This window comes from Trichoplusia ni, chromosome 2, assembly GCF_003590095.1.
Source record: "Trichoplusia ni isolate ovarian cell line Hi5 chromosome 2, tn1, whole genome shotgun sequence".
Taxonomy (NCBI): Eukaryota; Metazoa; Arthropoda; class Insecta; order Lepidoptera; family Noctuidae; genus Trichoplusia; species Trichoplusia ni.
The window spans coordinates 6,888,205-7,176,562 of NC_039479.1; the positions used below are offsets into that span (position 1 = coordinate 6,888,205).

General features: G+C 35.3%; 17 protein-coding genes and 3 non-coding genes across 28 annotated transcripts; 7 read left to right on the forward strand and 13 right to left on the reverse strand.

Annotated features, from left to right (window-relative positions):
• Positions 1–3,758: 3,758 nt before the first annotated feature.
• Positions 3,759–7,529, reverse strand: LOC113505514 (NADH dehydrogenase [ubiquinone] iron-sulfur protein 5-like). Its single transcript, XM_026888264.1, has 2 exons — positions 7,064–7,529; positions 3,759–6,598 (listed from the first exon to the last, which is right to left on the reverse strand). The coding sequence occupies exons 1-2, from the start codon at positions 7,277–7,279 to the stop codon at positions 6,509–6,511; spliced, it is 306 nt and encodes a 101-aa protein (XP_026744065.1). The 5' UTR covers positions 7,280–7,529; the 3' UTR covers positions 3,759–6,508.
• Positions 7,530–8,022: 493 nt separating this feature from the next.
• On the reverse strand, positions 8,023–8,976 carry LOC113505559 (NADH dehydrogenase [ubiquinone] iron-sulfur protein 5). Of its 2 annotated transcripts, none has more exons than XM_026888340.1 (3): positions 8,880–8,976; positions 8,485–8,702; positions 8,023–8,202 (listed from the first exon to the last, which is right to left on the reverse strand). In XM_026888340.1, exons 2-3 carry the CDS (start codon positions 8,695–8,697, stop codon positions 8,113–8,115), a joined length of 303 nt encoding a protein of 100 aa, XP_026744141.1. In that variant the 5' UTR covers positions 8,698–8,702; positions 8,880–8,976; the 3' UTR covers positions 8,023–8,112. The 2 variants fall into 2 exon arrangements, with proteins under 2 accessions (XP_026744141.1, XP_026744149.1); XM_026888348.1 differs by having other exon boundaries at positions 8,485–8,705; positions 8,880–8,964.
• Positions 8,977–9,233: 257 nt separating this feature from the next.
• Positions 9,234–16,151, forward strand: LOC113505533 (activating signal cointegrator 1-like). Its single transcript, XM_026888303.1, has 12 exons — positions 9,234–9,395; positions 9,520–9,644; positions 10,023–10,208; positions 10,561–10,679; positions 11,048–11,196; positions 11,555–11,718; positions 12,167–12,333; positions 12,789–12,955; positions 13,974–14,095; positions 14,350–14,446; positions 15,410–15,507; positions 15,990–16,151. The coding sequence occupies exons 1-12, from the start codon at positions 9,328–9,330 to the stop codon at positions 16,076–16,078; spliced, it is 1,551 nt and encodes a 516-aa protein (XP_026744104.1). The 5' UTR covers positions 9,234–9,327; the 3' UTR covers positions 16,079–16,151.
• LOC113508606 lies at positions 13,455–13,655 on the forward strand. Its single transcript, XR_003402041.1, has one exon. It is a non-coding gene; the product is annotated as a small nucleolar RNA U3 (small nucleolar RNA).
• A 513-nt stretch (positions 16,152–16,664) lies between the features above and the next one.
• Positions 16,665–36,645, reverse strand: LOC113505523 (ras guanine nucleotide exchange factor R-like). Its single transcript, XM_026888276.1, is given in 5 exon segments — positions 16,665–16,927; positions 16,930–19,485; positions 19,570–20,404; positions 20,488–20,576; positions 36,513–36,645. Coding segments are annotated over 5 exon segments (3,546 nt in total). The 5' UTR covers positions 36,553–36,645; the 3' UTR covers positions 16,665–16,901.
• Positions 36,646–40,961: 4,316 nt separating this feature from the next.
• LOC113505529 lies at positions 40,962–49,067 on the reverse strand. The gene is made up of 14 exons (XM_026888291.1): positions 48,772–49,067; positions 48,288–48,458; positions 47,589–47,918; positions 46,667–46,817; positions 45,661–45,821; positions 45,221–45,341; positions 44,769–44,890; positions 44,333–44,447; positions 43,809–43,991; positions 43,181–43,430; positions 42,691–42,909; positions 42,209–42,348; positions 41,687–41,917; positions 40,962–41,362 (listed from the first exon to the last, which is right to left on the reverse strand). The coding sequence occupies exons 1-14, from the start codon at positions 49,029–49,031 to the stop codon at positions 40,979–40,981; spliced, it is 2,838 nt and encodes a 945-aa protein (XP_026744092.1). The 5' UTR covers positions 49,032–49,067; the 3' UTR covers positions 40,962–40,978.
• Positions 49,068–49,403: 336 nt separating this feature from the next.
• LOC113505550 (DET1- and DDB1-associated protein 1) lies at positions 49,404–51,976 on the forward strand. The gene is made up of 4 exons (XM_026888328.1): positions 49,404–49,549; positions 49,665–49,803; positions 49,994–50,055; positions 50,824–51,976. The coding sequence occupies exons 1-4, from the start codon at positions 49,547–49,549 to the stop codon at positions 50,923–50,925; spliced, it is 306 nt and encodes a 101-aa protein (XP_026744129.1). The 5' UTR covers positions 49,404–49,546; the 3' UTR covers positions 50,926–51,976.
• A 447-nt stretch (positions 51,977–52,423) lies between these two features.
• Positions 52,424–54,124, reverse strand: LOC113505542 (selenide, water dikinase). The gene has a single exon (XM_026888316.1). It carries the CDS (start codon positions 54,014–54,016, stop codon positions 52,808–52,810), a length of 1,209 nt encoding a protein of 402 aa, XP_026744117.1. The 5' UTR covers positions 54,017–54,124; the 3' UTR covers positions 52,424–52,807.
• A 463-nt stretch (positions 54,125–54,587) lies between these two features.
• LOC113505618 (dystrotelin-like) lies at positions 54,588–61,658 on the forward strand. Its single transcript, XM_026888412.1, has 11 exons — positions 54,588–54,807; positions 54,880–55,016; positions 55,283–55,484; positions 55,766–55,997; positions 56,301–56,462; positions 57,729–57,860; positions 58,177–58,430; positions 58,680–58,809; positions 59,076–59,391; positions 59,741–59,950; positions 60,288–61,658. The coding sequence occupies exons 1-11, from the start codon at positions 54,749–54,751 to the stop codon at positions 60,407–60,409; spliced, it is 1,956 nt and encodes a 651-aa protein (XP_026744213.1). The 5' UTR covers positions 54,588–54,748; the 3' UTR covers positions 60,410–61,658.
• Positions 61,659–61,736: 78 nt separating this feature from the next.
• LOC113505572 (hillarin) lies at positions 61,737–121,582 on the reverse strand. Of its 4 annotated transcripts, none has more exons than XM_026888361.1 (15): positions 121,296–121,582; positions 111,429–111,673; positions 106,250–106,439; positions 96,499–96,698; positions 68,915–69,031; positions 68,520–68,719; positions 67,892–68,114; positions 67,340–67,566; positions 66,864–67,082; positions 66,262–66,470; positions 65,756–65,886; positions 65,111–65,254; positions 64,645–64,758; positions 63,865–64,042; positions 61,737–63,502 (listed from the first exon to the last, which is right to left on the reverse strand). In XM_026888361.1, exons 2-15 carry the CDS (start codon positions 111,576–111,578, stop codon positions 63,366–63,368), a joined length of 2,439 nt encoding a protein of 812 aa, XP_026744162.1. In that variant the 5' UTR covers positions 111,579–111,673; positions 121,296–121,582; the 3' UTR covers positions 61,737–63,365. The 4 variants fall into 4 exon arrangements, with proteins under 4 accessions (XP_026744162.1, XP_026744177.1, XP_026744169.1 ...); XM_026888376.1 differs by having other exon boundaries at positions 121,099–121,582; XM_026888368.1 differs by having other exon boundaries at positions 121,061–121,582.
• On the forward strand, positions 72,357–74,935 carry LOC113505602 (probable methylcrotonoyl-CoA carboxylase beta chain, mitochondrial). The gene has a single exon (XM_026888391.1). The coding sequence runs from the start codon at positions 72,431–72,433 to the stop codon at positions 74,096–74,098; it is 1,668 nt and encodes a 555-aa protein (XP_026744192.1). The 5' UTR covers positions 72,357–72,430; the 3' UTR covers positions 74,099–74,935.
• A 2,457-nt stretch (positions 121,583–124,039) lies between the features above and the next one.
• LOC113505609 (putative phosphatidate phosphatase) lies at positions 124,040–126,236 on the reverse strand. The gene is made up of 3 exons (XM_026888400.1): positions 126,181–126,236; positions 124,870–125,046; positions 124,040–124,564 (listed from the first exon to the last, which is right to left on the reverse strand). Exons 1-3 carry the CDS (start codon positions 126,193–126,195, stop codon positions 124,463–124,465), a joined length of 294 nt encoding a protein of 97 aa, XP_026744201.1. The 5' UTR covers positions 126,196–126,236; the 3' UTR covers positions 124,040–124,462.
• Positions 126,237–127,893: 1,657 nt separating this feature from the next.
• On the reverse strand, positions 127,894–133,900 carry LOC113505659 (multiple inositol polyphosphate phosphatase 1-like). The gene is made up of 9 exons (XM_026888465.1): positions 133,567–133,900; positions 133,341–133,472; positions 132,899–133,074; positions 132,413–132,538; positions 131,843–131,993; positions 130,740–130,840; positions 130,395–130,504; positions 129,851–130,036; positions 127,894–128,930 (listed from the first exon to the last, which is right to left on the reverse strand). Exons 1-9 carry the CDS (start codon positions 133,724–133,726, stop codon positions 128,741–128,743), a joined length of 1,332 nt encoding a protein of 443 aa, XP_026744266.1. The 5' UTR covers positions 133,727–133,900; the 3' UTR covers positions 127,894–128,740.
• A 318-nt stretch (positions 133,901–134,218) lies between these two features.
• LOC113505648 (heat shock 70 kDa protein 14) lies at positions 134,219–135,815 on the reverse strand. Its single transcript, XM_026888455.1, has one exon. It carries the CDS (start codon positions 135,674–135,676, stop codon positions 134,258–134,260), a length of 1,419 nt encoding a protein of 472 aa, XP_026744256.1. The 5' UTR covers positions 135,677–135,815; the 3' UTR covers positions 134,219–134,257.
• A 233-nt stretch (positions 135,816–136,048) lies between these two features.
• Positions 136,049–140,178, forward strand: LOC113505670 (uncharacterized protein PFB0765w-like). Its single transcript, XM_026888475.1, has 6 exons — positions 136,049–136,242; positions 136,345–136,584; positions 136,877–136,979; positions 137,861–137,967; positions 138,340–138,465; positions 138,924–140,178. Exons 1-6 carry the CDS (start codon positions 136,159–136,161, stop codon positions 139,251–139,253), a joined length of 990 nt encoding a protein of 329 aa, XP_026744276.1. The 5' UTR covers positions 136,049–136,158; the 3' UTR covers positions 139,254–140,178.
• A 190-nt stretch (positions 140,179–140,368) lies between these two features.
• On the reverse strand, positions 140,369–148,641 carry LOC113505680. Of its 4 annotated transcripts, none has more exons than XM_026888496.1 (4): positions 148,291–148,641; positions 147,490–148,200; positions 145,261–145,453; positions 140,369–141,363 (listed from the first exon to the last, which is right to left on the reverse strand). In XM_026888496.1, the coding sequence occupies exons 2-4, from the start codon at positions 147,875–147,877 to the stop codon at positions 141,177–141,179; spliced, it is 768 nt and encodes a 255-aa protein (XP_026744297.1). In that variant the 5' UTR covers positions 147,878–148,200; positions 148,291–148,641; the 3' UTR covers positions 140,369–141,176. The 4 variants fall into 4 exon arrangements, with proteins under 4 accessions (XP_026744297.1, XP_026744288.1, XP_026744304.1 ...); XM_026888487.1 differs by having other exon boundaries at positions 148,282–148,641; XM_026888503.1 differs by having other exon boundaries at positions 140,369–141,020; positions 141,129–141,363; positions 147,490–148,641.
• Positions 148,642–149,545: 904 nt separating this feature from the next.
• On the forward strand, positions 149,546–161,210 carry LOC113505627 (telomere-associated protein RIF1). Of its 2 annotated transcripts, none has more exons than XM_026888424.1 (12): positions 149,546–149,706; positions 149,992–150,226; positions 150,303–150,536; positions 150,767–151,011; positions 151,879–152,662; positions 152,909–153,084; positions 153,493–153,748; positions 154,072–154,264; positions 154,789–155,015; positions 155,311–158,610; positions 158,698–159,498; positions 159,922–161,210. In XM_026888424.1, the coding sequence occupies exons 2-12, from the start codon at positions 149,993–149,995 to the stop codon at positions 160,216–160,218; spliced, it is 6,747 nt and encodes a 2,248-aa protein (XP_026744225.1). In that variant the 5' UTR covers positions 149,546–149,706; position 149,992; the 3' UTR covers positions 160,219–161,210. The 2 variants fall into 2 exon arrangements, with proteins under 2 accessions (XP_026744225.1, XP_026744234.1); XM_026888433.1 differs by lacking the exon at positions 149,546–149,706 and adding an exon at positions 149,738–149,830.
• On the reverse strand, positions 160,754–209,819 carry LOC113505637 (patched domain-containing protein 3). Its single transcript, XM_026888444.1, has 11 exons — positions 208,973–209,819; positions 170,227–170,503; positions 169,184–169,401; positions 166,469–166,650; positions 164,998–165,341; positions 164,631–164,831; positions 164,229–164,366; positions 163,819–164,132; positions 163,526–163,738; positions 163,231–163,440; positions 160,754–163,154 (listed from the first exon to the last, which is right to left on the reverse strand). The coding sequence occupies exons 2-11, from the start codon at positions 170,501–170,503 to the stop codon at positions 162,051–162,053; spliced, it is 3,201 nt and encodes a 1,066-aa protein (XP_026744245.1). The 5' UTR covers positions 208,973–209,819; the 3' UTR covers positions 160,754–162,050.
• A 37,962-nt stretch (positions 209,820–247,781) lies between these two features.
• Trnar-ccu lies at positions 247,782–247,854 on the reverse strand. Its single transcript has one exon. It is a non-coding gene; the product is annotated as a tRNA-Arg (tRNA).
• Positions 247,855–252,200: 4,346 nt separating this feature from the next.
• Trnar-ccu lies at positions 252,201–252,273 on the reverse strand. Its single transcript has one exon. It is a non-coding gene; the product is annotated as a tRNA-Arg (tRNA).
• Between the last annotated feature and the right edge of the window lie 36,085 nt (positions 252,274–288,358).

The following is a 288,358-nucleotide window of genomic DNA, read 5'->3' on the forward strand; positions in this document are numbered from 1 at the left end:
ACCTAGGCCAGAAAACGGTCTTCCATCCTTTCTAAAGGACATATCGATAAATATACCTGGGAAAATGTATTTTTATGAATGATTAACATTAACAATCGCAGATCAAGAACCGAAGCAACATTTAGAAAGATACGATGAGGCGTGGAGGTCATGTCCTCCTACGAAAACAAAAAAATCTGATAAATATTGATACGTTAGTCCGCTCCATTTGAAGCGTGTAATATGTGTATAAGGTCGCTGCACATATTATAATGAAGCTGGGCCCCTTCACACCTGGGCCCCAATTCTGCCATTTACAATGGCCGATGAATTAATTGAAATTTTAGTGGATTAAATTGGAAATATTCGTATTATTCTAAGAATTTTTACAACATAATATTAAGAAATTCAGTACAGGGCGAAATACTCACGGTCAATACGTAATTAGCAATTATCGTTTTGGCAAAATGCTTAAGAGAGTAGTTTTAAATTTAGTCCAATCGTTTGTCATTCATCGGCAATTGTAAATAGCAGAATCGGGGCCCTGGTCAGCTAGGATGGAGGCAGATAAAGCGGTCACCTTCGAGTCGCATTCCATCTGCCACTATTAAATATTAATATAATGTCAATAAATCTTATTGACATTTAGACTTTTTTATATGTTTAAGTATCATTGTATAATAAAGTTAATTTTTTTAGCTAAGGTTATCACGAGTTCGGCAATGCAAAAAAAGAAAACTGGTCCTCAGAGACGTATGTGCCCTGGTATAAACTATGCAGGTCGTCGGAATGCAAAAAAGTCATTTAAAAACATTTTTAAATTGTATAGCAAGTAACACCTGAGCAAAAACTGGCCAAGCGCGAGTCGAACTCGGACAATATGGTCACCCATCAAGTTTATGACCGTGCCTTTAACGCATGACCACAATGTGTATTTTCAGTATTTTTGTTGATATACAAGAGAAAAACATAACATTGTTACCATTAATTTGTTATTTCAATTTTCAACTATGTAACATGCAACTAGGTAGACTCCATCTCATGAAGTGCATGACCTACTAAGCGTATCTTCATGAGATGGAGTCTTGTGACTGATCGACGGACAGACAGCGGAGCCGAGCTCTCTTTCTTATATTTGAATTGGCAGGACGTAGTCGCAGTTACAGCTAGTTGACAATAAATAGCAAAAATACTTCCAAATGATCAAGTAATATTTACTTAGTTGTCAAGGATCACAGAAACAGACTCTATCAACTCCCCTCGAAAACAAACGTAAATGCAGAGTAGGTAAAAAAATATAAGTTATTACGAAAAAAGTCGTTATGACGTGATATCTACTTACGTCAAAACAATTAAATAAATTCTTCTCATTTCAGTGAACTTGTAGTTTTAATACTTTGATTGAATGTTATTTATGACGACAATATTATTAAATCAATATTAAATACCTACAAAGTTAGTAACTTTATAATTAACAAGCTTTTGCTCGCAGCTTCACCCGCGTGAATGTCAATGCACGGTAGGTACCTATATCTACAAAAAAAAACTTAAGTCTTATATTAATCCAAATCCATCTCCTATCATTATGTACCAACGCACAAACAACAATTCACCTTTAAGAAACCGAATTTTATCAAAATCAGTTTAGTCGTTTATTCGTGAAGTAGTAAACATTGACTTACTTCTAGACTTTCTTCTTTATAATATTACTGTGACATAAGTACTGGGCCCCCGATTCTGCTATTTACAATGGCCGCTGAATGAATGGCAAATGCATTTAATTTGAAACTATTCCTATTCTCTTAAACATTTTAAACACAAAATAATTGGGAATTCATTGTTTTGAGCGTGGGTGCCGCCCTGTACTGAATTTCCAATAAATAATTGTGTTATAAAAATGCTTAGAATAATACGAAAAGTGAAAATATAACCAAATTTCCATTCATTCATCGGCCATTGTAAATAGGAGAACTGGGGCTCTGCTTTGCTTAAAACTTCTCGAGCTTAAAGATTAAAAGCGTTATATCTGTAAATGTTTCATAAGATCTATGAGTGCTTAGTACTTAAGTACATTCGCAAACAAAAGCTCGACTTGATGTTTACGTGGTTCGAGTAAACACTAAATATTACCTTAGATGACCTCGTTTGACCGGCGTCCGCAAAGTTCACTGCCAGCCCTACGGTCACCATGAGAATATCTGAATGAATTGCCTTCATTATCGAACGCAAATGAATGTATCCATGACGCAATTTTCTGGGAAAAATACGAGTCGTGTGTAACTTTGCTAGTATACAACAAAAAAAAACGCTAGACACGCCAAAATTTATGATCGAACCAAAACGTAACGACTTAATGACTTTGGATCGAAATATACGTAACACAGTGACCTCTAACGGACAATTACTAGACTATATTAAAAGAACTAGATTCTAGACGTGAATGTTGTATTTCGTTATGTGTTACTTGTGAATATTCGATCGTCGCCTGGCCCCACAAAAACACTAGATTTTGAAATTATAATCTACACACACCTCGGTGCCGAGAATGAAATATTTGACTTTGGTATAGGTCGACGACTTATCTCCCGTCACTTCTGATTTAAATTATTGACTCTTTTTTTTAGCAATATTTTTAATTGGCGAAAAAGTAAAGTTGCTTAAATGTCTTGTAAGCAAGAGTGTTTATAGCGATCTTACATGTGAAGCCAAGTGGTACAGCAGTAAATACTTACATCTGAAAAGTTTAAGTAATTAAAAACAACCATGTCAAGAGATTCACCCAGGAAGTGCACGTTGTGCGGCAACACTTATCCCTGTCCAAGGTAAAAGCCAGCCCTTGGCTCACGCGATGTGTCACCAAAACGTTTGGCCAGACTTTTTAACACATAATAATTTTCATTCTCTATTTTCAGATATAATTGAAGACATAACAATAGGTTCGAGGGTGCTAGTGCTACAAGTTTGATTCTCGAAAATTACTAAAATTTGTGTCGTCCCCAAAATGTTGTTTTAAGTGTGATGCTTATCCTACTAACATTATAAACTCTAAAATTTGTAATTATGGGTGCTTGTCACAAATTTGGACGAAATTTGGTTCACAGATAGTTTATAAACAATCACGTATAAAACCACAGGTCTAAATATAGTTTGATAAAACATGTAAAATCTTTAAAAATAATATACGTCTTACGAGTGCCTAAAACAATGAAGCCATGTTATAGTGTTACAAATCAGTGTCGATCGTCGCATGCATAATATATCTGTGTTTGTCCGTGATAAGGTGAAAAAATACTGAAACATGGATTCATCGGGCTATACTTATGAATTTGAATGCTAGTGACCCTGTTGCTAAGAACTGCGTGAAATATTTCCACGTATGTATTTTGTTTTGAAACTGTTCGCTTAGATTATAATGTTGAGATTTCAGACCGTAAATGTTTGGAATGGATTAAATTATAGCTGTTTTATATCGTTTAATGAATGGAATTGGAAGGAATTCATTGATCTTGAACAGTCGCGCTCAAACGCGTTATGACTTGATGTTGTAAGAGTTCTTTTGTATGAGTTTCGAGGGGTCTATTTATTTTAACATAAAACAATTTTAATCTGATATACCTGAAAGCCCTTTGTAGATTTAATATTGAAGATCGAAAAAATCAGGCTCGCTTTTATTTCTGACTGTACTTACAAAACTAAAACTATGGAAATAATTGTGATAGGTAGGTACTATGCGTTGGTGCTTTTTAACTGTAAATAAAATATTTTGATGAATATACTTATTTCCTTAAGGGCCGATTTTTCAATCGCCAGATAACTTTTGTCTGACAAAAATTATATCAGTTATATATATAGGGACCAAGAAACAAGTTCGCTTTTATCATAGATTATTATTGTCACAAAATGATCACTTAACAATGTTATGATATTGCATCAGATGAGCAGGCAATATGATCATGATTATATGCACAGTACCGGATTAAGCAAACGCGGGGCCTGTAGCTCATTCGACTATCGCGCATCGGGGCCCTGTTTTGCATTAGGTTCTCATATTCTCCTGATAGTTTGGCTGTGCTACCCTACCAACTTGTGTGTTGTGTAGGTAGTGTTCGTTGCAGCAATAACTTGAGCAGAATGCAGACAGCGCTCAATTTCAAAAATATGGCACTACTTTTTAATACTGTCAGACACACGTTGGAGTGGGGGCCTCCTATTCGCGGGGCTCTTTAGCATTTGCTACTCTTGCTGCGTGGTTAAATCCGGCACTGCATGTGCACCTATACTAGTTTCATATTCCAACTATATTCGTATATTGTTTGCCGAAGCTCTTTTTTCTTAACCTAGGTAAGTAGGTAGATATAGTAGTAAATAAGTGTGCAGGTAGTTTAGTTTGGGTCTATGCATATGGCATTTCGCACTTAGAGCATTTAGCGTTTTTGTAGTTTTTGACGCACCTTCGGAGCGCGACGGTATATTCAGCTTAGTAGATTTATGTCAAACAAAACAAAATAGATTTAAAAACTTTTGGTATGAAATGTATGACAAATCGTGACCTCTTTAAGCGCGAACAATTTCAGCTTATAAAACATCTTTAAATTCTCTTTGCTAAATATCGCGCTGTGTGCGCCTGCCCTTAGAACCACAGTAGATTAAACACACCCTTTTTCAAGACCAAGTCATAAATGCAAGAGCAGGTATATCTTCGGCGCATGAAAACTCTCTAGGTCTTCGATAGGCGAATGTAGGCAGGTATCAGTAAAACACTGTCTACACTTATGTCTGTGAATGTTCCACACTAAGGAGTGCTCTACCTTAGTAAGGATAAGCTTGAATCGAAAAAGTACTCGTATAAAGTTCTATTACCACAGCCCGTGGCTCTGAAGTACCTTCACGGTGATTAAATAGGTACCACGCTAAAAGTTAATGACATGCCCTTATCCACATCGGCTACTTACATACCTATGCAAAGTAATCGTAATCATAAATCTTATAAGTAGGTACCTACACAAAAGGTACAGCCAATTAAGCCGTCAGTAGTAAAATATGTTCGAAACACGCTTCCTCCAATCCCATTTTGTTAATAGGTGCTTTAAAAATAAAACTGATACCTTAAATACCTTATATTTCTCACAAATCCGTTCTGTAGAGTTCGAGGACCACTGAGCCTCGAGGCAGGGGTTGTTGGCCGGCTGCCGACCACCGGGACTACCTACAGACTCACCTACCCCGTGCAAAAAGAACACATAAAATGGCAATTGGTTCAAAAATCTAAACGAGGTCGTGGACCTTTGATAATCAGTTCCGCAAGACAAAAAAAAAATATTTTTTTAATAAAGGATTCCGATGGTGTTGCCTTGGCGTGATCTGATACAACCTTCAAATATATTTCGTCACTAAAATAGACGGTCGTTGAACTTCATTGACTAAGATAATGACGCCAATTGTTTTGCCACTAATAACTCACATTAACATTTTAAGAACAAACGCAGAGTTGATCAATTATTCTTGAATGCGACTCGTTTTTTTTTTTGTCTATTGGTATTTCATTTAATATGAAATGTTTTAACTTATTTTAATTGGATTTAATTTACATATTGTGATTGATGTGGTCCTGGGTGGGTAGATACCTGAGTAGACCGACTCACGTGATTGAGACTACCTAACATTTTACCTATTTTAAGTAGATACTTATTTCTAGAATTTCATTCCATTACATTGGTTTTTTTTTATATAATGAACGTTACTACCTAATAATAAGTGTTCTTTCAATTTTAGCAAATAATTAAATCTTAAATCTAGGTTTGTACTCCACGCAAAAGATGACGCCTATTACCAATATCCGTTGTGTATCTTACCTAAATAAAATTCGGCATTTCAATACAATGAAATGTCTAAATCTAAACATTTCCGTGCTATTTTTCACCTATTCAGGCCCCTCATAAATAAATACAAAATTCAAGAATATGTAATAAACAACGCAGCGCAACGTCTCAAAAAACAAGTCACGCCATAGCTATGTATGTAGAACACATCTGCGTAGAGGAACTACTACCGAAATATAATTTAATTCTCTATCAATCTACTTACGTATGTATGCATGATTAATTTACTTATAGTTTGGCGCCAAAATTCCACACAAAAACGTGCTCGACCGACCGTGACTCCTCGGAGCAAAAAATTCGGAGGTATTAGTATCGAACTTGTCGATATAGGTACCTCAACGTGGATCTACAAAGATTTAACTAGAAATAATAATAAGCAATATATTCGATCGTCGGATAAATAAATTGATCTCCTTGCCTTTCAGTAAAGGTCGGACAAACTTGGCAAGGTCTTGCGAGAAAAAATCATTTTACATCGACGTAGGTACGTATTTGACTACTAAATATTCGGGAGTTGTAAGGACACTTGCAATGCAATTACTTTGTGATGACGAGTGATTTTCTTTTTGCTTCTACCCAATTAAGAAAAATACTTTTTTATAATATTTTTTGTATTAGGTACGTAAAATATTTGTTTTATTACGTAGGGTTTAAAAGCTGTCAATTTTGGGGTTGCAGTAGATCTTCTTGCCGGTCAGTTTCTTCTCTGCGATTTGGCGGTCGCGTTCCCTACGGATCTCCTGAAACAATAATAAATATTATCACTACTTATGCAGCAAAATAATAATTGAACACTTACAAATATATGGTTTGCCGCACTATTGTTTGCGTGTTCGATTCCTGCGTGGAACAGATGGGACAAATTCATCTTAAAGTATACCAAAAGATTATTGTTACGAGTCTTAGAGATAAGTTCCTGTATTAGTTTTACAATCAGAACAACAATGCAGAATAAGTATTTAAATATAGTGCTCTATTAATGTAAGATGCTGCAATAATCGATTATAATACCTTCTTTTAAACTATGTACTTCTTGTGTCAAGATATTTAACACCTGATATAAAGTCACATTGTTAAAATAGAAAGTTTGCTATTCTTTTCTGTAAGGCGCTACACAAACGCAGTTCCATGGACATCCTCAATCAGTCGTTTACTGTCTTAAGCAAAGAATAAGAGATGGAACCAAATTCATGTATTCTACTTACATAGAATCTCCTGAACTGCTTCAGTTTTGTGTGGCACTCGCGGTAGTCTTCAACTAGTTTTTTACATTTCTTCAGGCCGCGGTCCAGGCCATATGCTTCCATGCAGTCCATTAATTCCATCTCCTGCTTTGCACATTGACCCAATAACTGGTAGGAAATTATCCCTCCCGTTATATCCGTCATTGGAGATCGCAAGAAAGGTGATATATTATGCATTTTTATTTTATTTTTCAATTACACTGCTGGAATCGTCAGCTCGTCAAGTATATTTACAGTACGCAATTTTTTTTCAAATTTCAGAATAACTGTACTCAGTGACAGTTAGTGTTTACTTCTCTATTTAATGGATCTAAAATTATGTAGCCTTTTTCGTACAAAAGAGTTTGGAAAACCATTTGGTACTAAGGCTGCTGTCACACTAACAGATTGAGTTAGCAAGTATTAAAAAAAAAAATCAAACCAAGAGCCTCGACCAACATCTTCGGAGGCTCTCGTTGGGTGTCTGGGTCAAGGGTTTGATTCAGAGAGCGGTACTTCTAGACACGGCGCGCATCGTGAGGAGGTTCCTCTCTCTGGAGCCCTGACCACCGGCAGCTTGGGCCCTGTTCCCGTTGCCAGTTGGACACTATTTTTTATATTTTTAAATATATGTTGTTTTTTTATATATATTTAAAAATGTAATTTTAATGAATTTTAATTGAATAAAGAAATCAATTACATTCTTAATTTTTAATTATTGTAATGTAGACTGAAGTTCTATTATTATATCTTCTACTAAACAAAGTCTTTGCGGAAATAATGTCCTGAATTCATTGCCGAAATTTAGCAAAAACGAAAAATGGCTAATAATATAAATTGTATAATAAAAATATATTTAAGTCAAGGTTTATAATCTGCATTTTCCACAGATTATAAAGCTGATACTGGTTCAGATATTTCAGACTAATTAAATTCACACATTTTGTTGATTAAATTATTTTATTTACATCAGTAAGACACACATACACTGTGGTTTGGATGAGACTATTGGATCCATTGCACTACATAACTTAGTAACTGTCAACTTTTGGTGATTCATATTTGGCGTCTCCCTTCAACTTGCCTTCAGATATTTGTCTGTCACGTTCATAGCGCATAGCCTGAAATATAATTAAAATTTATAACATGCGTACAGATATTACGATAAAATGATTAGAATAGTTTAAAAAATAGTCTATCCATGTTTCATGAATTAAGAATTGGCTGCAGGTTTGCATAATTGAGCAATTTATCTCTAATACATAAGAAATGCTCTAGATCATCATAAACCTTAAATAATCGGTCTCTCTTTGTTTATGGCATTTTATGTTTTACAAAGTGGTAAACAATTTTTAAACTCAGTTTTCAGACCATAAAATTAAGTTCCGAGATTGAATTCTTACCATGAATCGTTTGAACTGTTTCGTGGATGTTTGACATTCATGGAAGTCTTCAAATAGTGAGGCGCACTTGACCTTTCCGCGGTCTAAGCCGTAGGCCTCCAGGCAGTCCATAAAGCGGCCTTCTTGCTTCTGGCACCGCCCCAGCATTTGCTGTGACACCAAGCCACCAGTGACATCGGTGAATGGGGACCGCAAGAACGGGGAGATCGACATGGTTTCTACTGAAAATAACAACAGTTTAAGCTTCACTTTGAAGGCATTTAGGTTACAAAATTACGTAAACAAATGACATCTGGATTCAGCAGATTTTCCTAGGATAAATGAAACACTGAAGTCTTAATTTAATAATAACAAAAGACGATCTTGAAAATGTTAATCCATTACAAATGACGTACCTTTTTAATATTTAAAAACCGAATGTTCTGAGAGAAAATCAACAACAAAATTTTGACAGATATTGGGTGAGACAGATGTATTAAGTGTTATGATATAAAAAAAAATGTATTAAGACTTGATGAAATAATAATATTCTCAAGTACGTGGAAGTGATAAACCTATTAAAATTAAAATATAATCCATACGTGTACGTGGAATTTCGAAATGTATATTTTTTCATTTCTTGAACCTATGTTAAACTCTTTTAATCATGTAAACAGTCCTTATGTCAAGTCAACGAAAAGAAGAATTCTCAAACGACAAATAGGTTGTCAAAAATGTCAAAAAGTCAAAATCAGCTGCTGTCTAGTGTCAAACTGTAGGCTTATTGGATCTTTTAGTTTAAGATCCACGTATTTATTGAAAAATTAATTATTTTGAATAAAGTTCAAGAGTTCAATATTTACCATGGATCAGTGGCTGAAAGAAGGACTATCTAAAATTTTAGATTTCGAGATACCAGACGATTTAATACAGTAAGTCTTATACAAAATAGAACATTTGTTTACAATTTGTTATACGTGATCAGCCGCATTTAAATAATATTAATATGTTTAGTATTGAAATCTCTTTTTGATTGATTGTTGATATTTATTGCAGGTACGTGTTATCTATAGAGAGTGAGAATGATTTGAATGAGTATATGAAAACTCTTCTGGACTTTGATAACTCACAACATAAAGGTTTCTTCTTAGAACTGTGCAAGAGGAAGTTTCCCGGCAGAGGTAAATTAAATTCATTTTTCACTTATTATAAAAGTAGGAAAGAAAAAAATAACAATTATTCAATACTTATTATTATTGTTTATTGCACAATATTAAGTCAATATAGTTAAATCTGTTCTGTAGTTGATGTGAAGAAATAAAACTACTTGTGTCTTATTAGAAAAAAATATACTAGATTCAAATTAGTGTAAAACTATACTTTTAGGTATCTTTATCAAATATGCCTAAATCCTTTTTAAAGCTTACTACTTTATTAATGTTCAAAAGGTAATCATATTTGAAAATCCTCTCGAGGCCTGTTGTTATTAAATACCAACTTATCAACCTCTTGAGTACATTTCAATATTTCAAGGGTCAAAATCAAATAATACATTCCAGGCAATGCCCAAACAAAGCAACAAAAGAAGAAGATATCTAAGAACAAACAGCAGACTGACTTCACCAGTACAGAGATACCGATGCAGGTGCAGCTGCCTGCTGAAGACAGCAAGTCCAAGAAGAAGACCAAGTTTGTGAACCTGTACTCACAGGAGGGGAAGAATGCACAGGTTGTGCTTATTAAAGGTAGGTATTTTATTTAGGATGGTTTTTTTTATTGTTCTTGTTTGCTTTTCCTGTATTTATGTATGTATTGTTTTATCGGTGATTAATGTGCAAACCTCTCATATAAGAGGAGTCACTGGTGTCTGTTTTAGGTACAGTCTCTGTTACCATGTTTCATTTTCGGACTTTAGTTTTTTTTTTTTATAAAAGAGGAAGTAGCTAGGGCTTTACTAAACGAAATATTTGTTTGGATAATATCTTTACACTATATCTCTACTCAGCAGGAACCTTCGCTTCAAAAAGATTTTACCCCCAAATATTTTTAATTATAAAACAACATCATTCAAAAGAACCAAGTAACATTACGTTTTAGGACGCCACCACTGCGAATGCCAGGCGTCAAAACACGAGCTGATCAATAACTGCATACAATGCGGCCGCGTCGTCTGCAAGCAGGAGGGATCCGGCCCATGTCTGTTTTGTGGGAATCTGGTAACAATATAACTTAAGCTTGAAACACTGATAAAATTCATTAAGTTTTGGTTGAATTTATGAAAAAGAAAAACTCGAATACTTTTATAGGTAGATAAACTATCCATGTATCAAATTGTGTACAAAACCATTTAATGGTTTTTGCGCTTAAAAAGATACAAACACCATCTATCTATACTTTCAAACTTTTGCATTTATAATATTAGTAGAATTTTGAAGTCTTTAAGAAATTCGATTTTAAACATAATATAACTGAACTGTACTATAAAGTCAAACATTCACAAGAAAATTGATAAAATTAAATTAATATTTATATTTAATGTTACCTTAGCTAAGTAATCCAATAATTGCACAACACAATGTTTCAGGTGTGCACCCCTGAAGAACAGAAAGAGATAAACACCAAGACGAAGGGCGGCGCGAAGCTGATGGAGTCGCTGATGGAGCGCAGCCGGCCCAAGGGCTGGGAGGCCGCCGTGTCGCACAGGAACAGGCTGCTGGAGTACGACCGTACTAGGTATGCTATACAACCTTTTTTGTCTATGCTTTACAGTAAAATGTATTTTTTTTGTCAGCCAGTGTGGAGAGCACTGCTAGTAGGTTCTTTATTTAAATTTAGGTTTCCCATTGTTCTCAGTAGTAAAATGTATGTACTTGTAGTTGGGCCCGATTGGCATTCCATTTAAAAAGTTTACCCTTGCTTGCAATGTCATCTAGTAAAGTAGTCAAAGCTTGTAAAATGCTAACCATACATTTCTTTTAAAAGAAATTGACAACTTCAATAATCAATTCAATTTGTTTCCTACTTTTTCGGCAATTTCTTTTTACCAGTTTTATGAACTGAATCATAATTAATTTCACTTATGTTTACGTAGTGAGCGTCGCACGCGCGTCACGGACGACGACAGTGACTACTTCAGCGCGAACAGCGTGTGGCTGAACGCGTCCGAGCGGGAGAAGCTGGACAAGTACCAGCAGAGCATACAGGAGAAGAAGCACGGCTCCCGGCTTAACAAGAAGATGACCTTCGACTTCGCTGGTGAGAACTTTTATAGCTGGTCGGCTTATTAAATTATGAATAATGACGAGTTTGATATAATATCATCATCCCTAATCGTCAACTGCTGGACATAGGCCTCTCAAATTGCACGCCATCGAAATCGATCATCTAACATCATGTGTAATTTAAATACGTACATGAAATGTATGAGATTTTGACCCAGTACCTTGTAGAACCATATTTTCTGACTAGTGATAATATGCAATTTTGGCCTTGCTAATTCGCCGGATGCGATCAGTGGAAGATAGATTTCGATGGCGAGCAATAAGGGAGGCCTATATCCAGCAATGGACGAATATGGGCTGATAATGATAATTAATTCACCTGTTACTCTACCCGTCCAAATATCTTGCCATTTATACGAACACGTGTACGAACTTACTCTCTGGCAATTTTAGTTATCTAATCTCTATTTACTATTGACCAGGCCGCCAGATAGTGGAGGACACGTCGGTGGACAACGAGCCCGATGAGGAGTTGATCTCTGAGATGACCCGCTCTGTGAGCGCGGCCCGCGCGCCGCAACACGACCTGCTCATCGGAGTCTCTGACGACAGGGACGTCGCGCCCGGGGTCAATGCTCCGCTACTACAGGTTATATTACCTATTTGGTTTTAACGAAAGCGTAGGGAACGCTAGGGTTTAGTTCTTTACAAATATTAAAGTCACATATAAAAAGAACACCTAGGTTACAGGTATAAGGATTTGTGGTCACACAAATACAGGTATCAAATCTAAAAACTACAGTTGTCGGTGGTACATATCATTGAATTGAAAGTTGAGTTATTGAAAGCTTCTCGTCACCATAATAACTAAAAAGTAGTTAATATTCACTCGCATATTAAAAAAATGTAAGACAAAAAAGTGATCAAGATATAACCTACTGGGTCCGTTGAGGCTCCTGAACAAAGATAAGGAAATATTTCGTCTTCTATTTACTCAAAATGATAAGGAACATAAGCAGGACACATTGAGTATTATTTTAGTTTCCTACAAACTGCTAATAAAAAACAAAAGAAAATAACAAGAAATCTCACCATCTGTGGCAGTTCCATCCTGCCGTGGAGAGCCAGGGCTACGCGGCCGTGGCGCGGCGTGCCCCCGGGCAGCACTCGCCGCGCGTGCAGGACGCCGAGCTGCAGGAGATGAGCGACGCCGGCCGCTGTCTGTCCATGCACCAGCCCTGGGCGTCGCTGCTCATCGAGGGGATTAAACTGTAAGTAGCAGAAGAAGGATAAACTTTTTTTTCAACCTTGGTTAGAAAGCTAGCACTTGATTAAAATTACTCATGACAATTTTATTGGTAAATCGGAAATGGTAATATTGCAATGCTTGTTCATAATGAACTTGACGTTTGCGTGCTATTTGCTATGATATTTTTTGTAGGCGCATTTGGACATCGTCCTATAAATCCCACAATTTATTGTATTTACAAGATGGTTGAGTTGTTATATCAAAAGAAGTAAAATTACATGTGTAGAATGTTTATATATAATAAGTAAACAAGTTTATAAATAATAGGAATATTTCGAGGTTATTCGGTAAATTCATAAACAAAAACATAACCTCAAAACGTCATTCGGTACTAATGTCGCATTTTTTAAGTAGAACGTTTTGTCACTAGATGTCGCTATGCTTGTGACGTCATCTTTCTGAATGGCGGTGTTAAGATTTTCCACGTCTGAATGACTTCGGGCGCGTGTCGTTGATATGTTAAGACCTTACTTCATAGGATCATTTCTATAGTAAGCTCTTCTCGAGACTTTCACACCATGTGAGTCCTCACTAGTCACGTTGATGAGATGTGGCGCGGTGCCCTGAGCGTGAGGCGGGCGGTGGTAGTTCTACCATCAGCTCTCGATGATCGTTCGCTCCCCTTCATGGGGAGAGTGGGGTACCGTCGCTATCTGAGTGGCTATTTTAAAACCTTATAAATGCTTTTGAAGAAGGGTCCATTCTGTCCGTATATAAATCGGACAACTTAGTGAATTTAGGAACATTTTTATGAATATAGACTGGTTTCTCTCGGTGGGTGTTCGCTACGGATATTCGATCCGATCCGGTACTTGTGTGCATCGATACAAAGCAACACGATCCACCCGATTTTAGTATCGATACTTACAAAGGCTTTCGATCCGTTACTGGATCGATACGAAAAGATGATAATAGGATCTGATCGCATTGTCAACAAATCTGTCGTCTTTGCGAAATAAGTTCATACATTTAATTTTCAGACACGAAGGTCGCACGTGGTACACCAGCCATCGCGGGCGGCTGTGGATCGCGTCCACCGTGAAGCCCCCCGACCAGGACCTGGTTAGGGCCATGGAGACACACTACAGGGTGCTATATCCAGGTCAGAATTTATACAGGGTTCAAATTGATAGTTGCATAGTTGTGAATTTGATGAAGAAAACTGTATGATTTATGTGTTTATAGGGAATTTGATTACATAAAATGATTAATTAATGTCTGGTATTGGTTTATTAACAGTTTTTTGGTGTAAGAATTTTTGAAAAAGTATTGGAAAGTTTAAAATATTTAATGTTATAATGTAATTTTAATTAAAATTAGGTACTTATACACTTGTATTTGGATTTTAATTTTCAGATTTCGAGATAAAGTTTCCATCGTTCTACCCCACCGGCTGTCTGCTCGGCTGCGTCAATGTTGTTGACTGCTTAACACAAGAGGAGTATCAGAAAAAGTGAGTGATTTTCGTTTTAGTGCGCGAGTAGAACCGAGAGCTGCTTTTTTTGAAAAGACTCCCGCGGTATGGAATTGTTTTTTTAAGATGCGGGCCTTTCAATGCACATGCACAAGACACCCAGCCTCAGAACAAGCGTTCGTGGTTCACACAAATGCTTGTACTACGCGGGGATCGATCCCACGACACTTCACGAACAGAGGGCTTGGTGCGATGAGATATTCCACTTGGCTATCCATGCAGTGCAGCAATGGCGTGACTTGCGCTTAAACTTTGTATCTAATCAATCTTTGTATCTTTTTTCTTTCATTTATCTTTACAAGCTCCCATTGCCAGTAAATACATTCCATTCGTTTGCGAAATTAATTGACAGGACTAAAAAAAACTGCAAGTCCATAGAGTTTGTTTCGACTTTTCTTCACAGAGTATTTATTCATTTAGGAAATGTCTTTATAAATAGACATTGCATAATTCTATTTTGCATATTAAATCATTTCATTTCATGCCATTGTTTGCTTTTTTTTCGGCTGCCGAAAGGGTGCTGTAAGTATTGTTATCAAATCCATGTTTTTTTAACTTACACAAACACCACACGACACGCACCTGCATAGCTGCTACATTGCCTTGCACATATTATAGCATGAAAGGTTTTCTGACACTATTATATAATATGTTTGTTGTAAGAGAGATCGCAGAACTTTTCATTACTTTTCATTTTGATATTTTCTCTTTATAGCGGCAACAGAAATGCATCATGATCAATGAACATGTAAGCTGTCTATCACAGATTATGAGATAAAGCCTAGTTACGGAGGCACAGACAGGAGATGTTTTTATACTCTTTGATTACTCCCGCATTCAAAGATCGGATCTCCTAAAGATTTAATATAGAATAGTGCACATCACAGACTTAAGGGTTAGAACAAAACAGACGGACATATTGTACTAATGTGTGTTGTGCAGATATCCTGACGGCGACTGCGACAGTCCATACGTGTTCATCTGTTCAAACCCGATCAGTCTGAGGCTTCGCTTCCCGATCAAAGGACAACACAAGATTTGTAAGTATCATAATTGAAACACATCAAACACAAATATGGTAGGGTCGCCTTGCGCTCTAACCGAATGTATCTAAGTACTCGTGTTTTACAAGGAGCGACTGTCTATTCTAACTCCTCAACCCATTTTCACAAGCAACACGATACCCCTTAGTTAGACCGGTTGTCAGACTTTCTTGCTTCTATCTACCCCTATAGAACAGCCAGAACCCGAATTTAACGAACCTTCGAAAACACGGAGGTACTAGTTATGACATAAATGGTTACTCAGTCATGGCCTATCCATGGGTGATCGAACTTGTCTTACTACGTGGTCCAAAGTCGTCCCAAACGGATGACTTTGATTAAATTACCCTTGGTATAAAATTTGCACGAAAATAAATGTTGCTTTGTTTAAATATACCACAACATCGCCATATATTTTCCCCTATCATATTGAAGGCTTATAAAAAGTTTATAATACCTTACCTGTTTGTGATTGACAGATGCCCTTGAGAAGACTATCCACCAGGCCGCCGTGAAGTGTATTCAGAAAATGTCCAAAATGCAAGCTACGGAGGCCAACGCAGCTTAATAACATACCAGTATAGTTTTACATATTTATACGCATGTAGCATTTAATAATACACGGAATATCTTCAGAAAAATCTTTTATTTACACAATTCATCACTAAGAGTATAAATATTATTTAACTTTTAATAATTTCAAACATACTTCACTCGGTCACACAGACTCTACTTTCATATTCAAATATATAAATATCCTTAATTTTAATCAATATTGAAACATTATTTCTTGGACATTTGAATACAAATGTAAAATACAAACGCACAGTTACACAACAATATATAGTTATGTTATGTAACAAACACTCATAACTCGTTACCATAACGCTTAAATAAATGAGCACCGATAGAGAATAGACAGTAGTTCCAAATTTAACTCATTAATTTATAAATAAACTTATCTAGCGGTTCTTGCTAATTATGAAAAAATATAATATGGAGACCAAAAATATACCCATTTCTTGTAAAAATTGGATATATTACTGCAGATTTACACACACATTCACATCATGTCAATTACACGTATAGCACACATGCAAGTATATACTGGAACTTAAATGCCTTAAAACGGACCTTAATGATAAAGAAAAAAATGACAGCAGTCTTGATTTATCGCCTTAAATACAGCATGTCTGTCAAGTTGAAGTAACACCTGCAGAAATACTTGAAGAATCCCGATAGAGATGGGAGACAAATATAAAACTTATCATCTATATTGCATGAACCAAGTTTTGTATGAAGTGAACCTTCTGATCTTTACGTGTATTAGAGAGACCTATAGAGAAGCTTTGGCAGTGAAGAGGATTTGGTTTGCATACTTGCTAGGAACGTTACGATTCCTTCTTTTGGTTTAGCTGGGGAAAAACGCCTCTATCGGCAGGATGGGGTCATCAGTCGCTATAGTGAAGTAGTTCGGTATTCGTCTGCTGTTCGACGCCACCGTCTTAAACATACCCGGCTTGTTGTAGTCTTTACTTGCTGCCAAAGTCAAGTCTGATACCCTTTTTGAGTGCTCGAAGAGGTGTTCTAAGTGGTCTTGGTGCTTTTTGTCCGCGATCTTCATGATTGCGCTCTCAGATCTCGTTCTTTCTGATGTGATTTCGTTTCTGTCGTACACTGTAGTGTCTGTTACTGAGACGTCTTGTACGGATTCGCCGATGTCGGAGTCCTTGATCTTCTTCCTTAATGGTCGCTTGCTGTGCACTGTGGTCGGGCTGGTGGTCTCGACGGGCTCCTCCGTGGGTCTCGGCCGGCGCTGTCCGTTCCGGATGCGCGCGGACACTCTGATGGTAGTTGCCTCAACGTTCTCCGTCGTCTGTCTCTGCCTGTGCGGCCTCGTGGTGTGTTCCCTCTCTGTTGGTTCGTTATTCTCGTTGTTTGGTTTTAGCCTAGGTTCTTTAGGTGTGAAGCGCTTGCGTTCAGTAGCGTTATCATTTTCATTGTTAACGTTCTCGTTGTAGGGCACCCTTCTCTGCGGGAATCGTACTTTGGGCGTGTTTTCAATCGTTTTCTCTGTCGTGCTTGTGGTGGAACTCAACCTGTTTCTGTAATCTTTAACATTGAATCGTGTTCTATTGTATTTGTTCCGGATTCTAGGCCTTTGAGATCGTCCTGTGGTCGTGACGTCTGCGCGAGGTGTGGTGGTGTAATCATTTGCATCTTCTTTGTAATATTCTGTTGTGGTTTCCCATGATTTCACCGGCTCCAATTTAGCTTCTATGGGCTTAACGTCTTTGTGGAAGGAAAAATCTTGTTCATTTTCTGCAGCAGCTTTCAATGTATCTGATAAGCTTACGGCAACGTCGCTGGTAGGTGTATCCTTCTCGTCTTGTTTGTGGCTAAAGTCATTTTTGAAATCAAAATTTAACTTGGGATAGTTTGGTCGATTCGCAATTTTCATGATCTGGGAGTCCTTGCTGACGTCATCTCGTGTGCTGGCCGTAGTAGTTGTTTCAGGTTTGTCTGCGGGCGTGGTGACCGGCCGGCGGTGAGCGAGCTTCTTCTTTATGATGGTGGGTAAAGTAGGTGTGACCGTCGGTAAGGCGCTGGTGGTCAGGTCCGTGGTTACCGTGGGTGTGGTGAGGTTAGGTTGGGACTTAGTTGGTCGTACTCGGGGTTTGATGGTGTGTGCTTCTTCTGCGTCGGTGGTTGGTGTGGGCTCGGTTGAGGAGCTGTATGTGGAAGACCGGGTGCTTGACGTGCTGGTTGTCTCCTCTTTGTTACGGTTAATGTTAGCTAGAGGAGGACGACGCCTCCTTATCTTGTTGCGCTTGCGTTCGGGTGTGTTCGGACGTTTAAAGTGCTTGTTGGGAGGCAGCGTGGGAAGAGCTTCGACTTGTATGTCCCCCTTCTGATCCTTGTTATTGTTAAATGCTGTGGTAGTTTCTTGTGTCGCAGTGTATTTCGCCGACTCAGTCGGCTTTTTCGTTCGTCTTGACGTGCTGTAGTCATCGTATGCAGGAGTTGATACCTTGTAGTAGTAGTCTTTGAGCTTGTGCTTGCCGATAGGTTCGAAATCGTCACCAACAGGCCGCCTACTTTGAGATTCGACTTTGTTGTCGTAGCTCAAAGAGTTTTCATGGCCCTTGTCAGCCTCGGTTACGATGGAGTATTCTTCAGGGAGGTCAGATACGGCGGTGGGTCCCGGTCTGCTCAGAGAATCTGAGTAGTCTTGTAGCTTCACGGATTCTTCGGTGGTCTTTTGGTTGTCGTAGTCGTACGATTGCGATGTCAACAACCACGGGCTAGCGGACGACTGAGAGTTGGAGTCCCCATCATTAGCTTCAGTCACTTCATATGTGGATTGGTAAGGAGAGTTATGAGCGTTATCTAAATCGGATTTCACAGGAGCATTGATATATTGTTGGGAGGATTGTTGGTTACCGCCCGCTGCTACATTGTCGTGAATCCTATGCTTCTTTTTGTCATAATTGAAATTTTGAGGCTCATGACTTATTTGACCTTGTTGATTTTGGTGCGCCGGGAAATTGTAATCGTAGAAATTGTTGGATAACGTAGTCGTTTGTGTGACTGGGTTGTATGTTGTTACTGATATTTTGTTGTAGTCATTTGGATGGTTCTTTATAAAAGGATCTTGTGGACTTGGTTTGAAATTGTCTTTGGCGCCTGCATTGGGATCTATTTTTGGGGGAACATATACTTTGGTTTGTGGTGTTGGTGTGATCTTAAAGTCACTATACGTGGTAGCATAGTGAATTTGATTTTGCGTCGTTGGCAATCTGGGTGTGGTTGAATCAAATATTGTTGGGGTGGTCTTATAATTTGGCGTATAACTGAACGAGTTAAAAATGGTCTGTTTCGTCGGTTGGGGAGGTAAGTATGTGGTCTTGGTGGCTGGTAATTGGTACACGGGATTTCCTTTCACTGGTTGTACTCCGAATGATCCAAACGAACCTGGAAAAAATATAACATATGTTAATTTAGAACAATGTAATTGTTTAAAAACATTTTACAAATCTAATTTTTAATCGAACTTACCTAATATACTCGGTGGGAAAACAGCATCCTGGAATGAATACTGTGAATAAGGATTGACTACGTTGGGTAAGCCGACCAAGCCCTGCTGCTGCGCTGTCTTCACTTGCTGCTGGCTGACGGATTGCGGCGCGGCGGCGCTGTCTGGCAGCTTGTACACCTCGGGCTTGAAGATCTCCGTACCACTCGCAGACTGCTGCTGCTGATGTTGATGCTGTTGTTGCTGCTTCTGCTGCTGTTGCTGCTGGTGTTGCAGTTGCTGCTGGTGTTGCTGTTGCTGCTGCTTCTTAGTTTCCGTAGGCCTTGCATAGCTATCAATTGGTTTGCCATACAAGTCCAATGGTTTCCCCGTCTGATATTGACCAAACTGTATAGGTTGGATGTTGGTCAGCTGATGCATCATGGCGTTCTGGAACTGGTTGTTCTGCTTCAACTTAGTGGGGAACTTGGTATATACGGGGCGGGCTCCGAAAGGATTGTGTGGGTTTCGAACAAGAACGCTGTCTACAGGAAAGTTTTGGACGAACTTGTAGTTTGAGAATCCGTTGTTTTGGAAGGCAAAGGGGTTGTGGTAAGTATTGATGGGCTGGTTGATAGCGGGGCCAGCTGACGCAACCTGGACCGTCCTGAGGGTGGTGGGTCGGTACGACTGCGCTATGGAAGTCAGTTTGTTGACATCCTTTGTGGCAATCGGACGCGAAGATGATTGGTATTGGTACTGGTCGAGTACAGGAACAGGTATTTTGTAATGTTGTGTGTGTAATGGAGCTGTTCCGAACTGTCCGTACATCAGCCCTCCGGAACCTACGACTGGTCTCCAACCTCCTTTCGAGACTCCCTGAAAGAAGAAAAGATAGTTTTAATATTTCATCAGTATCATGGAAATCATGATAGTTCGAAGGTAGCGCCATATTATCTTACCCCCTGGGAGGCCACAGACCGCCGGTTTCCACAGCTTGCAGACAACAAGAGAGTCTGCAGTGTGACTGCAAACACCCAAAACCGCAAATCTGAAATAATGACATTGTCGTACAAATTATTTATTTTTTGTTAATTTGCGTCTTAGGACTGAATGATAACATTCTTCCTCTACATAAGTAACGTAAGGATAGAGTTGTGGTTAAGTTCTAATCAGTTTGCTTCCCATTGGGGTCACGCACTTACATGTTTGCTTAAATTAACAGAATTTACGTTATGAGAGAGAGAGAAAAATTAAATGATAGATTTTACAGATGAGTAGCTAGCTGGCTTTAAAAATAAGATAAGAAATATAAATTTATACAAGATACCCCAAAAGTGAAAGCCATTGTAAAGGAAGTGCAATTGCCTATCTGTAGCCATTACGCTACTCTTCTTCAATTATCTTTGCTTGTGGTCTTGACCTCTAACGCCGAGCCTGTCAATTTCGAGTCTTAAACGAACTTTATGACCGCAAGTCATGCTCTATTCATTACATTGTATTGAATCAAAGGTCATGGTTCACCATTCGAAAATGGCAAACTTTAAAGTTTTGTACTTTATACCTGCTTCATGTGTTATTGGTACCGTAAGCGAATTTATATATCCGTTACTATATCTTGTATTTCTGAGAACTTTGTATACATTCTTTTAATTTATAGATTCCATACCCGATTTTTATTTTATTTTAGAAATAAAAGTTCTTTGAGAGACCTCCCGTAGTCGGAAACAAAACAAAATGTATTTTATTTATTCGAAACAACGTAACAATAGACCAATATAGTAAAAAAAACTATGTACAGTATCACTATCTACAAAAAAATACATCTACTTAATAATACGTATTATACACATTACGATAGTACTTTCTATCAATTCCATACATTACACTTCGGGCCGCAAAAAGTTGTCGTATCATTTGACACACTATTGTCAAATATTCTCCTATTATTGCGAGCTGTGGGAAAGTTTACCTTATTTAATGGCAACACGAGAACTATGAGCTATGATACTTGTCATTTATTAGTTTTTGTTGCGACAAAATTACTCGCCATGTGAAAATTTCGGGTCAATAAAAGCAGTAATCACAATTATTTATTTAATTCACTAAATTAGGCATGTTGCGAAAGTAGGTAATTTTTTTTACTGAGCCTTGAATCTCTTTTACGTTTTTTTAACGAAAAATGTATGGCATAAAAAAGCCTTAGTGGGTACGTGCCTCTAATATAAACAGTTGAAATGAAAAGTTTCAAAAGATCTTTGCCAGAACAGACTTCTCTTCTTTCACTAAACTATTTAATGAGATTTTAGGCTAGAGCGTATATAGAATCAAAGAATAGATAAATGTAATTTTGATCTGAAAAGTTGCAACGTCCAGAAAACTATTTCCGTTGAATCATAATACAACAAAAGCTAGATAAAAGTCTGTCATAGGCAAATTCATCAAGCTTTTGATTCAAAATTATCTGATGTTCAAACAGCTGTGTAACACGTAAACAATCGTAGTATTAATGAATGTACTGCACCGTCATTTTCAGATCATAATCACAAAGTCCCATACAAAATGATGCGCATTAGGAACACCGGTTCTCACACAGATTGAGCAGTTCCTTCTTGTGCTGGACAATGTGGACATCCATAATACAACCTGACATTAATATTTCAATAGCCGCTTGGAAAACTAGTAGAAAGGCCACAAGTAATTGTATACTGTATCACTTTCCATTGCTTGCGTGTACGTGATTTTCATTCAGCGGTAAGAAGCAGGTACGGTCGGCGACAAAAGTTGCTGGACACAATGTGATTTACAAAGTGCTTTCTTGCAAAGTGTTTTTTCAGTGATGATGTTAAGTGGTTTTTACCACATAAGGTGGAAAACTTGTTTCCTGTCAGTGTAGCTTAAAGCAAGCGCAAGTCATCCTTTGGTGGCTTAGGTAGTAGTGAGGGCTGGCGGTGTTTTTAGTTGGTTGTTTTTAAGACGACATATCCTCAAGCTGCTCGACGTGTATTGATAAAAAAAATGTCAAACCTAGTTTGTTGTTTAAAAGTACAACAGCAACTCATAACATTTTTTATGCACAGTTGTTTTGAGAATCTGGGAACGAACTCTTCTTTACGCCGAAGAATGAATGAAAATTGGATTTTTGACACTATTCTTATTCCTCTAATCATTTTGTCAACAAATAATAGAAAATTCACATTATTTCCAGTGAGTGTTCCCGCAAAGTGCTTAGAAGTATACGAAAAGTGACAATTTAATTTAATTTCCATTCGCTCAATTGATTCGGTTGCTGACTGTACCAACAGTTTTCTATCATATTCGGTGTGATGGTCAGTCCGCAATGGAACTAGTGTGGTGTAATGTTATGGTGTGAACGTGTTGCTAATGTGGACGTGTATGGTAAACATCAGGTAGTTATGCGATTCGGACACCGTGTTTATTTGACTACGATACTTGTTATGCATGTCTAATTTCAGGTTCAATTTCTTCAACAATTTTGTAGGACAGAATTAGCTTTTTTTTTCGGTTAGCCGGAGCAATCTTCAAACCATCCAAATCCATCTTATCATTGGAAGCAGGTAGTATTCATCGACACCGAACCGCGGATGACTTGCCTCTTATTCCAAAGAGGGCTGCGTGCATGGGGACTCCACCCACAAAAAAATAGTGTCAGAGATATTTTAATTAGGTCTAGCTCTCTCGAATGGCTAAAAACCTAGAGTGAAAAACTTTGTACGCACTCGAAGACAATATGTATTCTTTCAAGATTTTGTTAGACGTACGCGTAAGATATGACTTTATTACATTTCTTAAGTGCATCGACAAAGTGGCCTCATTATAACACCGTACCCTTCTAACACTATTATGTCACAGTAATAACATAAAGACATATAAGGATGTGTAACACTTTATACCAACACTTACTCCATTAACGGAAAACTTGATATTAAATGAGTAATATTTATTACACATTTAATGTGCGCGTTTATGGGGATAGCTAGTGAAAGTGTGTGCAAATGTCGCTAGGCTATATTATTGTACCTTATGTAATAGACATTCATCAGTTTTTTATTACGTGTTTATGACTTGTAGACAGTTTATTTTAAAGGTTATTGCTATTCTTCCTAAAACGGTTGGGAGTTTTGCTTCATTTCATAATGCTTGCAGCCTTTACGACGGAAAATTGCAAAATGAACTATAACGTAGATAGCATTTATGTTTTTTTTAATAAGCCCACAGTTGTCCTCTTCTGAGCAAAGGCCAGGCTTATATGAGTACACATTTTTATTAAGTAGCTAACTGTTACCAGCCCAAGACGTTGATCGGTACTTTTCAGGTTGAAATTATATAGACTACTAGCTGACCCAGCAAACGTTGTTTTGCCGAATTTTTTTTTTCTAGTTGTATGTTCATTATAAAAATATGTATACATACACAAATTTCATAAAAATCGCTCGAACCGTTTCGGAGGAGTACGGTAACTAACATCGGGACACGGGAATTGTATAAATTAGATAGATGACACTTAAATAATTTTGTTTTTGAGAGTATACCTTATTGTAGCAAAAAATTTACCTCTCATGGAATTAGTCGGTATAGATAGGAAAGGTCTAGGAAAGCGATGTCTGCGATGCTACGAAATTTCTCCAAAAAAATTAAGGGACAAAATGATTCATTCAATGATTGGATAAGTAAATCATTTTAAGGTATTATCCAAATAGCTTCTAGCGTTCAATTCTTTAAGTCTGGTCATCCATACAAAAACAACCATTCTAACACACCATATAGTACAATTAGAAGCACAATACCGTACAATGGAGATAGCACAGTCTAGTATTAAGACAAGTCTGTGTTATGTCAGTGATGGCAGTTCTGAAGTCTTCCGCGTGTATCATGCGCCTGAAGTCTGAACAATGGTTGCAACGTAACGAGCGTTATGCATGGAGCTTCCGTTTGCGGTAAAGACTTACTGTTGTGTAAGCGAGACAACGAAATTAAGTGTAGAGCGACCTCTCTTTCGTACAGGCGTAATTTTAAGATAGTGGTCTATATCTGATTGATATGATGATGATATTCTTTTAACCTATCCATCTAGAACACTAGAATGTTGTGAAATAGGATACGAGGGAAAAATATGTTGCAGGTTAGTGGTAGATATATCTATGGGTGGTCAAGTTTATAACAAATAATATTTTTCTTTGTTTTGTCCAGTGATTTTATGGAAGCTACAGAAAAAAAGTTCGTAAAAATTACTAAGCATGTTAAGTACGACACCTGTGATGACTGTGAAGACTAAGACCGGTTATAAAGTGGTATAAAACCAATTATTACAGACTTCACAGATTAAAGTAATTATAACCATAGTATTAGTTATCTAATAAATATAAGGTGCCATTAAAAACCGAAAGCTTGACTAATTTCGTGAAAAAAGTTCCGCAAAACGTGAAATCATTTATCATGATTGACGCCCAGTTAATTGTGGGATTTATGTTTTTACTGATTCGTGTTGTATGACTATTGTAACTAGGTTTCTTGGGACTTGAGGATTATTTAATTCTTAGGTAACCTGTAAATGGATCTAATTACATTCTATCAGATATTGTAGGTACATGGTAGAGTCTCGCAAACATAATGGGGATTTTCCTACTGATTATAGTCAGTCGACACCTATTGCCTGATATGTTGTCTGGATAGGGAAGATACGCGTAACTAACCTATGATGATTCACCGATAATAAAGAGTCTTGTGCGCCTGTGCGGTTGATCCGTGGATGAGCGACTATCTATTAAAATACCACACGCCGACTTGTAAATCTACCCGGTTTTCAACTAAGAGCATTATATTGGAACGCTCCTTTTCCCAGTGACTTAATAATTTATGTGTCATGTTTCATGCAAGTCGTCATAATTTATGTTAGGACTTCGAGATAAAAGAATACTGTCAGTTTTTTCTGGATAGGGATCTATTAAATTACTTCTACCGTTTTGAGTGACAGACTTTTAGCGTTTAAAACGCGAACATTTTCCTAATTTTGCCCTTTGGTTAGCCGCAATCCCGCTAGCCGGGACGCATCGACCCTTGAATTCTTAAGGTATTCGTCTTTGGTTTTTCACCTAATCTGTATTTATTTTACTCTTAATATTCTGTTAAATTGGCGACAACGAGATATCTCATCTACGAAAACGAGAAAGCTAATTTCAGTATTGAATAAGTCAGGTGTATTGGTGTCAAATTAAATTACCCAAAAATTAATAAACATGATGTGTTTCTTAAAAGCTATTACATAAACTAGAGGCTTATTAGATCCTTTAGATAACAGAATTGGAAGAATTATTTAATATTAATTAAAGTTATATCCAACCAGATATTCAGCAGATGCAAATATTAGACTTAGATAAATGAAAACTGGTTTGCTTTATGGTAATAAGGGGAGCGTGATAATTTGCAAGAGCGATTGACTTATTCGTGTGTCCAATTATGCAATAAACGTTGTTTCGCCTCCAATCCAGTTGTCATAACTTAAGAGGATTGCGTGAAGCGAGTTTTTCACTCGGGACCGAGTGTTGGGCCGCGATAGTCCCACGTGATCGTTCGTGCCTGCTCCGCGGACCGTGGCCCGTTTCACTACAGCTATTCGACTCGAGAAAACACTACCAACCACATTTTTATGCTTTTATCTCGCTCGAGAGAGCAGACCGCATATTCAACCACCATCTCCACAAACACAAATAAAAATGTACTTTACTAATGAGAAAATAAAAGTGGTTTTAGTTTAATTCCTAGGGTTGTTGCACTTCATTTATGCGTCACGTATCGTTTTGTGTTCATGAAATCTATATGTAAATATGTTTAATGATGTTAGATGCCGTTGTTTCGGTGGAAGAGTATTGCCCTCATGAAATTACCTGTCCAGCGAATGTTTGCTCGCGTGCCGGACCGCGAATGCATTTCTAATCGACTTTAATGTAATATGTTTAAAATGGTAAAGCATGTTTTAACATGAATTTATTGAGACTTAGATAAACGTTTGTTTGATGATAGTTATTTTGATCGTAATTTTCAATTAACTGTATGCTTTTACAAACGTCATTTTTTTAAACAGGTTATTCAGGCATGGAGACTTGTGATATCATTATTTTTACTAGACTTAGTGATTACTCTATTTAGATACTAAGTCGATGATACTCATATTTCCTTGCAGTCTCATAAAAATATTAAGATTGTGTAAATTTGCATTTAGCAGGCACGGTTTTTTATAATCATTTAGACTATAAGAACTCATCATTATCTTCTCAGGTAGAATATTTTTTTCTTTAAATTTGAATTGAGTTTCTTAGCTTCTGTCAGGCGGCATTTTATCCGATGCTGATTGTACTGAGTTCGCCTGTTCGCACTACCATAAAGTTTCAACAAACACATTTATTGAAGCATAGAGAAACGTCACAGCTACCACAAACAAGTCTATGAGTAGCGATCACAATGTTTACCGCCAATTATTTCCGGCAGTGAGATCCACTTTGGCACGACTTTTTATTCTTAAACCAGTAGGTAGTGCGTTAAATTGCCTTATTTAGTTAGCCGTGTTGTTATTTACACTTTTTCTACAGATTGACAGTTTTTGACGTTTTGCTGTTAGAAAATTTCGTTTACTGTCGTTTTGGGATCTTTTTTGATGGAAAACGCGCACAAAGGTGGCGCGCATTTTGTCAATACATACAATTAGATTGTAGACGACTAATATCTTTTACGGCAAGCAAATCACACTTTTTAAACATTACGTACGCTACTTTTGAAATCGTTCTTAGAGGAGCAAGGCAAAATTTTTTCGGTTAATTTAAAACAGGTGTCTTGCTCTACAAAACGTTTGCTAAAATTTTGCCAAGTTAATACATAAGACTTAGAGGGTATTAATGATGTTATTTTATGCGAATCAACATTGAACTTGCCTGCGTTTAGAGAGCTGCACGCCCTACTTATTGTAACACAGATTTATTCCTACATTTCACAGTAACCGCCTTAGTACGCATTCGGATCAAGACAAGCGTAAGAGAAATGTATTCAAATATAGTGTGAGGTGTTTTGTTTTCTCTTTCAATGTTTGTAATTAAGTCTTGTTTGTTAAGAACGTCATGTGAAGGTGGAGATCAATTAATGGCGGATATGTTAATCATTATGGTGCCTGCTATTGGAGTTGTAACTCTTAACTTACTGCTTCTAATTACTACATATTGTCATATAGTCTATACAGGGAGATTGTTCGGATCGCGGCGTTAATCTCCTCATCGCTTTTTGATACGCGTTCAATATCTTTGGTGCTGAATGACTACGTCTCTCAAATAAGGTAGTTCGTTTCCGACGCCCATCATATCTTCAACCTTTTCTACTTAATCCACGAGTAGGTAAATGACTGCCTAAAATAGTCTGCTCTAAGTGATAAAGTCTGGATTTCTGTTACCTTATTGTTTGTTGTTTATACTTAAATAACGACAAACATATACAAATAGTATCTTATATTTGGTATCGCGTATTATATTCAATAAAATTAACAATAAAAATTCAAGCTTAAGTAATAATAAAACAAAAATATTGAAAAATATGAAATAAAAATTGCTACTATAAATATAAATTTCTAAATTGGACAAATACACAACACGTATTTATGCAATTTTACGGTAGGTACCTAATGGCACTTTATCATGTCATGGCAATAAAATTGTAAGTTTTATGTAAAGTTATTGTTTTAAACTGTTTATTAACACCATAACAAAGTCAGTTGCTTGACATAGAAAAAAATGAAAACATTTGCAACACCAAAAGTTGAGGCTTACCAAATAACATGGTCTAACTAGGTAGGTCATACGAGTATGTCGGTCAAAATATGGAAATACACATTTATTTTCGAATTTTCGTTTTAGATATTTATTTGGTTCACCTTAGACCCATATTAAAAAAAAACGGAGAAACGTAATTTCGCCTATTTGGGCCATTCGCTGGTTTATCCGTCATTTGCTGGTGAGATGACGAGATTTCAACTTACTGTAGCAAATACATTCGGTTACGCGTTTAAAAAAAAATGGTATTCGATATTTTCTTTAAATTTATCTGACGGATAAATCAGATTTTTACCGTCAAATACCCAATTACAGGACAAACAAGTAAAAAAATAAATGTGATTAGCTCGTAAGACAGAGCAATGACCAACAAATTGTTGTATAATGTGTATTTTCACACGAGAACAATGATTCTCTTCACATTATGACAATGATTGCTTGATTAGTTATAAAAATCACTCACTTTCATTGCCCTGTAAAAAGTCCTACCTACATAGCAGCCGAGCTCTTGAGTCCGTGGAAACCAAGCATTGTTATAAAAGAAAAATAATGCAGCATTGTGTAATGGACTAAAATACGTTTCCAGTTTTTCTCTGATTGTTAACTAGTAAGCAGTTTGTCTTCTTAATTAGGACTAATTTCTTTGAGGAAGTGGTTTCTTTTACTTAAGAGCTTTGTAGTTTACGTAAAATAATACCAGCCTATAATCATCCCACAGCTGGGCTGGGGCCGTTTCAGGTATAGGGAATTATATGAGTATTGATCACTACGCTAGCTCACTGCGGGATGGTAATTTCAAATACCAATATTGAGAATCCAGGTTTCATCACGATGTTTTCCTTCCCCGTTAGTCAGTGGTGTCTTAGAATTAAGAAAGTACATTGTTTGTTTGCCTACGTTGGGATCGAACCTGCAAATCCATGCAAATGACAGCAAGGCCATGCATATGAAATAGCTTACTTCTTCTGCCCTAAGTGCCATTCGGGAGATTTTTAAACATCCAAATCACATGCGTTACGTACACCCAGACATAAATCAAAAACGCGAGGATCGAAATTGCAGCAAGTCAGGCAGAGTGAACCTGTGAGTGTAAAGTTACCTGCAATTTGTCTCGGCCATCTTCGCTCAATTTATATCAGTACCTCATGTCATTACCATTCACCGACCGTGACCTTCGCTGGGGTCCAGCTGTCAATGTGATGACGTCACCACTTTCCTTGGCGACGCGCACAGAATAAGCGTCCAGTACGGATGTACTATGGGTACACTTTCTTTTGTTTTTATTACTAAGGACCTGCGTTTCGTAATACGCACGCGTTTTATGGGGAAAGAAAAAGTGAAATGTAATTGTCATGGGTTGTTTATTGAATTCATTTGTGTTGTTATTTTGATTGTAAAAATATTTGTGACGTTTGTCTTAGTTGCTTAAATCTTTTTTGATGTATTATTGAAAGTAGCTTTTAATTATTCAAATGTGCTGCCGGTAACTGTGTGCCACGTTTTGGAACCCGACCGATCCAAAGAGAAAAAGAAACTTTCAGTGTAACCAGTTTCAGGTAAGCACTATATTTGGATTGTGTTTAGGCACTTCTTTGCTAAAATAAGTTGCAAGAACATCACATTTCTATAATTTGGAGCACAAAGCTACTTGTATTACAACGTTCTCGCGTGCTAACATATACTTAAATCCTAATAACTTCAAGCTTGAAATTGATATTACATTCGTGTTAACGCCACTTATGCAAGGGCTTCATTATTTAAAGCTTATACACACGGCATTAACATTTTTCAAAGCTATTATTCTTAATCAAACATGCCGATTTAATACTTTACTAGAAAATAATTATTTATTAAGTTAAGACACGCAAAAGTTGCATAAATGGTGGTTACATTATCTAACTCTCGTTTAGCTCAAGGAAAGTTGCAATTCATACTTGGAGAAAATTAAAATATACTATGTGATACTTTGACAAGTTGTAACAGAAGTTATGAGATTTAAGCATGCTGTCATGCGACGTCAAGTGAAATTAAAAGTTTATGTTATAAAGAATGCACGGATAGCCGAGTGGTATAGGTCAGTGAGATCACGACGAGCGCAGTGCGCAAAGGGTTCGATCCCCGCCTAGACCAAGCATTTGTGTATTCTCGTTCTGAAGATCTAGTATATGGGACTTGAATGTTTGTGGAATTCGTAATTAATTACGTGTGGGACTTGTTTTCTTTTACAACAAAATAGCTAGGTAATTTTTTGCTACGGATTGCCTCAGAGCAAATAAATAAACAAAAAAGATTAACGCATAAACACGTGTTTAACAAACAATCACTCCGGAAATAAGTGTTCCGTACATTTTCTAACACTAACGATGGCTTTAAGTATATTTATATTTATAATGTATATAATGATGATTAACCTAGGAAATAATATATCTTTACTTAGATTTTATTTTCGTGTTTATTGAGTGCTAATGTGTGAAATACATGCGATATAAGAAAAGCTAATATCTATACTTATTGAGCAACTAAACCCTCCACTTTACCTTGTCCTGCGAAAATTTCAAATTTAACCTGGGATTCTACCTGATACACTAAAGATTCAAACAGAAATCCGCAACAAAACACCACGAAAATTGTGATGTGCCAAATATTATTCAAATACTAACTTCAGCCTGCTAAAACTGGTTTTTTTTTTATGGTTATGTACCCAAACTGTCTCCAAAAAACAAGTTTAAGCCACTAAGTGATAAAAAATTGCAATTAGAAGAAACTCATATAATAAACAACTACATATACAGATAGAGCCTCAACAGCTGCTCCATATAGTAACTATTATATCACCTGTTACATAACAATAGATATCAGTAGTAATGAGTACCACGTATCGGTAACAGCCGTTACAGCGCAATAATTATCACCATATTGAACAATACCAATTTCAGCCCTACGCTTCGAGGAGTGAAAGTTAATTATCGATATCGCTCACATAAGGCATGTTACGAATTTACGATTAACATCTCATGTTCAGCATACCACAACATTTAAAATGAGACTTGTAGTTTTAGTAAAGAGATGCTGGTCGCGTTGTACCCAGCCCAGGGTCTGGGGCGGGATTGTCCGAAGGCTACCGTGGCCCTGGTACATGAAGAGCAAAAAGAAGCTACATGGGTGGGTTTTGCTTAGTAAAAGTCTAATCACCATCCATACCAGAAGAAGTTATTTCATGATTTCATGACACTAACATGGTATGTCTTTGTCTAAAAAGTCCGTTTAAAAATAAAACGAAACCAAACAGATGTACAACAACAATAAAGGTTAAAAAAATAAATATTTCACTGAAATATATCATTTATCTATTTTAGTTAATTAATTATATGTAATGTGATAAAAAGACACACCAAATCTCTCAATTACCTTTTTTTAAGTATGCACTTCAACAAGCTAGATTTAATTTTTACTTTCGCTTGTCTCTATTTTTAACTAATGAAAATAACACTGACCCTAATACAGTGCGTAATATTACTCGTGATCTAGTTTTAATAACAGGTTATTTTATAATACTTATGATATTATTTATTGATTACATCACATTATTTACATATTATACCGGAAGCTATAACGAATCATCTTTAATTATTACATCACAGAATATGTAGGCATATTTTATCAAAACATCCTCCAAAAATTGAGGACTCATGAATATACTGTACCTACCTCAATTCACATATGCCTAAAAAATCACTTTAAGTTATTATTTTGGTGTGTCCCAGGGAAACGAGTAACTGTCTTTGTCCTAATTAAATTAACTTCGCTTACGGGCTGTAAGCGAAGTTAATTTAATCTTGGTAGTAATATACAAATTATGAATAAAAGAAAAATAAAACCAATGTTATTATTGTAGAATTCCCTCGATGTTGCCGCGAACTCATCATCAGGATCCTAAACATCAGGTCAGATAACGTAATACCAAGCCAGCAGCCCATGGGACCACCAGCGAAGTTTAAACTTCTAAAAAAAAAACAATTCGGTCCAGGCAATATCTTCAAGTAATCAATTTAAAGACTCCAAAATATATTCAGTGTTAATCAAGCGAACAAAGAATGCACTTTCGACTATGTATTTATCACTCCATTAGCTGCAATAATTTTACGGTAAGATTCGTTGATCGTCGTTTAAAACGTATCATTAACCTACATATTGGACACGCTTCGGATCTTAATTTCAATTGTGTCTTGGCATTGCTGGGGTCTAACCCTACCTTTCTAAGACTGTCTGGCTTCCACAAGAGATTAGCAGACAAGTGGCATTTTGAAAATCAATTATGCTCGAATGCACGCAGATGACATTTCAAAGTTACGTCACTAATAATAAACTAACGTAAAAATGTGTGGAAATGCCACTTAGTTTGGTGGTAGGCCCCCAGCTTTCCATACCCAAACTTCCTTCTAAACAAAATTGATAACAATTTAGTTATGCAAATGTGTTTGTCGTTTAAATTATAGGCTATGTATAGGAAAGTAAATAAGACCCTTGGCAGTGCGTGCAAAAGCTGCACCGCGGAAACATTTCCTTCGCCTATATAATTAGAAAGCATACGTGGACTTGTCTATGGACGGAAGCAACAAAAAGGATTTTATACATCATATAAGCGTTTATGGTTAATGTATGATGTTATGTTGTATTTATTTTGTAAAATTACCGGTACATTATGAAAGGTGTATTGCAGAAAAAATATTAATGAACTTTTTTGGCTGAATTTATAAATGGAATGGCTATCACTTTACGCAACTTGCCTTCTTCATATAATAGGCCAAGCTTGTTTAAATTAAGACGTTCTGATTTTGTTTTATTGTTCATATAGACATCGAATTGGCACTGGTCATCAGGTAATTTGGAGCACATCGACATGCACTCGTAAGTCGTATTTGTTTAACCGTAGTTATTAACACCTCTAAAGTGCCGGCGCTCGTTATAATTTTATTTCTATGTCCGTCTCAAAATTAAATAAATTAGCACTTTATTTTTTATATTTATCAGTTAACCCTTAGATTCCTTAGGTACTTATTTTTATAAAAGATTATCTCATCAAACTGGATTTGAAAGTAATTGATGACATTGAGAGTTTAGCAAAACATCAGACAGTAACCGATCTTATGTTGAAGTGGAACAACATTATAAAATTGAGTGTTGGAAAAACATCCGTAATTCAGAGCAAAACAAAACGTAAGCAATTTGAGTCATAAACAGTTTGTTTCTGTATCTTTAATATCTACACACATACACAATAATTAGAAATTCATTGTATTGAACGTGACGTGACCGAATTTCCAATTATGGTGCTGAAAAATGCTTAGGAGAATAGGAATAGTCATTTTCATCCTATTTTCCTTCATTCATGAGCCATCAACCCGAATTGAAGGTGACGCCAGAAAAATAAGAGAGAAATGAAAAACGTCCCTCTCCGACATCTTGACTACATACTCATTAAACTTTTATTTCACAATTAAGTGCTACAAATAGAAAAGTCGTGAAGAAATTCTCCGTGTTCACCTACAATTGGAAAACATAATAGGAAGGTATACCGATTATTTTCACTCGAGTATCGTGATCGATTGAAGTTCTCACAATCGTATTGAATAACATTTTAAATCGGGTTATGGATATGTTACCGACTTCCTATTCCGACATTGTAACCTATTTTATAAGTATTTTCGAGTAATTTTAATAGTATTTTTTTTGTGTTTATGAGAACATGATAGATAATGATAGACCAGAGATAGGCTAATTTTAGAGTTATGATGAAAATATGTAAAATCTTAGGTCTTTGAATAAATTTTACCGGGGATTTGCTAGATTTGCAGACATAACTCATGTGTGATTAGACCTTCTTTGAGGCTTATGTACAGGAATATGAAGTTGTTCTCTTGCAGAACTAGTTTGCTTGGCATTCTAGGTAAAATATAACTAACTAGTCCGTGAGAGACCCTTGTCTAGGTGTATGACAATAATTAGGTTAAATAATAAAGTTGGTAAACTACCTAAGTTACTACTAACGTTGTGTGAAAAGTACCTAATATGAAAGAAAAGGTTCCGAAACGTCGGGAACTGAAATCTAAAATTAAACCGCGATAAAATCCGTAAAAGTAGTTTCATTTCAAAGAAAAGAGAGTTCAATAGCGCCTAAAATGGAAGAAAAAAAAACATGTTGTACCAATTCCAAATAAAACGGGACAAGGGCAAAAGGAAAAGCCAGAACGTGGTCCATTGCTACGTCAAGTAGTTCGTCTTGCGATACGCAAGTTCTTGATAAATGGCTAAGGTTCGGTCCGAAACTGGTCCTTCGATCTCGATGAATAAGAGTTAGTAAATCATTATAACCATATTGTACGCTTTGTACGCATCACAGTCTAAAAGTCAGTTTTAACTACCTAGCTACTAAGTACGACGTTGTCAAGTCATTCTCTACAACCGCACCTGCCTAATCAGTAAATAATGAAGACAATTTGTCATAAACGTCTTGTGTAGATAATCCCATGTTTTTGCAGTTCGCACCTCATTATCGGAGAGCAATTTATTTTTTGTAACTTTCTTTATAACATCGAAGATTAGCCGAAGACTGGGAGGTTTCCATTTTGCATTATATTTACGAGCCTCTTTAACAACATATTTTTTTGTTATTTCTGTTTTCTATAGCTTTTTATTTCTTATGACACAGGATCCCAGTTCTGAGCAAAGATCTCTATTAATCATAGACTTTTACATTTTCAAAGATATTGATGTCGATGATGGCATTGAAAATCCCAAAAAATATTTTGTAATTTTTAATCTGCTTCTTCGTTTCGCTTCATAACCAACAAACAATGCGAATTCAATTTTGTATACTTTAGAGAACAATAAAAGTGAAAATGTATAATCGATCACGACTTGCTTTCTATTTTTTCATTGGAGACAGTAAAATATCAATACAGAGTAGCATTCTGACAACAGTAAACAAAATACTGTCTTCGTCATACGATTCTTGGGTGGCATACAAGAGTGAAACGGAAAAATAGGATGCTCTATAGTTGCTGGGATTGTTACACTATGGACTGTTTATAAATACTTACATGAATTAACTTTGCATAAGCTAAAAATCTTGTAAACTTTATACTCTATAGGTTTAGAGGGAAATTAAAAAAAAGCAGTAGACGAAAAATGTAGAGTAACTAACCCAAAGATGATTTACTGGTCCTTATGTTACATAGTATGTACATGCGTAAGCTACATTTCGCCGGTATCATAAACAGTAGAAATAAAGAATTCCGTATCGTGATGCGCGCTGCTTTGTTAGCCAAATGAAAATTGGAAACTTCCTAGACGGATAGACATTTAGACATTCTTCCAAGCTGTGCCAAGTAGGCAAATTTTTGCCATACAGATGCCAAATTTGCATAGTGAAAATACTAATGTATTAGCTATTAATTATTAAGTAGCTAGCGAAGCAAAAATTGCCGATAAAAAAAATGCAGTTTAGAAATGGATAATTAACATGTTATGAAGTGGTCTAAAATTAATAAAACCCTAAAAAAATATGGTTCATATGTCAAAGTGAAACGTAATTAACTCAGAGCACGTACGGAAACCGATAAATCGAGTAATGGAGGGAAAAAGTAGCGTGTGTCTGAGAAACGTCTGGGTGAACCGTTAGGCAAAGGCGGAGGCTGTCTATCACCGGACATATTAATTCAATCGGACAAAAACTAAGCCCTACTTATCTCGATGTTGTGCATCCGATCTAGATATCATCGATATTTTATCGATACGCACGCGCCACTAGCCACTAACGGCTTTATGGCATAAAATTATCTGCAAGCACCTATATGTGTCCAGTTAGCCCGTTTGCGGTACCTTACTTTGCATAATTATGTAAACAAATGATTTATATTATGCGTTAATGACAATTTAATTCGCGAAAGTTGTATTCCATTTTTTATGGTTTAGTTTTTATTGAGGACAATGTTAATTTTTGCATCTGCTTTTTAAGAAATTAATAAATAAATATTTATTATATGTCATTATATTTTTTTTTATTTAAATTTTAAAATGGTTCTTTTTTTACATACTGCATAAAATGAAAATAAAAAAAATTACGCTTGTAAAATCAAAAACTAAAAAAATCTTACCATTCATTTTAACACTAGAAAAAGTCCTGAGTATAAACATATCGATCACAAATATGAACACAGTTGCATCACAGTCACTTCACAGTGTAGCACCAGCTCGTGCTGGCGTCGCTCGGTGGATAGTGGCGCTTGCTCAGCGGTTAGCGGGCGACTGCTCGAGAGCTCGGCCCGCAGTACCGCGCCGGCAAGGCAGCGGGCCAGGCACCACCTTCCAAAATAGTGGTAGGTTTGAGACGTTATTTGACGTCATTGAGATAAGTCTTTTGGTGACAAAAGACTGTAGGTACTATAACATTTTGGGGGAGGTTTCAGCCCACATGCTTTTTAATTCCTAACCTGGTTTAGTGGTTTGCGTAACCGGTTGTTGTACCGGAGGTCATGGGTTCGATTAACACTCAGTCAAATGTTTATGTGATGAGTACCATTCATTTCTGGGTCGGGATGTTTTTGTTATTATAATGTGTGTATTAAAATTGTATGTATTTTTATCAGTTATCTAGAATTCATAACACTAGGTTTAATCAGCTTGAGAAAGTATTCCACACAACGCGTTCCTAGGCGTTGTGTGGAATATGGACGTATAAAGATTTTAAGTCAAATTTACAACCATATGTATAACATAATATGTGTTCGAAATATAAAATATCATAGTGTTTAATATTATGTGTGAATTTCGAAAATCAAACATGATTTCACTTGCTCATTCAAGATTCAACGAATGCAGGAATAGACTCTACTGAATGTATGTGATTGGAATGATGCTTAAGTTTATAAATTTGTAAATACCGATTAGAAATTTCTGGCTTGGAAATAACCGAAATATTTTTTTATAAATTTGTCATTAATTTAATGAAGTTAAACTAACATTTAAAACTATTTTTTAATTTTGTTACTGCGTTATGGGTTCACATCTCTAGCGATGTTTTAAGCAAGCAAATGTTAGGTACATATCGTTTAATCTGAAACATTTAAAAACCATTACAAATGCGTCTCTATTCACCCCTCCGGTCCTATTCACCCCGTTTTACGATACAGCAGGAAAGATTAAGGAACGGTACTTTTATAGCAACTTAACCCTATGATATCCGGTAATTAAATAACACGATCAAGGCATAAGCCGCAGGTGACTGCAGTTCAGAGTAAGATTAATTGATTTAGTATGACGAGCAATTACCGTAGTGGTTAAGGCCTACTGATGTTAGATGATCCATATTCATTAAAACGTTAAATGGCGTATTTATTACATGACTAATTTATATGTAAGTTATTTTACTTTAATCCTATTTATGCGTATGTCGATTATACCTTGTGTAATTACATATCTGGGATTCCGCGAGTTTGCTTTCATGTTAACTTTTCGGTTTTTTTAAGGTTCCGTTCCTGGAGACAATAAATAATAAATAAATGCGGACAACATCACATACATTGTTCTGAACCCAAAGTAAGTTACTAAAGCACTTGTGTTATGGAATTCAGATACAACGAAGGTACCACAAACACCCAAACCCGAGATAACGTAGAAATGTGAATGTTTTACAATGACCCGACCGTGGATCGAACCCGGGACCTCAGAGCTAGCCGATTACGGAGGTCGTCTTTATTGGATGCCTGTCCCCAGACTATATTTCATGAACCGTGATGATGTATTTCTGTTAAATATTCGTCACCCAACTGATTTGTTTTCAACCTAGAAGAAGAATGAGGATACAACTTCAACAACTTCCTGGTCACTTCTACCTAGGTCAGAGCGAGAAATCTGGTGAGAACACCGAAATTAAAAAACAAAAAGCATAAATCACAATAAGGTCTACACTTAACTGGTCAATCACAAAAAATAAGGTTTTTTTTTCTATACCTACATACAGCAACAACATTCATTACTTTCCCTATAACGACCAAATAAAACTCATACAAAAGCAATTAAAATTTAATCACAAAAGTACGTTGAACTCTAACTTCAATCTTAGAAGTGCGTCATCATGATTGCTACCTAGAACGTAGTTACCAAGTCGTCGGCCATGCTTTGAACCGGTTGAAAAGCCCTTACTTGTAATAAGTGCCGCTTGTAGTTAAATAACAAACATTCTATGTAACCAGACGTTGCTTGCAACTAAATAGTACCAAGAACTTGCAACATAATGTTTCCGTAAAAAAGAAATCATAGAAAGTGACGAGGCATTGGCTATTTACGACCGCTAACAGCCAGAAAGTTTGTGAAGGGATTCGTATCTATAGAATTTGACTGGCAAAAAATTAGAAACAATGAAATTAGATTACTGAAAACAAACGACGTTTGACGACCTCCGTGATCGAGTGGCACACGTACCGGTTTCAAGGTGTCGCTAGCTCTGAGGTCCCGGGATCGATCCCCGGTCGGGTCTACGTTGTCTCAAGTCTGGATGTTTGTGGTACCTTCGTTGTATCTGAATTCAATAAGACAAGTGCTTTAGCAACTTACTTTGGGTTCAGAAGAATGTATGTGATGTTGTTCGCATTTATTTATTGTTAAATTTTAAAGAAAATTAAAAATAGATCGAAATTAATCACAGATAAGAACACAATAATCTCAAGATAGATAATTTAATGAAAATGTTAATTTGACATCATATAGCACCTAAGCTAAGGTTCACGGAACATAGGGTGCCTATTAAACAATTTCGTTTTTACCGTACCAATAAAGCCTTTGACTAGCCTACTGCAATACGAACTTACTTTAAAACATTACGAACACTAAACCTAGAAGATAATTGACCACTGGACGATCATAACGATCCGATGGAATTTATTTACCGCTCATAACGTTCACAACCGTTGTTTACTTTTAATTCGCGAATATTCAACTGAAGACTAATTAATAGAGTATTCTTATTCGGTAGAAGCATAAAACCTTGCCTTTTTAGCATTTGCAGGCAACTTGAACGCTTCACGCTTGGGCCAGTAATGTCTGCTTTCTCTGTTTGACAAGATGGCTTTATTTTATCATTTCTTTTGTTACGTTTATTATCTGGTGATCGTAATGTATGTGGTTAGTGGCCTAGTTGTCTACTCTTGGTGCCAACTAGTGTTGAAAGCATTTGTGGATTTACGCTTTATTGGTGGTAGGTACTTTATTTTAAGAGTACTGGTACTTTAAATTACTTTGAGCCCTCTGAGCGCTAACATTATCATATCGGTCAAATGTACTGACCTAACAAGACAATGTCTCATCTTTCGTCGTTGCAATAAGAATTTTATTCCTGTACTAGCTGTTGCCCGCGACTTTGCCCGCGTGGTTAGAAGATATACATAAGTTAGGAATTTTTTAACGCAAGCCCTCGAAGTTTAATATTTTTCCCCGTTTTTGCCACATTTTCCATTGTATCTTCGTTCCTATTAGTCGCAGCGTGATGGTTTATAGCCTAAAGCCTTCCTCGATAAATGGTCTATTCAACACAATAAGAGTTTTTCAATTTGGACCAGTAGTTCCTGAGATTAGCGCGTTCAAACAAACAAACAAACAAACAAACTCTTCAGCTTTATATATTAGTATAGATTTGAAGATTTTCATTCGTTTTCGATAATGTGATGTTAGATTATTCATTTCCTATACGAACGTTAGTGGCTGCACCATTTGCACCAAATTATTTGCCATCGACTGGTTCAGAAGTTTCTATTTTGTAATTTTCTTACGAATTTGTACTATGAAAGGTAAATACGGTTGCAAATGTAATTAAGCCTTTAGTTGTAGGTAACCAGCACAAGTCCTTGTGTAAGGTATTCCTTTGCCAATAAAATTGCTTAATTTCAAGACATGCGCCTGCGTGCTAACGATTAACTTTAAGCTATTGCTTTCTCTAGAGATATGACAAAACGCCATATAAATCGTCCGCATATAAATAGTGAGGCGTTAACTGCATCGATAAATAAATTAATATCTATTGTGTTTGCTTTCCACGCTCATTCCTATTCCATACAAGTGGCCTACGCATATGGGCTTGTACCATATAATTTCTCTCGTCCTTTGGAAAGCGCAAGGAAAGTGGTTCCGGAATATTTTGGACAATCATTAAAATAGAAAGTTAATTAGTAATTTTGCATACACGTTACGTTTGAATACAATGTATTTTATAATAGAGTAATGGTGTAACTTGTACCGTTCCATGAAGGGCTTTGCCAATGATTGCACAATAAATGGGTTATGAGGAATGTGCTTGAAAATAAAATTACCGTAAATGCGGAATAGTCGCTTCGCAATACCCGCTCTACCGGAATACTAAGTAGGCATTTAGGTGCCCAAAATTGTGTAAATAGGGTCAATATTGACACAACTTAAGGTGATACCTTTTATCGAGTTGGATTTGAATGAGTTTATAAAAAAGGCAAAATTACAAAAAAAAAATTATTTGCAAAATAGCTTTCAATCTATCCTGGATGGTTGAAAAAATAAAATAAATTAAAAAACGTCAGAACTGTTGTGCTGTGCAATTTTAATCACGTTTTATCCCAGAATCTTCTAGAATCTCATCCACAATCACCAATAGCTTTTCAGCCACATCTTTAAACTCCCCGTTCACGTCCAAGTTCTTCTTCATCATCACCATAGTCTTGATCACCAAGCTGTGCTTTCCCAGTTGTATCCTCTTTACTTCTTGGTACTTCTTGATCGTGATCTTCAGCAATGTCAACCAGTTTTGTGTGAATGTTAGGAACTCTTGTGTCTGTCCCTGAGTGAGTTGGAAATGTATGAGTGTGTGTGTCCAAGGCTGGGATGTGAGTGTCGCTATTAGTTTAGTGTCGTTCTTGGTTACTATAGCGTGTTTGAAGATCGAGCTGAGAGTTTTCCAACCGGCTGATGATTGGTTTTTGGAGTCCTGTAATTTTGGATTTGTTTTTTTTTGTAACACAAAGTGACAATTCCCAGATGACCCAAATAAATTACCTTTGTTAAAAAATATAGATTAGCTAAGAACTAATCTGGTGGCTAATATGTTTAATAGCACCGTCACTAGCTGTCGAGCTGAGTATATTATGATTTTGTATAAAATTATATCAATGAAAAATTACTGACAAGCTATCTCAATACAGTATGACTCAAAAACGAAATGAGAATTTTAAGCGCATTGCTAGTAACAAACCGATTCTCGATTTAATGGAGACAGAATCTTTGTTTATAGATGAATTATGAATGAGCTTACCCTGCAACACAGCATCAGCTGTATCCGGAACATCAACGCTCTCAAGGCATTGCACTGCGCACTCACTGTAGGCCGCTCCTCCACACTATACGCCAACGCTAGAGGTGAACTAGCACCAGTATTCAGCACCATGTATACCAGCTGTAATAGAGAGGCTCCCCTCTCGCTAGTGCTGTCTCGTTTCAAGGCTCTTATGATTAAATGGGTTTGGATTTGTAGTACTGATTTTGGCTGAAATTTAAAAGAAAACTTTTTCTGTTGAAGTTTTGCTTTCTTTTTTTTGGGATAAATCAAATTTTCACACAAAGATATGAGAAAGTTGAAGATGTGAGATTAAAGTAAATTATCATATTTTTTTAGTTAAGGTCAATTGGACCTGAAAAGGTCCAAAGACGAGAAATACAAAAAAATAATAATTATAGAAATTAGACTTCTTGAGGCAATCTATCAAAAATAGAAGAAAAAAGTAGTAATATTCATTATTACACATGTTACAAAAATACGTATAAAAAACAGTCTAACCTGGTAGTTGCTTTTGGTGAAGTAGTGTATGACATAGGAGAGCAGCTGTAGCGCTGCGCAGGCGACTCTCTCGTCCGCGCTGTCGGCGGCCGATAACACAGCTTGCAGGAAACCGACGCGGTTTGTGTAGCTTAAGAGAACTGGAGAATAGGGAAGAGAGAGATTTTAGAAAGATGATATTATATATTGGATTTTTAGTATTAACTTAGAACCAAAGCAATTATCATTCATCAAATTGTTTTCTCTGTATAATTTTAAGAATTTCGACAGTATTTCTGTAATGAAATGAATGAAATTTAAATGGCATGCACAAGCATAGGTCGTGCAGGTACTTTAGGTTTGACCTTTATGATGCGGTATGCGTCCACTCAATAGACATTTTATCTAATCTCTACCTAACGATTTCCATACACTCCCATAGTAAACTTTTCAAGACTACACTCTAGATCTCCAAATCCATTAACAAACTCTTACAATCTTACCTCTATTATCATTTTGTTGGTTAGCCATACTCAGTAGATACAAGCCGAGCTTCATACACACATACTCATAGTGATGCCTGATGCCTTCATCACAATGTTCTGGAAGGTTCTTGGAGAATATCGCTGTGATCAGTACGGCTGTCTTGAGGCACACTATCTGATCTATTTGGAGAGGCGGTAATTCTGTTGCTAGATCTAGGAAATGGCAAATATTGGAATCTGGAAAGATGATGGTTGTTAAAGAGTTTGGAATTATTGACTGGATTATGGATGAGGACGATAGAATTAAAGTTACTAGGTTATATTACTAAATGTAAAAAGAGATGATTACAAAAAAGGGAGAAATTAATGTTTTTAACTATAAAGATTTAATAGCATAACGAATTTCCACGAAACGAGAACATATGGTTTCAAAAAAATTCAAAGATTTTACGATACCTAATGGGCAATATTCCAAAAACTAAATATTCAATGGCTAAAAAACTTCTACCTATCTGACATTCAGGGTCTATCAGCACTTTAGACAGTACATTCGGTAACATGGACCACACGAGCACAGCAAAGTCTTGCCTTGATTCATCATCACCGTCTTCCAAGCACACATGTAAGGCCTCTATACCGTTCCCCACTACAGTCTTGTCTGTACACTGTATCAGGATGTTTAGGAGCAACTCCCATACTGCGGGTTGGGTTGTAAGGTCGGTAGGAAGAGAGTCTTCGGATTTCAGCCATTGGGTTAGCTATAGGGATAGGGGAATTGGGGAATGGAAGGGATTACTGAATATTTTAATTCGGTAATGTAGGTTGGTTATGTTGGAAGTAAGAAAGCGGAAAATTGATCTCGCTTCAAAAATATTATATTTGGCTCTTATTCAGAGTGCGTTTTAGTGAGAGTGAGTGGCTTTTATCTTTATGAGTCAATAAGTTTAAGAATTTCAAGATCAAAAGGATATTTCAACTTTTTGGTTACCAATTTATTTAGTTTTTATGTCGAAAGAAGAGAATTACTAAAAAAGGTAATTTTTAAGGCAATGTTTAACTCTTCATTTCTGGAAGTTGTCGTCGACCAAACTATCTTTTTTTCCTTAATTCTTATTTAAACTATAAGTCCAACTTACAACAGCCAACTGCACGAAATGCGAGATCCTTTGTGATGTGAACGCCCACAGCAGTATCGCGGGGTTGTGCGTGTAATACACTGAAGGTTGTGGGTGTAGCATGGTCACCAGGCGGTCTGTGGCCTTCTCTAGGTAGACCCGCTCGTCTAGAGACTGCAGGGAGCCGTTTGATATGGACGACATCTGTTGTAAAGGGATTTCATTGTTGTGGGTTGGTAATGGAAAGACTGAAAAGTGTATAGTGACCAAAAAACATAATATCGGGAAATAATTGAGTATACATCTATTCGGTCCGTCAGATAGATGACTAAAAACATTTCAGACATACTTTTCTTTTTTATGTATTTAGATATCGCTAAGTAGGAAAAACTCGCTATATCAAACTGCTGCACATTGTTGCGGTATGGAAAATGAAATATTAGCGACAAGTTTCCTTTTTCATATTCTCGTTCAAAAGAATAATATTCTTTTCAAATGTAAGACTGAAAATATAGTACTGGTAAATGAAACCAGGTGCTACATACGGCAAACACGAGCCAAAGTGCTTTTATAATGTAAGGAGGTGGTCTGAATGACTTCGGCAGCTTCAGGATGTGTTCCACGAGGTACGGCAGAAGCTGTGCCGTCGCTTCTTCAGGACTGGACAGAAAAATAAAGTTAAAGTGAATAAGGTTTTTACTTGTACATGTTGAAATAGATTTCTGTTTTTGAACGTATTTGTTTTGAAAATATGTTACTATTTTTCTGTTTTTTTTTCTGACAGTTTCCTTTATAAAATGTTTTGAGAGAGAAACAGGAAAAGTTTTCTACTCAACACAAATGTATAGTTGCCACCTTTTTTATGCAGTTGCCCATTTTGAATATCTCTGTAGCTCTACTTTAGAATAAAACAACTACTAGAAATATAGATGACTTATTAAAATACTGAAGAAGATACAAAAGTATCGAAAGGATAGATACTTCTCTGAGGACTGGCAGTAGAAGTAGATGTATATGAGCAGGCTGTAGGGCTGGCTCTTTTGTAGCTGCGAACCGATGCGATGCGGACGCTCTATACCGTACTGTAACTCTATAAGGCCCATCTATAGAACATTATAAAAAAACTTTACTGAAGTACCCAAAATGAGGTATAGAGGACTTATCCTTCGATAAGCAAATTGGTTGACTTTAGTTTTCGAAGCGGTTGTTGCTCTACATTTTCGTCAAGGTAAATGTGCTTGAATTTCTTTTGTAAATGTTAGACTGTAAATCTGCCTCTGCTGGTCAAAGGCACATTCTCATAAACCACGCTTGCACGCAGCAAACAATCCCACATTTAAGTATTTGGAATCCAGGCTTCCTAAGCATTTTTACATTCACCCTTTGTCAATGGTGCCATTAGCTGTTTTAGTATAATATAGTTTTCTTCTCACGTGTATGTCTTTGGCGCAGGTTGCAGTGTGGACGTCGTTCACCATCAGATATTTGTCGGCTAAAACTTTCAACAACTCTCCGAGGACGAGAGTACTCATTTTGCGTACTGACACGTCGTTTCTGAAAATACGAGTTTATTTTTACAAAAGAAATCTTCATTAATTGAAAAGTTGTAATGATAAAATGGATTAAATTAAATTAGATATGTATCCTGTAAGCTTGTGAAGTGAGCTTATAACATTTTGTTTTATAGAGGATGCTCGGATGACATCCACCTTGAACTCAAATTATTTTACCATCTCTTGTAAAACGAGAGATGATTACAGTAATGAAAATAACAACAAAATCTGTATGCAATTAATGGGATTACCAAAGATCTGTGGGAGATTATTTGAAGGTATTTTTTAAGTAGAGTTTTTTTGCGATTAGAATTGCATACCTATTTATTTGAACCTGCGGCAGCATCATGAGGTATCCCTTAGAAAAAAGCATGTCACAAAAATCGGTAACATTTTCCGCATTGGGATGGTCATAAAAGTAGCTTAGTAAAAGCCTCAAGAACTGATTGTATTCCTCCGTTGGAATTTGTGTTTGATGTTCCTAAAAGAAAGAGCAATTTACTAGTCTAACAAAATTGAAAAGGTCCCAAAAAGGTATAAGACTAACTAATTAGAGTGTAACGTTTGAATGAAATAAGGATTCAATTTTCTTACCCAACACGAAAATTGAAACTTGTGTAAGAAATTAAAAACTCGTAAAATTACCTACCAAATCTCACGTACCTAGGTGTTATTTTTGTGAACATTTCAGGAGTTGTATAGACTAGATATATTATAATCTTAAAATTCTTTACTCTTATTAAGGTCTACTTTAAAGACATTTTTCGTACTAAGCATTTGAAACTTAAGAACGTATCAAGTCAATTAAATTACCCATTTTAATAACGAAAATATACCTACTCTCTTCTCCTTATTAGTCTACTAATCTAAATGTCTAACACTATCCGGTAACAAGGTATCTATTTTGCAAAGATAATTTGTTTAAAAGGAAACAGCGAGATAGCGATGAATAAATTTGTGTTCAGGTTGTAATGTGCTAATTGGGATAATTAATGCTCTTACAATTTCTCTAACGGCCACTTATTGGTATATGAACCATGTTTTCAAAGTTGTTAAACATACGTAAAACTACATATATCTTTACTGTCTTTCTCAGAACTTATCATATCTATTTCTCGAGTACGACGAAATAGATTTGATAAGTCCGGCCTCCAGACACATCCCTATAGTCTATCCTTACCCCGGGTGGGAGGAGGAGAGAGGTTTACTGAATTTTGATCGACCAAAACCACAAGGAGGCTCCTTCCACCCAATAATATACTAAGTGCAGCGAAAATATCGTCCCAAAAATAAATAAATAAATCCTTCAAACTTGTCTCAACTCACCTTAGTAAAGCCAACAAGTTCAGCTACTACAAGACTAACAGCTTCCTTCATTTGCGCCAAGCTCTGTCTCAAACCGTTTATCTCGTGATCATCACTTAATATCGTCTGAACGAAGTCCGCTTTCTGATCGCGGCCAACCAGTTTTATGAGTCTAGAAAATCACTTTGCATTATCGTTATCAATATGAGAAGCCTGTTTAATTATTATTATGTAGATGCAAGTGTCGACAGCTGATAAGAAATTGTATCCTGTTGATTCCTTTATATTGTCCGACTAGCTATGCCTCGCGATGGTACCCGCGTAGATATATTGTACTTTGTACCTTGTTTACCTACCCCACGGGTGTATTACATGTTTTCGGGTTAAGAAGCCCATATAGCGGGCAGCTGAAAGTGTAGAATAATTCTACACTTTCAGCTGCCTTCATGTCTAATTTTGACAAAATTTGTAATAAGTACGTGCCCCCTACATACATACAATCTCACAAACCTTCGCCTCTATAATATCAGTGTGATGTTATTAAATTTAATGTTTCTTATAGTAGCCAGCAGTAACAGATCTAGATTATAAACATGGTAAAAGGATTAAATCCTATCAGTTTCTAATGGGCGACAGGGCGATAAATATTTCATTAAGAACGACCTATTTATATGCACGTTAGCCAGCCTCTAATCCAGTTTTTTTTTATTCCTTTAATGTTTTCCACTAAAGAGTATGGTCTTATATAAGACTTTTAGTGACATTAAACTATGAACGAGTTTGGAACAGCAGTTGAATGATCATAAGCGCAAGGGCGCAGAACCAAACTGCCGATGCCGGTCTAAATACGACACAATGCTCATTATTAATCATCGCTAGACACTAATGGAATCCTTAAATATAAATAAAACAAAAGAAATAAACATTCCCAATCAATATTTACCCGAATACGTCCAACCCGAGCTGGCAGATAACGGCGTAGAACATTCCAGAATCAGTATTATCTCCGACCAACATGTAATGGTTCAAAGTTCCCATTAGGAGACCGAACCATTTCTTTAACACTTCTAGTAAAGCGTTCGCTGTATTTGTGTTAATTGTTAAGTTGTCTGGCTGATAGGATATTAAGCTGTGTATTACTAAAGCGCTGGATAGAATCGTGTTGGGGTTGGTACTGATGCGGGTACTAAGGGCGCTCAGACAAGCGAGCAGCTGAACTGTGCTGTAAGCACTTTGGTGGGAGAGCGGTGGTGTGGTCTTGTTCATAGCTACGCTGGAAAAGAAATGGATTAATAATAAAATTAAGTATGATGAAAGGAACTATTTTTTTTTTTACATTTAAGGCGTTTCTTATATTTTGACTTCTGGAATTCCACATGGATATACATAGGTAATAAGAGTTAACATAGTAACCGTACCTATAAAAGAAACGCTAATTGGTATGGAAATGGAATAATAACATTAACACTAGTAAATATTTTTAGTCCATAATATATGTACTGGATAAGGCGCTGTGTATACATAGACTCTTTTTTACCAGAAAGTGGATTTTTTCATACCTACTACTACAAAAGTTCATCCCTAGCTAAAATCTGACTCAAGACTTGACAAAACAAAAAAAGTTTCCATTTTACCAACTCACCTATTCAGTAGATCACACAAGAAATGCAAGCAGACATCGACAGGCTGCTTCGAGCCGCTGCTGGCGTAATGAGCGAGAGCGCGCAGCACGCCCGTCATCGCGTGCGCCGCGTGTTCGCAAGCAAAAAACTGTCTCGAACGCCAGAGTAAACGGAGGCATGTTAATATGGACCTAGGGAATCAAAGTCGGACTACAGTATTGCACTTCATACTCTTTGGGACGACTACACGATGCGAGTAATTTTATCCTACCTCAAAGAAGCGTTCAAGCCATTGTACCTATAGTCAGTTACGATTGTGTGTATTTATTTTCATACTTATGCGTTCATACTGCAGTAGTCAGATACTCATTATACATTTGGTCTGAACGCGTTAACATCTTTAACAAGGGTGTTTATTTGTACCTGATGTTGAAAATACTTGAAACTAAAAAAGGTTAAAGTAAAGGAATAAAACTACTACTTACTATCTAGGTACCAACTTACCGAAAGAGCGTAAAATCTAAATTCGAAGTGGCTTCACACAAGAATACAGTAATATCATTCTCAAGTAAATATTCAACCATACGAGCCCCTTCGTTTGAATTTTTATTATAACGGCTTATAACTTCGATTAAATACCCACAGGCTTTGTTCTGTGCAGCTGTATCACGAGATGTTAGTAACTTCTTTATATCCGACAAAGCATTTTGTCTGCTATTTGGGTTATAAGTTCTGTTAAAGTTAGAGTTAATGATACTATACATTACAAAATATTACTTAAAACTACTTTTAAAATAAAATCTTAAACCACGAGTTATTTAAAATTTATGTGTGGAATTAGAACGAATTTCTCAAGATTTAAATTTTGCCGCTTTTTTTCATCGGAAATGTTAAAGGCGAGGATATAATACCAGATGCTTTTTGAAGTCATTTAGACGAAATGATAAAATTGTTATTCTTTTCTATAATGTCTTAATATTTACATAAATTCACTTTTTTAAACCTCGATTTAGTGTATCGTGAATACTAGGTCTATATATAATATTGATTAAATATTGTGTAATGAATTTTTTGCTATTGCAATTATTCATTTTAATTTTCACCAATTATTAAGCAGCAACACCACATGGTTGTCAATAAATAGTTGTCATTCTCATCTGGTTGCTCGTGCAAGCGATCGTTGAGAATTTTATTTTTGATTATTTTGGCTTTATTGTTTGATTTATCAAATTGTCGATTGTTAAGTAACGTGTACCGACCATATCATTATAGGTCTATAATGGTGAGTGATGCCTTTCCGTTCATACGCCGAGTACAAGTGATTGTATTGCGCACCATGCTTGGTCCTTGATTTTGCCAATTGAAGATTGTTTATTAATTTTGTGATATTTCGACAGTCGGTGATGGAATTCCTTAAGGATCTACCGTCGTACGACGAGCACAACTTCACTCTTTTCAATACGGACCATGGAATCAGAAATTGTTCTAAAAGACCGTCAATATACTTACCAACTAAGGATATACCATCTGAACAAAGTTGAGTATACGATTCTATATTGCGTTTAGCATTACTGGCCGATTGTTCGCTCACGAGAACATTTAGTAGGTCATTAGTATTGAGCCATAACATAACCTAATGACATGCTAACTTGTTATTGATTGAAAAATGAATTACGTTTCGTCTCGTCCTAGAGCTGTCGAAATGAATGTTTTTGTTTGTTTTCAGTTATTGTTACAGAAAAAACAAATATACTGTTAAGATACCTTCATCAGCAATGGGAGAAAAAGGTAAATATTATAATATATAATTATACTTATATATATATATATATATATATATATATATGTGCTGCATGATTATTACTGTATTTTCATTGCATTTTATTCCAGCAATAGTATTAAAGGCATTAACACTACAAAAGTCTTAATCAAACAGCCCTGATACAAGTTTATTACTTTTCAGTACTATTGTTTCTCATTTCAAAGGTTAAAGGTCTGTTTGGACATCAGATAGGGTGTTTATCTAATTGTGATTATAGTATTAAAATATTTACGTTGTTGTGACCTATGGCTGCCATCACCTATAAAAAATATAATGATAATAATTTATTTTATTTTATTTTATTTTATTTATCACACACACATTTACTTTGCCATTACAGATATCTTAACCTAATTCGACATAGTAGGTTTATGAGATGGTTTTGCCCAGATAATTATAATAATTTGGCATGCTGTCTATTTATGTTTGTTTTTAGGGCAAATCTTGGTTTTAATTTCATATGACTGTTGTTTCCAAAGCTAGAAATTTTAATATTGCCAAAAACTGATTTAGCAACATTGTTACCATCCATAATTTAAAAAAGAAGGATAGAAACAAATCATTTCAGTATTAGTTATTTTGATACTTGTGTTAACAAGATATGGTTAATTAAAGTCAAATAACTACAAAGTTCAGTTTCACATAACTATAATTAAACAAACTGGGTCACTGGAGATTACTCCGAACTATTATCTGTTAATGTTTTTCTGATTTAAACTCTGTTAACATTACAGAACAACAATTCACCGAAAAAGCGCGACCAGAGCCACATCGAACAAAACGGCGACGACAATCGACCTCGCAAGAGGCCTTGTATCAACTCTCCGCTCAACTGAAGATCTGCTAACAAACCACCTAGTTTGTGCTTCAGTTATAGACTTTACCAAGTGTATGGCAGTTTTGTATTGACATTTATATTACACAGTTTTAAGTCAAATTATACTATGGTTCTTGAAACTCATTGGTCTCGTGTATTCTGGGAGGAATAAATTCATTTATTTGTCAAGTGCCATTACATTAGAATCTTTGAACTTCTTTATCGTATTATATGTGGCTGTAAGTTTTGTATTTTAGTGGAAAATTGCTGTATGAATTATGTTCATTCCAAGTTTTAATATTAAGTTTTTACGCAATAAATATTTCTTAGAGTCCATAAAATTCGAATGGAATATATCAATAGCCTTAACAAAGTAAATTAAGAATGTGTTCAGTAATTTAAGCGCTTGGAATATAAATCTTAGTTATGCAATATTTGATGGTGCCTCGATTAAATATTTCTGTTTGTAGCATATAATTTTTTAAAGTCAATTTATCAGTAACATCAAAATACATATGTATTAAATATCATTCGTATTTTACCATTGTGTATTTACATAGACAACATGAAGATATATTTTGCTAAAGCAGATCATTGCAACTTAAATGTTGTGGTTTGGGAGGTACACGGATTGCATACTACACCATGCAAAGAAGCTTTAGGCCGTCATGCAAAAGAAAAACAGCAGTTAGGTTGTACCAACTAGTTCACCATTCACAAAAAAAATATTCTTTTATCAGCACTGCTACATATTCCTTTCTTCAAAATTAAATGCTTATTTTATATCATCTTTTTGGCATCTTACATTTAGCTATGTTATAGGTTAATAGTTTTATATTAAGTAAAGCTTATGAGGTTTAAATCTGTGTAGTTTAAAGTGGAGTTTGTAACCTTGAATTGTGTGTTCTTTAAAAAAAGGATTGAATATTTGTGATTTAAAATTATTTGTAATGGAATACAAGAGATTGGTTTGGCCAATACTTTGTTCTTATGAAGCTTGTCTAATATATTACCTTTGTCATGTATTTTTTTTATTTTAAATTTTAGATCTTTACACTTATGTCACAAAACAATATTGTGTTAAAAATTAATAGCCTGGACTATAGTAGGAAAATGTCAACATGCCTACATACTAACATTGATTATACTGAACTTTTCTGTCTGGATTATGATGCGATAATAGCTGATATTCCTTGTTTTCAACTAGACATTGATGAATAAAAAAAGAAATTAAAAAGTTAGTTTTATTTGACAGGTCATAGTCTTAATATCAGTAGTTAACATCAGTTTATTTGATTAGAAACAATGTCAAGATTCTTTTTAATACTCAGTAGCCTAACATATTACAGTTAATTAAACTACCACATTCAATTCAATTATCATATAACTCAAGTATATTGAATACCATTCTTGCTGTATCTATGAATACTTAATTAGTTGATTTCATCAAACTTAACACACAGTGCAAGCATCTTAATTAAAAATCTGAGAATATTTACAGTAAATAAAACTACATGTTGACTGAAAAATAACTTTATTCTAATAATTATACTTATCTCACAATTTGCAGAAACATTCCACAAGCTGAAAACAAATAGGTTATGTGTACCTAATGGAATTGTTTTCTTACATCTTATACCTTATCTAGAATTATAAACACCAAAATAGTCACTAGATTGAGTTTCCTAAAAGCTTTCTTACATCAATTTTAAATCCTATTAAAATTGTTTTATGTAAACTTGTTATCTTACAAGAAAACAGTGGAAATCAAAGATCAAACTAAAATACTTAATCAAGTTATACATAATAAATTCAAAATAAATTTTTTAAATTTATCCAGTTCTCAAGAAGTCATATTTAAAAAATATAAAATTTTGCAATAGTCTCAAACTGAAGGATATTTAGTCCTTAGCAGGCACTTCAATGACTCGGGGTTTGTCAATAATACGGGCTGTGCGGTTGCCTTTCTCCACAATACCAATGATCCACGCCTGGTATCCTTCTTGCTTCTCAATATCTTTGCAGTATGCGGCTGCCTGTTCTCTTGGCAAACAGATGAGGAGTCCACCAGATGTCTCTGGAGCATGTCCTTGCAGCAATTGGAACATATTACCACAAGCTTTAGCTACTGCAGCCATTTTAGCAATCACTGGCAGGTTGTGAATAACAAATGACACTTCATTCTTTTGATGTGAAGCCAAATTCTGTGCATGACCAAGAAGACCAAAGCCAGTGACATCTGTAGAGCCATGTGCATTGTACTTGTGCATTAAACGAGCAGCAATACGGTTCAATCTGCTCATAGAGTCCATTGCACGATGATAAGCCTTGCGTACATCTTCTTCAGAGACCACCAACTTAATACGGTTCCAGCGTTCTGGTTGGTCTAACCATTGATGGGCATTGACTGCTACTTGGGTACCAAGAGGCTTAGTCAATACAAGAACATCACCCATAACAGCATTATCAGGAACAATGTATTCATTGGGTTGGCAAATAGTAGTAGCCACCCCACCAATAGCACACCAGGGGTTAATTACTGTTTGTCCTCCGGTGACTGATGTTCCAGCCTCCAGGGCAGAATCTTTAAAGCCACGCATTATAAGAGGAATGACAACATCACGTTCTTTCTCGGTCATTTTTGTAGACACACCGAGGAGCATAAGCATATTGTCACATTCTGTTACTCCCATTGCATATAAATCGCTAAGTACGTTGGCACATGCGATTTTTCCCATCATGTAGGGGTCGTCTACTAGGGGATAGAAAAAGTCGGTGGTCTGTACCAAACAAAGACCTCCATGTCTGAGCGGCGTCACCGAGCAATCCAAACCGATGCCAATGCGCGGGATCGCCACATGCATAAACTGGTCCTGGTCTTGTTGGGAATAATCTTGCTGTAATGATTCCACCAGTTTTCCCAGTACATCTTGAGGAACTTTGCAGCTTCTTCCTTTGAGGTCCGCAAACCGTGTCAAACGAAAACTCGCTTCTAAGTCGTGCGCCACCGGGTCGAATGGCCGACGCAACGCTAATGCATTGGGGTTACCGGTCATTTCCAATTGTGCCGCAGCTAAAGAGTCTTGCGCTACACTTGATTGATACGACATATTAAACGAAACAAAACAATATTATGATTTTAATGAAGGTATTTCGGGTCAAAATGCGGAAACCCGACACGCCGCCAAGTGACGCTTGCAAAATGGCGTCTCCTTTACAAAGAGAAAATGATTGAAAAAATTACTTATGGATACACTGCTATGATTGGCTATAACAGGACGTAAACAAAAGTAACTGTCTTCTGATTGGTGCTTATGGGCATTAATTTTGTATTTGTCAAAGAGAACTAACTAATGTCATCAAACCTCGTTTCGTTGTACGCGTCGCGCGTACACAAAGCTCATTATTACAGTTCCAAAAAAAGACAAAATGTGGATGACTTTTTAAGTTTTTAAATTAATGACTGGGATTAAGTTTTTTAAATAAAAAAAAAGTATGAACATTACGTTTATTGTAAATTGGTCAAACTAGATTGAAGTTAAATTTATCGATTTAATTGCTGCTGTTCTTTCGTTTAGAAATCAGAATTTAAGTATTTTAACCAACCAATAAAGCATAGCTTCATCCTATTTTAACCAATAGGAAGCGTGAGAAATAACCGCATTCCAATCACTTGACTCTGTCGCAGTCTAAACTTTAGGTAGTTTTTCGACAGTTCTTCACTTTATATTAGATTTTTTGAATACTGTAAATGACGGTTAAGTCCTAGATTATTTTGCTGAAATTTTATGACACGGTTTTTTTTATTTAATATTAATGTTTTAAATACAAATGAAATCGAAATGAACTCAAACAGTTGGAAAAAGGTGGAAAATGAGTCTGGATATCCAACTTATATCGAGTACGTATAACTTTCACTCGCACAAGTACGTAATGTAGAGACTTTGTTTAAGTTTTCAAAACTTTGTTTAAGTGAGGTGACTGGAAAACAGCAATATGATCATCCGGAGTTCAAGAAGATTTTAGAATCACTTGAGGAGCACGATGCAATTAAATACAGCGCATACCGGGTCGCTTTCAAAATATATACTTTACAGAAACATCTGAGAGGTAATGTTCACCACAATATTTACACTTTAAGACTATTAAGGAGTATATTCTTTGATTAGTGTCTAATTACGAAGATATAAGCTACTAATGTTGTGTTTATTTTCAAATATGGAATAGATGTGGTAAAAAAAGTAAGTTAACTTTAACCTCGTTACTATTCTGATGGTAATTATTTCTGAAAGTTCTGTATGACTGAAACCTATGATAAATATGCATTTTAGGACCTTATCTTATCAAGACCTCTTTAATATATAAATACATTTCAGTTCCTCCTCTTCGCATCAGTTCAGGAGTATTTGCTAGACACCAACTGAGTCTATCAGAAAGCAGTCTATCTCTAGACACAGCAGAGCTTGAGTCAGTTCTAGCAGACATATACTTTGCTGCGGAGAAGGAGGGATTATTCTCTGGAGATATTGACCTGGCTGTGGACCTGGTGATAAACTTGCTGCTTAATGTTTATGATAGGTATGTATACTAATAACTAATAGAATAAAGCTTTTGAAATTTTCGGCTATTTGGAGAATTGTATTAAAAAAAAACAATTTTAATGAAGTTTCAAGTTATGGATTTTGTACAATCCTGCAGATTAGATATAAGATTATATTGCAGAAGTACAAATTCTTAAGTTAATTTATTTACACAGAACTCAAGTTATCTGTTTTATTGGTTTACCTCACTTTTTATCCTGAAAGTATACAAAAGTAACAAATTAAATTAGCTCCGCTAATGACCGATCTATATTACAGGGATAGAAAAGAGCCAATAAGAGTGCTAGCTGCAAAGACCCTTCTAATAATCTTAAGTGAAGAAACTGCAGCAGACAAATGGGTGGCGCTATCCAACTGTTGTATGGACCACAATGGATGTGTGTCTCCAAAGAGGCTGTCGGCCCTCTTGACGCATGTGACTGCTTTGTCTGAGTATTTAGGTGTAAGCTGTGACCATGTGAAGGAAGATGTTGAGGCCTGTTTTGCTAAGGTATGTAGGGAGGATTTAAATATTTCTGGTTGTTTCATTATTAAGATATTCTGGATTCCTTCATCATCATCAGCCCATATAATATATGTTCACTGCTGAACATGGCCTTCTCAATTGCACACCATCACAAAGATTCTTTATTTAACTGCTAAATGCAGTTCTATTCTTGCTTAAACTTATTTAAAACTGGTGGCCATAGTTATCATTGACAATGATTCTTATAGATGTTTAATCAGATTTTGAAACATGTGATTTTTATGTTATGTTACATAGAGTTGAAAGTTGTATGTGTGTGTTGTGTAGAGTGCGGGCATGCTGGGCGTGAGCGGCGCGGCGGTGTGCGCGTGGGCGGCGGCGGGCTGCGGCAGCGCGCGCTGGCTGGCGGCGGCGCAGCGCGTGGTGGCCAGCCGCAGCCGCGCCAGCGTGTCCGCGCTCTGCGCGCTCTGTGCGCAGCCGCTCATACAGGTAAACTTTACTACTCCAGCCAAAGTGGCTTCTATCTATGTTGGGCGTATTTGGTTCTCAAGCGTGTATACTATGGTTCGACCAACCGGTCTCTTACTTGTTTGGCAGAGAAATAGTATCACAATTGACTGAGGTCTAGATTTTGCATCGCTAACACGCACCTAGGACGCTCCGCTGTGTGGGAGTCGTTACAACTGCAAATTAAACTTACGAATTTACTGTATGAGACTGTTTTTTTTAATACTTGTAAAAATAAAATTTTAAACCGCTAAACCCTTCCTTAAAACTAGCTGTTGCCCGCGACTTCGTCCACGTGGTTAGAAAATTTTAAACCGTTTTCGCAGCGCACGCAACAGAAGCCCTCAAAGATGAATAATTTTCCCTGTTTTTTTCCACATCTATCTTTGCTCTTATTAGTCACAGCGTGATGTTATATAGCCTATAGCGTTCCTTAACAAATGGTCGATTCAACACAAAAATAATTTTTCAATTTTGAACCAGTAGTTCCTGAGATTAGCGCGATTAACAAAATACACTTTGTTTACTGCAACAATTTGTTGCGGCATCACACGCCCCTTTCATATTTCTATTGTAACCTTCCATTCAAAGGAACATTTATCTATATTTGTAACAATACAGTTACACCTGTTACAATACACTTGTACCTACCCCTACACCTTACTTACCTTCACCTACATGTTATTGTTTATCTCCTACATTTTTTGCCGCCCTTTGCCGTTGTCACGGTGCATTATATTGTATTCTTCAATGAGTGATAGCTTATTCAGGCTACATTGTGTGGTTTTCTTGCGGTTTCGATCTTTTAATACGTATTACGGTATACTTTGAAGACATTTGTCGTTACTGTATTTACTTTAGATTGTAAAGTACAACTTAATATGAAAATAAAATGTGTCAATAAATCAATAGGTATTAGAATTATTTAATCATCTTACTGGTTTGATTTATACTTTTCGCCAGTGAAAAACATTATTCTGAAATTAGTTGCCTTAATCAAATTATAATTTACCTATTTCAAGGTAAAGGCCATACAGTTTTTACTGCGCTTGTTTTATTAATATTACGATCCAAAAAAAAAACAGATATTCTATTATACTTACTCGTATCATTTTTGAGCTTATTTTAAATTGTTAAAACAACAAAAATTAAGCAAGTTTTATGCAAATTTGAATAATCATTGCATAAAATCTAAACCAGTTTCATAATTTGTTCGTTTTTTTTTATACTTATTATTTTGACTTGCAGGTGTTGAAATTCAAATGCGCTAAATGCAGTGACGTATATTTCTGCGAGAAATGTTACTTATATGACAAGGATCTGACGACGGTCAGTGGCCATAAGAAGACGCATTTGGTTCATGAAATTATGGAAAGTCAGGTAAATATGGTATTCTGTTGTGAGGTTTGCTCTGGTATCCTGCCCATGAGATAGTTTCAAAGTTCAACTTTTGCGATGGTAATTTTACTTCCACCTGCTAAACGTAGCTGTCTATTAATGCTGCTTGTTAATAGCTATGCAATTTGGAAGTTTTCTCATTTGTTTAATATCATTACTATATCAGCCCGTATTTTGCCCAGCTCGTATAGAGACGTAACAAAAATTGATATGCCAGCAAGTACAGAGTTCAACCTTAAATCAAAATCATTTTCGTGATAAACTTGTCGATTATCAAAACCTAAACCATAATTTTCAGCCTAAATCATCAGAATGCCTCGGCCTCCTAAAAGGAATAAAGCGATTTTTCTTCTGTACGAAAACAAAGAAGAAACGGCCAAAGAAAGGCTCTAAGAAGAGTACGGACAAAGTGGACACTGCTTCTTTAAAACGAAGGAAAGATGGCAAGCCGGCCATATTCACATCTACTGTGGGCAAGGCATCTGGCAATAATGCCAATAACCCGACTTCTATGCTACAGGATATTATTACGCAGTTGGAAACACAGAATAAGTACGATCTTTTCTTAGGTGGTTCATTTAACTTTTGAACGAATAAAACGTTGCTTCGGTCACCGACCCACGTACAAGAGCTCTACAATCGATTTTTATATTTCGAACTAGTTTTTCCATAGCTAGGCACGCATTTTATGCGTTACTGCTACTTACTCATCATCATTAAATTCTGCTACAGCCGTCACATATTGAAACAGACATTATTTAATCCTGAATGTTATGCTTAAATAAATATTTTTATCTACAGGGCTTTACAAGACTTATCAAATCAACTGCAAAATGATTTAAAGAATACTGAAAACAATGAATTGCGAACGAAAGTGGAGGCGCACTGGAATCACATATCCACACAGATCAATAGGCTTAAGTTGTTGAAGGTAAGAACATTGTACTGGCACTTTTTAACTCATTTGGTAAAAAAATAATAATACATCGTTTTCTAAAAGCCACTTAACTAATAACGAGTGTTAACAAATCGTATAGTAAACCTACAAACTTAATATAACTACAATAGACAACAGTGATAGGCTTTGTTCAAAAATTTCGAACATAATCAATTTTGTTCATTTAAACATTCACAACAACCTAGTAGGTCAGCTGACTAGCACATCCATCATAAAATCAACATACCTTAACTTCCCAGGATAACCTATCATCAAGCCAGCCATCAATAGCACAGGAGACCACTTCGAAACCAGACAAAGCTGAACGACCACAAGCCTTCGACCTGTTCAGTCCCATACCAGTTCTAGACAGTGAAAAGCAGTCCAAACTACCAGAAATCAAAAACCAACCGAGAGTACTAAGTTTGGATTCCGGGAACTTCTCTGTGGTGTCCAAGCAAGAGAGCCAGAACCTTCTGACGATGTCCGGCGATGCGCTGAAGCCGGTTGTAGTGCACGCGACCTCGGATAGTATATCCACTGTCTCCATGAATGATATCAGTAATTGGTATAATGGTATGTTCTCACTTTTGAATTTTTAAATTTAAAACCTTTTATTTAGACTTCGTGATTGTTTTTTTTAAATATTGTGTTCTGCTTATTTCTTCTTGGCTACATACTTAGTAACATAGTGTTTTTAATGCAGCTGTGAGAAAATACTAATGACACTTTGGAACCATGCTACTAGAGTCACTACTGTAACGTTTTAAAAGTGCCTGGAAAACGGCTTATTTGAAATAAAAACTTGATTTTGATTTTAACTAATCACGGTATCTCATAATCGCAAGTCAGAAGCTCAAAATATAAAATGACGGGAGTAAAATGTGTCATATTTCCATCTACTCACAATTAAGCTACATTCCAGAAACAGAATCCCTCCCAGACAAGCGTCGCTCAACTAAAGTCCGTCAAGCGGACACGACGTGCCAGTCGCTCTCCGCAGTGGAGAAGAAGTACGCGGCCGACATCAAGTCTGTAGAGAACAGTAACGACAAGATGAAGGAACTCAATGCTGATCTCGATACCGTGCTGGATAGACTGCAGCAGATCTTAACTAATAACTTCGCTATGGATGGTAAGTCGATAGTAGTCGCTATGATTTTAAACCTGTGTGTGTTGGTCAGCGGTCACCGAGGCATGTGATTAGTGATTTGTAGGTCACCAGTGACTGATAATTTCGAACCTCATGTATTTCTTGTTTTTTTTTTTACATTCTGACTGAGTCCTGAAGCCTGGCCGATCTCAAGCCAGCTTTGTAGATAATTTTTTGGCCCGATGTCCTAAAAGTGGGTTACATAATCCGATACTCGATGTATCCACTTAGAATGAAGAACCTCTGTAATATGATGTTTCTCAAGCACCTATATTAGGGCTACTAGAAATAAAAACATTTTGATTTGTTTTGTTTCCAGAGTCATGTTTCGACAACACTCAACTGCGCGAAACAGCGAATGAGATGGAAGGCCTGCTCGGAACTTTAATACGAGGCGTGGAACAAAGAGCCACACTCAACGCTACTAAGGGCCTCGTGTAATATGCAGAAACTATTAAATATTATGGTTATGTAAAGGTGAAAGCAGATGAGCGTAATTTTGCCAGCTGTATCCGTAAACCGCTGCAGTTTAAGGACTTGGTTCACTGTCTTAAATTATAAAAATAGACATTTATATGTTTAACTACATACTGCTCATATGAAAAGTTTTAGAGCTCCTGACTGTGGTTTCAATAAAAAGGTCAAAGATGATTCGAAATGATGCTTATCTGTTTTTGCCTTAAGTAAGAGTTTATGCACTGTTTGTTTTGTTGTGATGCACTGTGATTAAAGTTTGAATTGCTCATCTAAGAGACGATATGCTACAAAAGACTGCCATTTCCTCTCACCGATATTCGGATTATGTTAAATTGTGTTAAAATTGCTTGAAAATAAGGTATCAGGTGTTACAAACCGTTTTGCATTGTATGGAATTTAAAATAGAGTTCCTTTTTCTGAATAGAAACTTCAATATGCGAGTTAGTCGCTGAGCGACGAGCTATAAGAACAATCTTCAAATACATAACTGATTTTCTGTATTTAAAATGACAAACAAGCATCGTGAAATGCGAATTCTTATGACTTTATTAACAATTTTTAGTATTAAAATTAGGTTGAAATATAACTGATATTGTCGACGTCACACGTACATAAGAGAAAAACTTTCTAAAAACTGTAGAACTTTTTACACTATTTAATTGTGTTTTCACAAATATTGTTTAGTAAAAGACTAATGCATTTTTGAGCATTTAAAATGATTAAAATAGTAAATTATGCATTTAAAATGCTTTTCCTGATAAAGGAACTGATATTGCAAATAAAAATTTAAATAAATTTAGATAACGCCCAAAATGCAATTTAAACTTTTGACATTCCATTGAATCGGATTCTTAAATTAACATTTTAATGATTTTAGCCTATTTTACTGAAAAAATAGCCCTATGTAAATAATTTTCGTACTGCTTTTTTAGTAAGACATAAATAATGGACTTAATCATTAAACGTCAACTGATTTTTACGTAACTTACTTGTGACAATCAATACTTCGTTTTGTATGAACAACTTTAAATAATAAGAAAATAAATCCTATTTTGTAATGTTGATTGAAAAGTAAAAAAATAAGACTACTCATTTACACCTACTTTTAGGATATAATTTAACAGTGTAATAATTCTCAATAGAATATTTAATTAAGTACAATATAAGAAACCTTTGCCGTCCTTGTAATTAGGTGCTCAATTTGTGAACAAAATGATCTGATAAATAAAATGTACCTTTAGAAAAGTAACATGCCATATATTATATATAAAAAATTTACATACATTCATCGTGTTTATAAAAATAATAATATTGTCGTATAAATTAAACGTTATGTTAAATCTATTCTAGCTTTAAGTATAATAAATTGCTACATTTCATTTTGTGCGTTTAACAGGTAAATAAAAATATATTAATAAAATAGAGCAATCTATTTCTCATGTTACAAGTAAGCGTACTAACCATCGTATGTTATGAAATACTTATAGACACAAAATGTCAAGGCTTAGGCTGGTGATTAGCAGATGTCAAAGAGAGCTTCTAGTTTTTCTTCCTTTGCAACAGGTGATGTCTTCGGCAAGTGACTTGGCTAGTCGATGACAAGTCGTTTTTTAAAATTGTGATTCGAATTCGAACAGTTGAGATGATCCAACACATTCTGTAACTAATTACGATCAATGAAAGTGGCGCGCACCAGTTTGCTAGCACCAGTCCTAAGCTTTCAGATCTAGAGAATGTAAACAAAAATGCAATATAACATGCAATCTGAGTTATATGTAAAATGTATATCAAAAACTCATTAATGTAGCGAAACTTTTAGTACGAGTTGAGAATGTAACAACACAACAATAATCTGCTCTCATGCATATCTCATAACAGAAAAGGTTCAATCTTTTTTACAAATTATTCAAAAAATATAAAGAAAATAACGTACAAAAAAAGCAATTAAATTGCTCACGCACAACCTTATTCCGTACTTAAACTAATTAAATTCAAATAATATCGAATAATATCATTTACAAATTATGTTTTATGTATATGTTAGCGTAAATCTATAATAAATGTTTTTTATCAGCGGACGGATTTTATTACTAAATTATTACGTATCTACATTTGGGTAAAGTCATATAAAATAGCTTACATTTATGTAACATTACATTTTACAGAACACCTCTTTTCCACAACCTTGCTATGGTTTGAGTATATTTATTTTTTAATTGACATGTGTATGGTTGTATTAACGCGCGTGCGCCAACAAGGGTCTAGTTTTTCTTTCAATTTGTCCAGTGTCCTTTTCCGTTCTTTTTCTGGATTTTTATTTAATTTCAACCTAATCCTCGTCCAAAGTAAGTTTGAGAACTTAATAATTTTATGGAATTCATGGTCTGAATTAAAATTGCTGGTATTTTTGTATCAATAATTACTTTAATAATCCAGACAGACTATGGAATTCCCCTGTTAGCGCCGCGATATCGACGGTTGTGACAATATGAATCTACAAACTACTATTGCATTGCTTCTGCTACTGAACACGTTTCATACAAGAAATGCTTTACACATATTTAACAAAGTTCTTAAAGTGCTTACTGATGATCTCTCTCGAGCCGAATTTAGTCAAACCTTTTCATTCAATTCGGTAAAAATTTATTCCGTATCATTAAAATTGCGTTTCATAACATGCCTTGGAAGACTATTTACTATTTAAGAACAGCATGCTCTCTTAACTTCAAAACCTTAGGAATTAACCAGACGCCCCGAATTGAATGTATAGAATGATTTTCTTCATATTATTCCATTTTGCACTAACAGATGGCGCTGTCAGCCCATACTTTACCAAGAAGATCCTTGGCATTCAACATTAAGAACCTTATTTCAAACATCATAAGGTCTATAATACATCTGTAAGCACTAGCAATGTCGTCTAGTTTCGTTTGCTGCTATTGATGAGGTATTTGCAGCAGTGTGTGAGGAGATGCTTCTCCTTCTCCGTGGAGCCGTTTTGGTGGATAGCTGTGGGCCCGCCGCGCTCGCGCGTGTATATATCCAGCCCGTATTGACCTGAAATTATATGCGATTATGAACCCTGTGGCTAAAAGAATAAGGTTCTTACCTGAAGGAAGGATTTGGGGGATTAAGAAGGTGGCAGAAGAATTATACTGTAATTACACAGATCAGGATCATTATTTCTTACACTGCTTTACATGAACATATCAAAAATAATTGAATTGAATTAAAATTAACTAATATTATTTGGATGATGACAATTTCGTGCAGTAAACCAACCAATTGTTCTTGATAATAGACAAATAATTGATGTTATTCGTTTATCGGTTTATGTGCCCCTTTCACTAGCAAAGGTTGGAAGTTACATAACGACTATTGAATAAGTAAAATCCCTCTTACAAAGTGTTACAACATACCTTCTTCAGGGAAGGTGATATAGAAGGACACGATGTCGTCGGCGACGTTCTGCTGCACGTACTTGGAGAGGCGCTTCTCGTCGACGCCGTTCTTGTGCAGCGTGGCCATGAAGTCCGCCAGCGGGCGCGACATGCGGAACTGCAGCTCCAGCTCGCGACCCGCGAACACCAGCGCCTCCTGATGTCACACGAGTTGCGTAAGTACTCGCATGTATAAACAGTTGCTGATTGTGCTCATGGCTGAGTGCTTTTAATGAAAATATGGTCATATGGGCAACTCATTAGTCATTCGTTTTTTGAGGTGTCTATAAAGTCGCATAACTTAATACTTTGCTTACAACAGTTAAAATTCTTGAAGAAGAAAAATGGATTTTACACATTACTAAGAATCGTGAATTCAAAAGAGTCATAAACATCTTTTGTAGAAAATATTTACATGTTTTACTATTATGATTACTTTTTTTTCGACATACAATTTCATATGACCATTCGAGTTCCCGTTCTAGTCTTGTAAGGGACGGCAATCCCTACTAATATTATAAATGTGAAAGTAACTCTGTCTGTCTGTCTGTTACGCTTTCACGTCTAATCCACTGAACTGATTTTAATAAAATTACGTACAGAGATAGAGTCGACCTTGAGAAAGAACATAGGTTAGTTTTTATCCCGGACATTTGAATAGTTCTCTTGGAAACGCGATATAACCGACCTCGACGCGGGCGAAAGCTAGTAATTCATAAATTCATCATCTGGTTTATAGTGAACTGGATGATATATTACCTGATGCGTTATAGGTACCAGGCCGAAGAGTCTGGTCGCTTTCGTGGGTCCCCACTCCCCGCTCGCACAGTCTGGCAGTGGGACCATCACCGTTTGAAGTTCAGCACAGCATATCTGAAATTATGATATTGTTAAGGTTGTGACTTTAAGCGCCTGTTTTACAATCACTGATTAGCCGCTATTTGGCAGCTAGATTAAAAAAAGACATTTTGATACATTGACCTTGAAAAAATCGGCCAAGTAATTTAACGAGAACTTGCTTGGCGGTGGTAAAACTGGCCCTAAGTGTGAGAGAACTCTGTAAATAAGCTTAAACTTTTTCTCTGAAAGGAACGTTGGAGTACAGGTAGCAAACTTGAACAGTTTTAGATAGCATGGTTGTTGAAAAACCCATGTTCTTCTCTTCTTCAAAGTCATTCCACAATTTACAAACTTCTTTACATCTATCAAATTTTCTAGTACTTACCTTGAACTTGCAAACGCTCTTGAACTTCATGGGTTCGCCGGTGAGGTACTCGCGCGGCGTGACGGCGTTAGCGAAGATGTCGAGCAGGAAGGCGCCGCTGCAGGGGGCGTGCACGCGGAACGATACCACGTTACCTACTACCGACTGCCGAACAAGAACATAGGTTATTGATAATGTCGACAGAATAATTTCCACAGAAACAAAACATAAAACATGGGTGAAAGAGAAACATCACATTACAGACGTCAACTGCAGAGCAAGATCATAAATAAAGTATAAGACTTTGGAGGACTATACGTTGCCATCGACAGGATAAAAATAAGTTTGTCGAACATGAGCGGAAAAATAATACGATTACATATTTAACATATAACACATGAGTCGACTCATACACAAGCTTTGGCAGCAGTTAAATTGACAACGGCTGGTCTTATTTTGTTACTGTCCTGCGCATATCAAATGGGTTGTCCAACTTGCAAGTCGCAACTAGATCCAGTGAGACTTGAAACATGTCCCAAAAAAGTTATGCAGAAGTAGGATTTCTCTTTCTTAGTATGTTATAATCTAGTTTTGGAAGGATACCTCTTGGAGTAAGGGGTAATATACATTACATAACATGAAGTGGATAAGCATCTTCATATGTACCTGCATAACGAATCTCTTGAGGCTGACGCCGTCGAAGCCGTCGCCCTCGGTGTCGTAGAACTTGAGGTTGTAGTGGAAGATCAGCGAGCTCTGCATGTGTGCGGGCATGGCTATACGCATAGTCGCCGCACCTGTGTGAGTTATAATTTATAAGTATATTGCTATGTGATGTGTATTAAAGGTCTAAGGTTAATATAGTCCGTGGCTAGATTAGTCAGTATTATTTTCAGAAAAGCATGTTTCTTTTAAATTATATCATCCTCAAGCTGTTTTCCCACATTTTAAAATTGGTCCACGTATCTAATTCAAGCCAGAAGATTTATTATTTTGCATGTACAAGCTAAACCGTTTTAATACACATAAGTTTGAAAACAATTGTACGGGAAAAGGGATTTGTCCAACTATAGGCTGGTATTAGTATTATTATATATGTAGATTATAGACATTACTAAAACGACACCAGTCAGTAAAATACAAGAATAATCTAAAAGTACCTAATATCTTACCAGTCGAATCGGTATACATGACAGCCTTAGTATTAGGGTCGCTGAAGTAGAGTCCGTATCTGAAGAACAGCGAGCGCACGAAGGGCAACTCCTCGAAGTCGTGCAGAGTGATGGGCGTCTTCAGCAGCTGCCAGTCAGCCTGCAGCGGGAAGAACTCGTAGATGAACTCGCGGGGGTCCGTCAGGAAGTAGTGGTCGTCGTACTCGTATCTATGTCGTGGGTTGATTTGTTAGATTTAGTTGAAGGTTTGGTTGTGGAGTGGAGATGTATAGAGAGGTACTGTATTGTGCGGCTGTTATTCGAAATATTTGAAGGAAAAGAATGTTTGATTGTAAGTAATACTAGGTTCCATTTAAGACTAATTTTGACAAGGCTGAACTATTAAGAATAAATAAGTTTTTTTCGTCGAGTTATAATTGCAATTCTCGTTAGCGATTATTTTCTGTGAAGTAATTTTGAAGGCTGTCAAACCATATTAACGTGTTCTTTTTTCATACAAAGAAACTTTGGGATGCTTGCCGTCAAGTAAAATAATTTTATTCCTAATTACTTGATAGAAATTCGATCTAAAAAAAACAAACATTTTCGGATATAGGTCATACCTCAAGCTATCACTCTTCCCTCTGTTCCCTGGCTTCGGCGCATCCTTGGCGTTGACCAGATGTCGCGCTCCCCAGTTGCACTGCACGAAGCGCCAGGCGCCGGCCACGAACACCGCGTTCCAAGAGTTGCGGAACCTGTTGTCCTCGAAGCGGACCCCCGGCTGGTAGCCCGCAGACTTGCTGTAGCCCTTGATCACTACGCAGTGGAGACCCGCGTAGCTAGGGGGAAATGATACATAACTTTAACACAAGAGATCCTTAAGTCTTTTTTTATTGTTTCTTCTCAGGATAAGGTACCTAATGTCGAGTTTATTGGGCTCTCTTTCTATTTATTTGAAATAAACTTAGAAAAAGACTGCAGAACAGATTCCACGTCTAAAAATCTTAGTATCTATAAATTTTATCAGAAATAATTCAACACAGATGCCATATACAACAATATGTCTTTGAATAATGCTTTTATTAAGAAAGCTTACCTGCACAATCTCTTAAACAGAACATGGTAACTTTCGGTCCCGTGCTTGATGCCCCGCAGCAGGCCGAGCGGCGAGTCTCCTCGGAGGTTGTCGTCAAACTGGATGTTGTTGAGGTTCTTCACAGTGATCCAGCGGAAGATAGTCCGCGCCTTCTCCACGTCGCTGGCGCATCGCCCGACAAGCTGCCGGACCAGATCTGTGAAGGTTTTTTGGTCTTCTTGTGCCACCTGGAATTGAGAAAAGGCGTTTAATATTTTTTTATTTAAATATTCGACTTAATTTACTGAAATGATAACTTAACGTAATTTCATGATCAATTATGTTTTCTTAAAGTTTCGCAAGCCAAATGTAACTAAATCTTTTTCAAATTTCAGCCTGTAATTGACATCAATAAAATAAAAGGATAAACTTATGTTTCGGAGACAGGTATCTATCACGGTAGCTATAATAACTTCACACAATTGTTATCGTGATGAAAGATCTAAAATCTTAATTTCTTCTCAACTTAGAACAAACTGAAATAACATTACAATTAAAAAACCAACAACTCACAGAAATAGCAATCTTATCGACATCAGCGAACTCAGCGGGATCGGTATATATGTGGAACTTGGACACGAGCGGCGGCAGCGGCGGCGGCGCGCGCGCGGGGTACGGCGGCGCCTCTTCACCGTCCACGAACAGCGAGGACGCCGCCATGTACTCCGAGCGACGCTCCTGGATCAGCTCCATCATCTCGTGGCTCTGCTTCTCCACGAGAGCTGCTGTCGCTGCCCTGAATACCAACATCATCATTAAATGCCCGCATTTGGGTGTAAGCATCGTCCATTAGTAGGAAGCTTATTTCGCTTTTTAGAGAAGGCTTTGTATATCGTGCCTATTTCGACTTGGAGGATGACTGAGCATTGATCCTGTAAATGCAAGTCTTTAATATAAATTATTTAAGGCTGTAATGTTCCAACGGTTCCATGACTGAATATGTGTAGGTTGTTTCAAAGTGTAACTTAAGATGAACTTTCTTCTGGTAGAAAGATCAAAATCTCCACATTATATCACATGGAAACATTTTGAGACACGTCCGCAAAGCTAACAAATAGAACTTGATTAATATGATTGATCAACTTTTTAAAAGAGAACCCAGTCTAGCTATTTAATGTTCCCCCACTTTCGCAATACAAACCTCTCATGCTCCAGCATTTTCCTGGTGAGACTCTCCTTCTTCTTGTCCCTCCTTAAGGTCATATTCTTCTCCAGGTCCGCCCTCTCCTGCTGGTGGCGCAGCGTCAGGGCTCCGATCTCCGCGTCCGGCCTCCTCTTCTTGACTTGCATCTCTTGCTGGAACCGGTTTGTGAGCCTCTCCAGTTCACGCTCCCATTCGTCCTGAGAACATGGAAATGAAGACAAAAATAATGTGGGAAAGATCCAAAGTAGTAACACTTTCTTTGATAAATAGTTCAAACTTTGATAAAGCAAAAGAACGGAGGCAGAATAAGGTATTCCTTATTCTGCAAATTTTCTATTTCATAAGCTTCCTCGCTAAGTGTTTAGAAGGTTAAGTATTAAGGAGATAATAACCTGTATTTCATCTCGTATTCTTCTGTTCTCTTCTTCGCGATGTTTCGAGAATTTTCTGTACAAGTCGTCTTCCTCCTGTCTGTGTTTCATTTCCAATTTGGTTTGTTCATCGCGATCCTGCAAACAAAAGAGAAACAACATAAGTCGATTATAAAAGTAATCTATATATTAGACAATATTACAAGCTGATTTATTTGCATAAATGCGCTAATCTCGGTAAGAAAGGATAGTCCAACGATTGGGGAAGGCTACAGGCGTCTTTTTTACGCTTTGATCAAAGAAAGCGAAAGAAACCGCAGGCCTCAACTAGTAGTCTCATAATAACAGTGGTGATCTGGTGATTGGTGAGATAAAATCTGTCTTCTAATCATCAATTACACGCCCTAGACTACCTAGTATTTAATGACAATTACTTAATCTGTATTAAATCATACTACTACACTTTCCCGCCTCGGATTTATCGATAATCTTTAATGGCAACTCTACCTACTATTACCAACATACTTATCATTAATCATACATCTAAAGTGGGCAGTGGAAAGGAGGTCCGATAAAATCGCCTATATTTAACTTGAACTTGTTTTTAAATATTGTTTTTTGACGTGTTTTCCTTCGACCGTCTTCATTTCATCTTCAGTCTTCATCAAGACTCATTCTGTCTCGGTCGGTTTAAGGAATTTTTGAAGTAACGACAAATCCACGAAATAAAACGTCAATTCATCTAAAGATGCTTTTAAGTATCCATCTCTTTAAGTAATTAATATTAAGGAATAACACATACAATTTGAATTTCCTATTCAGTATTTGGGGCATAGATATTGAAAAACGTTTAAAAGATTTGTCGCGTTTCTCTATTTCAGACATCTATCAATGTAACGCATCAACTATAAACAGATCTAATAGACTTTAAAGAACGTCTTAAAGTTATGTTAAGTGATCAATCTAATTCAGCTGAGGACCGTGTCAGCGCAGATTAGCGACATGTCAAGGAAAGTGTCGCCACCTCGCGGCCGCCGTGGAAAGTGAAACGATTGTGTCGTTCAACCTGCGCGAGCGCAACACGCCTATTAGCTCACAGTAAAAAGGAATAAGAAGTTTAACTGTGAATAGTCTTTGGAGATTAGTTGAGAGTAGAAGATGTTTAAATCGTGTAGTTTGGTTGTTAATTTTACAGATCTGGTTCTTTTAACATTTTTTCCAAAGTAACATAATTTTCTATACTTAATTTGAGCCGATCGTTATACCTACAAGAAATAGGCAACGCAAGTTTGAATAAGCAAGTATACATTTAGCAGGTAGTTGCTTGCGATTTGGACACAGTCAATTAAACGCACTTATGTTAAACTGTTAATATTTTCTATCTATGAACGATTCTATTTTATCTTTTTTTTCTTTTCACAGTTACGAGTCGCTTCTACGTATGATATATTGATCTGTGTCACGATATGTCTCGTTTGACATAGAGAAAATTTTACTTTTATTTACTCGTCTCGGTAAATTGTGTATTTGACTTAAAACTTTACCAAAATAAAACACGTATTTTTTATCTAGCTGACGTGCTAATTACAATTTTTTCTTTTTATTTTTAACTCTATTGTGAAGAGACCTCGACGATATCTGAATAAAATCGATATCAATGTTCAAATTAAATGTAATATTAAAGCTGGATGGTCCTTCTGCACTTCGTTGGTATTAGATTAGATGACCAATTGCAATCGTTTATTTATCGATAGATCGCCGTCGGCGTTGGCACGGTGCTCAGTCATTTTCCTTTCTTTAATCATATTTTACAGCATCGTGAATGGCGGAAGACAGTATAAATTCTTAACTATCATTCATCAGAAAGTGATTATTAATTTCCTATTTATTAAAATGTAAGATAGTAAAAATAAGGAATCAATCTGTAGGTAACTGCTTTACAAAATGTTTTATTTAAAATAGACATAATATTTATTTATAAATAGTTTCAGCAATTTAAAAGGATTAAAATAAAATCATTTTCAACTTGATTGAGGTCGTGCTAAAATCATCTTTTAGTTCGTAAAATGACCAAGACAATAATAGATACCAGCAACATCTTATATTTGCAATGACACGGATATTAAAAGGCAATTAATTTAGCTGTAATACATCTTCACCAACGGCAGGTACAGTCAACCAAATAGTAAACAGCAAAAAGTCATTTTAAAAACCAACCTTATAGCTTAGGTATTAGGCTCAGCAATAAATTGCAATATTAAACATTTGCCTGTACAATTTGGTGGGCTGTATTTTATAAGTCAGTTGGAATCGTTTGCTGATGAGATTTTTTGCAACGAGTAACAGTAAACATTATCGGTAGTAACTGAGCAATGTCCGACGGATTTTAATGATACTCTTTTTTTAATTTTATCAAATGGCAATATTATAGTTGGACCGTTGTCGACCATTTTTTGCAAGACAACTTGACGTGTAATCATTATTTTTTGTGGTCTGACAAAGCTTTCTACGACATCATGTTTGTTTAATTTTTACAACTTTTACGCAACGCCGTCTGGTCTCCAAAAAGCAAAGCTTGTATTATAAATACTTGACAACTGATACACATACTTATATATTTCTAAATACACTATATGTCTACATGTATGTAATTGTAATTTACACCCAGACACAGAACAAACGATTGTGCTCATCACACAAACATTTGTTTTATGGGTGAATCGAACCTACGACCTCTGGTATAGCAGTCAAGTACCTCTTATTTTACCAATATACGATATTTTGGAATTCCCTACCCTTATAAAGTTTATTTTTCTCTTTCACTCTCTAACATCCTGGTACTTTTAACGCTGCAGGCTATGAACTGAATCTCTCTAATACTACATAATATCCATGTTATTGAGTCGAGTACAATTTGTGTTCGCATTGTGTTTGCGTGTTGTTGTTGAAAACATGAGCGCCCTGGGCTAGTGGGCAACCTTGTATCCCATCCTAAGAAGCGAATTACAATAGTAATACAATACATTATAGATGTGATGTTAAATGTATTACGAGAGTGTATTTTTTTAATTTTAATAAACAGACATAAATTCTTGAGTCAGGTGTACTGTATTTTTGCATAAACATTCGAAATTAGAGTACATTATAAAGCCTTTACTCTATGTTAGTTAGTAAACTGAGTTGAAATATCTGAAGACACGATTATTTCACATCTTGTCATAAGCCTCAACTCCAATATTATGTAGTCAGTCGGTCTTTATTTACGCGAAGTCGTAAAGTAGAATAAGCGAACATGCCCCCGGCCGAGCATCTTAATTATATGTTAATATTACGTAAATAGTAACCGAGTAACAATGACTGCACATTATCATTTCATACATAATGCGAGTTTTTATCGCAGCGCGGGAGGGTCGCCGAGCGAGGAATTTGTTTTTGTACGAGTTAATCATGTAGATAACGGTACAACATTATCGGCAGTAGCGCGACACCGACTCGCCGACCGGTCGTGTTTTATTCTGTACTTAATATACGTTCAAAATGCTCAAACTAGTCAGGGGAATACGGCGATTGAATCAATGCCGGCACAACCATGCTACCGTCATCGGCTCCGAGCCGAACCGTTCTGACCCTTACTACCAAGAGAATAAGGCGAAGATGGACGAGCTTGTCGCCGAGCTGAGGCAGATAACCGGTGACACCATCAAAGGCGGTTCGGAGGAGGCCGTAAAGCGGCACACGGCGAGAGGAAAACTGTTCGTCAGGGACAGGATTAACCGGTTGGTGGACGAGGGAAGCGACGTTTTAGAACTGAGCACGCTGGCCGCGCTCGACATGTACAAAGGGCAAGTGCCGAGCGCCGGCATCGTCACCGCTATTGGCAAAGTTCACGGTCGTGATTGCATGATTGTGGCTAATGACGCTACTGTTAAAGGAGGAACCTACTTCCCTATGACAGTGAAGAAACACTTGAGAGCTCAAGAAATTGCGCGGGAATGTCGTCTTCCGTGCATTTATCTCGTGGATTCCGGCGGCGCGCATTTACCTGACCAAGCCGAGGTCTTCCCGGATAAAGAACACTTTGGGAGGATATTCTACAATCAAGCCAATTTGTCTTCGGAAGGAATTCCGCAAGTGTCAGTAGTTATGGGTTCATGTACTGCCGGAGGAGCGTACATTCCTAGCATGTCAGATGAAAGTATTATTGTTAAAAACCAAGGGACTGTATTTTTGGCCGGCCCGCCTTTGGTGAAGGCGGCTACAGGCGAATCAGTGACTTCTGAAGAGCTAGGAGGTGCTGACCTACATTGCCGGCTCTCTGGTGTCACCGATCATTACGCTCAAGACGATGAACATGCTCTCCATTTAGCAAGGAATGTTGTAGCCAACTTAAACTGGAACAGCGAACAGAGGACTCGTATACACACGACTACAGTCGAAGAACCTGCACTCGACATAAACGATCTTCACGGCATCGTCGGAGCTAATATCCAGAGACCTTTCGACATCCGCGAAGTAGTCGCCAGGATTGTTGACGGAAGCAGATTCCATGAATTCAAACAACTTTACGGAGACACGCTGGTGACAGGTTTCGCATCCATATACGGACACCCTGTTGGAGTGATCGGTAACAACGGAGTGATACAGTCGGAGGCAGCTTTAAAAGGATCACATTTCATTCAACTTTGCGCAGCTAGAAAGATTCCCCTTCTATTCCTGCAAAACGTAACTGGTTTTATGGTTGGTAAAGACGCGGAAGCCGGTGGTATTGCTAAAAACGGAGCTAAAATGGTGACAGCTGTCAGTTGCTTCAAAGGTCCAAAGATAACCGTGTTAGTTGGTGGTAGTTTTGGAGCAGGAAACTACGGAATGTGCGGACGCGCGTACTCGCCTAGCTTCCTTTACATGTGGCCGAATGCTAGGATATCAGTTATGGGTGGGCCCCAAGCGGCTACAGTTTTGTCGCTTGTTGCTAAAGAGAAGGCACTGAGGGAGGGGAAACCGTGGACTGATGAAGACGACAAAAAAGTGAGAGCTCCTTTGGAAGCGTTGTTCGAGAGGGAAGGTCGGCCTTACTACAGTACCGCTAGACTTTGGGACGACGGAGTCATTGCTCCTAAGGACACGAGGAAGGTCGTGGGCCTCAGTTTGTCCGCATTATTGAACGCTCCATTCAGAGACAGTAAATTCGGTGTATTCAGAATGTGAAGTGATAAAGACAGTGCTAATAGTGTATGACGAAATGTGTTATCAGTAATTACGAGATAACGGACACTGATTTGATTATTATTTTAAGTTTCACAAATTTGTCGTTGCCGTTGTTACCTCTTAATTTATTGTAAGATTGTTTGGATAGTGAATTGATTTATCGGTAAAATTAAGTTTGCAATTTCATATTTATCTTATCGGTCGTGAAGTGTGATAGGGTTGCTACGTTAAATGTTCGTTGTGATTAGTTATTAATATGGCAGCAAAGTCAAGATTGTTATTTAAATAGATAAGATTTTTCTTTACCTTGTTATCTGTAAGTACAGAGACACACCTGTCTAATAACTCAAAGAGCAATTTATAATTACGATTTCTTGTTATACGTAAGAAATCTTGTGTATTATAGTAATTTGCTCAAGTCTACTGATTTAACAGTCTCCCCCACAAGACTATACTTAAACTCTTCAAAATATAAACGTATTTATTCGTTTACCTAAATAAAGACTGATTATGAGTCGATTTTAGTATAACTTTCTGTAACTGCTTTGATAACATTTCCAAGGTTAAGTTCGCGAAAAAGACAAACAGGTTATCACAACAGTCTCAAATCTTTTGTACAGTCAACCGTACGCAAAACCAACTTATAAAAATCAACCCTAACCAACTACGAATAAGGGTAGTATCACTATAAAAGTGTTACAAAACTTGTGTGGTTAACTGTACTGTTCAAGAGAGTTTCATTGTTCGATATTATCACAGTTGTTTTTCTCAATGACCACATTTATGCGAAGATGCGTCATCGTTATATATTTTTATAAATAAAATACGTTACGTAATTATCTGTTTTGTTTTTCTTTTTTTTTTTAGACGAGGTACACGACTTACTTACAATTTGCAAGATTTGATGTCCAAATCAGTCAAGCATAACTTAGACTAAGAAAAATAGAAACATGATAGAATAAAAAAAAACCTGATACATGTTTTCGTAAAAAAACATTAAAATATAATTTTAGAAAACCGTAATACTGGCAAAATGTCACTAAATCATAGCTAGTAATTATACGAAACAATAAGCTATAATAAAAAGAGACCGGTACTTAACATGCAAATGTGATACAATGACCCGGCCGCCATTAGCAAAGTTCAAGTTTAACAATAGTCTATCAGCATTCACTTTTAACATCTAGACTAGATGACAAGGCCATCTCTTTATCGATACAGAAGTTTAATGAGTTTCCTTTGCATTTTTATGAAAAAAAAAACATTAAAATGTAATGTCAAATTGTGGCGGGAAATCATCTGACATTTATTAATGTTTTAAAAATGGATGAATTATATTAAATTATATGTTTAAAAAAAAATGTATTAGTTACCATTTAGTTACACACAATTTTCGTGTTATGGTGTACGTAATTGAACTCCTCCAAAAGGGCTCGACCGCTTCTCATAAATTGTTGTGCGTCAGGTAGGTCTGAGACTCAACTTAAGGTATTTCTTACGTAATGGAGGTTTGTTTTCTAAATGCTAAGCGTTGCTTATTTATTTACAGAGATCAAATGAATTTCATTCATGTTGTCGAAAGCCGAGAAAACAACAATATTAGTCGTACGCATGTTGTTGATAGAGACATAATTTATATTACGTGACTATAAAGGAGTGAAATAATCGTGTTTTCTTGATGATGATACTTATTTAGGTACGTCATTCAGTTAGTATGTACAGTGCTATTGAATACTACTAAGAAAACGTTTATGTAGAAGAATCCATATCATAATACTAGACAAGAGACATTTCTTTGATCTTTTGTAAGGCACGAAATTAAATTTAATGATTTTAGAAGGTCATTTGACTAATTCGGGTGCGTGAGCGAATGAGGCTGTCTGGATATTAAAAAAAATCTAAAAGAACAGAAAAAATTATATGAAAAATTGGCGGGAAGCGAAAGGGACAAATCATGACGGGCAATTCTGGCGGGAGCATCGGAAATACATCTACGCTTGATGTACAATTTAAAGATTATTGTAAAAGATTTAAGAAAGTGTAGTATCCGAATAAAGTTTTATTGCCGACAGGAATTTTTATTAAACTTTAGCGTCAATAGAAAACGCTAAAATGTATGGAAATGTCAGTTCGGTACAAAAAACGTAAAAAATAAATATTCTACAATCATCATCAAATTAATCAGCATGGTGAGAACGCTTAAATATACCACTACAATACAGTGAGGATTTATGGGTGTCAATCCTGAGGCATGGTATTAAGTAACTTTAATAATATACCAAAGATGTATTAAATGTAGTTTATTTTCTTGACATACTCGTAAGATCTGTTGCTGACTAAACTTATGATCTAGCCGTTTTTGTAAACATAGTCTTAGACCATGTTTACAAAAACAGCTTATGCGTTAAGAGATTCATCAGCACAGTAAACAAACACGGGCTGTCTATTTCATCGTCTTGCAAACTCACATTCGCACAAAAACGATGTTATCGTATCAAATTTCACTGTAAATCATAATAATAAACAATTGATCGGTAACAATATGTCCGCTCTTACGATCGAGCCGCCATTTTACGCTTTCCAGTCGCAACGGTCGCCGCGTGCGTGTTTTTTCCTAACTGGAATTCTTCACAAGAAAATCTATCCACTAGAGCAACCGAGTAAAGTCTATTAACAGAGTTAATTACCGATCTATATGGCGAGTACACAACGATGACCTCATTTCGAATAGTTTTTTCCACAAATAATACCATAAAAAATAACAGCACTTGATTGTGTAATCCAAGTCAATTAGGCAGCCCAGTGAAATGCCTTTGCCATAATGATTTCGTTCTCTGTATAAAATTAGAACATCATAGAGACTCATAGAGTTACCGTCATTGACATTATTTCTGTTATTAAAGCTTATTATGGCCATAAATGATAAGTTATTGTTATGATTATAAACCAATCTTTCTAGCTTCTGATTTCATTTAAATTATTTCGTGTTTATCTAGTCGGTATCAATTTAGAAGGCAAATTGTAACGTTACAAAAGATAATGGCGCTAAACAAGACGTTATACATTTTAACAGTAATAACAGTTCACTGGTAGATATGTTCATCTCCTGGAAAATTAATAAAACCTTCGTCTAAGATTCTTTAAGAATGTGCCGATAAGTAACAAATAATCAACATTTTATGCACATAAACAGAATCGTTAACAAATTAACCTATTCGCAAGAAAAATCATCTGGACCCTTTCCCACTACTTCTAATTGTAAGAATATGGCGAATTTAAAAGCGAGACAGCGATATAAATCATGTTATCGAGCGTCCTGCTTCCACATGTAACAGTGTATGCTCTATTAATGTCATATGCTTGCGAAAACAGGCAAAACAAATGCGACACGATGACCCCAACCAAGTGGTTTCCAGACAGAACATTAACATCCTAGATGACGTTAAACTAAATTATAATTGACGTTGTCACACTAACATGTCCACATGCACTTAGTCCTATCAATCTTCATAAGTACGCCATCTGCTACATTTAAGTGCTTTGCCGTTGCAATATGATCCCGGCCAATAAATCACTTCTCATTCACAAGCTGTTTGCATTTAATGGATTTATATTTATGTGAAAATGCAATTACACAATTGATTGTGTCCCACTTTCGAGATGGTTGTTCTCGATACGGCAAACGTATGTTTTATGGTTATAAAGCCATTTCAATCATTAATATAGCGTCGGTAATTAAAGTCTTTTCTTAAGAAGTTGCAACTTAACTCTATAAAAAGAATTCATCCATTCGATTTTAATTATTTCTATACAAAACAAAAACTAAACGTTTTTCTGTTACCAGCACAACTCAACCAGTAGTAACATTTATTTGTTTTGCATAAAAACCGGTTGTGTAAATCTAAACATTATGGTAACGTTGCACAATAATATAACTACGTGTCCACTTTCTTCGGCAAAGGCATTTCCCTATTCTGCCACATGGTTGATCTGTTGCGTACGGTTACACAATCGGCCGCCAATCACCCGCGTTCTTAATTAACAACTTTCTATCTGCGAGTCAACGAACGAGGCTGTAGGTTGGCTTGCCGTTGCCTTTAGATTAAAAAATGTAATTAAAGATGTTTGTTGCTTGTGGTTATTGTTTGTGTATAAAATGGCGCGGGTTTACAAAGGGCTCGGGTTCCGCTTCGGGGCATTATGGCACCTGATGATGTATTGTTTTCTCTCATTGTATTTTGCTGCTTCATTAGCAGTTTTATTTCGTATTCTGTATGATTAATCGTGAATATCAGTTTAACCTAGCAACTATCAGCAGTTTAAGAATTGTATGATCTTTTTAACAACAATCTCTTCGTCTTAGTGTCGTCTGATCAAAGTACATTTATAGAGTACCTAATACCTTCATCGTTATGGTGGTATAATACCAGACACATGTACATTGATTACAATAATTAAATATCATTAAGTCGGTGACTATCCAATCTCTCTGAGTCACGTTTCGAGGAAGCAGAGTAGCATATCGCTGGCTTCATCTTAGTTAACTTGGTGGTCATTGGAGTATGAAGGTAGAACAGAAGGTTTAACACCAGGATATGACTGATTAGTGGACACAACAGAAATATTAACTAGTATTGTAAAGATAGAGTCATAGTAGGACGTCTTTTCTTGATCTACTTAATCAGAGGTTAATCGGAGGGTTTAATGGAATGGTTCAGTTTTGTGCATGACATGTGACTTGAATGTTTGTGAAACTAAAATCCATCAATTTATAATGTTAACGTATTAATAGACGGTTTACAATGCATGTATCTAGTAGGGCTGTAATAACCGCTAGGTACTCAATAAGCCTGCAAAAACCATCGTATTTTTTACGATGTATAAATAAGTACTTATTGTTCGTTAAAATTAAGTCAAACTTTATCTTTTATGATTCATGGTCATCTATTTATCATTTCAGAGATTCTTCAATATATATCCACATTGGATATTTTTTGCAACACACCTTCTGTACCATTTTTACTGTGGCCTGTACAAGTGTTTCCGTATTATAACTGTTCTATTGTTATATTGTGTTGATTATTCACGGATTCGTTGAAAAATCCCGCGTATTTAAATATTTGAAGTGGAAATACTGTTTTGGTTCTTAGTTTGCTTAACCATAGTTTAATGAAGTAGGATTTCATGGGACCAATTCGCTGCTACAACTAAGAGGTTAACTTTTTTGTTTGATTTGAACTTTTAGCATCATCTTTTTTCATGTGAAAGTTTACAATTGCATACGAACAAGATTTTAATTAAGCGTTTTCAAAATATAGTCTTACACGAAAACTACGTAGGTACATTTTAGTTTCAATTTACCTCAAAATCAACAACCTGACCATAACTTGTAAATATCTACCATTACAATGCCTTAAGCCGGAGGGTCTGCTTACCGTGTATATCCACTGTTTCTCTATGAATTGAACAAATACGGCAATACTCACGACTGGTTCCCAAATTAGGAGCTATGACGTCACACATCTGTAAACCTTGCAATCGACTTATAAGCTCTAGTGGTAATACTTTAATAAGAATAAAATTACGCACTTATTCAGTAAATTAGAATAGACTACATTACTTTGATAATTATTTATAAGTTTGACACAGTCTAGTAATTGTTATTACTTATTTATGAATGACGCTACAAAGGCTCTTTATTTTGTGTAATATTCGGCCATTTTTGATTTTTTATGTTCAGGTGGCCTATTAACAAGTTTCACTCTAAGAGATAGGAGTTCAAAGTAAATTTGTTGTTGCGAAAGGGAGACGCAGCTATATGCTCTGTAGTGTGCCTTCTCGCTTCTCCACCAGAACAGTCTCACTTTACGAGGTAATCTATATGATAATAAGTTCTATCAAAACTTTTTCGGATTAAACATGAATTATGATAATAGAAAAATAATAAAACTGGCTATATTCGTCTAAGAGGTCTTCATATTGTTGAATAATAAAGTGATTTCATTTTGATTGATGACAAATAGCTTATTGTCATTTAAAATCGTTGTTGACGGATTACCACGAACTAGATTGATATGAGTCATAATAAATAGAATAGATCTAAAATAGGATCAAACGGTTACTAGGTAATTGTGACGTAATCCATCTTAGAAACATGATTAAGTAGCTGCGATTTATAAGGGAGTTATTGAAGAATTCATTGAACGCCGGATACAGGACTTCGTCGTCCACGGCGTCCCTGGAGATGGTATGTCACGATCTTGGCAGATACGCGGGGTTTGGAAGAAGAAGGGGGAGGTCTTTGACTAGGTGAGGGAACTCAAATAATTTTTAAAAATGTTTTATGTTTTCATAAACCTTTTTTATCGTAACTATACATGATTGTAGGTAATTAGAAAAACATAAAGACGTTCTACTTATAGTCTTCATCTTCATCATCATCTACAGCGACTACAGCCTGTGTCCTCCTACTGCTATAGTCAGTATATATAGTCCTCCCCTTTCTCGTGCCAATTTCTACGGCCCCGTGCACTTCATCCAGACTCGACTCAAGATCTAGATCTATAACTATTTTGTCGACCTATCTTGCTCGCGGACGACCTAAGTCTTACCTAATCTCACAGAACAGTCTGACTGATGGGAATTCTATAAAAAAAGAACGGTGCCTGCACTTGACGAGTAGTGTCACTAACGTAATGAACGGTCCGACATGGCTGGGTTACTCTTCCTATGAAGTTAGCAGTAACTACAGAGCAGTAGTGACATGTAAATTAGAGGTTCCCAGAAAGGCATTCTTCAAATATGTCTAGTTCATGAATAGGACCAGTTGAAAGAAACCAATCCCAGAAAGATTTTTCAAAGTGTGTATTTGGTAAAAGTTGACCTGGCACATTTGATAATTGGGACCAAGAGTTCCTTTAAAAATTATTCATTATTAAACGATACAATGGTTTGCTCACGCATATTTATCGGGTTTGCCCGTTTAGTTTCGGACTCAACCGTAGAGGGCGTGGCGAAACTGTTGCATCATTTAATAAAGAGTTGCTTGAAAAAGTTTAGACTGAAATTTATCAGCGCACTTTGAATTATCGACATCAAAAACTCTTCTGCTCCATGCTCTAAGTTTAAACTTCAGCTAACGGACGAGAATGAAATCGGACACCAGTCCGAAGAGTCATACAACAAATGTTGTTAATTCCTTAAGATTTCATGAGTAGCATGTTATTAAGCACATTCTTTTGTTTGAATTTAGGCATTGTTCTCATCTCTCCTGAGATCAGACTTTTTAATAACATTCTAAGTATGAATTTAATGTTGATTAAAAGCAATGTCTTGTTATTATACAGCCACAATGCATAAACAAAGTTCTCATGCATCTGAGCAACATTTGAATTAGCTGTCTTTAGATTCCGGTGCGCTTACTAAGAGCTCTTTAAGCAAGTTTTTTTGCCGTTGTCGAAGCAGATACTGCTACTTGCAGAAGGTGTATTATGCTGTCTTGATTTTACTTTATACAAGCAAAGAGAGCGTTGAAAAAAAAGCACAACTAGAATAATTCATAATAATAGTTTTGAAAGTGCCTGAAAAAGGGAACATATACTTCAAATATCTAGAGATAGATAGATCATTTTGATCTTGATTGTTCGGCTTCTTTCTTATAAAATTCGTCCAATTAACAACAATTTATAAAAGCAAAACTTCCTCTACTGCCTGTTTTTTCTGGAGACTGAAAATGCAATATCTTTTACACATAAGTATAGCTTATGTCATCTCAAAAAGCTTACTGCATTTAAGTACTTAATAAAATAATGAACGATGTATTGTGTTCCGAAGATGGCGTGATGGATGATGCGTGAGTAACTATGTGACATCTCAGCATTGTACTAAACCTAAACAATAAGACCTCATTAATTACACCCAGACCCTTTAATCCGAGTATTATTTACCCATAAAGTAATATCAATTATGCTCAACAGAAAATCATCAACGTGAGCAAATAAATTACAGATAGATATTGTTAATTAACGTTGACCCAATGCCATAAGTCTTCGATAGTCGGTAGATACCTAGTGATTGCGGTATTCAACTGAACTTTACCTCTCATTTAAGGAGTTTAATAAGAATGCAGTTTTGTTCTTTTTTTTTTAATTCATGTGTCAAAATTTCTGTGTAAGTAAACTTTACGATAGGCCAAAAATTAACATCACCTAACCTCGGTTGGCGAATTAGTTTTACCCTGCCATTTTGCAAATCTCGAGGCTGGCAGAAAAAGTAAACAGTCTGTACCATACATTCCCAACACACCGCTACAATGTTAATACCACACTGATGCAAATAACACAGCGCTGTAGTGAGTAATGTCAGTTTTTGTGTTCGTGTTGCCGAGTTAGAAATCTTATTTGGATCACGATGTCTTTAGGCGGAGGGTTACGCGCCGTTAATGTGGAGAAGTGAGTTAATGTCCCGTGAATGTTGTCTGTGGTAATGATGGACGGCGTGAAGCTGAGTAGTGTGTAAGATTGCTGTGGAGGTGTTGGGGTGTGAATTTGTTGAGGTGATAGAAAGAAAACATTTATTTGGGGTCAAGATTTAGGTTGGCTACGATAAGCAATTAAGCGTTTAGTATTACGAGTTTATTGAGGAAAGTATATTAATGAAAATAATCGATCCAAAAATAAGTAAACATAAACAAAGATGTATTGTGATTGCCATTTGAGGGTCTACCTATAAAAAAACTGAGTAATATAGGTTGTAGGCATATATTACTCGCTTTTTTGCACCAATAAATTCAGCGTAGGTAACCAAACCATGCATACGCAACTATACACCTAATTGTATTCGGAAAAACAATTACGCTTTTCAATTACATGACCCCATGACGAGACAGTAATGTATTCCAAATTTAATCCTATTTAAAAACCAAGGCAGCCTACAGCGAGTATTAAACGAAAATAATCGCGGCGCCAGTAATTCCCATGTTAAAATTCAGTTTACAATGTTATGCTAAATACATGTGTGGGAACAGCGTAGGAAGCTAGAATTAGGTAATTTATAGCTGTTTGGCCCATCAGCCCGGTAAAAGAATCCTAACTATAAGTTGCAAATAGTCAGAGTGGGTTTTGATGGCCCTATGTGGGATTTACCTCATTTTGAGGTAATATAGGCAAATATGTGAGGTTTAAGAAACACATGTTATGCAATCCGCTGGGATATTGTGGCTTCGAAAGGAAAAATAAAGCAGAATTTTTTTAAGAGTTTTTTAAAGACTCCCGCGGTAAGGAATTTAGGCCTTGTGTCGCGGGGAGTTTCGACTGCTCAATACACTCAGACAAGCATTCTTGGATCACAAAAATTTAAAAACTTGTCATATGGATCGAACCTACAAAACGTCGCGTACAGAGGTTTCGGCTCTCCGTGCTGTTATACGTACAAGCAACAAAGTAATCGTAAGAAAAAGTTCAAAAAAAAAAAACGAAAGAAAGAACATTGGCTTGTGATGTGAAGTATTATAACAACTAGATAACGAAAGATCTAACACACCTGTAGGATATGGCAAGGTTAAACTGATCTCCACTGACAGGATCTCACACTTACTTATTACAAACAGGTCATCTATACTTAGTCTGCAGCCGACCACTTGACCTAATTTCGCCATTTGCCAGGATACCAATAATAACAAGATGGATATCAGTTTCTTGTGCAAACGAGAAGTATATTAAACATACAGAACAGTATGGCAATTCTGTGAGAAGTCGTAATTGAGTCCGTGTGACTGTTTCCATTGCTAAACACTGGATGTATATCATACATATCAACTGGTCATTAAAATACCATTAAATATTCCTAATAGAATGTAAGGCATTGACATAGTCGTAAAATATGAAAACCTCTTTGAACGCAGCTAAACGTAACCCGTTCGACCAATAGGTGCACTTAGAGCCATTATTGTAACGTTTTAATAGTGCATGGAAAACGGCCTATTTTAAATAAAAACTTTTGATTTTGATACCTGAAAATTATATTTGCCGAGTGATTAGAATACCAGGCTTTATAGCAAGCGTCGTTGCAGAAAAAAACAGTTTTCGATTTGGCTAAACCTCAGATCATATTTTGTTAAAAACGTGAGGGAAATGCTAATGTGAGTTATGTTTCTAAACCTGGATATGCCAAAATATTATGTTACAAAAAAAGTGATTTATTGAACATTTTGTACGTTTCTCAGACTTGTCCAATATACTGTTTTTTTTTTACATTTTGGCCAGGTATTTATGGAAACCGAAATATACAGAATTTTGTTCTGTAAAATGTTTTCTTATTTTAAATAAATAAAGCTGTGGTTTTAAAGTATACCATTTACATCTGATATAATTTAAGGCAACACTTCTCATACACTCCATTACAATTAACTTTAGCTTTGCGAAAACAGTTCAGACTGTTATAACAACAGTTATTCCCACGGCGGTATCAAGTGCACCGTCTACACTAGGTTCATACCCCACCTTCACTCGGCTTCATTCAGCTGTTGATCAATGACGAAATTATTGGTTTGAACTTGTGGGAACCTGATTTGCAACTATTCGATTGTTTTGATGCAGTTTTAGTGTACGGATTTTGAAGCATACAATTTTGTTTGTTTATTTCTGTACTTTACTGGAGTTGTCCTCAGTTCTCAACCAGCTGAAAACCAGCTGTTTCTGGTGCCACTAAGTCTCCACCGATCAATTATTGGGTTAGATTGGATTATTAAAATTACACAGACAACTTTCAAAGTACACCAACATATTTTAACCTCATTAGATAAGACTAAAAAAGATCAGAGAAACTGGAAATAAGAAAATTATCATGCAATATTTTCGTAAGTAACTTCTTAAGGTAGTTACAATTTAATGTAAAGTAAATAGTAGTCCAAAATAATAACATTCAAGTGAAGGGAATAAGTAATTACGTGTGGGACTGGCTAATCGAATGCCACGATTAATGTATTGCCAAGAATTACCGCGATAACTTGCAGATAGAGACCGAAATTAAATTGGTTGGTATTACTTTATATATAAGTATTTGTAATTTATGTAGGAAAATACTACCTTTTTTGTTCATAACACAGCTTTTGAAGCTGTGTTCCTTCGAGTGAAAACAGGTCATCATGTTGGATGAAGGAGAAACGTTTTATCAGAATTGAATTTTTCCTTTACAGATTAGATATGTTTATTTTTATGAAAATGAAAAAAGTTCAAGAGTCTGACACCCAGTTTAACCAAGGGGTATCATGTTGGTGACTGGGTTGAAGAGGTAGTCGCTCCTTGTAAAACACTGGTACTTAGCTGAATCCGGTTAGACTGGAAGCCGACCCCAACATGTTTGGGAAAAAGATAGGCCGATGATGATGAAAGGTCCGTTTAAACATTGCACTTGTAGATAGGAATGGAGGACATACTTGATAATATGTATACTTATGCCTACCACTTAATCAGTTCTATGTAAGTTTGCGTTTTTTATAAACTTATCACTAGCTTATCTAGACTGACTACAGTACCTACAGACTAGAAATAAATCTACTCTATTTTTATTGAATGTTTGCAGACTCAGGTGTCAGTATAAACTAGATAAGTTATATCGATCAGGCACGATTCACACAATAGTGAGTTGAATTATCGTAAATTTATTGTTTCCACGATTAGGATTTCCAAGAAAAACAAACAGAAATATTATTTTCAACCTAGATTTATTACTAAAGAGCGAATAATTTATCTATTTCTTAAAATCTCAGTTTTGGAGTCAATTATTCTTCGAGATGAAATTTCGAGATAAATAATACATTTCTACTTTATTGTGAGAATTAAAAAGTAAAGCTTATCTCTTTGACCTGACAAGACAATGTGTTAAATAATATTACGGTACATTTAATACTGACGTGAGAATTCTGAAAGGTCACCAGGTCACCAAACTTTTTAAACCGATTCAGGTTTCTGGTAACTTTTTCCAGTTCTTTTAAAAAGCATTTATGTTGCCCGTATTAAATTTTCACCCGTGTAATCAAATATTAAAAAAGGAAATTAAATTTCGAAACTAGGTAATTCATTTTTAATGTGTCAAATAATACGGTTATTTTATTAAATTATCTGTGACTAAGTTTATAATGGCATCTTTTATGAAGTTTTTATGCGTTTTGTTTCATTATTATAAAATTAAGACGACTGCTATTAAAACAGGCGACAAGCATTGGCATTATTAAAACAATATTAATTGCAAAACACGAAACTAAGTGTATTAAACTAATACATTCATAGTGCATTTACTTCTCATTATATTTACCCATTATGACACAGCTGCACAGTAAAATCATTTATTAAAACTTAAAATCTTAGCCAAAACAAATGACGTCTACAATTCTGTGCAACATTCAAACTGTCATAAAATACTCTCGATTTTCAAATTTATTGTTCCAAATATGTACTACGAGTACTTGTCACACAATTACAAAGATTTATGAACACACACATACATATGTATATGTTATGAATGATCACTAATTTCTAACACTTCAACCGACATTAGAGTTTCACTTGTCCATCATTTTTAATTTAATAGACTTTTCATTTCAGTCGCGTGCTTCTCTAAAATACGATTTAAAAAATTAACTGAGTGACTTATAATTCATAATGGCTATCTAAACGTGACATCATACATTTATTGATACTTAAAAAAATAATTTCTGTGTTATTTATAGTCAATTTTCTATTCGAGATTGTGTTTTGAGAGTTCAAGTGGTACAATATTTTTTTTTTGCGTTTGTGTTACAGAATAGGGCATTAAAAATTGTGTTGCTTAAGAGATCTATTTAAAAAAAAATCATAATTTAGTTTTGACGTCAATAAATTTATGAACGTAACAATCGTTGCGTTCTCTTTGTTTTTCGTCTTTACAGCGGCAACAGAAAAACCACTTGTAAAATTACAACTATCTAGGTATCACAGTTCATAAGATAGGTGCCACCGGTCCAGCTTAGTGATGGACGGACGGACAGACAGCAGAGATCTCAGTAATAGCGCGCCGTTTGCCACCCTTGGTGTACGAAACCCTTACAAAGCTTACTGGTAACTAACACAATCACTTGTTAAAAACAGTTGGTATCACAATTTTGGCTTTTAACATAAGCATTTGTCAAATTACTAACTCGAAATAAAATCACCTACAACTCCTGCCTTACATTTAAAGAAGGGTGAAAACCAGCGATGTGACATAGCTTGTGTTTGTCACAGTACAGCACCAGCTGGGTCACCTTCTTTTGTTATTGTCCCTAGCACTAACTCTAATTTACTTTTACTAGGAATTCTCTTCCTTCTTCTTTGTGTGTGATATTGTAATCTTGGCAATAACAAACTTCGTTTTTTTTCTAATAAAATTGTACTGCTAAATAAGATATAACACTTAAAATTCGTAGTTCCATATCACCTTTCTCTTCAATAATCAAATGTATGACTCCAAGTACATAACATAGAATGCGTTCGCCACAATGACTACACAATTAGTTTCACATTAGCCGTCAAGTAAACGAACATAACTTTTTAATCTCTCTATAATAAGCGTTATACAACTATTTCCCATTGTTGCCCCGTCTTCCTTACGATAAACCCACCTTCCGTATCGACAATGAAGATCCGTTATCTCTTTCACACAATTTAAAACTTTCATAAGAGGAAACAGGACGGAAATAGGGCAATACAATGACACAGCGAAATTATATGGTTTGGAAAGTAAAAGTGTTACCAAACGGTTTGCACTTTCTTCCTTAAAACAATACTCCGGTTTGAGCTAGGTTGAGTAGACTCAATAGTCCATTATGACAAACTTCCATAAAATCATAAAAGTGTCAAACCTAGCCTCTACGCATATTCAGTGTAGTCCACTTTCAGGCTCATCAGCTAAACTGATCCCTATAAACTTTTCAAACTTTGACATTAGTGCGATTTTAAAATTAAATATCGTTCAGAAATAGATTTTGTTTACACAAAGACATTTAGATGAATTTATGACATTTTATATCAAACCGTTTTTTTTTAATTTCAGATTGCATTTTGACGTCAATGTAAGTCTGTCTAGCATGCCTCAATATTTTTTTTTACTTTCATACAACGCCGTCTTTTCTCACAATAAGGTAAACTTGTATTAAACACTAATAGCTACATCCCTACATAGTACAACATCATTGGAAGGGCAAGTGGAATCCCGTTTCCCCGCGCACTATCTCGTAGAGATCACACCGAGCAGCCTAGTATCGTGTGTCGCTGCGTGGGCGCAAGGCCGTGCACCCGACACCGCCATTCATTGCACCTGTAAAGGCCCGTACAGATATGGCCAAGCGAATAGAAGACGATTTTTAGACAACAAACGAAAACAAACTTTAAATTGATAGAGATAAAGTGTATAATTGTTTGCAAAACATGTTATCGAAATAACGCGAGGACATTTTTGTTGACGTTGTTTGTCTAATATTTGTGAAATATCGATTTGCATTTTCAAATTTTTTTTTTGTGTCTTTAGGGAATTAATTCTGTGTTTCGCCAATTGTACACCGATCCTAAGGTATCGCTCGCCTACTTAAACACTGACTGATTGGCTAGCTAAGTAAAGGCAACCTTTAAAGGTTGGTTAACAGACCTAGGGTCTTGTAAGGTCTATAAACGTTAGATGTTAAAATTAAATTGAGTTAGTGGGAAAAGCATTACGATTTATAACAACTTGAAATACTAAGAATTTAATATAGTTCCTGTAGCATGTGGCAATTGATTTCTGTTCCTGGATTATTAACGTAAATACTTAACACGGATATTGTCAATACATATATTACAAGACTAGCTTTCCGCTCGCGGTTTCGCCCGCGTCGAGGTCGGTTATATCGCGTTTCCGAGAGAACTCTTCAAAAGTCCGGGATAAATACTATCCTATGTTCTTTCTCAAGGTCAACTCTATGTCTGTACCAAATTTCATTAAAATCAGTATAGTGGTTTAGACGTGATAGCGTAACAGACAGACAGACAGAGTTACTTTCGCATTTATAATATTAGTAGGGATGTCGTTCATCAGTAAAGTTATTCTTGATGGTTTTGTAAGAGGTATTTGTTATTGAATCTGAAATGTATGAATGAATGTGTTATTGGATTTCGGTGTCAATAAAATTAAGTATGCAACTGACTTTATGATGCAGTATTAAGAGATTCGATATTACTGGTAAATATGCATGAGTCGTACTCTCTTATACATAAATACTTTATACAGGAGTCAATAAAAATAACTGATTCGTTATGAGCATACAACAAAGGATAAAACATGTTGTAATATTAAGGTCCTTCAGATTCCTTTGGCCATTGAATTGTCTTCGGTGAAAAACAGATACTATGCCTAAAAACAAAAGTAGCTCTTAATCTGAACTTCTTTACAAATGGAGAATATACGGACTTTCTTCTCAAAAATATTTGCTTCGAACCCGCATCGCGTCACGCTCAGTGGGATTGGCGTGGTGAGCTCCACCACTCGATTATCAGTCAATGAAAGTCATCTCATCCCATCTCTACAGAACTTTATTATTTGGTTCTTAGGTATCAATCACAATACTAAACATGTGATTTATCAATAGATCCGGTTTTCACCAGCGACTGCCAAAGGAAAGGACTCAACTGTCCCCGTTTCATCTCATCCGCGGGTCGTTATGTTTAATTCATTACGCGTCTTACGTGTAAATAGATGTTTGTCCATTCGTTGTTCTTTAGACGTGTTTCAAATTGTATTTATAGTACGATAATGTATCTGAGAGTGGTTAAGTCAGCTTCTTTTTACGGCAGTGATTTGGTTGCTTAGTTGGCTTGTGAGTCAGACTAGAAAGACTTCTTTAGACTTGTGCCCATGAAGTCATGTTTTATGTAGCTGGCTTTCTAAGGAAGGTTAAAAATAGGAGTGGCAAAATTGTCAATTCAGTTTTCCACGTTATGTAAGATCAAAATTGAACTTTGAAAGTTTTTGGAACAGGGAACCACGCCAAATACACTGTACGCGACGTGACAAGGATGCGATCCCCGCTTAGGACAAGCATTTGCTTGTTCGACCCTATCTTGTGCATATGATTTTTATGTTTGAGACCTTCGACACAAGGATTAAATTTTAGACTGTGGCAGCCTTTTGAAAATGGAAAACATTTTTGTTATTACATACTTCACGTTAATTTAGAAGGTAATCAACTATCGCTAATGATTAAGAGCTCATGTTAAGTCACCATTACGTATCCAAGAAAACGCGAGAAGAAAACATGCTAGACATTATCATTAACGATGTGGGCGATACCTGCCTTATTAAACAGCTTTATCATACAACTCACCCACCTATTAATCTCACATAATCCCTTCAACTTCGGTATACAAAAGAGTAAATCCAAACAAGTTATTACACTGTCAATAGCACGCATGCATTATGTAAATACAGTTATTTATTAAAGGATATCAATGACTAATAAATTGAAAACGTAATGAATACGAATTACGAAAATATCATCATAATATAAACATTGTAAAGTAAGGAGAATTTGCGTGATGGCGTTTGGAAGGGAAAACTCATGAATGGAATTCACATAAGCTATAAATGACTTACCACTGCCTCTTGAAGTCAGACTATTGCAGTTGTCGAAGAAAGACGGCACTCTTTGCCGAGTAGTAGTTTCTCACTTCCACAAGTGCAACAGTCATTCTCCAAGACGTTATGGTAGGCATCCAGATTCATTCATGGGAAAGATTCGCTTACTACGTAATTTCTAACAATTAATGGTTTTTGCGCTCACAAGAACTGGGTCTGCCATCGTCTCCCACTCTTATTAACAGTACAATGATTACGTAACTAAGAAAAGCTTCCCACGTGCTATGACAAAGAGTTGGTTTAGCCAGTAAACGCCATGTTTGGTGGCCACCATTGCCGATTCTGTAATGACCATAAAAGATTGATGTGTAAGGCGTAATGGTCTTATTCTAAATCATTGATGCCAGTTGGTAGCGATTCGGTAGCTACAATGATGTTTGCTTAACAATGCTTAACAAAGCGCTGTGTACTTTTGAAGGAATTTTCTGCAAATTCTTGTGGGTAAACTACACGGCCACAACAAATACCTGAAGTTAAGGCATAATAATTGTATACTTACAACTTTTTTCAATTCTTTAATTTTCTGTTCAACACAAAGATTCAATGGATTTAGAATGACTAAAGAAGTCATAACTATCTCTAGTCACCAAATCCAAACAGTTACACAACAAGAACAGTTTTATAAATTTACCATAAAAAAGGTTATGGCCTACGAAATGTATTTCACAATATCCGAAATTACTAAAGAAACTTTTGGTAGATCCAAAGCTACTTTCCGCATGGCGATGCTTCCTAAACGGCAAAAGACTTGGCAAGAATTTTGCTTGCAGGCAAGGCAAGGCAAAGGCATTGTCTATACACAGTCATCTTCTAACAAAGATATAGCTTATTAAAATGTTAATTCACATGTTTTCTATGAACATATGTGGATAGAAATCATGTTTATAGAATACAAAACAATCTTCGTCATTTAAGGCGCGGACTGGCAGAAATGTCACTCAGTGAGTCATAGCGATCGGTGGCCGTAGAAAGGCCGCATTGGACGTGGGTGTCGTAAAATTGGATTGACCAGAGACGAGAGATAATAAAAATGGTTATTAATAAATGCATTTGATCATGAAAATATAATGTGATTGATCTATTGTCTGGTGTGATCATTGAGGACAATTTCACTCAATCGCGGTGGTCTGCGGAAAATGTCGCTTTGAACTGGAAGTGGATCTCCAATCTAGTGGGGACTTGCTTCTTCGTCTTTCAAAATATTAAAGAAGTTTATGGCGATTTTGATGGGTCGATGACATAGTTAAGATCTCGGGTCGATTCTGAATGAGGCTGGCACAGGACCGCAGAAATTGGCTCGAGAAAAAGGAGTTACGCCCCGCAGCAGGAGGACAAAGGCTGTGGATGATGATGATGAGTTCCACAGAGTCAAAAACGTTCAAATTTTTTCACATAAATCGTCCTTACCGTAACCATTTCCCTATTTACACGCAAAACTAATTACTCATTACTTTTGCATAGACGTTGTTCAACTCATTGAACGCATTAATAAATATGGGATCGAAATAAATTTCTTGTCAAAATAATTAATGGATGGAAATCTGTTTACTTGTCTATAGAACACTACATCAGAACTTGCAATACATTGCATCCAACCTCCATTCAATTCAAACTACATTAGTTCCATAAGAAATTTCCGTACACTCATAATAGTATGACAAGACAGCTCATTTGTGAACTTGAAAGGTTTGTAATAACGTGTCATGAGCATCTGATGTTTCGACGTGTAACTATGGCGTTCTTAGACCTGACATTTGTCACTTAATGAACACCTACGTATTTCACTTGTGTGGTCTTCGTCGGGAGTGACAAGTATCCGTATGATTTCTGCTGCGGCTGTCGGAGTGAGATGGTGTTATATGCATTGTATTGCCGTCACGCTTGTTCTAGCTCGGAGTGATTGTAAATATCTTCATTTTACAGGGCGGTCTTAAAAGCGGTAAGAAAATTGTTGATGCAAATTGTTCAGTCGTTTTTTAACTAGATTTGTTTTATGCCTATTTAAATAAAATTTAATTTTCGTATTATTGTGTGAAATCTCATTGTTTAGTGTTTTAAGCGACAAAAGTAAATCTTAATTAGGCTTCTTTATTTTCAGCATAGACTTTCAAACAAAAGTTACTCGGTTGGCTAAAGCGAATTAATTTTAAATGGTCTTTGTGTTGACTGTGCGGGCGTGTGGAGGGGCGGTTTAGTACCTCCACGGTACAATAATTTTTTTGTTTCATCAAGTATTATCCGCGATGATCATTCGGTACGTAATCGCCGAGTCACGGCAGATTTCTCGCCGCTAAATGATGGCTGCCGATTCGAGAGAGCAGTTTGCGTGTGGTATAAGTTATAGGAGTCAAATAGCTACGATTAAGGGTATGATATTTACAATTAAGATCTCTGTCGTCGGGGCGCGCGATGGTGTACGTTTTAGGGTAAAATAATTTAATAATGGCGGTTAAATAAAGAAAAAGCATCATTAATATCGTGAGTTCATATGTGAATGATGAAATATGATTTAAGTGTGAATAGTTGGCCCATTAATGCTTCAAGTATATCGCGTGCCAATCTTTATTCAAAATTATAGACATGAAATCCAATATTCTAATTATTGATTTTGTAATTGGTTTTATGACAAAATTCACGCACTCTTGCTAATGGGTGCGTGTACTCTGATATTGCATACACAATGTAGATTTGTAAATAAATCAATCTTGCATGTCAATATCAATTTATCATGCGTATATAAATCTACATATTGAATATTTATTATCCGAATGTGATGAAAAAATAGTAGGCCGAGTTTCGGTAGAATTGATTTGTAAATGGAACTAGGTGAAAGAATATTTGTTTGTTAAACTACAAAACAAGGGAAGCGAAAAAAATATCATTTAGAAATGGTATAAAAAAACTGTATTTTAGGCAAAAAAAAAACTGTATACGACAGAGAAAAAAATACTGAGCACCAATCCCAAATTGCAAGAAGAGAATTTTGTAGAAGCACACAAACACACACCAAATACCCAATACCTAAATGAACTATTCCTCCCCATCCCCGCTCCCCCTGTGACTTGTGCCACACGCCACAAGCTCACATTCCGACAGCACACGCGATCTGTTCTAGTCCAAGGCACAGGAATGCGAGGCAGATCTGATATTGCACCGCCATACACAGGTACTCAAGAAAATAACCTATAATAGGCAATTGGATGAAAAACATTGCGAATTGAATGTGTCTGTAATCAACACTATTATAGAATTGCACACGGAAATATCGGAAGCTGTTGCTTTTGTTTGGAATTTCTTGTTTAATTAGATGTTTTTTTGTGATGTGTATTTAGTGACCATACACGAACTGCTAAAGGAAGTCGGTATTTATTGATTGATTAGTTTTTAATGTGAGAGAAATGTGGAGTTCATCCATCTGATGTAAGTATCGATGTTTTGTTTCGTGTTTAGCTTTACTATTAGAAATCCAATGTTGGACCATTCTTCAACTATAGTATGAACACATCTTTTTTAATGGATGCCGCTCTTAACGCATAATAATGATATTTACAAGTTGTTGTTTAGTTTAATTTTATTACGTAAAAAATTGGGATGGATGCATCAAAGAGGCAATGTGGCAAAGTTTTGAGATATTAAAAACAAAATGAAATATAAACTTTTAATAGGTCCCTAAATATAAATCTACTAAACACCCACACAAAGCTACATAAAAACCATTCATTCATAAAATCACGTTATTACCAATACCGAAACCCTTGTGACAAAACAATTGCGAGAGCACAAAAGGCCATTGTAAACCTTGTTGCTTTTATTATCACATAAAAATATTCAATGCAACACTGATTACGCCCAATTACTGTATCTGTAGACTTTCGTAAAACCACAATAATGATAATCTTACAAAACTGTAACGAATGTAACCGAGACAATTTTATGGAGCTTACCTTGCAAATCTCCCTACCACTATACGTTAAAGTACAATTAATGCTGCTGTCGAAAAGAGATGGCGCATTACACTGTGTAGAGTGCTCTCTCACTTCCACAAGTAGACAGTCTAAGAGCTATTGTGTCCAATCGAACTATAGCTATTGTCTTGTATTGTAAATTGGATGAAGTGATTAAGTTATTGTTAAATAGAAATAATCTATGACTGTATCTAACCTAGAGCTGTTAGTGTTATCTAATATCTATATTTTAGAACTAAGATTGTTCGATACAATTATTAATTTGATTGGGACTAAAAATTTAAAGTAAATGTTTATTTTCTGTAATACTTAATAGTGACTATAACCAAGATTGAAGAATGACAAGATTGGCACAGCACCGTTAAAACGAAAATCGTAAAATATTTTAAGACACAGTTTCTTCATATTTTCTCGCTTCCTGTAAAGATCGGGCTTTATCCCACACAATATTTTCATTTGCATAAAAACCCCGGAGAGAAAATAGTGAGATTTATCAAATGAATGGTTTCATATTTCAACATGACACTACATTTAAATACCTTTCGTACAAATTGCAAACGCAACTTCAGAACTCAATTAACACCCACGTTTTAAAAAGCTGAATACAAGCCTGAAGCTATGGAGCAGTTTCTCATAACCCACCCAAGTTGTGAATTGAAAAGCATTTATAAACCGAAGACCTTATACATGAGCAGACGCGCGAACAGCGCGTCAGCTGTCGGGCGATCCCGATAAATTCGCGTGAATGTACCGTTCTTAAACAATTATCACATTTCTTTCGATTCGCAGGATAACTTCAAAGAAATAAATCACCAAAGGTCCACATACAGGTGCCTTGTTGAGTACTTTAATCTAAAATGTGATGTGCGAGATGGGTATGAAGAAAGGACATGAAGAATCCAAAGGAGGTGCAGAACTATTGCATACTGCCTTATGTAATAGATATAATATTTATCATTTTTATTATATTCCAATGACATTTCCATACAAATACATTTTCAATAGCATTAATACTATACACACTGTTGTACTAATTACAAATCAATACCAGATATTCATCTCCATATCTTAATTGTCGGTATTAACTGAGAGTCATATAAATGCCCATTCATCACATTAACATACACAACCGGTACAGCAGTACTTGAACGGTAACGGTTGTTCTGACCTTGTGTATCATGACGCAGCTTCTAAGGTCGAGATTTGACATTTCATGCGGGTAGTACATAGGTTAATTGAGGAATTTAGGTAATAATGTTCTTAAGATAATGTTAAGTGTCATTGGCAAGTTTTTGCGGTGTTCCGATGGTATTTTATCGGTAGGTACATAGCTTATGATTATTTATTCATCGAATTTTTCGTTCAACACGTCTGATCAAGACATGCGAGATGCGAGTATAAAATGATACACGCTATTCTGTAATGATACAACCTATTAGTAGCATTCGTAGTCCAGAATAAAATAATTCGAATATGGGAATGACATCCTCTTTGGCAATCAAGCTGTTAACTAGTGACATGAATTTTCACATTAATGCTAAGCGATAGATCGTTTATTTGTAATCGGTCTCGGGTGACCTACGTAGTAAAGGTCTGACAACCGCATGTTAGAATGATACCCAGCTGAAAGACATTTTTGTATGTCTAGTTTTCCCTAAATTTGACTAGACAAAGACTACATGCCACTTCGGTAACCGATGAACTTGAAACGTTCTATAAGTTGGCGTTATAATAAACTTATTCATCTAAACTCACCAGATAGCAGTCAATAGGCTTCTCCCTCGGCCTGTGGTATGCCTTCTGCAGTTCTGTTTGTTTGAGCGCATGCGCTATGTGGAGTGCGCTCGCGTCGAACCGCCCGTACTGGTAGTCGGGCGTGTCACGCGACAGCTCCCGCGCGGGCGACGCGTGCGCGCTGCCGTTCGTCGTGCGGGTCGGTGATACCGCTGACAGGACTGGGGAATAAAATAAATGGTTAATCAAGAGTATATTGTAGTAACGAAACTTGGAAATAGCGTGAAAAAACAAGTGAATGAATATTGAGTCCTCGTTTTCAGTAATAGAGCTTCTTTACTGATATGGTTTGCGATAGAGCGAATTGATTGGCGTTACTGGCATTGGATAATTCCGCGTATCTGATAAATGTAGCAATTTTTTTCTTTCACCGGCGAATTAAGTTGTTGATATATTTAAGTTATTGAAACTAGATGCAGACGGACGGACTTTACGTTTGGTATAATCGCAGATTTGCACTATCCCCGACGATATAAATATTTAATAGCTACAGTCTTTTTCTGACCCTAGCTTTCTTTTTGTAAAACGTTAAAGCTTTATGTTGCAAATGATGCTAAGAACAGAATTTAGAAAAGACACTGACTCTGGGTATAATACAACATTCTTCCACTTCAAAGTAACATAACTATAGAAAAATCTGTTCTCATATTACAGTGATGTATGTCAGTCGATAACGGAACAGTTTACACATATAAATTACATTAAGAGTAGTATTTAGAAGGCTGTAAACATATAATTAGATCGTCCAGTAATTGTTAAGAAAGTCCACACTAACGGAGATTGTAATAAACGAGTGATTAGCGATCGTACGCACAGCCGGCCGAGTGTATCGAAGCGGGGGCCGCTGTTACATTAACTGGATTCTCCATACAACCGATAATGTGTTAATGTTACAAACTATCCGATTCAAACATAGAAGACACGAGTTGGGGGAAGTGGACTATCGCAGTACTAACGGCGCGTCGCGTTGGCGCAAATCCGGGAAAATACAGAGGAACATAATAAAAAGGAAAATTTTAAAGGAATGAAAATGACATTGCTGTCGGGCAATTTGATATCACTTTGACATTCAATCATAGTCAGGGTCCGATCAGGAACCAGTCTCGCCAAAATTACATTCATTGATTTGAATAAGATATTTTTACATGTACCTACAATGTAAATCTTTATTATTTTTGTTGTCATCTTTGCTCATTTTTAATATTTCATGTTTTCCATTGAACACACTGAGCCAGGATAATCAGACCGCGTATAGGTATGGTAGCACTGCACCACTGCTTCCAGTACCTACTATGACAGTATAGCGGCACTTCCTTTTACTTATCTGTTCTATGTAACAAGCTATCGGATTTAACTGTACAACTATACACCTGTCAAATGGTTTGGGCTTTCAAAGTTAAAGAATCTTGTACCTGTTATTTAGTATTGGTAATCGGCAGTAAATTGGCTTAGGAAAAGTGCTACGGAGGTTTTATCCGGTAAAAAAGCTCCTTAGGAACCCTCTACATTCCCTAGGTAGAGAAAATCCAGAAGACACTAACGCATTACAAATAGTAAATGTTATTGAAACACAGAAGTAAAAATCACAAGACTTATAAAATGCGGATACCTTAGTACCAAACGAATGCTACTACAAAATATCAATAAGTATAATCTTAAGCTCCATTGATTATTAAAAGCATTACATAAGAGATAAGCGAGGTAATTGCAGGTACAGTTCTTTTACTATGATACCTTAAAGTAATACCTAATACATCGTGTAAGAGAGACGCGGCTATCCACAACATAGAGCAACTTCTCGCTTTCACAGCGACAACAGATCATCTAACGATATCATGGTACAGGGTAGGTACAGTTGTTCACTCAATATTAATTACAAATAATTAGCATATTATATTCAAGGTAGGCTAGAGATCAGGTATTCATGACGAGAAGTGAATACTCCGCGTTTTAATATTTATAATAAACATATACTTAAATAACTGCTGTAGGAGTATGCGTGTTGCATTCAAACTGTTTAAATGTTAGGCTGTTATGTTTGCCGACTCTACAAAGGTTTTATAGCTGGGCCCCGATTCTGCTATTTACAATGGCCGATGTATTAATGGACATTGGATTATGTTTAAAACTATTAATATTCTCTTAAGCATTTTTCAAACATAATAATTGGAAATTCATTGTATTGACAGTGTGTGTTCCATGCCGTACTGAATTTCCGATTATCGTGTTGGAAGAGTGCTTAGAATAAGACGAATAGTGTGAATTTAATCCAATTGCCATTTATTCATCGCTGAATGAATGGCAATTTTTCCAACATAATAATTGGAAATTCATTGTATTGACCTTGAGTGTCTTGCCGTCCCGTACTGAATTTCCAATTATCTTGTAGGAAAAAATACAAAAAAGGTCGTTTTAAGCCAATTTCCATTCATTCATCGGCCATTGTAAATAGCAGAATCGGGGCCCTGGTTTGCTAATGTCATTCATGGAACAAACCATCATACAAGGCTTGGTGGCTGTTGAATAAAATATTTATAAAATGAAACGTTTATAGAAGTCTATCCTTATGCAATTGATATAAGTAATTTATGATATGATAACGTCGTAGTATTTTAAGATGCTGCTTTACGTAGGTTTGTGTTAAAGGCATAGCGATATCCATTAACAGTGAAATTATACTTTCATTGCATAAAAATTATGGAAATATTCGTATAGGTATATTATGATTTTAACCCATGATTGTCAACATTTTTATTCTGCTTTGCTTTTACGAGATGTGTGATAATCCAGAGGCCTAGAAAACTCTGCCCGTTTTGAAAACCTTCTTAAAGGTTTATATATTGACTTCACTTTAAATCAAATCAGCAAGATGTTAATTTAATGCGAAATTCGAAAAGAAACATTCAATCTAATACTACGTTAATAAACCTACGTACCTTGTGCATAAGAAAAATACCGAGAATATTTAAGTTTAAGTCCGATTCATAAACAAAAACAGATATTGAAAGAATCATAGATAACAATAATGTTTTACTGAGTTATTTCTATAAATAGATTAAAAATAATTAACGATTAGCTCAGTAAAAACTCAACAGTAAAAATTAACATAATAAAACAGCTTCTACATTTAAAATGCGAATTTTCTAAACTAAATTTAACCGCAAGGAGTTTAAATATTTTATGTATTATATTTACATCGAAATCCATTACATAACAACGTACAATACAAGGCAAAATCAACCTTATACCTGGTCAATAAAGTTGAATTACAAATGAAGTCATTAAAGACGTTGGAATGGTGTCAATGACCCCGCTTACTCCATAAGTTACACACTATTTGGTGCCTACATAAGTTAGTCAAAACGGTACGAATAAAAAGTAGGTAATTTATACTTTTTACAACTAGAAACACATGTTTCCCGAACTGTACAATCAGAAACAGATGTCGTTAACAGAATCTGATTTATAAAACGACAGTATTTTTCTCTGGTATGTAGGATTTTTAGTTCTTGGAGCGCTTGTGCCATTTTAAATTGGGTCAGTATTCGATTCGCCCGAATTTAGCTTTATTTATTTTAATTCGGGCGAATAGTGCATTACAAAATTTTATATATTTTTTTCTGTTCAATTTGCCTCGGGCAAATCTGCCTCTAAAAGATATTAAAAATTGAAAGTAGACGAATCAAATCGGGCTACTAAGCCTTAAAAAACCCCATAATTTTGAGTATGCAGTGTAAAAGGTGGGTGAGGAAGATGATGAAGAGAAAGATGTCAAGTCTATTCTGATACATAAAATCACTGAGTAACATATTAGATTTAAATGTGAACAGAAAATCTTTCTGTGGTAGCTGACCTCTGTTATTGACCGTACATATGTCATATTTATTTTATTTTATTTTAATTATTATCGTTATTATTAAATTTTAAGTAAGATTAATCATTTATATATTTTGCATCCGCGCAATCTTTTATTATTGTAAATGGATTATTAATATACTGTCATAATTTACTACATTGATATGGCAAAACCATTTTTTATTAACACTATTGGAATAAGTATTACAAAATTTACATAATTGAACCAGAAAAACATCTAACAATGAAATATATTATGATGTTCTCATACAATAACGATTTTATTTAGTTCTGAAAAATATCATTCAAAACCTTTTGAAGCGAATGATTCTGAAGTAATTATATTTTTGAATAAATAGATCTATTCTAAGAAACAACCCAGGTTTCTAGCAGTAAAGCTACCCAGCTAAACGCTGTCTGTACTTATTCAAACAAATGAAAGTAAATAGATTGTTTTGCTAGTTATTGACAAGCATAACAAATTCATTCGGTAAACGTCTGGACGAAATGTTACTGACATTAACTATAAATAATATTATGAGCTGCCATTTGTACGTAGGTGTTACTTTAAGTTATTTCACTTTAAGTAAGAGTTCATATAAGAAAGCTGGTTTCGTCATTAATGTTCAAGTAAATGCGACACAGAAAATAAATTGAGATATCTAAAAGCTTATGTCTCGAAAACAATGCAAAGAGGGATTTTTATAAGTGTGAAAATTATAGAGCCATATTGAGGAACTCGCGGCTAAACTATAACCGCACACGTTGACCAATCACAGGATAAGCTACGCTTGGTACGGTCGGTGCTCGGATGGATGACCATCTTTATCATAACAAGTGCCTTTGTGCTCCGGAAGGCACGTTAAATTGTGGGTTTACATCTTTTACAGTCGTTACGGGTAGTCAGAACCTAGATTGGAATCCGACCCCTACAAAGTTGGAAAAAGACTAGGATCTGCATGCTCCATATCTATACCTAGCAACCAGCATTTCTCTTTATAATATAAATCCACGGAATAACCACATTCAGTATTCATCGCCTTTCGCAGAGGGATTGCGTTATGCAGAATGTTACACATAGCTCGGAGCCGTGCAATGGATGGCGCAACACAGACTCGATTTAATGTCGTTTATCCCTAAATATGGTTGTTTGTTGGCTTAACTAATATGGTTGTGAGGTTTAAGAGCTAAGGCAAGATTAATGGTGACATGAACGATGTTTTTAGGCTTACTCGTTGAGCTGTTGGGTAACTAGCTATGTAAGTATCGCAGAGATATTTGTGTTCTCAATAAGTCATTGTTAAAGTATCGTTAATATTTTTTTAAAGTGATACTCCTTAGCCTCATGAAATTAGACAAGAATTTATTGATGTCGCACATGAGGTTTTAATCTCACTTATTGTAAGGGAAGCCGATTTCTACACAAGATTTAATGTCAAACAAAATTAAAATAAATAACATATAACTAGGTGTCAGTACAAATTCCTTATTAACACAATACAACATTCTTGAAATCAATAAAGTAATACGAAACAAAAGCTCCGTAATTGAGTAATCGCAAAGAAAAATGCCAATACATATTCATGTCCTTATCAATTTACCTAGTTGTGAGCATTGCGTGCGCGTACACAGGGTACCTGCGTTGAGAAACTGTCGCTTTATTACGTCACCGACCTTCTAAATGTCGTTTACTTAGAATATTTAGGGCAGGTTTCACGGTTGTGTATGAATGAGATCAGTTGTAGTAATCTCGGTTCTAGTTTACCTGAGCTTTATGCACAGATATGTGTGGTAAAAGAGCCAGCCAGAAGGCAAAAGGCTGTTTACCATACACTCTAAGGCAATGCATTCATGCTGATTGAATTAGACGCATAAATCAATTCAGGACTACTTCAAATGAATGAGATATTAATGAATAATTATCTCAGTCAGCCGCAAAGGCTCGATAAGGCTTTCACTCGAAAAACGCACCTTCCACTTCATGCCGCATTAGCTCTAATTGGAAATAAAATGACCAAATTTTTGCTTTTTAAATCTAAACTAGATCATCAAAACTTGGTTCCAAAAAACTTGTCTACACAGTGAAATCGCCCCTTAAATTAGAAACAGTACAAATGCAATCCTTTGAATACTGTGCGGATGTTGACCAAGCTGACGTTTTCGTCACAGATGACGAGAATATAACCAAGCGTAATGTTTCCTTTTAGGATATGACGGCTGGTAAAAACCGTGAGACGTACGACAGAAGAATTTTTGACAAGAAATATAAATGTTTAGGTATTACAGACACTTTGTTTAAACAAGAACAAGAGTCTGGGAAATTTTGAAACACGGAGTAGGTACTAACATTCGATGCAAAAATGTGTAGTTTATTATGAAGGATCGGGAAGTCATAACCCGTCACATTAACTTAATCCTTTAGATATAGCATCAATAAGGTTCATACTGAAAACAATACATGCTGAACTTGTATATAAATAAACAACTATACTGTATCAAGATTTCATGTGTTTTAACTTTAATTTATTTATTTTAAAATTCATTAACATAAAAAAATTCACACATTCAACTTTGTATTTTTAACGAAAATAAATACAATTTATTTTTTTACATTCTCAAGTCTTCTTAATTGCACAATCCCAAATTGTAAGCTCTGGAAAAAAAATCAGTAGCAAAACATTGTTTCCTATTTTATTTTATTTATATTATTATCTTACAAGACCTTTTTCTAAGCGTAAGAATATTATTTATACCAAACATGTTTGTTTGTAGCTTAACGTAATTAACAAGATAACGCTTATTAAATTACCGAGTGTTAATTCAACAAGTTGGATCTAGAATTCTAGACCAGTCTTTCCAGTTGTAGCCTAGTTATTACGTAATAATAAGCCAGCTCAGTATTTATGCACTAATTGTTTTCATTATTATGAGAGACTCTCGAGACTGACAGCCGGTTTCTCGGACGCTGATCAACACAAAATTTTGCTAATCTTCTGTCAAATATTTCGTAGTTAGACAATAGAGCTTTGATCAGCTGATATATGGACTTCCAGAACTAGTATTATTTAAACAATAAAAATAAACCTAGTTGAAAATTGATATTAAAGTTTTATTTTTGTCGATTGACTTAAACTATACTTCAATGAAAGTTATAGTATTATCTAACCATTGCGAATTTGTATTTACTTTTACCCCCTAAATTAAAATAATAACCCGCACAAAAACTTATTTACTTAATCAATTTTGAAATATCCGAAACGAATTCTGAGTGAACGTTAAAAACGAGGTTGTATATACCGTACCCATTTCTAATCGAAGCGGAAAATGTTCAAACTGTCGCAGTTATGGAATTCCTGCATCGCCCACGACGGATTTAATAAACGTATAGCCTAGTAAGTGACCGAATATCTAACATTGCTAACGAAGTAGTTGTGTCAGTCGCTGATTTATGACCAACACACGAGGATACAATATGCTGATAACTATAAATGTTGCCAACATTAGGAAACAATGAACAATTGTATGCATTTGTGTTCTGATCGTGAGAGGGGTCAGTTGCCAGATCGGACTATACCAACACATAGACATACAGATTTGTTAAGAAATTTAACTAATTCTGTGTCTCTGCGGAAGTGAGATGGTGCTATACACGTTCTAAATCGTCATCTCTTTTTTACAATACCTTACTTGAAGAGTGACGGTAGACGCCATGAACGTTTGGTTTAGGTTTGGGACATTTTTGACACATCTATGTGATATTTTTATGTAACTATTAATTATCACATTCATAATTCGTAATTTCAACATGATGATCAAGCTGTGCTAGATTCTTGTCTCCAGTTTTGGCAGGTTATTGTTTGAAGAATTTTGGAATGTGTAAATTCTCTGACATTGACAATTTTCGTATTAATAATAACTGTAGAAGTCTTATTGGGCTGCTAGACATAACCGTTAAAGTTTTGCCTCCTTAGTTTCAAGTAAATTACTTATAACGTAAGTCCGTACTTAACGTAGGTCCAAAGTGTACCTGAGCTTTAGGTCACTGGGCTGCCGCCGACGGAATGTGGCCGGTTGTTTTGCAACAAGTTCTCCCTTCCCTTTCCCCCACACACCGAATTCTCGCTCGACCGCCCGAAGTTAGCCGAAGTATGCCGAAGTGTGCCGAAGTTCAAGAGCTTTCGCGTAACTTCGGGCCTTCTTCGGAAGTGAGACTGGATTCTTGCAAGTTATGTTTGTTATTTATGCCTCCTTGATGCGGATTTGTGATAGACATTTAAGTTGGTAAATAACGGACTCTTGTACAAACGGCTTTAGCACATTCCTCGTAAAATTCTACTGCCATTTACGACTGCGCAGGTTAAATAACAGTTCGGCAGTTATCTGATGGTGACAGACCATTTCTTTATCTTACACGCATCGGCATAAAATATACTTATACGTATTCATATTTTTTTATGCAAATATATGTAAAACGCATGTCAAATGAAACTTCATAATGCGCATATAACAAAATATATTTAAATAATTATCCGTCAAGAAGTCCATAAAAGCAGTGAATCTTTGACTCTTAACAAAAGTCATCGTTTAAAACCCACAACTTTACCGTAAACAATCGATTGAGGTGTAAAAAGGTTACGGCCATAAAGGCTTGACACAAATAACGCTACATTAAAGTTATATGACCGGAGACTAGAGTAACGTGATATTTCGCGCGGGTGACGTCAGAGGCGCACGCGCAGCGGATCGAGCGGGTTTGACGAATTTAGTGACAGGTGAGTGAAGATTCGAGGCGGCTAGGAGCCAGCCACTACCTCTTTTTGTACCGTCGTAATTCATTTGAGATACAAAAAGGTGTATAAAATTATGCATGGGTAAAAAGTTGCACGTGACTTTAATTAACTTTGGTAGCAACTTCTCGTGTACATCAGCAGTTTCATTTATATGGAAAAAGGTGGTTTAACATAATGACTTGTTTATGAAGGTAAACTTTGAATCAATTTGAATGACATATCATTCAAATTGATTCAAAGTTTACCTTTATTTAAAAAATTGTTGTTTTTTTCTAGTTTTCACACAGTGCCTGTCGTGTTTTGAAAAGGAAAGTATTTCATACATTAGCCATTTGATATAGCACAAGGAAACTATTGATTTCTTTTTAGCATATTTACAAGAACAAATTAATTAAATGACATACTTCATCAGAGTTACTCGACACCCTTTATTGTCATAACCAAGCGACACGCGGTCATCGACCTATCATATATGAATCAAATAGTAAAAACCCCATTGTACTAATGACCAACATAGCTTACCATTCACATGGTAATTATGTCAAACGAGTGAACTTAAGCAATTGCCTTAAAAAGGGGGCCTTTGGGACACTAATCGCTTGTTTATTGTGTTCGCTTCGAATACGTAATACAAACGATCGAGTGATTGATTGAATGCGTCGGGTGATTCGTTACGATGCCGATTTGATGTGAAACAATGGCTGCCCTTGCGCATCGGCATTGTCCTCATTTGACCACTGCCATAGCTCTGCGCTTTATGGCGGGAGTTATTTTTGGATTGCTCAGAAATATTCTTATGTTATTTATCCTTAATTAGACAGGTGTTTCTTGGAAGTGTTAATTTATTCGTATTTTTATGTGGCTTAAATGATTTGTTTAAATGTTTCAACGTTTTATCGTTGTTTGTGTCATTTCAAGTATTTTCCTGTAGCTTTTTGGTTGCGTAGCAGGATTTGGGGACTTGCAGAATTAACCAACGTTAGCCATGGAAAAATAGAAAGAGGGCACGAGCAGGCTTTACAGTGGGACATTGATAGGCCCATAATAAAAACACTGACGACACTTACATTCATTATCGTGGCTGTTCCTGGCTAGGCCCCGGATCTGTTCGTTGACGTAGTTGTTGCTCCGGGGAACGTTGAGAGCGCTGCGGATGCCCACGGACGAGTTGTCCAGGTGGCCCGGACCGATCTTAGGCACGTGGCTCGAGCAGTACACCTCTTTGTCTTCCGTCCAGTGCTGGTTGTTGTAGTATGTCTGGGGAAGAAGAAAAAGAAAATTAGTAAATTATCTAACGACGGAATTACTATTACGAGCTCTGTTCATCCTTTTAACCTAGACTGATCAGAAGATCTCTGGAGTTAAAGCCATCGTGAATATAATGTTCTAAGGAAAGTCGTACATGAATGTGGTTTGACTTTGATAGGCGAGAATTTTTTCTTACTATGAAACAAATGCTGAGCTAAGCAAAGTAAGTAGAAGTCGTCTTTTCTCAGTAACTCTATAATGCGTAATCATTCCTGGCGTCTTGGAGTTTATATGAAAATAGCATAAATAAATATGTATGTATATTTATAGAAAAAAATATTAACTGAATAACTGCAACAGGATTCCATACTACAGTTCCAAGCATATAGTTATTTTCTTGGTCTACAGACATGCTGAATGAAGAAAGTCAAAAAGAACTCAATGAAAATTTTAAATTTAAATTATACGGTTCCATCGGTACAGCTGATTCATTTTATACAAATTATAGCTAACACAATAGGATTTTACCAATTTAAAATGGTCTTCAAGCTTTTGTGAAAAGGCAAAAATGGCGGTTCAAGTTGTAATGGATTTAGATGAAAGGGTTTTATAGTCAAAGCGATATGGCCAGTTAATTTGTGACAAAGTGAGTGTTTTTATTGAATTACGCATTGTATGGACATCATGTTTTGTGTCTATTATTATATTTTCCAGTATTTTGTTGCTGTGTTATAATGTAAGTGGATAAGTAGCGAGTTTAGAGATTTTTCAGTAGAAAATTGGTGGATTTTTTTTTCGTGAAATTATTTTTTCAAAACATCTTTGTCAAAAGGATAAACAAAAATCATTTGAAATTATAATATATTGTACAGTACAGCATTGTAAATACATGCAGAAAAAAATGGTATCCAAAGAGGTTTTTAAAATGAGATCGAACTTTGTTTAACCATACTATACCAAAAAGGCTCTATTCAATTAAAATATCTGGATTCAAATTTAGATTTTCGAATGCCAGCAATTTGGCAGACGTACAATAATAACACAAAAACTAGCGCAGTGTGTATTTTTTGGTCTGTTATTTAGGATGCTCCTTTAATTAAGTCATTGAGGTCAGACGATACGTGTCTGTTAATTAATTACGTAATTAAGTTTCTTCTTTTGTCTCAAACTAGTTTTTAACATATAAAACACACACATTGTATCAATTATATGAAACTTTGTTTTAGGATGGATATACCTGCTAATAAAGACGGTATAGAAAAAGGAAGAAGTGAATGTAAGGAAATAATACAACTATCTTAATTAAAGAGAAGAGAACAGAAAGCAAAAGAGTTGTTTCTATAAATATAAGACAAATATTGTGGTCCTCTTTCAATGGACGACTAGATTGAAGGAAATTGAATAAACGCTCAGTAACCCGAACTCGGACGCAAACGGTCAGTATCATTTCCTTCAAGCCAGGATAGTCCTAAAATTATGATATTTAATTAAATTTACACATACCAGTTGGGAAATGTACCGGTAATATCTCAATCAGTATAAACATTTTTAAGAATTTGACGACGACTCCAGTTGATAAGGTCCTTAACACATTACACTTTATAAATTGTATTCTACTCGTAAACTGTTTTTGTATCGGTAACCTTAAAAATGTTTATTTGACTATTTTCCATTCTCATGTAAGTGACGCTTTTTGTCTTCTCTAAGCCTAAAACCGACACATATAGTACCATGTAAGTACAGGTGTAACCAACCTTTAACACATGCGATCATAATATATGCACAAAACCAGGTCAGAAGCACATTAATTGTAAAAGCACGTGTCATGTGCATTTCCCACAACAGAATACGCATAACTGTTAATTATCGTTAACACATCACTGTTGTGGCCAACTTGTGGGCACTGTTAGAAAGTTAAATGTCCAACTTTGTTTTATGTAGTAACGTATAATTGGTAGAATCGCTTTACAAAGGGAGAGACGAATCATTTGTTTATTGCGGTAGGTTTTTGTGCTAGTTTCAACCCTTAAATTATTAAAAACAAGCGTTTGTTTCATGGATACAACAACATGTCAGAATACCACATTTTATCGAATTCAGTTCAGCCGTTTGGGCGTTAACAAACACACACTGTTTTTTGTTTAATGCTATGTTTTCTGAGTTTGAGTAGGTATCTCATATCCCGTTTAATGTATCCATTTACTTTATTATAATAATGCTAAAGAACTCTTCAGTGACTCAACTTTGAATATTACTTAAGTGAAGTGAAGTAAGCTTACGTATTAATATTATAGGATATGTTTAATGTTAAGTGTCATCGCAATATCAAAGCTTTTAAGGGCCATGTGTTGTAATAACTGCAGTTAGCATTACCAATGAGACAAACAATCATGTCAAAGTAGCTAAGTTTAGAAACATAAAGCAGAGATACTAGAGTTTAAAAAAAGTTAAAATCAAAATATAGTCATACTTTTACAAGCTTTTGTCATTGCCAGTCCTAAATCATGAGCTGTGCGGCTGGTTGGGTCCAAAACTAGTGGAGCAATCCCAATAAATAATAATATGCGTGTGTAAACCGTTGCTTCATTTAATGAAACTTTAATTATGTTTCACCTTTCTCAGTCAATCTGTCGGTCTGCAATCCAATCTTGCAAGATGAATTAATAATACTAATTTTCGTTTGTAGAACCAAGTATTTTAATCCACGACTTACACTGTATGGTGTATCCCCAGATCTTATAACTACTATGGCTAAGTATTTTTAAACAAATTCCCTTATAAAATGCAACTGCAGACCAAATTTTACTGATTCAAATAAAAAACAAACCTGTTGTACTGATTTGGTAAAATCTTCATAAATATTAATCATGTGATGTCTGCATCGATACTGGTCTCACGGCTACCAAAATTCGTTAAAAAAAACTGTTGCAATTGTAAAAGAGAGATGGTTCTCTACGGCGTATATTATGCCGTCTCTCTTTAACTGCAATTGTCTTATTTTAAGAGGCAGGACAGGATCCCAGAGTGTTTCATAATATTACAAAGTTGTGAACAAGATTCCGGTTACGGAAGTGAATAAAGATATTACTATAAACACTCAGTGGATTGTCGACTTTCTGCACAGTTTGTTAAATGGTTGATATCTAAAAGTAAGTTCGCCGTACTATAAATTATATATTATTTGTATGATAATGTTGCATTGCATCTGTGTACAACCCATATAGTAACAAGATGCAACTTATTCAAACAAAGTGTTTTGATAATCATTTTAAAGCGATACTACATCAACCAATTTAGAAACAACATTTTAAAATTATGTCAATAATTTTGACGACCATTAAAATTTGCTAAATTATTTATTACTCTGTAAGTCAAGATGAAGAGAGAACTCAATAAAGCTAGAAGGTATGAACAAGCAACGAGATAACAAAATGTGTATGTGTGTGTAATTGCACCTTTATGCATCTACCACAGAATGAATTACAAATATCAACTCAGCTTTTTCTGAATCATACTGGGGTCGTTTTAGTATTACAGAACATAACTGAATACTTTGCATTACATGGAACAACTGCCAATCAATGAATCAGTCAGGGTTTTGTAACTCATTACCTAGGCCACCCAGCATCGTATAGTAAGTTTGTGTGTACGATCAATCATTTTCGTCCCCTCTAATACTTTTGACCGGCGTTACATATGATGGTATGGTAATCACAAAAAGCTGACAACTCAGCAAGGTCGTCCAAATGCCAAATGACGGTATTGGAAGGTCACGGAGATGAAGGCCGACCAGCGCGAGGATAAGGAAACAGTTCTTATATTATTGTTTCAATATTAAAAAATATTACGGTAATATAAACAGCTGAATATTAATGTCAATAATTTTATTATGCTCTTAAATGAGATAGCGTGGTAAGTCATCGAAAATCTATCATTGTTTTGGTGAGTAAGTTTTTGTAAATACTCATAATTACTGATGAATTGTTTTCCAATACAGACATTTATTTATAAGTTTAACTTTTGTAAACAGAAAAAAACAACGTTTTAAAGAAAGTAGCTACCAATACGTAAAACATGAGCGAACTAACATTAGACAATTGCAACTTCCAAGAAAGAAAAAAAAAACAAAATATCTAGGACATTGCTGAATCTAACCTAGGATTTGAGACAGACTTTGTTTTTCCTGAATAAGATTACATACTAACTACTTAGGTTTAATATACATACTACGTAGGTTTAAAAATATCACTACACATTTCACCAGAGCACTTTATAGAAAACGATTCTATCACCAATTTTAGACTAGTTATTCAAAGATCTTACCACGTATTTTCGTAAACCCTATATAGTTTGAGGAATTTGATCCTGTTAGCAAATGAAGCAGCTTTCGTGCAGATGGTTACCGTTAGCACAGGATAACATCAAAACATAAGCCTAGTATTTCTACTAACTATCAATTACTGTTGCGGCTGTCGTATCACAGCCGTGATGAATGAATCGGCTTTCAAACTAAGATTATATTCTAGAAGTGGAATAATCGGTATCTAAAAGGGTGGTGATTGATTTTTGTAAGAATTAAGTAGGTATTTGAAGCGCAAGTGAGAAAATTACATTGAATTCGAATCCTTTTTGGATTTCGTTTGTTTTATTGTATGTGTGTTCTCGTCTGTCTGTCTGTCTGGTTTGTTTACGTTTTACAGTCATGAAATGCTTCACGCCAGTGCGAGAATCAACACAAAAGGAAATATTGATGAGTGACTTTAAAACAGTCTTGTTTTGGAATTCTCCGATGGCAAATCAGCTCAATAACTGTTGTTTAACGAATTCTAATATACTATGGACATAAATAACATTTTTATTCACTTTCATTTTGACGAAGTATCTTTGTTTGATTAACTTTTCAAAGTTGCCTTTTCAAAGGCAACTTTAAAAACTTTTTGAAGTTCGACTTTCTATTACCATTTTAATTCTATTAACGTAATTAATATCCAAACTCACCTTTAACGTCAACTTGGTCCCACAAACAGCGCATTTGAAGCAGCCACTATGGAAAAACGTGAAGTCCTTCAGCGGTCCAACCCTATCGACTTGGTAGACGATCTCGTTGCAACGAAAGCACGTGCTCTCGTAGAAATTCGGCCGATACATTGTAAGTAACAGCTGTTTTCACGACATAATAACAACACTAGGCACAACACTAACGTTTTGTCACTTCACTATCATTTAAACACACATTTGGATGCCTGTAACAATCTCGTATAGGTTAACTGTAAGTTCTTCAATTAATTTAAAAAAAGCAATAAAGAACACTTTTTAATTTGACACAAGATTCGCTCGTTGGATGTTATCAAAATGTTTTTTTTTTAACTATTTCGCTACATTTTACATCTTAAAGACAATATAGAAGTCTTACGTTACTCGCATAGCCGCTAGAGCATTTTACAATCACGGGTGGAGTATGTACCGTTTAGTATCCAAATTCATGGCCAACCCTACTGCGGTCACGCGACGGTATTGATCCAAGATTCCCCTCAAATGACCAGTCCATTGACCTGACGTGATATTATACGTTCAATATTTAAAAGCTTTCGTAACTTTATCGTGAATTGCTTCATAATTATAGATCCGGCTGATAGATTACTAGTGGCACTAAATAATATTCGCTTATTTCGGAACAATAATAAACGTAAAGATTGTTAGTAAATTAATTTTCAATCTTATTATTTGTTACAAGGCTAGATAATTAACAAAACCTGTATTCATGTCATTCAACAGTTTTTTTTAAGTTCATTCATGTTCTAACATTGAATGACGGCACAAGTAATTAAAATAACGATGCAAATAACGTCGTGATCAACATACATACCGTCAAAGAAAGTGTGATCAATCGACATATGATCAGCATAAACAAAAAGCGACATCCTAGGCGCCTACCACTGACGTTTAGAGTAAAACTGTTGTTATCGAGGAAGCGGGACAGAGCACTACACGAATATAGCGGCATCTCTTTCTATACCTACGAAGATTTACTTTAAGAGGTACAGTAAGTGTACTGGTCTGGTAATCTGAATACCATACGTACACACATGCGTGCATGCATAAATCTTAATGAACAATGCTAGATCTAGAATGCTAGATACAAATACTATCGGATGTTCGTCATAGCGTGTTTCAGTTCATTTTTAGAATATTCACGACTGTTTCTAGTATTTTTCGCGTGTTAATTTTAAATTGGATTTTAGATTTGATGTAAGTGGGATGAAATACTAAAAACATTTTCACTTTTGAATTGACTTCTTACTGGTGTTTAAATACAGTGTACAAAAAGTTAGAAACTTTTTTCGTTTTAGTAAGGAAACTACTCATTTCACTATTATTAGGAACAGAATCTACTGCTAATAGATACGGGTATTAGAATATAGAATAATTATTATAAGGCTAAATAATAAATCAGAAGGTAAATGTAATGAAAACTTATTAAATACGTAAGAGACCACCTCTACTCCTCGAGTCATTAGCGATCGATGTAAGAACCATAATACAGTTCCAGAAAATAAACAAAACTCAAAAAATAAACCACGTTTAAGGATATTTGTATCAAAAACTAATTTTATTTACTGTAAATATCACTTTCGTTTCCACTATTATGATTAATGACATCCAATTTGACGTTTGCTTTTTGATTTTCGCGCCGCGCATGCGTGTTGCGGTCACTCATTATGGCTGCGTTCCGAATTAGTCCTGCTTTGGAAAGCTCATTGGATTTTATTTACGTAAATTTGCGTTTACCCTTAATTTTTTGGTGAAGTGATTTTTGAAGCATCAATAAATAATGTAACTTAGAGATATCAATTTCAACTTGAGTACGTTGATTGATTTCCTTAAATTACTAAATTCCTTTCACGATTCTCTATTTTGGACCACAGTTAAATCCACTTGGTAATCGTTTAGATCGACCTACCACCACGCCGCGCCGGTTCTCAATAAATAACCAGCTATAAAACAGCACATACCAGAAAAAAAAGAGCACACTCTAATTAAATGGGAAAAATATACTCTTACTCTAACTTTACAGGCAAACACTAATATTTAATTTTACTATTCAGTATGATGTTGAAAACAACCATAATCATAATTGCATCCTCGTCAGGTCACTTACGTATTCAACCGTCAATATTACCTTTCGACATCGAACACAAATCATAGAAACGTGCCGGAATAATGATAGCTTACGATATTTATGTTCCCCATACGTTTTCTAAGACAAAGTGTCTACTACTACCTGCTAAAGTAGGAGTGTGGAAGCGAGATGGCGTCTTACATCGTGTAGAGCGCTGTCTCGTTCTAAAGCTGTAAGACTCTGTAAGTGTGTCTCTATGTATTGGTATGGGTTCGAACTATGTCAATTACAACGTGTTGGTTACCGATTAACGATGCAAGTAGCACGATATTGGTATAAATGGTTGACGAAATATGTTATGACAGAGTCATGTGAGTTGTAACAATTGATTGAAAAATTTAAGTATTTATCGATTACTTGGGGGTTCGAATATTGATACGTACCTAATCAAGAAAAGATTCATACGATATTCTGAGTTGGGATCAGAATACAGAACGAGGTTATAAGAAATGAATCTTCTGAGTTTACAAACATTTATTATTTAAATAGGTAAAAAACATTATTCATCTATCGCTAAATTCAGGATTTCAAGTTACTCTAAGATTTTACTTTAGATCTATTTTAGTTTGTTTGATAAAAATGTATGAAATATGGCAAATCTGACTATGTAAGGTAGACTAGTGGAGTTTACGTAATCTATTAAAGTAGGAAATGACTGTAGCTTATTGCACGTATGTTACATACGAGTTTTACCTTTACCATTTTTAATACGAATAGGCTTAAGGTATTTAATAGGTATATATGTGATTTTAAATTAATTTTATCATTTTTTTACCAGGCAATAGCAATATCTTTCACCCATTAATTCTTATTCTCCGCCATATTGATTTCCAAAACTATTGATTACTAGTTTATTTTTTGTTGTCATAATAAAAATTCACATTCAATTTGGTAATAGTCTACGTTACGTTCACCATCATTGATGCGCTTTATCTTCGTATTTCTATTGGTTTTCGCATCCAACTTTTCTTCGATTTTAAGTCTAATACCACATTAAATCTTATTTATACAAATTACACGTTCGAAGGACGACCTATACTCACTGTTTTATGACTATACTAATTAGGCGATTAGTAGACTGTTTATGTAATACCGATAAAAGCACAGATGATAATAAAATACATTTGCATCACTAATCAGTCGCTAATTAAAAATTTAAATAAATTAAATATTTCTACTTTTATTAACACATCAATCCCTATAATTTAGCATAAGTGCGGCTAATTATGCCAAACACATAATAAAAAAATAAAATAAACAAAACATGGTGCTTAAAAACCCAACGAATTCTACTTTGAATATCGAACGTTTAGCATTCTATCTATGAACGTTTCAAAATAAACTCAATATTTTTTTTTTAATGACGCTTTTTTCGTTTTCCAATGCGCCCTTTGCTGTGAATAGATACTTTTTTTACACTGGTTAAAGAAGTTGTTTAAAGAGTTATACAAAAAGGAAAGATTTTATCAGGCTTTTACTATTACGATTTAGTACATGCTGGGTTTAACCAGAGACGGTTAGTAAATTTAAGGCTACAGAGTATGTTACACCATAAATAAGTAACGGTGGTATACGAACAGATACGACAAATACAAACAAGGTTACTGTTAAACATGTGTTTAGCTACAGGTGTCACTGAAGTACGATATACACATAATTTTATTGTTGGTACGAGTACTTACTGTTGGTGTGTATAGTTCTCACGTGTCTACGTATACGTTGTAGGACTTAAGAGAGAATATTGTGCACGTTAAGCTTAATGGGACAGGCCAGTAATAAATTATTGAAGACTTTTTTGGGTAATTTAAAAAAAAAAATAATTGAATCATTGATTCAGAACTGTCAAAAATTACTTATATCTAAACTTTTTACAATGAATTACTACTATTTCAAAAATAGATTTTTTTTTGTTTTGAAATACTGTTTTAAATCTATTATAAACAATAATTACGTGTATTGCTATAAAACAACGTTTTAGTGACAACATTGACTGACAGTGCAAAGGCTATTTTCGAGTAAATAATAATTATTAACACCACAACTCTACCGAATCCAAAATAGTTAAGACAACCGTGGGATTAATTCATTAATTACTCCTAGTTTTTGTTTTACAAAGATAACATTAACAATTAAGTAATTAGTCGCAAATAAAAACCAGTTTAGAAAAACGTTTCGATTTTATTTTGCTGAATTCTCAAACCAAAGTTGGATATTCTATTATGTTTAATGTTTTCGATATTTATAATATTACCGGATCTCGTATCGTTTATATTCTGTAACTAATTAGCATTATGTATATTAAAATTAACATCAGGCAGTGTCCAATAGAATGCGGAATTTAATTTTCGTATTTGAGAACGACCTTGCTTAGATTAAAGGTAACCTTTATGGTGTGAAATGCCACATGCGCTAATCAACTTATGATAACATGAACTAAAAAAAAACGAAGAAAAAATACAAAACATGATTTCATTCGTTTTAATTATGTAATAATATTTACGAGGGCGTTTTCATTTATTTTTGTAATTGTTTAAAGAATGGTATAGTCGGACTCGCGGTACTGAATCAAATAGGCCAATGAAAAATAAATTGGTTGGGTGGCAAATAAATTTCATTCGAAACCAATAGAAATACATGATCTGCGAAAATTCTGAATATCTAGTTTTCACAGTTTATGAGATAAAGCATGGTGGCAGACAGTAATATGCTTCCATTTCCCTTTGGTTACAGAATCCTTAAGAGACAAGGATTTAATAATTTTATGATGATTAATTCTCTCCTAATCTCCTAAAAATAGAGCGAACGCTAGTGAGCATTCTAAAAAAGGTTTCGATTAAGTAGGTACAATACAATCGATTTTGAAAGCGACTTTTCATGGTGACGGACGTAGGTGAAGTTTTTGGCCAGCGTTGGTCAACTCCGGCGATACTGCGCGGGCGTGGGCGTCGCGTGGGATGACTATGAATGATTCCTAAAAACTACTTTTACTGATTTCTTAATGGAGTAGGTAGCAGGTGCCGTGTTGTTGATATTTTTTGTTCTATTCGGTTCAGTTTTTTTTTGTTTTATTTGTAGATCAGCTGGATTTTAGAGTACGTTTGCTTTGTATGTGTTTGTCGTTGCATTTTTTGCGTATGTGAACGTAACAACGTTCATAAACTTAATCAATATAAAAAGTCGATTTCTTATATGAATACTATACATTCGTAACTTTTTATATATCATTTTTCAAGATTAGTCAAAACGCAACCATTAAAACTGAATTTATAACCGACTTTTAAAAAAAGGAGCAGGTTCTCAATACTTCTGTATTTTTTATGTTTGTCACCTCTTTATTTAAAGCTACTAAATGGACCAATTTTGTTAATTAGTTTTTCATTACGCAAAATAGCTGCTATTTAACCTCATAAAATCATAGAAAATACGGCAAATCTCAACAAATACACAAAAATCTATAAGAAAAGCCATTTTCAAGACTACTTTAAACCTTTACTAGACAATATAAACTGAACATTTACTTACATCACCAAGGAAACAAGTAAAAGACTTCAAATCGATTTGTTATAAATATAATGTAATAAAGAGAAGTTCAAGCGAGGCTAATCGATGGTGGTTTATGTCATAACTTATGACATAACTGCTGAGCGTGAGATGTTACCAACATTTTATAAAGTTTCAAAGGTGTTTGAGTAAAAGTGGAAGAAATAAAAGAAAACTCTCTAATAGAAGGAGAGGGTAAAACGTTTTCAACTTTGACTTAATTTCTTGATTTTATAAATGGTAACACATTTGATGGGCGACCACTGGTTCTTGCAAATTCGTCTCAATTTATTATATTTGTAAGGAAACCTGATTGTTTCCAGTTGGGCTTAGGCTTGACTTTTTTATTGTACATATGTAGTTTCTGTTCATTACAAAACATTCTTAAATAAAATAACAGATTCAAAACATTTAAGAACCCACGTTTTTAAATGTCACTCCATTTAAATTTTATCAAAATCGGTCCAACCGTTTAATAGTTGTAAATTGCACTGTCATCGAGATTAAAGCTACCCTGAAACGATACCCTTTACAGTTTGTCATTTTCACTGAAGAGGCAGCTTACAAAACATACCCTAGATATATTAAGGAAAACTATTCCATATTTACAGAACTAGGGTATCTAAGTGTAAGTCGGGCAGAGCGACATGTTCGGACGACCACAACTCTGTGGTCATGACAGTATTCATGAGAGACACGCACGCCTTATCGCATATTTGCATAGTCGCTGTCATATACTGATCTCGTTAATTATGTAGTGTTGTGCGTTGTTTACAGTGTGACAATTTCAGTTCATAATGCTTCTCGGATTACTTAAACGCCAGTTCTGAGTTTTTGACGTTTCTTTTCAGAGTAAGCAAAGAACGACTCCAGCTAGCTTTTTAATTTGACATGTATAAGTGCACCTTTATATTTGTAGAACAAAATATTTTATTTATATTATCTTAGTAAGTACGTAGAATATGCTATACTCGTTTTAACCACGAGGTTTTGATGGAAACCGTATGGTACTTCCCTACGAATTTTCATCAAAATTGGTCCAGCTGTGGGGGTGAAGAGGTAACAAACATCAAAACATGCACACATATGCAGTGTGATAAATGCGAAAGTAACCATTTATAAAGCTCATTTCAATTCCATTTAGTCTGGACCCAATATACGCAGGCTTAGACCTGGGGTTAGTTTAAATCTCACGAAAATAATATTTGAATGAGATCACTTTATTATTCAACACAGGTTTAATCTAAAATAGACACCGCACGCAGCACGACCGTGTTACCATTCAGAAACCATTTTGGTATATTGCTGTATTATAGAACTATGAATATTTTTTCCTTCACCTAACTGTGTACAGTTAGGTTGGAATCAGTTCACAGTAAACTTTAACTAACCTCTCTGGGGATACGCGCGTGACGCTGTTTATATTCAGTACACGATGATTATATTCCATTTAATATAAGATCGTGTTACTCTATTAATATAATGTGTTTCTATAAATAGATTTAACAATGATATCGATTTTAAATTCAATGAAATTACAGTTTATTGTACACGGATGTGGTGTATACTATCTTTGAATTATTATTCTAAGATTTTTTAATATTTTTCACATTTAGCTGATTTTCACTTTTAGAAACCTACATTATGAAACTATAGTTTACATGAAGTTCAATTGTTTTCGATGGTTAATAACTGATAATATACTTATTACTGAGGTATTTTATTTAACTGTACAGCACTTTTGTCATGTTGTAATATTCTTCAACATGTTTGCAAAATAAATAAATAATTAACTCCGTGTCCCCTCACTAGTTCGTCGCGCACGCGCAGTAGATGGCATGCAGTTTGCCCACATCAACAACATAAGGCGAAGGCAAACGACAGACAGCTTAGAAAATGTTTGAACTTATAACACATTCCTTCTTTTACATATTTAATCTGTTATGATATGTGACACTCATGAAGATTATTACACTCTATTAAAATTCTTTAGTAAGACCTGCTTAGGTATTTATGGGTAACAGGTGAATGTTCGTCGTTGTAATAGATTCAGGCATATATGTACGTTTCTAGGTGTACATAAGTAGAGAAATGATTATTGTGAAAAGAACTGTAATTGTTTGTTAAATTGTATTCTGGCGACATGCTCATAACAAATATAGAAAAAATTGAGTGAAATATTAACGATTGCCACTAAAAGTATTGTATCGGGAACTGCTTTTAGGAAATTAGTTCGTGCTAGAACTCAACGAAAATAGCTAGGGGAAGCCTTTGCTAAAATGCACAACGAATTGAGGGATTTACTGTGACACGTCAAAGACTAGAAAATAATTTAGAATAAATGGGCATTAATTACGCCTTTGGGAAAATCTATTCTCTTGTCAAATTAACCTTTTCCCACAATAAAATCAACTTTAGGGGGATAACTATACGTGAGGTTATTTATTGCATGCATAGCATTGACGTAAATAAAATAAAAAATCTTAATCTTAGCACTTATAATGTTAAAATTGAACTATAAATTGGTAGTTTCTAAGTCACACCAAATTCCACTGTCCTCATAAATTAGCAGCTAAAATTCAGAAAGTAATAGTCCAAGGCTTTCATAATAAAGTGCCTTATGATTAATCTCTCAATTCTTATCTATTCTTTGTGCAATATTTGGACGCTATCCGCCATAATATTTAGTGTAAAATAATTTATGATCAGAAGTCCCTGACATTTTTGTTGCTCAATGATTTCAAGTATCTTTTCGTTTCATTCAACATTACTTGATACTTGTTTATGATCTCGCAAATTTAATTATGATTTCATTCATGTAGTTTGGGTGAAGGGCTAACTGCTTCCGAAGATGACATCTGATCAACAACGGGCTAAGGTATTTTATCTAACTGGAGATTGTTGTTTTAAGTTTATGAGTAAAAATAATGCCATCAATAATGATTTTTATTAATCTACTTTGCTGTGTGGCAGAACTTAACTCTGTCCAAAACCAACATAATATATTTATTGCGAAAACATAATTTTTAGTCACATTTTGGTGATCTAAAATTATGGAAAGAAAAAAGTTCGTTCTTCAAATCTGACCTCTTTTTGTAATTGGCAATTTATAGTACAATTTTAAATATAGAACGAACAGATGTCAGATACATAAAACGCGCGAATTTACATATTTGGTCACAGTCAATGAATGTAAGACAATTTGCAAAAAGTTTCGATACGATTAAGTAACTTTATCGTATTTGTGTTAAGTGGTTAGTGACATACATACAGACGGTCGCAATACGGGTATTGATAACGATTTTAATTACTTTTCTTTATGGTTCCTTCGTTTTTTTTATATGCCCTAATACCCAAGGTCGGTTGTTGCTCCGCCTAGACTGAAATTGGTAATTTTTTGACATTGGTTTTAGTTGAATTACACTTTACTATTCAGGTATTTTGAATATTACAAATATTTTAAGACCTATTGTGTTTGTTTGTTCATTTTAATAACTTTAATTATTGCAAAAAAATCAAGTGTGCTTGTATTGTCATTACAGTTAAGTTTTGGTAAAGTTTTCATTTTAAGACATTTAGTTCTGAGAGTAAGTAGATGTGCTCATAGTATTAAATCTTTACAAGAAATTTATTTGACACCAATCTTGTCTGTATTTACTTAACGACGAGGTATAAATGGAAACACCTGTCCATTTGAAACGAGACATGTCAGTGATACCAACTTAGCACAACCTTGTAAGGACGCTTGACTTATAACCTCTAGTAACATAACGTAACGGTGTATTTAACTGCTCGATAACTTCACACTAACTATACGTACCTATTTCACCAAGTAAACATGAATAAAAAAATAGACGAATAAAAAAAAAATAAAGCACAGGTCAAAATCTATACATCCAAAATTCCAAACCAAATAGAAACGTCATGTAAACGTCAAAAACGGAATACATGCGAGATGCAAGCGTCTAAAACCATTTTCCACGAGAACAGTCCATTGGATCCCACAGCACAATACACACGTATAACGGAATTTACACAACGGTACATTAAAACTTTGTGAGAAAAAAAATATAATAAAAAAAGCAAACGAACGAATCTTGTTTCTTTTTTTTCTCATTCGATATTTAAATTAGTATGACAGACACCTGTTAGGTCATTTGCGGTGTCGTCGAGGCGCGCGGCTCTCGCGGGGCACGGGCGAGGACTGTCCGCGATTGTTTACTGTGGGCCCGCTGTCGACTCTACAAAGAACCTGTTAAGTGAAGTGTTATTTCGTGCATACTTGCATGGAGCCTCTATGAGGATGAACGACTGCTTTTAAATCTCATCTCATATTTGAGATTTTATTACAAAAGTGATTGTTTGTTTAAAAATATATTGGATTGTCCAATAGCCTAGAACAAGTAATGGAAATTACATTTTTATTTTAGTCTTTGAAGTTACATTATGTGTGTTTCTTAATAATTGCATCTACCAAAAGTTTATTATAACTTTATTGAGTTTGACTATATTTAGAACGATTAGAACGTAGGAAGCTCTTTTGGATTCACGTTCTGATAACATTTCACTACATTCCAAACCCATAAATCTCGCCAGTGAGAAACTCCACAGCACTCACTGATACAACTATATAAGATCACAGAATTATAATTTTCGAAAACCTATCAGATTATTGGATAACTATGTAGAGTATACGTAACATATTCTACCTAATCCCCTATCTCTACAAATCCATAATCTTTGTGTTGCCGGTAGACACGGCACCGTGGCTAGTCGGCACATCGGGCATTCCGACCGACATCGCCCGCCCGCCGCTGGCGAAAGTAAACCTTACCAATCTTACGCGAGCCTCTTCACACATCACACACAAACAAAATCATACCTAATAGTCATAATTTTAAAGTTGATTTTAAATAACCAGGTGAAAATCTTCTCCATTAATACAAGTTTTTGGAATTTGACTCTTATGTCAGGTGAATGAAGTTGAGTTTTACGTGGCATAGTGTTTACGTATAGTAATAAGATGGTCAGGGTATAGTGGACGGTGAAATAATGCTCCGTAAGGCCTAGGGATTCGTTTCTTATTGTGTTTAATTGTATGTAAATAGTAGTACAATGCCCCTAAAACTTTCTGATCGAAAAGAAAATTATGTACACAACGCCGCAGGTGCCATATAAAGTGTAACTTCCATTTCATTGATTAAGTTTGCAATAAAGTACAAGATGTCTTTTAATTAATTTTGATATTAATACTTGAATTTAGATAGGCTCATTTTGTCACCTTTTTATCGAATTAACAACTCCTAGTTTAAGGTTCAGATACCACTCAATGCAACACTTATTTTTTAAGTTTAGTTAAGTATATTATTATATAATAATAATTTTAAGTATTTAATGGACCACATAAAATAAAAAAATTAACAAGGATATTAATTAATACCAAACAGTTTTCTCAAAATCCGAAAAATCAAATCTCTCAGTAGAAAAGACATCAACGAGTGTTTCGGTTCGGAAATTATTTATAGATTATATTTTATAACAGCATAAGAGAGATATGTTTTAAAAAGATAATGGATAAGTAATAAAATGATTTTTTCATTTAATTATTAACAAATTAAAACTCGCAGTTCACATTTTTTTGCGGTACCTAAACATGAAAACAATTACAGGTACTTTGTGTTTAACATACTGCAAATATATTTATTTATAAACACATGATTGTTATTTTTAGTTTCACTCAATATCACGTAGGATATTATCAAAGAATAAAATAGTCGTTTGAAAGTGCAAAATTTCACAGTAATTAAACAAACGAGAAAGTTTAAACGCCTGCTCATATTTTCATAGCAAATTATTTCTCTCAATACGTTGGCTATGAATATTTTATGAAACACTTTTCTTTTCTGTGCATGATAGAAATGGTGGTTTAAATGTTATTTGTATTTAAATAATTATTCACATTTCCCTTTGTATCTTCGCTCCTATTAGTCACAGCGTGATGGTTTATACCCTAAAGCCTTCCTCGATGAATGGTCTATTCAACACAAAAATAATTTTTCAAGTTGGACCAGTAGTTCTTGAGATTAGCGCGTTCAAACAAACAAACAAACAAACTCTTCAGCTTTACATATCAGTATAGATACACTTGACATAAAGTTCATTATGCGATGTACAAAAATTTCCATTCCGTTCCATTCCGCGGCGGTATAAATTGAGCCAAGTCTACTACTCACTATTACTAGTACTAGCCATTGTTAATCTAAGCAATCCATTCATATCACATTATGACAGCTGAGTGCCAATTAGTTTTATCTAATCTAATCAGCGATCTACACAGCTATTGGAGGTTAATGTGGTGTGTACTATTTGTAATGGTATTTGTAATGTAATGGGTAGTATGAGTGTGTAATTAACTTTCATGCGTATAATATGGTTAGGTTTTCTTCAATGAATTTAAACTTTGACAAATCATTACACATTTATCAACAAAATGATCGGATAAGCTATCTATTTTTTTGCTTTCTCAAAATGGGAATTTGCTTCATACATCGGTATTTTGTAGTTTGCAAAATGAATGTTAAATAATTATTATAATAAGTTCGCTTGTCGCAAATTAAGGACATTAAAATACTCCATTTTTCAGCCTGATCCAACATCACCAAGAAGAAAAACAAAAGTGGTATTTGAGATTGTATAAACTTTATTAATTTATACAAAAATATACTCTTAAATTATTGATATCACATTAAATAATATACCTAATCTAAACGTTGATACAACGCATGTAACACAGTCATACATAATTATAAATAACTATAGTTATCATAACTAATAGTCAAACCTTCACGCTCACTTGTGTAAAGGGTAGGCAGAGACAAAAACGCTTTCATTTTCAACCTTAACCCATTACTTTTAAGGTTGACATCTAGTCTCACCAGATTTGACTGAAAACCGTATTTTACATGGAGTGATTGCCTATCTGATCTCCATAACCCATTTTTTGGGAAACACGGTATCCATTGGTGACACTGGTTGTCAATCTTTTTAAATTTTGCTTCTCATAGATTTCGCCTTCACTCTAACATGACTTGTAATATTCGATCATTACAGTTGAAGAAAACAGACGCCGCTTTACATTTGGTAGAGCGCCATCTCGCTTCCACAGCTCACGGAAACGCTTTACTTTAGAACGGTGCAATGAATCCCTCTTCAGTACCTAGTAAAGGATGAAAAGCTGTACTTATTTCACTGCAGAACCCTTAAAGTGAGCCGTGAAGATACGACCAGTAACTTAGCTACGTAATATAGTTATTTAACGCGGCGTTTGCATCTGTTGGCCGGTCACTGAGATCTCGAACTGAGGCAACGCGGTGTGGTTCTTCTTCTTCAGAACTACATCGGTGCACCATGTCCACTGGAATAGAAAAAGACGTCTTTAATGAGTATAAGAAAATTGTTGAGTACCGCTGGTTAGGTGAAAATTTGGATCAAATTATTGATTCAATATACATACGTTCATCATTTATTGACCATGTTTATGTTCTAATTGCATTTTAACAGCTATTGTGTAAAGAACATTTTTTTTTAATATCTATTTCAGAAATTCTCCGAAATAAAAAGAAGGCATCCTGCACAAAAAAAAAACAAGAATAGATCAGCTTCAAGACATTTGATGTTTCACGCATATATGCCATTCAAAAACAATTAATGATTACTTACCATAATAACAGCGATAACAGTGCCCAGGGAATATCCAGCGAGCACATCACTCCAGTGGTGCTTGAAGTCGCTGATCCGGGACAGCGCGGTGAACCAGCTCATCATGAGCACGCCGAACTGCAGCACGTGGCGCAGCACACGCGTGCCCGACCAGGTCATGCGGCCTTCTAGGTACAACTGGGGAATAAAATACTGAATCAGTATAGGATAAAGCAGTAGCCTCAGAAAAAGCGGGTGAATACGAGTTAGCGGATAAACTGGTTACCCCCTCGTCGTGTCAGGTCATGATTAAGGACCGGTTGGGTCCAAAACTAGTCGGGTATTAGGTTAAGGGTGGCAAAAGAAAAACTACTTATCCAATATTCCTTGGAAAATCTGTGTGACGGACTAAACAGTTCTTTTTTTCCCTGACCCATCCCGATAAATACGTGTGAGTAAACTCATGACCTATCCGCTTCACGGGCTGCGGGATCAACCTCCTATTTTTATGGATCAACAAACGCTTGTTCCAAGTGCAAGAGATTTCAATGTAAATCAAATCCTCCCGTGAATTTGGCTAACGTATGAATTACTGTAATCAGTTCGCTGTGCGATAGTCGTTTTTCCTTGTAGTAAAAAGCAAAAGTAATAGATTAATGTTAGATTTTACGGGTAAATGCGTCCAAAACTAAGCTCAGTATTAATTAAATTAGAATCAGGTTTAGTAGCAGTAAGACACTGATTATACAACGCGTTGAAATGTACAACTTTCTTCTAGGAAGCCGTAAAGTGAGTTGTAAAAAAGTTATGATGATTAATACGACGCATGAAACAGCACTGACGTTAGGTTGACGAGAGTAACAAGTTTTTCTTTATAGTATGAACAGTAATTTTCTTGGAGAAAATGTTTGTTTTTGTAAGTATTAAGCATTAAGCAGTATGAGCAGTATTAAGCAGTATGAGCAATATAACTTCGGAAAATTACTCAATAATGCAATGTTCTGTACTCAAAAATTAATATTAAATTAGACCTAAAATGCTTTATAAATTTATGTTTCTTTAAGATTTAGTTTTCATTCAACAAAGTTTGCTAAAAGGAGATTAGCTCTTAGCGTAGCGCATCTAGTTCTCCGGATTACCGGCACCTTTATAGGACAGGCAGAATGTTTAGGACGATCGACCTATTCCTGTGAATCTGGCTCAGGTAGTTGAAGAGGCTTGAAATGTTTTCATCTAGGCAGGATTCCGACATTGCACCTCACAATGCCCTTCTAGTTGGTTAAAGTCATTTGACTACCCCGGAGAAAAAAATAATAGTATTATAATACTTACAGCTAGATAGATCATGGTGTAAGCAGCGAGAGCGGAGTGTCCACTCAGGAAGCTCTTCCTCTAATACAGTCGAGAGCCTACTAAACAAATATATACCTATCTACGTACAGTACGTAGTTATAATCTTGACAGACGTAAAGAGGTTTGTTACTGTTTCTATTAGATATTAATTAAAACTTAGAAAAAAATTAAAGCTATGAAAATAGGTACTCCTTACTGCGTCATATGTTTTTTGTTTTTCTTTCGTTGTCGAACGACTTTGTCCCAATACGACAATAACAAAAGCTAAGCTTATAAAAAAAGTAACAAAATAAGCTTGCTGTAGCTGAACATGGCCACATTATTTACTAAAATTTTGTTAGTTGAGAGTTCAACAAAATAATTTTTGACTAAGTTTAAAAGTTTCGTATTTTTAGACAAAGTAAAACTGTTTTTGAAATTTCAGCTTTATGAAAAAAACGGAGCTGTCATAGTATTTTTATTTTGTTAGTTTTTTTTTAATTTGTTACATTTTGTAAAAAGAATTTTTACGCTGGGCCCCAGACACCACCATATTATTTTGCCAATAACAAAGTTTGACTTTTTATCGTTCATAAAACGAACAATATTACAGAACCGTGCCTTATTAATCTCTTAGATTTATAGGAACGACGTAAATACGTAATGAGATTTTTCTACTTCAAAACCATGACAGAATCACATAAGTAGTCGAATATCCCCAAAACAAATGTGTAGATACTCAAACTCTTATATTTTCCATTCCCCAAAATTCCCCAAGAAAAACAGAGTCGAATTAATCACATACACGTGATACACGTGTCAGTAATTCCTGCTAAGACTGACAGATGTCATCGTCTTGTCCAGCGTAATAGAAATGACTCGACGAAGTGTGGAAGTCGGCATCAAGATTATTAAATGTGTCAGGTCAAGCGAGTGAGGAGGAACTAAGCGATTATGTAAATAGTTAACTATAGGCTCTCCACCCAAATTAAACGGGGGTTTCAATTCTAATACAGTTTTATGCATCGTCACCATCGTCAGGCTCTTGTCAGGCTTAGACATGTTTGAAAAAGCTGATAAACTAAGAATGAGCATTTGTGGATAACACAAATGTGCGTGTCCTACGCGGGGATCTAACCCATTGCTTTGTTGTGACCTATTATACCACTTAACTTACTAAAATAATGAGGAAAAAAAAAATAGACAGGATTGCATAAATATTACGAAAAACATTGGATTGAGTCACCAGTTAAAATCAGAATAGATAACTTATCAATCACATGTTAGAGTAACAGGAAAACCCTTGTTACGAGTTTATGTGTGATTGTGTTGTTAACACTAATATCACAACGGTCGACCTAAACGTAGGTACTTTTCTGCTACTTTACTTTTTAAGTGGGTATGCCAGTAAACCTACTGTTACACGCAGAGTAGGCTGTTACTGCAGAGTAGGTACTAAGAGAAACTAAGTAGGTACTAAGAAGTTTAAAACTTCTTTTCCGCCTGTGCACATTTTTTTATTTTACATGTAGGAACACCCAAACGCAGAGAAAGCATTCTTGGAAAAAACTTTTGCTTATCCTACGCGGGGATCGAACCTACAACACATCGCGCACGGTGGGTTTAGCGTGGTGACCTATACCACTCCACTATTTGTTCAGTCTTGGATGTTATAGGACGGAAGTTGCTAAATATATGAAAAAGACAAAAACATAAGCGTTTTAAGCGTTTAATGTGATCAACAATGTATTTTGTACCTAATTCGATATTATAACAGTGTAAACATGAAATCCATTCGAAAATTATTAAATACAACAATGTCAAGCAGCTATAACAACTTTTATATCGTTTTACATAAATATTTATATGGCTATAAAGCGTTTTACCGTTGCCATGGTTACGTCTAGCATGTTATATGTATTTACGACACAGCCAGTGCAAAATCGCCCGACGATTAAAAATGCTAAAATAAGCTAGGTTCGAAAGTCCAAGTCTGTTTTTTTTTCTTTTGACTTTATCGATTTTTTTCTTAGTTATTTTATCAACTTCATTACTTCCTTAACTATACAAAATATCACTGGTACAATTGAATAAATTACAAATTTGTACTGAGAGCAACACTTACGACTGATACATTATCATGTATCAATAGTGCCGCTATGCAACCGCCTACATAAAGTAGGTACTCTAATACCTTGAGCAAAATGCTAGGGGTCAAAGCATCGAAAAAAATACTTTTCATTTAAAAACTTAACATTTGCTCTAACCATAGACAGAGTGGACTGAGCAAAAATTGAGTTCTTTAAGTACAAAATAAGTGATTGTATGGAAATTATATCTTTCTATCTGTTATTGAATGCTAAAAACGATCTCAAAATTTTGGAATAAAACAACTACTAGCTGTAGTTCTCTTCGTCTCTCTCGCCCATTTCTACATACTTTACAGTTAAATCATACACGCTCAGTCCATTCCATACTTTCTTAACTAACGACCAGCGACAATTGACAATGACATTTACATTTGACAGTCTTCACGCATGCGCAGTTTAAAGCTTGGTATTCAAACAGGAGTCTTTTCAGTAGCGTTCGATTTCTTTTCAAGTCCACACATATCGTCGTAATTACAATTGTATATGGAGTTCTTGAAGTATTTTTTTAGGTGGTCTAGTGGGCATAGCTCGTGCTTACACATCGGCAGCTTTATTATTTTCTCTTGGTGTAGGGTCAGTACATGATCGCCAGTCTTGCACCTGTAAACCAAAGTAAAACAAAAAAAAAAGGATTTTAAAACAGCACAACTTAAGTGTTAATACTACTGATATTTAGTTATTAGAGAGTTTATTGTGAGTTGCATAAAAATAATTGACGACGAACATCAAAATGACCAAGACATGCCAAATTTTTAAAAAAAAATCTTCGCCTGGTTCTTTTTTAATTAGGAAAAAAATGCAATACCTAAGTCAGTAAATATTAGGAAATGTAAAATCTAACATAAATCGACCAATAACTCAAATGAAACATTTTTATTACAATTTACAAGAAAACAGACATATTAACCCATTTCTCGAAAACCCCGGTTTATATTGTTCGTAACAGTCGTTTATTGTGAATGATACAACGAATTCGACTATAAAACTGTGGTCCCATTTCATTGGTTGGAGAATAAAAAACGTCTTTATGTGTCTCGTTACCTAAATTATTTAGCGAACTGGGGCCGTTAAGCATTAGACTGTCTTGTGTAAAAGAGATGGAGATATGTCTCTGTATTGTCAGTACTGAATCCTAACTACTAATGGGACCATGTGGTAATACATGGGATTGTGTACAATGTCTATTTTACTACTATTCTACTATTCCTAATACAAAATATTGGAATAATGGCAAATTTTCCTTGAAATCAAAGCATCCTTAGGTGAATCGAATTCGGAGCAATCTGACTTTCATGGATTGTCATGTAAACGATGTAATGTAAACTGACTGCAAAGTAATTTAGTGTAAAGAAAGGTTTAATGAAGTTTTATTATTGGAATATCGTTTCCCTATAGTGCAAAAACAATAAGACAAGGGTGGAAATTTCGTAGGCTTCCAAATGACTTAGAAAGAAGGTTTAATCTTAATTTATCCTAGCCATATCATCCAATTTAAAATAGTATGTATTAAAGATCCTTACTTGTACAACACAAAAGCCAAGTTCGATGCGAAGCAGTCGATTTGTGAGACCTTCCACTGTCTGTCGTCGTCTCTGTAGGAGCCGGTGAGCGGCGCTTGCGGCCGGTACAGCTCCATGTGTGTGAGTAACTTGAGAACAGTGCCCGAGTGAGTGAACAGGAACGTCGCTTGAGGACCGTTTTCGTCACTGGGTAAAGGGCATAATGTTATTAAAACTTGTGATTGTTGAATTAGCAGGAATATATTTAGTAAGTCATTTTTTCCGAATGTGTTATGGGGGGTTTCACAAACATAAAAATCACACGCACAATGACACCCAGACTCAGAACAAGCCTTCGTGGTTTACAGAAATGCTTGTCCTACACGGGTATCGAACCCGAGACACGACGCACACAGTTGGTTTGGCACACAAAGACCACTCGGGTGGTCTTTTGGCATTAACAAGTCTCGCTGCTCTAGACTCAAACTGTATATTATCACATTTTTTACAAAAAGTAATAATTGAAGAAATGGTCTTTATTTATATAGAGTAAATAAAATGTTACCTGAAATTTTCGAACATATTCTTGATCGATAGACAAGCTTGCCGGTACGACAAGTCGTATCCATAGCCATCCACCCAATACGTTTTTATGTCGTGGTAGTATTCGAACACCTAAAATTCAACACATTTTGATTTTTGATTTTGAATTCTGTTTTGGTGCAAGCACGTTGAATCATCACACATCTTTTTAAGTTTAGTCGAAAACACAGTTTTTTCCCGACAGGAATATGTAAATATTTGTTACGTATTTCCCCGAATTTGGGGTAACGGGAGAAGAAAATTTAATTGCCCCAAAATGTTGTACAATATTCAGGGAATGATAATAGGGAAGGTTATATTCAGTTACCTTCATGGTTTCTTCATCAAATCCATAGCACCAAGGTGATATGTAATATTTATCCCACGACGTTTCGTATCCACAAAACTTATACATGGTGTCCACTTCACCTGCAAAATTATGACAAAATATTAATTCATACAATCGGTAAAAAAACAATTGAAGCATTACATTAAAATGATTGCATTAGAGATGCACATAAGAAAAAAAAGCGTTTCAAGGAAAGCTTTGTAACACTTGTAACATTACGAACTTCAACCTTATTACAAGGGAACAAAGTTGAGTTCCAAACACAATTGTGTCCATAAAATAATTAGTAGATATTATTAGAAGTGCATACGGAAAATTAGCATAAAACTAAAACAAGCGCAAACAAAATATTTGGAAGAAAGGAGCTAACTTTATAATATCTACAATTATATATTTTTAGGATAATATTAATTGATAAACAAGAAAAGGTTATATTCATTCACTTGTAAAGTGGCGTAGTGTGACAAAGGAGCGAAGCGAAGCAAGAGCATTAGAGCGAGTGCAAAACACCAATGACTTTGACGAATTTTGATAAAACTGATACTTAGATCTCTAACCTAATAAATAATTACACCAGTACCTAATACAACAATTGTCTATCAGTATTAATTTCTAAATTTTATCACAATAACATTTGTTACTAAGGTTAAAATACAACCGAAATAGAGGTCTTAGATCTCTACAAAAATTGAATTTTGTTTTTTCCTAAATATCTTGTATGTACAGTACACAAGTACAGATAAAACGCAAAGCAACTAGTAGTTGTTGTCTCCCATGTATTGAGACGCCTTTATCCAGAACACTGATTCTTTGTATTTGGTTCAAGTTTTAAACCTAAATGAACTGAATAGGATCAACTACCCACTGAGTAAGTGCAACCTACTGAATATTTGCAGCAACTTACAAAGCAATAATTTCTACCCGCCAATTAGCTACATCTCAAAAAACTATGATCCTACAAACACATCTTTTCCTACTACGGTTATATTTCAAGCAAATTACACACTAAATATCAGTTACTCTCAAATCATACAAGCCGATAGGTGTAGCAACATTCTACAGCAGTTCATAGTCTTACAAACCCAAATTCAGTACTCTATTTAGGCCCAGCCTTTTAGACACAGACTCCAACGTCTTGTTCATTTCTGGACTGTGACCGTATAACCTTTGCTCCGTGTATGTATCAGGGTTTTTCTTAACTTGTTTTTGCCACCTGTCACAGTGTTTGTAAAACTGAAAAATTGCAACTTAGTCTAGAGGGAAGCTGACAGATGTAGAAGTAGAATACTAATGTTCTGGGAAATCTATCTGAATGCTAGACATTCAAGCAAGCTAAGGCTCTATCAAATATTTAGAAGTTAACATCCATGCTGGTAAAACTATTGGCCAATGTATAGGAAATGCATATCACTCTTAAAATTAGTTGAGATGGTCTTTTTTAAAATCCTTGATGTAAGTATTATAACACTACTTTGTTAGCCAAAGATGGCTGAATTATGTACATGTGTCATAATAAATAAAATATCTAAAAGTTTATTAAGTTAATATTTCTATTTCATCAATCCTGACACAATTTAAAGTTTGCTTTGTAACGAAAATTAGTTGTACCTACAGATTGTAAATATAACTAATTACAATACATAAGTATTTACCCTCAATACTATGTCAACCTTTGTTGCTGGTGCAAATATAATGTCTTGTGCATTTTTCTTTTCAAACAAGCCATTGGTGAAAAATCTTGCGCTTTGCTGAGTTCTCTGGGTAGCTGTGTAGCGAAACTGAAATATAATAATGTATTGTAATTATTAACAAAAAATATCCATAAATATTTTAGGGTTTCTCAAAGACCTACAAGGCAAGGTAACATTGATCTAGATTTTCTGATTAAACATAAATATTTATACACAGTTTCAAAGATATATTGTGAAGTATAAAACTTTTTTACAGCAGAGGGATGGAATACAAATGAATAGTATATAAGTAAAACTCACTAACCACTAAAGATATATAAAAAAATTTGAAGGCCGAAAATATGTTTGGAAATAATTAGAAAGTATTGATTATAAGCAAAAGAAAATACAAGAGACTGATTCAATTACTGAGCAGAAAACAAAGAAGAAGATTCAGAAATTACTTACAAGAAATGTCTTGTTGTCATATCTTTCTCTGATAGCATTAGGGAACCGCTTCTGCATCCTCTCAGCAAGGAGTATCATCTCATCTTGACCTTCTAAGGTTAAGTAACTTTCTTGTTCAACATCATGCTCCTGTTTCCAATCTTCCAGCCTTCTTAATTGCTCTTTACTTAGTGGACCTAAGAATAGAATATAATAATCATTATATAAAATATACATTTGATAAAACTTTAAGCAAACTAGAGGACAGAGCTTTATTGTCAAGGTCATTCCTGTCCTGTAAAAGGTGGTGAGATTCAAGAGTGTCAAATATGTGGGGATGGCCGAAAAAAATTGCAAGTTTGGAAGGAAGATCTTAAGGTAAATAAATAAAAAAAACAGTGCAACAATTGAACGCCCAAGCAATTAGGGAAATGTATGTATTTACTTATCATAAGACACTGACCTTTTCCATTTTCATGTTGCAATAATATTTCATATTTCAAATCCAAAAGATTGCTACCGGCTACTATGTCTTTCTTACTAGGTAACCTCGTCCCATGTCGAATCACCATCCATATTTTATTGTCTTTGCAATCTGTAATCATTTACAAACATTTATTGAAAGTGATTTATTTGGTGGAATCGAATTATACTACTCACCATTAAGTAGATAGTTCGTGAATACGTACTTGGAAATTTAATTCTTGAATCATTTTTATTTGATCTAAACCTGTAAGGAGTGCGAGAGCCTAAATGATTTCTAATATCGTTTGATTTTAAAGACCCCACAATTGTTATGTTCATAAAATATATTAAAGTCAAGAAACAAGATGTAATAAATACTTTCATAATTAGGTCTTCTCAAATATTTTTACTTGTACTTCAGAAAATAATGAGTTCACTTATCACTATCACTATAATTTAAAAGTTTCGTACTCCTAATGCTATCAGTATCAGTAATCAGAATTCAAAATAAATAAATCAAAATGTGACAATGACATTAGAATTGACACTGACGTCAGGTGTTAAAATAGTGATGTAGATTTTCAAAAAAATCCACAGACGTTGAAAAATGTAAGTTAAAAAGAGAAATGACAATATTCAACATTTTTTAAGTCTTTAGCTATCATCGTAATTTTTTAGTGCTGCAACTTTGCAAGGATTTATGTGGACTACTTTGATTTATTAAAAAAGCAGATATTTACGAATGTTAAAACCAAGCTGGTCACTCTAATTCTGATTACATGAACTCTCAAAATCTGTATTAGAAACTATAATTAAGGGTTTACCAACACGATGATTAAATAAAATTATAATAGTTTATTAAAAGAAAATAACACATTATTGTTACAATTATTTATACTTGAGTTATAATGGGTCTTATTCTAATTGCAATAAAACATTTGATTGCTGTAAGGTGGCTTTTAAAGTTAAAGGTTTCTTCAAACTTTCTACATTGAAAGATTCAGTGGCAAACTGTTCACTCTCTGGATCTTCATGTAAGGTGATATTTAAGCTTTTAGCATCTCCTGCATCAATACTTTGTGTATTTTGAGCATAAGGTGGAGTTCCTTCCTTAAAAAGTTGGACTGTCTGGTCTAAGTACTTCACGTAAATGTCCTTGCCTAAAAATTCAACTTCTGTATTTAAATCCCTGAGAGAGAATTCAGGGATGTCCTGTAATAAGCCAGCCTCGCGAGCACAGCCAACAGCAATAACTTCATCAGGGCTGATGCCTGAAAGTACTTCAGCTTCTGGGACCAGGTTGGCTATTGCAGACTGCAGTTTTGGTATCTTCATACTCCCACCGCAGATAACAATCTTGTGTATTTGACCCCCAAAACTCTCAATTACTTTTTGAGCTGGCTCCATGTAAGCACTGATCTTAGAGGAAATAATGTTCTCAAATCTTGCACGAGATACATTCTGACTCCAATCAACACCGTCAAGTAAGGACTCAATAAACACATGAGCTGAGTTCAATGTTGATAATACATGTTTGCAATTATCAGCATGCAGTAGAAGTTTCCCCATGGCTCTCCGACTTTCCTGAGGGTCAAGTTTCCATTTTTGTTTGAACTCTGCAGCAATGTAGTCAGCTAAGTCTTTAGTGAGGCACTGACCACCTAAATCTGATCTGTAGATGTTCTTCTCAACGGTCATGAAGCCACCAGACACTTTAACCACTGAGACATCACATGATGTTCCTCCGAGCCTGTAAACTAGGACATTGACATCTTCCGCTGATTCCTCAATGTTGTATGCAAGGAGAGCTGCTGCTGGCTCACTGATTACTTGTAAGACATCAAACCCAGCAAGTTCCGCACATTTAATAAGTCTTTCTGTACTTGCAGTGGACCAATGTAAAGGTGCAGCAAGTACCAGTTTTAGATCTCCTTCATTGCTCATAGCATGACTTGCTATGGTAAATAATTTTGCATAGATTTTAGTGGCAATGTTATCAGGGTTAGAATATAAAGTGGTTTCACTAGTTTCGAACTCATATACAACTTTTTCTTCGTTCTGAATGCGACAAGAGGATGATGTTTCCACATATGTCAGGTCTTCTGCATTAAAATCAGAGTTCATCAGACGTTTGTTGTGTTTGATGATTGATTTAGAAGCAGGCTGTCCAGACTTTGCAGGCAGTCCAATTTCCCATTCCGTGCCGTTTAGGGCAACAATAGCCGGCGTCACGCGATCACCAGAATCATTGGCGATAATTAATGGCGCACCGTTGGAGTATGAAGCGAGTGACGCTGAGCTGTTACCTAAGTGTATTCCGTATGCTGCAGCCATTATATCTGTTTCACTAATATCACAGTCAAAGGTTACTTAGTTAACAATAGAATGTTTTACCGTCTAACTCTATCCTAACCTATTCTGATTTCTGAAGTAACCAAAACACATTTTTGAAATTAATGTGACAATGACAGATGTCACAACTAACCAGTGTGCCAAGCAAAGCCAATAGGCCAAGTACCACGATTTTTCATCGAATGATTTTAACTCGTAAATAAAATATACAAAAGGGTTAGGTCTATGATTTTTATCACACAATATATTAAATTTATTTGTACAGTAATGTTAAAATATTTTTTATAAAACTTTTTCAAAATAAGGTCTTATATTGTTTCCAAAGTTAGGCAGTCTGATAATATCGGTAGCCCTGATAAACACAGGAATATTAAAAAAAAAAAACGAGTAGAGTAATTGAAAGCGGGTAAATTCAATTATTGTAGTGAGTAGTAATAATTTCCAAAAAATAATTAAACCTTTCAATGGATTCTGAACAAAAAGAGGAGAAAACTGTTCTTGATAGACGACTACAAAATATACTAAATAGTTTATCGAGGTGTAAAATTGTAAGCGTTATTTTTTTAAACAAATAAAATAAGTACTCATAACTTCAACAATCAAATTGTTTTAAAAATTGCTGTAAGTTAATCAATTAATTACACAAACAGGATTTTAATAATGAAAGTGAAGAGTGTAAGAAATTACGCGAAAACAATGTTAAGTTGGAGCACGAACTGAAAGAAATGCGGGAAATGGAGAAGTCACATCGTTATCATTTATTGACGTCTCGCGAAATGATTGGAAACCTACAGGAGACTGTTTCGCAACTTGTTTATCTCAAAAGGGACTTAAAGAAAATGAAGGAACAGTTAGCTACAAAGGATTATAAGATCGCAGATATCGAAACGGTAAGTAAAAGTCGCTAAAAGGACAACTTTTCATAGAATGATATGGAAAGGAGGATCGCATAGTCTCATAACTTTTATATTTTAGTGAAATTCTTTACAATCGGCAAGTTCTGATCCAAGTAAAACTGTCATAATATGATTCGAATCGATTTCGATTATTCGAGTCGGGTGCATAAAAGTAAAAAAGTAGAGTTTTCTAAAATGTAGAAATTGTATATTATATCTGCAATACGTACGAAAACGTAAGTAGTAGGTACGTAAGTTATAATGGTTGTTAATTTTTATTTTGCAGGAGAAAGAAAATGCTTCGCTAAAACAAAACGAAAACGTTATGAAGCTGCGCAACGCGTATGAAAAACAAATAGAGGAGTTAAAAGCTAGCAATAAAAGGGAAAGTGCGTATATTTACTTACTTCGAATACTTAGCATTTGTAGAAAGAGACATTTGAGAGTTCCACTACGATACTTCCTACAGAACTAAGAGCGAATTACCAGTTTTGTTTCTAATGGAATCGTGTGGGTTGGAGGCACCCTGGCAAGCATGGCCTTGAATCCTGATTACTGTGATATAAAATGTTTTTATAAGCCACTGCGACATTTGAAGGAGACTTAGTACGGTTTGATCAAAAAGTGTTTGCCTACTTTAGGGTTGACGCACACATACCTAAGTAATTTTTGAGATGATAAACAAATGCAATTTAAGGGTCGCCATATTATTAGAACAACTGCGTATAAAAACAAAACACCGCCATATTTAAGTATCTTTTTTAGCAGTGTACGACGTAAATATAAAATGTGACTAGTTGCCGAGTAAGAATTGCACAACTCGTCAGTAAATATTGTTTTTCCGACAATGGTTATTTATGACATGGACCTTGTTGTCAGGCACTAATTAAATATTATCGCATAATCATTACTCAATTACATAAACTTTAGAAAGCAGGTCTTTCAGAGTTCATAAGTCTAGAGATAAATGACAATATTGAACAGCCATTTACCTACTTACCCTTGAACAGCTTCCGACATCTTTAATGTTACTCAATAGTTACGTTACTTCTCGACATAGTACCTATAAGTATTTATCTTTTTCCCCGGAGATCTCGAAATTTTTCCCCAGGACACCACTTACCGGGCGAAAAATTATAAAAGTGCACTCTGCGTTCGTCCTGTCCTTGTCAATAATGAAGTCTGAGTTCAATCTACCAATCTCTTCCTCTATGTCTCTCTCCACTCTCGAAAAGAAGACCCATTAAGCAATATCTACCTTAAAATTTAGTCCAACAGATGCAACACGAGTGTGACGGCCAGGTGGCCCAGTTTACTTGTGTCATTGAAGAACTCAGGGCTAAGATGAGAGAAACAGAAGCTGAACATCGGGATAAGGTACTTCTATGAAACTGTTCCGTTTATTCACTTCAGCAGTTTATTTCACAGAGGGCTTGTTATTTATACTCTATGTAGCGTATCTTTTCAACCAAGCTTAACAATTTTAACTAACATCATGTTTATTTTGGCATGCAATGGGGATGTTGACTATTTTCTTTTGATTGGCCCTCAGCCTGCTCAGGTCCTGTAGAACACTAAGAAAAAATATTTCGATCGAATTAGTTGTAATATGCTTACGAACCAGAGAGATCTTTACTATTTATTACCTACTATAATCCCGGTAAATATCGTTTTCGTTTTCTACAGTCAACATCCCCTTTCTTTACACTTCCGTCAGCAATTATATTTTAAACGAACAGCACCTTCTAGATTAATGTGGTAGTCCTGGAGTATGAGGAGAAGTTGCAGCGGGAGTCAGCCCGCGCGGCTCAGCTGCAGGAGGAACTGGCTCGGGAGACTACTCGCACCGACCTCAATATTGAAGCGTATAGACGGGTTTGTAACATTTATTTATTTATTTATTAACATAAATTTATGTAGTAGAATATAATAGGTTAAAATGGCTTTAAGATCTGGAGTGCAAAGTCGATGTAGTACTTACTTTTAGCTTTCACCTAAACCAGGAAACAAAGGTTTTATTACATTTGTATCCACTAAAATTTAGATAATGTTAACCCATCTATGACATTAACCATAACATCAATGTTATGATTTTTTCTTACTATAGCTAGATAGGTAATTATCGATATATTATTCTTTTCGGCAAGATTTTCAGTCAGATTTACTCAGGTCTTATTAGTCTCAAAAATGTTTGCCCGTGAATGTAATGTGGCAATTTCTGGCCTAGATTTCTATCTTCATGGGCATACAGTATGAAGATACACTTCAGATAGATAATTACTAAAGAATGTGCATTGTACATCACTCTCGCTAATTCGCTGATAATTTTATAGCGTTTGGAGGAATTAGAGGAGAAACTCAAACAGAGTCAGTTCAAGCAGTATCTGCAAAGCAGTGCCAGCTATCCTTCTCAATACGAGAATGTCGTCGAAAGACCATATTCTGTAAATCGTGACCCCTACCCAGATTGCTCCGTACAAGACACACCTTACCCTTTCGCCCCGTCCCAAACCAAGGCCCCAAAGTCAACAAACAGTTTGCAAGTAATTTACTATGACAAGAACGATAAAACTCCAAAAGCGAAAAGTTCTGAGAAAAAAGGTCTCTTCCATATAACTAAGAAAAGGAAACTTTACAACGAAAAGGATTTCCAAGATTTTTAATGTCTAAAGAAAATGTTTACTTTTAATTGTATTGCTGAAGTTTTAATTTAAATAAACTGCACGTTCGTCTTTTATTTTTCTAATGTTTAAATTCCGAGAAGCTTTTCTTCACAGCGTGCTTCAAAAGAATAATTACTTTAGGTTGTTATACGTGAATGCGATAAGACCTTTCTAGAACATGTTTAACAATATTAATTAAAATCTATTACAAAAACCTCGGCGCGCCACAATAACTATTTGTAACAAAACACGGTTAGTAATTATGTTGGCGGCGGTGGCTCTTTCTAATTTAGCCGTTGCTTTATCTGATACTTACCTACATGTAACAGCGAATAAGAATGCGATTATGAAAATAACTACATGACTACATATTCATAAGTTACATCACGAGATGACCTACATATCGTCGTTTAAAGCCTACCCACTTCCTCTGAAGCGTGAATCGCTTTATTAACCACACTATTTGGTTAGTATTAATTTATTCACTGTAATTACAAGTAAGCATGAAATACTTAAGTGGTGAGCCATTAAAACAGTTTGTTCATGCAATTTTTGGCTAATTTTAAAGATTAATTTAAACAAATTACTTTAAAGTAGCGAAAACAGAAGTCGAACACAGTCATGCTGCTTATACGATTACGCAAGTTCGGCAACGTCTTCTAATTTGATATGTAAATATAAACCGATATCTTTTGGTTTAAAATTGAATCACATTAATGAAATCAGAAAAACAACAGATCAGAGTAAAAAACAAGAAATGAAAGTTATAGAAATAGCAGCGTTCAGTACAAATAGGCATAATGTTATACTGTCTAGCAGTGAAAGTATGGACAGATGGATGTATGGCGGAGCTTATCGACTAGGCTCGCGATCTAATGAAAATGTTGAAAGTTAACCACACTGTAGGATAATATACAAAATTGATGTCAATATAACTTAAACGACGACTCGTGCTGGAAGAAAGCGCGATCACAGCCCGATTGTAATGGGAGACTTAAACACATAATAACCAGAATTTTCTTTTACTCTTTTCTGTAGAAACTTAAATGGGTACTTAGATTATAATCCAAGGCTGAGTTTAATAACCGTAATCGCGGTTAAAAATGAAAGCATTCTAGTTTTAATAATTTATATTGCCATGCGTTAACTTAAAATAATAATATCAAAATATCAAGCTAAGATCTATTTGTATAGACTATTTACACAGTTGTATACCTCAGTAGACTTATTGGTTTTAGCACCTTTGCACAAAAATAGTAAAAACTTAAACACAAAAATAAACATAGGTATTTTAATATCTTTGGCTATCATTTAGTTTCTCAAAATTACAACATTGAGCTAATAATATTCATAGTACCCTACACTACTCGAAATTACGTAATTAATAGCATCTCATAACAGTTTTAATATCTTAAGTACCACACAAATGTGTGTTATTACAATTGATCTTGTTTATTAACAGAGCGAAAACCGCGGAAGCTACATTTATATCCATACTTATTTATCGTAAAATGTGAAAGAGCGAACGTAACTTTGGGTTTTCATTCGAGGGACCAAATACACACATACAGTCAGCAGATAACAGTGCGGAAGAAACATAACTGTTTTCGATTGCATCCGGAAACGCTCGAAGAAATACGAACGGGCAGGGATGCGTTTGTTGTTTTTAGAGAATCCGGAACAAACTTTCGTACCGTTCCATCCGTCTGACGAGCTCACGGCTAAGTAATTATTCTGCGTTTCGACTTGATCACAAATGTGCACGATCTGCAAGCCAGTTGCATACAAATTACTCTAAATACCACTATCAAGTATCATTATATTTTCACTCAACGAAGACACACTTTTTACACGCAATTATGTTCATTCAGCTACCTGTATTTAGTCCCCAAAATCCGAGTGTTATGTCTAGCAATTTCTCATTTATCCTCGATGCTGGCTGCGGATCAGCCTGTCCAAGGAGTTCCAACTGCAGGAGTAGTCGATCTGGAGGTGGCCGTATCTAGAGAGGTGGAAGTTGTCGGGAGCAGTCTTCGGGAAAGGCCGAGCCCAGTCTTCGTAATCTGGCGATAGGCTCTCGTACGCAAATTGCTCGTACGCATCGGTCATCCTGTAGAAAAGAGATGTAGAAATAATATCGAACAAATAGAGAATTTATGTAGAAGTGAAAACGACTAGTTTTATTTAATTCGAATTTTAGAAATTCTTGTAAAAATACATTATGGATTTAGCCGTTAGAAAACTGTTATAATGATATAAGGTGATGCAACACGAGCCGCGTCTCATCGAGTTGACTTAATAATTAACTCAAATCGATCACATCGATGAATTTAGATGTCATCATTACGATGATTAATTGCAGATTAATGTCAAACCTCACACCTAACCACGTAACACGTGCATACGCGTTATATTTCATCCGTGACAACACGATCGCCTCAATCGCCTGGCAGGTTAGATAACAAACGGTCTATTTCCTTACGTCGCCGTGACCACATCGCACTATTTCACGTTATGACGATCGTGAAGACCCATCAAGACAAGAGTGCCACGTCTTGCTTTCTAGTTATCCGCTAAATTTACCTCACTCACCCAAACATTCACGTAATACGTGTGTAGAAAGTGGTGTTACCCGAATAATTGCTTGATGCCTGTTGTTTAGACAGATTACTTGATAAACCTGATACAATTATGTGGAACTCAGTTATATTTCCAGTAATTACAAGCCAGCAGTTACTGCGGAACAGGCTTTGATATATAGTGGCACATCTGCATTTCTACGATGACTGGCATCGGCGGTCAGATGTAATAATCAAGCTATTTTTAGCTCATGTGCATATATTGCAGTTTCTCGCTAGCCAGCATTTATTTGAATTTCATTAGAAATTGTGTATTCTATTCCAAGCGGTCATTCATTCTTTGACTGTTTTAATTGATTTACTTATTGACTTATTTATAACTTTTGTTATTTTTTTTTACCTGTTGAGTAACAATATTAAATTCATAATTGCTAAATAGCTTCCTACGCGTTTAATTGTTATACGAATAAGGAAACAAACCTTCGCCCACGGCATACAACATCGCTGATATCAGTTAATGCATACAAATTTGTTGGCGAGCGAATGAAGAAAGTGAAATTGCATTGACAAGACCAAACTTTGAAGTAGATGAACAAATGGACCTCCGCGTCTCGTAGTACAAATATGCAAACGTGCTTTAAGATCACGACAGGAAGCTGTTATCAAGTGTTAATGCTTTGATAATTATATTTTACTTTATAAAAAATATTTTTTAAATTATACGTCTTTGATTTTTTAAGATTAAGAATTGTCCTAATTTTTGCGTCACTTACTGGTCAGAAATATTGTGGATGGTATCATTCATGAAATTTCGGCCACCTTTGTGAGCAGCCCATCGTGTCCCACACGCGAGAACCAGGAGGGACAGCCAACACCTCTTATAGTAATATTATTCGAAGTGAGGGAGAGATCCTGTGGCGCGCTTCCACAACGTCTTGCCGATAGGATAGAACTCCTGTACAAGGTTAATAACAATGTCAATGCGGCTTAGTTCTAGCCCAAAAAATAATGCCACTGCTATTGGTCAACACTATGAAGTAGAAGAAACCATGAGCAAAACTAGTTGAGTAACGACGTTATGGAATGGTTACATTAGCTCTTTAGACCTATAAGTTCGCTGGACTGCAATCTGACAAGGTTACCTGTACCATATTGTTATGTAAATACAGCACGCGTTTAAGATGCAACGCCATGAGTAATTACGTAAATAACGACCGTCGGGGTCAATGTTAGGAACAAGTTTCCCTACATATGTCGACGTGAGCCGAGCTACATTCTCACAAGTGCAACTTTCATTTGTAGGAAACAAAAAACTAGTGCACGTTCACACGACGGATGTACAATGCTTGTTATTATAATACAAAATCGCTCGCCTCGCTCTGCCTTTGCTAACGACAGACGTTTTTGCCGTTGAACTTTCCGTGGAAGCTAAAGTGAGGCCTAAGTGCTGGGAACGCGAACTTCCCATTCAAAGATATGCAGTTTGAAATGGCAAGTGGCGAACACTCGCTATAAGCACTATTTATCAATATTTTAAGCTATTGGCGGCGGCATGAGGTATAAAGTTATTTATTGTTGATTGTGTTAAGCGAGAAAATCTGCTCCTACGTTTATCATAATACCTACTTAAATTGACTTCACAATTGATGGTCATTATAATTTTATTATAGTAAACAACGTTAAATGAAGTAAATTAAGATAGGAATGTCCAATAAAGTGTAGCAAGGGATACAAGGACCCTCAGAACCTCAATAAGGCGTACAGTTAGCTACCCAACGTAAAATTTACAATCAACAATTAATACACTACCTTCCACTCAGAATCCGTGAGCATACTTTTGTTAACAAAACCTTGTAAAAGTGCTTACAACTGCAAATCATTTGAAATACCACTGTTTGTCTCAGTTATCCGAGTAATTTAATTTACGAACAAAGTCTTGTAAGTCATATTTTACCGTCTCGACTTTATATAGGTGCTATTAACTAGTTTCACTATCAGGAGAGTCGACATTTTACTATGATTACTCCGTAGACCGTAATTACGTTGGTGCACTGTAGAAATCTGAAGTGCAGATGTTACTGTGCATGCTGTCTATTATTTATCTCATTAGTGTAAAAACTTCTTCGTGTTTTGTCGTAGAAGTGAGGTGCTTGTCGTGACCACGGCGCGTAACTCTTTCAATCTTAGCTGTTTACTATATTTTTATACGTCGTTGCTTTTTTGATATATGAACGTAACGCAAGATCTAAGTTTTTTTGGCTATAGCAGACATTAAGTTGAATGACTTTAAAGGCAGGAAAGTAATACTTAAATGAGATGATATGGAATTATTGTTTTCGATGTTTTCTTTTTCACAGTAAAACCGTCTCTAATCAAATGATTGTCTGTTATTTAGGACTAAGATTAAATCAGGTCACACGCTATCCAACATTTTGCTCTTTAGGTAAACCAAATGCCAGCAGCCAGTCATGAACTATCAATTTTGTAAATAATTTCCAGGGCAAAGCGATTTATCGACTCTATCGAGGCATATTCGTTATTCTGTTCTATTTTAATTTAGTCAAGTTTATTTTAAAGGTTTCCATTTTAGTTTAAGGTAGTTTTTTTTTTGAAGTGCCTTGAGTAGTTATGTTAGTACTTACTTGATAAGAGTAAAACCAATGAATGTTGTCTTTAAGTCCTTATAATCTTATCATTCGGACATTTACTTGTAGCTCTTCCTTTCATGTCACAACGATCAGCCTATGTATTAGTCTATAGATAACTTCTGCTCACTGCATGCTTTCGATTTAATGAATTAGTCTCAGTAATTTCGACACTAGCCATTTCACCAGATTACTCAAGTTGACGTTTACAAATAGTCATATACACGCACAAACATTACTTCTATATTCGCGTACTATGGTCGTATGAGCGAATGAACGCGTGTGAATTTTACCAACAAAAGCCCAAAATGATTTATAAACGTACGCGTGAAATGTTACCACAATAACTGGGTTATTTTAGACCTACTGATACGCTTATTCTCTCGCTTGTTATAAAAACTAAGCCAAGTGAAATTAAAACTCCACACATAATGTTATGAAGGTTTATGAGAATGTTCTTACGAGCGTTTCGGGTATGGCCCGACTTTAAATTCGACGAAAGCGTCTCCGTCAAATCGGAAGTCAATCGTGACCTAGCAATACACATTATTACGGAATATTTGTTTAAAAGTAAATCATTCCTAAACGCTTTGAATCCAATGGTTTCAAACTAATAAATTAAATTATAGGTAGGTTTGAGGCAGTATTAGAAGCAGGCAATATGTATTATGAAACACCCCAGATGAGGCAAATTTCGAATTTGTCGTTAAGTAAGGCAGTCATTTGATTAACATTATGTCTGCTTGTTATGCTGTACTCTTATAAATATGTTCCCATAGATACCTGGAGTGTCTTCTGCTGCTCGGGTATCCCATTCCAGCCATGACGTAGTCCGGGGGATGAGACACCGACATGCGTGTCCTGGGCGGCGGCGGGACATATCCCGGCGGAATCACGCCTCCGTATAACGGCTCATACAGCATCGGGTGAGGGACGTAAGTCGGTTCTTCCACAAACATCGACCTTCGCCGATCCCCTGGAAGAAATTAAATTTCCAATTTTGATCTAGATTAGAGTAACCTAAGGAGTTTCCTACCGGTTCTTCTCCGTAACGATGCCAGTTCGAAATAGCGCACTTAGAGTCAAGAGATTCAGAAATCTAACGATTTTAAAGTGCTTTTTTCGGGCACACGGGAAATAAAAATCTACATTTTAATTTTAGTAATAGATAGTCTGGTCATTGACTAAGTATAAATCTGGAACTATTTATACTTAACCAAGCTTAATGACACCCGCCCTCTAAAAATGTCCGAACTAATTTTGCTCCGAAATTGTGGACTTCGGGCGTTAAGTTATGGACTATGGCTGTATGTTGAAATTATAGTAACTATAGTAGAAAGCAGAAATATCGGTAAAACGTCACATTACGAACAACTCCTGTTTCTTGATCGATTTCTGATTATCAAAGTTGTAAAACTGTTATCGGATAGCATTACTTGCGATAATGTTAAGAAACAATGTGAATATGCAGGTACATTGTAATTATGGTACGGTTTCTAGACCTTGGGTTTGATTTCGACTGAGCTACCGCTGTATGCAAATCCGTTAACATCTCAATACTGGTAAAGGCAAAGGATTCTTGATTTCGTTTTTCAAATGGCAATGGAATTAAAAAGCACAGATAGGAAGTAAATACAAAGATTTTGTTGCAAAAGTTTAAAGGTAATAACTTGTGCCGCCTACCCTTACATCATCATATTGATAACGGCGCGAAATTTACGTCAGGGGGTCCCTTACTATAAAAATAATATTGTATAAAATAGATAGGTACGTGTAATAGATATGGTTATATTAAACAGAATCCTTTATATCGGGGTTCCGATACCGAAAGCGTAAGAACTTTTTACTTAAGTACCGCTGTCAGTCAGTGCGTCTGTCACTAGGCTGTATCTCAAGGTAAGTGATATGTTATGGACAGTCGAAGTTCTCATGCAAGATGTATTTTTCCCCATAAAATTACGGCAATAAGTTCGGTGGAGTAGTTAAAGCCCACGCTCAAGTTAAGTACAGAGAGAACATTATGTATTTCTATTGATGCTACCAATAAGCAATGATGGACAATTTGAAGGGTGATCATTTGTTACGCAAATTTATTTGTCTTCATCCTATTTGTACGGAACCCTCAGTTTCTACACCTCGCAATTTACCTGTCCTTAAAGTTAGAGCTACTTATAGCGCGTAAGAATCATAAAGGATATAGAATAGACGAAATTATGGTAATGTAAAATTACGGCACGTCTGATTATGCCATAGCTGTGACCCATAAGAAACAAACAAAATTAAAGAAAGTTCTTGAAACGAATAAACTAATGAATTTATGTTCTGTTTTAATAAAAGAAAATACGCGCTTTGGCAAAACAAATGGAATTAATTAATGGACGTAGACATACCTCATTATAATAATATATGCGGCGGTTGGTAGAAAATGCAGTCAGCATTTGTTTGTTAAATGCAAAACAGAAAAAAGTGCAGTTTTTGCAATGATTTCTAAGTTTTGAAAATTCAGGTTTATTGCATCCTTTATTTGAAAATAATTATTCGAATTAGCAATTAACAGCTTAACGATAGGCTATACGAACAAATTAATAATTGGTACCTACTTAGATATAAAAATGTCTTATGAGTTGATATTGAAATTCACAAGGGATGTCACTATCACTAACATTGCAATTTATAAAGTAAGGCAGATGACTGTCACAAGCACGGATATACTGCAGTACATTTCTCGAAATGTTGTGGTCATCTGAGCGTATCATAGGCACTGAGTTAGCATCCAAAATATTCCGACAACATTAATTACAGATACGGGTTCCATTCATGAAGCATACCAAGCATTTCCCTCTTTGAAACATTGTTAATAATCTCATTCCATCTAAATGAAAGTTATACATTTCTTTAACGATAGCAATTAATTACTCATTTTCAATTTGTATAATCGTTATCATTACTCTAATTAACCGCAGTCTATCAAATATCGGCCAAATACTAATGATAATTGGTGGTTTGACTTACGCATTGGTCTTTCACCATATATGGCCTCGGGCGGGAATTCGGGGATGACAGTTCTGGATACTTTTCTACTGTACGCGACGTACTCAGGCGCGATAACTTCTTCACGCGAAGCCTTCTTCCACCTCGGTGGTGGCAGCGGCGGTTCCTCTCCAGAGTCATAGTTTTTAGTAGGGACGTAATAAAAACTAGCACTGACTGGCTCGCCGGCGAAGGAGTTGAAGTTCTCCCCCTGGCTTGACTCCGCCGTCTCCGTTTGCATCATCCCGTAAGCCTCGTTATCCCAGGGGTCCAGGTAAACCCGGTGGTTACTCGGAGGCGTCTGGGCGTCCTCGCCTTCGCTATCGAAGTCAACAGCCGCCCAGTAGGGACTCCCCGCGTGTCCTGGCATTACTAATAACAAACTTAACACAAACACCGACAGTTATAACCCGTCACACCGATACTAGGATGTTTTTTGCACTGAAGCACCAAGCATTTGGACACATAACTATCATCGCACGTTCGCGCGTACTATCCAAATATGGTGTAGTGTGTAATTTATATGCTTTGCTTGAAAACACTGTTTGTTATGATCAACACGGATCGCGTGGACATTCGACAAGCGAACGATGCAATCGGCGGGAGAGTTATGTATGAGGCACATATGCGCGGGCGCACGCCGCGGTACCTGTCTTCAAATGGCGATCCGTGTGCGAGCCACCGCAACGAGCGCTAGAGAAGATGCAATAGATATTAGAAATGTAAACGAACTGAGGTTCACACGCAAACTTTGAAAGCAGCTCTTCAACTTACTATGCTTACTTTATTATGTTAAGCTGTCTGCGAGTGCACAGCTATTAAAGTACAGAGATGTATTCACCTATTATTTATTTAATTTAGACCATTAATCGCAGGACTAATTGCAAGATGTTAATTGATAATGAGTAGCGATTATAGTACACAATTATATTAATCATGTAATAAACAGGTGGGTAGTAAGTAATTTATTAATGGTAGATCTGATGACGAATTCGCATAGGATTTCAATAGTTGTGGGTGATGACTAATGGCTATGATAGGCCTTAAATTGATTGTAGGCGCACGGATTAAAACAATGGTTGAACTTGAGAATAACATCCGACCTTCATGGTGCTAACGAATATTATGTAAAAGTACCTAGGTACCCAAAATAAATGACTATACCTACCTACCTACAGTAAACTGCAAGTGGTGGTAACGTTGACAACGTCTTCAAATCAGAGCAGTGAGGTAGATTTAAGGAATTCAATTGACCGATGCTTGGTATATCGTACGTTTGTAGATATACCTAATTAGATACACAAAATAGTAATTTGTTTTATGAATAACTATACTACCTACAAATAGAAACAGGTTTTATTTCATATCAACGGATCCTATATATTTATTGAGTATAAGGTTTAATTGTTTTGAAGTACCTACTTACTTAGATATAAATAGACAAGACACAATCATGGATCGGGAAGACCGGTCTGTAAGTATGCGCAAATGCATTTACATTCAAGCTCAGGTAATTGACCAGTATCTCTTTTATTAAATACTGTCTCAGTGAGATACAGGACGGCAGGATATTAGACGCTGTTTGTACTTTTCTTTGTGGTTAGACACCCTCAGAACCTTAAATTATCTAGTAATCTATCAATTAAACATCAATAAATAAGGATAGAGGACAGAAAACGTCTCTCAAATCTATCTGTTACCTGCTTAGACTGTGGTGTTTTTTAATTCTGGTACGGTACGGTACGTAACTACAGTACCCGTATCTATGCTCTCATGAAGTAACAGTTTTTGCTCATGGTAACCTAATCCGTTCATGTAGGAAATCTTTTTACAGAGGTAAGATTTTTTGCAGTTTAATGCATAAGCACTTTCCTATTTATACTTAGACACATATAGATATTGAATAACTTCATAAAAGCGTGTTAAAACAATTTAGCATATAATTTTTTTGGGCGCATGTACATTCATAAATGGTTCAATGTGACGCTTCGAATATGATTAAAAAAACAGTACGTTTGTTTGTTTTCGTAAGTGGCAATATTTTTCTGTCGCAGCGCACTTCACACGAATCGCTGTTCGCGCCAGAAATGCGTAATCTGTCAAAATGTGTTGGCTCGATTTCGATTTTGAATTATTCTGTTAGTTTGTGTGTGCCTGTGCGTGCGATTTTTCTATATTAATGTAAAGATACGCAACCAAGTATGTATGCACTTACTTTTTCTTAGTTATTTCTGGACTTACCGTTAAATGTTTAGCTTGTTAGTCGACATTGGCATGGTTGTTTTTTACGTATCAACTTGAATCAACTCTTCTACAGATACAGGTATATGTTTTAAAGAGACCTATAGCTGTGAGCAAACTCGCTGTCAGAGCCGTATTTAACTATACAGATAAGGGAGCACACTTGAAATAGTCGCTATAAACAGACCTCGTCAAGTGACATTTCGACCACGCATTTTTGATTACCTACTGATACCTTTGCAGAATGCCGGAGAATTTGCAATCAGCGTTGGATAAGTTAGAGGAGCATAATATCTCCAACTTCTTGTCTCGTACGCAAAATTATACAAAAGTTCACAATGCATTGGAGAAGGAAGAAGCCATAAGTTTCGCCGACATAAAAAGGTTACAAACAATATGTGTTTACGATTTGAAAGACAATGTAAAGCATACAACATTGATTTTAAAAGTACTTCTAACGTTAACGACGAAAATAAAGGTATGAATGTTTCTTTTTTGAAATAGCATAGTTATATATTAGAATGTCACATTAATATTTGTAAACAACTTTTTAGATGGGCAAATACTGTCCACACCCAGATTTACTGCCTTCAGCATTAGCAGTGATTCACATAATAAAGACTACAGCTTTTCTAAGTAAAGTGGAATCTTTGAAGGAGTTGTGTTTTGAGACATTATTATCATATCCTGATGAAACACTTATGGCTACTGCTGAGTGTGATGAAGAAGTGTTTGAGATAATCAACCTGTACTGCCATGCTAGAATACCCTCAAATATTAGAGTACTGGTAAGGAGACTATTAATTTATTTTGCTAATCTAATTGCAAGATTTAATTAAAAGATAATTTAAAGGCTAAACATCTAATTTTAGGCTTTAGCAAGCTTTTAAATGGTTTTCATTTATTTTTTACAATCTAAATGATCTAAAAACATAATGTTTTAAATAAACATAATATAATGTTCAACTGTTCTGCTTGATAACATTAATGAAGAATACTAATTATATCTATTTCACAGACTTGCAGTATACTTCACAGAATACTTGTGACACTGCCTCCAGAGAGAAAGACAATGTTTATTAAGAATGGAATAAATATTTGGTTTTCCAAAATTATTCCTACAATCATGAACTACGTACTGAACAATCAGAATGAAATGTTAATAGATATTCTGGAGATACTTACAAATGACATTGTTAACTTTGATTATGTTGATAGCTCACAATGGTATACTGTATTGGAATGTATATGTACCACAGCAAAGTAAGTATGACCTGCAGTCTGTTTCTTGGACAATAATATTTTTTTTTAATGATTTTATCATATGTCAAGCTGTGCGTTCAATCATAAGTCATTGGGTCAAGTCATCATTGGCCTAGCCTTTTCCCAACTATGTTGGGGTCGGCTACCAGTCTAACCGGTTTCAGCTAAGTACCAGTGTTTTACAAGAAGCGACTGCCTATCTGACATCCTCAACCCAGTTACCTGGGCAACACGATACCCCTTGGTTAGACTGGCTGTCAGACTTTTTCAAGCTTCTGACTACCTGTAACGACTGTCAAAGATGAAGGAATAACAGCCGGGACCCACAATTTAACGTGCCTTCCGAAACACGGAGGAACTCGTTATGACAAAGATGGTCACCCATCTACGGACCAACCGCTTCCAGCATAGCTTAACCTGTGATCGAATCACTTATGCGGTTATAGCTTAGCCACGAGCTCCTCTCATTGGGTCAAGTAACCATGGTTAAATCAGCTGATTTTGTAACAGAGAATTGCTGTGAGATTTTTACATCCATCATCATCATTATTAGCCTGTTACAGTCCACTGCTGGGCACAGGCTTCATTAACTCATTGACATCATGATATGCACAGGATTCATAATGTTCTTGGCTCTGCGGATGTTATGGCTAGCAACTTAGCAAGTAGCAGTCATGCTCATGCTGTGGAAATAGTTACTAAGACAAGATTTACCTTAAGATCATAATTACTGGTTTGTGGTGGTGATGTTTAATGTTTTTCTTACAGAATACTGTGTAAAAACTATTAAAACCTGTAATCAAACCTTTGGAGATTCTTTTTTTGTGTAGTTACTTAATTTATTTCTTAATAAAATGTTATTTTTAGGTATCCAGCCATTCTTAAATTGCTACTTGAAAAAGGTTATGGCACCTGGTCCAGATTATGGATTGTTTTTATCAAACTCCTCAAGCATCAAGTGACACAGCCACTAGGAAGTATTGGCACTCCAATTAATTCCATGTTACCTGTTGTTGAGAATGCTTTCAAACTAGATGTGGAAAACAGATGCAGAGCATTTGAGTGTTGGTCTGTCCTCATTGACAGTTTTGCCACTGAAACAAATGAAAGCAACATAAACAAAAGAATCAAATTATTAATCATTCCTCTCAAGTCAAATAATGCGAAAGTTGAAAAATCTGCTATAGCAAAATTCAAATGCTGGTATCACTTAATAAGCAAGTTTCAGACGAAAATGGATAAGTTCCTTGACAATATATTAGTATCCTACCTACAATTCGCTTTTGGTAGATATAATGTACCTGATAGGAGCATTTTAGTCCCAGGACAGATTTCTGCTGCAGTGACAAAAAAATGTATACAGGCAATTGTAGAAATAGTGGGACATGTAAACTGTAATGGCTGCACAGAACTACCAACATTAAAAGAAAAAGTTATAAATACTAAGCATTTAGTAGACAATTGGAATCATTGGATATACTCATTGACTAAAACAGTCATGTTGACAGTCAACAGTGAGAACGGATTGACGAAACAGCAGATGACATGTTTGTGGAAATCATTTCTTGTGACAATTGGTGAACTACCAGAAAATAATATCAGGAAAGATTTGTTCACTGAAATGTTGCTCATATTAACTAATCTTGTGCAGGTAAACTATTATTACTAAGTATTTTCTAATTCGTAGAAGCAGTGTATTATGCAGAGACCTTTATATTTTTACCCCTGACATGAAAAGTTTCAAGTTTTACTCCTATTAGTAATATATTAATATTATATTATTTCTGTCTGCAGCATAGAGCTTAAAAGGATTTTACTCAATTTGGTTCAGTCTATTTTTTTGTGTTCAATCCTATCAAAATATCTTGATTTCCTAAATTTATCTATATTTCCACAGGAATGCAAGTTCACTAATCAGCAAAATGAAATGGTGTTCAATGTTTTGTTGCTCTCAGTATTTGACAAGGATCCCAGAATAAGACAGCTATTGAAGACCAAAACCCATGTGAACGATCCACTTTTCAAACTTATTAAATGTGTACTGGACCCAGCATTGCATCCTGTGTACCAAAGGTAATTTATCCAGACAGTATTAAAACATTACGAGTTAAGACCTCCAATTGAATCGTATTGCTTAAAGCTAATAACTTAGTAACAAATATAGTAGGGACCTGCTTTCTCTCTATTCATGGATCTTCATAAATTACAAATAACTTATTTATTGTTCATCTGTAATTTTACTATTAGAGAGAAAGCAAGCCATTACCATATTTGTTACTAAGTTATTAGCTTTAAACTTTATATTATATTTATGCAATCCATAAATTAGTGTTGCACATAAATCACGCAAGCGTTATGCTACAATTAGCGAGAAAACTAGGAGGAAAAAGATTAGTGTTCATTAATGTTTTCGCGCAAAACTGACCCCTAACACCTTATTTTTTATTCACATTTTCTTATCAGTATAAATGTACATTTCAGGTACACCACAAGAGAAATAATAACATATTTGCGGCCATTGACAAATACTATTTTAGATACAGAATTGTGCTCACCAAATGTTCTAATTTCTTGGTTCTTTGACACTTATTCTGTAAGTGATGTACCACTTATGTTATGGGCGGCTTTGGCAGAGTCAATATGTGATCCTGAAGTAGATGTACCTGTTCAATCAATATACAGTACTTTGTGTTGGCCATTAGATTCGAAGAAAGTTAAGCTTAATAATGGTAACTATGTAAGTATAAAATTTTAATAGATTTATATGATAGTTGTAATATCGACGACCTCCGTGGTCGAGTGGCGTACGCACCGGTTTCAAGGTGTCGCTGGCTCTGAGGTCCCGGGTTCGATCCCCGGTCGGGTCAATGTAAAAATTCTTATTTCTACATTGTCTCGGGTCTGGGTGTTTGTGGTACCTTCGTTGTATCTGAATTCCATAACACAAGTGCTTCAGCAACTTACTTTGGGTTCAGAACAATGTATGTGATGTTGTCCGCATTTATTTATTATTATTATATTATTTATATTTGGACCTAAATCATTTTTTTGTACTTCAAGATCAAAGTTGCTGCAACAGCATGGCAGAATTTATATTCTGTATTTCAAGCGGAACTTATAAATGACGATGAAAGGGATGGGATACTAAAACTAGTAGGTGCTACATTGGATGTTGATACTGCTAATGTATATTTGAAGCTCAGCACCATACTCTGTATTTTGAAACATAAACTGAACGCAGGAAACTTTAAATGTAAGTGTAATTGTACTATTTTGCTTCATAGTGAACTTTTTTTGATGATTAGAAAAAGGCATCCATAAAGTCCGGTCAACAGTTAACATAGCTTAGACTCTACCCGAGACCCGCTCACTGTAATCTTGGTGGCTGTAGCCCATCTACGGATCATTGTAAACTCAGTGAGACAGAAATAACAAAAAAAAAAACAAAATTATCACATTCATAACAGTCATTGAAATAATTTCATCTTATTTTTCTGTAATTACATATAAATTTAAAGTTTTTTTTTGCGTTTTTTGTCTATTTGTAATGTTATAGTTTTGTTTCTAGTTAGCAATTAGAAATTCGACTTCTAATTTGAAGTTTAATTAGAGGAATTAAAATTAATTGCACGTCATATTCGTTAATGAGGCAACTTGGGTTTGGCTTGTTACTTTGACTGGTGTTTGATGAATCTTTAGTAATATGATGTTGCTTAATTAGTTGCAACAATGGATAATATAATTCATTTCATGTTTACAAATAGTTTTTATTTATAGTTGCAGAATTATCTTATGAAAACGAAGCTGACTTATTAGAGAAACTCACTAACAAAATGAGTTGCTATGAAGACTTCGAAGATATGTTTTCGTGGCTTGTTGAATCAGTTGTAATAATGATGAATACAGCAGTTTCATTCACAAATGAAACTCTTGCTAGACATCTATTAGCTTGTGTGAAGAGAATTACTACAATACTCTCGAATGCGTCCAATAAGGATTCTGAAGTAAGTATATGGTCTATGTCTATGTATTGTTTAAAGTATGCTGAGCAGGGTTCAAGTATATGTATATATTGATGGAAATGTTACTGTCAAAGACCGAACTACCGTAAGATTTATAAACTTTTCATATAAGAAGTCTGAACAGTTCTATGATCTTCGTTTATTCTAGACTTTTACCACCATTCACTTCGTTAATTCTTACGCCCTCTGCAATTGCCCTGGTCTCAGAAAGATAATTATCTTGCATTTGCCAAAAATTGTAATTATGTGCTTTACAAATAATGTTTTTCTTTTCTAGGAGTGCAGAGTTTCGTATCTCGAAAGTTTTCTACACCCCATTGGCTTACTGCTTACCTCGTATCCTAAAATGATTCCCATTCTTCTCGATGAGTTAATTGGTAGTTCTACTCTTTTCTGTACACGGTCTTCTACGAAAATCGCTTTCATATCTCTCCTGAAGACGGTTTCTTCTAAAATAGACAATATTGACGTAAAATACGAGCAAATAAAGGATTTAATAAATGTAAATGCATCGAATACTAATTCGATTGTTAAACCTGAGATAAAAGCCGAGAATGTCATTAACTTCCCGACACCGAAATCTGTAGATGTACCAAAAAAAGTAAATAAAAAAGGTACAAGTATTGTCAACACTGTCGTAGAAAACGGCGAAGAGTATGTAGTCGTTAAATCTAATTGGAAATTTAATCCACGAAAGCTTACCGAAAATCAAAAAGAGAAATTTCAAAGGAAAAGGGAAGATATTCCTGCTCTGTATCAGGATTTGTCACAGTCGCAAGATGAGTTTAGGCTTACGGCCTGGAAGACAGACTCACAAGATACTTCGAATAGCAGCAGATCTGAGAGCAAATCCAACAAAGTAGATAGTAATGAAAATGCTACAGAAATACTCAAAAATTTACCTAGTTCTAATGTCGTACCGAAGATTTTGGAAAACTTTTTCTCGGAAAATGATAAAAAAGAGGGAACCAGCAATGAGGCCACAAAAAATACTGCGAATGCGGTAGCAGTAACTACGCCTAAAGCAAAGAGTAATGTAGACTCAGCGACAGCTACTACACCCAAAACAAAGAACATTGTAAATTCAATGTCAGCGACTACTCCAAAAAATACAAAGTCACCTCGTATGGCATTAAAAGACAGAGTATTCCGAAATGTTAGAAGCTTAATGGAAAAATCTGGAAACATGGAGGCCGTTAATCCTCCGCTAGACCTCAATAAAACAGAAAACGTTATCAATACACCAACACAAAGTAAAATCGTAGAGTCTGCTAATATTGTGAATTCTGCACCACCTTTGTTATCAGCGCATAGACCTTCACGAGTTAAAAGAAAGCCTAAAAAATTCGATGAATTGCAGGCTTTAAGTGCTAAAAAGAGTCGAAAAACATCTTTGGATCAAAAATCGGATGACAACAGTCAGTCTAATAGTGACAAAATTGTGAAAGATACCAGTCCAGTGGGTCCTGTAGGAGAGTCGAGTGTTGCGATGAACGAAAATACTAGTATTGAGAGTAACACAAAAATGTCAGATAGTGAAAAAGCAGCCAGTGTGGATGAACCCAAACAGAGTAAAGAAAGTGCTGAGAAAAATCAAGAAGAAGCTAAAGTAAGTAATGACGTTGTCATCGATAGTATGAAATCAACCGCTCTTGAAGATAAAGATAAACATATCATGGTTCTGGATTCGGACATTATTTGCATTGATCATGGCGAAAAAGCAAGAAACTCTGATGACAAAAATAAAAAATCTGCTGAAGAAAATAAAGTAGTGCCAGTTGCAGGTATTGTGAAGTCCAGTGATAAGAAAAAAGGTTCACCCTCCAAAAGGGATGATTCTCATCTCAAAGTAAGTGAAAAGTCTAATTCTTCGGAGGAACCTAATTCCAACGACAAATCCAGTGAAAAAGCCACTTCGAAAAAGAGTCAAAGCCCTACTAAGAAAGAAGTATCTACACCGCAACAAAAAACTAAAGGAACGGAAGAACAAAAATCGACAGCTAAGAAGAAGTCGCGAATCGAAAAAGAGTTAGCGATAGACACTGTGGAAGGACACCCATTCTTAAAACTGCAATCGGAAAAGCGAATAACAAGAAAAGCGTTAGAGGCTGTTAATGGCGACCGAAGAAAAAGTTTGGCTAACAAGTTGAACATGTCAAAATCTGAAGCCAACAATGATAAAAAACCAAAAAGAAGAACTAAAACTAGAGACAGTGATAGTTCCACCAGTTCAACTACTATAGATGATAGCTCTGATCCTAATGATCAAATCTCATTTTCACAAGAAGTGCCATATTCTGACGATGTAATCGAAAGTTCACAAGACTCTTCCATAACTGTTACATCCGTAAAATCTACCAGAAAGACGCCTAAGAAAATTCCCCTAGTTACTATAGAGAAAATGAATTTATTGGATAAATTGGAGGATATGAATGAATCTCAAAGTATATTAGACTGCGTTGTTATTGCCGGTTCTAAGCAACCACAGCCAAATAACCAGGAAAGTAGAGATGATATTGAATTGCCGCTGAACAAAACCGCCGAAGAAAAAAGTCAAGGCGATCTTACGGAGAACATGGATACGGAACCCATGGAGAATAAAAGTTTTTCTGACGTCATCATTGTAAATGATGACCCATCGCCGATAACAATCAGTAATGAAACTATAGTTGGGCCCGAAACTCAAGAAATAGCTGACGCTGATACTCAACCAACTGACCCAAAAGAGTTTATGGATCCTGAAGTAACTTACAAAGATATCTCTCAAAGTATAACCATCGATATAGCTATTTCTAGCGTTACCAAAAACAAACCACTATCTCCTAAAGATCGACCAGTGACCAGAGAAGTATTATGCACAAATGATCTTACAATAACATTGACTGACTCAGTATGTATAGATGGAGACAAGGAAACTGCTTCATCGCCTTCCTCTTTTAGAGACGAAGTACAAAAAAGAAAAGACTTCCTAAATAATACTCTAGAAATATCACCTATTAAGAATATGAGTCCGGATAGGAATAAAAAATCACCTTCACCTGACACCAGTAATGATTACGTGGTTATAAAGTTGACTTCACCTGTGCACAGTAATGGCGAACCCTATGAAAAGTGTAGTTCTCCTGAAGTGTTTACTGACGACAAGGGATCTCCGGATAAGAGAGATCAGTCGCCGCCAAGAGTAGAGGTGACAGTGACAAGCACTAGTCCTAGTTCATCTTTGTCCTTGAAAAAGAATAGGCCTCAAGTGCGCTCTGGTGGGAGAGCCGCCCAGATGTTGGGACTGTGTGTACCTGATAAGGTCCAAGCTATTGTAAACCCTGAGAAAAATGACGTCGATGAGTCAAAAAAGACCAATAACTCCAGCACACCTGCACGACGAAATTTAAGGATTTTATACAGTTCTGCTAGCGAAAATATAGAGCCGGTTGAAATTGGAGGTGAAAATGATGAGAGCGAAACGTTTCTTAAGTTTAGGAGGTCACTTCCAGCAGTTGATAGCAGTCCATCATGTCCTATACTGAAGAGAAAGCTCATTGAGATTGCTGACGACGGAACTGTATCACCGGCTTCTAAAGTGAGTATTAACGAATTAAGTTACAGTTTACTTATGTCTTCCTACTACAATGGAATATTCATTTTTGACCATATGCCTTTTTTACAGAGAAAGAGAGTAAGCTTCCACGACCCGCCAGTATCAACAACGATGTCAGTACAAAAATACATAGAACCAGGAGCGCTGCGCTCTCCACAGAACTCAGCTCACAAGCGCATGGAAAGGCAACAGCGACACTACACGCCATTAAGATCACCAAAGAGATTAGATCATGCCTTCAAATTAGACACAGTTTTGACTAAGACTATTGAAAGTTTCTCTGAAACTGAGCTTATTAATATGCCCGACGATACTCAACCATCCTCTTTAGACGAAACACCAGTGGTTGAAATTGTTAGAGCGAGTGAACTCAACGATACTGACCCTATATGCCCGGAACTATTAGATTGCAAGGACTCCATTGACAACATTGCTGGCGAATTATCCTCGCCTGCCATGAAGGCATTACTTGTTAAAGAGCTAGTAGGGAAGATCGAAACTATAGGAGACCTAGCGAAAATGACGGAGCTTGAAGTAAATAGATTATGCATTAAAGCGCCTAAAGTGAAAGTAGCAAGAAAAGTCCTATCTGATTACGCTTCCAAAAGGGTTGAAAAGGCAATTGAGATTACGCCATTGGATGCCAACGAATTTGATGTACCGATGACAGAAACAGAACTGAATCGATCTACTGTGGAGGTTCAAACAGATGTAAATGTTTGTGTTGAAGTTGAGATGCAAACGGTTCCAGTGGCGACCTCTGCAATGTGTGCACAGACTGATATTACACCGATAGCACATACAAGTATGCAAACTGAAGAGTCGGGCAGCACATCCACTTCAGATATCGTTAAATCATGTTTACAAGAAGTATGTATCAACATATTATAACTTTATTTAACTTGTAACTTAATAATTGAATTAATTACTTACCTATATCTATATATTTGGTTGACTATTTTCGCCCGCGGAGGGCCTTTGCACATGTCGTCAGTAGTGGTAAATCAATACCCAAAGTTTATAATTTCATTTAATATTTCATCCGTATTGGTTGCATGCTTAGTAAGGCCGTCAAAGTATAATAGACTAACATACTGATGCATTTAAAGCAATCTAAGTTTAGAATACTACATAAAACTTGGTCATGCTTACATAGGTGTGTGACTACAAAGTATGACGAATAGAAGAGATAGGCGGTCGCAGACTTGTATTGCCTCCTAATGACTTAGATTTTTTACTGAAATCGTAAACAAATATAATGAATTCAATTCTAACTTATGAATCTTTTCACAGAGACAAGACTTCATTGAACGAGTTGGAGAGCAGTTAGAAGAGTTGTCTGTTCAAAAAATATCAGAAAAGCTGTCGTGCAATGCAATGACTGACTTATTAATGAAAAAGGTCACGCCTACCGATTGTAAAGAGGTTTTAAATAGATTATTGGAGCACCAATGCAACAATCATAGTACTAATAAGATTAGTAATGAGTTATCGTTTATAAGGGACTACATGTGCGGCAGGTTTGATTCCAAAGATTTGATCCTATTCTGTAGTGAGGTACTTAAATCAGTGTACGATAAACCAGCTTAGGTTTTGGCACTAAATCTGTGCAGTTTTTGATACATTTGGAAGGACTACAAGCCGTAAAGTTCGACCAAATTACCGAACTATAGACTAATTATTAAATTCTTTCTTTATATTGAAGTGTATTAAGTTTGCTTTGAAACGCACACTGCTTGCGGGTTTCATTGTTATGACGTAGACAAATTTATTGTTTGTATTGTGATTGCTTCAAGTTTGAAATTGTTAAGTTTTGTCTAAATTGATTGTTATTCCCAAACGCTGTTGATGACAAATAATGTTTATATTTACACCGAAATATCATTAAAGTACAGTTGTAAGCAGTTTTAATATTTATAGCATCAGTTCTACTAGCTAATCTGTCTGCCGAGTATATTATGTTTAACATATTATTATGTATGTACATTTTAGAATACTATCTTAGTGATAAATACTTTAATTAGAATTTGTGATTGTGAGGGATTTATCTTAATCCTTTGTTGCGTATGTTTTATCTGGATAAATGAGTAAATCTCAAAAATAATGATAAAAATAAACACGTAAATAAAAACTATTTTTTATTTAATGTAAAACAGGTAATATTTACATTATTCAGTCATGATGATCAACCGCTAGATCACAAACATTAAATCGATTACATCACGGAACAAACACTTAGTCACTTGAATATATGTTCACCACAAATGCAATGATAGTAAATACTTGTACATGCAGAATATATTGGTATAACAAGAAAATATTAGCTGTATCAGAACAGAAGGGGATGGAACATGGCATCGAGACAAAATATCACAACTAATATTTACAGCAACCCTAAGATAGGTAACAGTTAAAGCTTTATTTTATATTTATTATATAAACAGTAGATCAAAATGTTTCATCAGATATTACACATGTATCTACACCTCTACTCACCCACCCCAAATTATATCACGCTTATATAGACGTCTTATTCGATATTTAGACTAAGATTGCCAATTTAGGTAAAATTGTTGAAGAAAGCCACTGACTGAATTGGTATTGTATGTTATTTTTAAGTTTTAGGAACTAGTAATGGTTTAATAAATTATTTTGTAAAACGTTTTTATTTTTATTATGCAAGTAGGTAGGTATAATATACCTATACACCCTGCCGAAACGTTCCAAAGCCAGCGATAAAAAATGGCTGATTAAAAAGAATACGAAACAAAATTATTTTCTTTGCGAGATTTCACTCTTGATATATTTGGTTGCATGCTTTATAATAACAGTTTAAAGAGCTACATATACACAACACTAGTGTTTTAGCAGACAAAGTTAGTAGGATTCGGCGGCCTTCACTATCAAATTACTATACTATGTAATTAGTGATTAACAATCATAACCTCTTTTCAGCCTTGTACCAAAATCTCATAAACTTAAAGTAATATTTTATCTATTTTTATAATAATTACATATTTGTGTCTGCCGAGTCAATAACTTACTAACATATAGGTACTTATATCGTTATTGAACCTCCGTACTTGAATGTACCTACTTTTCAACGTTCTCTACATATAAAGAGACTACACCGTTAGATACAAACTATTATACATCTTATTTGATTTTGGCATAAGGCTTTTACACAAAGCTTCAGTTATAGTCTAGTTACCTAAAATGATACACAGTTAACACTAAAATTGGCGAAATAATCACTTGACACCTTCAAGAAGCAACATTCATACATCCACTTATTGTTCTTCACTTTATAGGAAATTAGACTACTGTTTTCGTTTTCTTACGAAGGTAGCATAATACTTTGGTCCATAAATTGAGCACACGATTAATTTTAAATAATATTTAGAGAGGTTAGGTGGTCACTGTCAGGGAAAGCGCATTTCTGCGACGTAGTCTAAATGTTCTAAGTTGTGATGGGAGTTGGAGCGTCGCGGGGCGCGCGACCTGTGGATGTTGTGATGGGAATGGGCGCGCATGACGCGGTACGTTCCCTCGCGGCGCTGGTCGGCGTCGCTAGTCCTACGCGTCGACGATATCCAGTCGTCGTCCCGCGTTCTCGTTGCGCCCGGAGGTTTCCGGTGACTGTCGAAAACGCGGTGATTTTCTTCATAGCGCTGTCTTTGCCAATTACGGTCCATGTCGTGGCCATAGAGATCTAATTCGCCGGATGGCTGGAACTGGCTCGTACTCTGGTTATAACCAGACCGCTTCCATCCGTCGTCATATTTTTTCCTGCCTTTTTCATCGTCACCTATTTGCCGGCGTTGCGACTGGTTTGAACTGCTTTCGCTGGTGTCTTCTCCAGATGTGCCGATTCCAAGATCTTTATCGTCGCCGTATATTTTATAAATACCGTTCGGGTTTAAATTCTTGCCGTTGTATATTTGGTCATTTATTACTAATTGTGGGTGTGGGATACAGTATGGATTGGGGTAGCACTTTTCCAGTTTTGACATTTTGATGTCATCTTTTTTGCGAGTGCATGATCCCGGTCCGAAAAGGGATAGAAGTACTGGGAGCAAGAAGAGTCCGTGCATTGCTCCAAAGAATATTACCATGAACACCATCTTGAAAAACACGGAGAATATATAACTGTCAGCTAGGAGAAGCGCTACCACGCCGAGTATAGTACTGAAAGAGCCTTGAACAATAGGTAGTCCCAGAGAGTACAGACATTCGCTCACTTTGTCGTCAGGGGATTTTGCTTTCGATGCCATGTACGCGTAACAGATGTGTGCAGTGAAGTCAACTGAGAATCCGATGCACATAATCAGGTTTATCATAGATATTGAATCAAGATTGATGTCCCAGAGGGCCATATATCCAACTACGCCTATTTCAATAGATATTATACTGAACGCAACCCATAGAGAGCACAGAATGTTGGGTATGAAAACGAATGACGTGATCATCATCATGAGAGCTCCGTAGCACAAGTTTTGAAGAGAAGTCGGCCTCACTAGTTCGAACTGAAACAAAAAATAACGGTGTAAAGAACTTCGCATAAAATTGTTATAATCAAATAAAAAATTACGGCTAACATACCTGATCGAAAAAGACGAAATATGGATGAAATACGGAGGCATTTAAAGGTGATTGAGCGACAACGTTTCGCAAAACTCTGACCATTTCTTTCTCGTGATTTGTTCCACTGATGTTTACTGCCTGAACTAAGAATCTGGATGCAACTATTCTGTTGCCCTCTTCATTGAATTTCACGTCTAGGGAAAAAGGATTTGCTGGGAACAGCCAAAGCTGAAAAATAACAAAGTTTGTTATAACATAAGTTCATTTTGAGACTGGTTTGATTGGTGTTAAATTTTTTGATGTTTTTGCCTACCTCTTTCAGGTTTTGTATGAAGTCATCCTCATTGTCAATAGTTACGTTCAAGTAGTCGTTGTTTCTCGATACATAGTCCACGAAGGTACGAAGCCATGACTCAGTGTAAAGCGAGTTTGATATGTACGATGTGTTTTCCAAACTTTTAGTCAAAGCTTCTACTTCGTCCTGGATTTTTGGATCCGAGTAATTATATTCGCCACATATAACAACCTGGAAACAAAATAATGTGATTAAGGCTTAAGTCAGAAAAAAAACGAGAGTTAATTTTTCGTAAATTTCTCAAAAAATACCTGAATTCTATATGGGAATTCTCTGTAATACAGATCTTCACGATCAAAGAACTCAACAGAGTACGAATCCACTTTGGATAACTTTCTCCTTTCTAACCCCTCTTTTAGGTTGGTTACTCCGTATCCTGCGCCAGCCAGATATGCTATGAAGACAACTATTACGAGTGCTTTTACAGCGTTGTTGTTCAGTAGGTCTGCCATTGTGGTGCGGAAGAAGGCCATAATGCAGTGCTCCTTGTTGTCTACTGGGTTGTCAGGGTCGGCTGCGTCAATGCCCCCGCTACAGAATATTCTGTACATCCAAGACTTTTCTTCTGTAAAACAAAACGTAATGTTGTTATTTGGGAATTGCAGTTAATATTGGATAAAAAGTGTTATTTTTTTCTAAAATATTTCTACACAAATCTTACCTTTCCTGGCCCTCGATTCTGGAAGCACTTTCATCCAAGTGATCGTATGCCGATTTTGTTTTTCGCGGTATCCCGATATGGCTACGCACCCGGCGAAGAATGTTAGATGCCATACAAATGTGAAGCAAACGGCAAGACCTGAAATATCGAATGTTTTCATTTTCAATAATGATTTTTTCCTGCTTTAATCATTTTGCTGTACCTATAAGGCTGCCTATAGCATGTAAGTAGGTCAAGACATTGCTTTACGTGTGAGACAAAATGTTATACCTACTTGATTTAAGATGCAGAGTTTATAAAGACTTTCTCAGAGTATTCGAGAAAAATAAAACTGCTTTTGAAATGAAACTTAATACAATTTATGCTGCACATTAATGATGCAAAAATTTTAAACAAACTTACCTGAATACATGCAGAATATCTGCACTGACGGGAATGGAGAGAAGATGCCGATGAAGAACGATAGCATATCAGTGACGGAGGTGATTGTGATGGAGACCGCAGCTTCTGACAACATGATACCCATCCGCTCTGGCACTGACAACTTTGGAGACGCTCGTCTCCAAGCCGCCAACATAACAAACGTGTCGTCGATACCGATACCTGGAAGAAAAAATATAGTTTAAACCTGAGCTTTGTAAAGCAACAAAATATGATTTGAATTTTTTAGGCCTTTTAAGGATAAATATGGGCCTCGAAAACATTTTTCAATTAAAAATCAATACTGCTGTTATTAATATAAAGATACACATCGTAAACATGGACTTACCAATCATTAAGAAGGGTGCAGCCAAGTTTATACCAATAAAGGATATTCCTAAATAAACGGCACAGCCAAACGCAGCCGCTGTAGCCATCACAGCAGAGATGTTCCCTAGTAAACCAAGCCAGGGCTTCGAGCGAACCCAGTCACCCATCATGCACGTGACAATGGAGAATATTCCCATTAAAATGAAGGTTGAACTGAAGAATGGGATCACGGTTCTAGTATTCTTCTCCAGTTCGTGGTCTAAGGTACGTGATGCGAAACGGGCGACGGAGATGTGTTTGAATCTGCCAGTGTCTTCTGCAATGCCGACTGTATCCAAAAAGGCGTCTTCCCATGCTGCTCCCCTGAAATTTTATAAAAGTTAATTGCAATATTGCTGTACATTTTTTACTTATAGAGAGTAGATCAAAGAAGATAGATGAATTTTGTGTAGAACGATGTGGTGAGTGCAGTCTGATACAGATGTATGAGACAGTTTTTAAGAGCGTCGATGATGTTAGTGGTTATTCGCCCTCTCAAGATTGGGAGGTTAAATGCATTTCTATAGCCTCGACAGAATTTCTTCAAAGACACGTTGCATCAAAATTATGAGGACAAATATTTATGCGCATTTCTCATTATTAACCTTTACCAGGATGCCATTATTTTGATTTAACCTCATATTTTGTATATTAATATTTTTTTATCCAGCTTTTTACGTTCAAGTAATTGCTGTCGCGCAAGTAGAGTAGGTACCTAGCGGGTGTTATACTCGTTATAACACAAATCTATTCGTGTTGCAGGTATGTTACTGTTATCAAACGCATAATACTTATATTTTACGTAACACGTTATTATTTCAACGCGTTCGCATAATGCATTTCTTCTATAAAGGAATCAGGAAATTTCTAAATCTTTCAACATATTGACCCACAATTTGTTAAAGTATCTGCCTTTCAATTCGTATTCTGGTCCAATATTACGCAGTGTTTAGTATTCGAAACGATTTCTCAAACCGTGTCAAGATCGAAGGCTATTATCTAAGTTACAGAGTGTGTTTACACAAAGTGCAATGCTATTGAAATTTAAAACAAGTCATAAAAAGCTAAATGAAGCAGACTAGACATAATAACCTCTAATAAGAAACTATAGGAACGATGATTGTTTCCTTCCAAAACTTAATCACCGCTACAATCATCTTTTCCTTGTATTGCATGCATAGTTGTTCTCTTTACAGTTATTTTAAAGGATATCCTCCATTACATGTAAGATAATACTCATCTATTTACGATCTGCATGCCGATTTTTAATTCGATACGTTGAACGATCGTTCAAGTATATTTGTAACTAATGAGGTTGGTATAAGTAGCATTAAACTTAAATCGCGGAAGTTCTTTTGAACCATTTTCTCCAAATGAGATAGTAACGTTAAAAATGAAGTTAAATGCATTATTTGAGGAGATTTAATGAACATATAGGTAGTGTCTCTTACCTGCCATCAAGCTGTAGTTTGGTGTCAGTTCTCACAAACCAGACAAGTTGCACCGCCGGTACAGAGACGATGATGTCATCAACTACCTTCGAGCCGCCGAAGAACACGGGGAACGCATGGGCTTCCCAAGTCACAGGGTTGAACATTATAGGGAAGGTCAGGTTCAGCTCGCCACGCTCTACCTGTGGAACAAGCCAAAAGGTAGATTGAAAAGATAGTTCCAAAAGAGTTTCTATGGAAGTTTTCGTTAGGTCTATTTTATAATTATCTTATCAAGATAATAAAAAGGTCCTCTGATTAAGTCCTTATCGTGGTACGCCAAAGCTCAGGTGTAAGGAATTGTCCTGTTTTAATGCATGTTAGTAACGCAGAGGTGTTTATTTTAATATCCAAATCACACTGGCAGGCAGCGTTGATGCAACTCAAGAAATCTCACTGAACTACGAAGGTTGGATTGCTGTTTTAATGGCTAAAAAGTACATCTCAATGTCAAGGCAAAGGTTCGTTCAGTTCCTCAAAGGACAATTTTGTTTTGTATAGGCGTGACATTCGTTTAATCACACGTACAAAGTATTTCCATTAACTAAGACATGACAAATCCTTGTGGGCACAAGATCTTGTGGCGAAGGATGCTTAGAATATAAATGACGAATGACACATTGTTCTATCGACGAACGTTCTTTACGATGTTGTTTTTTATTGTGAAGTTCATAACAATAGCATTATTGCTTCAAGTAGGTATGTGTGTAATCCTAATGTGTATTTGCCTAATATTACGGTTACTTGAAAGTTATACCGTAACTGATTGCTTTGGGTACTTGTCATTGTGTGTGTCTAGGAAAGGCATGAGACTGTGATGTAATATGCTGGTATGTGTGTTATCCATTATTTCGAGTAGGAGACAAGTTGTCAAGCTGATCTTGAACTATAAAATTACTGTTGAGAACAACGAAAGGAATTTCAAAACTTCATAATTGGTTTATATTTTACCTACTTCGTGGATAAGAATTGCTACAATACAGTATGAAACACGTCTTTAATAAAAGTTTTGCTCCTGCCTATAGCACAGCTAGTTAAATTTCACTTCCTTAAATCTGGCCGGATTATAATAACTGTCACTTAACCAGGCAGTTGTGACTATTTAACAGTCAGTAACTAGAGACAAGACTCCGTCGTCCACATTTTATAATAAGATGTCTATTCAAATTCCAGTGCCCATCACTGTTATGACTACAAGTCTAGAACTGTCTTTTGTATACACTTTACATAAAGATGATTCATCGGCCGAACAGAGATTCCCTTGCCCTGATTCAAACAAAATAATACAGAATTCGCTATGAATGTCAAGAAAGTGTCAAACCCACAGTTTCGCGAATTTCCTGGTGGTAATGTCATTGACATGTTTCGTTTAATTGTTTGGGTTTTCGGCTTGCCTCTGAGCGGCACAATAGTCGGACATTATTGTTTATATTAATTGCACCTACTTGGCTTTGAAAATCGACTGGATATGATCTATACAAAGACAGGTAAGTACCTACTCACTTTTATATTACTCGAATGATAATCAATTTGTTTCTCGAAACCGACTCGCACTTGACTGGTTTTATAACAACTATCGATAAGTTACGCATGTAATAATAAGATTGTTTGAATTTATGTATGTAGGTAATACCAACGCAGTCCTATTGAGATGTGAAGTGAAAATGATTTGAAATACAAATGCAAATTTTATACCAACGATTCTATTTTGATTTAGTTTATCTTCTTAGGTCATTGCGTATTGTTGGGTGCAATGTAAGTAATTACTTGTAAATAAAAATATTTTATTTGTTACGAACTCAGCTTAGTTAATCTCAGGTTATTTGACTGCAGCTACAGGATGTTTATATCCGTACATCTGCCAAATATTGCTGTCTGTTTGGATATCCAATAATTAACATTATTATTAAATACCCTGCGTTAGCTCCCCGTAAGAACTCCTTACTCCTTAATCGTTCCAAAATTAAGTAAATAAAAATATATAAATTAATACTACCTAAGTAGGTACTCATAAAAACAAATGAATTTTGTTTTTTTAAGTAGGTAGCATACACAACAGCCGAGGTATTTTCAAAGAGAAAGTACAAAGAAAATGAAAGCTTATTGAAGATATTTAGCTATACAAATGGGTCAGGTGCATTGGTCATGGTCGTACTTTTTGCACGTGTTTTAAAAACTTATAAGTAGGTAAATACTTACACGAAACAGTTAAACACGTGTCTCTTAAGATCGTATAAAACGACAATGTGACATCTTATGTCAAAAGAAAATACGTAAAATGATTTATGAATACCCAATTACTTTGACGAGTTAAAATGTTACTTTAAGTACAATGATTGCTTGGATTTTTTAGAATAGTTTACGAGAAAGATAAACTACTTGTGACGTCAGGTTTATCAATCGGAATTCCTACCATAACTGTACAGGTTCAATCAATCAACACTACACATATTAATTATGCCATCACTACATAGTAGACTAATCTACAAAAACCTCCATTTTTATGTCGCTAAAAAATAACTTGAAACTCAGGCGGTGTATGAAAAGACTATACCTACTCATAAAATAACAGAATAGGACGTACCGTCTTCTATTTCGTGACAAACCGTCACATAAACGGACGCAACTAATAACAACTAAGCTGAGATAATTAAGATAGTATCAAGTAAACCATACCTCGCCGATAATCTTGTCCAAATTGAGGATGTCGTTGACGAAGCATTGCCCTTCCCATCTCGCGCACTCATCCTTGTACGTGAAGGTCTCTCCGTTGGGCATGGTCACCGTCATGTTCTGGACCAGTTCGTCTAGCTGTCGCAACTCCTTCCAGACCTCCGTTCGCAGCATGTTCGTGTTGTTGTCTTTCGCTACTATTATGACTCTGCCGAAACGACCTGGTGGATACAAAAAATATTTTTAATGGTTGAGTTACATTGTTAAAACATTGAATCTGTTTAACTATATTTGGCAGAGGTCGTAACATTCCTCATGTTATTTTTGCCAATTTTGGCGTAAATGGTACTAAGTTTCACAGAGTATCGTTTTGATTAGTTGTCAAAGAATTGTTTCTCTATCTTGTATAATTGTATAACAGGTTGGAAGAAAAATATTTTTTCTTTTAACAAAAGCATCGATATGTTTTGGTAAAAAAGCAAGCCCAATTTGGCTTGTGACTCGAACATTAACGCATGTTGACATAACTAACAGGTTAGTTTTGTAAATATATTCGCGTACTTGTTACAACAAAGGTGTAACAGGAAAACGTAAATTACCAAAAAAAAGTAGAAGCAAACAAGCCTTACATTGTTTCATTGATGTACGATGTTACATTTGGAACTTGGGTTTTCTTAAGACAATAAATTTGACTCCCGCATTAAGAAATTCAATCCTTGTGTCGCAGAGATTTTCACAAACAATGAATTCACATGCATAAAGACACCCTGACTCAGGACAGGCATCCGTGGATTACATAAATGCTTGTCTTATGCGGGGGACCGATCCCGTGATACTTCGCGCTCTGTGGGTTTGGCGAGGTAACCTTAACCACTCGGCTATCCGTGCAGTCCTTATATGTACAAGATATGCAGAAATTCTAGCTTATTTTAAAAGCAAGACTATTATCTTTGTGGAAGTCAGAAACCATGGCATGAAGCATCTTGTTGCCATAAAAGCAACATTTCCAATAAGACATATAAAAAAAAAATGGCATAAGAACTAACCTGCCCGAGTAATCCGTCCAACATTGAACCTATGGGAGTAGTTAACTTTAAAGTTTTCCTCCACGATTCTTCTTTCATACTTCCCCTGCCCACTGACTGGGGAGAACAGGTACTCGGGATCCATTTCATAGTGTATCCGCTGGTAGCCGGTGATCATGAGTAGTGTGAGGAGGATCGGTATGATGATGAAGTAGCCAGGCTGTCTGCCGACGACGAGGCCAAGCTTGTAGAAGGATCTGTTGAGGACATCGTCCACGATTGTGAGGCGACAACCCATCTGAAAAAAAAGAGAATGGTCAAAAATATTCATCTGGGTCTCTAAAATATATGATTTTATTTTAGTTTAAATCGTAAAGACCGCGTGTGGATTAATGGATATACAAAATAACCTTTTATATGAGAATTCCAAAAATCTTGATCAGAATCAAGTGCCACTTCCCACGGTCTCCAAGCCTGGTGGTCTTTAACACAAGTTTGCCCACAAATCTCTATAATTACCTATGTAAACTTTGATTTTAAATTGCGTGTTGAATTCAAAAATATAGAAGAGATTATGCCCTAGGATTTAACCTTCGACGAAGACAGATTTATATAAACACTGGGAATGCGTATCTTCGTCAAGTAACTAGAGCGATGACCAATTAAAAGGGTGAGTTATTAGAAAGTGCAATATACTCATAGCTACTTATATATATATATAGGTAGATACTGAAAGCTAATTTAAAAGTCATAATTACTTATTAAACCCGTTTGATATTAAACCCAAGGCCCTTTTAACCGTAATGTAGGTAAGTTCATTTAGTAATTATTGTATAGCAAATTAAGGGTACTTAAAACATTTATATAAATTTATTTTAAACCATTAAGAACGCTTTCTATGTCTGTAGTACTAATTACTAACACTAAAAGCTTCAGAAATAAATTATTAAGTATAATGAACTTTCCCCTTAGAGATTACAATTGTTCAACTGAAATAGATATTGTTTTCGTAAGTTATTGTGCCTATTACCGATATAAATAATTACTTAAATTATGCTTTTAGTTTTAAGTAAAATAAAGTTAATAAAATGAGTATGAAATGATTCATTATTGTTTCTTCTATTATTATTATTGCTCTATCATCTATAAGTGATATTAATTATGATTTTCAATTTAAAAAAAAGCTATCGGGAGATGTCACGGAAAGCAATATTATGTAATTATAAATTTATGGAATAAATTTTACCAATTCCAAAAGGTAAAGTTTTAATTTTAATGAAAATAAGTAGCGATGTGAAATATTAGACTTAGTATTACGGTATCAAAGAATCCGTTTTATTGTATTAAATGAGACTAGCGCGTGCCGTATACGAACGGAAGTTTATAAAGATAAAAATGTAATGCACTCGTGTAATTGAAATAATTGTTGGCGTGGCCTTATGACTGCTTGTCCCTTTGAATAATGTTGGTACATTTCCTGAGATCTTCCGTAATGATTTAAATTTAAAGTATAAACTTACTTGAATATAATTATCTTTCGGTCATTAGACAGACATTATAGTAATATTATTATATTAGAAACATTAAGTAAACTGCTCTCTATAAAAGAGTTCTATATCAAATTCCTTCCTCTCTTTCTTTTTAACAAATCCAGCTCTAAGAAATTTCCTCTTGCGTCTCGGAAGTTTTTGGAAACATTCACATAGGTTTGTAAGTTTGGCGTGGAAACCTATATGTATATATATAATAGGTAAAGCACTGATTATCCGAGCAGACCAAGTCCTGTCTATGTAAGTCGAATTGCCCTAATGTATGGACAACATACTTAGCAAAGTCCTTCAGAAAAAAACAAAAGCATATTTTCAAAAGAAATTACGCCAAGGTCTTAAAATTTATTTGCTTACATTTATTCTAAGATAGCACTTTACCATAAATAGTACAAATACGTAAATTCGCAGTTTTAGATACCGTTTGCCGGAACAAACAGACCTTATTTGGACTGGCACATATTTTCCTACGCTTTTTACCTTGAATATAAACTGATTAAATTATCGATTACCGGAACAGGTTAGGCCTACTTCTCCTAATTTAAGACTAAAGGGGTTTCATTTTATTGAATACGTTTTTTAGCATTAGTTGAAAAATTATACTTGTTTCAGACTTTTAGTATAGGTCAAAATATTCTTTCGTCTTTGTCTTTGCTTGTGATTTTGATTTGCCTGTCTTTGGTATTTGAAAATGATCCAATAGGGGAACCTATAATTTGTACTTGGTTTTTTGTTATTCTATCGATTCATCCATCATGACGACAAAACAATAGGAATAAATCGATCGTCTTTTATTAAACTTTTGTAGATTACGAAAATGACGCAATTTAACAAATGAGTTTTGCCGGTAATATACTTAATGGTGCGGTCAACGTCGTGCGAATTGTGCGTAATGACAGACAATTACCGAATCATCGTTAAAGTTTACCGCACCGAGGTGGCTGGCTGCGGTAAATCGAGCGTTTCTCTTGTAAACCAGAAACACCTACATTAAAAACTTCTCGATTGCAGTTTTGTTAGACTGAATCTAGCTTTCGTAAGCTACGTGCTGTGGTCTGAATACGACATCCTTTATATCCGTGACCGGATTGTAGAACGTGTTTTCCTCATTGTAACCATTTTCCACCTTATTGAGATTGGTAACTAGTTTCAGAAATTGAAGCAATTATTTCTGGCAAAACTAATTCGTACCTTAATTCCTAATCATGGGAGTACACGTTTGGTACATGACAAGGCCTCCTATACCCATACATTAAAAAAAACGACTCCCGCGGAAAGGAATTTAATCCTTGTGTCGCGAGGGGTTTACAAACATACAAATCACATGCACAAAGACAAGCGACAACCGCGAAACAAGCGCATGGAGCTTCTCATAAAGGTTCTTGGGCATCTATGTTACTTAGGACAAAGCACTATCATTTAATGAAGGCATATATCGTTTGCTACCACGAAGGTTATAAGTCTAGTTATTGGTAACGTTTAACAGGCAATAAGAGAAGAATCAGTCATGATTTATGATGATGCTGAAGCATTAGATGCAATAACAGTTATTACTTGTGGTCTCACTGACGATGTTCATTACAGTGTGGTTAACGAGAATGTAGGTCCTGTGACACTGTCTGTAACTCGTGAAGGTTGTTCTTGTTTAAGGCATTGTGAAAAATCTTGATTTTTATTTAAATGCTGTAACGGTTTACTAATTAGTGCAGGAATGCTCGCGACGACGCCGCCGTGTCAAGGAGTGTTTGAGGACTCGGTTGGGGTCCGAAACTAGTCAGGCAATCCCGATCACTACGCGGGAGCGGTTGCATGGTTTAAATATGAATCAACTTTGATTTTTGATGAAGGAGTAACATAATTAAAATGGAGTAGTTGGAATAGTAAAAATTTGGCTGAATCTTATGAATAATTTATAGCCAACCTCAACATAGTTTCTTCTTGGCTATAACAACGATGCAAAATATTAGCGAAATGGTGAAGGTTGGAATTCAATTCCGCATGAAGCACCCGTTTAAAATCTGTTAAGAAGGTTTTAAAAGCAGGTATTTCCACCAAGGTTCGATTATACGTTAAATAAACCAATAATGTACACGCTAATGCTTAGATTTCATAATCATAGGTAAACCTAGTTTGGCTAAGCATTAAAAGTAAAACAAGTGTGTTTGGAACAAAATCCGTAGTTAATCCAGTTTGCTGAGGTCATCTCACGGCCGCTGACTTTCTTTATTAGTCTCGTTGCGAAATTCAATCGTAATCACTTCAGTAGTTTATCAATTTGAGGTCATTTATATCGTTTATTTTAATGTTTTTCAACTTAAAAACATTTATAAAATAAATTAACTAAACTAATATTTATATTTTTAAAACTATATCAATACAAAATGAAAAGTATACATAATTTACAAACGCCAAAAAGACATCTTCATCCCTGCCAAAGTCGGGAAATGTGCCCAGAAGGCTGGCTACATTGCCACGTTGTATGGCAATGCTAATTCTTTGGGCAAGATAGAGACCAGCCTTCTGATCATGGGTAGAGTCGACCAAACGCTTTGCGAGTTCTTCATAAAGAACTCGTGCACCCCATTTGAGGTCATTTGAGTTCGATGAGATTTTGAACGTCCGTGATCGGGCGCTATGTATTGCGTTAGTGAAATGCAAAACGAATTACACTATTACTTTAGGTATACACAATCTGATCAACTATTTGTAAAACGTTTACAGAGACGTAAAATTTCAAATTAAAATTGCTACGTTTATGACTTTTTTCATTGGTTTAACGCCATTTTATACATTTGTCCATTTAGAAACGATTAGTATGCAATGTGAGTCGAATATTTCTTAGCCCTGAGTCTTGACCTTGAATTTATGAAGCCTTCTTATGTATTTTACTAGAAATTTACGTCTTACGTATATAGCGCGGGAACTAAAAACTGTGAAGGAAGTGTTGATAGACTAAAAAACTAGTTGCATTCAGGCATGCATGTTGCAGGTACATTCACCGATTAAAATATATAATTTTGAAGAAGTTTATCAGATCAGACTGATTGATTGATAGTTGATCATACGCTAGTAGTTAAGTCACTTGCTAAAAATGGTAACAAAAAACATGATGAGGAAACCAATACTTTTGAGATTTTTGCCAGGGTGTATAAAGCCACGACAGGAGTCTTCAGGCAGTTTAAAAACTCTTAAACCAGGTTGTACAACAGCCATACGCAAGGAACAAGAAGACTCCTTTTTCCTCTCAAATAAGCATGAGGCATAATATAACAATGGCAGGTGGCCGTCCCACGCTGCGCTCTGTGGTAAGTGGTCTCCACTCCAGAACTTTTTTGCTCCATCGGCCGTCCGATCTTCGCGCTATGTGGCAGGCCCATTGCCACTTCAGCTTGCTAATCCTACGGGCTGTATCGGCGACATTCGTTCGTCTACGGATCTCCTCGCATGATTGCCGTTCTAGTATTCGTTGATTAGTTATTTGCATTACCTATGCTTATTTTACTTACTAGCTACTACCTCTCTGCCTTCTTGAATTTCACAACCTTGAAAGGTATTTTCTGAATATTTTCCATAACCTACGGAATGTTTTTTCACATATCCGATCATCTTTTACATACCTATGTCACAGGCCTTTATGAACGGATGTAGGTGGTTAATTAAATTATCGTCTAAAATTTTATATGCGTTTTTGCCGTGACTGGTTGTTAATGATTTCTAATGAATATATTAGTGTTTGCATCAGCATAGGTTACTTGTATTTCTAACATATTTCGCAGTTACCTTCGTATAATTAGATACAGCAGTCGATAACCTCATCCCAAATACGATAATTTCCAATTTTATTTAATTAAAGTCTAGGTTTGCTAATATTCCAAAATTTGAACATGACATTATTTAATTAAAAGTTATGTTTTCTTGCTATAAACAACCTTGTAATGTTTGACTGTGGACGTATGACGATACTTTGGATGGTTTGGAGTTAATTCCTTGAGACTGCAAAAGTAAAATAGAACCTTTAGGGAATCACGACTTTTTATGAATACAAAATCATGGGAACAACTGTGTATGCTATGACGAAATATCTTAAGTTTGGAGTCGCGTCTGGAATATCCACACTCCACGAGGAAATTGCTTGTGTTAAGAGAGGCCTAATTTAAGTTAAATGGTAATGTGTAATGTAAGTGTGGCAGTTTTTGGAGAGAAATGCTGCTTTCATTATTGATTCATCATTCCAATTTAAATTTAAGTTAAATAGTGTAATTGGCTTTGGCCGTTCTATTTAAATAAATAACCGCAATAGAACTGCTACTGCCTCATTGCCACCCAAACAAGAAAGTTGTTCTTATTACCAAAGAGGCCTTATATGGTAAACTTGACTCCTTACGTACTTACCTACTTGAACAAACACGGGGCTGTAATTACAATTTTCCCTTTCGTTTTCCTCAACATGATCAAACGATTAGCGTTTCCAACTAATTAAAAACATAAATCTGATAAGTATGTATGTAGTCCATCGGGGCGGACCTCCTTGACCGCTTACGGACCTACCTTTCACTTATATACTTGCAGTTATATATAGTGTAAACTTTATAAAATACTGGTAACTAGGTCGAATCGTAAAAGATGGCGTTAATGTGTTATGGACCCATCGTTTTGCTTACGACAAGTGTGGAATGAAGAGAAAGGAGACCTCCAAAAATCGTCTTTAGACTACGGGATTTTGTAGTTTAGGAAAACGATGATTTTTATCAAAACCTTACCGGTCACGTGTGAGTCGGACTCGCGGCATTAAGTGCGGAACCCTTATAAATCTCGGAGGTTAAGGAGAATTTTCAGATTAATGATTTGTGCTACCTAAACAGTTGAACGGAAAGTAATGAAAATAGATAAAAATACATTCCTAGCAAAATCAGATAGAATAACTATTTTCCCCCTAAATTTGCTAGATGACTCCAACATGAAATATCAATTTGCAACATACACAAAACAGGCATTCGGTTTTGTGCATCAATAATTTTTGTGTACAAATCTATTAAGAAACCACAATCTTTCACCAGACACTATATGACTAAATGAATACGTTATATAAGTTTTGTAGACTGTCTTAGATTGCTCAAAATACGCTAATGTTAATAAAGACATCGCAACCATTAATCTTGTGTAATATGTAAGTTAGAATTAATGGGTATCTGCTACTGAGCTTGTGTTCTCATCCTTCGTATTGTGTTTACGAAACATTTCACCAAGGTTCATTTGGCATACTGGACAGAATCCTTTTCTTATATCTGTGCTGATTGTTGCTGTTCCTTTACTTTTTGGGTTGATGTGACGGATTTTAGTGGTGTTTAGTTCTACACCACTTGATCTTATTAATCCCCTTTTGTTTGGGTGCCTGTGCATTTATCCTTCCGCAAATACATGCTCTATACCACTTTGAGTTGGTCTAAATTGTTTTATTTTATGATTATCAATGTTCACTTGACAGAAATCAAATGGGCAGGTGTCTTCCGAATTTGGTGATGGCCTGGAGAAAGGCCAAGGCAAGTCCTAAAACGATAAGCACGCAGAAGAATGTGTTGAGAGTGAATGCAGCGAAAGTAGCTCGTAACAAGTGGAAATCCGTGGTACGTATATATGTAACCTTATCACGGTAGAGCCGATTCGCATGTATGAAATTTGATGCCAGTCAATGTACATGTGCATGGTCAACGGCCTGCAACGGTTTTAAGAGAAACGATCGGTTACCTGTATGATTTGGGGATAAAAATTTTGTATTATGATAAAGTGTTTAATATGTGGTCTTTCTGGAAGATAAAACACCAATACGTGCAGTTACTATGTGTAATATGTAGACTGATTTAGCTTGGTAGTTCAGAGGGATGACTTTCAAGTTACTAATTTCTACTAGAGTAAATACAAGAACTGTTATTTTAACCTTGTTCTTAAGATTTCGAAAAGTATCTCAAATCCCAGTATTTACCCGTTGCTACAAAGTTGCAGATAATTTCGCAACGCGATACAGGCGCCTACGTTAAACTGCCTTAATACATGCAATCAATTAGAAAACAACTTTCTTTGCTACTCCGGTTTCTGGGCGGAACAAAAAATAATATGTTACCAGACTTGACCTAACATTACCTATGCATCAACTGGTGCACGGTGTTCTTGGCTGCCGGAAATACTGGTTTGTTGACAGCAGTGACGACCAATATAGGAACTATTTGGTTTGTTTATAATTATTATACATTTTCAATAGTTACCCGGAGACATCAGAGTCGAAATTGATAAAAAAAAATGGTAAGCACTTGTTAAATATTCTACAATGCGCATTTATAAGATGAAAGACCTCGATGGCGTGCAATGGGGAGGCTTTTGTCCAGCTGTGGACGAATATGCTCATGATGATGATGAAGTATAATTAGTAACGCTGATTTTGGTACAATTTATTTAAAGATCATCTTCTGTTAATTTTCCATATATGTATTAAACAATTTACATTCATTTGTATGTCCCTATCTTTGCTAAGAAGATTACCAAAATTGACAAATTATACCCAATCAAAGGCTTTCGTTGCTGATATCCGAATATCTTTCTAAAAAAGCATCCCAAATAAAATGGTAACGAAATGACCGAGAAGATTCGATAGTTATATCAGAAAATATCTACGTAAGGTACTTAACTATTGAAATGTTTAACCATAAATATTAATTATTGAAATAGGAAAGAAAATCCGATCAAACACTGATGTAATAAATTGATATCGAATGAAGTCATTCTAGGTTTGTTTTCAGTTACAAGGGACGGTAGGGTTGGGTATAAAGATCGAGATAGTTTGCATAATAGCATTATGGCGTAATTAGTTGCGTCAGAGGTCATTGCTCTCGTGAACTCGCATAATCGAAGGTCCAAAGTTTGGAAGGCGAAACCAAAATATCAGCGAAAATCCGATGCGATTTTATTTGTACGTCATTGTTTGCAACTATATATTTACACAACTATATTTTTATATAAAAAAGGTTTTATATTATGTTAATATGGGTAAACCTCTTTCGAGTCAAGACCATTTCTGGCCAAATGCAACGTAATAAGTGGGTTAGAATAAATTGAATAATTATCAGGTATGTTTTAGATGATTATAATCTTTATATCGCACTGTCAGAAAATATCTGAGAGATATTCCATTAGGTTAACTATTAGATTAACGAAGGACACGTTTTGTTCAAACTATCTTACTGAAAATTCTATCAAGATTTTCCTTTTATAATTCCAATACTATTGCACAAATTACAAGCGAAGTATTCGATAGGTACTAAAGTAGAAGTAGATTGCAGTCGGTGTTGTGAAAGTAAACACCGGTCAACGGCTCTTTACGTCATGTGTCAAATGAGTGGCGCGCGCGCAGCCGCCTGGCGCGAATGTCAAATACCTGTATATCCTTTACTTGCAAGAGTTTGTTTTTAATTCAACCTTTTTTTAAAAAAAAATAACGGCTTAGTACAGTACAGTTTTTAATTCATTACAGACTGAATAGGTACTGTTCCTTTATGACATAAAAAAATACTATGCTTCAGTTTTAGTGCAATTATACTTAAAATATTTTTTTTTGCTGTTCCGAATTTTGAATGCAGTTTTTTGGGATCATATACACATAAGTATCATTTAAGATACGGGTGTGACAAATGTTTTTTTTTAATAATATTTTCATTCGTTACAATACCGGAGACTTTTTTGCAATCATTATCGGAGCTTACGAACAGAGACACAGTCAAACTGCTTTTGAATATTAGGCACAGTAAAGCACAGAAGACATTTATCAGAAATTTAAATCAAAGGAATAGTCAAATATTTGTGATATGACAAAGACATGGCTAGTCAACTTTAGAGACCAACCAATATTAACGGTTTATTTAATTTTGCAACACATTTTATACCTCGTACAGTTACGCAATAATTAAATGCTTGATCATCCATAATAAGTATCTCAGGCTTTCAATCATAATAGCTCGGTATTTAAATGATGACTTGTCAAACGTTCCAAGCGACACCACTTTCTACATAACTCCTTATTCGTTTAATAAGTAAGTAGGTAGTGATAAATAAAAGAGATTGAGGTTTATGACTGAAGTTGAATCATAAAAACCAAAAGAGGAAAATGCCTCCCATGTTGGAATATACATATACCTACTAACACTGGTCTGTGATACATTTTCCTTAGTCATCATCGGCCTAGCCTTTTCCCAACCATGTTGTGGTCGGCTTCCAGTCTAAGGTTTCAGCTGAGTACCAGTGTTTTACACAATTAGCGACTGTCTATCTGACCTCCTCAACCCGATACCCCTTGGTTAGACTGGTTGTCAGACTTTTCAAGCTTCTGACTACCTGTAACGACCGAAACACGGAGGAACTCGTCATGACAAAGATGGTGACCCACCTACGGACCAACCGCGTCAAGCGTAGCTTAACCTGTGATCGACTCACTTATGTGGTTATAGCTTAGCTCCATACATTTTCCTTAGTAAGACAGTAAAAGTTGGGAGAAGACCTGAATTGTAAAATGTGATCTGGGACCGCTTACCTGATGATGCTGGTTCTCACTTATTATTAACAGGTTTTATAAGTTAAGTTCGATCCGCAAAGATTTATTTCTATTCACCATTAAAGTTTTAAGAATTTCTGTCCGTCTCACACGACTCGCAACCCCGCCGTCTCGTCAGCTCATCATAAAGGACTTCAGTTGGGTTCGACACTTTTTGGGCAATCCCGATAAATACGCCGACTTAACCGTTGCATCTTTCAACAATGTCAAAGTGTTGACTACGATCAACGCAAATGTTATGAACTAAATGGATTGTTTTGAAACAAAACAACAGTTACCAATTCGTATTTATAGTATCGTTAACACTGTCATTGAAAGTTTAACAGACACTTAGCCAAATTACAATCTTTAACACTGTTTTCAGCCCTGACCTGTAGACAAATGGATTTATGATTTCGACAATACTGTTTCAGCCATTACCGTTTTTTTAGTACCTAAATTTATGATTAATTACTAGTTCAAGTGTCATTGTCAAAACCTTTTTGCCTTGACATCAGTTGTAATCGTGGTTTAACAGTCGGCGACACTTTTGCAATGAGTTGGATTGGAGTTAATGTCTGTTAAATTGTGAGGTTAGGCAGAAAATAGGTTGTAACGACTTGTATGTATAATTCACACTGGACACTGATCAAGATATTGGAATTTAATTGACTTTTAAGGTGCAAAGTATTGCTAGCAGATCGGTGAACATACGAAACTTAATCATTCAAAGGCATGCGCAAAAAACACATTCAAATTGGTTTAGCCGTTTAGGCGTTTAGCAGTTAGGTGACATACACGTGTACATGAATATTGTATAAAAATAAAAATAAATACACTTGAATATACCTACGGTAAAATTGAGAAACGTTCTCCGTATAAGAAGTCGATTAAAAGTATGGCTGTTGCTTAAGTGTCGAGATCATATTTAACTAACATAGTTGATTGATGAAACTTTCTTGTGCAGAAGACTCTTTAAAATTTTAATTAAGTTTCAGATTTCATAATTCTAGGACTAACTATGTTTAACTTTCTTTTTTAAATTATTATTATAAGATGAAAGTGAATTAATTCAGCACGACAACCGCACGATGCTGAAATAAATAATACTTAGCTTAAAAATATGAGTTTTGGAAAGGACGTTGATGAATGTTGAAGCTAACTTTTAGGTTCTTTTTTACCATAAAATGATTGTATGTGTATGTCTTATACACGGTGATGTTTTAGTCGTCTTACAAAAGCAGCCCAGTTCATGCAACCGACGTAAAATACCCCTAGGCGCGATTATATTTTTTTTATCATCAACTAAGATAATAAGTACGAAGAAAAATTAAACAAGAGAAATCTGAAATATACTCTTAAAAATGATAAAAACACCGCCGCCCGCACCCCTCATCATTGTTACAAGGCTCGGACCGCGCTCGCAACAGAGATGTGTTTCTAAAAAACTACAAATTGCATCATAATATTGAATAAAAATTGCATTTTAATTTATTCAAATTTCATAAATACCTATTTTTTTTTTATCATGAATGTGTTCTAATCATTGGATACATGAACTGGGCTGCTTTTTTAAGACGACTAAAAAATCACGGTGTATACTCAGCGTGAGCCGGTAAAAAGAACTAATTTAATGTCTGTTACATATCATCATTTAGATCATTTAGAGACCTACCGACCTTGCCATTAAAAAGTCTAGATTCAAAGTTCATTGACCTTCACATTTAGGTATTCAACATTAAAAGAGTTTTTTAAATACCATCGTATAAATTAACGGTTTCAGGATTTAAAACTGGTTTGTTGCGTATCGTCAAGAGGTTTTTTTTTTAAAGTGACATTGTTTTACTGAACTAGTTATTCTTGTTGAACGTATTGACAGACCTGCATTCCTTTTATATAAATAGAATGAGGATAACATGTGTTATGTGTGTGTCTAGTAAGATATTAAATGAGGTTGTAGTGAGGATGTACTTTAGCAGGCGTTGAGAGGACGAGTGTTAAGTTAGTGTCTGGGAGGGTTATAGTCTTTTCTTAGGCAGAAAGCTAGTCAATTGGGAATTTTTTGCCCGTTTCTTCAACTGAGAGCATTTGGGCAAAGGTGAAGAATGGGTGAAACTGGGTGCTGTCCAAAGCGGGTGTGTTTGATTTTTTAATTGGTTTTCTAAGTGTGTATTTTGTCGTCATTGATCCGTCGTATTTATCTTGTTTAGTTAAAAGGCTTGTGTTGAATTAACGACAATTAATTAGTGAAAAGATTGAAGGAAAAATCGAATACAGAGGAAATTGAAAATACATTTTTTAACTAACTTATGCAGTTGGGCTGAACGGGCTTTGGCTGTTTTATAGTTTAATGTAGGTTACTAAATAGACTCAAAACACACAGGTACAAAATCAATCAATAATAAATTAACCGTTACATTTACTTATGTCAGTAAGGTTACAAATTAATAAGCAATTTGTATGTTCAACGATAATTGTTCTGGTAAACAAGAAACTTAAGGATGTTTGTTGCTTGGCAATTAGTATGGTCTGCGACAGAAGTTATCTAATATAATTCGGTTTATGAAGAGATTTAGCCTCAAATTATGCAAAGCTTGTATTCTCAGTACTAAAACCTTCACCATGGAGAGATCGAGCCTGATGGTCCGATGACGTAAAAAGGAAGGTGGACCTTGGGACATCTCAGGTGAGTATAAGACGTCTTATTTAATTCTCATATTTTCTATATACCAGGGCCCCGATTCAGCTATTTACAAGTGCCGAAGAATGATTTTCTCTTAAGCATTTTGCCAACACAATAATTGGAAAATCATTGTATTGACCGTCAGTGTTCCATTCCTACTTTACCTACTCCTACTATATTTTCAATAATTGTGTTATAAAAATCCTTAGAATAATACGAGTAAAGCGAATTTAATCCAATTGCCACTCAATCATCGGCCCTTGTAGCTGAATCGGGGCCCAGGCAAGAACCAACGTTCCCAACCATCGTTACCAACACTACAACAGCAAGTCATGAAAATTGTTTTGGCTGCACTTTCTTTTAAAAATGACATTGTAATATTTGACTTTTGGTGCTCACTGTACGCTTAATGGTTCTGTTAATAACAAAATATTCTTCATTTACTTTGAAGATAAGTAATGGGGCTAAACTAACTTGAACCACAGATTAAATAACAATATTGGTTGCTTAGCAACGCGCGTCAATAATTTATAAAAATATTGAAACAAATGATATTGATTTATTGACATATCATTATAATTAAGGTACGCATCTGTATAAGAAGTGTAGAATGGCTATTGAGTAAACATAATTAAAATGTAGTAGACGTAGGTAAATGAAATAGCGAGACGAGATGCATACTACAACAATTGGTTTAGGTAAGCCATACATCGGACTGATTGGATGAATCGAAAGGAAGCATATGGCCAGCAGTGAGAAGATAATAGCAAATAAAAAAGGAAAGTATTTTTTTAGCAAGAGGATGATTCAATATTAGGTAAATGATGCAACTAGTCGCTCAGTTGCATCATTGCATCATTTAATAATCATTTATAAGAATTTGTAAGTCGAGAAACTGAAAACTCTAGGAAGAATTGCTTTTATTAGGTAGTAATTTAATCTACCATTTAAATTATAGACCCAATTTTTTTCTACATAAATTCTCGAAAAGAAATTTACTGTACAGTACTTTGAGTTAAAGTCAAGTATATTTAGTACAGGAAAATTAACGCAGTCTTCCTCTACCTAAAATATTGAATACTAAGATCTAAACACAGCTAAGTAACCAAAACAAATACATAAAGTTATTGACTCTTCATTACGTTCGGACAGTAGCGTGTAATGATTGTACACACGAAGGAGGTTTGTTTACCCTCCTTTATTGCGATAATACTGTTAGTTAGTCCTACTTGTAGCTGTTGTTCGAATAGTATTTGAAACAAAATATTTTGATAAGTCGATTTCGATCGTACGATGCTTTGGGACCACTTCTACGCGTTTCTAGGATATTTGCCTAGACAAGGATCGATGTTCTTTAGGCTATAATCAGCAAGCGATGCGCCGCAATCCTACGTAGAATATGCGCTAGCAAGCATAGCATCCTGAATGCTTTGTGCAATAAGTCCGACATGACAACTCTATGCTATCCCACTGGATAAGAATGCTTAATATTTTTTTAAACTAACACTAGGTGGATAAAACGAAACCTTAAGCTTCGGAGTTACAGCATAAAGGGAGTGTCGATATGGGTGAATATTCTAACCTACTTATTCACGTACCTACCAAATAAAAAGTTTCTATTTATTATCAAAACTAATAGAACACAAGACTTAAAAACGTATAGTATTAATAGGCGCATCTCACAATCATAAAAATACCAATTACCTCGCAACTCAAACACAATGACGAAATTATTTGCTTTGCAATTATCCAGTATATAAACACTAAACAAGTTATCAAAAATACATAATAACGGCTTTATTAACTGAATTATGTAAGATGAGGGTCATAGGGTCATCTCTGTTACCTTGTTCCGAAACAATGATACCTTACGTACCTACCTAGGGTTGTCAATGATCTTAATATGCGTATCTAATTATAGACACGCAATGGTAACGAACGATGTGCAATAACATGGCACCTGGTGTCCTAATGTACGTGGCGTGCTGTGTGATGAGAATTTTAATGATTGTTAAGGCTGTATCACACTGGTTTACGTAGAAAAGAATGAATGAAAGTGTTCGCGTGAAAGAGCCTTATTTTCCAGGATAACCGTCGTTTCTTTAGTCGCTTTGTAGTTAGACTACATTGGAAACCTAGGTCAATGAATAAGGGTTAGGTTTTATCAATAGGGTTGATGACATTTAACTTGATACTCAGTCACCATTCCTATCGTTCTTTTTGCTTGACGGAAAGGAGGAACATTATGGGAACCATACCTAACATGCTTTACTCTTTTTTTAAAGAAAAGATATCAAACTTCTTATTTTTTTGTTCTTCTTTCTTCAGTCAGTTTGACAATAACCTAACATTTTCGGACCCAGTCATAAGTAGCACGGTGTCATAGTTACAAATTGTATCTATTGTTTTATATTTCGTAAAACCATGATTATGAGTTTGTATTGTAAATATATGTGTACTGTTTCCTTATGTAACTTACAAAATATCCATAATTATTATGGATGTCTGTGTAAGTTTGAAGCACATTTTTAAAAGTTCCGTCAATGGGTAAAACTGGAACCCTGTTGTCCGTTTAAGACAAGGCGATATCTAATGAGTCGTGATAGCTAGACAGTTAAAGTTTTCACATGTGATGTATTGCTGACATAATTAAGATAATGTAATTTTAGAATATTAAAAAAATATAAGTCGAGGTTGAGCAACTGTCGGTGTGTTATTAAATTTGATTTTTGGCCACTTTGTGGTTTGTTTTTGTCCACTAGGTGTCGCGATTCCGAAAAACACTTGTCTGGTTTTGTATTATATTTTCAAAGAACAGTGTTTTTTTAAGGAACTATTAAATAAAAGGTATTCAACTTATCATAAAAATTGCCTTTTAGTATCAAACCGTATTTATTATTAAGGCTCACATTAATAATACTTCAAGTTAATTTTTAATATTTTTCTTAAATTATGTATGTTAAAGCTTTTGCGAAGTCCTCGAAAACGCGAATTGGTAATATTTTACAAGTATAAGTAGATAGCAAAAAGGTCGCTATATTTATGATATTTAAGCTCATTAGTTTATAATAAATATGTAATGACAGCCGAATTTAATATTCAAATGATTGAGATGGCCAAATATATAACTGATATACCTTTAATAATTTGAGTAATAAACCTTTAAATCCCTAACATTAAATTGGAAGATTTTTTTTGCCACCTTTAGTACCTTTTATTTATCTGCCAAAGCCACCATGACCCAAACTCCATAATCAACCATTGATCTTACCTACGTTGGGAGCATCCGCTGACAAAAATAAGATAGTCTGGGGCTACGGGCTCTTAGACCATGATAAAAGGACACAAAATAACACATAGCTGTAATAAAAATCTGTGTCATTTCAGTCTTCTGACAGCAAAAAAATCATACCAGAATTATTTCTGCTTATTGGATGTGTTATTAGTAAAAACTGAAACAAACTATAATTAAATACGCTCTTAGTTCTAGGACTAATTTATATTTAACGACCACAGACTTATAAATATTACGAACAAGCACATTAAAACCCTTGTCATAAATTCTATAATGAACCTATGAGGTGATGACAGTATCACGTGACGCCATACTCGGTCACAAGACTGCATTCAAAAGAGATTTTTACTTATTATTTGACATGCATTATGATAAAGATCAATCGTTACGTGAGCGGGTTACAATATATTGAAAAACAGAGCCAACTCTATCGAAAACGTTGTAACTAAATAAAAGATAATATTAATTTTTAATAATAATGATAATGTTTATCTTTTGTACTAAACTTATACCGTGGCTGTAACTTATATTAAAGGTTGCCTTAATACCAAACTAGCTGTTGCCCGCGACTTAGAAGATATAAGTTATGATTTATACCTGCCCTGTTTTTTTCCACATTTTCCATTGTATCTGCGCTATTATTAGTCGCAGGTTTATAGCCTAAAGCCTGTTCTATTCAAAACAAAAAGAATTTTACAATTTGGACCAGTAGTTCCTAAGATTAGCGCGTTCAAACAAACAAACTCTTCAGCTTTATATATTAGTATAGATATAGATTGAACGTAAAGAAATTACAAACATTAAATCACACACTGTCTTTTAAATATTAGTGTAATTTTATTCGATGTCTCGTAAAATATTCATCTTCTTAAATATAAAGGCTGATTTACTCTTCATAATTCCAAATAAAATATTAATTAAAACAAACAAAACGCATTTTAAACCGGTATATCACTTATTAATTAATCGGACAAAACTACAATTTATAAACACTACGAGCTGTCAAATACATAGATTTATAATTACTGCATACTCAAACCAATAGGTCACTTGATTTTCGTAAAATTTATTTACAAACTAGCTGTTGCCCGGGACTTAGTCCGCGTGGTTAGAACATATAAGTTATGATTTATACCTGCCCTTTTTTTCCACATTTTCCATTGTATCTTCGCTCCTATTAGTCGCAGCGTGATGGTTTATAGCCTAGATTATAAGATTTTTTTTAATTTGGACCAAGTTCCTGAGATTATCGCGTTCAAACAAACAAACAAACTCTTCAGCTTTATAATATTTTAGTAAGTATAGATTATGTGATCGAGTGTACACGTACCACGATTATCATAAACTTACGAGGTAGGTGTGGTTGCTTGTCACACATATGTTAAAAAAAGAAAAGGATACAATAATAACTCTTGTGTTTGTTTCGTGTCATGGTTGTACCATTTTACATACATAAAGATTAACGACTGTATCTTTAAAGAAATATGCTTTTGACATACATTTGTGAGTGAATATGTTGTAGGTTGACGAAGTTTTATAGTTAAATCAGCATTTTTAACAGTTATTTATCTGTGAATCCTGTTTTTCTTTACAGATTTTTTAATTTATCCTAAGCAGTCTTTAGGTGTTTCACTGAACTTTATTATAACACGTGCTTTTAGGGAAAACTTTGCTTTTAAGTTATTGTCTTGTCGTCGGGGGATCGGGTGTTGTGGAATAGACCTTGAAAAGCTGAATTGCGTAGTATTTGAGTTCATGAAAATGTGAACTTTGTTAAGATATTAAGCTGTGCGGACCTTGATAAATGGAATCTTGAAAACAGTCAAAAATTCCATCGCATGATCAAGGGCAGTTAACAAGCATACACTTGCTCTAATATTTAAATGTTGCATTATACTTATACCAAAAACTAGTAGTGATCGTTAAATAGAAGGCCAATCGTGTCCAAGTTATTAAATAAAAATCTAATTACAATTGCCAGTTTATTGCAAAATCTCACGCATTTAGACTAAATGAATACTGGCATTTACATTAGTGCACCAAACACCACCTGTGTTTGGTGCATTAATGTAAATGTGAAAGAGGTCAGAAGAGATGGCAAATGTCCTCTCCTTTATACCAATTCAATTTGGCAAACGGTGTAAGAAATACTCTTTATACTGTTTACTAGCTGTTGCCCCCGACTTCGTCCGCGTGTTTAGAAGATATAAGTTAGGAATTTTTGAACGAAAGCCTTCGTAGATGACTATTTTTCTCCATTTTTGCCACATTTTTCATTGTATCTCTTATTTGTTGCAGCGTGATGTTATATAGCCTAAAACCTTCCTCGATGAATAGTCTATTGAACACAAAAAGGATTTTTTAATTTGAACCAGTAGTTCCTGAGATTAGCGCGTTCAAACAAACAAACAAACTCTTCAGCTTTATATATTAGTATATATAGATATTACATGTTACTTCATAATAAGAATCTTTTACAAACCTCACGTCATTTGTATGAGCCTCACGTATTCAGGTTTCGCGAACACAGCTGAGGACTTGATGGCAGAATTTAATAATAATATTCTTGATGTTTTTTTTGCGGTGTCGTTGTAATATGTAGAGCAGACCGTTATCCAGGAAGCCATCATTACTTTAAATGAATAGCCATTTAACTAGTATATGTATGTATATTTTTTGTTACTTTATGAAGTGAATAAACCAGTTTCGGCCCTCCCATAAAATTAGTCAGATCAAGATAAGTCTTAAGTCAAAATATTTGCGATATATTAGATTGTATCTTCACTGAAAATTTTTTGTAGTTTAACGTCGAAAAACACTTCACCGATCAGCATGAAACTTATTAGACATGGTTTTGGAGGGATTAGAAGTAACATAGGGTGGGTAATAGGTATATACTGACTTAAAAAGACCAGGATTATTCATTGCAGCGATAATCCACGTGCTCAGAGCCTCGGCAACCGCTAGTAGTTCCAAAGTAGTTCAGCAGCCGAAGATAGATGTCGATGGCGTGCAATTCGGGAGGCCTATTTCCAGCAGTGGACGAATATGTGCTGATGATGATGTGGCGAGTATTTACTGTAGAATCTACAAACTAATTCTGGTCGCCAGTGCACTAACATTTTGAACTCCTTGGGGCTTGAACTCTTTGGGCATGACAAGGTCATTTCAAAGTCACGACGCTAGTTGAGGCAAATGAAGTTCACGAGGTTGCCTCGAGGCTCCACACCTCTGGACTTTCCTTATCCGACGTCCACTTCCGCAACTCTAATTACAGACAATTGTTATGCTTTAGGCAACCCTATCTTCAATTGTCCTCTTCTAAATATGGCCAGTGTATTTTCTTTTTGGTTTTCCTTCTTGGATTTTTAGACCTTTTCCTTGAAGTATTAAAGTTAAATGATTTTCGGCTCTCTTTGTAGAGTGAAGTGAATTAAATGTTTGAAAACTGTTATTATTATTTGTACACTTTTATAATCAGACTCTAATTACTTACTCATAATTGCTTGAGAAACTTTCACGTTTATATAAATGTTACAAATCCTAGTTTTTTTTTTTTATGATTTGTATCCGAATGTTTTATTCTCGCTTTCGAAACCATAGCGTCATACTTTTAGTGTCTTGTTGCCTTACACGGTTGATGTTGTTTTCTAGATTATTCTTAATTGCAATAAAGCAATGCACCGTCGCGTGTGGAGGCGCGCATCAAGCATGCATGCGAACTATGCGCAGTCGCTTTCTACCGACGATATTCGGTGTATCGTGTGAAATATTTATTACTCTACAAATTTATCGCGATGTGAAAGTAATTTACCGTAGTGGTTTTAATTTTATGATAGAAACCCTTCCATAAAAATATGCACGTAAACTTGTATGTAAAAGACCTTCAATTGTTTAAAAAATCGAAAAATTCCGAATAATGTTTTTTTTTGTTTATAAGCGCAATCAAAAACGGAATATGATATAGGAACTTGAAACCTTGTGTGACGTCACGTATCAGTACACGTTTTACAAAAAAGTGACGATATTACCTCCCTCTTCCATATGTTTCACCGTCTTTGATGCGTTTATACACGATTTTTTAAATAATTTACTTACCTAATAAAAACATCAGTATTCTACGTCAGGGATAATTCGATTTTCTTTCATCAACAACCCTCTTATTTCATAAATTCCGAAAAAGCAAAACTTTCGAGGTAATTCCAAGAAAGAGTCTTTAAAAAATAATTGAATTAAACCCACACTTTTAAGCTACGGTTAATCGTGAAGTAATTTCTATGCCCACGGCAATGAAAGTTCTTAACTCCTGAATGACCTACGACATAGTACAGACTTACGAGAATTTCTGGCCATTGTTTAACTGTTATATAACTTACACAATGTACGACATTCATAAGTCTTTGTTGGGTTTGTCGATGTTGTAATTTGGATGTATTTGGATTAACTGACATCGTTTGGTATCGGGTGGTGTGAAAGTAAAACGGTGTTCCAGGATACAAACAATGCGATTTGTTGACCTATTCTGTGTGAAATAATTTACTATTATTTTTTGCGTTATAATAGTCCTAAGTTAAGTTCATAGGCGAATTGGTTTTCTTTGAATTTAAGGTAAAGTAAAAATAGTAAGGAGGTTCTCATGAAAGATGGAAAAAAAATAACTTGGAACAGGTTCGCATAAACTATATATGGACTATTGGATTCCTTCTTTACTTCACCTTACGTTCAGACTTTCGGTGGGATTAGCTCGCAAAATTTAGCGTTTACACCTACATGAACACTTTTTAGGTAAAGAACTCTTTCTTAGGCGTATAATTATTCCTCACATTCACTTAACAACACATAAATATTTGTGTAATATTCTGCAACGATGAGCTATGTAGTTCTTATGGCCGGCGGTTATGTGTGCCGTTGATTGCAACAGACAACAGCAACGTTGCGGTAAACTTGGTTACAGCACACGACGTATGTACTCAGAGTTTCCGCTTTATACTTGTATTTATTTCGACGGAATGTATCCGTTGCTTATTTTTATATTTAGGTATCTATAGTGACAACATCCCAAACCTATGTCCCTAGATTAGTTGACGCGCCATCGCGGGATAAAAAAAAAACAATTGCCTCAAAAAACAAATGCTAAAAGATTTTAAAATTGGGACTTTTTTGTCACATTTATTTTTATTATATTATTGAGCATTTTAATATGTGCGGAAAGGCCAGCACCAAATCCTCGCATAGGAAAAGCGTGTGTGTGATCCATGTATGCTTGTCCTTAGTCTGGGTGGCTTTGTGCATGTGACTTGAGTGTTAAAATCCTTAGTGCGAGTATCGTTAAAAACGTGGTATGTAAACTTACATTTAAACGAATTGAATGCAAACACTTAAAACAACGTTACGAGACATTGACCCAGCCTGATATGAAACTTGAATAAAACTACGTATCGTAATTAATGGTGTCCGCTCCTAAAATCGCACCATACCATATTTCAAAATGAGCATTACGCCCGTCAAGTTATTTGGCCAACAAAAAACAATGAGACCTCCTTTGTTATGCTTTCTTGGTATTTCTGTACAAAAGCTATGGACAGGCCGGTGTCATATCAGTGTGACTAATTAACGCTGACGTCACGAGACCGAGATACAAAGTGGAGAGAAGACGACGAAGTAGTATGTCGGTGCCTTTTAAATTGTTGGGTATTTAAAACTAAAGTTTACTGATTTCCAAGCTATGGTAAAAATTTACACGTTTCAATTGACATGGTACAGTAAATGTGGATATCTGACGATAAATGCCATGTTTTTATTAAATTAGCGAACTATAAAGTTAGTTTCGATTTCGTCCAAGAAAGAATTCCGCTTAAGATTTTTATGTAGGTACCTATTTGATCTACATAAATTCTCGTAAATAAATAAGAAAACATATTAAGGCCGATGACAATAAGTCCTTAATACCTTTCCGTAGTTCCTGGTTTCATAAAACATTTGCACAATATACTTTAAAACTAAACAAAGCTCCCTAATTATTGTTCCAAATAACTGTTTAATGTCGAGGAAGATAGTAACGATGTAGGGTTAATAAGCCGTGTTGCAACCGTTCTGCTACGACGCCGTCGGTGCAAAGCGGTGATGTAACGCAAACAATTTAACTTTGTCGCTAATGATCGTTTTCCATTGTACGGTAAAGGTATATATATATAATGTATCTTTATTGACCGTCTTAGATTTTGAACAGAGGATTTTTTTATACTGAATTATTGTTCTGGACGTATTCTAAAATATTGTGTACTGTATCAATTTGATAAGTGTATTCTTTTTTTATTTCAAGACTTGATTTTAAGAGGATGTCCATTAGCTCCAAAACATCATGTTCATTTAACACACAGATTGAGCTGTTTGAGTGAGGAGATAATAAACATACAAACAAACACACTCACGTACTTAGTTTGAAGAATTTTGAGTGTATTTAATTTTTCGCTATTTTCATTTTGTCCTTGATTCGTTTGTTTTATTTAGGTCGCGAATTATTCTGTAATTCTTTTCAAAATTTAAGGAGTCTTTCTGAATTAAGTAAAATAAAAGTTTTTTTTTTGTAAATGTGCTAAATTCATTTAATATATAAAGTTAAACTCGTTTGAATCATGTTTCATAGATTGCAAAATAGCAAGAACCCGTTTTCAAATTCGATCCTAACTTGGAGTGTTTAAGTTAAGAAAGGTTGTACCTAAAATGTTCAAATTGCCTGCCTTTTAATTGAAACGACAAATACCTCATTTCATGAATTTAGCCTAAGAACATTTATTAAACTTACAAGCCCGTAATTAGCTGGTATTACGAAGTATCGAATGCTACAAGATAGATATAAGATTTTACGTTCAGATGCATCGTAATCTTACATAATATAATCAAAACTAGTTTCTTAATGTCACGAGGTTTCTTATGAATATGACTGATTTCCGATCATTTAAGTTTCAGGTTAATGCTATTTTACATAGGGCGACTGCCTTCTGCTTCCTAGCTGACCGTCACCTAATAGTGATTGTAAAAAGTTTTAAAATTATCAGAAAATTCCATATTAAAACAATTGCTGGAATTTAGACCTGCAACTATGTGCATAATAATTCAATCTTTGAAACCCTAGTTCACATAAATACTTAGACCTTTGTTTAGTCCTATCTACCGCATAAGGTTAAGTAACCTGTAATGGTAGATTAGTGTGATAATTAAATAAATAAATAAATGAAATATCAGGCAGACAGTCTGCTTGTCATTATTGGTGGGTGACATATAGTCCGACTCGCATTTGACCGTTTCTATATTATTCGTGTACAACAGTCTTTATAACTGGGTCAAGTTTATTAAAACGAACCTTTTACAAAAATACGGAGACATAATTTACGTATAGCAAAAAAAGTACTCATATTTGTGCGTTTTAAACATAACATGCTTAAATACAATCGTAGATCAAAATCCAGTATAGTTAGACCCTGAATCATCATCGCTTCGTAAACACTTATATTCTTAATTACACGCTGAATTGATTCGCGTAATAATTCAGGAAACTGTTCACATGCTATGCCGTTCACTGATCGACCTTTATTGTTAATTCAAATAGGCCGAAGTAAATTATAAGTACTATTAATTGGTAAATTCAGAGTTACGTGCAAAACTTGGACTTATTTTATGAAATGTTACACACTGTGCGTGTAACGACTTCGCAATATTTATACACAAAGGTGACGTCACGTGTAAGCTTCGTTCATTTTTATTTCAATTGAAGTTTGCGAGACAAAAGCAGACATACGTATCCATTATTATTTAGTAAAATTCGTCTTGCCTTATGAAGGAGATAGAAAAAAAAATGACATCATCCCTATCATCTTCTAAGGTACCTTAGACGCTGCAAGTCCTGGTTCCATCATCTTAGCATTTTCCTTTGTTGGGGTCGGCATCTAACCGGATGCAGCTAAGTACCAGTGTTTTACAAGGAGCGACTGCCTTTCTGGTCTCACCTAGACAACACGATACCCCTAGGTCAGATTGGTTGTCAGACTTTCTAGCTTCTTCTTCTTTCTTACTACCCGTAACTGTGTAAATAACAGTCGGGCCCACAATTCCTACGACGCTACAAGTCATAATCTTTCTGTTAACCAGATTCCTGGGTAGGTAGGTACCTACCTACTGAATTAAGGTTTATTTCAAATCATTTTTAATGAGTACTAAGGCGACTTTTAGCCACAAAAAGGTTGCTAGGCCTGCCTACTTAATTGTTCATACTAAGTAGGTTTACGTACTAAATTGGCTGTGATTACATAAATATACCAAACCATGTGTGAATGCCAAATGTTGTGGGTACATCAAAAGAATAAATGTTTATTAATAAGGCTATAAATTACTAGACGGGGTCATCAATCTGCAATAGGCTGGTCGATGGTGTAAATTCTACATTTATTGGCATACATAAGGACACATAGATTTGTTTTAGAACTGCCTGTCTTTTCATCCCTATCGTAGACAATGAATGTGTAAAATAAAAATGTGATAGGTACATGTTATGTTGTTAACTAATTTTGTTCATGTTATTTTTCAATAAAAAGATCTAATTTTTTCTTCTTTCAACAAGCCATTTAAAGTTAAATTGAAGATATAAATCTGAAGGTAATTTAAAACATTTAATAAACAAACAATATTTCAGTACCTGCTGAGTTTCGCCCTATATTATTTTACAAGTTAATAGAAGAAACCGTTACTGCAGTAAATGTACAACGAAAACAAATGCGAGAAAAACGTGTGCTGTTTCACAAAATACCATTATTTGACCATACGGAACCATTTATTTTAATTTATGTGGATTTATAGATAAGAAATTGTATAATATTAAAGGCAATATATCATACAATGTACCAAGTTTAAAAACGTGTTAAAACGGGTTCATTTGCCATCTGGTACTGATTACCTAAATGACCTTGAATTTCACATAGATATGGTAAAATCGTGTTTTAGAATACATAGATTCATTAAGAAAACATTTATTTTGATATATTATCAATGATCACGTAGCAACTGGTTATTATTATTCCGAGAGGTATTAGGCAGACTTTTTGTCTAGCGTATGAGAATGATTAGTTACGTCTTAGCTGTGACTATAAAACATTTGTAGTTGTTTGTGTTTAATAAGTATTGTATAGAAGAGTAGGTGTTACCGAGTTGAGAAAAGCCTGTCTAGCAGTTAGCTTTCAGTCAATAATGTTTCAGTTGCAGTCTATCATGAAGAATCTGCCATCAAAACTATTAAAGAAAACATTAACTTGATAGTTATCATTTTCTCATGTAAACAATTGAACATAATTAGACTTATATTTTACGAGTGAAAGTTTGTGTGTTTATTTGTAACCCCTTAAAATAACTGACCAAATTTGATCAAACTTGCTCACTCACATAGACAGAATTTATCCGATTGCGTTAAAGCAATCAAGCAGTCAATGTCGCGGGACAAGCTAGTTCTTTATAAGCTTAAGGTTAGTAAGTATTGATGTTGTAGATGGTAGGTACATACTTTTAAATTAATGATAATGGTGTATTAATACTATGAAACTGGTTACATTCGGTTTGTCACGTTTCGAGCCGCACGGGTGAATATTAGGACAAGATTTGTATGTATGAGACCATTTAAATTTTAATGTTCATGTAAACTGGGTTATTAGAAGTTAAATAAATTACTCTTATAATATAAAAGGGTACGCAAACGTAAACTTAGTTGGTTTTGTAGGGAAACTATGAATAATTCATTGAATATTTGTTGCAAAGTGGTTTACTCCGTCCGATTTGTCGCCCGGCTAGTTGCGTACTTTTTATGCTCATACTTAATGGGCATTTAGTGCAGCTATTCGCCAAATCTGCGCGATGGTATAGTGGTAAATGGCCCTGACTGCTAAACCGGAGGAGGACGGGGGTTTGGTTCTCACGAAGGAAAAAATATGATGTGATGAGTACGATCATTTGCACTGGGGATGGCAAGTTAAAGATGTTTTAAACAAGATTTTTCAGTTTCACTTATTTCAATGTCTAATATTATAATTAGTTAACAATGACCCATTTCCCAGTTTCCGATTGAGCTGAAATTTTGCATGCATGTGTGTATTGCGTGACAATACAATATTGTGAATGACGAATGACTGATCTCATGTAGAAGCTGAAATTAATGAAATTGACCAAAAGAGAAACGACACAACCACATCGAATGAAGTTCGTTTTATGAACAATTGATTTAAAAGCCTATTTTCATAGATCTTGTCAAAAGCGGAATATTTTGGGAAAAAGTAACAGAGATCAGTCAAAAGTTGTCCAAAATAAAAATAAATGTATTTTCTGAACCATTTTTCAACAAAGCATTTTCGTATGGATATGACCTCAAAATATTACTATACTGTATTTTGAATACTTTATTTACAATTACATGTACTGTATACTCTGATCGCCTATCTAAATGAGATCTGTCATCGTTTCCAATTTCCATCGCATGGTAATCTGGACGATCGGAGTGCGCATGCGTGAAATTGGCCATGTCATACGTTGGAAGCGATTATTATTTAGTTTAACCCAAACCGAAATCATCAGTAATGGTCAAGTGAAGTAGGCTACAAGGTATTGGTTAAAAAAGTACTTTCTGAAAATAATTTAGTTTGTTTATATACTTACGTTGCTGGTCTAAATAGTAATACCGTATGTACTTGGTCCTTTTTTTCTAAAATGCAAACAAAAAATGTGATATTTACATAAATTATACTATATATATTTACATTTGTTAAACAAGGACTTTTTGTACTGCCTTTGACACGTTTGCAATTACTTATTGAATTATGTTATTTATTTATCGCTTTCCGCATAATAAAGGTAGAGACCATGATAAAGATATGAAATATTTCCGAGTACCTAGACAATAATATATTATGAGTCAGCTACAAAACTTTTTACTTCAAACTTTTTGCTAACCTAACCTCTGATATTTAAAAAATAAATATTTATATTTTGAAACGTCCGTAAATCTTTCTGTTATCTATAAAATTGTCATTTATTAATTGATATTATTGACCTTGCACGGATAGCCGAGTGGTATAAGTTGACAGGCAAATCATACCGTTCACGACGTATTGCGGGTTCGATCCTCACGTAGGAAAAGCATTTGAGTGATCATAAACATTTACTCTTTGTCTGTGTGTATGTGCAGAAATAAAGTAGGTTTAAAGAAACGTGGTCGAGTGGCGTACGCACCGGTTTGAAGGTTTCGCTAGCTCTGAGGTCCCGGGTTCGATCCCCGGTCGGGTCAATGTAAAAATTCACATTTGTACATTGTCTCGGGTCTGGGTGTTTGTGGTACCTTCGTTGTATCTGAATTCCATAACACAAGTGCTTTAGCAACTTACTTTGGGTTCAGAACAATGTATGTGATGTTGTCCGCATTTATTATTTATAATGTACCCAACAGCATCACCGGTAATATTAACTTAAGATGGCATTTACTTAATTCATGATATCTGACAATTTCTTCATATCTTAATATGTCTTTACATATTATTTTGACGGCAAAATGTCATGGACCCCACAATTTTTACTGACGATTAACTTTTACGAAGCTTTTATTTGACGTCATATATCGAAAGTCGTTGCCCTTCGGAAAACAAAGTTTCTGATTCCTTATTATACGAAAACTTCTAAAGATTTAATTACTTCCTATTAGGCTTCCGTATTAATGAAATGTCGATGGAGATATACAGGGTGTGACGGATATGTGTTGTCATATTTTAATAACTGTTTGTTTACTAGTCTACCTATACTTGTAAAAATGAACGAAGTTCATTTGATCCGAATTAAAATGCTCTTCGTTGAAACGTCTTTTGTTGAAATGAATATTATTTGTGACCCTTTGGGACTACTTCCTAGAATCCTAATAAGTTAAGGCTCACTTTTAAGGAAGATCTAGACTTTCCTAATCGATATGAAAAATATTACCAAGCATTTGACAAACATTCTGTATGCTATCATAGTGCGTTGTCCTGTTTGCCTTCATTGATTGTTTACACGTACTTGTTAACCTCATCTATAAACAATAAGAATTAATCAAAGAATAGAGAAAAATAAAAAAAACATACGAATAATATCACGTACGAAAAATCAAAGCAATCCAAATATTTAATGACTTCTAATAATGAATATATTTTTAAATATCGGACTGATATAGACTGGCCTTGGTTTTAGAGCTAAGCAATTCAATGAAATTATTGTTATTACAATATTTAAATGACGAAATCGTTCGTACCCATAATGTTTTATCATCAGAAATAGCGTCTGTGTTTAGATGTAGAATTGCTTTTGAAATGTTAATTGGCACTAGCTAGTTTATAAGACAGATTGTTATGTAGACGACTAAGTTTACTAATTCAAAGTAGTTAAAGTTTCTTCCCAACAACCTAAAGTACCTACCGGTGTCCCTTTTGACAGCTGAAGCTGTGATGACTGGATAAAACGTAAGATAAGTTTCAGCTAGCGATATTTCAACCAAACTACAGTAAACATAATTATTCACTGACAAAAGCTATTACAAAATCTCCCTGTTCTTTATCTAGTGCCATAAATTTGTGGACATTATTTTTAGGGTTCTGCATCCAAAGGATAAAATCGGATATGACAATCAGCTGTCTTTTTTTCCGGGGTGAAACGCTAATGTCTTCAACCCACGTCGAGGGCACGGCGTGGGGATATGTTGAACTTCCACCGACTAAAAAATCCCCGGGCTACTTCTACTGCTTTAGCCAGAATCACGGGATCGCTCGCGCATACTCTGCGCGACTCTGGCTGGCTCTAGTCCTATGGACTCCTTCTCAAGGGATGAGTGTAAAAAGCCCATCCCTCACTCCTCATAAGAACGGGTGCGCAGGACGACGCGCCCGCCTCCTTCTTGGCCTGCTGGCTGATTGAGTAACAGGGTGCCCTCTCCGCCACCCGCAGGCCCGACTTTACGGTAGCAGTAGGTCGTACAATCAGCTGCCTGCCCATCTAATGTCACAAATCTGTATGTCATAAACCGCACTATTATAGCTAAAAACGCCATTTTCAGGGATGATGTATATCTGCTTAAAAAAGATGATTTATTTCCGCATGTCAACAGTTAATATTTTAACGACATTACAAAATAAACAAAAAGAAAGACCGAAGTGAAAACATGTCGCTTATAAAGTTATTTAAATTTTAATCTTGGGAAGAACATTATAATTTTATTTAACATGAAGTTGTCGTCTCCATAAAACATGAATGGGTTATGAATATTTATGAGTATTTTGTTTTATAGGTTTTTGGACATTAATGTTGTGGTAACAAAGGTTTCACTAGATCATGGGTAGAGTATATTTATGTAAATTTTAATTAAATTCGCATATAAAGTGCAGTATTACAAGTTTATTTTTAACTTACAGGGCTCTACACGTAATTGTGTCATGAAACTAGACAGGTCTGAAGAAGGTTTTTATTGCTATTGTGTTATGAATTAAACAGCTGTTGCAAGGATGCAAGTTATAGAAATGTTGAAATAGTGAAAGAGGGACAGCGCTCTACATTATGTAGAGCATCCCGCTTTCACAACTGCTACTGTCTTACTTTAAGAGGCTGTTATATTATAATTACTACGTTTTCTTGTTGTATGCATTTGGGTAATAAGTTAGCTAATATGAGATTGATTTGATCACTTCGTAAAGGATGTTTGCAGCAAATTAATGAGATAACAACATCAAATTGAGCTTCATTAAAGAGTACAATTTTTAATTACTAAAAATACCCTAGATTTACCGCAATGTTGATCATGCAGTCATAGACTTTTAAAACATGAAATTATAAAGTTTCCCTTTTATGATCTTGTGTGATTACTGAGTCAACAATCAGTTTTGAGTAAGCGTTCAGTCTCATTCTGTCTCTGTCATATTAAGGTTCAAGATAGAGACAGACAGACAATCATGTCACATTCACAAAAACAACCAAACTCAGAACAAGCATTCCTAGATCACACAAAATTATTTTACTACTGTGGGTTGTCAGTTCCAGGGCTTGGAGTGGTGACCTATAGAACTCGGCTATCCGTGCAGTCAATGTCGTTAGTTGTATTTGACTAAAACACATACTGACTAAAACATTTTTAGAATTCTCTTTAAAAAGTAGGTTTGAAAAAACTTGACGATAATTATTACAATCATTTTCGTATCATTCTAAAAGAACATAAGAGAGACACAGAAGCCGTTACCCAAGCAAATGTTAAAGTCAAACAAAAAACAGTGTTAAACAAAAACAATGAACTAGGATGCGAATATTGAACAGTGAATTGAACATTTCAGATTATTTAAACAATAGTCTTACATAATTCCAACGATATTATATAAGTGTGATAGTTACAACGAGAGTACGAAGTTGTGAATTAACATCTAGATGTAACGGCGTTGTCTTTGATGGAGTTTGTGCATTACTTGTAGTTACATCAAGATTGCCAGTTTTAAAAAGTACAACGAAATGATATACAATGTAGATTGTGTAATATAGTTATTTTTATTTGGATGTTTATTTTTTGTTGGTTGAATTATAAGTTTTGTTTTTTTCCAGACTTTGCTGAAACTTCTTCACAAATAGAGCATTGAAACCTCTTTACATTCTAGTCGGTTTAGTCTACAGCTAAAGTCATCTTCATTTCGACTTCTAATATTTGCAAAAATCTCATGGTTCTTACATTTAAATAACATTTTTTGTACCTTGATACAGACAATGTTTTATCTAGTAAAAAACATTACTTCGTCCGTGCAGTTATCAACAAATTGCAGGAACATTAGATTAATAAAAGTGACAGGTAGACCAACATTATGATCTAATTTCGTTAGTATTGAGTAATCTAGAGTCGAGTGCTAACTATTGCTCAAGTAAAATCTTAAATTACACATAATGCTTTTTTTCTCTTGCTGAATTTATCAGCTTTCAAACAAAATGTAACCACCTACTATTGAATGACCTTGTAAGCAAGAGATTTAGGTATTTGTATTTTTCGCTTCTGTGCTTTTCTACGCAAAAAGAATCGTTTTTTTATATTATAAAATATATTTGCTTTGCAACTGATTAATAAAATCAATTCAAAAAGGATATACATATACTACCGGAAGATGAAAATATGGTGGCTACAAAATTCATATTTTTTGGCATATATTAATAAAAAATGTTTAGTTTTAAGTATTTCAATAAAATATCAAGGTTAAGTTTAATAACTAAGGTCAAATTTTAATTAGAAGTAAATAATTTGCAATTTTGATTTACGTTATCAAGTGGTGGCCTTTCGGTTCTTTGCATGATTTTTAAAAAAAAAAATTTCTTTTTAAAACACTCCTTACAAAATATGGTTGGAGAAAATAATAAAAAACGTAGATTACAAATAATGAAATGTGAAATCATTAACCCTTCACGAGCTATCATGATCAATGATCCTTCTCCATATATGACTATTAAAGTCGCGAAAAAAGCCTTGACTGATAAGCAGGACATTGCAAGGCCTGTATAAATATATTTTCCATTACCTTAAAATTCTAATTTCATTCAATACAAACAATCTCAAGACAACCTTGATTAGTGAAGTCAAAGTTTTCGAAACGAATCAGGTGCGTGATCTTAGCCGACCAATTACCAGATAGCCTAGACCTCTGAAGTCAACACTCTTGCAACAGCTGAAGAGAGATGGCGCTCTACATTTTGTAGAGCGCCCTCTCTCTCCCACACTTGGGGCAGTCTGCCTTTTAGAGGTGTTAGTAGGCCCCCATCCACCAATTTATGCAAGAGAACGTGACACGAGTGACGATGGTTATGTATTGTTTTATTAATTGTATGGGACATTACAACCCATGTACGTATTTATGGGTTACGTACTAAGCTGTTCGAATTAAGAACTTGTTGGTTTTCCTACATTCAACCTCCAGTAGTTTTATATTCAGCCAGTATTAATTTTTATTGTTGATTATGAAATAAGGTTTTGATTATTAGTTTTTAATGATATTTTATATGTAGCCTTTGTAATGAGGATGGCGATTCGAGGCATCATTTAGGTACATCTACGATTTGTTCACTTTTACACAAAGAAATGATTTGCAACTGAACCTATATCAAGATACTCCCTCTGAACTCCATAAGCAGTTGCAGGGGCGTTGTAGTTTTAGGAAAAGCTTATTGTAGCTCAAGTCAAGTACATGAGCCAAATTTACCAAGTCTCATAAGCTTACCAATTAAATAGATTGTATTTAAACTGTCTTGTACTACAAAATCACTAAAATACTTATTTTAAGTCATTAGCTATTTTCGCACCGGGCCTTCGCGTCACGCAAGACTTATTCGTCTCGCTCCATCGGTGTCGGTGAGTTAGGATTGTGTGGATGAAATACAAATCATCAAAGAGTCTACTTCAACTCCTAAAGTGAGATTGTGTCAGTTGTGGAAGCGAGACCACGTACAGAGCGGCGTATAACGGCATTTCTTTCTCACAACTGCGACGGACTAAGAACTAATAATAAGAGATGATGATTGGTAGATACCCCATCACATTCTAGATTAAGGTTCTCGACAAGGCCTCTGCATGTTGGACCTCTGTCCCTTGCACGCCTTTAAAAAGCACCGGGTCCCTTGCCATGAAGTTATCCCGTGACAGAATAGAGATGATGATAAGCCGATAATTATCCCATAGACTTTAGATTGTCAATAACTGACTGTGACACGAATATGCTTACATAGATTCTTTAGCTATATAGTCATATTTACATCTCGAAAGATCCTGAAAAGAGGCCTACTTGAAATACAAACTTTTTTTTAACGTTGCATCGTAATATGTATTATTTAGATATGCACCGTATTATGTACACTTGATTTGAAATTACTTTTTCACAGAACATGAATATTAGAGAAACATTGCCATTCTGACGTTTTATGCAAATTAGCAAATAAACATAGGGGAACTAATATAATTGTGATAAATTAACAAACAATTATACTAAAGCGAACAATTTTAAGAGAATGGCACGTGTGAACACTAATTATGGAAATAATTCGATTTTACGTATAAAGCGTGAATTTCAGCGTTACAAAGTTTTTAAATCTTGGAACATTTGAGTTTAATTATGCCTACATCGTGTTAGCAAATTCAAAACACGTGCTTGTACTAGGACAAGCATTCGTGTGATCCACGAATGCATGTGACTTGAGTGTGTCTGAAACCCCCGAAACACAGGGATTCCTTAATGAATGAATAAATCATTCATGAAATATGAGCGATTTAGACTATGGTCCGCATTTTAGAAAACTTTGAAGCCAGACCTAAAACAAAATATTTAAGCACTGCTTACTTATCGTTTTTTCTCTAGCACGTACATCGTTACAACTTTGAAGCAACGTAAATACGAATTTATTCTTCGTTACGAGCCTCCGCTTTGCATAAACAAGATAACATGTATGTAGGGTGGTTTGGTCACAGTTTTCAAACAGACACATTAGAAACAACTGTCAATACATAAGAAGCATCACTAATAGAAGGAAACAAAGACGTTTAAACATTGGCATAATATAAAAGATTTGAAAACATTCCATAATTTTAAAAAGAGAATATGTCTGCTACCCGTAAACATATGACTGTCATGTCAACTACACTTCTACACCCAGCGAAGTGGGGGCTTACTCGCGATACTAATGGTTCCGTATATAGAGGATAAGAAATCAAACTCATGCAAAAGCCAGCTTAAAGGATTGGTCACTTTCAGATTTATGTTGTTTTAGCGGCAGCAGAAATACATCTGTAAAAATTTAAACTACGTATAAATATGTACGATATAATGTCCGTCTCCTTGATAGCTATTGTCAAGGAGACGGACACTGGCGAAACTTCAGTTTTTAACCTTTAGAAACCAACCCCGTAATAGATGAAGCTAGCACATACCTTTTTTTATAGAGAGACTGTCATTGAACCTTATCACACAAAGATAGCCCTAAAATCAACTTTAAAAAGCTTTGACTTTTCGTATTTCTAGCAAAACAAAAAAAATGTTAACATTGGCCATCGCAGGTAACCACGTGCTCTTTTGAAAAGAAAAAAGTTCTTTGTTCGGCAGGTACGTGTTACATAGAAGTTTAAGAAACTTTTTTCGATTTATAGATAGGGATTCCCCTGGCGTAAATTCTCAATTTGATTTACAACCGTTTTTGTAGTGCGTACTACGTCCAAAAGGGACAGGGCTTTTTGTTTTCTTGTATTTTTCTTTTATCTACAGGTGGTTGCTAAATGAAAGGTGTTATATTTGCAACAGGTAGAATGTGCGTCTAAATTTTAATTTGTTTAGATATTTCTGGTCATAGTATATTTTCACGTTCATAATCGTTTGCGTAAAGAATTAAGTTAACATACAATATATTAACAAACAAAATTGTTAATAAGCTTATTAATGACAGCTTTAAACAGATTATAAATCTTGTACATACGATGATGTTGGGTCATCGTTAAATTATCAGGTATTGTAATCATTCATGCGTTATTAATCTTTGAATCATTTATTGCAAAATACAAAAATTATAGTATCAATCAAAATCAATTTGAATAGTACACAAAAAAATATTCTAATAGACGTCTTCAATAACATAATAAGATTAAAAACTCCATAGAAAAGAATGCTACTCCTTGACTTAAACTTTCTTGTCAAAGCCAAAAAAAAAGAAAAAAGAGCACTTTACCACTCTATTTGACTTCGTTTCTCTAGATGCAGTTTATAGTTCAACAAAAGGACCACCTGACAGGCCATTTCTATATCTGCGGCGCATCGGTGTACACAATAGATCAATTTGGACGCCCCCAACGTTTAATGTCCCCTTTCAAAGACTTGCTACCTGTCTGCTTCTTAGAATGTATGAACAGGTACGTCTGTGTGTGCCAATACAATAATATCGACAGTTCACTATTGTAGGTACATAGATAGTTTTGTGTTGTAGCAAAAATGATTTGAAGAGGCAGGGTGTATATTGCGTGTTGGTAAGAAAGGGAAACCCGGTCAAGTGCGAGTTGCATTCAAGACACTGATGGTTCAGTAAAATTTTTTGAAGAACAAGATTATTAGACTTGCCTACCAATTTAGGGCTGTAACAATCCTTGCTTTCCTTGATCTTTATTCTTAGAATTATTTCATGAGATACAGCCTGGTGACGGACGGACAAACAGACAGCGGTTCCTTAGTGATGGAATTCCGTATTTACGATTCAGCTACGGAAAAATTTTGATGTCTATTGGACTCGTAGTTTTACAGCAAATAATTTTGCATTGTATCTTTAACAGTAAAAAATATATTAAGCCTCTTACAACTGAATACTGATAAAAATGAATTATGGAAACTATCTTAAAATCAAAGCCGTATTATTCGCTGTCAATGCCAATGTATTTAGATTTTAATTTATTACTTTACACGCGTCGCAGACAATAACCTCACTGTGTACTAAAAACTTTCCTACATAAAAATAAAACAATACATGCTTATTAAAAGTCCCACGTTTTCGTTATATTTGGGGAGAAAACATTGTGAATGTATGAAAGTGCCATACTTTACTGACGTATCAACATGTTTATGTACAAAAGAATTTAAAATATACTGTTGACCTTGAAACTAAGACTTCTTTAAGAATTTGTTGTGTTCAAGGAACACAAAAACTAAATATGAAAATAACTTTAGAGAAAGCAAAAAAAAGGAATAAATAATAAAAATCTTTATTTCAAGTTATACAACTCATAGTTTACAGATACAGTTTTCATACATAATAATATATTGGGACAATACAAAATTTCAAAATTGGATTTTTGTAGCTGGCAACAATGGAGCAAGTATAATAATGGTAATCGATCCTATCAGCGATCATTTTCAGAACTCTGTGTGTATTTTAGTGGAAAATAAAAATAAACTGTATAAGAGAGAAAATAAAAAGTTTACACGTTAGGTATTTAAATGAAGTGTGTCGATTTCGTATGAGTTTGTCTAGATACCCAAAAATATGTCTCCCATACAATTAACACTCATTAATAGACCCGAAATCCTTTAGTACCTTTATAAAAGGTTGTTAATCGTTAATCAAAACTCAACTATCTGTTGCTAATTATTATGACACATTTACACAACAGGAAATAAAATAACCTGCAATAAACTTAACCTATTTTCAGCGGACACATTAACAGCTTATCATTAGCAACGCCATTAATTAAATTCACATCACGATTATTATAATCCAACGTTGCTTTATGCTAATTACGATTGTAACTCATTCAACTGCCTTGAAGTAATGTATCGTAAGAACTATTTAGAAATCTGGAACGCAATGTTCAATTGTTTTTTTTAATAGCTCCCACGCATCATCGTTTAGTTTACCTACTTTCTTTGTGATCTAACTTATGGGATAAAACATTGGTATTGTATATCAGCTTGTACCTCATCAGATCGGCTAGGAATTTTACTGCGAAACACATATTTTAGAAACTGTAAATGCAAAATTGAGTATTGCAAAATTATAATCACGTAAAGATGGTCTTGCTTAGTCAGCAAATGTTTAACATTTATTTACTCGCATTGAGCAAAATTTAAACGAATAATTGTTAATAGTTTTTGTTGAAACCAGTAAGTAGAGTGTAACAGTAACTGAACGATTCCTAAAGTAATCAAATTATTTCTATAAATCACTAGACTAAGAATATTCCAGAACTCAAATATATCAATCATATTGCACAACATTACAATATTTAATTATAAATGATTGGGGATAGGTAACTAGTAATATTTTAGACAGTAACACAAACTTAGGCAGCGACATTTTTTCAGTATCGCAAATTTTTCTACATATAATTTAATTATCCATGAAGACTTCTTTTCGCAATACTCATTTCTCTCAAAATCACATGAAATTAGTATCTTGATAAGTGTTTAAAAACTCAGAATTTATGACATTTGGAAATCTAATATCTCTCAAATAACTGGCCAGTAAAAAGCGTGGCGATTTTTCCAGATTGAATAACTATCTAAGTAAAGAATATCTTTCCTAAATTCAGAGCATTGGACGACCTTCGATTAACATGGACAGACAACCTAGAAAAGGTCAGACCGTTGTCGATGCAGGTGACTTTGAAAGGTCGTAATAGAAATCCATGGAAAGACCACTTTATAGAATGTTACGACGAAAGGGAAATACAATAAAACAGTATGCGTAGATATAATATAATATTATACAGTATTTTTATTCAGAGTTTAATTTTGCTGGTAACCACCTTTTACTGGGTTGTTCGAGATTTATTGCATTATACGGCCGCAAAATCACGTTTTTGAACCAAAGAGGCTGTAACTTACAGAATGGTATTGGATCAAAGCATAATTGCACAATTAACGAGATAAAATAAATGTCAAGCAATAGGTTAAAGGGTAAATTCACTTCCATTTCTCAAGCAAAGTGAGGTAATTTTTTAATTTAATTGTCATGATCCTGTTTTGAAAGTTTTTATGGTATTTAGATCTGAATGTGTTTTAACTAGTAAAATTACGAGGGTGTCAAATTATAATAGAATTACGAGTCGATTTATTTGAAGTGGAGAGGAATTGGAAGAGGCAATACTGAAAGTTATACGGATATAAGTAAAGGTGGGGAAAAGTTGTGGCAGAAGACATTTTCTAATTTTCTATGTCTGAAAGTCATTTGTCTACAGCAAAATTACTATGATGTGGGGAACCAGGGGCGTACGGTGCTTTAGAAATTTTATACTTTCTCTGGACGGTGGATGTCATTATTAGGTGTCATATTTAAATTTTTCGTCCAAAGCCATATTTGGCGTAGATTTTGATGATCACGTAGATAGTGTCGCTACGTAAAGAAAAAAAAACATACTGGCTTTCTTTATTTATTTTTTTAAATCTTTATTCCTTTTTTTATTTTCCATAGCCAAAATATATTTTAAAATAAAATAAAACAATTTCAAGTCTATCTCGACTTTACATAACTTCAATTTACTTGGTAAGTTGTACTTTTTTTTTGTAGAAAAATAAGTGAGCCAAGTGTAATCTTAAAAACTCCCTAAAGAATTTGTGGGCCCAATTTGTTACTGTAATCTGAGTAGCTGTCACTTAGCAAACAAGCTCGCACAACTTATTCAATAACCCCAATTTGTCACCGCAAAAAGTTTTAATAAGTAAGAAAGCGGGTCCTACCCGTGACAAATTGACAATTATAACCTGAATACAGTTATTAGGTAAGTAGCCAGATATGTAGCGTTATATAAGGTAATTGTTTGATAACAATATTTATGAACTATTAAATTAGATTTGCATTATGTTTCTCGATACTTCGCTGTGCGTAAAAGATTTTATTACAGATTATACCTCGCAGTTGCGATAAAGCTCTGCAGAGTAATTAAGAAAGTGTTTCGTTAGTAAAAACTGTTCGCGAAACACCGAGGTCTGACTACGACCGGACATTTCGAAGTACCTATGTATGTTGTAAATCGGTAGCCGCAAAACGAAACTGTAATTTGCAATAAGTCGCCTCGACACCGTTGCCGCAACACACGAACGGACAAACAACTAAAATAACAAAACGGCGAAAATTACCTTGAATTTCTAGAGGGTTGCTCCTTCAAGAAAATAAATCCTTCACAAAAATTCGTTCCAAAAATCACTTGTTTTTATTTTTCTCACTTTAATGCACTGAACAGTATTTTTTTCGTCGAATCACCTCACTTCATTCGAATACATTTTTCAAAGTTGAAAATCGAAAATGACTGTTTGAAAGTAGCGGTCGATGTGCGCAGGCGCGGCTTGCGTGAGTCGCGGGTCGCGGTGTAGCGCGTAGTGCTGGGCGCGGCGAGTGCCCCACTACGCTGCCGCCCGTGCTGTTGAAACCGTCTCAGATAAGGACCACCTCCACTTACCGCTTCCCGCTGCGAGGCGAGGGCCCTAACCCTTTATGAGTGTGGCCCGGGAGAGGAGTCTATGAACTTTGTCACACTAGTTTTTTGTCGTATCATTGTCACAGGAATTTTGTGTGTTCTGTATCTCTCGATGCATTACGACGTTACCTGACTGACCCATTTACTGTCAATTTCGTAAAGTGGTCCGATTGTCGGGATCAGGGGAATGAGTTTGGAACGTAGTTTTTCTACGGCTCTAACAAAGTTATCAAAACTTTTTATTTTTATATTATACAGGAGACACTGAGATAAAAGCTCTTATGTCTATAAAGATGGAAGTAAAACAGAAAACGTGATCAAGGGCCTAATGGAAACGTGATACCATCCTTTGTGGAGCATTTCCTCTAGTGTTGTCATACGGGTTTATAAAGTGGATGCACTTGGTTTTACTTCATTTTCACGTACTCCTAAACTTATACTCGACAAATCACATAAAAATGTAAATCATCAAATCCTTAGAAATCTTGAAAAACTCGAAAATAATATATTCCGTTAAATGATCGTCAATTATTTATTAAGATCGGAACTAGTTTTATACAAAAAACGTTGCGAATGCTTTATACAAAATCTGGTTGTATAATCGATTACGTTGTTCGAGTCTCGTTTACTTACGATGTGACCCATATCGATCTAAATACTCACTGGTACGGTACACGTTATGTACTCAAGTACTTTAACAAGGCAATCTAGTATTAGCTTGAGTCGTCGACTTTATTTACACATTAGAAGTTCTAGAAACTGTTAATAGCTGTGACATCTGCTGGTACCAACTAAGGTGAACGAGAGACTTAACATTCCAATAAAGATTTCACTAAACAATGGATCTTTCTATTGTTAAGAGATTTCTGTATACATTTGATAAATTAAAATAACTTAGCCCTCTAAGCCCTCGGCTAGTGAATTCTAACATAAAATGTAAACTTTTAAGACCACGTTCAGAAAATGTAATATTATAAAAACTCTTCAATATCAGCCTCTTTTTCTTATGATGTGGGGTTCTAATCATAATAGCCGCATATTACCTTAATTCAAGGTCTTCCTGTGATGTGTAAATGCTTCCTTGCGGACTATGAAATGCAAAAGTAACAGTTATTGCGAATTTAATGAAGCTTGACCTTACCACTTGGCGGAATTGCTAGGAGACAAGATCTTGCCTTGTCTACGATTAATGGCAGGCATTATAATACTTGAAACATTTGGCGGCAGGGACGCGACACCCACCTCACGCACTCATAACTAAAGTTGGGTGGCCAACATCCTTACTCTTTAATAACTGGGATAGGATACCTGGTCTTTTAAATTTTTCATTGGAATTTGAAGGCGAAAGTTTCTGATTATGACTGTTTGGTAGCCAGTTTGATTAAAATTTGGCATGGACTTTGCGTCTTCGTTATTTTATTCGTAGGCTTTTCCCAGATATTTAGATGCAGGATGAAAGCAGATGCAGGAAGAAAGGAATGAAAAAAAGTTTATCAACTTTGTTCTTTCATTGCAAGATGTTAAGTAATTGTAATGTATTTGAAACTGGCTGTATCATGATAGTAGCTGGCTGGCTGTAGCATGGCTGACGTTCCAAAAAAGCAAAAGATAGAGTTTTTTAGTTTTCGGAAAACGGAGAAGTTCACCCACAAGACGGATCTCACCCTTACACAGAACAGGATTTAATACCAAATAATTAAATATAAAACGATCTTTGACGACAGAAAAAATTACAAGCGATCACAACACCTCTATATAAACTTCATCTCCTTATCACAGAACAAAGTGACCCATCAAACAATATGTCCAAATAATTGTCTATCAGTACTTATGTAGACAGCGCCTAACACATTGGTTTCGACTACTATTATACTATTATCTTAATTCTGGGTACAGTTGGCGTGGTCGTACACTTGCTCACAGAACTGAGTAAGCCTACAGGCTCCAGAAGATAACAAAGGGAAAGATTAATCTTTTGTTATCATCCATTGTTTGCTTTGTCTAAGAAAAGAGTTTTTATTGTAATCATTTGTTGAAAGTTGTGTAAGGAGGTTTTGTTATTAGTGTTCCGATAATTTTAGACGATAAGTTTTAAGGTAGAGACTTAGACAGCCTGATGAGGCGTTAATCCAGAAGGATTTGCCTCATTTTGAGATAACATATAGAATATTTCGTATATGACATTATTTATACCTGTGGTTGTTAAGACTTTAATGATACTTCTGTTACCTCTAGTTTTATATAATCTTCCTATCAGGTGTTATATTTATAAATCAGATTTACATTTTTTTTCATTTTATTGGTTCTTAAAGCACTGTCACCAAGAAAAATAAATAATATAATTAAAAAAATATCTGTAGATACATCTCAAGTTTACGTACTTACATACACCAAAACGAATACCCTCAAACATGAGCTTAAAAAGAATTAATCAATTTAATAAAATGACACAGTAGCTAACCATTCTTCCACAAGACTGCATGCTGACAAGATAATGAAGTATTGGTATAAGCGTATCATGAGATTCTGAAACAAAAAACTAGCGTGCATAAAACGAGACGTAGACCTCATTTATGATAACTGGTATTTTCTGCCTGGTTTACTTTTTTAGCTAAGTGGATATCCAGATCTTCCGTTATAATTGATTAATAACAAACATTTAGAAGATTGATTTGGACTAAATGCATATGAGGCTTTTTAGATCAGACCTCGTACACCAGTTATTTTTACTTGAGTATTTTCCATGCATCTATCTGTTTAGGTGATTTTGATCATATTAATGATCATTTTATATGATTTTCGATACGTCTAAGGCTAAGAGTCCCTCAGTTTTAAATCGACTTTCCTGCTTTTACAGATTCGCTGCATCCTAAGTTATAAAGTAACTGCTGATGTGTGAAAATGTGTGGTTAAAAAAACAAAGAAGTACTATTCATAATTTAAAAATGAGTGTTTATCGGAATAGCCTGATTCGAGCCTGTAGCTGGGTACCAGGTCAGCTCAAGATCATCGACGCCAGTTGGGTCCGAAACTACTCGGGCTCTCCCGATAAATACGCCTGAAAACGTTTTTAATAAAAAGTTATGCTCCTTGCAAATACATTAAAATAACACCATTCATGTTTCGAGTGCGTTGCTACGCAATGTGTTAGTTCATTCCAAAAGGCGATTCTTCTTATATTTTCTTCACAGGTTGTTTGTTTTGTCTCAGTCTTCACAGTATTATGGTCAAGTAACACATGTTTAGTTGTGCTATAAGCAAACTGGGGCGTGAACATGTCCCGTTCATATTAAATATCGTAGGTTTTGAATAACTCGAGATTAACTATGTAAATAATTGAAAGTCAGTCTTTGGAACATCAACATTATGATGTGAAAGTTATCATAATAAATATGAAAAAGTTTGAACCCCTGAAAGTGAGATTCTACGTATTTTGTAGTCCATAATAAATATATAAATATTGTCGTGTCCCAATCTCCCCTTTCCAGATGAAAGCACTTCAGTATTATTTCACAAGTTAAAACCGTACCTTTTAGAATAAATTGGAATTGATGAAAATGTCTGTCATCTGACAAAATACCCCGGAAAACAGTCACTTTGATGTAAAGCTGTGGACAGTTTAGAGATATTTTTAGAAGATAGTAATGGGTTCCACTTTTGACATCATTGCTATAATTAGTAAGAGATTTAGTCACTACTGTTACCTTTTAACAGGAAATTAAAAGTTATTAACAATTTGATATGTTAACATAGTTTCCAACTACCTGTAATTTTGTCTTCATCCAAAATCGATTCCTTCTGACCCTGGAAACCTCCCCGTTTCGTAAAATGATTTTTGCTATCAGGTTCATCATCGGCCTAGCCTTATCCCAATTATGTTGGGGTCGGATTCCAGTCTAACCGGATTCAGCTCAGTACAAGTGTTTTACAAGGAGCGACTGCCTATCTGACATCCTCAACCCAGTTACCTGGGCAATACGATACCCCTTTCTTAGACTGGTTGTCAGACTTTTCAAGCTTCTGACTACCTGGAACGACTGTCAAAGATGTAGGAATAACAGCCGGGACCCACAATTTAGCGTGCCTTCCGAAACACGGATGAACTCGTTACGACAAAGATGGACCAATCGCGTCAAGCGTAACTTAACCTGTGATTGATTCACCTCGCGGTTATAGCTTAGCCACAAGCTCCTCAGCTTTGCTATCGGATTATCGACTGATATATAGAGTGCAGTTTAAAAGGATTTCGCATGACATTAAAAGGTCTATGGCAAGTCGGAATCCTGGCAGTATTATCGAAGTCTCGATTATTTACTTATCCCCTTATGAGTTGTTTCCGGGCGCTCGCGTCGTTATATTACATCATCCTACGTGTACCATTACGATAATCTGTTTCGGTAGCAGGACCTTTCGAGACTTATCAGGCCCCCTAGTGTATCCCAGTGTTTTAATAGGTAATAGATTGAAATGGTATTCATGTTATTGTAGGGGAAAAGTGGTTGTCTGATTTTTTTTAACTTTACTAATGAAGAAAATTATTCTAATAATGCAGGATGTGCTTGTGGAAACGTGACAGCAAACTACACGCCGTAGAGCGGTGTGTCTCATCTACAACTGCGAACTTCAAACAGATACATTTAAGGTTCCTGTTGAAACACTCTGATCTTATTTAAAAAAATACTTGTCTCACTAAAATATATCTTCTATATATTATAAAATTCTCTTGTAGCGCGTAGTCAAACTTATCTGAAATGGCTTGACCGATTCTCATGAAATTTTGTGTTCGTATTGGAGTGAGTCTGATCATCGGACAACATCTTCATCCACAATATTTTCATCCCTCCTTTAGTGTTTTTTTAATCGCTTTAAATATTATTTTCTACACTATGGCCAAACAAAGCTGGCTGGGTTAGCTTGATCCTTATAAGAAGTCCTTTAGAATATTTACCGTAATTGTAATGTTTCTAGAATATTAGTATGAGTATTATTTCGGCAGGATGACTTGATGATTGAATGGTTATAAAGACTAGTTTATGATCGATAATAACGGATACTTTGCGTGCGTTTAATAAATCTCCTTTACGTTTTTTTTTAAATACAAATTAAACATCCTTATTTGCGTTGATTCAAAGAATTGTATTAAATTCCGTTCATGTCTAGCGAGTGAGTAGAATGGTTTCGATTATCGAAGTTTAATTTTTATTTTTACTTTCTTTTATTTTTTCATAAATAAGAGTCGGACTCATTTTACTGAAATCAAAATTTAAGATGCTCTTAGTTTTCTAATAACGCAACCTGCTTTCAAATGACTAGACTATCGTTATAAATACTAAATTCGCAACACAATTTGGACCACCTCATGTTTTATGGTATCCAAAGAACATTGACTATTCCTACATTCACGAACTATATTTGAAATCGATAGTTACACAAGAAGTTGCGATGCCACTATTACTTCTAACATTTTGATTACATACATATACCATTATACTGGTAGTGTAATAATATGAGAGGCATTCTTAGAACCACTTTCGCTATCAATGTTAGATTCGAATATATGCTTAAAGTTGTTCAGGAGGTTAGGTCAGTGATTTTACTACGAAATGCCAGAAAAAGGATAGATACCGTCGTAGAAGAGAAACAGCTTATGGTTCTGTACATAGCGCCATCTCGCTTCCACTCCTAACTGTCCTGCTTAAAGAGTTTATTGGTTTGCGCGCAGGAATATTTAGAAGAGAGAATGTATGAATAATTTGATGAAAGTGAAGGGACGCAATCATGAGTAGAAATGCGATTACTAGGAGTGGTCATTTATAGACATTCTAGAATAATAAAGGAGTTAAATTGACGATAATAAGCTAAATTCTGTGAGACTAGACTACTAACTCTTAAGCTACAAAATTGCCTTTAATGCAACCTTTAACGCAAAAACTCCAGGTCATGAACCCCGGTTTAGGTCATAATAGAATAAAAACTATAACTAATTGACAAAAGCAACTGATTGACCGAAGACTAAGAAGAAAACTTGACCCACTAACTCAATCGGATTATCGAGTTGAATATTTTGGTTGAAGGATAGTCAAAAATAAAGAAGAAAAAATTAATTCTACTCCAAATAGATTTAATTTCTTCTTCTTATGAACTTTACCTAATGCCTTTTGTTCAATTTTATTAATAAATTAACTAATTTTTTTTTCCTGAAGTCCTTCATCTGCTAAATAGTTTCAAATTTACGCGACGTTAGCAAAATACTTAAAAGACCAACATTAAGATGTTAAACTGTCATCTTCCTTAATCGGGAATTACCCGTAGCAGGTATTGCAACCTGTTTAACTATGCATTAAGAAAGGCCGATGTTGAATATCGGTTTTGCAAGTAAAACGTGTTGCTTATTTCGTTATTTGCTAAAGTCCAATCGATTCAATCTGAATTTTAATCGTTCAGTGAAAAATATATTTAATTATAATTAATAAATTATATAAAATATCACCTTTCGCATGTTTAAGATATTAGTGTAATCATTTGTACGCCTGAGTAAGTATTGGAGTATTTTTTTGATGACTATGAGGTTGTTGTTTCGTTTTCTATTCGTCCGTTTGTCAACAGGCTGTATCGTGATACTAGCTATCACGATAACCATTAAAATTATACATAGATGAAGTATTTCTACCTACCTATATCTCTATATCTACCATACCACCCTTGCATAAAATAACCTAATTTTGTCAACGCACTTTTCACATGTTAAACTTCATTGCAATGTTAACTTCAATGTCAGTCCACGTGTGAAGCTTTCTTAGACAGCATTATGTCAGCATTTTGTCATACAATGACCTCGCCTTATGTAATGAATGACGAAAATTGCGTGAACGATAGAGCCGTATACTGTATAAGATTCATTAGTGTACGGCCGGACATTATGGAGAAATATGTACCCTATTTTGGGCGCCATTATTGTTTCAAGAGTTATGAAAGTGTACATTAGAGCGAGAAAATTTGAAACACTATGATCGTGATTTTTCTGGCACTCAAATATGTACAATAAATTATTAATGTACATATTATTATAGACTTGCTGTAGCCGCGATTTCGTAACCTGCTAATAAAACAGAAACTCCAGTTTTAAGTCCTGTCAAAACAGACACAAATTTTATACATAAGTAAAGATGATAAATTGTGCGAATTTAAGAAGTATGTTAAATATTACCTCTCCAAAAGCTGAAAGTTATAAAAGTATAAAAAATGCACCTTTCCCCTTTCCGTCTTTAACCATTCCCTTTAGAAACCTAGAGTCAAAAAATTCAAAGATTTAGATCCGCGTAACAAAATAGTAGTTTATATAGTATTATTGATCCATAGAACAAATTAAATGATGACACCATCTAACTGAGTACAGTGAGTACAGACGTACGCACCGAGAGCATGCACTAAGACTTGAGTAGTACTCCGCATCGCGCATGCGCATAGTCGTAACGTATGTATGTTCTAGAACGTTTGTGATCAGATGTGGGTGTTATGTAATCTCAGCATACATTTTAAGGATTAAAGATTGGCTTTTTTCCCTTGTACCATTTAAGAATTGCAAGAATTATTTGCAATCATGTAGTGACTAGTGGTAAATTATGACGTCATTTTAAAGATCTTTGAATTAAGTTTGTATTTTTTTTGTTATTTGAATATATGTTAATTGAACCTGCAGGAAGATTATTAGTTAAGTACTTTTTAAAAGCAATAAAATCGAGATATATACTCAAAATTACGTAATAGCATTTCGGAAGCACGAGTTTCAAAAGTACTGTGACTTATTACGCAGACCACCCCCTCAATCCGTCTAGACCAAAAATTGAACATCTCATTAAGCGCCCTACATTGCTACTTCCCATCTCATATTAGGATACATGACGTTGGGGCTTTCCCAAAATATGCAAGAAACTATATCAAGCAGTCTACCAACGAACACGTTTCATAACCACCACAAAATGAGAAACTCCAAGGTTTTCCCACAATTAACATATTGACGAACATTACTAAGTATAAATTTACCCCATCTTGTATGGGTGACCATTGAATACGGATTCTGTTGCAAGAAGCGACCGGCGCATACGCACACCGGCGCACAGTGAAAGTGATCGAGGAAAATCCTGGTGTGTTTACGTTACGATGAAACTTGCTCATTTTGCCGTCAATAAGCCGCTGTCGTTCTTGGAGAAACACGAGCAACGTGTTTCTGCTTCAAAGAGAGATAAATTATGGAGTTTACTTGAAAATTTCACGAAGAACTAGGTGTTTAAAGAACGGTTTGCACGTGGAAGGATATAGTTTGTAATAATTTACAGAGAAACGAAATATGAGAAAACTCGAATGTGAAACCAGTGACAGATGCCTCTTTCTAAATATTTTTCTGGAACAGAGAATTCCATTCGCACGCACGAAGCTGGGTGATTAAATTGTTCTTCATTTAAATATTGTACTTGTGAGTCACCCGTAATTTGAGCTACAAGTTAATTTAGGCTCCTCTTAATATTTTTTACTTAACTAATGGATAAGCTTTAATTTTCTCAGTTTAGGAAAGTGCATGCCGCCAAATAGTCCAAACTCACCTTCATTCACCGCGTTTTAGAAATTGTATACCATTTATAACACCGATTTACATAACGTTATTGTTCTTATAAGCCCGTGTAAAAAGCAAGCATTAAATTAATTAATAGGTACTTAAACAGCGAATAGGAATCAGACTAGAGAAATGATTGTCACACGCGCCACTGCGCATGCGTCTCAATAGCAAGTGCGATCACGCGCAACCTATCGACAAACACTTTTTTCTCACTAGAAACCGGTGGAGTTATTTGTGGAGTCTATACTTCTACAGTTATTGTTCATGAAATAATAATATAGGGTGTTTCTACTAACCAATTGTCTATAACACTGATCTTAATGATGACTATATAAATAAAAACTTCCATTATTGTGCTTTATTTTTTTTTAGATTTTTGATAATTCTTGTTTGAGAAGGTTCTTCGTATTTGATGCTAAATGTTGCAACATATGCTAATTTAGTGATCGGAAAAGAAGGAAAAAAATCCTACGATTATTAGTTACTAAATTTTCAGAACAGATTTTGACCATTCCCAGGGTGGAGTAAAAACTAGAAAACGGAATAGGACTGTAAGAATCTCTTCTAAAAATAGTAATGCTGTGGAAGCCTCAGCCACAATCTCAGTGATGTCATAAAATTGACAAAAAGTAATCTGGCCTAAACATAATGAACTCCGTAATAAATCCGAGATACTACATGCTGAAGATATAAATATGACACACCAACTTATAACTTACAAAACATTGAAGTTTTGAGTTCCAATCTAGGATCTAGGGTGGAAAGTTTGTTTATACCAGATACATGTATGAATGTAATTATAAATGGCTTTCAAGAATTTACGGATACTAAAAGTTGGTTCAAACTAAGTCAAGGTCAAATCACATTGAATTTCAAACTGCGTGCGTAACAGCTGTCCGAGATTTAAAGGTGTTTATTTAACATGTTACCAATATCGGGTGATTGATCTGTGAAAGAGTGAAGTAATGTACCAAGTAAAAGTCAAGACCAACATGAAAATAAAATGAAACCATTTTTATTTATATTCGATACGGACGGTCGGATACAAAGGAGATTTAATTCCACATTATTTGTATTTTTTTGTTACATTAATTTTGCGCTCCGCCTTTTTTATGCTTCCTCTTTATTCAAAGTTGTTTCGAATTTGTGAAACAATAACTCAGGCAAAATTTCAGCATTAAAACACTGCAACGTTTTAAATATACTTAAAATAACTTTCCAATGAAGCTTGAACCAACTTTCTTTTAAATCACCCGCATATAACGCCTGAATCTTCCTACTCTCTGCAGAAATTTGGATCAGTCTTTACAAATTTATTTTTCCCACTTTTCTCGTGGTCTACCATGTCAATAACACAAATAGCACCGTTAGCACTATCCGTCTTCTACATGCACTGGCCCGAATTCGCGCTCGCGCGTAAACATTGTTGCGTCATATCGGCCATCTGTTACGTACTTTCAACATCAATGTCAGCTGATTAGTCAATTACTTCGTAGTTATTATCTGACGGGCTTTTCCTTAAGTATCTGATTTTTAGAAAGGATTTTGACAACATAGCTCACCAAGGTTTAAAAAAAATCCAACTCTTCCAAAAGACCAAAATCATTTCACTAACATTTAGAGGATGACGTCTTGATGATCTCTTGGCTCTGTAGAAATGTATTTTAAAGCTTCTTTTTGGCATTTCAAGAAAAACAAGGACGAATTTTTGATGTCTGTTCTTGACTTTTGTACCGGAATGACCGCACCTAGCTGTTACAAATACGTGACGGTTTTTGCGGAACCCAACTCTTGTACTTACTCTGATTTCGATTTCAACATCACCATCAAGGTTAATTCGAGTTCACCAACTATTTAAAACAAGATATTTTAACAGGTTGTCGGCAACTAAATTTATTTACCAAGATTGTTACGATTGTAAATCATTTTATCAAGTTTTCGGTTTTAAAAGCTTTAAATAATTTGGCGTAATCCGATTTTTTGCGGGGGTACCTTATCATGTTTCATTATATTATTAATCCAAAACACAATATAATACATAATATGTGTACACTTCACAACCTAAATTAATTATTTTCAGATCTGTACCACAAGACTTGGAGTGTCGAAACGCGATAGTACACTATACATTTTCATTTGTGAATTAATTTCAAAGGTGAATTATGTGCGAGAGTTCACGTTTAATAAAAATCGGATCCATTAAAACGTTGTAGTGGAAAGTTTTTACTGACGGGGATTTTATTTTTTTCTTTATTCCAATGTGACTGAACATATACAAATTTTATATCAAATTGCTGATTTTTATCAGTGACACAGTATCTATGATACTAAAATGCCTGTCGTTCAGGGCATAATATATATTCCAACAATTGTGATTTATTTCGTACTTCCTATAATAATATTTTTTCTAGCATTTAATGGCAGCTACAATGAGCACAGTTTACGCACGATTGCGTGCAGTTATGCGAATTCTAGGCATGTTTGTAATGTTGGTTCATAACAAAGGCTAGTTTTTGTAAGAGTTCTCTGTTTATTAAGTATTTTTGCAATAGTTATTAAACAATTTATAATATTTATTTATTTAAAGACATTCTGAAGCTGGATATTTTTGCCGTATGTTCTGTATTCGTATTCTGTATTTTTATTTCTCCGGATTATATATTCTTCTTTTACGTTTGGATGTCAACGTCATCTTGCATGTAGAGATAAATCTGTAAAAAAAAAACTGCAAATTTATTCGGAAGGTTTGTAAAATTGTTTCAGTACATATCAAAAGCAATATATTTAAATTCTATTACGTAGTATAAAAAACTTTCAACTGTGACCTTAAAGTAGTCTACGTGTGTTTGCCCGTACAAGTGCCCAATTTGATTAGTGAGAGCGGACATCGTCAATTTGGCCCCCTCGGGCGCTGCGTGCCGTGAGCACGTGTGGTGTGTGCCATACACATACAAATATAGGTCGGTACATCGTAAATAACTACGAACGATCAAAATAGATATTTTTAGGCCATTTAATTTAGCTATGCTTTGGTTGCTGCTTCGGAATTCACGTTAAATTTTGGGTACCGGCTGTTATTTATAAATTCATCTTTGACAATCGTTAAGGGTATTTAGAGACTAGAAAGTTTGACTACCAATCGGACTAAGGGGTATCGTGTTACCCAGGTTACTGGGTTGAGGAGGTCAGATAGCCGACACCAAAATAGTACAGTATACTAACCAAAACTGTACAGCATTATCCCTAAGATCTCGGCGTTTTTCAGCTATAAGTTTGTTTTAAAAAATACTACTGAATACCCTGCTCTACCGCTACGCTAAGTGGAAATTCAAAAAACTTCTCATATTTTCCACGTTAACGTTTAAGAGAAACATTTTAATCCTGTTAAATATGATTTATCCGGAGTAGGTACATGTTGTCTTTTTTCTGTGGAAAATTTTCCAAGCCGTCCGATCAACTAACGGACGGAAGCTAGTCACACGGTTACACCGATGTAGGTACTGACGCGTAGAGTGTGACACTGAATGCACTATCCGGTACAGCAGATATGCGTATACGCAGATAATAAATGTATCAACTCAAATGGAAGTCCCATTTTGGAGTTCGGTTACCGTTAGGGGTAATAATGGATCCCTATACATGAGGCTGTCTGCCTGTCACCAGGAGTATGTATGCCGCAATGGCAATAAACCTTAAAATAGCGTTTTAGTACAATTTTAGCAATAGTTAAAATAAATAGTGAGGTTAAGCAACTGTTGCCAAGGCCCCTGTATCTGATCTGTACAACGAATAATGTATTTATGTTGCTGACATCACAATAAAATTAGTTTTCACCCAACTGACTTATTTTCCTTTAGTCTTGTATGGGACCCTCAGTACCGAGACTCTGTGCCTGCCCACTTGACCGGGCATTTTAATTTGAAAAGTAAATTCTGAGTTCCTCGTGCATGTTATACTTCAATATTTATCTCTTTAGGTTTTGTTAAATATAGTTTGTCCATTTCCACAACCATAATAATATACCTTAAAGACGGTAAGGTGATGTTGGACTCTCAGGCCCAGTAATAAAAAGGGATTGAGGAAAATTCGTTAAAAATAACATTAATCATAAACCTAAAGCTTACATAATAGTTCCACAATTACATGCACATATATAAATCGTTTGTTAGTTATAAAAAACGTATTGTTTAAGAAGATTGTTCACGCGTCGTCAACTTGCGGAAGTAACGATGTGCGAATCAGACACCAAATCACATCGGAGAGCCTACTATCACCCTGCTGGCGATGTGGGAGCAAGACGGCGAAATACAGCCCTCTAGTGTCACATTTCTATAATCATTAGGGTCAATAGAAGCAATGAAGTCACATGACTGTTCGAAAGAAAATAAAGTTAACTTTCTTTATTCGATGTTCATACATAACATTTATTGAACTAAATACCTTTTATTAAATTTGGCTCTTGAAATTTATAGATTGTAACGGCCAAACGGTTTTGTAAATAATTACGTCCGTACAGCTCGGCTATGCGTAGATGAACACTGATTTCATTTTAATATTGTATCATGAAATTTTAACATGAAAATTTTACCTACATGTTTGCAAATCATCTAGCCTTTAATTTTATATCGCTGGGTCTGACCTGCAGTTAGTAATATATCTAAAAAAGATTGCCGCTTGTTGCTAGAGGGCTTGTGCAGTCTTGCGGTGCTGTTGCATTCAAATGAATGTGAACTTTAAGTTACGTGGAGACGATGCTGACCGCTGTTCTTTCAGTGTGAATTGACCATACGTTTTTCGATGTCTTTGCCAGACAACTTAACGATAACAACAGAATTTTAAAACTAAACAAATAAACATTTTTTTTGTTATTGCTATCGACTAACCAAAGTCAGATTTCCATAAAACTTTATTAATTCACGATTTTTTTACAAATAGGTGAGAAAAATCTCGGATTGATCAAAGTGACTTGTGTTTTTTGCTCACCAAACAAAGGTACCTACCTAAATAGATACCGTTGTATTTATTTGATGAATAGATTTGGGTCTTGTAATAACATTTGTAAATATTATTTGTAATGGATTTTGATAACTGTATGTCGGGTCAATGTACTAAAATGTGTATACCTACATGTATGTATATAAATGGGGTCGCATGATACGTGATGTTTTGTTTAACCAGTTTCGTACATAGACCTGCTGTATTGTAGTGGTATAAGGACCAATATTGGGGCTGAGTAAAGTTAACTATTAAACTGTAGTCTCTACGAAGTGAAATAAAATGCTGAAGTACTAGCCTTTATTGCTTAATAATTCTTCTGCTTGTAGATAGACTAGCTCTTACTTTCATGTTTTTTCTTCATGAGACGAGTAAGGAAATTAGAACATTTTTAAACAATATTGGAGTCAGCTTTCAGTTTTATCAGTTTCAGTTGAATACCCTGTAATTTCATGAAACAATTTCCTTAACTTAATTACTTTCTAGACTAATTGTACAATCTAAACACGCGGTCGCAAGCGTAGATGTACGACGGCTTCGGCCTCTCTTTTTGGGCTTGGCGCTTTACGTCTAGCTTCTGGAGTCTAGCCAGTCACATCAAGGCTCACGCTAGGAAGTGAATTGCCAATGGTCGCCGTTATCGAAAACGATAAGGAGGACTACCTATATATAATTGTGCAATACACTCAAATTAACAGCTTAGCATAATTAATGTTTATCAATAGGCTCTTCGGTTTTGGACTTTTATGACTAATATATTATGAGTCAAAAATATCTTAATGATATCTTAGAAGTAAATGTGTTTTAATACTCCCTGGAACACTATCACGGTAATGACTTCAAACATTATGATATGCTCACAGTTCAGACGAACAAAAATCACTTACATGGAATTTCCTGTCTCATATGCTATTAGGGTTGTCGTCAGCTGTCTTTTGGGGTTACTCATTTATACTGCAGCAGGCATGCCCGCGGGATACACCTAGTGATATAATAATTTTAAGTTGTATCGTTAATTCTAATTCTTCATTAAATTCTGATACCATATTAAAACGGGTAAATTTTTTAATCTATTTTACGTATCCAGTAATTGAAATATTTTTGTTATTATAATTTCTTACTTAAAGTGAATTCATTACGGTTTTTTCATGTTTGTTGAACCCCGCGTTCAACCGAATAAAGAGTTCGACTTGCAACCCCGCTGTCGCGTCAGCTTATGATTTAGGACTCCGCCTAAGTCCGAAACTAGTCGGGCACTCGCGATAAATACACGTCAGTAAATTGTTGCATCATTTAATAAAGAATCAATCTCACGATAGTAACTATAAAAAACAAATATAATAATATTGTTAAAAACATCGTGTTTAGTTGTTTACCTATTTATTTGTCGTGTCTTGTGTCAGATAATTACAGGTTAGATAGTTCACACGCAACGGTCACTGTTGTTGTCAAATAGAACCATGACATACAAACATAGTGCGGCATGACAGATCTGCAACAATCACCTACATACATGTACAGTGGAATACCCGTAGCGGAGTGGTCTCTGAAGATACAGTAATTACATGATGAATGATGACGCTGAACCAGTGATGAACAGCGAAGGGAAAAATCTAGAGGAATTCTAGATTCCATATACTCGAATCTGAAATCGTTAACTCGTAAAGAGCTAGAGTGGTGATGAAGAGGTCTGTGCCCAAAAGTGAGGTATTTAAAGACTGACAATTAAATTTATTGAAATAAAATTTGAAAACATCAGATAAAAGCTTTTGAGAGTCCTACCCACTTGTGGGCGAAAACTAAACGCATGGACGAATGCGAAAGATTTTATATCTCAAAAAAATCCGACCAGGTCCATTCTCAATTTCAAATGCTGTCTAGAACAATTAAGTGACTACCAATAATCCATGTGACTATCAAATGAGTTTTTTTTTAATAAATAAATAAATGCGGACAACATCACATACATTGTTCTGAACCCAAAGTAAGTTGCTAAAGCACTTGTGTTATGGAATTCAGATACAACGAAGGTACCACAAACACCCAGACCCGAGACAATGTAGAAATGTGAATACACTGACTCGACCGGGGATCGAACCCGGGACCTCAGAGCTAGCGGCACCTTGAAACCGGTGCGTACGCCACTCGACCACGGAGGTCGTCAACATAGTCCTACATCAAGTATTAATCTTGACTTAAATCAACAAATTATTTTCCAAATTTGGTTAAAAACAATTGCATAACCTAAAATTACGGCTCATTATGGCTCTTTCAATAAAATTGCAATATACATTACTTATTTGACGTCAAGCGGACACTGATTACGTAACAATCGCAGCAATGTACAGCTAAATAACATGTACATTAAATAATAAACGGTGTTACACCAACAGAGAAGTAAATTGCGTTATTTTCTTGGTTTTAGTCTAAATTATGAATTAATAAGGTTTATTACGTGCCTTGGAAGGTCAATTTGAAAGGTCAAATCGTTTAGTTTTTAGGCTTAATAAATAAAAAATACTTTGTCTATTAAGTTTTTGTTTTTTAACTAATTATTTAGTTTCAAATAATGTTTTGTTCGTGGATTTAAGTTTTAGGTAAAAGAATGATCATGGTCATTGTTTTCGAGTTTCTCTTCGTTTTATATAGATTTGTGAATTTATTTTTTACACAAGTTTTTTTGTAAGTTGCAAAGAATCTATGGGTGCCATGACTAATTAATATTGTTACGCCCAATGAAGGCCGAACAACTTGGTAACGTTTCGGGTGGTTTAAAACTTTCACTCAAACTTCATTGATGTCATAAATTAGAAGATACCAATCAGAATCGTTATAACTTTCCGGCAAAACCGTTGTGGAAGAGAGATAACGCTCTACGCCATGTCGTGTGCCGTTTCAAATTGGTGATATTTCAGCAGGCTTATTGGCTTTTTTTGATTGGCTACCGAATATCCGACAAATATTAAAAACGATAAAATGTTTGTTACTCTTCCTTGCGAAAACCATTCAACGGACTTAGACGAAACTTGGAACACAGATTGTTTACAACTTGGATTTTCTCAAAGAATAGTTTCTATCCCGATTTTATGTCCTCGTGGGATCATTTTCGATAAGTAGCTTGCGGGATCGCGGACAACAGGTACTTTAGTTATAAATCATAACTTAAATCACATCGTTATACAACATAAAATAATGCGTAGTTAAACTACTTTGCTTTACAAAGCTACTTATCTTAATACAAAGTTTAAAGCGATTACCGTTACCCAAGTACACGTGCCCTTGAATAGGGTTGCCTCACATTGCCGACAGTGAAATACGATTTGAATTGAATTAAAATCTGTATGTAGAGTAATTAAAGATTACGTTAATTTATTTAAAGTTGATCAATAACAGTATAATTCCAATGTTATAATTAAAAGTAAATTATAAAGATGTTGTTTAGACGTCGGAGTATAACAGTTGTTAGTGTTATGAGACCAAAAATTCCACGTAGTTCCGGCGTTTTTTTTCTTTCGTCCTTTTTTGTTTGAAGTACGAGAACATTTATAGCGTTTTTTGGTATACCCGATTAATGTTGTCGATAAAGCTTCTATTGAAAGCTCATTTACCTACTTCACATAAAGAGGTAACCATGCCAAGCCATAGGTCATGTTGGAGAACTAGCGGGGTTAAAATTCGACACAAGGTTGTGGTGGTTTCCAGGTGGAAATTATAGGTATCATAATATGGCTATCAGTTTATTAGATAAATCGTTTAAAACACGTGTTCTTAAAATATGTTCGAGTGTAAGTTTAATGTAATATATACAATTATCGTAATATAATATAGTGATATCATACTGTATTCAAAACTGCCGTCTCATCCGATTACTTCACAATCATTTTGAAAAATGCTCTGTAATTTAGATTTAAGAATGCCCTTGTTGGAAACGGATATTTTGCGCAACTGACCGTCGTCGGTTGCCAGTCTTGCCACATATCCTAACAGTAAGAATTTACTGTGTGAACGATAAAACCACTCATACATGACATTTTGATTAAGTTAACTTGAAGGCTTAAAATTGTGCTTATCTTTTAGGGTTTGGTATCCAAACGGTAAAAACGGACGCTTTGATCATGAACTGGTGATAGCTAGATAGTTGATTTGGTTTTAGACGATGTATTTCCGTTATATATGCTACGGTCATAAATTTGAGCGTACCCAATTTTTGGCCTAGGTATTTGGCAGTTTTATTTTTACACATTGATGTGGTAGTGAAAAACACTAGGAATATCAATGATTCCGATATATTATTTTTATTATATGCTTTGCTATTTGTAATGTTATTATAGAGAAATTATTCAAATCCTCATCCTTCAGAATTTCGTATTTGTATATCTAAACGCAAGCACATATTTTATAAACCACACACTAAGACCTTAAATTTCATATACCTAGCCAAATACTTGTACTAATGTTATTTAACGAGTATTAATCTTTACAAGTAGGTATCATGACAAGTAAAACGTTACACAATAACTATTATTACCCGACTGTGCGTGTTTCATAACGAATAGGCATCACTTTTATAAGCAACAATCCCCGTATTATAAACTCTTTACGTAGGACTCTTCTTTGTGGGAGAGAGATAGAACTGCGCCTTGTCTAGCTCTATCCCGCTTTCACAATTGTTAATGTCGTGTTTGTAAGCTCATAGAAGTGAGGCTTTACTCCACAGGTTTTGTAAAGTGTGGTTATTTTAATAATCGTTGTAATTTAACAGCACATCTTAGCGAAACATCGTAATTGAGGCAGACTTCGCTGTGAGAAGATTTTGTTGAAATTGTATTTATTTGTAAGGATTTTCTGCAATTATTTGTACTGGCGTTAAACAAAAGTTAAACTGTGTACTTTATTGTTCAAATGAAACCAGTTAACTCAATTCTGAGCTTACAAAATGTGTCTCAAAATTTAATTTTCCAGTAAATGACTTGTGTAAAAACGCTAGTATGTAGGTACATAGATCACAATCGCCTTCAAAACTTTTTGACCGCATTCAAAATCAATAACTTAATACACAGGTAAAAATATAATAAATCTAAAAAACATTGAGCTGATTGAACGGTCAAGGTAAATATGTAGTGCATTGAGCTCCAAGGAGATCAATTTAATTGTACATTTATTAACCATTCTATTGACAACATTAATTATTAACAAGTGTCAATTTTGCAAGCCATAGTTTCGATTAAATGTCTTAAGTCGTATGGACAATGGTATTCGAAAAGGCACGTGCTTTGTTTTTAAAAATACATTTGAGCTATTCTACCACCGTTAGCGGTTGTGGTGTAACGGGCGAATTTATTGAGATTTACATATTTTTATTGAGGAAAATTTTCCTACAACAGGTTTTATTTTCAGGTAAAGGATTTTTTAATTTACTTAATTAGGGTAAAGTAATAATTTTCATACAGAGAATTTTTTACATATGCTATATCCGTTTTAAGACAAATCTCTACGATAAATTCTAAATTTTTAAAAGGATTTCCAATATAAAACCATATTTCACTCTGAATTGAATGTTTTTCTTGTAGCTTTTATTATGCTGTACCCAAAGGAAAAAACGGAACCCTATTGTTCAGGCTCAGGTATCTGTCACCAGGCTGTGCCTCATGAGAGAGTGACTGACCCTGACTAAACAGTTGAAATTTTCACAAACGTGCGCTAAAACGACAAATACTAAAATAAAAATTGGGATTAAGTAACATTTTCAATTTGGTCTGTCTCCAGAAATTGTAGAAAGTTCATCTGAAAAGAGAACAGGGTTTAATCATAAATGTTACATTCCTTGGCCATATACATTATCCTATGCTATAATGTCGAAAAAATCCTTGGGTTGCTGCCGACAATTTTCCTTTAGGTAAAACCCACTAGCAGTTTTGCCTGATTTGAAAATCGGGCCCAAGGCCCTGTGTACTAGTGTTAATCACCATTAATTGAAACAAATTAACTCTTATGTATGAATCCAGACACTATTATCTAGCTTTGTAGCCTTTATTGATTTCTAATAAATATCTTAAGTTTTTAAAACTAATTTACTCCGTTGCGTTTTGTAATTGCAGAACTGCAGTGATAGTCTAGTCGTATGCTATGACCGTTGGAATAACAAGCCAAAGGTCGGAGTTTGAATCCCGCTAATTAATTTATTTTCAAAGTCATGAACGTTAAAAAACATCGTGAGGAAGGTAGCACACTTCTTAGAATTCACCATTTAATAAGTCTGCAGCGAAGTAAATTGTCATAATTTAGAAATAGGGCAGTGTTTTATCGGTTTGCTTTTGCTTAGTTTGTAACTAGATGGCGCTGTGTAGAAGTTGGAAATAAAAATCAAGAAATAATAATAATATCCCATATAATTATTATTTCTTGATCTATATTTTATGATTATAGCCATTATTCTGCTTGTTGAAAAGTTCAAGAACATCAATATTGAGGGACTTCTCAGCTAGTCATATTTAGATTAAAACAACATATCATAAAGGGCAAATAAAGGAATGTTAAATAAAACAGTAGTTTTTTGCAGTAAAATATTATTAATGTTTTATTATTTTTAATAGGAGACGAGTTAAACGTTGTAAATAGTTTGAATTATTTATTAGTAGGTATAAACAGCCAGATTCTAATGACCAAAAAAAAATAAGCGGTACTGGTAAATTTAGATCAATATACTTGAAAGTAAACTAAATATATTCGTTACAAAATACTGATTTTTAACCTGATGTCTTTATACGGAATTGCCTAGAATTGGGCACTAGAACAAGGTAGACTTCTAATTTTGGTAATTCTAATTACTCATTAACGACTAGGTTATTTGGAATGCCTAGTAACGTCTATTTTGGTTATAGTGGGGAATAGGTATTGCGAAATTAAGAGGTACTGAGGTTACTATTTAATCATAAGAAGACACAGGAAAGCGGATAAAATTCCAAACTAACTTCAAATGTTTCAATCTTATTTTTTAAGTTCAGACTTGAACCTTTGACTCCTGGCTCAACACACCAATTGCTTTATCAATTAAACTATCGAGGTCAATTATCAGTGGATCAACTTTCACCAATATATCGTTTGAATTGAATTTAAATAGTAATACAGGGTGTAAGGAACACCGTACCACCAAAGTCGCATAATGACTTTAAAATAACGTGTTAATTAATATTAAAGAAGTCGCTACCGTCGGAGATTAATATTTATAGATTTAGTCATTTTTGAGCACGCAATGAATTGGTTACCGCGCGATCCTTACGCTCAGCGTACGTACTTACACGAAATGTAATGTGGTAGGAGGGCGACACTCGGCGACACGATCGAAACATTCGAAACGCGCGCGCATTTTATAAAAATGTTGTGATGTAACGAAAAACAATCACAAAAAAAATACCAATCAATTTACACTATTCTGACTTCAATCTGTGTCTTGTGTATTATTAAATCAAACCTACTCTTACCTTAATCTCGCTCACTTCTAACTAGTTCTAACCAGATAAGGTTCGAAATGTCCGCCATCTACGTGCACACAAATTTTGGCGCGGCGAAAAATCTGCTGCTGAACCCAGGGCAAAAAGTACCGCGTCCAGTAAATGTTCATCGCGAGACTTGCATTGCCACGTGCTTCGCCATAACACATTAGCATGTTGCCATTCTCCCGGGCGGTAAAATAACCTATCGAGCTACTAGGATCGTAATTTAAATAATACACACACAACACACGCACTTATATCACTTAACACAATAAAATTGTCTGCCTACACGATAATTTGTCCGCGAATTACCCGATTGCATACATTCGATTAGCGTAAGGAACAAACTGAGTAAAAATAGGTACTATTTTGAAAAAAGCCGAACTTTCGGTTTTACCTTTGAGTAGTGTTGGACCTAGGTACCTATGATTCTTTATCGATAAATTACATGAGGTCGAAGTGAATATCGTAAAATTATTCTTGACAATAAAGTACTTAACTTAAACCTTTAAAATTGATTAATCACAAAATGTATGTACTTTTGTGTAAGAACATAATTGTTTTATGTGACTGGAATAATTATTCAGCAGTTCGTAGGAAAAAAAATGATAAAATTTTTTAGGCAGGAATTTCATTAGTAGATGATGGATATTAGTAACAAAACAGAGTTTAATTTTAGAAAAAATAAATAATTGTTTATAACAACATGTTTTAGAACTACAGAATTCTAAACAATAACAAACTGTTAATAATAAAAGGTTTTAATAAATTTCGTAGTACGATAAGTTGATAAACGCTGAGAAAGTGATTTTTTATTTTATAACATGGAACCCGTGTAACAAAAATCGATGTACTATTTTATCCAGTGTCACAGGTACGTCACTCGCCGATACCGCTGTAGGTGTTTGTCGGCGCGCTGGCGGTGTCGACAAAGGCGGCTAGCGGTGCCTACAAAGCGCGCGGCTTTTTTTAAAGGAATAGTAGGCAGGATTACGAATAATGAGTGCGAGTGCGCGCGCAATAGTTGCGCTATCTCTTACGGTTGACGCTCATGTATTGGTTCGGTTTTGACGTCACTTTCGGTTAGATTTGCGAGAGAGCGATGACCGACGAGTACCTTTACGAATCAGCTGATCGGGAGCAGTTTTTAGTGTTTCATTTACATTGCCTTTTTTCGTGAAAAAGGCTTAATAATTACTTTCGTTATGAAAATATTATTGAAATACGTAGGAAAAATGATTTTATGACACATAAAATTAAAAAAACGCGAAAAAAAAATGCAATTTTCATGAAAAGACCGATGAAAAATTCCAACGCAGGGGGGTCTGGAATCATGTCTAGAACTCAGGTCCCACGGAAAAGTCACGGTGTTCCTTACACCCTGTATGTGCAGTGCCCAGCGATGGGCCTATATGACGATCATTTGATCTGCCTAGTAAACATAATCTTTACAAAATAAATCCAAGAACAAAGTACAAATTTGTTCTCTTTTTAAAGCGATATAGCTTTAATCGCTACATGGTTTAGGGCAAGGTTAACGATGCCATCAGTCGGTAAAAAAATAAGGTTCTCCTCAATTAAAGAGTATTCAACCTCTTTTGTCTAAGTAGGTATAATATGTAACATACAATAAATTAAATTAATATTGTCTTATTTTGTTGCTGAATCAAAGAAAAAAAACAAGTGATTTTTGAGGTAAATAAGTTAGAAAATAATTTGTATAAACTTAGTAATTAAGTTGTCCTATTTAATAGAATTTAAACCACGTAGATGTTTGCTTAGTTTGAACTTGAGAACGTATGCAAGGAGAATTACAATATTAGATGTTCAAAGATGTTTGACTTTTCATCGCACCTTGAACTGTTCTTATTTATGTTTTATGAGTGGAAAAGTGTGTGCTTTGTGAATACTAACATAAATTTTTTTTTGTTGAAAACTTGCAGAAATACACGTTGATTTTTTAATCGTGTTACAAAAGCAGCCCAGTTCATGTATCCGACGTAAAATACCCCTAGGCGCGATTATTATTGTTTTATCATCAACTAAGATAATAAGTACGAAGAAAAATTAAACAAGAGAAATCTGAAATATACTCTTAAAAATGATAAAAACGCCGCCGCCCGCGCCCCTCACCATTGTTACAAGGCTCGGACCGCGCTCGCAACAGAGCTGTGTTTCTAAAAAACTACAAATTACATCATAATATTGAATAAAAATTGCATTTTTAATTTATTGAAATCTCATAAATATCTATTTTTTTATCATGAACGTGTTCTAGTCATTGGATACATGAACTGGGCTGCTTTTGTAAGACGACTAAAAAATCACGGTGTATATCGACTGCACGGACAGCCGAGTGGCTGTGGTCACCAAGCATTTGTGTGATCCACGGGTGCTTGTCATGAGTCGGGGTTTAACTGAATAACGCAGAATTCGTGTGACGAAACTACAGTCTGAAAATACCCTGCGATTATTGTTGACACAAAGATAGTAGAGAAGATATAAGTGTTTTGAAGTAATATTTATCTAATTAAGAAATATATGAAAGCGAGTAATAATAATTAGGAAAAAATCCGGTTGTTAAGCAAGGAGATTCTATTTCCCCTTACATAATTATCTAAGGGCTTTTAGTATTAGATGTGGCACGTAACAACTCTAAAAGAACGAAATTATCTCGTTAATTAATCATATTTTAATAAATACAGAAACACATGTCAAGAATTACCGTCAAGCGACATACTGTTTTAATTATCTTAAGTAATTCATTTGTTTCTAATTTGTAGTATTAAATGTAAAAGACCGGTTCGAAGGCGACTTGATAGATGATCAGATACGAATAGGTAAATGATAGGACGAACGTGAGGTGACTACAAGGACCTTTAGCACTAAAATACTAGGCAATTTTATAGTGATTGATTTTGTTATTTACATACGTAAATGTATTCTTTATTGACTAGCATAAAATGATCTGCAAATACCCATTAGATTAACAGACAGTTTATACTGTAGTCGTGGTTTATTATTTCAATGGTAAGTTACATTAGAATTTCGTCAAAGATTTCATTAAAAAATATACAATTGGGTATATTATCTATCTTTTTCTAAGTCACTTTATAATAATTACTAGGAACTTTGATGTTTTTAGATGGCTTTGTCACATTAAAAGAAATACTAAAGTGTTGTCTATTCAGTGATAGCACGAATTATAATTAATTATTTAAATTAGATAAAGAATTTTAATAGCTTCAATAAAAACCAAAAAATCCCATAGGAAAAATTAAAACAAAATAAACTCAAGATCAAAAAGAATAAAAATCCTCATGCACCAACTCGTCAAATATTGCAAAGGTCAGCATTATCTAACGGTGGCGCCCCCACCTGCGCCTGCGCAGCCTAGTGACACAGTTCGCCGGCCGCGGTTTCCGTCACCGTGCACTGGCCCACTGACCGAACCGGCCCTTATGTAAACGTAACACTATTATACATTATGTCCACGAAAACGACGTCACTTTTGTTTTTGTTAACATTATAAATCACTTTCTTTTTTCTCAAATGTCGACGGGGCTTGATTTGCTGTAAATATTTTGTTTTAAAGTAAACTAGATGTGTAGAGTATTTTTGGATGTGTCGCAATTTGTAGTCACTGGTACACAAATATGTTGGATGTGAAGCGAAATTGACAGACCCAATAAGACGCCTTAGATTGTCTTTTAGTAGACAAGTTTACTTTTTTCTCATCTTGTCTCTTAAATACCTTGGCAGGTGACTAGCACTTGTGCGGACATTATGATGAAAGATACATCACTTTTCCATTTTACGTGAAATAGCTATCATTTAATCCCATAAAAAATTCATCAAGTTTGATTCATAAGTTTTTTATTTAAAGTCGGCTGTATGTTTTTGTTGTCAAAATATTATATTAATACTAGCTGACCCAGCAAACGTTGTTTTGCCTAATAAATTATTTCCAGTCATAAGTATTTTTAATGCCACATTATAAAAAAAACAAACGATTTCGTAAAAAAAAAATATTTTTTTTTTTAGTGTGAGCAACCCTTATCACTTAGGGGTATGAAAAATAGATGTTAGTCGATCGGTCGGTTAAGCCGTTTCGGAGGAGGACGGTAACTAACATCGTGACATGTTAATTTTATATATTAGAAGTTTGCGGTGGCTAACTACGAGTATATGTTACAACGTTGATTATGGGTTGTCTATAAAGTAATAATCGTGTTTAAAATAGTCATTCGATTGGTAATGTATACATAATACATTCTAAGACACGCGCGTTTAATAATTACTGGTTTTATTTTAGAAAATATTTTTTTTACCTATTAGGACGTGGTATTTTTTTCTAGTATTGTATAATTTATTCCAAAATCTTCGTTCCATCGCAGGTTATCGCAAAAACAAAGTGGTTTACTAAAACTAGCACTGCATTTAAGCTAATTAAACATGATTTAAGTTGTGCCCATTTACGAATGTGAAAAGAATGATGAGAATAAAAAAAACTGAAGTGTTTTTTGTTAATCTTATAAAGATAATGTCATAATCTGCATACTGCATGTAAAATAATATTACGTGATATGAAAGGAAGCGTTTCTTTGCTCGTTTTGTCGATTCTCGCGAATGTTTCTCGCCTTTGCATAATATGAAAGTGGTGCAAGTTAACGAATGCATCAATCTTATTGTGTAGTCGCATGTTAATTATAATAGCCATTATTATTGATTTAATTTGAGATTAATTTGCATTATTCCGGTTTGCATACTAAAATTGCGTAATATGAAAATCTGTCTCGACTTTTGCTACTCATAAAATAAACAAATATTTTTCATAGTTGTATATAAACGTTCTTCTTTTGGAGATACAACTAACCTGGGCCCTGATTCTGCTATCTTACAATGGCTGATGAATGAATGGCAATTGGTCCCGCACTGAATTTCCAATTATTGTGTATAAAAATGCTTAATTTAAACGAAAAGTGTCATTTTAAGCCAAATTTCATTCATTCATCGGCCATTGTAAATAGCAGAATTGGGGCCAAGATGTACATGATGGAGCTAATCAATGATCAGCTGACTGTGGACTATTAAGACCCAAGGTGTATAATGGAAATTGTTCGTATACTCGACTCAAGGTGTTCAATTTTGGCTCTCAAATTCCTGCTCGCGCGAGCTTACATTGCTTTCGGACTTGATTCTTTAAAACTACACATTCGTACAAATCAAATGTAACAATTAATAATTGAATGAATTCGTGATAGAAAAGTTTCTAATACAAAATATATATGAAACTAAATTTAGTGAAAGGTGACAACTTATGCATGGCAAACAAGGTAGAGATATTAGATCGATACCTAGTGCATTAGCCTTTGTAAGTAGCGACCAAATAACGATCCAGGATACGATGTAAGTAGGAAGTGAAAGTGTGTCTAGATGTCACAAGTAGGGAAAGGGCTGTCTTGGAAGTAAAGGGAACTGCTTTATAAGGAGTGTTTAATAAGGTTCGAAGAGTTTTGATTCCTGTATTAATTATCTACATCCCGGAATGTAAATCTTTTTGGTAAATAAATAAATTTAGAAAATCTAAAATCCTACGTTTTAAATTTCAATCAATTCAAATTTTATCGAAACAAAATTTGAGACCGCTAGATTATCAGGAAGTGCTTCAAAATTGAGTTACAAAAGTCCAACAGGAACAAATAAACAAGAAAAGTAAGTGTATAAAAACGTGGGGAGAGTATGTTGAACACTTCAACGTTCTCAACCACTCGGTTTCGGATTCCAATATTTGGAATCCAGGTTTCCTCACGTATTCCTTCTCTGTTTGTCAGTGATGCCATAGAATATTAAGAAAGTAGGTACATTTAACTCATTAAAAATATCATATGTTAGCATAATTGTTATCAAGCTTCTTTAAAAAAAGAGTCCAGACTCGAACGATGTAGAGCGCCTTCTTGCTTCGACTATAGCAGTAAATACTTTGAAAGCTCTAAGTACAGATACATATTAAATCCATTAGCTTGTAAATACAAGAAGAATAAAGCCAATTAAAGTCACTGTTAAAAGTAACTGTTCATTTATATATTAATTTATCGACAATCGGACACAATCCAAGTAATTAATATCTATTCATACCTTTATCTTGTATCTGCATAATCAACTGAACAACCTCTATTCATATTTCCTGATGTAAAAAAACATGTATATAATATATTTTTGTAGGTTAACTTTGGAATTAAACTCTGTTAATGAAAATGTTGTTAAGACAGAACGAGGTCAGTTTGAATACGTTTTTTTCGGGTTGAGATATGAATCTGATAACAGTATCTTTAAATATAAGGCAATTAAGTGTTAAATAATTACAGTATAGTTTTGATTTCATTTGGGGTATGATGGTGATAAATAAATTTCTCGGTACACAACCTAAAAATTTGCCATCCAACCAATTTGTTTTTCTTTTGTCCTATTTGTACGGAACCCTCAATGTCGTAAGTCAGACTCGTACTTGACGGGTATCTGACAAAAAAAAACCATTAAACATTTGTCCACTTTTATAACTTTCAGTGGTATTGCGCTAATGAATTAATCCCTAAACTCCTAACTTTTTTATATCTCTGCTTTGCTAACCCTACAATAGATTCACATAACGAAACTGGTTGTATCGAAAGTAAATGCTAACACGTGTCCAAGTATAAGAAGAAGTATTAATATTGTCGTAAATGTCAGTTAATGTTCGGAATTCAAATTTCAAGGCCCATTATATAATGCTTGGCTGAATACGTTTTATATTCATTTATTTGAAATAGCTGTTTATGGTATTTCTATGTTTTTTTTTGTGTCTGATTGTTCACACCTCTTTGGATAAATGTTATATTGTTATATAGATCCTATTTCTTAATTGGCATCAAATATCTACAGTAAAGGATCACAAAATGACTAAAACAAAATTTATTTGCCGTTGCCTCAAATCCGTTTATGTTTTAAGTCAAATTAATAACACGTAGTTTTTTAATGATACTATCCTAAAATTGATTGAAATAATTTTTACGTTCAGGTCAATTAAAAATCGTATACGTATTTCGGTCAAATAGTTTGATGATCTTTAGTAAGCTGATTCCTATCGGTATTGAGAAACGATTGTTCAACTTAGCTCATCTCTGTTTTACCTTTGCATAAACTACTTTCTAACTGCGATCAAGCCTTATTCGAAGCTAAAAATACCTGGTCTGTGCTGACACGTACTAGTCATACCGATTTCTATGTTGTTAATATTCATTAACATTATGGCAAGACCTCAGTACAATCTTTTTGTGAAATATTGAATATAAAAGTAGAGTCATCCGTTTAACAGTAAAGTTATAAATTCTTATAAGTGAGGTAAATGGTTTTGAAAATGCTCTGGACAAGCTTAATCAACTGCCTTTAAGTCAATCAAGCAATCTATTCATGTTTTAACTCTGCACATACGAACAATACATGTTAATAAAACAGGTAGCCCAAATGAAGCTCTCCTTTTAGAACAAAATACCCAAAAAACTTAAATAATAACAAACCTACACCACAAAACGAACCAAATCATTAATCTGTTATCGCTTACATAAAGGCAGTGTTTCTTAATGTCATTATGTACTCCCGTCGGGTAGCTATCGATGGCATTACGTCACGACACCACTTCTATTGCATTCCATAGAGTGATGCCATATGATCGTTGCGGATACGCTGCGACGCCGACGTCGCAACTCAGCAGGCGCTGTCAACGCAGGTGTCCGGTATTGATATGCTAATAAACAGTGTGATGACGCCTGTCGTTTAGTCGTATAGTCTTTAATCGTTGTGCGTCTCTACTTTTTACGTTGTGTGTGAGTAGTATCGTTTTCCGACATATACCTAATCTGTTTTCAAAAAATGACTCCCGCATCAAGGAATTTAATCCTTGTGGTGCGTAGGATTTCACAAACACTCAAGTCACATGCACTAAGACATCAGACTCAGGACAAGCATTCGTGGATCACACAAATACTTTCACGCAGGGATGGAATCTGCGACACTTCGCACTCAGAAGGTTTGGCGTGGTGACCTCAAGCACTCGGCTATGCCCACAATTGTCATCGCATCGGTCGTTATATCTTTAGATTTATTTGTGGAAGTACAATTATCACTGCTTATCCAACGCAGCGTTAACGCAACGCACAAACAATATACATGTCCCTTATAACAAGTAACATTTGTACGTGTGCAACAAGCCTTATAGTGCTTAATGGAAGATACATGACATTTATAGAAACAGTTCCTTATGTTTCACCATTTATTTCAATTGCAACGATTGAAAATAATGATACCTGGTCTTCAGTATCTTGAATATTGAGTGGTTTTTGTTATAACAATCAGTTTTAAATAATGGCTACTAGATTTGTTTAAAACGGTGATTGGATATGACAGTATCAAGGTTGGAGTTATTTCTGTAATTTCCAATTATTCATTTCAAGGGCAATTCCTTTTCGAACTATTGTTTACTCTAAAAATCAAAAATGTTATGGAATTAATCTTGTGACTCGTACTCTTCATAATTACTATATAATAGTTACACCATAAAATCAGGTAGGCACTGCTTCCATGCTCCGCTATTTTCCTAAACAATCCCGTCTGGTCTCTTCCAATACGGACGGAACGAAGTAGCACCCCAGTGGTTTTAAAAACGTCAGAATTTCCTTGTAGTATTTTTAAAAGGCAACAAAAAACCTATTGTTTCCATGTTGTTATGGTCATAGCCAGGAATTCAAGTCAAAATGTAGCATATGTCACAAACCTTTAATATTAAAACATTGATTTTTATACCAATTAGCTTGAAATCCTAATTTGGTGGAAACACCTATCCAAATATACGAAATATAATTCCGTTGTAAACTTTAATTGCTATTCAAATTATGTATCGCGAAAGTGTAATTTATTACGGTTCGCACGTGTTTTATAATTAGCACCTAATCTACACGCAAAACGTGTGGAATACACGGGTTTATTATGTCGTTTTGACAATATTTTTATCATGACCTTTGACAGAGATGTTGTCTGTGAATTTTCGGATTAACAACTCTACCTATTTTTTCAAAAAGAAGAGATAAAGAAAATATAATTTTATTTGACCTTATTTTATTGTAAAAGTAATCGTACCATTTACACGGAACATCGCCCTTTATAAACCACAAGTCAGTTGAGTATTAAAACAAAAAAGAAAACAACATCAATCATTCGGGTTTCGTTGAGTTTTAATCCTTCCGACAAAATTTCCAGGAAATTAATTAACAAAGTAAGAGCAGACGTTAGCACATTTGTGAATATATAACCTTCGTGGTAATTGCTGAAGCATTTCCTCTTATTCTCACTATCCAGTCTTTAAATTTAACTAAAACGGTAGTGGGTAGAGCAGATTAAATTAGTCATTAAGTTCTTGGAACTTTTACTTAATCGTAATACTCATAACAGGCCGATTATCATCACTCGAGATTACTATATGACTGAGTAGTTCTTTCAATAGTGTCAGCAGGTTGACCAAAGTGTTTTGCTGTTCCAAACCAACTTTGAATATCTGAGAGGCACTATCATATTATCATCATGATCACTCTTTAGGTACACCGTCAATTGTTTCCCTTATCAAAAATATGGATAATCTGCTCACTTACCATGTCAAGTGCCAATGCCGGTACTATAAACTCTTAATTGTTGAAGCAGAATAACTGCTATAGAGGAAACTGCATGGCATATCACTCAGCGTAGCAGTATCATAGTACAGGCATCAGCGTGTATTGCAGCTATAAGGAGGAAAAATTTTGATGTCATAAGTAGGAAGCATATATCGCGTGCCCTTCATGTTTGCGTAATAAAAATTATCGCGATCAGACGAATCTTCAACCAGCTACCACTTTGCTCATTTCCCCCTCTAATCTTGATGTCCTAATAAGATAATAACTTTCAGTCGAATTAAATGACGCACACAATGAAATTGGTTAAGATTGACAACACGACAAACGTACACGTAATTATTGTGTTAACCTTAATACGAAGTGGATGTTGTCATGAGTTTCGAATCTAAGACATTAAACGCTCAAAATAGTGATAAATGGATTACGTAAGAAATATAACACAGAATAAAAATAAAATCTGTTAAGTAGAGCAATTTTCTTCGTGATTTCATAAATAGGCCCGCTTCCTCTTGACACCAGACGAGTCTACTTTTTCTTCACTCTGGTTTGATAGTATGTGTGTGACGTAATTCACGTAATCACCAGTTATTCCATCATCATATACTTGCTTTAAAAGACACACTTTTGCTGGAGGTTTATTTTAATGGTGGCTTTTTTATTTTGCCGTCACATCCTGTAGAGCGTCGTTCCAGAATCGATCATGGTTATATTAAGTAGCGTATAGATAAGACTTAGCTTAGTGACTACAACAATCATAGAGATGGCAAGGTCCACATAACAAAATAGGGAGGCATTTGGTTACGCGGAGTCGTAACAAACGGTTTTTAGTATTTTTAAGATGTTATAAGTTACAGATTTTCTAAGTATAGATTTCCTCACATTCAAAAGTAAAAAAAATATTTTACCTGGACTACTTTGCCTTCAGCTTTGAATCTTTGAAAAATGTTTTTGAATTCGACAAATCAATGATGCGGTAAATAATAACGGCGCATAAAATAATGAATGCTTGGCAGCGAATTTCAGTATAATAAGGTATACGTGTATAAAAACTGTAATCTCGTCAGTCAATGCAGATTAAAAGTTAGAAAAAAGAACATCATTAGCTCCAATTGTTTACCAACAAAAAGCCTAGATTTAGCTCTTCCAGATGCCTATTAAGATCTCTATAAATGCCTTTTATTGTTTAAATGTCAGTGAACTGCTGTTACTATTGTTTAGCAAGGCTTTTATGATTGTATCATACAGACTTCAGTCATTAGACCATCAAAGGTATTTTTTTTCTGTACCATAACACACGAATCTGATTTTATGTTTTGTCATACACGGAAAAATACGTTTTTGTTTGTATTGTGGTCTCAATAGTTGTATCATTAAATACAAAAACGTATTTTTACTCAATGGTTGTGCCAGTAATTATAATAAATCACGGCTTTTTTGGAAGACGAAAAAACCGAGGAGGCTTTTAACAAAATGTTTTTTACCGAGCGCATTTTAAGATCCGTTTTTTAAAGATTGGAACCTTTTTTGGAATTTGACGAAGTACTAGGCCAGTAACTCAAAAGGTTTACAATAAAATGTAATAATAATTACATATTACATCTAATATATAAAATTCCCGTGTCACGATGTTAGTTACCGTACTCCTCCGAAACGGTTCGACCGATTTTTATGAAATTTTGTATACATATTGGGTAGGTCTGAGAATAGAACAACATCTATTTTTCTCACACTGAGGTTGCTCACACTAAAAAAATATATTTTATTTTTTGGACGAAATTGTTTGATTTTTTTTTTATAACGTGGCATTAAAAATACATACAACTAGAAAAAACAAAATTCGGCAAAAAACGTTTGCTGGGTCAGCTAGTATTCTAATGTCTTCTTTCCTAGTACAGTGTAATCTACATATACTATGTTTACATGTTATAAATATTTATTTAAATGAACACGGAGGGGTAATCCGGTCTGTTCTAAGAAAGTGTTACATAAGGCTGCGCCCGCGCAGCCGTCGGCCGTCGTTTGCGAAACGCCACTCCACGGGCCGCTGTTACGTCACGACTGTTTAATCTGTACTCCAAGAGACAGTCTGTAGCGAAAGGCGCTTCACACATTCTATGAATTCGCTTGAAACCTTGCTTAATTTGTTACCAGTATGAAGGATTATTAAGCATTGCCGTAAACCGACACAAAAATACAGATGACGTAGCACGGCGGTGTAGGTTTACTCAAGAGTCTAACAGTATTTGTTGGGATCCCCCAAAGGAGCGGCTGTCCATGACGATTCTCCCACTTTGTTAATAAAAAAAGGATTTGCAATCTCCATGCATAATAATGCAGTTGTGGAAGCGTGACAGTGCTTTACAGCATGGAGAGCGGCGTCCCATTCTCACACCTGACCTTAAACAACACTTGGAGACGATTATATGCATTTAAAGAGTCTAATTATATATTCTTCTGGATTTCATTAAGTGTGTTGAACTTTAGTAAGCTATAGCCATCGGCCATACCGAGTTATATGAAGATAAGGATTGCAGAAAAAACCGAGCTATGGGGACACCCTGTAGATCAAATTGTGATTCTTCTTCTATGCACCTTTACCAGAAGGTCTTATCAATAGCACATTGCCATGCTGTAGTCGCGAATAGAAAACTTCAAGCGTACCTATTAAATTCCTTTTCGAAAATTGACTTGTCAGTTCATTACATTTGAAACCGAATCGACCAGCGTTAGAGCTTCAAAACAGTAACTTGCCTATGGTTGCATTAAATTAGCGATCTATTCAACTTCTACAAATCAAATCTTCTGGCCAGTGTATGCCGTCAATGAGCTTCAATCCAAAGTGTCACACAACACTGCGCACCAGGTATTCGGCAATTCAACGGTAATCGATAACCTGTGACACGACAATTCTATGCCTTTGTTTTCTAATAAATTTAATAAAAAAAATCCTGCATCGGTCACTGAAAAATTTTATTAAAACCTACTTGGAATGGTTTAAAAAAAATGACAGCGTTGATAAGTTTAATTAAGATAAACTTGATGCCTAGGTATAATGAAGAACATAAAGCTGTATTGCGAAAATATCATTGTGACTGCAATGGCCACAAAGATAACATTAATGTCAATTACAAAGAAACATATTGTTATGTAAGTTTTTATTAAATTCTGGGTAAGATCTGCTCTAGATAAGAGACATTTCTACACGTGGGAAGTGGTCGCGGACACACACCTCCTCTGGGGAAAGAGGGTAATATCAGACGTTAAGGTCTATCTCTTACAACTGCAACGGCTCCCGCATAGCTTCTGCCAGTATAACTTAGATACTCTTGGAGTCTTATTGGACATCATCAAAGAATAAGGAGGAGATCTGTTTTCCGTTACAATACCCCAGTTTTGACCTCGTGACATAACTTGCACATACATATGTTAAATGCTAACTGCTCAATAATTACTATCAAGAAATAAGAAAAGAACGAGGTTATCACAAAATTACAGTTGTGACTTTTGAAAATGCCAAATGCATTTCTTTTGTCGATTATAAGTTTACTTGTCATAAAGGTTAACGTGAAATTGAGAATAAGGAAAGATGGGAAATATCCTTCCGTGTTGCTTGTGTAGGAAGCAATTTTGAGCAGCATACTGTAATTTTGTATGGTGGACAACCATGCTCAGATGTATGTGTTTAAAGGGTTTTAAACTGTAGTAGAAAATAATGGAATGTATAGGGTTACGCCAAACTAAGTAGTGAGTTTATAACCTCTTTATGTCCTGGTTCTTGTTTGATTATCCGAATATAGCTGCGCTTGATTGATGACTCCCTCCAATCAATTTAGCGATAATTGAGTGCACTAATGACCTTTCGTTTGTTCTCTACGTATAAAAGCTATAGGTATGAATGACAATATAATGAATATTATCGTATACCATTAGGTAACTCAATGAAGTCAAATACATTAGGTACTCTAAAAATGGTCACTTTTTATTCAATTGCAATATTTATTAGAATTAGTTACTGCAACTCTTCGTATCGTATCGTAATCGTAGCTCGTATTAATACGAGCTACGAACTACACATTACTACAAAATAGAGATTTGCACGCCATCTTCTGTTTAGTGTCTGAACTAAGATCGTTGTATACCATATTTGTGTTCATGTAGTCAAATATGCTCACAATAGATGGCGCTCAACCAACACAGCTCAGTTAGTTTGGTAACGTTTACAGAGATGGCGTTGTCAGAGTATTTAAAATGTTTTATTATTTGCATTAATATTTGATAGTGGAAACGTTGAACATATTCATTTCATAAATTTTAATATAATTCTTTCACGCCAACACATGTATTACAATGCATTGTGTATACTTTCGTTCTGTGTAGTAAGTACCTAGCGTAATTAAATACTTTATTCAACAAACTTTTAACCTTCACGGAGTAAGCAGGAGTCACAGAGAGGGCATTGAGGTTGACGAACAAACAAAGTAGGTACGATTTGTAACAATAAATTGGGTTTGTATTATTATATTGTAATGTTTACGTGAAGGAGTCGAGGCAAACTCAAAATGCAAGGAACCAACCTGTAATCCAAAGAGTTGAAGAGTTATAAAAAAAGGAGACAAGTGATGCTTTTACTGTGATTTGGATTATTGTACTACTGGTTTTCTAACATTTATTAATAATGTTATTACATAAGCTGATGGCTATTTCACTGTTTAGGTAAATGTGACTTAGAATCTTTACTTTTTTCTTTCATTTAAATTACAAATCGAAAAAATAAAACAGAATAAAGGCAATATTTTAATATAGGTCCTGCTATTCTAAAAACATCAATTTATTGTGTCTTCTTTATACCTCTGGAGTCCTAACTAAACTCTAGAGTCTTTTTACTGATAACTATCTTACTATATGCGACTATTCAAACTATTAACAAGACTGAAAATACTGATATTCACGAATAGGATTCTCTAAAGACCATTATTGTCATCGCTGAACAATCGAGTCGCACGTACTTACGCGATAAAGAGAACGAATTTCAAAAGAAATAGCATTTACTATTCACTATTCAGTATTAAAAGGGCTTATACCTCCTACATTCGTCGTTAACTAGATGTATACCTAGTTGATGTAAAATACAGCTGAATGGCCTGTGATCACCACCCTTTTTCAACGCACACAATGCGTCTGCCGACGGCGATTTTTCTGAAACTCATCCCCCCTCCCAAACCAGTGGGGGTGGGCCGGCGGGAGTGCAGGCTACAGGCATATTTTGAGGGGTGGGGATGAGGCCTACCCGCGTCCCTTTTCAATGTCACAGGCGTTCGTTGGCCGTCTTCAGAGGTCGACTGAACCTAACTCTATTCGCCCAATAAACTGATATACTATATAGCATTTGAATTTGAACTCACTTTATTCAATTGTAGAGTTTATTGTTGGTTGGGTAAGGAGAAAATTGGAAGAGACAATGTTGTTACAATGATAAATGCACTAAAAAGCTAAAGTGACAGACCGAGACGGCCTGACGTAGATCCGGAGTGTATCCTCAAGTTTTGGAGCGAATGCTCCCTGTGAGACTAGCCTGTCTTCATGTGGCTTGACAGGTATAATATTACTAATTGAATTAATTGTGAAGTTTATTGTATTTTGAATTAATTGAATGAAGGAGCTTGTTAAGTCTGCTGTTTTACAATGGTGTCGTAATTTAGATTGCATTCAGTTGTTCAAATTATTCTTGCTCTTCATATAAAGTCTGAACATCTATTTAAGGATTTAATGCTATCCTGACTGCTGTGGGTTATAAGCATATTATTAGGTAGTACTTAGGAATTCATTACTAATTAGTAGAGGACTAAAGAATTGTCGTTTTAGAAATAATTACGACTTGGCCTAAATTTCGGTCAATTAATTTTGTCTTTCAAAAGGATCTAAATAATACTTTTTGAAGTACTAAGTAAATATTATTTTAAGGCAGTCTCATTCCTTGGTTGTTAAGTTTTCTCGATTTGTTTTCCTTGTTTGTCGCTAATCGAAATCTGACGTTTGATTGCGGTTCGAGGATTTGTTTGCGGAACTCTGAGAATAGATTGGAATTTGAGTGTTCCATTACACTGTACAAAGCAGGCATTTTGAAGGATTCCTCTTGTTTATACATCGGGCGCGTATTTATTGTTTTCAAAATGGAAATTCTTTTTTAATTTGAAGTTTTTGTTTTTTTATAAGCTGACAAATTGAAGCAGTTGAAGAATTATCGTTTGGTCAAATCTTTTTTTCATACTTTTTTGGCAAGGTTGAATGCCCCATGGTGGGGTACAAATATTCAATGAAATAGAATGTTTCTCGTAGGCCCGTAGCTGTGGTCGATTAATGAATTGCGAATGCATTCCATTCCAATCCGCAAGGTGCGGTACAACACTCCCGATGGTTAGTCGGTTATAACTACCTTCTCCATGAGGTTCACAACAATCTCTGGAGAGAGATGAGGTAAAACTAAGTTACTATGAAAGCTTAGTGCGGTGAAGGGGTATGAAATCTCAATTTCTAGTATCTACTAAGCAGGTCTATAGTGATCTTCATTAAATACATAATGAAAATAGAAAGCTAAATTAACAATGACTTTCTTTAACATACTATATCACCAACCTAATCATGAAAAACTCTTGAGAGATTCGCAGATTGGTAAAAACTTGACAGACAACCTTCAAAAACTTCTACAGCACAAAACTGCAAAAGGCAAATAATTCACAAGCACCAGCTGCAAATAGGTTTCTATAAAACCTCAACGCATTGTTCTGTGATTAAAATTTGAATATCGACCTGGGCCCATCTCTTGCCCCCTTCCCCCACTCCAGTCGCATCGCTCGCCGTAATTCAGACTGAATTTCAGGCATCAGACGACCCTGGCAAGGTCGCAGACAGCCCACGCACACGCGCACAATTTACGCACACGCGTATGTACGTACCTGCATCTCGTAACTACACTCTGTCGGCCATTAAACTTTATTCATAAATATAATACACCTACGTATACATTACCTGTCTATATACTTCTCTGCTATATTGTAGTTGTGTGCGTAAGATAGAGATTTGGTTTGTATTAAGCCGTAAAGAATATGAAAATGTCAGATGAACGATCGTAAGTTTAAAATGTATGTATTGTAATATGAATTTGAACGAGGTTTAAAAATGGTTTTCTTTTTTATTTAAGAGAATATTGGAGGTATTTTCATAAATATAATGCAATTATTTTTGAAGGTCTGCCCAATGTAAATTGGAAGATAGAGGCGATATAGTTTTGGCTCTACGGTTCTTTTTTTTGGTCGTTGTATTATATATTAATGAATTGGTTTCGATTTATATTTGCAGTGAAGAATTTGCTACTTAGCAGATAGCGGTTAGCCTGAGCAAAGATTTTGTCTACTTCTTACTATTTTCCCATTTATTTATATTCTACTGCGTGTGAATATGCAAATACTATTAATTCTAAGTCGTGGATAAATCCGTTTGCCTGGTCCTATGTAAATAACAGTTTTTGTTAAACAATAAAAGAAAAAACAACAATGTGAAAGTTACTGGGAATTACATTTTTCCACTATCTTTTTTTTCTACACATTTATCACAAAATTTAAAAAAATTGTACACTGTAATTTATTTAATATTATAAAAATAAAGATATTGTACCCCTGATGGGACTCGAACCCACAATCCCCGGCTTAGGAGGCCGATGCCTTATCCATTAGGCCACAGGGGCTATGATATTTTCCACGAAATATCCCCTCGTTTACTTAGTGTCTTTGATAGTAGCATTCGTTTGAAATCGTGAAGGAATAATTAAAAGCAGGACATTGTTTAAAAAAAAACGGTATAAATAAAAATATGTGTCAAACTTATTTTCAAGTCAATCATTGTATTTATAATAAATTTTTGAGTGAAGTACTGAGCGAACCTAAATGTAGGGACTTGCAGATAATCAGCAATTTATTTTGCAACTAAAAAATAATAATAATATTGTTATTAATTATCTAAAATTGGTTAGAAATGATAGGTTAAAATTGATTAGATGCAGATAAATATCTTTTTATTTTAATTTTCACAACTATTGTTTATATTCATAGACTCGAATTAACCAACTCTTCGGAACTCTACATTATCATTAAAATTAATCATTCACCCTAACTAAATACTTATACCATTGCTACTTTCATACAATACCTAAACTATTCATCAATGCTTTGTCTAGTTCAAGAGTCACTTTTTAACAATTAAAAGGAAGCAAAAAGTATGTATTCATAGAGTAAGTAGAGCAGGGGCTCCCAATCTTTTCCGGCTGTAGGCGCATTTATAAGTCATGCAATTTATCATGTCGCAGTTTCAAGCCAGTGTGAGACAAAAGAAGATACAAATTATAATAGGTATAAATAAGGTAGATTGTAGCTCGACTTATTTAATGGATGAGGTGCTGTTAATATTTTTGATTTAGTATTCGGGAAAGTTATAGTTTTGGTTAATGGCAGGGAATCGGCAATACTATTCTTTCTACCTTGATCTTAAGACTCAAAGTTAAATTATTGCACTTACGGTAAATGCATTACATACCGTCCTGCGCCTAACAAATTACAAAAATATTATTTTAAGCGATAGATATAAGCTCCCCGGCCCCGTAGCAAGTAGCGCACAGTTTGAGAGCCCCTGCTGTAGACGGTTTATCGCTGCTGACGTCATCAGGTCGGGGCAGATGCAAGCGATACTCGAGGGTGCTTTGTCTGAAGGGTGCTTGGGGCTTCGGGTGCATCCGCAGTCTCATCCCTTAGTCAAAGACACCGGATTTAGGTCACAAGATAGGCGCGAATTTTGAAAGGGTGTTGTTTCGAATGCTCCTATGTGAATGATATGGAATCTTAAATGGACAGTCATTTGTTTTAGTGCTTCGAATTTTTGATGATTTTATAAATGGACTTTGATGGCACCTCTTTTCAGTTGCGACCCCGTTATGGCTGGAGAAAAAGTTGATAATTTGATTTTACGTGTAAGTATTTGACTTCGCAATATTTCTTATAATTTAAAATATAAAATAAAAACACATATTTTAGGTTAAACCACAGCTAACCCGTGCCTGAAAATACATCACAAAACTACTGTAACCAAGACACAGCAAAACCTTAATTTAGAACAACAAAATAGCTGTCCATTATGGCACTCACTAAAATAATCTCTGGACTCTATAAAAGTAGCGTTTTAAAGGATTTGCGCTATGATCATTACAACCAGTACTAAGTACCTAAAATACCTTTTAAGAAATTGTCTGTGATCATAAAGACGAGCTTAATGTATAAGTAGCAAAGTATATTAACGGAATAGTAACATGTCTGCTTTCTCTATCTTCTGTATTTATATATTTTCTTTTAATACACCGGACTGGTAATAAATGTAAAACCTTTGGATAGATTTTTTTTGCCTTTTTGTAGCGTTTCGTTGGTTTAGATATCATTTAAAGGGATTCTTTCTTTAGAGGTTTTTCACTATTTTGGACAGGTTTAAATAACGTTTCAACTGGAACTGAAATGCGTTTGGGATTTCATACCTTTAGTATTGGATCTGTTGAAGTATTTGTACGGGTTGTATTTGTTATTGAATTCGAGCAAGTAGTATTTATTTTATATAAAGGTTTAAATGAAATAGAATAGAGCGAATTATGTGTCCCTGTAATTAGATACTTAAGAGGCTTTCGAAGTTTAAAATCTCTGAAAATCAGTTTCTGTTTAAATGGTGCAGCTACCTACTAAAAATTATCTAAGAAGAATCCGGCACATGCGTCATTAATATTCTTTTTCAAATATCACAGTAAACATGAATCTAAGTATTGTAAACTTTTTTTGGTATATTAAAATGAAGTTACTGCTTAGTATTCAGACTGGTTTTTGTATTCAGAGTTTGGAATGAAAACGATCTGCAGTTTTACGAGTTGGCAGGCAAACCAATTAATTGGAAAAGTTACGAGGTACAGGTATCCAACATTTTTGATAAAAGCGCAGTCTGTATCGCAACTATGCATTTTACAACTTTGAAATGTTATTTTTTCCTAATATCTACCGTTGTCGAACGATATGGCCCACTACTGTGGATGAGGATTATAATTATTAACAGTGGTTTTATCGTTCATTTTACTTCGGAAACACTCTATCATCTGGCTTACGCGGAAAATGTATAAAGAGAAAGTACAAAAGTGCTACACATTGACCATTGTTTATCAAAATATAAGTTGATAAATTTTTGATCTTAAGCCTATATGACGATTGCAAGCCAGTATAACCATGCATTGACTAAGGTGTAGTTTGAAAATGGTGTAGCTGTGGAGTTAGAGTAGAGTAGACAGTGAAGACTGATAACTTATTGACGGTGCAAGCAATTTTCACCTTCTTAACACATAAAAACAGATAAAAAATGAGTGGCTTGTTGTATGAGTAGGTTAGTTATTCTGACATCTATATCGAAGTCGTGGATATTTTTTCACCCAGAACAAGCTTTGCTTAGTTTAAAACTAGGTGGTGTTGTGCGAAAGTTGTTTAATACTTTCATGTATTTTACTTAACATAATTTCCAATAACCGGGATAGCAGTATTGCTAACTTACCAGTTTTCTTTTATCTGTTTTCAATATTACTTTCGGATTGTACAGACCTGTTTCAACAATTTGCATATTACAGTGTTTGTAGCATAATCTCCCAGATATATCGATGTTGTGTTGCATCAAATGGAAGTAATTAATAACTGTGCAGGTTACACTGCAATTAGCGGCTGGTATTGCAATTAAAGATTGGTTACCGCTATAGTTACTAGTGTGAACGCAGCGGGAGATTTGTGTGTTAAATGGCTTATCCTTCGGACAAATGGGCAGTTAAGATGAGACTACCAGACTGTACAAGATGTTCTCATTATTGAAGCGAAATGACGCAATACATGGCGTAGCGTGGTGTCTAACTTGCACTACGTCAATAGTAGGCTAGACCCGATAGAATCGAGTTCTGTGTCAATCGAATTGAGATAGAGTGTGAGTCTGGGGCACGACGACACGCAGTATTCACAGGCGGTTAGCCATCCAAGTACTGACCGCGCCCCATGTTGCTTAAGTTCGGTGATCGGACGGGACCCGATGTAATCAACGTGTTGTGGATGTTGCAGTTACACTGGACCCCAAACACTAGCGCTAACTGTTGCTGTGGCACGAGCTAGAACTTTTTACCTATGATAGATAGGTCCAATTTTGATTAAGTTTGATAATACCTTCTATTTCAAGACCAAATCAAAAAGAGAATCAAAATAAAAGTTTCAAGACAAAACAGCTATTTTTAAAGAACGTGAAGTACTACCGTAATCATTACGAACAAAGAAATCTTTTCAAAAAAATGGTTGCGACATGAGGTCCTTAAGGCTATATAGCATGAATTTACACCAGGTCTGCATAAACTATTTTTATCCTGTCCTTCAAAAGGCTTAGTTTCAGTCAGCGAATCCCTGACGATGCGCTATTGAAGCCGTTGTCTTTAGATGGAAGCTTTACAGCGGGCTGTCAACCAGATATAAAAGGATGTCAAATAGGCAAAACCTCTCCTCATTTACCTTGTTTATAACCCTTGTTCCTTGTGTTCTTTCTGTAGGTTAGAAATAGTTTTTAAGTGTATAATATTACGCAAGTGCGTAAATAACTGTGGTAAATAATTAGCCTAAGGTCTATAATGTATATTACACTGATTCACACTAGATTCAAAGTTTTGTTAAGAAATTGCTAAGCGGAGCTAAGCTAAGCGGAATGTCAGATCCTAATCATTTTTTTATTAATTTGTGATTAAAATTGCAGCAAAAATAAAAATAAAAATTGTATCTATTGCCTTCCCTATTAATTGAGGGAGTTTTCTTTGTATAAATGTTATATTTTTTGAATAAATATTTTATATGCAATACTTGCTTAATTTAGTTTCAATAAGATTAAACATTTAAATACTTGAAGTAGTTTAGCCACATCTTCACAAAAAATTGATAATACTTAAAAAAATCAACAAGCAATCTAATTAATATCAAAATAAAAGCAGCAGCCATCGAATACCCCTGGTGGGACTCGAACCCACAATCCCCGGCTTAGGAGGCCGATGCCTTATCCATTAGGCCACAGGGGCGGTGGCTAAAAAAGAAAAATTGGCCTTCACAACTAATAAGGGTAAATTTTAGCGATGTTACTATTATATTGTACTGATATGCATAGAGGCGCGAATGTTTTTATGAGATATTCAAATCAATTAAAAGACAAGATTAAAGATGACAGCATAAAGAGATGAGAAGACTTCCTAAGACAAAGGGTAAACACGGAACCCTTTAACTTATCCTCTGCCGTCTGTCCGTCCGTCTGTCACCAGGCTGTATCTCATGAACTGTTACAGCTAGATTGTTTTATTTTACAGATATTGTACTTTATTGCCGCTCTAATAAAATAAAATTCAAGGTTAAGCAACCCTTGATACTGTTATAAGTTTGATGGGTGATTTTTGTAGCAAAGCGTCTTATCTCGGGCCAAGGCACAGCGTTTAATTTATTTTAAGTTGTCATGAGCGATGGCGCTCTACACGTTACTAACAGGCAAAATAAAAAGTAATTCAATCTCTCAAGCCTGGGCGATAAATTAGGGGTTCGCGTTGATCCAAGCCTTCATTTTCGTAATAATTAATCATTGGCCGCTAATGTTTTCAAAATGATCGTGTTGCGGTACCTACGGGCTGGGCATCCTAAGGCCGGAGCTCGGACCCTCATCAATTTGATATATTCGCGTAGGTAAGTGCAGCACCGACGAATGTCCTCTCGATAATCTTGTTAAATCACGGTCGCTTCGAAGATGAGTAATATCCGTTCGATATCAAGAGTATTATTGTACGGACTACACCCAAATTATTGAACACGTTTATTGACTTCGGACTTAAGGAGATAATTACAATGATTCAGCGCCTTATAAATTATCAAAATCAAAATTTTATTTTTATTACCAGAGTCCCGTCGTTAACGTATCCAAATTATACGTTCTTATTAATTTACAATGATACCAGGTCTTATTATTTTTTTGATTGAGTATGTTATTAGGGTATTATGTATATGAATTTGCGCTTCGCTTTGCTGAAACGTAGTCACTTAATAAAAACTTACGGCTTAAATTCAAAGAGCGTCCAGCCAGCGACGTTGTCCTTTACAAAACTAGTAAATACACGGGGCTAAGCGTAAGTTAGGGCAGTCGTATGTCCTAGGAAAGAGCTGGGAGCGTGCTAAACTGTAGAGGGGGGAGGTGAACTAGTGGGCAGGGGTAACGGGGGGTGGGTGCTAGCGGGGGTCAGGTCGAGGGGGTACGGGGTATAGAAGTGCAAGTTCTCAAGGTCGGTGCGTCTCGGTCGGTACGAGTCGTTTGCAACGCCGCCATCTAGATATGTATCGACAGATATGCTAGCATTCAACACGTGTAACAAATGGTAATGGTGCCCGCAATCGCTTTTATAGATACGCTCCTTTATTTACACGTTTTACTTTATTCTTGGATGATTTCAGTTCTGTGGGATCAGGTTCAAGGACGGTTGTCACTGCTGTAGGTACCTACATAGTAGGAATTTTAATGAGTCATTAACGTGATGGTTTATGCGAGTAGAGACTAACGAACTGTTGTCAATCTCTGCGATATCACGCGGGAGTAAATCTTGAGATTAGGAGCTTAAATGTTACACGAGCGTGCAGTGTTTTGGAAGGCGGCACGTGCTCGTCCCCCTTCGAATAGAATCTGATAAAGGTACTTATATCTTGTTAGATTTACATGATGGATTTTAGTTCTGGACTGCAAAATATTTGTAACCTGGAAACAGTTACAGAGTGTATGTGATAACTAGAAAGTTAAAATTTTCGCAGATGATGTTTTACGATCATAAATTTGTCACCTTACCATTTTTTTATCGTTAACCTAGGCATATGTACAGAACCGTCAGTGCCTCAAGTCTTTGACCGGTTTTTCTAGTTATAAATACCTTTACAACTATCAAAAACATCACCCTGTTTCTATCTCACCATTTAAAACCAAACCAACCTTAAGCAATTATTCCGTACCGAATTATCTTCCTTCCTGAATAAAACTTTAAAATAAATGTACTACATGGAAACTAACAGAATAGAACGAGCAAGATAATTTCGCATCTATTTCGGTTTCCTAAAGAGGATGACGCGAGCGAAGTGGTATTGTGAGGCAAATGTGTTTTTGGTAAGTATGCTTCCGCAAATATCGTCAGAGTACTTTGAATATAATGCAGGGTCATATTTTAATCTTCGCACAATCTATTAAAAGAAAATGTAATGTTCAAGAGATATATTTGGTTAATACTTCGCGCTATGAAGAAAATTGTTCCCGATGGCATTTGTGACAATAAGATGAGGCTTTCTTTGTTTGCCATCCGTCTTTAGGTTTTTAATGAATGGTTTACTTTTAAGGGTTTCGTACTAGAAAAGTGAAAACGGACTTATTACTAAGGCCCCGTTGTTTGTCCATCTGTCTCTTGGTATGTCTGTCACTGGGCGGTCTCTCATGAAACCTGAATACGCAAATCGCTTGACAGTCGAAGATTTCATAGACGATTTTTTTTTTTGGTCGTTATTACTATAAATAATATAGAATCGGTTATTGAAGTTTTTTATTGATGAGTTGTTATTTTTTAGTTTTCTTCAGGCTATTTGTACAGATCATTAAGTATCGCGAGACCGACTTGCTCTTGACCGTTTTGGGACTTTACAAACATTCAAGGCACACTCTACTCTAAGCAGAAATTATACAACTTCATTGTGTGCAACCCAGACTCTCATATAATTTTCGTGACTATAACTTTCATTCATAGTCAAATATCTCGAGATATACCATTTTAGTCAACCTATTGACTGTGGTTAAAATACAAGTTACACCAACAACTATATTTGACGTAAAACTAGTGACCAAATGACGTCATAAGTTTATTAGCCATTCTTATCACGGCTAAAGGATTGCACGTACTGCGCCCCTACTACCACCGGAAAAGTTAAGTCCGTTGCAGTTGTTGGAGCGAGACAGGGCTTTACACGTGTATAGTGCTATCTCGCTTGCTCAGCAAGCACTGTTCTACTTAAAAGGACATGGTACGCTCTCTAGTCGACCCCAAGTATAAGTCACTAAACGACGAAAGTAATCTTTACTGCATTGAAATAAAGACGCTTTTTATGTGCAAAGGCTACTCGTGTAGTCAACTGTATTGGGGAGATCGCAACAAGTGTTAATATTTATAAATTATTCTTATGTGAGATGTATTATTAGCTTCTTTTATTATTCACGTAAGAACAAACTTTTCATTTGAATCTTCGACAGACTTCCAAAACTATTGTTTTGATATTAAAAAGGACTATTTTGTTTATTCTTGTATAAGTATTTACTTCAAAAAAATGTCTCGTTAAATATTTAATGAGAGCAAAAATAAAAACTACTGATAAACAATCTTAGATTTAAATAAAAAGATCATGAATAACAACTTTACTGTTAAACCTCATAAAAGGAAAATTACTCAGCCAACAGAGATTAAAAATTAACAAAATTTTCTAACAATGTTGAATTCAGTCGGTAGATGCCGTAATTAATTCTTGTCACGTCCTCCATAAAAGATTATTGTACCTATGCGAATGAATATTCAAACTCTAAGTCATCGACGTCCCCGTATCCACTGATATAAGTATAAACAAGAAGGATCTACTGACAACCCTCCAATATACGAAAAAGGATTCATGCTTTACTCAGAAGCAAAACTCCTTGCTCAAAATTATAAACATTCGATTAAAAGCTCAGTAATGCATCGGAGCTTTTGTTTAAGCTAGCTGGATGGAACATGCACTCGTGCAGTTCGTTTTCTGCTCCGTGAATAGCCAATAATATACAAATGCCAAGTTCATGCCTACCTCGTGCCAAGGTGGTCAGGTGTTTCCTGACTTCACGATAGAATAGCCAATACATTAACTAGTACCAATATATGGGTAGTTCTTTAGACGATGAGCATATCCTCTCTGCTCTTCTGCAAGCGATGACGAGCTTGTTGGTGAGGATTCTGACAGTGAAATATCAGATCACGTAAGTGAAGATGACGTCCAGAGCGATACAGAAGAAGCGTTTATAGATGAGGTACATGAAGTGCAGCCAACGTCAAGCGGTAGTGAAATATTAGACGAACAAAATGTTATTGAACAACCAGGTTCTTCATTGGCTTCTAACAAAATCTTGACCTTGCCACAGAGGACTATTAGAGGTAAGAATAAACATTGTTGGTCAACTTCAAAGTCCACGAGGCGTAGCCGAGTCTCTGCACTGAACATTGTCAGATCTCAAAGAGGTCCGACGCGTATGTGCCGCAATATATATGACCCACTTTTATGCTTCAAACTATTTTTTACTGATGAGATAATTTCGGAAATTGTAAAATGGACAAATGCTGAGATATCATTGAAACGTCGGGAATCTATGACAGGTGCTACATTTCGTGACACGAATGAAGATGAAATCTATGCTTTCTTTGGTATTCTGGTAATGACAGCAGTGAGAAAAGATAACCACATGTCCACAGATGACCTCTTTGATCGATCTTTGTCAATGGTGTACGTCTCTGTAATGAGTCGTGATCGTTTTGATTTTTTGATACGATGTCTTAGAAATGGATGACAAAAGTATACGGCCCACACTTCGAGAAAACGATGTATTTACTCCTGTTAGAAAAATATGGATCTCTTTATCCATCAGTGCATACAAAATTACACTCCAGGGGCTCATTTGACCATAGATGAACAGTTACTTGGTTTAGAGGACGGTGTCCGTTTAGGATGTATATCCCAAACAAGCCAAGTAAGTATGGAATAAAAATCCTCATGATGTGTGACAGTGGTACAAAGTATATGATAAATGGAATGCCTTATTTGGGAAGAGGAACACAGACCAACGGAGTACCACTCGGTGAATACTACGTGAAGGAGTTATCAAACAAGTTCTTATTGCCTCGCAATTATCCACTGAATAAGTATAACAAGAAACTATACAACTAATATACGAAAAAATTATCAAACAAAACTCCTGCTCAAAATTATAAACATTCGATTAAAAGCTCAGTAATGCATCGGAGCTTTTGTTTAAGCTAGCTGGATGGAACATGCACTCGTGCAGTTCGTTTTCTGCTCCGTGAATAGCCAATAATATACAAATGCCAAGTTCATTAATCTCCCTCGTCCATACAGTGTAGCCGGGAACAAACGCACTACACTCGGAACGAGCGGGCAGACGCGAACGCACTCTAATGTAAACAGAGCCGTACCCGCGTAGACATTCCGCTGTTCGCGTGCTGTTACGCCATCATTTTATCCCATATTATCTAATATTCGAGCGGGTTCAAGGTTGGTCGAGCTGAAAGTGCTACACTGTAGTGTCGCGATCGCATCCTCTCGGGCCAGGCCGCCGCGCGCCCTTTGCGCTTTTATCAATACGGCTACGAGCGCAGCGCCGCCTGGCGGCCGCCGCCAGTACCCGCCCGGACTCGAGTGCGCACGCTCCGTGCCCCGCGACAATACTGCATTTACACCATCTAAATACTTCTTTCTTCCTCAAAACAATCCCTCCAAAACTATCCTAATCCCAGTTTAATACCGCTTACCGTGACTCATCAGCCCGCGTCATCGGCTGACAAAATCGCGCGCGATCCTCAAAAACTTAACCTAAAACTGCGTTACGATTACGTCAATAACAGGCGCTATCCCTCGCCTCCGCTCCGCTGTTATTGTTTATTATTACATTATAAACACCAATTTCCTGATGGTGCTGTAAGGCGGGCAGGCGTCGCGAACCTCACCAACGGTAAGTGTACGAAGCGTATCCAAGTGATGTTATTGTAAGGCAGTGCTTGTTTATGTGCGAGACTTGAAGCGGGTATCTGGAAAGTATTATCTAGGTAATGTGAGCGCATGTAAGTGGTTACTTTCGCTGGGCACCGCGCTCAGGAATGAGGGCACTCTCTAAAATAAACTCAGATTTTTACCACACTGTTTCAGCATCGCATCTTTATACATTCATGTAACTGTAAATGCTGATTGTCCGAGTGTTTATGTTGAGGCGAATGCATGCAGTATAAACATATGTAGCATCTGGTTGCAGTAAAGGACCTGTATACGGTTGACATAGTATTAAAACGTGTCGTAATAGCTTGTGTTACGAAAACTCTTGTATCATGTTCCTACACACTGATTCATTGACTCTACATTACTGCAGGCAGATTTGATTAGCGATACATGATTTGATTAGCAAATGGCAATGATTAATTCACTTCTTCAATGTTTATCCAATTCGCGAACATCCAGCGTCGTGTACATAATGAATGCTTGGACGGTAGAATGTTTCAATTCTTGCGATGTTTAATTCATTATCATCATTAAGGCAAGCTTATTTCTTGCTTAATTACTTCAGTTGGTATGTCACGCATGCAGCTTATGTATATGTGGTATTAAACCGTTTTACGAGAGTTATTTAAAATCCAATTACTTTATCTAAAATTTGTGTTTGTGTGTTACTAAAGAGGGAAACTTATTGGATTCTTATTTGAAACTAAAAATAAGTACGTATTGTCTAAATATAGAATCAAAGTTTTTTACGTTAACTTGCTAAAGCAGACGTAAGGGGTAATTATGAAACAGTACTCAAGTGCAATAAAACCCAAATTAATGGTACTCGCGGTGCACACACTCGCGAACTTTTGTTTGCCAATAAAATTTAAACTGATGTCGTCTTTGCATAACACGCATTCTTTTGTGTCGTGGCCTCTGCATCGTGAGAATGTGGGCCAAGTTCACGATGCAACCATTGTATTTACTCAATGAGTGCATTTCCCATTATTCCCTATATGAGGGGTTTATTCTTATAAACCGGTTTCAGTGTGAAATGAAGCACAAGTCGCCGGCGATATTACGTCTACTTACACTCGCCTGAATCGTTTTCTTTATGAAAAGATTGTGATCTAGTTACGGCGATGAAAGGAACTAGTCTATTGTTTGAATCTATTTGAGTTCGTGAAAGTAGTTTTTGTTCGAGCGGACTAGCTAGTTTGGTCTTATTATTGTTAGTAAACGTGTGTTTTGTTATTAAATGTTTATTCTAGTTGACAGCTAATAGAGTGACTTAGGGCTTTAGGACTTATGTAAATAAGTCATATTTTTCGATGCGCTTATCTTTGAATAATTGAAGCTTTTAATTGTGAATGTATTGATACAAGTCAGCTGTCGTTTTATAAAGGCAAAAGCTATTTTGACTTAATGAAAAATAATATACCTTATAATTATCGTCACACTTAAAATTGACCCTACATTTATAAAAATAAGAATTTAAATTTGCATTTGGTTAATAGACAACGTAATTTATTTATAAATAAAATATTATTTAAAACAACTATTTTATTATAAAAACTTGCCACGTTAATAATGAACATGCATTCAGCTGCCGTTGAAAAGTAAAGTGCAATAAATACCTTAATAATACGCAATTTTAAATAATACGCTTTTTATTCAAGCTGCGGCGGTTAACTGCCAATTATCACACAATACGCAAATTAATGCAGAAAATCAACTTGGAACAACAATTTAATATCATACAAAATTATTGCACAGACACAGTGGTAGCTTAATTTTTTACCTTGATCGGTAAAATAAGGGACAGTAAGAAAATACACGATTTCACTGAAAAAAGTTATGAAACCTGAAAAGAATATTAACCGGCACAAAATAAAGATTTTGTAAAAAAGGCAAAATGATTCGAAGAACTAATGATTTTTCTTGCAAGATAATTTATTTTTGAACAAAACTGTGCAGTAAGTCTAAGCACGACTTTTGACCTCCTCATCGGACTACGCGTAACTAAGTGGTCCTTCTGCGTTTAATATTACGATGATGCGCTACAAAGCTCTCGTGTGACGTCATCGCTCGATGCAGTTCGCGCTATTTAGAGGAAGCGCGTCATAGCTCGAGAACAATGCCCCTGTTTAATAACAAATAACGCTCGCTTGCTTAGCTTTATGTAATGAATTACTGAAGCGACGTATTTATGTTTTCCGTATCGCACGATATATGTATTGAATGTAAACCATCAGTTTCCAATATAACATTGTTGCTATGTTTATCATACACTCAGAAATTATGAAAAATCATTCAAATGTTTGTAATATTTTTAATTTTATTTTAAAGAAAACCTAGTTTTGTTTTCTTTTTACTGTAGACATAATTATAAACTTTTACTTGAATTTTAAAACTAAAAGAAAAGAAAGAATGAATAAAATACAGTGCCGATAAGGTATTACATACAAAGAATGCCTTGTCTATCAGACATGCATCTATGGCAGGCTTTCTATACCTAGCCTGGATGTTTTTGTTTGTGCAATTATGATCTTAGTGGAACCAATCACTTTCTTTGACCTCGTATTATACGAACAATAATACACCACAACTTTCACACAACGCCATCTAGACTCAAATTTAACAGAGCTTGCATTATGAATAATAGACTGATAAACATCGTTAAAAGTATAGATAAATTACACCTAGATGTTCTGGGTGGGAATTGAACCTCTAGCAAAGCAGTCAGGGCCACTAACTAGGGCCACTACTACTTACTTTATCAAAAGGTATCAAAAGGCAAAGTGCGAAAGTGAATGACAAGTATCAAATAAAAATTGTTGTTTGTTCAGCCCCCTTGTGAATTGTTTTTGAGCTTTAATAGAAAGACAAATACACCTTTATTCTAGGACGATAGCAAAATTGCATTTAAAACAATGTAGAAACACAAGTCAAACAGATTCAGTACACGCTGACATCATAAACTAATTTTATTAGCAGTTTCACCTTGTAAACTAAAGCGTATCAGATTCACAGCTTTTAAAATAAACAAAAACATACATGTACTGAAAATTAAACAGACGATAAAATGTTTATGACTTCACAAAGTACTTGAGAGTTAAAGGTAGTTATAACCCTTTACAATGCAGTTAAGACCTCGCAAAGAGGTGGAAACACAAATTTGTGAAAACTTTTTAACTGGCTGGAAAGATTCAAATTGATGACTTATTGGAATGTTTCTTATTTTAAAATGCATTTTGACAGTTGTTTTTCTTTTAATGTCAATTATCGTAATATCACTTTTTAATAGTCACTGAGATATTCTGGTTACTGTCTGGTTGAAAAAAGAAGGTTGTAATTAAAGTTTTAATTTCCATAAAAATAATTAGTATTCTTAATGTCTAATGGCTTCTACATCTTATTTGTCTATGCCTTATCCTGTAATAATGTAGTGTGCAATAAAGAATATAATATTCCATTATATTCTTGACAATCTAAAATCATCATCATCATGCCCCTGCCCTTATCCCAATTATTTTATTTGGGGTCGGCGCAACATGTCAGCTTCTTCCATACCTTCCTATCGGCCGTCATCTCACAAGAAACACTCTTGACAATCTAAAATATGTAAATATTTAAAAACGACTATCAATGAGTTTGCCTTGAAATTGACACATTTTTAAATTATTGCGGTCATTATCATAGCTGATGGAAAGTTAGAATAAAAATGTCGGAAAACAATAAATTGATAAAAGAAAAAATGTTGACATATTCAATTTAAGCAGAACTAATTAATAAAAATTACAATTAACAGGTTCCTGGATAGGTATATCGGCTTAGTTTATATATTTTTTATTTATTGCTAATAGTTTAGTTTACATAATACAATTGTGTTTTATGAGATGCGAGATTTGCATGCGTAAGTTTTTATCCAAATTTAGTTTTTGTTTATTTAGATAAAGTTATTTTTTTCACAAACATATTTCTTTGGCGTAAAACAAGAATATTATATTCATCCAATTATTTACAAACCCTTTATTATGTAATTAATTCTTAAATAAAATATCATTTATTTTGTCTCCATTGTTTTTCGTATCGTATTTCTTCTCAAAGCTTCCAAAAGGTACGGATAGTGTGTCCCAAAGCCCAGAACTTTGTAAAACAATGTCCGAATAAAGAAAGTTTGTTTTCTTTATTAAACTTGTACGACGTGAACAAATAATGGTATTTCGAAACATACACAAGTTTTTCTGTGTTTAAAAAGATGTTAGAAATACGGTACGGTTCAATTCTTATCACCTAATAGAAAACAGTAACTTTAAATCATAACAAAAATAAAATAAACTAAAATATCTCATTTCAGTGAATAACGATGTATTCCCGTAATGGTCCCAAGTAATAGACAGCTTTAATAAAAAAATGTAGCAAAATCTAAAGATTTTCCATTTTTTTTAATTTACAAGAACTTATCTCTATAACACCTTGTGTAACACAAACTGTTTAAATAGGTAAACGCGCCCATAGAAAGGTTATTTTCGTAGAAGTTTATATAGGAAGCCAAATATAATAGTTAACAAAATCAATGGCTTTGTTCACGAATTTATAGATTTACAAAGGAAACAACACAATGTACGGTTCAAGGATTTTCGCTATTCAAATAAAGTTTATTTCCCTTACTTTCAAAGAAATTGTTTGGTTTGATGTTATGCTGAAAGGTATTCCGAATACCGGTCAAGTGCGAGTCCTTCGTTCGTAGAATTCGTAACATTGAGACTTAGTTGAATTGTTATAAATGTTCTATTTCTGTGATAATACTATATATTTGAACTGTATAAAGATTTGCATGTCGCCAAGCGGCAAGATGTATATGGCACCTTGACAATGTTTTACCACCATTATGTACCTACATTTTATGCAAATAAAGAATTATTATTATTATTATATTTAATAGGCTAAAGAAACAAATTTGCAAAAGCAATTGTATGACAGTATTAGTCGCTGATGAACTTCGATATTGATTAGTACTATTTGTTGTTTTACCGAAAGCAGGAATACTTCATCTGAAGAAAAAAACATCTCTCTAGCTATGATAATTTCTTAGATACAATCTGACTGATAGACAGACGGACTCAGACAGACAGAGAAGCCTTAGGGTTGCGAATCCAAACTTTCTATACGTGGTCCTGAAACCTCCGGTAGGAATTATTATTAACCTTTTTGCCAATCGATTTTTAGCGTTATCAAACCATACTCCAAAAAAGCTACCGAGTCAATAAGGTAGTCAATTTAATCGTTATTATAGCGATATGATTATTGAGCTTGCCCATAATAACAGCCTTACCTAGGTAGTAACAATGTCGGTAGCTCGATAAATCCAGGAGGCAACTAATTACAGTGACAAATACCCTCCAATAAACCAGCTGAGGCACTATCAATCTTTTGTGAATAACTTTATTGGATACTACGGTCAAATACACGCCAATACCAAGGTCACAGGAAAGTGTGTAGATTATTTTTAAGAGTAAAGTAAGGTAGAGTCCACTCTACAATACATGTTGTTTTTAGAAATATGCGTCGGAAATGTTTTTTACTCGTTAGTGAATACAAAACTAGAAAATTATTTTTAAGAGATTTGCGATGGTCGATCACACCAAAGACCCAATATGCGTTGGTACAATACTTTTGACGTATGCATCTTTCTGTGAGAAGGCGCTATGCAGTTTAGAGTACCATCTTGTTTCTACAGTGAGCATACTACCTACACGCTCTGAAGTACTGAAATATGTAAAATATGATTATAAATTTAAATAAAATAATTGTGATCGCTGACAGGACTACTGTTTTCAATAAAACTGATAGATTGAAATTACCATCCCTTATGACAAAATCCTCGTGAAGGCAGAACAAGGAGCGCGAATCGTGAGGAGTCTTCTCTCTGGAGCTCTACCAGTACATTGGACTCTTTTCTCGTTGCTGATTGGAGACTATCTTATCATATTTTTAAATGTTTTTTTTTTGGTATAAATGATATATTAATTTTAAAACCAAAATCAACGAAATAAATCAACAAGTTGTTACAACAGTCCGTAATCTTCTTATACTAATAATTCACGCTGACGTTGTCCGGATCTCGTGTTAAATTATAGCTAATTATCTTGTTCCCAATGTTATTTGATTTAGAAGGCGAGATAGGTATTTCGCATTGGTCTTGGCAATTACGTTGATCCGCTTGTTAATTAGATTCGATGCGGGAGTCTTAATTATAATATATAATTATTGTTAATGTTTTTGGAAATAGCTAAGTTATGTTTATGTTTCCTTTAAAGGAACCTATTAACCTTTTATGTTTATTATGTTATTAAGTGACGTTGACCAGTTTTTTTTTTTGCTTAATGTTATCCGAAAGTAGTAATAAGGTTGCAAACTGTTCCTTGCCAATATTAACCACAGTATCCTTACAATAGGTCTGCTGGTAGAGATTTCGTCACCTATGTACATCTTTTCCGTTATGTTGTGTTTTTACTGTACCCCTACAATAAGATATGGGTATTTAACAATGATTGACATTAGTAGACTCTCCGTTTTTAATTTTCTCCTTTAGCCATAGCATGATAGTATATATCCTAAAGCCTTCCTTGGTAAATGAGCCTTCTAATATAAAAATATTTTTTCAAAACGAACCAGTAGTTCCAGAGATAAGCGCGTTAAAGAAACAAACTCTTCAGCTGCATGATATTATAATTGATTTACTATACAGTAACTACTTAGTTCTTCTTTCAATTGACACAGATTTTAAATTCATGCGATCAGCTTGAATATTGATGTCCTAAATCCCTACCATTATAAAGTGCGACACGGAGTGTACCTGAAGGCTTGCGATGCCATCGAACTCGACTAATATATTCCTTTCAAACCCAACACCATTGTGAGACAATATGTATCTCACACAAAAAGTTTCAAAGCAAAAAAAACATTTGGAAACGTCCTCCAAACCCTCCAAGGTTACGTTTTGGCTGTATTGATACTAAAACAATGTAGAGCTCCGAAACAACCAAAACGTGATTCTGCTTTGTAATTGTAGATTTGACTTATATTTGTCCTGTACAAAAAAATAATTAGTTGTACCTAACGTTGCGTTGTCAGAATGGCGCTCATTAGAGTGTAACTCATCAGATGCATTTAAATCTGAAAGGTTACCTATATTCTGAGTCAGAGTTGTTTCTATAGTTTCTAATGCTATACGTTTTATACAGTGTTAACGAACGAAAACGAATTTAGTTTAAAATATTATTCACTTTTATGTACTGAATTTATAGAAAAAGATGACGCTATTTTTTCTCGAGACAGTCAGCGAATTGTAGGTACTTGATCACCATTAAGCACACAGAAGCCATAATTCTTCAAAGCAATTATCCAACTTACCGACAAAGACAATCGTACGTGTTGGTGCGCGTACGCACGCTAGACGCCACAGTTTTTCCAAAGGTCATTTTCTTAAGAACCGGCCCTTACAAATAAGCTGCATTCCATACTTCTTCGCTGGAAAATGCACTTTTAACACTTTCTGTGAGAAATTCTCGACATTTTGCATTGTTTATTTATTATGCCTGACTACCTGACATATTTCTGTGGAAACACATTCGAGGTTGAAGGTAGCAATTTATTTACCATTCCGTACATAAATTCGTGAAGCGAAATAAAAGACGACTTCGGTCAACGTTCTAAAAATATTCGAAACTCGAAGTTTTTGTACGATGTGGCCAGGATTCAGTGTTACGTCTCAATTTGATCCGTCATCAAATGATGCCCGCTTTTGTTTCGCCGACTTTTATAAGACACCTACGAGTGAGCTATTTAAAAATTGGGTTTATTGATCATAAACAGCTTGAATGCAATAAACAGACGTCGCATGCTTTTTGTTTTGATTGGAGAAATCAAAGGATTTTAGTTATTTATTATTTATTTTATGATATCACGCTAAAGTTTTAGTTGCTTTATGTTGTCACGGTGACCTGAAGATTTGCGGTTCTTGTTGCTATGTGATAAATTGTATAGTAACATATAATCACGATGAAGAATAATGTAAGATACCTAAGCCTGTTTCAACAAAAAGGAAATGTTAGAACTGTTTGTTAGTCTTTTGTTCAACATACTCAGTCGTTATGGGTAATTTCGACTTGCGACCCGCCGCATAGACTCTTGATTAAGGACTCCGGTTAGGTCCGAAACTAGTCGAGCTATTTCCGAAACATCATTTAATCATGTTAAACATTTTCTATACACAGATTTTAGTCTCTCTAAAAACCTAAAATTCATGCCGTGACTTATAAACGCTGACACAATGACTTACTTATTCAATTCTAAATCGGGATGACAAAAAAATCTAAACAATTCTTGAGTATTCGTTAGATGTGTATCTTTGCTAAATAGCACAACGGTAATAAAACGTGTTTTGAAAATCGAGAATTTGAGACAATTTGAAGTTATTAATAAGATCTCCTTAGATTTCTTTATATGAATTATAAACAAATGAAAATGGAAAATGCAAGATATTTAGAGAAGATGAAAATGCAACGATGTAGTGCTTCTATGAATATCCAACACACTACAACTACACTTCATGTGGTTCGTAAAGACAGACCAGGTGATTGTGGATGGGGAGGAGTTCTACTCGCGATTCGTGATCGTTATAATGTTAAAATAGTTACGGATATTGTTAGTATGACTGATGACAAAGAATTAATATTTGCAATTGTGACATTTAAAAATATAAAATTTTTATGTTGTGTCGTATATCTGCCACCAAATTATAAGGATGAGCAATATTTGAATGTTTTGACATGTATAGAAAATGTGATTTGTACTTATCCCGACCTGAATGTTCTAATCCTAGGTGACTTTAATTTAAACTCTTGCAGTACCAATATAAAGACTACTTTTGACTTTTTTTGTGAATTCTGCTCGCTTAAGCAATATAACACAGTCTTGAATTATCGCGGTGGTATGCTAGATCTGGTGCTGGGCAATTTTGAACCTAAACAGATAGTGGTATCTCTCAGTGAAGATCCTCTGGTAAATATCGATCAGTACCATCCTATGCTCGATATAATTATTACATTTCCGGGCTTTTGGATATCATCGAGGGTGTCATCTCCGCAACAAGTGACACCTCGCTCGAATACCAATACAGATTGGAACTGGCGTAAGGCGGATTTTCAAGGTCTATATAGGACTTTGATTGAAATAGACTGGTCGGACTTGTTAAGAATAAGCGATATTAACTGTGCTGTACAGCTGTTCTACGATAAGCTATACGAAATTATAAATCTGTTTGTGCCTATTAAAAAACAATTGTCAGACAATCAGCGATACATATATCCAAAATGGTACAACGTAGAAATAATAAAAAATATACAAAACAAACACTTTCATCATAAGCGATTCAAAAAAGAGGGCAAAGAATTTAACAAGGCTATGTTTATATATTATAGAGAGAAGGTTAAGAAATTGATTGACTGCGAATACCGGAAATATATGACTGTATTACAAAAAAATATCATTGACGATCCAGTGCAATTCTGGAAATATGTAAAGGAGAAGAAAAACGATAGAAGGTACATAGATACATATATATATGAAAATACTGAAGTGACAGATCAAGCCGCAGCCGATGCCTTTGCTAAATATTTTGCGTCCGTTTTCCATGCAGAGAAACCCGAGCTAAACCCGGATACTGCTGCAAAAGCTGCATATGCACATATACATCGAGATGTGGCCTCCGTTTCCATCACGACAGTAGATGAAAATGATCTGAAGAAGGCAGTGAGACGCCTTAAGCCAAGATCGGCTGGGGGGCCGGATGGCATTCCTGTCTTCTTAGTTAAGGACTGTATATCAGTTCTTGGGCGGCCACTTCTGTATTTGTATAATCTTTCATTGACCCAGTCAAGATATCCTGAGATCTGGAAGCTATCTCGAGTCTCTCCTGTTCCTAAAGGAGACGGAGGCACACATGTTACTTCTTTCAGACCTATAGCTGTCCTATCCGTTTTTGGTAAGATCTTTGAAGCAATTCTAAGTGATTCCATCAAGCGCCAAATCGGTCACCAGCTGCATAATGATCAACATGGGTTTCGTACAGCTCGCTCCACCACCACCAACTTGGTCGCGCATGTAGACTATATCTGCTCACAAATGGATAAGCGAAGGCAAGTTGATGCGGCTTACTTTGACTTCCAGAAAGCCTTCGACCTAGTGGATAACGATATGCTATTGAAAAAGTTGGCGATTGTTGGATTCGTACCAAAGCTCCTCAATTTTTTTTCTTGTTACCTTAATAATCGACGTCAATATGTGCGGCTCAATGGATATAACTCTGGAGACTACTTTACTAGGTCAGGAGTGAGTCAAGGTAGTACGTTAGGACCTTTGCTATTCGTGATATTTATCAACGATTTACCAGATGTTGTTTTGACTTCAGAGTGTCTCCTATTTGCGGATGACCTAAAACTAACTCTGGGTATTGAAACTGAGGCTGATGCCGTGACATTACAGAGAGATATTGATGCTGTGTCTATATGGAGTCAAGAAAACCACCTTCCGTTCAATAATCTCAAATGTAAAATAATAACGTTCACGCGAAAATCACAGCCCATTATTGTTAATTATAAGTTGACTGACGCTCCTTTGGAAAGAGTTAAAGAGATTAGGGACTTAGGATTACTATTAGATTGCAAATTAGACTTTCACACGCACATCAACAAAATTTGTAAGTCAGCGCACAAAATGTTAGGGTTTGTCATAAGGACTGCGTCACAGTTTGATAATACACGGGTCGCAAAAGTATTGTACAATGCCTATGTGCGCAGTAAACTCGAGTACGGTGCAGTTATCTGGAATCCTTATGAAGAGAAATACGTTCTAATGATTGAAAAAATACAACGTAAATTTGCTCGATGGATTTATAAGAAACAGTACGGATACTATCCCTACTTATACCCTTCCTTATTCGTGTCTGGTATGGTGGACATTGAAACGTTGAAATTTAGAAGGGCAATGTCTCAAGTCATGCAATATCTGTCCATAATTCACAATAGGATTGATAGTCCCCAAATACTAGAGCGTGTCCGCATCTTAGTCCCTGGGAACGTGTCGGCAAACTCACAGGGACAGGTGGCGCCTCGGCGCCGCCCGCGACTGCTGGAGCCCCCCCGCGCACGTACCGAGCGCGCTCGTCAAGCGCCCACCAACCGCGCACTCCGATTTATTGGGGACATACTTGCACAGCACCACGAGCTAGACTTATTTGCCGATGGATTAGGACATTTGTGTAAAGAATTTCAAATAATTTTAAATAAATTGTAGCCATCAAATTGACATAATATTGTTAGTTATCATAATTAACTGTAATTAATTATTATTTTAATTGCTAGCTGCGTTTTGTTTTTCTTATTTTTTTTTTTTTTTTTTTTTTTTTATTATTATTGCTATTTTATTTTAATATTAATGTTATTTATGGACTCAGATTGTATTTTTTTTTCCTATGATATTATTGATCAATTTTTAATTATGATTATTCTGCTCATTCCTGACATTGTTAAATAATTTTGCATTGTTAAATATAATGACGAGGATGTGTAACACCGAACTATTAATCTTATAAGCGTTTTGGATGTGTCATCTGTTAGCTTGTAAGATGAAATGAAATGAAATAAATAAACTACGCCTATAAAATTTGTATCGGAGAGTCTCAAACAGCAGCCCTATTCGCATATTAACGTTCATCAGTCATCGGCCCCCGTCTTCCGGTTATATTTCATAGTTCATTGCCTCGCTATCCATGTCCCAATAGACGACCTTCACAACGCACACAACTATACATTACTAATCGTACTAAAAGTATAATTTAATCTACTACACTCACTATTGCTGTTTATGTACGAAACTTATTGACTCTACGCTTGCTAATGCAGCAATGTATACCGTATGTTAAAGATTGTCTCAATTTTAATGCTAGTTGTGATTCCTCGATATCGCGAACAGTGATTAGGAGGCGGTGCTGATAATTTTTTATATTTTTGTTCAGGTTTCCTTCTCTGTAATTAAGTCTAAGCATTCAAGTGCAGATTTGTATTGGAAATACTTTAATAATTGATTCTGCGTAAGTTATAAATTGAGCACTAAGATTTTAATTTGATGCAATCAATTTTGTGTCTTGCCTTCATTGCATCGAAATATAAAACTGTAAATAAAGTTTGAGGGATTGGACGAAACACAATGTTAGTACAAGAAAATGTCTTAAGTTAAGTAACAAAAGGTTTTTCGTTATAATTTACTATGATGGCAAGTACACATTACATACAAAAACAGCGTATCTCACAAACTTCCTTGTGAAGTTGTGATGTTGGGGACTACATCGATCATATTCGAAGATGTCGTAAAAGTTAAAATTTTTTGTGATTGATGACATCTTACAGTTTGTTCCCCCCATTCGGTCAACAGCACGTGTTATACTGCTTTAGGTATTAAGAGACGAAAATTGATTACCTACTAACGATATGTCTCCGCAAATTAAATTAATGAAATATATCAAAGAAGACCAATTTGTTTGTTGATCATTAAGGTTGCTTTAAATTACGTAACTCCAGCTCGGTTAAAAGCAATATTTTTGAAACGTCCCAAAGATGTTTTGACATTTTCTTTTGTAACTTTCCAGCGTATTGGCAGTTTTGTTCGTGAAGACGCGAACAATTGAATTGGAATTCAGCGCTTTTCTTTTTCTGGCCGCGTCCCAAGTGATCCGATTTGGAACAAAGCGGCTGTTACAACGCTACTCCAGTTGCCGACTATTCAGACCAAAAGTTCACGCCATTATGTTATTTACTCAGACGCAAATAAATTATTTTTTATTGCGTTGCTGCAGCAGACGCTCCCGATCATTGGTTTGACATTCAGACAGTCTAGCTCACTCATTGCATCAGTGTATCCACTTGACGCCCAACTGCAGGTCTACAGTTTCGTCCCAAGCGAATCACGACTTTAAGCTTTTGTATTAAAGTTAGTTTTAGATAATTCGGTGTACCCCGGAGATTGCATTCGATATCCGAGCTCAGAGTTCATAATGACCGTGCATTTCGTACTCAAGGGCAGGGGTACGAATTATTCGTTTGTATCTGTTGACCGTTTCGTCACTGAAAGACTTATGCTCTATTGTCGGAGAACACGATATGAATTCGCGGTCGAACCCATTGTTTCTCGGTCGCCATCACTTTCAATAAACATATTTTTCGAAGCAAGATCGAAATAGATACAATATGCATTTGCTTTGATTAAAAAGGACCGCAAAACAGCACGCGTGACATTGAATGTTTTTATTTTATTGTGCAGTTTATTACACGGCATTTTTATCACTTCTAAATTGAATCGTGTCTGTATTTATCTTACGTATTCAATGATGCTCTTTTTGTTTCAGATCGAAACCTTCAACGCTTGCAAACTTCGGTGTATCGAAAGTAAACGTGATGTTGTAAAATATCGTTTTGCGTCAATTGATAAAAGTGTTCATTATTATTTTATCCGGGGTTGAGTGCAGTGTGAAAAGTGGAGAATATAACGGCTGCCAAGAGGAGCACCGGGTTTACCCCGGTGACAGACAGGTAAGGATTAATAGCGACACTATTATATTACGAAGCCCAGATCGGTCTATTCTTGGACATGTCTGTCCTTCGGGTGCGCGAATTTTCCCTTTAATATTTGTGGATGTGGATTTAGTGGGAATATTTGAAAAAAATGATTATGGATCTAAAGAATGGTCTAAAATAATTTTACTATGCTCCACCGTCTGAAATACGTTCACTCACGAATTTCTTTACTTCTTCTATTTTTTTCTTCATTGAATTAAATAAAACCTATTTTTTTTCTCTTCTCGAAATTGCTATTACCTTCTTATTTGTAACAAAAGTATGCCAGTTGCAACTATTCGCTTTCAATTTCAGAACTGCCTAAGTCGTGACCCTTGATGTCATGACCTCAGCACACGAAACGCCCGTGACATGTGATCCCACACTTTTAGAAACTAATCACTTAACGCACGTTTACTAAAAAGCTTTTAATTTCCACCTCACGTTAGGGCTGTCGGCTTAAGAAAAAATAACCTTTCTTTAAAGCCCATTTTGTTTGTTTCTTACTCTATGTATTAAGGCGATGAAGACCTTAAGTAATTTAAATGTTGCAACTGATTTTCATCGTTTTTTGTCTTACATACCGTACTTACAATACACCAAACGTTGGTGAGACGGAGTCATATTTTTTTTAAGAACTATTTATTCAAGTGTTTTCTCAATACTACTAGTTTCTGATTCAACCTGATATTTTAATCACGAGCTAACGCATGTCCTAGTCGCGAGTTTGATGCGAACTAGTCTGGCAATCAAGATAAATAAGACGCGTGACTGAATAAAACCGTTCTTTAAAAAGCTAACCTACGTCACAATAGCATTAATGCTAATTACAACAATTACAATACACAAAGAGGTACTTTACTTCCTTCTCATTACATAAGCATTGCGTCTTCAAAAGTTTAAGATATAATTATAAAAATATTGTCTTGTTACTAGCGTCGACGTTGACGACCCTAAAACAGACTGACAGTATATTAAATTGAACATGACGCATAACTAAGTAAAATCCAAAAGTTCATTGTTACATGATTTTAATGTCTTCAACAAATTAGCGAATTAGTTAGCGAACATCAGCAAGTATTTTAATTAAGGAAATAGTTGAGGGCGGCTTGGACCAGGTGTGATTAATTAGCGACTAACTCACGTATCCAGTTTATCTATATTCATTATCTAACCGGCGGAGGCACGATTTTGTAGATTTACTGAAGGGAAAAAAGATTATTTGCATATTGACCGCGCTAAGGGCCTAGGTAACTAAACATGAAATTTTATTTCGTTTTATATTGACGACGCAGTTCACAGATGCCGTGAGAAAGGTTTCTCGTTTATCTAGATTTGTAAAAGAAAAATAGGTAAGAAAATGGTTAAACATTTTCAGCCGTCAGTAAATTTTCACATACTGTTTCACGTTTTTGGGTCAAATACGATTGACATAAAAAATATGAACCAAAAATTGAATAAAAATATAAATATTTCACACGCGTATTGAACGTGGATTGATTGTTTATTTACAATATTTTTTGACACACGAAACACGTGATAGATTGAAAACTGAAATTCAATTATTCGTTGTACGTGTCTCGGTGACGTAACTCTAAATCCCTATATTTGGCATAGTAGGTATATTTGATTGAAAACAATCTATATGCTGTAGGCGTTGTTAATATTTCAAAATAATAAACAATCCGTGAGACATTTGCTGAGCTTTTAAATAAAGGCGGGCTTCACATACTTAATCAGTTCTGCAATCACTTTAAGTTAATCTCGATTACTGTTTTACAAAGTTTAATATGAAACTTTGCAATACACACAAAGGTATTTTAGCTAAAGCCAAGGAGTATTTTATGAATGCAAATACTTACACATCTCCATCATGCTTTATAGAAAGTAAACATATTTCAAATTTCAGTTTTGACATTTTTAGTTTGTTTTTTAATCTCGATCAGATGACTGTCTCTAGGAACTGGTTTTAATATATATATGTGTTGAAGTCTCCCTTACAGAAACATTGATGAAAGTTTTTAAGTGACAAGTACACTTATTGAAGGTGTTACATGGTGGTCCTATAATGCATCAAACTTATGTTATTTCACGCACATACCTAGTAATAGCATTTTATTTCCAAATCATTCAGAAATGCATTGCCATGTGCAAATTATGACTTTTATTATCTAACTAATGTATACTGTATAATAAGTGTTATAAGTAAGGTAGTCTTTTGACATCATCGGGTTAATTTTAGCAAAGCTGTTTGCAAAATTTAAGGTTCCGTAAACAGAGGTTGAATAAAAAATACTTCCATCAAATTTATTACCATGTCAATCAATGCTTATCCTAAACTATAAATTTCCAAACGGGCAGACAGATATAGAAGCTTTAGTAATAGGGTTTCGTTTTTAAAACATTTCGTTCCCTAAAAATTGCTACTGTATAGACACTAGAAAAGTTAAGCCCGACTAAACCCCGATACACATCAGCGAGGGAAAAAACAAAAATAGAACTGAATTCGTTACGTAATTTCCCCACAATCTTGATAACTGGGTTTGCCTTGTTAATTGAGTTACAGACGTGTGTTAATTGTGCACCAGGGTTTACGTTGTTTTTTTATACATTGACAGGTTTATTTATAAACGTCCGCTGTTTATGATGAGCGTTCGAACGATTCAACTTGATTCCCCTGGATGAAGGCATGAACTAAGCTTTATTTGTGAAACGTGGAAATTGGAAAGTGTTTGTCTTTTTTCTATTTTTTTTTTACTTATTTCTAGTAATTTACTGCAGCATTTACTACAGGTAAAAATATTTGTTGCATTCCTAAGAAGTTATTAATTGATACTGTTTTGCGGACTTAGTCTTCAACTTTGTTATCATTCTATCGTTATTGTGTCAAGAGCCGTATCAATAAAATTATAACAGGTACCTTTAATAAATATACGATATTTATTGCTTCAAATATATCTAAATTATGATACACAGCAGTTGGTACCTAATTTCGGAAACCCAATACGATAATCATATACTTTAGTATTCTTCTTTAAGTTTTTATCGGAAATCGATGCATCAAATTACATTACAAGAAATACAGAAGACAAATCACATATTAACAAATTGATTAAGATACAAACAGCAAAAAATGGTCGATAAATTAATGGATTGTGAGACAATACGGTGTAATAAAAATAAATATTGATTCAGGTATAAAAACTTAGGATTTATTTACAATGAAACTGTCAACTGTTGTCAGCCGTCATGTCACATTGTGAACAAGAAATAATGTAAATACTAACCAATTTGGCAGTGTGAAGTCATTCGTACTGTATTAGAAATGCAGATGTTGACAGTCTGTTTAGTGCACTCTCGCTACTAAACCACTGAACCGATTTCGGAGTGAATTTTGTAATGAATTAGCTTGAATCCTGGAATTTAAGTTACGTTGTATCTACATTTATTGGGGTTCTATTTGTAGCCCTCGAACCAAGATCCTAGTTATTTTTTTTTATGAAAAACACGTAGCAAGTTTATTATATAGGTGCTAGTTGTAAGGTCATCACTCATCATTTCACTATAGGTATCGTGACTTCGACCTAGCTATAATTATAATTATATAAGCGATCAAATCGATTCGAATGAATGATAAATGTTCGAATTAATCGATAACGTGTTGAGTATGCATTTGCTAACAATATTTTGAACTCTAACGATTGTGTGGGACGTACCTGTGCAATTTAGACGTGCAAACTCCAACTTATTTTATATGCAGGCGTTTATTCGATACTTCCAATAATGTAGAAACATTAATCAACGATTAACGTTTTTGGGACCGCGGTTTTTTTTCTTTGTTAACTTCATCACGATGTTTTCGATTTAAATGCAGGTGCATATACAAAATTTTATGACTCTGACATTTATAAAAAAATATCGATTGCAAAAATTAATTGGATTCGATTCGTAAGTTAGGTTTTTATCGTTACAAATTGGCATAGAGGTGTCGTTGGGTCAAATCGAAAGACGTTTCTAGATAAAAACAAGGTCTTTTAACCACCGACACCATTTAGACATAAAAGTAGGAAGATGTATGTCGAGGTCAACAAATAATATAATTTTACAGCGATTTATGGACGTTAGACTATTGCCCTACATTTATTTTAACGTTTTTTTGCAATCTAGATTTTATTGTTTTTTAGAACATAGCGCGGTAGGCAATATAAACAGTATATACGTATAACTAGTTAATACCGGATCGAAGAAGTAGATTTATTTATTTACTAGCAAGGCAAAAATCTCTTCCCATCTTTGTATATACTTAGAACTTTAAAAGTAATAATATTATAAGATTTAAGAATAATTGATAGATTTACTGCATTAACATTTTAAGCCTTTTCAGATACACCAATGAGACTGCTCTATTATAATACATAGATTAACTTTAACCATACCACAAACATTTCTATAACGGTAAAGAATCTTCACACAAAAGTTTAATTAAAAGTAGAGACACTTTCAAAGTAACTTTACATACATCTATACTAATCTATCTCTACTAATATATAAAGCTGTTGTTGTTAAAGTTTGTTTGTTTGAACACGCTAATCTCAGGAAGTAGTGATTCAAATTGAAAAATTATTTCTGTGTTGACTAGACCATTCATCGAGGAAGGTTTTAGGCTATAAACCATCATGTTGCGACTAATAGGAGCGAAGTTACAATGGAAAATGTGGAAAAACAGGGAAATTTATACATCTTCGAGGGATTCCGTTCAAAAATTCCTAACTTATATTCTCTAACCGCCTGGACGAAGTCGCGGGCAACAGCTAGTTTATTTATACAGGTCTTTGTGAAGCGCAACATTTTAAATTAGAACTTAATCTAAGTGTTGAATTAGTATGAAGATTCTGATCTCGATTACAAAGTTTGCGCGACATGTTTCTTACATTAGCAATTGAACATCTCTTGGTCTGACTTTGAAAGAAGTTCCACAACTTGCCACCCATTAAATATGCAAACAAATTACTTTGGCTACTAGTTAGTAGTTTTAATTTAATTTTGCTGTGTTTATAAGGTGAAGTATGAGATCTTGTGACGTGAACTATGGAGTATTTAATGTGGAGAAAGGTTTTACTGGGCGGTGATCCTGGCACTGATCTTACCTTACTTTTTATGCAATAAAACCTGTCAAGAGCTACTTGGGCTCGCAACACTGAGGGTTCCGTTCAAATAATCTAAAGAGAAATCAGTTGGGTGACAAGTAATTTGATGTTGGGTATCGGCATTTGTTACCGTAACAACCGTTGCTTAACCTTGATCTTTACGTTTAGTGTTTTTCTTTTTTCTACTTTCAACAGAAATACGTCATCTGTGAGAATAACAACTGCCTAGCAACCACGGTTCATGAGATAAGGCTGGTAATAGATGGATAGACAGACAGACAGATAGCGGTGCCTCCGCGTTTTGCCTTTGGGTACCATAAAAATCCTACCTGATAAGCCAACTGATGAGTAAACTTACTATTCTAGCTAATTTGATTATTTTATCTAGAAAACAATTGATTACAATATACCAAGGAATCCGTAGCTCTTGTGCATAATTACAATAACGGGCATTAAATAAACCTCTCAAAGGAAACAAGCCAAATGGTACTCAATTTGGACAATGCGCCATTGTGATTGGAGAGACACAAATCACTTGGCTGCGGACAATCGTAAATGCATCAGAGCTCGTAACTTATTAAATAAATGTCGGTTTAATCAAAATGGAACAGCCCCTCTACCATCACGACTTAAAGTGATATCGTCACAAGCGTGGAAAAGAGATGCCGCTTTACGCCATGTCATGCTATCACGCTTCCACAATCTGCAATGTACATAGACGTGGTGGTAAGTCCTTTAGTGTTGATGCTACTGTGTACATGACAATTGAGGTTATCATTTTAAGGTGGGTACTTGGAGAAAATTATGTTTTTGTAAGTAGCTTGTGGCCTGATTGTCTGCATTGAGTTTGAACGACATATTTATTTGTGGAGCGAGTTTTGGTGTAACGTGAAGTGATCGTGTTCTGTTTTTTGCTTTCTCTTTCTACTGCTGTGTGCAAGCTATTCATATTTATTAGTTGTAAGTACCCTTATTCTGATTAGGTATTAAAATTGTCAGATTTAACTAAAGCGTAATTTATGAAGATTGCTAGTTAATACAAGCGTCCAGCCCAAAACAATTTGCGTTGTTAAATTTGTTATTCGCAATGAAATGCAAAAAGCAATAATCAACTGTATAAATAACTTTGAATCAGTCTTATGAAATAGGCAATTGCTATCAATCATTGCCTTCGTAAATTGACGTAATATATTATGATTCGCCAACCGATTCCATTTCTCACAACTCGACATAATTGTATTTACTTATGCACAGCTAATACGTCCATTACCCCATTTATATCAATCAATCTATCCGAAATGTCTGCAGGATAAATTTATTAGTAGGTTACCCGTTTTAGCATAAACCGGAGCTCTAAAATCCCCTAAATCTCTATAGCACGTTCATCATAGATATTGAAGCTATTCAAGCTAAAGTAGGTAATGCAAACGGATCACTCATTGATCGCGCTGTCGATATTGGCTCGTGATCAGCCGCGGCTAAAACTGATTCATATATTGCATAACGCGCGCAAACATTCGCGTGCATGGCAAGGCTGCCAGCGTTATCAGTCGCTTCCCGGACCGATGTCTGGGTGACCTTTGTATTTGCCGCTCGGAAACTGGGTCGTCGGCTTCTGACCTTTTTGTTTGTGTTACGGAGGATTGAAAAAGATAAACGATGTAGTCCGAGCGCGGCCGGAGACACACGAACTCTATTTCGGGTGCAGCCGAACTGCACGGGGGAAGCGTGTCAGTCTAGCACTGATACGTGCTTGATTAGAGCGTGGGCAGACTCAACATTTTCGATTTTAGTTCACGGAATTCTATGGTTCAAACAGTTATGATTTAAAACTAAGTAGACCTACCTTTTGTTTATAAAATACCCATGCCGTAGATAGAAATAAAAGTCGATTGTTGTGTCCCCATATTCATGCCAATATTGACCATGTAGGTCGTCAATCAACATTCGCAATGCAACTGGTAAACGCCTTTTTATACTTTCTTTTCTATGTCATTTGTCATGGGAAGATATAGATTGGATTCCGGTTGCAACTTAACGCATTACAGCGATTTAAGTTTCTTCACGCCCCATCACAACTCAAAACGAAAACGAGTGGCGTATAAAAATAAAAATGTTGATAACGTCTGCAATTTTGCAGTGTGTTAAAGTGTAATAGGATTGTAGGTTTTATTAGATTTTCGACGAAGTTTTATCTCAATATATGCCAAAGCGGTACTTATTTAATTGACGACGTTACGTACCGTCGTCCCAAATGTAGATTTAGACATACAGTTAGTCTTGTCTGCAGCAATTAGCCAGCAAATAACAGAAACTTATTGGAGTTAAATGACTTTATTACACAAAGAGCTATCTATTAGGACCAGTTCAGTATTCTCAGAGCTGATCGTTTACTGGCTTTAGAAAAATATAGTTGTGCATCTGGACTGTCAGAGGGGGTTTTTACACAGAGGGTGGGGAGGGATGTCCATTTAACTGGCTCGAACAATAGATCGGTAAGCTAGGCTAACAGGCTAGCTGCTGTGTGATACGGGAGTAAGCTTTGAATACTCTGTTTAAGATATTTCAGACTTATATTTTTAGTGATTTCTTTTAAATGTTCGGACATATTTAAGGTAATATTTATTGTATATGTATGTAAAATTCGACGTCTTTTTTATACATTTCGGATCGTTTTTCGTTCAAATTTTCAAGAAAAAAATTGGGCCTTTCGTACTCGAGGCGTCAAGAGTCATATACCATATACCAAGATACTATAGATAGACTATTTTAGTCTCCAAGCGCCTACTAGCACAAATACTCGCGTTGATAGAGACAAGTCTTTTTGGGCGTAGCCATGTGTACTAAACACCTTCAAACATTCTTAATGACTGTAATATGAATACAAAAAGAATTTTAATAGTAAATTCTTGTGATAATTATCAGTTTCGTATACAAAGCTAATATAAGATTATCAGGCCTGTTGACTTCCTTATACATCAAAGGTTATAGAGATTGCTTATATAGATACGAGGCGCTATTTATATTAATTTGGTTGTTTAGTGCTTACGTCAGCCAATTTAAATCGCCACTTGGGTTGAGGATAAATTATTACACGGGTTTTTGGTAATGTACTAAGGAGGTTATACGGGCTAAGTCTATGTTCGTGCTAGGGCTTAAAAATGAGAGCCTATTAGTAAGGCTCCACTAAGCACTACTTATAAGGCTGAAATGAATATTGTTGAATGATGCTCTCGCTATAATTCTCCAAGTAGGATATATCATCACTGTCACTTGTCTTTTTTTCAATGCTGGAGTCGACATTTCTTATCTGAATACCCTAAGAAGTAATGTTGAAATTGAAACAAACTTAGGCTCTGATAAAAGATGATTGTCAGATGATATTCAGAATATTCATATTGAAGGTGTCTGCTATACAACATTCATGTTTTTAGCCGTTTTTTTTTTATATACTATGGTCGGAATCCTTCGTGTGTCAGTTTGACTTGAACTTGGCCGGATTTTTGTTCAGCTCACGTATTAAAAGTTTTTGTTTCAATAGGTACCTATCAAAAGTAGGTACCATAGTACCGGTAGTTACAAACCTTCATCCAATACGTATGAGTCGAGCTGCATTCGTTGCTTTCAAGTTTACATTGTAAAGACCGGCAGCAGTAAAACCATACGAAAAAAAAGAAATTCTCGAAAAAAGTTTGTAACTCCCTCAGTTATTGTTTTCGATTGGGTGTTACAAGATCGCAAAACAAGATACGCCGGCAAATAATCGTCAATTAAGTGGATGTTACGGAGAGCAGTAAACCCTGTACTGCAGGCGGCGTCGTCTTATCGACTGATTGAGTACCATCGACGATGCTTTTAACGACACTTCAATTATTTCGACGATCTGTAAACTGAATCTCACGACAAATGAATGGATTTGTTTGGATGGTAAAAATGTTGGCTGTTGGCACGGTTTGCGTATCGTTCCGATACAATAAATTTTATAGGTAAGGGATTTCGACACTGTACTTTTTGGTGTTTTTCGGGGACCGTACCTCAAAAGTTAAAACGAAACCTTGTTATTAAGGCTCTGATGCCTGTCGGTCTGTAACCAAGCTGTATCTCATGAGCTTTCTAGAGAACTGAATACTTTAAAGATAACCTTTTTTTCTGTTCACCGCTTCAAAAACAACAGAACATTGGGTTCGGTAATCAATTTTATTGTTTTTCTTTAGTCTAATAATTTTACACAAGCCTGAGTGTCAGTCCGTGTTATACTGAGATTGCAAAATGTAAATATAAACTGGGTTATTTTACAACACTGTTTCATGATGATTGTCAGTCAATAAAAAATGTCTGACACAATTTATTCAGTGATTACAAGTCGAAAACAAACGAACGTCGCGAGATCACTGCGTGAATCGTTCATGAATAAGTATCTGAATCGGTTCGGTACGAGGCGGACGCACAAAGCATGAATATGGTTTATTTATTTTATTTTTTATTTATTTATTTAATTTACAATTTATATTTGTACGGATGTAGCACTTTCCGAAAGCAAAACGAACAAAATCTATATAGAGAATGAAGGTGTTGACATTTCTAGTTAAAAAATAAAACAACAAAAAACAGCGGTAACTATTGAAATACGTCAATTTCAAATTGGTCCAAAGGCTTTCCCCACGATAACACAAAAAAAGTGCTTACCTTAGGTGCTATAATAATAGTCAATAATAGATAAGGTAGTTCCGCTGTCATATTATTGCTAGTTTTTAAAATTATTACCAAAACTCCATTTACGCCCGAAACTAGTCTGGCGATCCATATAAATACTTGTGAATAGACCTTTATTTATTAACTAAGAATTTGCCTCACGATAGTTATTATAAGCATCTATTAATATAAATGAATAGGCCTATATCTTTTTCCGACAGTTACCCTAGTTGAAAAACAAAAACGATTAATCTTGTGAAATAGAACGAATCTCCTTATCCGATATACCTACCAACCTATAAAGAATATTCTGAATTGCAAAAACACTAAATAACAACTTCTAATCAAAGTTCTATTTTATCTAATTTTAATCAGTGGTTTGACGTTTTGGTGGTATTTAGGTCACATGAGCTAACGACCGTGACCGTGTGTGACCTGTATAACACGACGAAGGTTGATCAATATTGGACACATTATATTTATCCTTCGATCAAAATTACGAAGAGTTATGCAGCTGGGTTGATATTTGTTTTAAAGGTGCTAGAAAAGCATCCGATTAAAAATAAATGAGATAAAAATGTACTTAACCCAAAGAAGATGTAATAAGAACTATTTAGGGCAAATAGTTTAGGCGAAATAGTTTTTAATAGGGTTTAATTAAACAGGACTTAGGACGGGTGAGAGATTAAGGAAGAAAAAAACTTAATTTCAAATATGCAAGATTTAATTTTCATTGCATTCTATTTATTAAATTTAGCACATCTACTAGATTTGAATAAAAATCTTCGATGCGTGAATTTAGCTTCCAAAAGTGATATTGTACAATCACTCCTGCTTTCCGCAAGGGTAGGCAGGGTTTCCATTTGATTTCATTCAGCTACGATCCTGGCATACCATTTTCACTTCACTCACTTGCATTTCATTTCTAATAAATGTCCTATCTCGCCCCTGACAACTATCTCGAAAAAATCCGTATGACAATAGAAATTTTTAACAAGATTTTTTGCCAACTATTCTTTATAAGGTTTTTATTAACTTCTATTTGTTTGAACACTTCATACGGAAGTCGTGTACACTCCACACAGTGACAAATTGTTGGGTTCTCGCCTCTAAGTGTCATTAAGTAAACCCTTTGATCCCCACAAGTTGCGTAGGAAACATTAAGGTCCCGTTTATTTTCATTCCGCAAAACGATCAAATTAATTTTTATTACACGATAAACCTGACGTTTCTACCAGAGGACTAGATGACCAAGATAGTGGGATTAATATACTTAATGAAGTAGAACAGTTTGTATATTAACTCGCAAGAGAACTGAAGCAAAGATATGATGCATAAACATTTTTAAATGCAATGATTTGGGCTCTTTTGGGTTCGAAACCTTACATTTTTAAGAATTTTGCTCCAGATTTCAAAGCTGTATCAGTGCAAAAAACCTCCTTAACATTAGTTAACAATTCATCGTATTCACCGATTACACATACATACAAAAATAACACATTTTTTTATAGAAATAGCTTTATTGCTGAACAAAGGACTATCTGAGCCACTTAATGTCTGTCTCGACAGTGACGCGCGTCTTTCGACACCTACTTCGGAACGACCTACATTTCTCGTCCTGGGACTATAAGTAGGGAAGTGGGACACTTGCAGGTCTTAGCTTTAAACCGTATTAGTGCAGAATTTGTACCAATACTCCTTAGAACAAACATTTTGAATGTTTGAAGGTCGAGATTTTGACAGTATTCAGTAAGTTCATCATTGATGACCGTCCTAAAATTAAAAAAGTAAGTGAGCCGGTTGTGGCCAAATCTCCAATTGAACCAGTACCGTTAAGTTTATTATCACCAGAAGTGAAGTAAATGTTTATTTTTGAAGAATTCAATGTAAATCTTGTAGTTTGGGAGTGACGTTTAAATCAGGCCATAGGGGTTGAGGGAGGAGCTGCTAGGCTGACGCGGGGATGACCTAGTTACCGTGACCAGGCCGCACGCAGGCGCTCAACAAACCTGCAATGAAATTGAACTTAATGTTTGTTGATCAATTACAATTCGCTTTTTGCAATGCAGACTGGAGTGTCTAAGAATAAGAAATTGGTTGCTTATTGACTACGACACGTGATGTAGTCTTAAATTCGCTGATTTTCATTCGATTGAAGCGAGACGTAACTCTAGTCTTGATTTCTTCAAAACCAACAGCCATTATTATATACAACAGCCAATATTTATAGTTGAAACCTTCAACGTCACCGGCACTATTACTTCTATCTGCTGATGGTCGTCATTCCTTAGCTATCGGTCTGGTAACGAAGACATGAACAAGAAGTTTCATCAGTGTCTTACTTTATTCGGAGGACGCATACACTGACGAATACAATCGGAAAAAAATCAACAGTGTTTTAAAAATGTAAATAATTTTCTTTTAATTCCAATTCATAACATAATCAAGCGATAAATCATGCTCACATTTTCCTTCAAAGTTTTCGTCACTCCTTTGTATACGGATTTGCATTTCAAGTAGTTTTTTACTCGAGTCATAAAATCACTGAGTCATCGCACTTCTGACGTACTTAGCATTTTTCCACGGCATCATTCAACTGGCTATCAACGTCTTTCATTCATTCACGTAATTTTCCGAATAGTGAACACCGAGATTTCGTTTAATTTCGCTTTTAAATTATCATGTCTTAATTACTGACATCAAACGCGTTAATTATGAAGTTAAGATGTGTTACGACGGCTTCGGTTTTTTGTAAATGGCTGTTGGTTTTGAAGAAATTAAGACTCGTGTTTAATTGACACATTTATTTTATGCTCATTCTGTTTGTATGTTTTTGTGTGAGTGGTCAAGTCACACTTAATCTCTATTTGTGTCAGAATTATGTTAGCTAAGTAAATAAACCAACTTTAATATTAAGTTTGGACAAATTAACATCCTAATTGCACGGTCAATGCCCAAATCGCGTAAACCGTAATCTGGCGATGCGGTCCAAATCCGTAGTTTACCCGATTAGGAGAGTTTAACTAATATTTGGCAGCGCAAAATTATTTATAACGGGTATTAAACCTAACGCATATTCATTGCTATTACTAATTTTGGACCTGAAATGTATTTTTTATTGGAAGTATAATATTATGAGGTTTTGCCATCAGTTATGTAATATGGAAGTCATTAATTTTGGCGAATGGAGAGAGAGTTAGTGATAATGATGTTCTGGAAGCTATGCAAATATCAGTATTTCCTTCGTTCTTATATTCTTAAACTTACTAAGAACTATCTGCATTCAACGTTTAAACTGTTATTTTTACATAGTTTTACTTTTATACTAGTCATTTAGGTTATTTTTTTTTCATATATTAGATCCGACTTTCCTTCTTTGCTTATAAGAATATCTCTTAGCGGATCGAAAACAATGAGAAACTTTATTCTGGTATCCTTTAATCAGAGTATAAGTCATTTTATTTGTCATCATAATTTATTTTATCCTTGCAGACAAGATATTAACTTTAAGTTCCTTCACGACTTCCACAACGTGCCTGCTATTATTACCTCTGGTATCTTTAAACGGCTGGTATCTTTATCAGCCTTACTCAAAGGAATTAATCTAGCGCCTGCTAATGAAGTCTTTCATCCATGACTCGGAGACTCCCTCAAGCGGTAAGCGAAGACATGGAGCGTGTGACGCCTGACCAACACAAACATTTGGACAACACACTATATGTTCTAAAGAGAATGTATTTACAAATATTTGACACAAACATTTGAACAAACTTATTCTGTTTAGACTGATCATGTTATTATGTTAGTTGGTTGGTTGTTGTTGGTTTAATGATTTGCCTTGAACGATCTGACATGTGTACTCCTGGTGTAAACGGAAGAGTTTCTGTGCGTGGGTTGCTCTTTTTTCTCAATATTATCTTCTGTTAAACATCATAAATGATGACAAAATAAACAAAATAAAACCACGTGGAATAAGTATTTGGAAAACCAATCCATCATTTATTTTGAAATCGAATCACATACTTCTATCACCATCTTTAAACTGTAAGAAGGTCGTCAGTCACTTTATCCTCTTCTTCTCAATTACAACCTCTGGGTTCGTTTCCAGCCAGTACCTGATGCTATTGATATTGCCAAGTCAGTAACACCCGACATATTCTAGGAATGACATGTTCAGATGTCCCCAAGCGATTCTGTAAACACGAGTTTCGTCCCGACATTCACGGATGATCGAGTTCCTATCGCTCCACTGGACACAACGATTTCGGATATCCGTTATAATTTGTTACGTAATGCCTGGCTACGCTGGATTCGATATTTAAATGCGCGGCTTTGTCATTCTATTTGCAAAAACGGGTTTTATTTTTTATTGATTTATCTCTGGTTGTGACAGAAAAAGATTTATTGATGCTCTATTATCTGTATTTGAATGGGATTCCAAAAAAATGATTTACATTTGTTAATTTAGATAAGTCATATTCTGCCTTCAGATTACGAGTTTTGTTTTATTTTTTCTTGAAGTATTTCTATTTTGTAAGTGAATCTATTTTGCGTCGAAAATACCGCGTCGCGTCGTCTCATTCGAGCATGCGTTGGAATTACGTTCGCACAACTAAGTCCTTGGCTAATGACGTGTGAGTCACAGTTCTATTTCTTATTTTCTAAGAATAAATTCAAAACTGCATTGGAATGACTCATGGCGACACTAAAATGATGCTTAAGGGGCAATGACCCGATGATCTTGTGCATATTTTGTTCTGTACATTTTTTTGTTGTTAGGCTGATGTTAACTTCAAATATTTTTTTAAATTATTTTAATAATATGGACATGCGAACATTTCAATTATACTTCACTTGAAAGTAAGGAAAAAGCATTTGATATCGAAGCCGTATTTGCCCGTATAAGCTAACCTCAAATCAGCCAGTAAAAGTATTTCTCGTTCACGTCTTTACTTTTCCTTTCCACGCGAGTCCCAAAAGGATCTAAATAAATATCAAATTTCACGCTGAACCGGTCATCAAAGAAGATTCGGTAACAGTAATTTAACATCGACATTCTGAGCGAATCATATAATTTTTGAGGGAACTGGTTACCGAGATGGGGTAGGACGGGTCACTAACCTTACTCTAATTATGGGCTATTAAGGATCCAAAGGTCCTCTGACTCAAAATAGCCTCACCTCCCACCGGTGGTTTAATAATTTTGGACAGGTATAGTGAATATTTATAAACTTGATGTCTTATAATATTTTAGAAGACAATGACTAGCGAGTAAACCATGTCCTGATTTTTGTTTTCTAGCTAAAAAAGTAATGTAAAATGTTACATTGTAATCTAAATTTTAATTTTAGGTCTAATTCTTGAAAAATAAAACTCATTATCACAGTCTACAAATATTACCATCTTAGAAATCGAAATGAAACTACTTTTACGGATTTTATCGCGGTAACAATGTCTAACATTCGTGTAAACCTAAGAAACCACTATCTTAGAAATCCATTAAAACAAAAGTAAGACAAACCTCTTCAAGGCGAACATAGTGGGAAAACAAAATAAAGTTGCATCGCGGTCTCAAAGTAACAGTTCGGGACAGCACTAGATTTGCATTCCACACAGTACTTTCTTAATTACAATCCGGTAAGTTCGCCTGTGGCCGGAGCTTTTTGAAATAGGGTTGTGACCGTCCGACAAATTGGCGTATCGATGAATCTGGAACTATGAAACTGAGTACTGCTGATGCCAATCAGTTGTTATGATAATTTTAAAATTATTATAATATGGCCGAAGTGAAGACCATTTGTAGCTGATAAAAAAATGTGTTCTATTTTCAAAATTAAGACAAGCGATGAAAGTTTTTTTTTTTATAAAACAAGGGAAGGTTTGAGTATTCATCACTACGCTAGCTCACCGCGGGCTGACGATTTCAAATTCCAATATTTTTATCTATCTCTCCTTACATTGTTTTCCTTTAAAATTTGTCTGTGTTGTCTTAGAATAATTAAGATAGTAAATATAAAGTAGAACTTTGAAAATGTCACATTGTTACTGTACCCGCATCTGGATCGAACCTTTCTTTTGTATCATTTTGGATACAAATACATACATAAAACCTTAAGATCACAACGTCGAATCAAAGTATACTTACATATTGAAACTAATAGTCTCAATTGTCGAAGCATTGTCAAAGTTCTCGGTTATAAAATCACAGAAATGTATCTTGTTAATGCAACACATTTGGGTACGCCGTGTGCATTGTCTTCCAAGTTATTTGCTTATACTTGCTGTGCTTCCAAGGTAAATACGAGGAGTAGCGGCACATGCGAATACAACACTGCCTGAAAATATAATTATTCAAAAAATGATTACTATTTGTGTAATCATAAGTTAACAATGGACACAACATTCTAATATTAATAATAACGGTACGGCTAATTTCTACAATTAATATTTTCTAGCAGACCAGCGATAGAAGATTTTGAAGAGACAATTTCTCAATGTGCAACATAAAATTTTGTTTAATATTCTCCTTAAAAATGGGATCTAATTTTGTTTTACAAAAAGGTTTAACGATTCAATATGATCATTTAGTCATCACCAAAGAAAGACTGAAAATTTATTTATGTTGAAATTTTCTCTGCATAAAATCCAGTATCCATTAAGCGCAACTCAAAGCAGTAAATATTGCAATAACGAATGCTAAGTGTTTCCTGTAGTTAACTAGAGCAAATCATTCACTTGTAAATCCACTTTTATTGGCGACTGTACCCATCGTGATTGTACTGAGAAATTTTCAAGGAGAG

What these genes read in the sequence shown, in the direction of transcription:
- LOC113505514 (XM_026888264.1), bottom strand. Translation starts at nt 7,279, where the DNA reads ATGCATAATATATCACCTTTCTTGCGATCTCCAATGACGGATATAACG. An exon ending in AGCAGTTCAGGAGATTCTAT is followed by an intron (nt 6,599 to 7,063) that starts GTAAGTAGAATA and finishes TTATTGTTTCAG; the next exon opens with GAGATCCGTAGGGAACGCGA.
- LOC113505559 (XM_026888340.1), bottom strand. Translation starts at nt 8,697, where the DNA reads ATGTCGATCTCCCCGTTCTTGCGGTCCCCATTCACCGATGTCACTGGT. An exon ending in AACAGTTCAAACGATTCATG is followed by an intron (nt 8,203 to 8,484) that starts GTAAGAATTCAA and finishes ATTATATTTCAG; the next exon opens with GCTATGCGCTATGAACGTGA.
- LOC113505533 (XM_026888303.1), top strand. Translation starts at nt 9,328, where the DNA reads ATGGATCAGTGGCTGAAAGAAGGACTATCTAAAATTTTAGATTTCGAG. An exon ending in TCAATGCTCCGCTACTACAG is followed by an intron (nt 12,334 to 12,788) that starts GTTATATTACCT and finishes CATCTGTGGCAG; the next exon opens with TTCCATCCTGCCGTGGAGAG. An exon ending in CTCATCGAGGGGATTAAACT is followed by an intron (nt 12,956 to 13,973) that starts GTAAGTAGCAGA and finishes TTTAATTTTCAG; the next exon opens with ACACGAAGGTCGCACGTGGT.
- LOC113505529 (XM_026888291.1), bottom strand. Translation starts at nt 49,031, where the DNA reads ATGTATAGTATCATTAACTCTAACTTTAACAGAACTTATAACCCAAAT. An exon ending in CCTGCGCCAAAGACATACAC is followed by an intron (nt 44,891 to 45,220) that starts GTGAGAAGAAAA and finishes AATGTTCTATAG; the next exon opens with ATGGGCCTTATAGAGTTACA. An exon ending in ATTTCGTGCAGTTGGCTGTT is followed by an intron (nt 43,431 to 43,808) that starts GTAAGTTGGACT and finishes CTATCCCTATAG; the next exon opens with CTAACCCAATGGCTGAAATC.
- LOC113505550 (XM_026888328.1), top strand. An exon ending in GGATATACCATCTGAACAAA is followed by an intron (nt 49,804 to 49,993) that starts GTTGAGTATACG and finishes GTTTGTTTTCAG; the next exon opens with TTATTGTTACAGAAAAAACA. An exon ending in ATCAGCAATGGGAGAAAAAG is followed by an intron (nt 50,056 to 50,823) that starts GTAAATATTATA and finishes TTAACATTACAG; the next exon opens with AACAACAATTCACCGAAAAA.
- LOC113505542 (XM_026888316.1), bottom strand. Translation starts at nt 54,016, where the DNA reads ATGTCGTATCAATCAAGTGTAGCGCAAGACTCTTTAGCTGCGGCACAA.
- LOC113505618 (XM_026888412.1), top strand. Translation starts at nt 54,749, where the DNA reads ATGAACTCAAACAGTTGGAAAAAGGTGGAAAATGAGTCTGGATATCCA. An exon ending in CTGCTTAATGTTTATGATAG is followed by an intron (nt 55,485 to 55,765) that starts GTATGTATACTA and finishes TCTATATTACAG; the next exon opens with GGATAGAAAAGAGCCAATAA. An exon ending in ATGAAATTATGGAAAGTCAG is followed by an intron (nt 57,861 to 58,176) that starts GTAAATATGGTA and finishes CATAATTTTCAG; the next exon opens with CCTAAATCATCAGAATGCCT.
- LOC113505602 (XM_026888391.1), top strand. Translation starts at nt 72,431, where the DNA reads ATGCTCAAACTAGTCAGGGGAATACGGCGATTGAATCAATGCCGGCAC.
- LOC113505572 (XM_026888361.1), bottom strand. Translation starts at nt 111,578, where the DNA reads ATGTATCGGCCGAATTTCTACGAGAGCACGTGCTTTCGTTGCAACGAG. An exon ending in GAACAGCCACGATAATGAAT is followed by an intron (nt 96,699 to 106,249) that starts GTAAGTGTCGTC and finishes TTTATTCCCCAG; the next exon opens with TCCTGTCAGCGGTATCACCG. An exon ending in TCAAGAGATTCGTTATGCAG is followed by an intron (nt 65,255 to 65,755) that starts GTACATATGAAG and finishes CTTGTTCGGCAG; the next exon opens with TCGGTAGTAGGTAACGTGGT.
- LOC113505609 (XM_026888400.1), bottom strand. An exon ending in CTGTTATCGCTGTTATTATG is followed by an intron (nt 124,565 to 124,869) that starts GTAAGTAATCAT and finishes TTTCTATTCCAG; the next exon opens with TGGACATGGTGCACCGATGT.
- LOC113505659 (XM_026888465.1), bottom strand. Translation starts at nt 133,726, where the DNA reads ATGAAAGTATTTATTACATCTTGTTTCTTGACTTTAATATATTTTATG. An exon ending in AGGTTGACATAGTATTGAGG is followed by an intron (nt 131,994 to 132,412) that starts GTAAATACTTAT and finishes GCAATTTTTCAG; the next exon opens with TTTTACAAACACTGTGACAG. An exon ending in TTGATGAAGAAACCATGAAG is followed by an intron (nt 130,505 to 130,739) that starts GTAACTGAATAT and finishes GTTGAATTTTAG; the next exon opens with GTGTTCGAATACTACCACGA.
- LOC113505648 (XM_026888455.1), bottom strand. Translation starts at nt 135,676, where the DNA reads ATGGCTGCAGCATACGGAATACACTTAGGTAACAGCTCAGCGTCACTC.
- LOC113505670 (XM_026888475.1), top strand. Translation starts at nt 136,159, where the DNA reads ATGGATTCTGAACAAAAAGAGGAGAAAACTGTTCTTGATAGACGACTA. An exon ending in AGATCGCAGATATCGAAACG is followed by an intron (nt 136,585 to 136,876) that starts GTAAGTAAAAGT and finishes TTTATTTTGCAG; the next exon opens with GAGAAAGAAAATGCTTCGCT. An exon ending in ATATTGAAGCGTATAGACGG is followed by an intron (nt 138,466 to 138,923) that starts GTTTGTAACATT and finishes ATAATTTTATAG; the next exon opens with CGTTTGGAGGAATTAGAGGA.
- LOC113505680 (XM_026888496.1), bottom strand. Translation starts at nt 147,877, where the DNA reads ATGCCAGGACACGCGGGGAGTCCCTACTGGGCGGCTGTTGACTTCGAT. An exon ending in ATATGGTGAAAGACCAATGC is followed by an intron (nt 145,454 to 147,489) that starts GTAAGTCAAACC and finishes AATTTCTTCCAG; the next exon opens with GGGATCGGCGAAGGTCGATG. An exon ending in AGCAGCAGAAGACACTCCAG is followed by an intron (nt 141,364 to 145,260) that starts GTATCTATGGGA and finishes TCTTTTCTACAG; the next exon opens with GATGACCGATGCGTACGAGC.
- LOC113505627 (XM_026888424.1), top strand. Translation starts at nt 149,993, where the DNA reads ATGCCGGAGAATTTGCAATCAGCGTTGGATAAGTTAGAGGAGCATAAT. An exon ending in CGTTAACGACGAAAATAAAG is followed by an intron (nt 150,227 to 150,302) that starts GTATGAATGTTT and finishes ACAACTTTTTAG; the next exon opens with ATGGGCAAATACTGTCCACA. An exon ending in GAACGCAGGAAACTTTAAAT is followed by an intron (nt 154,265 to 154,788) that starts GTAAGTGTAATT and finishes TTTTATTTATAG; the next exon opens with TTGCAGAATTATCTTATGAA.
- LOC113505637 (XM_026888444.1), bottom strand. Translation starts at nt 170,503, where the DNA reads ATGGGTTGTCGCCTCACAATCGTGGACGATGTCCTCAACAGATCCTTC. An exon ending in TGCACCCTTCTTAATGATTG is followed by an intron (nt 164,832 to 164,997) that starts GTAAGTCCATGT and finishes TTTTTCTTCCAG; the next exon opens with GTATCGGTATCGACGACACG. An exon ending in GATATTCTGCATGTATTCAG is followed by an intron (nt 164,367 to 164,630) that starts GTAAGTTTGTTT and finishes TCGATATTTCAG; the next exon opens with GTCTTGCCGTTTGCTTCACA.